Here is a 223,290-nt window from a genome sequence, read left to right on the forward strand (position 1 = left end):
CCCCTCAGAGCTCCTGGGTCCTTGGCCAGTGCCCCACTTGACCCATGGCTGGAGTCGCTCCCGAAATTGCTGACAAATGTTCAAGTGGAATTTTTTTTTAACCGCAAACTGATGCAGAAATATGACAAACTGAAGAAAAGCCTTTAAAAAATGAGAAAGTGAAAAAAGCTTGAATTAACAGATTCATACATCTGTACTGTAAAAATGTTCAATTTATTTAAATGTAATCACACAGAAAACAGACATGAAATATTGAAGCAGACTTGTTATAATTACTGTTAGATCAAAAGTCTGGAATATATTACGGACGTCTCTGGTTCATTCCCACTTTTGAGTAAACATGGAGGAGCTTGTGCTGTTATTAACTTAGCCAAACAGTTTATATGTCACAAGTTAGTCGCCTCTCTCACCACAACCCAGGATTGTAAAGCTGAAAGGCGGTTGTACCATAAGGTTTGGTACAAATGTAACGCCATAACCCTACAAAGGAAACAAAATATTATTCAGAGACCATTCAATTTTGTAGATGTCATCAGTAGAGCAAAGTTCTTTTGGTCATCGTGGTGTACCATTCCCCCAAATATCTCCAGATCAGTGGCATAGGAAGGGGGGCTGTGGGGGTAGTGCACCCTGGGTGTCATCTCAGAGGGGGGTGACAAAAAGGCACACCGTGGGGGGGGGTCACTCCGCCACTCCTGTGCACGGTGGATCTCCCCACCCCCAGGGTGCACGGCATGGCCGCCACTCCGGGTGCCCATGCAGCTAACTCCACCACTGCTCTAGATCTTTTATTTTGGCTAGGGATGCTGGCCTCATCCATTGACATGCAAGGATATCAGACACAACATTTGCTCTCTTCCTTGCTCCCCACCCCATATTGATAGCAGCACTATCATCATAAAATAAAGGGACAGGGAGACTTCATTACTTTCAAAAAGTGGTTGAAAGAACAAGCACTAAGCCAGGGGTCCTCAAACTACGGTCCGCAGGCCAGATCCGGCCCACCAGGGTCCTGAACTGGCCGGTTTCCTCCACGCCAACCCTTACCCTCCTCCCTTCCCCTCAGGCCGGCTCCGAGCCTGATGGAACAGCCGGTTGCCTCCTTAATGTGTGTGCGGGTCCCATGTGGCAACCTTAAAAGTTAGGGAAGCACCAAAAACACAGGCAACATATGCAAATAGAATTAGCAAGAAGAGAAGTCTGAATCACAACAGTTCATTGTACAAGGGAATCTCCATGTAAATAGTGGTGGGTTAATCCTTAAAATAAAGCTCTGCACCCAAACTTCCCCAAGTTTGAAAATAAACTTCAGTGCAGAGAAAGTCATATGCGTGAGGAACAACAACATCAGAAATAACCCAGAAGAAATGAAGTATAAAGGTGAGGTATATTATTACTGATAGCGCCTGTTGTGTGTCTATTCTGGCTATTATTTTGAAACAAGGTTTTTTAAAAAAAACATCAACATGAAAAAGAGCATGTTTCTGGCACCTCTTTATCAGCATACAGAAATAGACAATGAACAAAGGAAACATGTTAAAATGCATTGTTAGCAGTTATACATGTGACTCACAGCACCTATATCAAATTAGAAACAGAGTACCAAGTTTTAACCTCCTTAATAATAATAATAATAATAATAATAATAATAATAATTTATTATTTCTACCCTGCCCATCTGGCTGGGTTTCCCCAACCACTCTGGAAGGCTTCCAACAAAAGATTAAAAATACATTAAAACATCAGTCATTAAATACTTCCCTAAACAGGGCTCCTTGCCTTGCCTTATCATTTGCTTAAATCTGAAACTTGCCCACATAAGGTTTTCTGTTGCATGCTGTTTTTTTATCGTCATGTTTTCACATAATTTAAATTTAGTTATTTGAATGATAGTAGATCCCTTTGCCACAGCAGTGGCAGAAATTTAGGTGCAGAAATTTAATGTCCTACAGAATTCAGTCTCACTAATTTCTGTGCATCTCTCCCCTCTGAGACATATCTGAATCTCAGGAACCATGCACTCAAAATTGCAGCCATCTTTGGCAGCACCTATGTCTGTGAACAGGGACACGGGTGGCGCTGTGGGTTAAACCACAGAGCCTAGGACTTGCCAATCAGAAGGTCGGCGGTTCAAATCCCCACAACAGGGTGAGCTCCTGTTGCTCGGTCCCTGCTCCTGCCAACCTAGCAGTTCGAAAGCACGTCAAAGTGCAAGTAGATAAATAGGTACCGCTCCGGTGGGAAGGTAAACGGTGTTTCCGTGCACTGCTCTGGTTCACCAGAAGCGGCTTAGTCATGCTGGCCACATGACCCAGAAGCTGTATGCCGGCTCCCTCGGCCAATAAAGCGAGATGAGCGCCACAACCCCAGAGTCGGTCACGACTGGACCTAATGGTCAGGGGTCCCTTTACCTTTACCTTATGTCTATGAACAGACTTTTTCCCGAATGAAACATCTGAAATCTCCAACCAGATCCCAACTAACTGATGAACACTTGCATCACTTGCTACGACCAGCAGTGACAAATATGGAACCGGATATTGACCATCTCATCAGCCAAAAGCAGGCCCATACTTCCCATTGAAATACTTATAAGTTTATGTTGATTAAAATCGTTCTTCATTTCAAATATTGTACTGTTTTTCCTGATTTTTTGTGCACCACTAATAAAATATGTGCAGTGTGCATAGGAATTTGTTCACATTTTTTTCAAACTATAGTCCAGTCCTTAACAGTGTTGGAGGGACAGTGAACTGGCCCCCTGTTTAAAAAGTTTGAGTACCCCTGCACTAAGCTATGTGTTTGTTTTAGAGGAGACACAACTAGGGCTAAATTGAACATAACTCCAGTTTATTTTTGAGGTTCCGTCTCTCCCTGTTTCTGCACCAGTGCCGACCTTCCTTTCACTGAATCAGACTATTAGTCTTTCCAGCCCAATGCTGTCATGTCTAACTGAAAACAGCTGTCTGAGTTTGCAGCTGTCTGTCACGCTGCCTAAGTCCCTGTCTTAACTGGAGATGCAAGGAACTGGACCTAGGACCTTACACTTGCAAAGCACATGCTCTCCCACAAAAATATTGCAACATATAAAGAGCCAGGACAGGGACCCAACTAACCTCAAACCATTACGCTAGCAGGGTCTCCAGGGTCTCAGACAGAGACTCTTCCCAAGCCCTGCTCCCATAATATCCCTTTAATTGACAATACTAAGAGGTGAATTTCAAGTCTTCTGGAAACAAAACATGTGTTCTTTCATTCAGAAGTGGGCCTTCCCATAAACTCGCCAACCCATAGGGCAGAGTACCGATACACAAGGCATTATTCTTTGTGTCCCATTTGTTTCCAGGTCCAAGCAATTGGGAGATGTACTTCTGCTACTCTAGAGGTAGCGAGGAGAGAGATTTTTTATTCAGGCAAACTTACCAAATTTGAAGCAATATATGAACTGAAACACAACCATCCTCTGAAATTCACATTTTTTCCAAATGGTGCAATGCAGATCTCCAGCTACATATAACAAGAAATATGCATGTACTAGAGTAAAGCGTGCACAAAAACGCATATAAGTAGTGAAAATTACAAGCTACAATTAATTTTATTAAGGGAAATTGCTTGCAAAAAAGTGCATTAGTCAAAACTGATTACAAAAATAAGTATGCTAGAAGAAATCCACACAAAAATGCTGATAGATTTGTATGAAGTATGTGCATGCGTGTATGTATGTGTGGCAAACTGTTCCAGAAATATGAAGAACAGAGTTTAAGATTGAAAAGAGTTTAAGATTTGAAACTTGGACAGGCAAAATTGACATAGTTGCAGATCCCTTGCTAGAGGTCCCTCGTTATCCATGAATGTTAAGAGTTTGTTTCTATTCTGTTTTTCAGCCAGAGGCCCTTGAAAGCTACATACACGTACCTGTCTTTAAAAAAAGAAGCAAAACTGAATCCATCCACTTGTACACAAGAACCAGGTCTGACACTAGTAAAGCCTGGAGTGGCTATACCTTGGGTATTACTTTTGTTAGTGGTTGCTATTTTGTTATGGGAACGCTGAAACAGTCTGCAACATTTCTGTGTTTAACTACAAGCTTTTTATTGATTGTAAAACTCTTTGGAAGACCTAGGGCAACCTCCCCCCACCCCAAAAAAAAAAAACCCCAACCAAAATCCTGGTGCAATGCAAAACACACCATGCAGGTTTCACCTAACTAGCCCTGCCGGCAGAAGCCCTAGACAAGGACTTCTACTTGGGCAAGGGGACTTCCCCCCACCTCTCCCCACCCAGGCTCTCCTGAAATGGCTGGGGTGGATTGAAAAAGCCCCCAGTATAGCACATGGGAGGAGGAGGAGGAGGGCAGAGGCAGATTTAGGGGAGCGCAACCTGTTCAATCGCACTGGGGGTTGAGCCTTGAGGGTGCTGCTGTTATGATGAAGAATGTAAGGCAAGAGGTGGGAGGGCACCGAATTTTGGCATTGCATAGAGCGCCACTGAAATCTGAGACCCCAAGGTCCACCACAGAGAAGGGGAATCATCCCAGGAATGCTTGCGCAGAGAGAAGAGTGCAATGACAAATCCCACTCCTCACATTTCACCTTGCCTTTTGAGTGAAACTCATTCCTGGATCCTCAATGTTGCCTCAACTGGCTGCTATCTGGATTCAAAAGTGAATCGTTTCCTTCATTTGAGAAAGCACTAGAGGCTTATGGTGTTTTTGTGCTGTTGGCTGTATTTACAAATATAAAGCGGGAACAAACAGGTATAGATCTACTACTACTTTCCATCAGATCCCTAGATAAGGAATGGGGAACCGGTGGCCCTCTATATGTTGAAATGAGCAACCACTCAGTTTTTATTTTTTTGCAGGAAAATGATACAACAATGCATCCAGCAATTGTTAATCCCATTCATGCATAACTGTGCATCTTAAATGGGCCGATATGCAATTAAATCCCAGTCCCATAATAATGTCAGTGTGGAAGTGCCCTTTGTTTTCCTGGAAAAGAGCCTTCAGGGAGTCTGAGAGCTCAGATGAGAGCAGAGGATTTGCATTTCGTGAACCCTAGTCCAACATGGTAAGTCTTCCAATACTAAGAAGAAAAGAAGGAAGTTTACTTCTTCTTAGAAAGAAATGGCCTCCTATCGCATGCCCGAAAAAGGAAAAAAGATTGTTTACTTGACCCAACATGATTCTGTGAAAGTTTTGGATATGTCAGCGAGAAATGTAAAGATCTGCATCCTTGTTGACCTTCCTAAAGGGAAATAATCTAAAAAAGAAGCAGAGGGAATTTGTTACTTCCTCTCTTAGTTGTTTCTAAATGTGGTATGAAATGCCCCCTCTGCATGAGAACTGCTTGTGCTGAAGTACTGGTTGCGACATTCTTTAGAAACCATAACCAAACTCAAAACATTTCCAGAGTTTTTGACTTGGAGCGACAAGTGGGCATGTCCTGTATAAGCCAGCAGAGTTGACTTCGGCATTTTATTATTTATTCTTACATTAATACCCCACCTTTCCTTCATGGAGCTCTTAGAAGGATGAGGAAAGCCACACTCAACTTGTCCAACTTTTAAATGCACGTCCTTTAAATGCACAGCACAGGGCGGCTGTGGAGAAATTAGATATAAAACCTGTTTATATTTGTGCCTGAAGGGATAAAATGTTCTGTGACTTCTGTTACAGAGTTCGAGGCCTTGTTCTGTTATGGTGCTGTAAGCCTTTGTCGCAATAGTTCTTGCTGAAAGTTGGTGGGAATAAAGGGCTTGATGAGGAAAGTGTGAGGAATAAAACCGGGGGGGGGGGGACGACGGGACTGAGGCCTATATATATTAACGGACCATGTGTTATTCAGAATGCCCAGTGTTTTATCTGTGTTATGTATTTTTGTGTTTTTATATTGTAAAACTGCCCTGTGATCCTCGGATGAAGGGCAGTATAGACATTTATTAAGGAATAATAATAATACTCATCTGGGGAAGATCAGAGAAAGGAGTTGGTGGCTGAGGTAGCCTGAGAGGCTATCCTCTTACCAGAGGAAGTTTGTACAAATGGGCTAAAATGTCCAAGAAGTAGAGTTTTGGGGTACAGAGGCAGATTATCCCCAATAAGTGGACTGGGTTGGGGAGTTATTGCCTGAGGTGGAGTTCCAGGAAAATTGGCCTGAGGTAAAAGCCACTTGAAGAGTTGGAGATCTGGTGTTAGGAACATGGTCTCCTGAGTTTTCAGAAACTGTCAATAAGTACCCAATGTAAGTACCAGCAGAGCTATTTTTCTAGAAAAAGAGGTGCTGGAGCTCCAGTGAGCTCTGGCTGGGGGGGAAAGCCCCAAGTATCAGTATTCTCTTATAGCATCCTTTAATAAACCAATAATATTAGTTTATAATTCATCCTGTCTCAAGTGCTGGTGTCCATCTCTGTGCTAGGAGGCTTTTTCAAAGCACTCTGAGTGAATTGGTGGCACTGGAAAGTTAAGGAAGCAAAGATACCTAAACTTGGGTATATTATTATTATTATTATTATTATTATTATTATTATTATTATTGGAGTTTATATACCGCCCTATACTCAGAGGTCTCACGGTGGTTCACAAGTGAATCTGAGGGGCCTGGTATTCTTGACAGCAGTTTCTGCCTCAAAATTCAGCATAAACTCTAGTTGTCGTGGGTCCCTGTTCAGTCTGACATATAGGTCTTTAGCCTGGCATCTATGAGGAGAAGCATAAAAGCAAATGTTAAGATCTTCAGCTTAACAGGTAAATTCTTCAGCTGCTTGCTGACAAAGCAAGATCCCCACACCAAAGGCATTTCTTTAAGAAGACTTCAGTTTTATAAGTAGTCACATAAGCAGAAACGTATTTCTGTGGATTAGAGCAGGAAGCAGATAACAGTCATAGGAGAGGAAATGCAGGCATAAATAATCAGTTCCCAACTTCCCACAGTGGGCAAAAGATAATAGTCGGGAAGTTCAAGGCTGTATTTCAGGATTAGTGCTTCTTTTTCCAATGTGTTAGTTTGTAACACAACAAAAAGAAATCAGAGTCTTGAAGGAACGCATTGTGCTAATCTAGACATGAAATATTTTAAACATTAATTGGCTCAGCTGAAGTATCTGCTTACAAGAGACAAAGAATAGCAAAGACTGGAAACTTTTGTAGATGTTACAATTATTTTCAGGATACAAAGGCACATCAGGCTGAAGACTCACCAACAAGCAACATGGGACCAAATCAGTGTTATGAATTGCATGTGCCCATTGTTCTTGTCCTCCTTTTCTCTTGAGGATGACCAGAAGCAAAACACGGGTTGCATAAATGTTGAACAAAGAAAATAAAAGAAAACCTGTCTCTTAACCATTAGAATCTCCCCAAATAGAAAAGTCACTGTATTTCACATTAAAACTGCAATTCTCAAGATGTTTACTCACTGATTTCAGCTAGCCCTTTCTCCAAATAAGTCATGCTTAGGATTGCAACCAAAAGGCAAAATCTAAGGCTGTGAGCCTAACCCCACTTTCCTGAGAGTAAGCCCCACTGAATTCAGTAAAAGTTACTTCTGAGCAGACATGGTTAGGATCACTCTGGAAATCTTCTAAAATGCACCTTTTAAAAAAAATCACTCCCCCCCCCATATTGTTTTGTACGTAATTTGTATGAGAACATTCTGCCATTGAGATGCCCCTAAGTAATAAAAAGCTTGTCAAATTTCAGGATAGGTATGGGATATTGTGGGACGTGGGTGGCGCTGTGGGTTAAACCACTGAGCCTAGGACTTGCTGATCAGAAGGTCGGCGGTTCGAATCCCCGCGACGGGGTGAGCTCACGTTGTTCGGTCCCTGCTCCTGCCAACCTAGCAGTTTGAAAGCACGTCAAAGTGCAAGTAGATAAATAGGTACCGCTCCGGCGGGAAGGTAAACGGCGTTTCCGTGCGCTGCTCTGGTTTGCCAGAAGCGGCTTAGTCATGCTGGCCACATGACCCGGAAGCTGTATGCTGCCTCCATCGGCCAATAAAGTGAGATGAGCACTGCAACCCCAGAGTCGGTCATGACTGGACCTAATGGTCAGGGGTCCCTTTACCTTTACCTTTATGGGATATTGTGTTAGATGCAGGACAGCTTTAAAGTTGATGAGGGGGAATCTAAAAAGGGATTCCCCGTGGTTTGGGGAGAGATTTGTATAAAAACAGCATATATGGTACAGTTCCCCCTAAACAGGGAACCTGAACGTTTCAAAATGTATTGATGCAGGGTTTATGATGACTAAAGAACAGTTCACTGGGGAGGGGTTGTTGTGCTCATTTGACAAGAGGCAGTTCCTCCTTCCTTGTGACAGGAAGACTGGCACTGTGATTGGAAGTGAAAAACAGAACCCTGGAAAAGTTACTGCCTGGTTTACCACTAGAGATGTCAGCCGAAAAGCTCCACCCTCCTCCACTCCTTCTCCTCTGTCCTTACATGGAGTGCTTAGGGCAGCGGTGTCAAACTTTTTTCAAAGAGGACCAGATTTGATGAGGGCTGGCCAAAGTTGTTGAGCTTTTTTAGGATTTTGCCCCAAAGTTGTTGAGCTGTTTTTAGGATTGCTCCTCAAAGAAATTGTTGTGTTTAACTTACATTTACTCAAAACAAAACAAAAAAATTTCTTTCCAGTAGCACCTTAAAGACCAACTAAGTTAGTTCTTGATATGAGCTTTCGTGTGCATGCACACTTCTTCAGATACACTGAAACAGAAGTTGCCAGATCCTTCTATATTGGACAAACAGGCCAAACCTTACGCCAAAGAATAAACGGACATAAATCGGACATCAAGAATCACAAGACAGAGAAACCAGTAGGAGAACACTTCAATCTCCCAGGACATTCTATACAAGATCTCAAAGTAGCTGTTTTACTACAAAGGAATTTCAGAAATAGACTGGAAAGAGAAGCTGCTGAATTGCAACTCTTTACCAAACTTAAAACCATGGAGAGACCTGGTCTGAACAAAGACATTGGATTCTTATCTCATTATACATGACAAAGCCATTTTTCACCTTCTCACCCCTTGCTTTTTCCTGTAAGACCTATTGCAGTCGTTAAGAGTCGTCAACAGGCTCATCACAGCTATCTGCCAATCACCCATTCCCACCACCCTTCTGAGTAATACCCCTCCCCACCTTCTCACTATATAGAAGGATCTGGCAACTTCTGTTTCAGTGTATCTGAAGAAGTGTGCATGCACACGAAAGCTCATACCAAGAACTAACTTAGTTGGTCTTTAAGGTGCTACTGGAAAGAAAAAAAATTTTTTTGTTTTGACTATGGCAGACCAACACAGCTACCTATCTGTAACTGGAATTACATTTACTCTTAAGTGTTGAGGAGACAGAAGGGAACAATGACTGTGGTCAAACTTCAAAGAAACAAACTCTCCATTGTTATTGTCATCTCCTTTCCTGGGCTGCTTCAACTCCTCAGACTCTACAGCAGCCTTTGTCAATCTGTTGCCCCAGATGATGGAGAATACAACATGCAGCAACAGATAGCATGAGAGCTGACGCATGATTTGATGAAGTGAACATGCACAGGGCCCGACCATTTTACCTGAAATTCTTAGAATCACTAAAATTAAATGCAAATTTTATGCAACGATTTTATTCAAATGAATCCAGAAAGCTGAAATATATGTCAGGAACATTGTAAAGTACATTAAAGGTAAAGGTAAAGGGACCCCTGACCATTAGGTCCAGTCGTGGCCGACTCTGGGGTTGCGGCACTCATCTCACTTTATTGGCCGAGGGAGCTGGCGTACAGCTTCCGGGTCATGTGGCCAGCATGACTAAGCCCCTTCTGGCGAACCAGAGCAGCGCACAGAAACTCCATTTACCTTCCTGCTGGAGCGGTACCTATTGATCTACTTGCACTTTGACGTGCTTTCGAACTGCTAGGTTGGCAGGAGTAATAATTACACAGGTGTAATATTACACAGTAATAAAGGTTGTCTGTCAACTTTTAAGTTCACAACATATGAACAGGAACATAACACCAAGGATACTTGTTGTGTCCAAATATATTTATACCTGATTTAGACCAACTGACATTAACTGAGATTTTACAATGTATTCATCTCAATTGGGGAAAAAAGCATGCCTGCACTAATGCGAAGGGTGAAACTGAAATATTCTGGACTGCAGCTGAGGGATTGCTGCCCCCTCCTGCTTGCATGCAAGTAGGAGTGGGATTGGGGCTGCTCTGATGGGATCCCTGTCCTCTCCTGCTTGCATGCAAGTAGGAGTTGGGATCGGGACTGCTCTGATGGGAAGGGAGGCATCACACTACCTAACTGAGAGATCCCTGTCCCCTCCTGCTTGCATGCAAGTAGGAGTTGAGATTGGGGCTGCTCCGACAGGCAGTGCAAAGCCTCCCCTCCCAGCTGAGGGATCCCCGCCCCTGCTGCTCAATCCCTCCTCTGTCTTTCCCTTAAATAGTATGCTCTGCTTTTAAAATTTGCAAATGTTTGTTCCCATCCTTTTTTTGTTTTGCAAATGTACACAATTTAAACAGAAACAGGGTGCCCCATCAATAAAGTTAAGGCAGCTTCTAATAGCACAAAATGCAAGGAGCGTGCTTCTTCAAGGCTTTACGATTGCTCAGGAGAGCTTAGCAAGGAACCAGAGTCACCAAAGTAGCACATATAATCAGCAGACACCGCAATGAGTCAACTCAACTGATCTCCAATGATTCATAACTGACCTAGTTTTTCTCCTCCTCCTTGGGTGTGCAGCTATGCCCTCTGTGCACTAGCTGACTCTCTGAGGCACACTGGAGATTCATCCTTGGGGGCAGGGTGTGAAGGGTGCTACTTTCACTGCACCTTCCCATTGTTGCTTCTTCCCAGGGCAGAAAATGAGCTTAGCTGATGGCTGTCTGGCAAGGGGCTTTGGCAAGTATCCCATTCATCACTGGGAATCATCCATAGCCAACTGTTACAAGCTTTGCATCCTTTCTCGGGTCATTTTGTACCCCTTTGCAAAGCCACTAAGGACTGCATTATCTTTTGCAATGTCTTGGCATAGTAATGATTCTTGGGAATGAGATCAGTTCTCACAAAGCTTGCTTTTCCTGTCTGTTTGCTTTAGCAAATCTCGACATAAATGCATGAGTTTGGGATTTCAAATGGGGGTAGCATTCCAAAACATCCTCCTAAAATTGCTTCAGCTGTATTATACTTGCATTATACTATGTGTGCTTGTAAGTGTACAACTTCAAGACGGTGAACAGCCTAGTGTCATGCTTGTTGAGGACATCCCAATTGCCAGAGAGGCAGGTGCAATATAAACTTGGATAGCAGCATCTATGCAATATTCTTTGCTGGAAGAGGGGTGACCCTTCTTCTGAAAAGTTTGGCATCTCAACAAGAGGCTTTCAAAGATTTGAGACTCCTAGAGAAACTGAATGAATGTTAGTATTTTTGAAGGATCGTTTCCATTTCCTAGAGAGTTGTTTTCATGGCCCAGTTTTGAATAGGGGAGCTTAAGTCTCTGAATGCTCAGCCTTTGCACTTCTTGCCATGTATGCATAAATGCTGTTTTAAGCTGTGGGCTAAGCTGTGCTTCTTGTTTACATTTGTGGAAAATCTGTAGCAAGGCAAGATTAAAATCAGTTCAATATGAAGAATAATGTAGCTAAATCTGTTGGATTCCCAGCGGCAGTGCTAGTGGGAAACCGCCCTTGCCAGAAGGGAGTGGTTGAAAATGATTTATGACTGACTTGTGCCAAAAGTGTGCAGTTCTGAACCAAGAAAACTCCCAGTTGCAACCTGCAAAAATAGTAAGAGGAGCAGGCTGGAGAGGAGAAGGGAAGCTACAGAACTGGAAAAACAAGGGGAATGCAGATGTTGAAACATGCCCATTCACACCCTAACCACTCACAGCTAGACCTCCAAATTGTCAGACTATGAAAATAATCCAAAATCCAGTGAGTCATAGAAATCAGAGCCAGATGGTCCAGATGTCATAATAACTCACTCTAAAAGGTAGAACCATGGGAAGCAATCAGTGGGCAAACTTGCTCTGAAAGATGCTACAAAAATAATGCAGCAGCATCCTGTGGAGGGAAACAGTGGCAGAGAAATTCCAAAATCCATACTAGGACAGTATGCTTATTAGCCCCAACTAAAAATATTGCCAGATGGTGAACAAGCTTTTGAGTTCTCAGGTGGTCTTGCAACCCATGACAGTTTGAAGTCTGAGTCAAAATACAGTATGATGCTGCCCCCCACCACCCATTTGAAGCACATTGGTGCTTGAGTATTCAGCACTGGTGATCCTCAAACACCTCACCTTTGCTCTCTGCTCCCCAAGTATCCACTGCTTGAAGAAGCTGCCTCCTTCTGTATAATGCTAGGATTAGTCCTGCATTAAAAGGTAAAGGAACCCCTGACCATTAGGTCCAGTCGTGGCCGACTCTGGGGTTGCGGCGCTCATCTCGCTTTATTGGCCGAGGGAGCTGGCGTACAGCTTCCGGGTCATGTGGCGAGCATGACTAAGCCACTTCTGGTGAACCAGAGCAGCACACAGAAACGCTGTTTACCTTCCCGCTGGAGCGGTACCTATTTATCTACTTGCACTTTGACGTGCTTTCAAACTGCTAGGTTGGCAGGAGCAGGGACAGAGCAACGGGCACTCACCCCGTCACGGGGATTCGAACTGCCAACCTTCTGATCGGCAAGTCCTAGGCTCTGTGGTTTAACCCACAGCGCCACCTGCATCCCAGTCCTGCATTAGACAAGATATTAAGGAACCTGGGGTGTTCCTAGTTGTGCAGTTGCTCCCCTAGGCACTTTGGTATGCAAAGCAGGAAGTGTTTTGCAGATATAAGTGGAATAGGTCCTCAAGGTGCAAGACAGATTACATATATATATATATATATATATATATATATATATATATATATATATGGGTTTATTAGGACAAAAGGGGAAATGGGATGCTCCCCCATTTTTTAGTATATACAACTAGCGGGGAGTGCTTGACACTGCCCAGGATTTTTTTGAGACCAAAAAATACTGTGTTTTTTTTTTAATGGATCATGTAATCTGTGAGTTTAGACTCATCATGCCAAAGACTGTGTGAAGTCATGCCAAAGTCATGTTTCGGTCTGCCATCTTGATTTATCTTGACCTGGAAATGGCATCACCGTGAGAAGTCATTAGTGGCAGAGAATCCATCAGATGCACTATGCCAAAGGTTGGTGCTGGCCCTGACTTTATCAGCTGGGTGAATCCGTTCAATTTCAGTTTCTCTGTTTCTCCATTTTCCAAATCCAATTCTCTAACATTTCCATATCTGTCTACGGTTTTTTTTTTTAATGTGCTCATTAAAATTCATCAGCATTTTTGGTGCAAATTTCTCCTAATACAGGCGTCCTCCAACTTATGCACGTTCACAACAGTTGGAAGGGACCCTGGTGGTCATCTGGTCCGTCCCTTGCAATGCAGGAAACTCAACTAAAGCATCCATGACAGATAGCCAGCAAACCTCTGCTTAAAAACCTCCACAATTTTATATACTTAATAGCAGTTATATCCCACTCTTCAGCTTGCATTTACAAAATTGGAGCCACTAAGAATAATCCAACAGTATACAAAACAAATCATAAAAACATAATGCCATGATACAACAAAACAGTTTAACAAGAAAAAAGCAGACAAGTTACAGCAGGTTTAGTGTTGTTGTGGTTTAGTCGTTTAGTCGTGTCCGACTCTTCGTGACCCCATGGACCAGAGCACGTCAGGCACTCTTGTCTTCCACTGCCTCCCGCAGTTTGGTCAAACTCATGCTGGGAGCTTCAAGAACACTATCCAACCATCTCATCCTCTGTCGTCCCCTTCTCCTTGTGCCCTCCATCTTTCCTAACATCAGGGTCTTTTCTAGGGAGTCTTCTCTTCTCATAAGGTGGCCAAAGTATTGGAGCCTCAGCTTCAGGATCTGTCCTTCCAGTGAGCACTCACGGCTGATTTCCTTAAGAATGGATAGGTTTGATCTTCTTGCAGTCCATGGGACTCTCAAGAGTCTCCTCCAGCACCATAATTCAAAAGCACCAATTCTTTGACGATCAGCCTTCTTTATGGTCCAGCTCTCACTTCCATACATCACTACTGGGAAAACTATAGCTTTAACTATACAGGCCTTTGTTGGCAAGGTGATGTCTCTGCTTTTCAAGATGCTGTCTAGGTTTGTCATTGCTTTTCTTCCAAGAAGGAGACGTCTTTTAATTTCGTGGCTGCTGTCACCATCTGCAGTGATCATGGAGCACAAGAAAGTAAAATCTCTCACTGCCTCCATTTCTTCCCCTTCTATTTGCCAGGAGGTTATGGGCCCAGTGGCCATGATCTTCGTTTTTTTGATGTTGAGCTTCAAACCATATTTTGTGCTCTCCTCTTTCACCCTCATTAAAAGGTTCTTTAATTCCTCCTCACTTTCTGCCATCAATGTTGTGTCCTCTGCATATCTGAGCTATAGATATCTGAGGTACCTACAGCAGGTAAAACAGCTTAAAAAGAGGTCTTCCTTTAAAATCCTCAAACCTCCTGGAATAAGGGGACTAAACAGATCTTTTGAGTCAAGGAGGTCCATAGTGTAGGCAAGACCCACAAAACACGCCCATCCCCCCAATTTCTTAGGCTCTCATTTTCAGCCGCCATGGGATGGAGAGGGAAGAGGTAAGGGAGAGGGAGTGGGGTGGGAAAATATATCCCTTTAAGTCTCCTGGTCCAGTGCAGCTATTGTAAAAAGGTTTTAAACGATCCCAAAGAGCAGGGGTCCTCAAACTTTTTAAACAGGGTCCAGTGTCCCTCAGACACTGTTGGGAGCCAGACTAAAGAGGTGCCAGAAACATGCTCTTGCTCATGTACAGTGGTGCCTCGCAAGACGAAATTAATTCGTTCCGCGAATTTTTTCGTCTAGCGAATTTTTCGTCTTGCGAAGCACGAAATCCCATAGGAATGCATTGAAAATCAATTAATGCGTTCCTATGGTCAAAAAAAGTCCAAACAAAGCCAAATTTTGTACAACAAGAGTTTATTAAGTGCTCTTTAAAGTCACACATACTGTAAAGAGCATTTCAAAATTCAAACCCAGAATTTTTTTAAAAAAACAGCAGAGTGGCCCAATGGTCACAGAAAATCATAAAAATGCAGGGGGGAAAAACAAGCTTCCAGATTCTTGCAAACCCCTCTCCAACACCAAGTCCTTGAATTCCAAACACCCCAACCCAAAATCCAAAACCCCCCAAAAAAGTTTTAGAAGCTTAACTTACCAAATGGCTGCAAAAGAAGTTTTGGAAAAGTTTCAAAAATCACCAAAGTCTTTAAAAACCTCAAAAAGGGCTACTATGTACACTGCGTTCTATGAGTTGCTCCTCGAAGTCAAGTCGCAACTGTATTAACGGTGTTAAGAAAAAGGAAACAAACTTGCAAGACGTTTTCGTCTTGCGAAGCAAGCCCATAGGGAAATTCGTCTTGCGAAGCAGCTCAAAAAACGGAAAACCCTTTCGTCTAGCGAGTTTTCCGTCTTGCGAGGCATTCGTCTTGCGGGGCATCACTGTATTTAAAAAAAAACCCTTGTTTCAAAATAATAGCCAGAACAGACCCACAACAGGCACTATCAGTAATACTATAGTTACCTATACCTCACCTTTAGACTTCATTTCTTCTGGGTTATTTCTGATGTTGTTGTTCCTCATGCATATGACTTTCTCTGCATTGGTGTTTATTTTCAAACTTGATGTAGTTTGGGTAGAGAGCTTTATTTTAAGGATTAACCCACCACTATTTACATGGAGATTCCCTTGTACAATGAACTGTTGTGATTCGGACTTCTCTTCTTGCTAATTCTATTTGCATATGTTGCCTGTGTTTTTGGTGCTTCCCTAACTTTTAAGGTTGCCAAGGCTGCCGCATGGGACCCGCGCGAAGGTTAAGGAGGCAACTGGCCGGCGAGGCGCTGCTCCGTCAAGCACAGAGCCAGCCTAAGGGGAGGGTAGGAGGGTAAGGCAAGGGGTTCCTTTGCCACCATCCTGCCCTCTGGCGGCTTAAAAGGTAGCAACCGCGTTACCAGGGCTTTGTTACACACACACACACTTTTACCTCAGGGCTCTTCCCACCCAGCCGCTTCCAAGCCTTGGGCCTTGCAGGCAGGCTGGGTTCAGGACCCTGGTGGGCCGGATCTGGCCTACGGACCGTAGTTTGAGGACCCCTGCCAAAGAGGAACACTAGTCAACACACCCTTGCTACCACATTCTGGACCAAGAGAAGTTTCCAAAGGCTCTTTAAATGCAGCTCCATATAAAGCAAATTACAGTTTTCAAATCCAGACGTATAGGATCCATATGTCGTTAGGTTGCTTCCATCTTATGTAAAGAACCTGATGCTCGATCATAGTACTCATCTGTTAATCCCATTCAGGCAGCTTGCGCATGAAAATGCAGGTGCAAGGCTCCCTTCTTTGATTGTTTTGCAAAGTACATTAAAACTGCTTTGAAAAGAAGGATTAATCGTTGTTTACCATCCCTTCAGAGTTCCTCCTCTCTAAATCTGAAAACAGGAGACTCTACAATAAATATTTGCTATCATTTTGTTAGAAACCATTCTACCCAGAGAGCAAAAATGGGTCCAGTCTTCTCATTCTGCTTTGACATCCATGTCCCAAAATGTGTAGCTGTATAGCTGTGCATTAGAATTTTAAGGGAGGGGGGAGTATAAGTATTATACTGAAAATGGAATTATACTTGACATGGAAATTGGAAACACATTCAATAAACTTTTATTCTTTTCTGTAATAAAAATAAAATTTGTAGCATTACTCTTATACCCAGTGACCTAACCAAATTCCTCTGCGGTCTGAAAGACATCAAAGCACTATGTGAATTGATGTGAATACATTTGTGTTTGTGTGTATGACCTGCCAAATCAGTTGTAGGTATACATAGAGAGAAGAGAATCAGTAAGTATCTTGCTTTTGTTGCCTGCTTAGGATTGAAAAACCATGGAGCTTATCTGTCACCTGTTGGGCTATATTTGGCTTGGTGAGTAACAAGGTATGTAGGCTGGCACCACATATTCATTAGGTGGTCCTACATCCTTTATTATGTCTTGGTGGTGTTGCCCTTCTCTCTATAGGATGGGAATTCAGTCTGTGACGTCCTAGTGGACGTTTGAAGATTTAGACCTAAAATTAAGCCCAACCACCAGAATTCTGGCTTAGATTCAAGGTTAACCAAAGAATGAGGTTGTTTTCAGTTTAGTTGTGGATTACTAACAGTTGTATCACTGACATACAGTTGGATATTTGTACAAAATGTTCCACTTGTTAAGACTTTATTATACAGTTTTTGGATTCCAGTAGGTAGAGCTAGGGATAGTCAGAAAGAAGGAGCTTTTCTTTGTTTATGGTAGAAAAGTGATAACGCAATTGAGAATGTAAACATGCTGAAAATGTCGTGCAAGATCAGAGCTTACGTTGTCACAAGTCACACTCATCGGACAATGATGGTATGATTCCCACCATGTCAAGAAGGTACTTCTTCGTCCCATGAGAACAAGTGACTCATACGTACGTACAAAGCATATGTCCCTGGCGTCTTCATAATTGTAAGGTTCTGGTTTAGAGTGAAAATTTTAAGGAAAACCCTGTAATATGAGAAAGTAGATGTGACAGTTTAGTCAAATACTGTACACGTAGGGGATGATTCAGTACAGATACATTTTCCCAGTGCATACTGTAGCTAGGACATACTAGTTTACTTCGGAAAAAAAGCCTCATTTTCCCCTCTTTTCACCATCTGTTTGTCCATTCCCCATTTAAGAATCTAAACCATTGAATAATGGCAAGGAAACTACAGCCTGTCTCCTCAAATCCATCTCTTCCAGTCTATCTGTTACCTGTTTGTCCATTCTCATGGCTCCGATAGCAATATTGTGGGTGGTTTCTCTGACATATTGAAACTCATTCAAAGTTTTGGCATAGTACACTATAACTGTTATCATCAAATCAGGACTTGCAAAGGTTTGGGAAATGTGCTTGAGTTACGAAAAGTGTATTATTAGCATGTCAGCTCAGTCTGCACCCAAGCGTTCCATCAAAACCAGAGATGGCTTGACCCAAGTCTATTTTTAAAGCAGTCTGGCCTCTTCCTTTGCATTTGCCTACCTGGAATATGTAATCTAGACTTTCCTTTTCCTGGACTTGTTTTCTACCTGATATTCATGGTATCCCATCTGATGTCTCACCCAAATCTATGCTCTTGGTTCTTCTTTGCCAAATGGCATACTTTTTATTCATCTGCTAACTTAAAGTCTATGGTTATGAGCCCAGCTCTCCTGATTGATAGGATTATTTGTAATGTTTAGCTTATTTGGCATTCTCTACAACAGGGGTGGGGAACTTGTGGCCCTCCAGATGTTTCTGGACTCCAACTCCTGACATTCCTGGGCATGTTGGTTGGGGCTGAAGTTGGAATTCAACAAGATCTGGAAATCCAGGATTTTCCTACCCCTGCTCCCAAGGTTTGCAACCCCACCCATGAATTTTAGGCATGGTTCATTCAGATGGCTTAATTCATTTAGCTTAATTAATCTATATACAGTGGTACCTCTGGTTACGTACATAATTCGTTCTGGAGGTCCGTTCTTAACCTGAAACTGTTCTTAATCTGAAGCACCACTTTAGCTAATGGGAACTCCTGCTGCTGCCACACCGCCGCTGCATGATTTCTGTTCTCATCCTGAAGCAAAGTTCTTAACCCAAGGTACTATTTCTGGGTTAGTGGATTCTGTAACCTGAAGCGTATGTAACCTGAAATGTATGTAACCTGAAGTACCACTGTACTGCTTTTCAAAAAACAACATTTTCAAGGAAATAATTTGCCCCCAGTCTCTTGCAGAGCAAAAAGGCCCTGCAATGTCCCAGGTGATCATGAGTTAGGGCGTGGGTGGTTTGCATCTATTTTTAAAGAACCAAGTGTTGTGTTGTACCTAACCCTGGAGGCAGAAGCAAATTCAGCTGGCTGGCACACATTGTCTTGTTTACCTGGGGTGGTTAATTCCCCTTATTAATTGGTCACATGTTTGAAAAGAAAATGTGCCGTTAAGACCTGCTTATAGAACACTCCCTATGGAATGCGGGCCAAATCAGATTGATCTTCCAACTGTGGTTTTTATTGCTGTGACTGTGCCAGACAAGGCTGTTGCCTATACTTGTCCAGAGTGTTGCTTATTATATTATATGTCATGATGAGTATAATCCACCTCATACAACAGACTAATAGTGGGGTTTTTTTGCCATTTGCATTCTGATCCTATGTGCGGTTATCGGGGGAAGCTAAATCAAAGTTCTGTCAGAATTTCAGGAAAGAATGCCTTAGTAATTTTGCTGCACTGGATCTGAAAATCTTTAGCCACTCCCACCCTCAGCAACAGCGTTCAAATTGGCAAGAACTAAAAGTAACAGTGAACTGGGAGACCAATCAGATCTTGTGCTGTGATCAGCTGCTTATTCCCCAAGCCAGCACACCCAAATTATGTTATTTGGCTAATATTTTGCAGTGGAAGTTTCCAATCACGCCAACACAGTGGACCCTCCAGATACAAACTTAATTCGTCCCAGGGGTCAGTACTTACTCCATAAAGTCTATATCCAGAGGCGCCACTTCTCCGCACACGCATGGCGTGATAGAGCACTTCTGCGCATGCATGCACAGCGAAACCCGGAAGTGTACACTTCCGGGTTTGCTGCATTCGCAACCTGAAATTACATTACCCGAAGTTAACGTAACCCGAGGTACCACTGTATCCTGTTTTGGTCCCATGGAGGAGTTCAGAGGCAGGTTAGTTGCCACAGCACCATGGAGAGCTCCTTGTAAGAAACTTTCTCCAACAAGGGTTGGGAGTGAACTGAACCCATTTGAGCCTCTGCCTCTGCTCCATCCCTCATAGGCTCTGTCCCCTTGTGAAGAACTAAAGGATCTTGAAAGGATCAGATCTGAAGATGGGCAGTTCTTCTGTGCTCCATGGCCTTCTGGCTGGAGAAATCCTTGCACCATTGGTCTGCCGAGATACTGTGGGGAAACAGTCTCAAGCTCAGTTTCTCAAGCTCAGGAGGAGGTGACCATGTGGCTCCAGTTTTATGGAGCCTGCTGCTGTAGTAATGGCATATGGTTCAGTGAAATTCTGTCCACCAACCTCACATTCAGTGGTCACCTCATCACCAGCATTAGGCCCAGAACCAGAAACCCTGTTTGGCTCCTTAGCTGGTAGCACTGTAGCCTCCAAGTCAGTGTTCTCACTGCTGGACTCTGAGGGTCATGACAACCATACACTTTCCTAAAAACAAAGGATCCACCTGTTGCATAGACATCCGAGGGAGCCTCAGCTGGAAGGATAAGGGCAGAATTAGCTCCTACCTCAGCTATGTTTCCTAATGTAGCACTTTGCTTATTTCCTTAGGAATGAGAGGAGAAGCATTCAGGGATACCAGTGTGACTGAGGAAGGATAGTGGTCTCTGCTCCTTATGAGCATTTAGGGGGTGGTCTATAGGTTTTGCTGCTTCTCTAAGTCTCTTGCTGACAGCAGTCTTTCTTTCATAGAACTTAAGGCAGTGGTGGCCAGACTTGGCCCTCCAGCTGTTTTTGGACTACAACTCCCATCATCCCTAGCTAACAGGACCAGTGGCCAGGGATGATGGGAATTGTAGTGCCAAAACAGCTGGAGGGCCAGGTTTGGCCACCACTGACTTAAGGGGACACAATTACATAGGATTAAGTTAATGCAACTTTACCCAAGGCACCTACAGATAAGACTACCCCAACAGTTTCCTATTAGGAAATGAGAGACAATAACATCAGCCAATAACATTCCTTTCTATTTATCTTTCTATCCAGTTCTTGTTTTCTGGGGTACTCAAGGGTACACAGTACTGGCACCTTCTTTTTCTTAGAAAAAAAGCACTGCTTAAAAGTGTGGCAGTTACTGTAACAACTTCATGGTGAGTAAAGGTAAAGGGACCCCTGACCTTAGGTCCAATCATGGCCGACTCTGGGGTTGTGGCGCTCATCTCGCTTTATTGGCCGAGGGAGCCAGCGTACAGCTTCCGGGTCATGTGGCCAGCATGACTGAGCCACTTCTGGTGAACCAGAGCAGCGCACGGAAACACTGTTTACCTTCCCGCTGGAGCGGTACCTATTTATCTACTTGTACTTTGACGTGCTTTCAAACTGCTAGGTTGGCAGGAGCAGGGACCAAGCAACGGGAGCTCACCCCGTCGCAGGGATTCAAACTGCCAACCTTCTGATCAGCAAGTCCTAGGCTCTGTGGTTTAACCCACAGCGCCACACGCTTTTTCTAGAAGAAAAGCACTTCTATCTATCTATCTATCTATCTATCATCTATCTATCATCTATCTATCTATCATCTATCTATCCGTCTATCTATATCTATCATCTATCTATCACATTAATTAAATTAAAAATATTTCTATCCTGCCCTTCATCAGTATAGACATCAGGATGGAGTGCAGAACACTAAAATAATAGCAACCCAGCAGGTCATACAATGAACAACAATATGCATTGAAACTGATCATCAAAAACAAAGAAAGCAGCTAAAAAACCAGAGTTTATCAGGCTGAGAAGCTGACCATGTTGATCCAGCCACTTAAAGGGCCTGATTTCTAGGCGTGCTGCCAGCTTCTATTGCTGCCCCACACCTTTTATCCGTCCTGCTCTTGGTTCATGCATCATGCTGCATGCCACATTCCTGGAACATGACTGAGAATGCATTGAGATCATGCAGGCAGAGAAGAAGTGACTGAACTGTGGGAAAAGTCTGTTGAAGAATTAAAGCCACTTGATTCAGCATGGGCACAGCAATTATATACACCGCCACTTTTATAAGATATCCCATGATTGCAGGTCAGGATTATCACATACACCTGGTCTGCTGCTGCCAGAGCTCAACAGACACTGGCAAGGAGTCGGCTTATTTCAGAGATGAATGTCTCTCAAGTACGAAAAAAATGTTGTTTTTCATACTTGAATGCCGCTCATAAAGGAAACTTAACCCAGAGTAATCACATCTTCAGTAAGAAATACAGCAACTATCCCATCCAATTCTTCTGATGTATTATTTGCCTGCTCCCCTTTCTCTCCTGATATTATCCTCACAGGGCATATGGTAGTCAATTGTTTTGTTTTTAGGAGTGTGGGGTGGGGTGTTCAGCTGGGCCAAACTCTGAGGTGATGGTCTTTGCCCACATCTCAGTTGGTAGACCATAAGACTCTTCATCACAGGTTCATGGGTTCAAGGCCCACACTGGGAAAAATATTCCAGCATTGCAGAGGGTTGGACTAGATGACGCTTGTGGTCCGTTTCAACTCTACAATTCTATGATTCCCATATTTGCAGTTCTTACTGGGATAGGATAAGTATAGGATATTCTGTTTTTTTAATGTTTGATGTTTTGTTGTACAGTGGTACCTCGGAAGTATAACGGAATCTGTTCCAGAAGTCCGTTCAACTTCCAAAACGTTTGGGTACCAAGGCGTGGCTTCCAATTGGCTGCAGGAAGCTCCTGCAGCCAATCGGAAGCCACAGAAGCAGTGACGGATGTTTGGGTTCCAAAGAACGTTCACAAACTGGAACAATCACCTCCGGGTTTGCGATGTTCAGGAGCCAAAACGTTCGACTGGCAAGGCGTTCGACTTCCAAGCTATAGCATATAAATAAAATTATAATGATAATTTTATATATAATTATAATTATGGGGGAAACCATAGGGAAAATAAAGTGTGCACCCTGATGTGTTTCATTTCCAGGTGCAGGTCTTTTGGCCACCACGTGGAAACTACTGGAAGCACTTCCAACACTGTGGAAGCTACATGTGGCTGTTAAACACACAAGTGTTGCTCAACACATCAAATAGAGAGTTACTACAGTGGTGGCCACCAGTGGCGTAGCGTGGGGGGTGCAGGGGGGGCGGGCCGCACCGGGCGCAACATCTGGGGTTAGGGCAAATCCATGGGTTAGGGGGCGCAAATCCACGGGTTAGGGGGCGCAAATCCACGGGTTAGGGGGCGCAAATTACTTGCCTTGCCCCGGGTGCTGACAACCCACGCTACGCCACTGGTGGCCACTACTACAAACAAGCAGCATTGTCATTGAGACTTTTTGTGTGGTGAGGGTGATTCTAGGTGTTGGGTGACTCCTGCCCTGTACAACTGGTGTGTGGAATTGCCAACATGTGGAAGCCATAAAAACAGGTCTTGGATGTCCTAGATGGAGTGTATTCACCTTCATTGCACCAGCAGTTTCCCTACCTCCAACCCATTCTCTTGATGTTTAGGAATGCAGTGAGGCAGCTGCCAAGGGGGCAGACAAGTATTGGGATTTTCTCAGTCTTCCAAAACAGGGATCCGGTAGTTGCACAATTTATACAAAATTACAATCAATACAGGCATTGCCTTTCCCCCCATATTTCAGTGGAAGCATGTCAGGAAGAACCCCTGTGTATTCTGCAGCCCACCTCCTTATTACAGCCATGCTTTCTTAGCCATCTGATCGCCCCCATTCTAACAAGACCTTCATACAAGCAGAAATAGTATTGGAATGCAGCCTTTCCTAAAAACTCATCATGTTCCATTCTGTGATTTTGTGCCAGTCGATGATCATGGCAGTGTGCCATAAAGGTAAAGGGACCTCTGACCATTAGGTTCAGTCGTGACTGACTCTGGGATTGCGGTGCTCATCTCTCTTTATTGGCCGAGGAAGCCGGCGTACAGCTTCCGGGTCATGTGGCCAACATGACTAAGCTGCTTGTGGCGAACCAGAGCAGCACACAGAAACGCCGTTTACTTTCCTGCTGGAGTGGTACCTATTTATCTACTTGCACTTTGACGTGCTTTCAAACTGCTAGGTTGGCAGGAGCAGGGACCGAGCAACGGGAGCTCACCCCGTCGCGGGGATTCGACCGCCGACCTTCTGACCGGCAAGTCCTAGGCTCTGTGGTTTAACCCATAGTAATCCGCAAAAAAATCCATTATCTTCACAGTTAGCTGTCATCTTTCATTTTTCCACCATATCAATTCTACCTGTGTTTGGGGTAAGTTGGCATGTGTGAAGAAAAGGGCTTAGTATTCAAATTTTGTCCTTGCCATATGGTCAGCTGCCACATCTCCTTCTCTTAAACTTACGTGACCCACAAATGCACCCTCAAAGACTGCTGAGTTATTCCTCCCAGGAGACGCGTGGGTCAAAACTCAGATTCCAAAAGCAAATACTTCCTCCCAGCTGTTCTTCCTGCCTCTATATTATTTTTTAAACATTTCCAGTAATACATGGAAATTTGTTTGGTTTGGGTTCCATTCCAGTCATGATTGCAGTTGTGAAGGCAGCCTGGGAGAGTACAGCTGCAGAAAAATGGTTTGTTGATCATACATGCCATTTTCTTATGAGTCATTTCTAGTTAGTGAGGAATGTGTCCCCCCCTCCCCAATTTAATTTTTTAACTTTTAAGGCAAGAATACCTGGTATTAGTTGCAGTAAGGAGCCCCCATGAGGCCTAACCTCTAAATCGGGGTTGGAAAAGGAGAACACACTCAATATTTCCAGTTACACGAATCTTGCTTGGGGTGGACACAGTCATGTCCAAATTCAAGAATTCGGGTGACTTGAATTTCAAAGGAACAGCGAAGTGGAGACAAAAACAAAACGATTTTCAATTTGCTAACATTTTCAGCAGTGCTGGGAATATGATTGTATTATTATAATTGTTATTATATATTATTTTAGCACTCCTTGCAGAAATACACCCCAATTCATAAATGATATAACAGATCAACTTGATAGGGGGGAAAATATGATACATTACAGCAATAACACCACATAAAACATGTTTTTGATCTACTATTCCTATAATATATGGTATCATTTTATAGGCCCCATTGACTTCATCTGTGGTTTTTGTGCGATTTCGTCTGTGTTTTTTGCCCTCAGTTGCCTGAATTCAGGGATATCAGCACATAACCAAATCTGATGGGCTTCAAAGCTTTGTGTGCATGGTTTGATCCATTGTGTGATCCCAGACTGGATGGAATCTCCCTTGTGACTAATCTAGGAAAGAAGACAAAGGAGCTCTGTGGGAGCGCTCTGTGGGAATGCTGCAACAGCAACTAAAACTAGTTTGATTTTTAGAAAGGGGGAACCCAGGGCTAAACTGAGTTTACTCATACCTGATGTGTACCTTGCTCTTCCTCCAAGTGGCTCAGGGCAATGTTCATGAAGTCATCCTACTTTATTCTCCCAACAGACCTAGTAAGATAGGCAAGCCTGAGAAAGGGTCAATGATCATTTTCAAGATTAACTGAGTGAGAATTTGAATCCAGATTACCCCAATCTGTGCCCAAAACTATGTTCACTACACTGGCTCTTGAATTTTAGATACAATTTTCAAGTCAATTAATTGAAGGTTGAGGTGTTCAGCCATCCTTGCCTTTTTGTCCTCCTACTTTGGCCGAAGGGTGAGGTACACTTAGACAAATACCTGAGCGATGCAGGAGAACCAAGGATTGAACAGGTTGTGAGGACAGACACTCTTGTCCTCACTCAGTAGCAGTTAATGGATTTGAAGCCTAAAGTTAAGACTCATCCAATAGGAACACATGCAACCTGGCTCTCCAAGAATTTGAGTCCCCAGAGGCTTCATTAGTTACAATCACTGATGAAGATGCAGCCAAGCTTTAAAAGTTCATATCCACTTACTGTGCAGCTGCCCAGTGGCCCATTTTTTTAAAAAAAAAATCTTTGTCAGAATACCAGTTGTTACCACCATCCTGGATGCAATTCAACAATCTATCTAGGTTACCCAGAAGTGGGCTATACTTGCTATACGAATGCAATCCTATCTCATGCCAGCATGGAGAGCCAGCATGGTGTAGTGGTTCGGAACAGTGGACTCGTAATCTGGTGAACCGGGTTCGTGTCCCCGCTCCTCCACACGCAGCTGCTGGGTGACCTTGGGCTAGTCACACTTCTTTGAAGTCTCTCGGCCCCACTCGCCTCACAGAGTGTTTGTTGTGGGGGAGGAAGGGAAAGGAGAATGTTAGCCGCTTTGAGACTCCTTAAAGGGAGTGAAAGGCGGGATATCAAATCCAAACTCTTCTTCTTCTTCTTCTACATGCCACCTTTATCTGCTGAGGCTTCTCTGCCAAGAGGCAGAGAAGGTTGGATCGTGGGATCGCAACTTACACACCCACTAAAGGAAGAGCTGCTGGCTATCTTTCTCAACCTGTTGTTTATCTCCCCTCCCTTCTTGACAGCTGAGCCTTCCCTGGAAACTGAGTCACTAAGAAAGAGAGATAAGGGGAGATGGGTTGAAAGAAGCAACCACCAGCAGCTACTTTTCCAAATTTTGTTTCTATTCTCTCCTAACTTACTCTGCTTCTTGGGGTGTGGGTGTGCACAGTGGATAGCCTTGGGATTGGTGATTTTAGCATTTGCTCTGGAGAGACCTGTGTGCTTGATTATTATTTTGGGGGGGGGTATTGTTATTGTTGTTTAGTTGTGTCTGACTCTTCGTGACCCCATGGCACACTGTCTTCCACTGGCTCCCGCAGTTTGGTCAAACTCATGCTGGTAGCTTCAAGAACACTGTCCAACCATCTGGTCCTCTGTCGTCCCCTTCTCCTTGTGCCCTCCATCTTTCCCAACATCAGGGTCTTTTCCAGGGAGTCTTCTCTTCTCATGAGGTGGCCAAAGTATTGAAGCCTCAGCTTCAGGATCTGTCCTTCCGGTGAGCACTCAGGCCTGATTTCCTTAAGAATGGATAGGTTTGATCTTCTTGCAGTCCATGGGACTCTCAAGAGTCTTCTCCGGCACCATAATTCAAAAGCATCAATTCTTCGGTGATCAGCCTTCTTTATGGTCCAGCTCTCACTTCCATACATCACTACTGGGAAAACCACAGCTTTTACTATACAGTGGTACCTCAGGTTACATACGCTTCAGGTTACATATGCTTCAGGTTACAGACTCTGCTAACCCAGAAATAGTACCTCGGGTTAAGAACTTTGCTTCAGGATCTGTCCTTCCGGTGAGCACTCAGGGCTGATTTCCTTAAGAATGGATAGGTTTGATCTTCTTGCAGTCCATGGGACTCTCAAGAGTCTTCTCCGGCACCATAATTCAAAAGCATCAATTCTTCGGTGATCAGCCTTCTTTATGGTCCAGCTCTCACTTCCATACATCACTACTGGGAAAACCACAGCTTTTACTATACAGTGGTACCTCAGGTTACATACGCTTCAGGTTACATATGCTTCAGGTTACAGACTCTGCTAACCCAGAAATAGTACCTCGGGTTAAGAACTTTGCTTCAGGATAAGAACAGAAATCATGCTCTGGCAGCGCGGCGGCAGCAGGAGGCCCCATTAGCTAAAGTGGTGCTTCAGGTTAAGAACAGTTTCAGGTTAAGAACGGACCTCTGGAAAGAATTAAGTACTTAACCCGAGGTACCACTGTACGGACCTTTGTTGGCAAGGTGATGTCTCTGCTTTTTAAGATGCCTTGGGATAGCCTTGGGATTGGTGATTTTAGCATTAGCTCTGGAGAGACCTGTGTGCTTGATTATTATTTGGGGGGGGGATTATGGGATATGAATTAATGGCTTTAATTGTATTGGTACACTGAAAATCTATGTGATCTTGTTATGTCTTATGAACAAACAAATTCAATCTGAACTGTAAGATGAGTTGTATGTTTGTACAGTGGTTAATACTTCCATGCCCAAATAAGAATTTATTTTGTTTGTTTGTTTGTTTGTTTGTTTGTTTGTTTGTTTGTTTGTTTTTTAAAAAGGCTGAGCCTGGTCAGAATTGTTTGCAGATGAGGCTGAAGTCAATTCCAATCCTGAAAGTCAGAGGTGCTTTTAACCTCCGGGAAGGTTTTGTTTGTGTATGTGGAGATTTGGATTAGACCATTACAAAAGCAAGATTTAATTTTGCCCTTAGATCCTTCTGATCTTCATTATGCCATCTTACCTCTTCCTGAGTTTATGCTCTACCCTTCAAGCAGATTCTCAGAGCAGCTTACAGCGCTAAAGCAAAAGTACCATCCCCAAAGCATTTAAGAGCATAAACACACCACAAACAAAAAGCAGCACAATCCTAAATCTAAAAAGAGCTTTACGTTTAATACCTTTTCGCCAGAGTAAGCATGCTGGAGAGCAGAACCTGCTTTGTGTGCACCTTTTGAAATGCTAATGAGCCCATGCAACCCAGCCTTTCCTTTTATTTGTTTAGCTTCCCTTAACCATTTTGACCTATTTTCCAAAGAGATTGGTCTAGTTGGCATCTCAGGAGACTCCCTCTCAGTCTTTCCATGAGTCACACAGAGATCCTCAAACGCAGTACTTTTGATTTCAGTTGCTCAGGTCTATTTCAAATGATGCTTCAGAACGAACATAGCAAGCTGCCTTATAGTGAGGTGCTTCCAAAGTGTTGCTATTTTTGGGTGGGATTCAGTCACATCCTGGCAAATCCAGGTTGCACGGTTCTAATTGTGCAACAAACTGGCCTCCCCAGCAAAAAGATCAGACTTTTTGCAATAAGGAAAGCGATGGAAATATGCATTTGAAACAGTGGAGTGGCACTTGCTTTGATGCAATGCTGCCATCTAACCTCTCTGCAAACAAATCGGAACCTAGGACCTTCTGCACATAAAGCGAATGTTCTGCCCCTGAGCTGTATATGATGTCAGGTATGGGATGCGGGTGGCGCTGTGGGTTAAACCACAGAGCCTAGGACTTCCCGATCAGAAGGTCGGTGGTTCGAATCTCCGTGACGGGGTGAGCTCCCATTGCTCGGTCCCAGCTCCTGCCAACCTAGCAGTTTGAAAGCACGTCAAAAGTGCAAGTAGACAAATAGGTACCGCTCTGGCGGGAAGGTAAATGGTGTTTCCGTGCACTGCTCTGGTTCACCAGAAGCGGCTTAGTCATGCTGGCCACATGACCCGAAGCCTCCCTCGGCCAGTAAAGCGCGATGAGCGCCGCAACCCCAGAGTCAGCCACGACTGGACCTAATGGTCAGGGATCCCTTTACCTTTACCTATGGGACAGGCAAGGGCAGGGCTTGGCTTAATGAGTGTTGACAGGCACTGCCAATCAGCTGGTTGCCTGCACAGCTCCTTCGTAGCTGGCTGTCAGCTCTTCAGAAGCCCGGTTCAAAGTGCTACACAAAATAGCACTTTGGGAGAGGGGCTTCTGAAGACATCTGTTAGTGTGCTATCTTGCCCTACACTTTGAATGGGACTTTTGAGGCATGAATGGTGACCTTTGAATCTTTGAATTGTAGGCTTGGAAGGGACCACGAGGCTCATCTAGCACAAGTCTTTTGCCCAACGTGGAGCCTGAACCCACCACCCTGAGATTAAGAGTCTCATGTTCTACTGACTGAACCATCCCAGAGACTTGACATCTTCATGACTTCAGGTGGGTGGAGCAGAGTTTGGAAAGTCAATGAAGGTACACAGAGCAGCACAATGCATTAGAAGAAGTGTAAATATGCTTGCTCCTCCTAACAAAGAACAGATGTCAGTGCTACACCAACACTAGTCACCCTCAGCACAAACAAAAATGGTTATCTGAAGAAGTGTGCATGCACACGAAAGCTCATACCAAGAACTAACTTAGTTGGTCTTTAAGGTGCTACTGGAAGGAAAAAAATTTTTTTGTTTTGACTATGGCAGACCAACACGGCTACCTATCTAAAAATGGTACTAGTCTTGTTTCCATCCATTTGCCTTTCATGACTGGGTTAAGAAGAGAAAATCCTGTTGGATTTGGTTTCCTCTGCGTGAAGTTGGGATGGACTAGGAAGAATTACTGAGGTGTTGAAGGATTAGCAAACCTCAAGACAAGTAAAGCTTAAGCATTAATCATTGATAGACAGATCCCAGGGCATCCCTAGGGATTGCTAACAGCTTAGAGATTGCTTGAAAGATAAAGCAGTATACAAGTTCAATAACTAACTATTCTCCCTATAAGTTTCACACTTCTTGCGCTAACGTTCCTAGTAATAGTCCCATTAAGAAAAAGTATAATGAAAGTAATAAAAATATGTTAACCAAACAGAAGAAAACACACAACACTAAGCTGTAGATCAATTTAATACACCAAACACTGCTGGAAAGCCGTGGTGAGCAGGTGAGTTTTAAGCAGACAACCAAAATGTCAGCACTAAGTGCAAACCTGATTTTCATTGGAAGTACATTCCAAAGTCTAGGTGCCACAACACTAAATATCCTGGGCTTAGTGGACTTAAAAAGAACCTCATGGGCGCGCAGCACTACTAAACATATCTCTCACGAGGACCAAAATGACCAGGCAGGGGTACATAATGTAAGGCTTCCTTGTCATTGCTGCTAATCGGTCAGATTCCCACATATTGTTTGGATATGCACTATAGTGTTTTAACATTCTGAGAAGTGCATTAAAAAAAACCCCTGATGGCCATCTTGATACAAAATTTATAAAATATTTAACAAAAGTGGTTCTTACTGTATTTTTAGATCCCTTCAGTTAGTAAATGGGTAAACACAAAGCACTTGCTGTTTCAGATTTCATGCCACTTAGGCTGGAATAAGCCTCAACTGGAGCTGTGGGTTAAACCACAGAGCCTAGGATTTGCCGATCAGAAGGTCGGCAGTTCGAATCCCCGCGACGGGGTGGGCTCCCATTGCTCAGTCCCTGCTCCTGCCAACCTAGCAGTTCGAAAGCACGTCAAAAGTGCAAGTAGATAAATACCGTAGGTACTTCTCCGGCTGGAAGGTAAACAGCGTTTCTGTGCGCTGCTCTGGTTTGCCAGAAGTGGCTTAGTCATTCTGGCCACATGGCTATATGCCGGCTCCCTTGGCCAATAAAGTGAGATGAGCGCCACAACCCCAGAGTCAGTCACGACTGGACCTAATGGTGAGGGCAGTGGCGTAGCGTGGGGGGGTGCAGGGGGGGCCGGCCGCACCGGGCGCAACATCTGGGGGTTAGGGTTAGGGGGCGCAAATCCACGGGTTAGGGGGCGCAAATTACTTGCCTTGCCCCGGGTGCTGACAACCTACGCTACGCCACTGGGTGAGGGGTCCCTTTACCTAAGAGAAGGGGTGATTTAATTTTTTAAAACCCTGTCCCTCTTCACAATCCTCACATATAAAAAGCTGCTTCAAAATTATGTGACTGTCGTATCTGACATTGCAAGCAAGCCCCCTTCCTTGCGCAATTTGCCCTTATCGAGTGGTCCCTAAGATTATCCGCAGTGGCTCCTAGCAGTCAGCAGTCAGCAACCGTTGAGATGTTTAGACGGTTGAGATGTATCTGACATCTGGTGGGTTTTAGCTGTAACTACAGCAGCAGCCCAGCCCAGACATGAACAGATCTACCTAGGAATCCACTTGCTTTCTACGAGAGCTGCTGTCCAAGGTTCGAACTACAGGTGGCGATGAGCTGTGGAAAGCAACTTCCAAGGCTGCCAGTCTAAGAGTAGGAGGGGCTGCTTAAATCTTACCTATCCTATCGTTTGTCCGCTCAGAACTGCCCACCCCAAACTACTATTCTCCCTGTTGAGGAAAACGTACAGGCAATTCGTTCTTTTTTTCTCCTGGAAAAAAATAGCTTGTAGAAAACGATGCGGAGTATGCAAACAACAGAAAACAAAACCAAAAGGCAGCCCCTCAACCTTTCCTCCAAGGCTGCTTTATATAGAAACAAAACAAAGCATACAGTTTGTATCTCAGTCTGCTGCAGTCCTGTTTCAGCCATGCTATGAGCTGGGGGCACTGGGCTAGACCTGGAGGACAAACAACTTACCTGCTACTGAGTAGCAGGTAACTGATCCAAAGGACAAAATTTGAGCTAACAGGTGTGCAGGGCTTCTCCAGACATCCTTTACCTTGTGCATTTATGCTTATTTCTGACATCTTTCCGCAAGGCCTGCAAGACAGAGTTGTTCCACCAGACCTTTGGTCAGGGCCCAGCCTGACTCCCTCCTCTGGCAACCTGCACAGAATTTTGCTTAACGGTTGCCATTAATTTGATTTTAATTAATTTTTATAATGAAATGTTTTTAGAACGTTGGATTATTTGATTGTTTGATTATTTGATTGTTGTTAGCCGCCCTGAGCCCGGCTTCAGCTGGGGAGGGCGGGATATAAATAAATTATTATTATTATTATTATTTGTGCTCATGTTGGTATCAGGGCAGTTATCCACAAACACATTTTCAATGCTGCCTGCACCTCCAAAAGGTGGGCATACTGCTTCATTTCCACTTGGTGCATGTCCTGTAACTTCCTGCTAAAATTCTGCAACCTTTCCATACCTCAAATGTTCTGGGCTCTGCATGTGTGCTTTTGTTGTTCGAGCGTGTCCCTCCATACATGAATAATATGTTAACGCTGGGGAAGCATTGCAGAACAACTAACAAAGCAGGATGGTGTGTGGATCATAAATCTGCCACTAATGCGCTATTATTGCACCAATGACATAATGCAGAATACATTCACAAAACACAACATACCAGGCTGGCGTGGCCCTCAGGTTCTTCAGGATCTAGAAGCTATCCAAGGGAACTTTCCCCCCAAAAGGTAGCTGTGGATGCAACACAGTCCAGGGCTTAAATGAGCTCATGTATGTCCTAGGTAAAGGGACCCCTGACTGTTAAGTCCAGTCGCAGATGACTCTGGGGTTGCGGCGCTTATCTCGCTTTACTGGCCGAGGGAGCCGACATTTGTCCGCAGACAGTTTTTCTGGGTCATGTGGCCAGCATGACTAAGCCACTTCTGGCGAAACCAGAGCAGTGCACGGAAACGCCGTTTACCTTCCCGCCAGAGTGGTACCTACTTATCTACTTGCACTTGACGTGCTTTTGAACTGCTAGGTTGGCAGGAGCAGGGACCGAGCAACAGGAACTCACCCTGTCATGGGGATTCAAACCACCAACCTTTTGATCGGCAAGCCCTAGGCTCTATGGTTTAGACCACAGCGCCACCCGTGCCCCCATGTATCCCCTAGATGACTGCTATAGTTTTTCAAGTTGTATTTCCACAAAGAATCCATGCTAAGCCTTGAGGTCTCACACTATGACACAACCAAATGGCCTTTGATTACAGTTTTTGTCTTCTCCACTGGGGATGTATTTGGAGAACAAACCATTTTGGGTGGTGTCTGGGGTGATTTTATAAAACAACACTAACTGTTGCCATCCTAGATTCCTGCAGCAGGGCTGCAACCATAGTGTATTGGCAGGTAACAGGAATCTTGTCATTGTGTCCGTTAAGTTGCTAATTGTGATGGCCTGGGAATCCGATTCAGAAGCCGAATTGGAGGAACTCCAGCCTGCACAGGAGTCCCCGCCTCCAGGGCCGGCTGAGCTGGGGCAGGGCCTTGACTCTGAGGCACCTGCACCTGTGCCGGATCCTCAGGAGCAGGCACCAGGTGAATCTACTCTGGCTCCGGAGGGGATTGAGGACACATTGCCTACAGGTACGCCTCTCCCAGCCCTGTCAGGGGAAGGCGAGTCTTCCCCTGGGTCCAGTAACCCTCCAGCCTCTCCTGAGCTGCAGAGGCTCAGGGCAGAGAGGCGGAGGGAACTGGTTTCTCCCAGGAGGAGTGCTCGCCTTAAGGCCAGGAGAGGCGGGTCACCTGGGGGCCGGGACCGCCCTATGCCTCAGGGCAGATAAAAGCCAGCCAGCCCGGTCCCAGGTTGTGGGAGCAACGTCGTTGAAGAGCTTTTTCTTTTTTTTTTTAATAAAATATTTATTGAGATTTTACAAAAAACAAAGATTAACAAAGTAACAAGAAAACATATAAAAAGAGAAAGGTGAAAAAAAACATACAAAAATACATAAAATAGAAAAAATAAAAAATAAAAATAAAAATACAAAATGCAAAAAACGAATAAGTAAGAAAAGATTAAAAACAAATCCATTTTTTGTATCTTTAAACTCATTAGCTTGTTTCCTTGACCTCCTCACACCTCCCCTTTTTGTATTCCCATTTACATAATCAAATCAACAAATCCTTACCCTCTTTCATTTATCTTAACTCTATATCTTAACATATTATAACTCTATATTTTCATCTATTATCAATCCATTTTTGCATATTCTTATTAACTTTGTTGCTAATACCACTTTGTTGCTAATACCACTTTGTTGCTAATACCACTTTCAATCCAACATCATTTTAACATTCATTAATTTTACAGTGTTTCTGCAAATAGTCTTTAAATTTCTTCCAATCTTCTTCCACCAACTCTTCTCCCAGGTCTCGGATTCTGCCAGTGATTTCCGCCAATTCCATATAGTCCATCACCTTCATCTGCCACTCTTCCAGAGTGGGTAAATCTTGTGTCTTCCAATACTTTGCAATAAGTATTCTTGCTGCTGTTGTTGCATACATGAAGAAAGTTCTATCCTTCTTTGGCACCAACTGGCCGACTATGCCCAAAAGAAAGGCCTCTGGTTTCTTCAAGAAGGTATATTTAAATACCTTTTTCATTTCATTATAGATCATTTCCCAGAAAGCCTTAATCTTTGGGCACGTCCACCAAAGGTGAAAAAATGTACCTTCATTTTCTTTACATTTCCAACATTTATTATCGGGCAAATGATATATTTTTGCAAGCTTGACTGGTGTCATGTACCACCTGTATATCATTTTCATAATATTCTCTCTTAAGGCATTACATGCCGTAAATTTCATACCGGTGGTCCACAACTGTTCCCAGTCAGCAAACATAATGTTGTGAGCAATATCTTGTGCCCATTTGATCATAGCAGATTTAACCGTTTCATCCTGCGTATTCCATTTTAACAGCAAGTTATACATTCTTGAAAGTATCTTAGTTTTGGGATCTAACAGTTCTGTTTCCAATTTTGATTTTTCCACCTGGAAGCCAATTTTTTTGTCCAAATTATAGGCCTCTCTTATTTGATAATAATGAAGCCAGTCTCGCACTTTATCTTTTAATTTCTCAAAACTCTGCAATTTCAATTTGTCTCCTTCTTGTTCCAATATTTCCCAATATTTCAGCCATTTGGCCTCCATATTGAGCTTTTTCTGAGCCTTCGCTTCCATTGGTGACAACCACCTTATGGTTTTATTTTCAAGTAAGTCTTTATATCTTATCCAGACATTAAACAATGCTTTCCTGACAATATGGTTTTTAAATGCTTTATGTGCTTTAACCTTGTCGTACCACAAATATGCATGCCACCCAAAAACATTATTAAAACCTTCTAAGTCCAAAATGTCTGTGTTCTCAAGAAGCAACCAGTCTTTCAACCAGCAGAATGCTGCTGATTCATAGTAAAGTTTAAGGTCTGGCAGGGCAAATCCGCCTCTTTCCTTTGCGTCAGTTAATATTTTAAATTTTATTCTGGGCTTCTTGCCCTGCCAGACAAATCTAGAAATATCTGTCTGCCACTTCTGTGAAGAGCTGTTTCGGCCAGCACCCAGACCTCTTCCTCCAGAGTTCCCGCCCTTGCCCGGCTCCTCGCTTTGGACCCCGCCTCGCCCATGGAGAACAGTCTACAGACCCTCGACCCAGGTCCTGGACCTCGCCCCACGGTAACCTCCCCCCGGGACCAGCACAATAATGCCTGGTGCTTGGACTTTTTGAGGTTGCTGTAAAATGATGCAAATATGACTCAGATGCTGAGAGGCCTTAAAAATAGATAAGGTTTAAGATCCAGCTGCTTACATAATCACACAAATCCACATTAATCCTTCCACAGTGCTACGCGGAACAGAGGACTTATCGAACTGGCAGTGCTGTGGACTCTGTAGTGCTCAGAACAAGGTTTCCTTGTCTTCAGCTGACATTTTTTGGGGACAACATTCTGTGACTTTTCAGGCAGACCTTTAGTAATTTGTGGACTTCAGACAAAAATGCTGACATCCATAGGTGATTCCATGCATGATGTTAACTTTGGGAAATGCCTTCAAAGCATCTGTTTATTCTTAATGACCAGTCTTCATTTTTTGTTGATATACAGTGGTACCTCGGGTTAAGTACTTAATTCGTTCCGGAGGTCCGTTCTTAACCTGAAACTGTTCTTAACTTGAAGCACCACTTTAGCTAATGGGGCCTCCCGCTGCCGCTGCGCCGCCAGAGCACGATTTCTGTTCTTATCCTGAAGCAAAGTTCTTAACCCGAGGTACTATTTCTGGGCTAGCGGAGTCTGTAACCTGAAGTGTATGTAACCTGAAGCGTATGTAACCCGAGGTACCACTGTATAAAGAAATGGATTTTTAACAGGTATTTGTATATTTCCACAATTCCCTGCACACATGCAAACATGGCGGAGCCCAATATATTTGTTGCCTGAGGCAAAGGATGAGCTGGCACCCCCTTGCCCAATTCCACAAAAAGAAGTTGAGTGGCTTAACAAGTGATAACATCAACAATGGCAACAGACCTGGATCCTGAGGGCAGGTGGCTAGCTTTGAGGGGACAAGCCAGGCTGCAGAGCATACAAGCCTCTGTCTTCCAACCTCTTGTTGTACCTCTCTCTCACTTTCCTCAGAGACCATGCAGATCAGTCGTCTGTTTAATACACAGGCCAGTTCATTACTGCAGCTGTCTTTCTAAAAGCAAAGGTATCCTTAAGAGGTAATGTGAGGCTAACTCAGATTGCTTGCTGCTCAGCAGGTAAACCTTTTGCGCCTATTAGGTCTGTAACTAATCTGTTTAGGATTAAATGTTATAGATATACCTGGCTGTAGCTGGGTGGAGAGCTATGCTCCTGTATTGTTCTCTGTTTACGAGATTTTGGCATTTAATATGCCACCTAATAAAGGCTGGCTGCAGGCCCATGCAGATGGGAAGGGGCAGCTGGGTGCACTTGTCAAGGCCCTCAGGGGGCTAAAACAGCTGGGGGGTGGGCACCAGGGGCCTGCCGGACATACGCTGTCATAGCAAGAACATCTCATGCTACCCAGCTGACCTGGGACCCTCGCCCCAGGCCTCAGACAAGCTCTGCACAGGCCTGGCTGGTAATGTCTTGGCTGTTCCTTGGCTGCTAAACTCTAGTTTTGCCATCTGATCAATGACAGGGAATTGCAGACTTACAGAAAATGAATGGTATTCCACAACTTTTCGATGTAAGAACTAGGGCTGCCAAGGATCGACCCCCCCCCCACTTTTTAAAAACCTGTTAATAAATTATCTGGGAGTTAAGCAGTGAGGTGGCTCAACTCCCCCAAGTTCTCTGGCTATATACTTCCCTTGTGAAAACTTTCCATTTCTTCCCACACATTTTCTTGTTCTTTAACCAGTTACTGATCTGACCTCTTAACTCAGGAGGGCTAAGTTTGTCATTAGCCTTTGGTGAGGGTCAAAAGATATGTTTTTTTACAAAAAAAACTTAATAAAATGATGATGATGATGATGATAATTTATTTATACCACACCCATCTGGCTGGGTTTCCCCAGGCCCTCTGGGCGGCTTCCAACAAAAGATTAAAATACAATAGTCTGTCAAGCATTAAAAGCTTCCCTAAACAGGGCTGCCTTCAGGTGTCTTCTAAAAGTCTGGTAGTTTTTTCTCTCTTTGACATCTGGTGGGAGGGCGTTCCACAGGATGGGTCCCACTAGCGAGAAGGCCCTCTGCCTGGTTCCCTGTAACCTCACTTCTCGCAGTGAGGGAACCACCAAAGGCCCTCGGCGCTTGACCTACCAGTGTCCGGGTAGAACAATGGGGATGGAGACGTTCCTTCAGGTATACTGGACTGAGGCCATTTAGGGCTTTAAAGGTCAGCACCAACACTTTGAAATGTGCTCGGAAATGTAGTAGTAGTAGTAGTAGTAATAATAATAATAATAATAATAATAATAATAATAATAATACTCACACAATGGAGCTTTGTGCCACATGGTCTTCCATGATCCTTCAAGGATAGTTTTCCCCATTAGCTTCCCACATTTCTTCCAGTACAATGGCAGAATCACAGACCAGAGACAAAGGGCCCTTACAGACCACAGAAAACATTCCTTTCATACCAAACTTGTACAATAGCTTTCATAAAAGGAAGGGCCCTTTATCTGGTGAACATAAATGGTAAAATAACTCACTTCAGCCAGATACAACCAATCTGAATGATACAATTGTTAAAAACTTTTTGGAAGTTCAGGTACAATCCCCTATCCACATGCATGTTGACACTTTAAAAGAATTCTAGAGGTCCTAAGATAGGAATTACTTTTGCAAGAAGCCATGCTGATTCCTCTTCAGCAAGACTTGTTCTTCTGTATGCATGATATTTTTAAATTTAATAGCCCTTTCCACCAATTTATCCAGAATTGGCCTTTAATTTGCTGGATTTCCCTTTGAATACAGATGCCATAAGACTGTATTGTGTATTTGTTTGCTTGGAAACATGAGTCTGATTGGTGTTTCCTGCTGGATGAGACCTATCTTGGGCAGCATTCTGTTTTCAAGTAGTTAACCAGATGCCTATAGAAAGCCCAAAATGGATCAAACATTTACCCCAATAAGGCAATTGTTTCATGTTTTAGCCACACTGGCTTTCATTTTCTACTTTCTCAAATCCATACCCATCACATCACACCCCTTTTATCCTGAGGGGCTGTCTCCTAGTCTCATATACAGTGCATTACAGGACAATCCCTATTTTCCGACATCTGCCCTAGATTTTTGGGAGAAATCTTGACGATCCTCTTAAAAATATTGTTATTAATTTGTGCATAGATGCCCTATAAATGCCATTCTTGACGTTTCAGGTACTCTGAAGTCTTCTGAACCACCACTTTGCCAGCAGAGGGAGCCCTTGACTCAGTAGATCAGCTGTACTTCCTGTAACAGGACTGAGCTACCTCGCTTTGGAGTTTTGGCATAGGTACACAAATATATGTTGTTCCAGTTTTGTGAAGTTGTGATGACTATTAATCTTGGGGGGGGCGGAGACCTTTAGCCTTGCAGACCCCCCCAAAAATGCACTGAAGATCATTTTTGCTTAATTTTTCGTGTAATTCTTATGTCTGCTGTGTCTTGACTCCTGCTGCACCATGAAACCTGCTTGACATGACTGGGAGAGATTTCATTTCAGAAAAATGTCCCTACCTTATTTTATTTTTATTTTTTATTTTTTTGGGATTTGATATCCCGCTTTATCACTACCTGAAGGAGTCTCAAAGCGGCTAACATTCTCCTTTCCCTTCCTCCCCCACAACAAACACTCTGTGAGGTGAGTGGGGCTGAGAGACTTCAAAGAAGTGTGACTAGCCCAAGGTCACCCAGCAGCTGCATGTGGAGGAGCAGAGACGCGAACCTGGTTCACCAGATTACAAGACTACCGCTCTTAACCACTACACCACGCTGGCTCTCTCTCTACCTTGAGAAGCTTATAATTACAGGGGATCTCTAGATGTGCAAACTTTTAGCAGTGAGCCCCACCCACCCATCCTGAAAACACTTTTAACGTGTGTGTTTACGGGCATACAATCTGTTCTTAAGCACGGAGCTCAATGGAAACACACCTTTGTGTAGTCACCTGTGCAAAGTTATGTCAGATGTGATGTCACAAATTCATTTCCCTTTCCCTCAGTGGAACAGTTCTTTGACTTTTAAGAATTTGATTTAATATAACGATGATGATGATGTAGATGATGAATTTGATAAAGCGCTTTAACTCCCTCCCCAAAGGCAGTCACCTACCTGAACCTTGGTGAGAGAGGTCAACAGACAGACAGCTGATTAGTGTGGCTATCATTGCCATTCCAAATGCTACAAAAGTATCTAAATATCAAATTTATAGCTTTAGAATGTGGCCTTTCAGCTGAAAAGGGTTTGAGCTTAGCAAATCACTTTTCTTTCGTTCTCTCCCAGCCTGTTTGCATATTGGAAATGGATGGTGAAAAGTTTTAGGAAGTTTACAACAAGTTGTGACTATTTATAGAGCTCCTTACTTTGATGCACACCAAAGCTTTAGACCTCTGTGTAATTTATGCAGGAGAAATATTACATTGTTTGGGGGGGGGGGAATTGTAGCTTTAGAGAAGATCTGAATTTACAAATGGCAAGGAACAAGAGCACCTTTTCTGTCTCTTCAACCTTGTTGTTGTTTAGTCGTTTAGTTGTGTCCAACTTTCGTGACCCCATAGACTAGAGCACGCCAGACACTCCTGTCTTCCACAGTTTGGTCAAACTCACGTTAGTAACATTTTTTCAACCATCTCGTCCTCTGTCGTCCCCTTCTCCTTGTGCCCTCAATCTTTCCCAACATCAGGGTCTTTTCCAGGGAGTCTTCTCATGAGGTAGCCAAAGTATTGGAGCCTCAGCTTCAGGATCTGTCCTTCCAGTGAGCACTCGGGGCTGATTTCCTTAAGAATGGATAGGCCTGATCTTCTTACAGTCCATGGGACTCTGAAGAGTCTCCTCCAGACCATAATTCAAAAGCATCAATTCTTCGGCGATCAACCTCCTTTATGGTCCAGCTTTCACTTCCATACATCACTACCTTAACATATGACAATTAAAAATGCCTGAATATTGAGCAGTGAGTCGAGAGTTAACTGAAATCAGACCCAGTGAGAATGTCAACAGAATGAATTTAAATATTAGAATGCATGTGCTAGTTTTAGTTGTGTTAGCTGGGTGAAGAGTTGGGATATTACATGTCAGTGGTTGGCGAATGACAAATAAGGCATTTCTAAGTGTAGAATGATGATTTAAACCAGGGTGGGAAGTATTCACTGTCAGTGGACAAATATTTGTGCTTAACTGTCTTGGCACCAATGATTCCCTGGTTATATTTATACAGTTTTGGTTCCCATTCTTATAACTCATTTGCATTCCATTTCCCACCCCAACACTGCTGTATCTAGTGAACCTGCTTTAAGCTAGGTTTGCGTAACTGGGCTGTCTCTAGGCTTTTGTGGATGAGATCTAATCTTGCCTCCTCCAAACACCAAGGAGAGTTATGCACTCATAGGACAAATGAAAAATATCAGTGATCATTAGATGCTATGGTAAACACATGATTGCAGTCAAAAGCAGGTTCCAGGGCCACTTAGTCCTTCGTCTCAGTTTTCACCAACAACCAAGAAAACTTTCTCAAGATGGTCTACCAACTGTATTATAGATGGCTGAAATTGGGGATGAAGGAGAAATGCAATTCAGTATGCATTTAAACACATTTCAGAAATTCGCACTTTCTGAAATGATATGCAAACCAAAACACAGCCCACCTTTGAACTTTGCACTTATCTGAATTTTTGCAATGCACTTTTTGAACCAAGCAATGTTTACAAATATGCATGCATTAGGGGAGAGTATGCACAAAAGTGAAGGTATTAGTGGAAAATAGCATAGCAAAATGCATTATATTGAATGAAATTGCTTGCATCGGTCAAAGCTGCGTCTAAAATGCGTTTGGAAGCAGAAATTCACACTAAAATACTGGTGACGTTTCATGTGGATTTTTCATTTTAAAAAGTACAAATTGCTGCAGAATGTGGAGAACTAAATTTAAGATGGGGGAAATGAGAAACTGCGAGTAATGAAACTGACAAATCTTTCCATTCCTAGCTGACTCACAGAACACAGGAAACTCTCTGTGTTGCTGAGCTTGTAGGGAGAGGAGCACCTATTGGCACCTCTGGTCAGTGGCGTAGCGTGGGTTGTCAGCACCCAGGGCAAGGCAAGTAATTTGCGCCCCCTAACCCGTGGATTTGCGCCCCCTAACCCGTGGATTTGCGCCCCTAACCCTAACCCCCAGATGTTGCGCCCGGTGCGGCCGGCCCCCCCTGCACCCCCCACGCTACGCCACTGCCTCTGGTTGGCCTGCCCTGTAGTGAGTGCCTTTTGAATGGCAGTTTTCAATTAGATCAGAGCTATTATTGGCAAAAAAAGAATAAGTAATAAAAGACAAAGGGAATTTTATGGTAATAAGGAAAAACAAATTAAAAAGCAAGAAAGAAACACTGAGTTTTTGCATATGGCTTGGATTCCAACAAAAGATTAATGTTTAATTAGAGAACATTTATAGGAGTGCTGACAAAGCATTACATTTCTCTAATTTATCCCTTCTGCAGCATATGATTTGCCTAAAAGGCCCTCAAATCAATAGGTGCAAAATGTGATTTCTGAAAGTGTAAAATAATGTGCGAAGCTACAAGCAATGCTCTGACAGTCCAGATTCTTGAAGCTTCCAGATCACAGAAATGTAGCCCATGATAAGGTTAATAAATGAGATCTCTGGGCAAGACTAAATAAATCTTGCCAAGGACAACTTTCTAAAAGTTCACCATAAATAGAGCATTCCCAAATCACATGGAACAGAGTTGCATGTAAACCTGCATCAGCAGTTATTTTTTAAAATAGCTATATCAACGTCGGGTTAAGTACTTAATTCGTTCCAGAGGCCCGTACTTAACCTGAAACTGTTCTTAACCTGAAGCACCACTTTAGCTAATGGGGCCTCCTGCTGCTGCCGCGCCGCCAGAGCATGATTTCTGTTCTCATCCTGAAGCAAAGTTCTTAACCCGAGGTACTATTTCTGGGTTAGCGGAGTCTGTAACCTGAAGTGTATGTAACCTGAAGCGTATGTAACCTGAGGTACCACAGTACACCAATAGCCTGCCTTTCCTTCATCACAGAACTCAAAGTTAGCATTTATGGGGTTCTTAGGCAAACTACCGTCAAATGGCTAATAATAATAATAATAATAATAATAATAATAATAATAATAATAATAAATTATTTATACCCCACCCATCTGGCTGGGTTTATTTATTTATTTATATGTGCACATGCAGACAATCATTATTATCCCACATTAAATTGCCATGTTGGCACTTTGCGATAAATAAATGGGTTTGGGGTTGCAGTTTGGGCACTCGGTCTCTAAAAGGTTCACCACCAGTGGTGTAGACAGACAGTCCTAAGCTTGGTGGGCCAATGGTCTGATTCAGTACAAGGCTGCTTATGTTCCACACACCCAAAGTGTGCTACGTAGATTTGGGAGATTCTCCAGAACAGTGTGGGAGATAGCAAGGGAAAGGAGGAAATTAGTGAAAATGGCTTCCTTCCTCCATATAGCAGAGAACTTCACTCTTCGGCTTTATTGAGTTGCATAAGTGTTGCCTAACTAAAGCATTTGGAGGGATGATCTGAGCTCCTCCCTGGCATCTGCTAATATTCTTAATTATCTGTCGTACTAGTCTTTGATGGCTAACAGTGATGATGGTTATAGGTTGCCTGCAGCATCAGTGACAGCATGTCTTTAAATATCAGCTGCTAGGGAACAACAGTGAGTGATAGCTATTGTCTTCCTGTCCTGCTTGTGAGTTTCCCAGAATCCTCTGGATTGTCACTGTGAGAACAGGATCCTGGCCCAGGCGGGTCTTTGCTCTGTTCCAGAAGGATTCTTCTTACGTTCAACCAATTTGTTTGATGCTTTTGTGAATTCAGTCAACTCTTGGCCATTATTGGTTCTGGGTTTTCACACATCAACCCTATGCTGTGTGAATCTGAACAGGCATATCCTGTATAAACAGAATGACACCAGTCTATCAACGACCTTTCTTCTTGCATGTTATTACCTCATTGTTCATTGTTTGCACGTTATAAATATGAGGGAAAGTACATAGAGGAGAAGGAACAAGAAGTCAAACATGCAAATATCCCGCTGGGATATTAACAGATTGAACTTCTGTTAAAGGTGGACATGTTGAACTTGGCAAAATCTTTCCCCTTCTTTCTCTTCTTTGGATAAGAGTTTTGTGTGCCCTGAACACTTGCTCTTGACTCAACACCACCAACTGAATAAAAGCGAACCATTCTGAACCCTTTGCAGCAAATTATGTGTGATGGGAGGGACCACAGAGGTTAAACCACAGAGCCTAGGACTTGCTGATCAGAAGGTCGTCGGTTCAAATCCCCGCCACGGTGTGAGCTCCCGTTGCTCGGTCCCTGCTCCTGGCAACCTAGCAGTTCAAAAGCATGTCAAAGTGCAAGTAGATAAATAGGTACCACTCCGGCGGGAAGGTAAACGGCGTTTCCTTGTGCTGCTCTGGTTCGCAAGAAGCGGCTTAGTCATGCTGGCCACATGACCCGGAAGCTGTACGCCGGCTCCCTCGGCCAATAAAGCGAGATGAGCGCCGCAGCCCCAGAGTCGGCCACTACTGGACCTAATGGTTTACCTTTACCTTTACCCTTTACCTTTACCTATGTGTGATGGGTCTCTCAAAAGCATGTCCTGAAGTCTGCAACCCCTGAGTTTTATTAATGGATGATAAGAGAAGATTCCATTTTTGCTTGCTCTGCCTTTCAGAAATTTGGAAAGACTGACACCCTGGCATTGTTTTCAGGGCTGGCCTATCACCAGGTGATCCTGGGTGACTCTCTGTCTAGAATAGCCCTTCTTGGCTGCAGCACCAAGTAGAAAGGACTCTCCATTCATTCCTGTTGCCATTCCGATAAACTTGCTGGTGTTGCTCTGGAACAGCAGCAAGCAATGGAAATATTAAGGGCCTGGTTGCAGATGTGCAAGAAGAAACCACCCAGCAGGCAAGAAATCCCAAAAGCAGCAGGACGAAAGAGGAGAAGAGCAAATAGTACAGTGCCACTGGGGTGTGGAAGTGTGGATTTGTAGCAGAGCCTCGTTTCAGAGACAGGCTTAATGTTCAGAGGCAAAGGTGAAATTTAGCTCCACTTGTCTGGCAAAGCTATAGCGAGTGGGTGAAAGAAAGATTACGAGGACTTATTAGGGTTTGTCAGTCTGCAGGACCAAATGGGACAACTAAAAAAGTGTTGTTTATTTTGTTTATATATGCCCCTCCCAAGGTGTCAAGGGTGATGCACATTTCAGTAAAAATACAATCATTTACAACAGTTGTGGGGATCATTTGGCTCATTGCCCAGGCTCGCTATGGCTGATGGGAATTGTAGTTCAGCAAAACCGGGGGTGTGTGTCAAAGACTTGCTATATCTGAAACAAAATAAAAAAATTCCTTCCAGTAGCACCTTAGAAACCAACTAAGTTTGTTATTGGTATGAGCTTTCGTGTGCATGCACACTTCTTCAGATATCTGCCATATCTGATTTACAACAATAACTAAAACTTCTTAAAACTGTAAAGCTCAAATGAACAATATAGCACAACAGCACAATACTATTCCCCCGTCCCCCATTTCATAGAGTTTTAATGTTGGAAGAGGCCCTGAGGGTCATCTAGCCCAACCCCCTGCAATGCAGGAATCACAGCTAAAGGATCTGTGAAAAGATGGCCATCCAGCCTCTGATTAAAAACCTACAATGAAAGAGAGTCCACTATCTGCTGAGGTAGTCTGTTTCACTGTTGAACCATCAGAAAATCCTTCATAATTTTTAGTCAGAATCTTTGTAATTAAAATCCGTTGGTGTAGGTCCTATCCTCTGGTACAGCAGAAAAGAAGCTTTCTCCATCTTCCATGGGACAAACCTTCAGATGTTTGAAGATGGCCATTAAAGCACCTCTCAGTCTTCTCTTCTCCAGGCTAAACATGCCAAACTCCCTCAACCATTCTTCCCAAGGCCCTCTTATTATCTTGGCCCGCCCTCCTCTGTACATGTCCCAGCTTGGATTCAGACCACACCTATCTCCCAAACACCTTGTTGAGCAAATACGTCTTCAGTTGATGTCCGAAAATGCTGTACTTTCCCAGGGATGGGTGCCACCACATAGAAAACCCTATCCTGTATCGCACACCAGCTATGTCAAGAGCAGGAACTCCCCTGCCGTTCTCCAAGATGAGGTGGTAACTATTGGGAGAGGCAAGTATTGGGAGACCCAAGAAGTTGGGTCCTAAAAAGTTGAGGGCATTGGTAGGCAAACGAAGGCCTGGGGTCCAAATCCGGTCCAATCACCTTCTAAATCCGGCCTGCAGACGGTCTGGGAATCAGTGTGTTTTTACATGAGTAGAATGTGTCCTTTAATTTAAAATGCATCTCTGGGTTATTTGTGGGGCCTGCCTGGTGTTTTTACATGAGTAGAAGCTGTGCTTTTATTTAAAATGCATCTCTGGCTTATTTATGGGACAAAGGAATTCATCCCCCCCCAGCAATATAGTCCGCCCCCCCCCCCCAAGGTCTGAGGGACAATGGACCTGCCTCCTGCTGAAAAAGTTTGCTGACCCCTGGTTTAGGGCTTTGTATGCCAGTACCAACACCTTGAACTGGGCTTGGGAGTTCAGAGGCAGCCCACATGGTCTTGTCCAAATCTTAAATGGTATATAGACATATTTCACCTAGAACACCCACTTCAGTCTAGCCCTTGCAGCAGTAGGACATGCCAGGCTTAGGTTTCCCCGAAAATTATTTTGTCTCTGAATCTTAGAAAAGCTCTGATCCTGACTCCTACTTGCTCTAAGGCCCTGGGAGAACCACCTTGCCTTATCTGAACCAGCTTTCCTATCTATAAAAGCTACCTCCATCTTACAGATTTTATAGTGACTATCAATAAAAAAACCCCTCTGTTTATTGCTTCTCAAAAGCTAGAAGTCAGTGCAGTGTGCCATTCTCTCTTTGTTTGGCTTGTACCTTCCGCTGTCGTGTATATGAATTATTGAGTGCTTGATAAACCGGAGAGTGCAGTTCGTGGAGAGCTGGGCAGAGTTTTTTTGCTGCAGTCCTCCCTGCTGCCCCTGAGTCACGTATCTCAGCTGAGCCTCTTTCTGTAAATAGTTGCAGGACCTCTCTATCTCCGAGTCTAGGTTCTGGAGCCTTTTCAAGTCAAACAGGATGTGTGTTTGCTAATTAATTAATTTATTTATTCTACTCTGGCTTACACTGCCAGGTTTCCCCAAGGACTCCGGTGTGCCATCTCAACTCACCCTCTTCTGCAGCTTTTGGCTGGAGTGTTTGTTTTCTTAACTATGGGTGAATGTAAATGGAACGGGCTTCACCAAGACTAGAGCTAAGCAGGTTTCTTTCAGCTCCACCTCAATATTTCAAAAACAGAGCCATTGTTTATTCACAGGAGAGAGCGAGATTCCTGGTATGGGATGAAGTGGGAGGAATTAGAGAGAACAAATACCGACAAACCTCCGTGTTACTCAGATCTCAGAATAGAGATGCATCAGATGCAATGTTTCATAACTGTGAAACTTCTCTTGCCCTCCCCTAAAGCGACCCTGCCATGAGACTGTGCCCTCCAACATTTCTCTGATTAAAATAAGGATGTTCCACTCCATAATAATAATAATGATTTTATTATTTGTACCCCGCCCAACTGACTGGGCTACTCCAGCCGCTCTGGGCAGCTTCCAACATATATTAAAGCATAATAAAACACGAAACATATAAAAACTTCCCTAGACAAGGCTGCCTTCAGATGTCTTCTAAAAGTTGTAGAGTTACTTATTTCCTTGGCTTGGGGGGGGTCGCATGGCTCCATACCCTCCAACATTTCTCTGATGAAAATCGGGACGTCCTTAAAAAAAAAGCAGGACATTCCCAGATAAAATCAGAAACCAGGACGGTTTTTGTAAATCTGGGACTGTTTCTTGGGAAATGGGGACACTTGGAGGGTCTGTAACAGCCAACAGCAGCCACCCAACATTTCAGTGGTTTTTCTTTGGCAATAGGGGGATGTCATACTGACCAAGATTTGTTCTATTTTAAAGCGGTGAGGTCAAGAGGGGAGAGGAGTATGGTCCCAGTAGCAGAGGCACCGACTTGCCCCTTGCATTGAATTCACAACCCCTGAACTGAATTATGTTTATCTGTATTGGGTCACTGATTGGTGGTGATGGGTGTGTTGGTTTCATTTTAATAGCTTTTGAACTGATGATTTCTGAATTGATAACATTAGTACTGATTGCCTTTCATTTCATGTTCTATCAACTATTGTTTATTTTAAACTAAGTGGAATTAACTGAACTAACTAAAGCGACAGTGTCCATATTGATTACTTTGGAGTTTAATATTGGTGAATTAGTCTAGAACTGAGTGCTTTTGAATAATAATAATAATTTTATTATTTATCTCCTGCCCATCTGGCTGGGTTTCCCCAGCTACTCTGGGCGGCTTACAGAATATATAAAACATATTATTGAATTACCAGTCTTTGAATTGTCTGTCTTGGAATTGAGGGAATGGGAATTTAGTTTTGGAGTGAATTTTGAAATGGTTATTGAAGGAATTGTTGTATTTTATTTCATTTGCAGTTTTGATCACCGTCATATTAGTTGTGGGCGGCACAGCCATAATTTGAGTTGGCTGATGAACATTTTTTTGGATTGTGGACTTCATCTTTACCATAATTGATATATGAAGGGTGAATATGAGTAATTAATTGAGCCGTCAAAGGTTATTTTTTTTCTGATAGAGCCTGTCAACTAATATTATCATTTGATTAGCTTATGAAAAATCTGAAAGCTGAAGCTCAGATCTGAAAGTATTCAGAGAAAATGGATCTGCAAAAAGGAATCAAAAATAAGGATACAAGAAAACAATACATGATGAATTTTGATTTAATGTTGATTTAATGCTTGAAACAATTAATGAAGTCTTCACAAATGAGTACAATAATTTGAAGAAAGAAGCTAACAGTTTGCCCCAGGAAGCAAAAAATAACAGAAATATTTAGAGAGTCAAGGAATTAGAACAACAATGTTAATATGATAAAGGGTAGGATTTACCTAATGTGCCTCATCTGTGGAAGCCTTGCTCAATGATTTCTGCTTGTGCAGTGGGCTTTCCACTCTCCCATCCCCTTCTTTCCCTCCAACTGATTTGGGGGAGAGATGTTAGGAGAACCCTAGAACGGTATAGTGGGAGGTAGGGGGAAAACATCCTGTCTGATAAGCTGTAATGCTAGCACAGGTGGAATGTTCATGATAGCGAGACATTGAATTCCACCCATAAGGAGATCAGATGCTAAATAAAATATTGCAACCCAAAAACAGAGCAAGGCAGACTTGAAATTGAGAGAATTGGAAATTAAGATAGGTAATCAGGGAAGTAAAATATAAGACTGTGAAGGGAAGATACAAACAATGGGGAACTGTAATTAGAGAATTGAAAGCAAAAAGTAGAGCTAATGAACTAGAATTGATAAAAGGGAATTTTGAGAACAGATAGTGAATATAGAAATTATAACTTTACAATAAGAGGGGAGGTTTTTTCGGAAGGCAATTTACAGCTATATTTTATGAGCTGTTGGCATGAAAATGCCTATCACGTTTATTCTAGCTATTCAGGGTGATTGGATAAACCAAGTGATGGTTCAGTTCATAACATTACATGTGAGGGAGGTATTATATTCAGAGGAGGAATGACTGCTGGGAGGAGTGCAGAAAGAAGAAATGCCATGGTGTCTATTCATCAGCACAACCAAACGCCTTCATCTTCCCCAGCTGCAACAAAACATATCTCTCCTGTATTGGTCTGTACAGGAGATCAGTGCAGGTATGCTCAGTTTGAATTCACCCCTGAAGTCTTCCATTTTCTTCTGAGACAAGATGGATGCCAACCAAAGGGTTGTTTCTGTTTAATGAAAATGCTGCAGAAAGCAAATAGCCAGTATAAACAAGGAGTTCCCTTCAAATTGTGGGCCTTCTCTAAATGAGAACTGGTGGCCATTAATGCAATTGAATTAATACAACTTCACCAGATAGCCACTGAATACACAAGGAAAAATATCGGCCCTTCAAGAATACATAAATTTATGGGGATGGGGAATGCTTGTTGTGAACCCACCCAGGATGTTGGCAGTCCACTTTGGGGGACTCTGGGAGGGGCTCACATTTCTTCATTCTCCCATTCAAGTAGCTCTCCTGTGAAATGAATTGCTGAACAGGTGTTCTGTTGATATCATTGAAAGTCCGGATAGCAGAACAGAATAGCCAAGAACAGACAAGCAGCAGTTTATGTTGCTCAGTTCTGAGTCACAAAAAAGAACAGTAGTCAGTGCACCTGCCCTTTGGGGAAGAGTATTGTTCTAAGCTCATATTCTACTTGAGCCAGCAGGTGCATTTAACACGCTGTGCTGCGCAAGAATTGAGGTTCCCCATCGTTTAGTTTCTAGCTGCCACTGATGCACCTGTTATTCTTATCCTTGACACCATCCGATTCCCATTTTTATTTTACTAAGCTGTTTAAGTCAGTGATATCCCATGGGGCTAAGTGCCAAGTGTTAATTACATGCTTCATAGAAAAACTGACCTATTGCTTAATATCTGGTCTGTTTTAATGTCAAGCAGTGATCTTTAGCTCCTGTGCCCAAGATCAGACAGTAAGTACACCTGCTTGGCATCTCTTACTGTATAGGTTTTGCAAAATATTTTGGGCTTCTGCCCATTAACCCTGCAATCCCAAGCATGCGTCTTTGAGAGTAGCCTCCAAGGAACACAATGGAGCTTACCCCTAAGTAGATAAATTTAGGATTTCACGGCAAGAAAGGCTGTCACCTTTGTTCTTATGATGAGATTGCATTGCCTTTGCCTAACAGGCAGAAATTCAACAAATATATTATCCCAGCATGATAATGTTGGAACACAGCCTCTCCTCCTTACAGAGGGGAGGAGTTGTGAGCAGGAGCCATTTCCCGTGTTGGCAGGGGGCGTTCCAGCCCCCTGCCCAGCTGGCCTGGCTGCCGCGCCACGCCCCCATGTAGCCAACCAACCAGGTGGAGGCTTGGGGGCGGGGTTTTGCCGCTCAAACGTGGCCACGGCAGCACTTCCCTTTCATTCCGCTGCTGGGTGGCGGTTAGGCATTGGAATATGTTTGTGTATTGAAGGGCAGGGTGTGGCCATCGCCTACCCCTCCACTTTATGGGTATTCCGGTAAAGGAATCCAGCAGCCGTGGATCCTGTCCGACGCCCTTGCTGGTGGCTAGGGCCATGGCACGACCCCCAGTGACATCAGGGGGAGCTTTCAGTTGTATTTGCATCAACAGGCTCCTCCCACTGGTGGTTAACCCTTGTTAGACGCACCCCTCCCTGAGGGGGTGGAGTCGCGCTCTGTTGTTTTATCCAGTGCCTAAGCCAATATCTCTCACATGCTGTAATCAATAAAGTTGTGGCCTTTTTTAGCCCATTAACCTAACATACTGTGTCCATTTGTCTTTCTTATCCCCAAGCGGGTGGCGGGTCCTTGAATCACAACTGAGAGGATGGCATGTGACATCTTTGCTCCACCCAGCACCTCCTGCATCAGCCACCAGGGCCAGGTCAGTGTCAGACATCAGCCGCCCCCCAATGCGGATGTCCTGCCCTGCCATCTAGCTGCTTCAACAGCCAGTAGATTCAGCTGAAGAATTGCATTTGTTGGAAAATCAGAGGACAAGGGGAGTGGAGACACTTATATACACCTTTGCCCTGCTGTAATGACACTTGTTATTGTGTTTTAAATATATTGTAAACTGCCTCAGCAGATGCGTTAGAAATGCTCCTGAATAAATAAAGCAATGACGAGAGAAAACTTCACCTGCTACATTCTAGAGCGTTGCACAGCTATTAAAAGCATAGGAGCACTGCCAAATAAAAGACAGTAACCTTATTTATCCAGCTATAGTTTTCCTAGCTATGTGCCACAGCTGTCAATAGAAGGGTTGAGGCTTCTGCTCTTCCTCCTGCAGAGAAAAGGCAGCCAGTGTTCAGTCAAATCAAAGGGAACTGAATCCTCCCCTCATATTTTTGTGGAACTAACTCGATTGCAGGGTTGATGTCTCCCTCCCCACTCCCCACCCCCTTTATCTGCTCCGTGCAGCTTGGCCGAGTTCCTAAGCTCACCATTCGGATGCCAAACCTCAATGGCTGATTCTGGGGAAATAAACGAAGGTTTGCATTAAGGACAAGATGAAATATTGGGGCTCTCCAAATTCCTTGCACAAGACACTTTATGCAGAACCCCTTGCATCAATGAAGGAAAGGCCATGTGACCTTTGAACTCAGATAATAAAGTTACCTCTGCACCATAGGGATCAGCAGATGGATGCCTTGTGGCCAAGTTTTAGAGTTCTGAAGAGTCCCACTTTGGCTCCTCAGCTGTCAGAGAGATGTAAGTTGGGAGTGCAAATAGAATCGCTCTTTGGTAAAGTACCGGTAGTTGCTGACCAGCACTCCATTTGCCTAGCTGGGCAACTAGGTAGGTAGTGTATTCCTTGTTCATAAGGCCTGATAAAGGTAAAGGGACCCCTGACCATTAGGTCCAGTCGTGACCGACTCTGGGGTTGCGGCGCTCATCTCACTTTACTGGCCGAGGGAGCCGGCATACAGCTTCCGGGTCATGTGGCCAGCATGACTAAGCCGTTTCTGGCAAACCAGAGCAGCACACGGAAACACCGTTTACCTTCCCGCTGGAGCGGTACCTATTTATCTACTTGCACTTTGATGTGCTTTCGAACTGCTAGGTTGGCAGGAGCAGGGACTGAGCAATAGGAGCTCACCCCGTCACGGGGATTCGAACCGCCGACCTTCTGATCGGCAAGTCCTAGGCTCTGTGGTTTAACCCACAGCGCCACCCGTGTCCCTGATAAGGCCTGATACCTTCATTTAATTAAGAGTGTATGTAAACCCCTGTACTAGGTTAGAGGCACACACATCTCTGCAAGTTAGCCTGCAAGTTAGCAGTTCAGGAGCTGCTAGAGTTAAAGTTGATAAAAAAGATGGGGATAAAGAAAAACAGCCTTACCGTGTTAATGTAAATATTACTACAACTTCAAGCTTAGTGTGAATGCTAAATGTTATAGAGTTGCAAAAACTTGCTCCCTATGGTTGAGAGAACCCATTTAAACGGTAGTGGACAGTGGGGTCGGAAGGGGGAACTGGCCCTGGCAGGAGTGATGGATTGGTGTCTTTGCAGCACACTAACCTGACTGCTGCCTTGCCCTTCCCACTTCCAATAAGCAGAAGTGACTCACCTGCCTGGAGGTGAACTTCCTTTTCAAAATGTAAGGAAATTCTAAAACACAGGAACAAAAAGCCCTCCCTTTAAGAGAGACAGCCTGGAAATTGTAAGTTAAGGCACCCACCTTAACTTCCTGTGTAGCTGTAAGCACATTCTATAATCTCACATGTTGTACAATTTAGCGCGTTCACACTCAATTTGCATGAAAAACAAGGAAGAGCCATTTGGGTTTTTTCCAGCAAATTTTTTTTAAAAAATAAAATATTTATTGAGATTTTACAAAAACATAGGTTTACAAAATACAAAGAAAACATATGGAAAGAAAAAGATAAAAAAAACATACAAAAATACATAAAAAATAAAAAATAAAAATACAAAATACAAAAAACGAGTAGATAAAAAAGAATTAAAAACAAACCCGTTTTTTATAACTTTAAACTCATTAGCTTGTTTCCTTGACCTCCTCACACCTCCCCTTTTTGTATTCCCATTTAAATAATCAAATCAGCAAATCCTTACCCTCTTTCGTTTATCTTAACTCTATATCTTAACATATTATAACTCTATATTTTCATCCATTATCAATTCATTTTTGCATATTCTTATTAACTTTGTTGCTAATACCACTTATTTTCAATCCAACATCATTTTAACATTCATTAATTTTACAGTGTTTCTGCAGATAGTCTTTAAATTTCTTCCAATCTTCTTCCACCAACTCTTCTCCCAGGTCTCGGATTCTGCCAGTCATTTCCACCAATTCCATATAGTCCATCACCTTCATCTGCCACTCTTCCAGAGTGGGTAGCTCTTGTGTCTTCCAATACTTTGCAATAAGTATTCTTGCTGCTGTTGTTGCATACATGAAGAAAGTTCTACCCTTCTTTGGCACCAATTGGCCGACTATGCCCAGGAGAAAGGCCTCTGGTTTCTTCAGGAAGGTATATTTAAATACCTTTTTCATTTCATTATAGATCATCTCCCAGAAAGCCTTAATTTTTGGGCACGTCCACCAAAGGTGAAAGAATGTACCTTCATTTTCTTTACATTTCCAACATTTGTTATCGGGCAAATGATATATTTTTGCAAGCTTGACTGGTGTCATGTACCACCTGTATATCATTTTCATAATATTCTCTCTTAAGGCATTACATGCCGTAAATTTCATACCGGTGGTCCACAACTGTTCCCAGTCAGCAAACATAATGTTATGTCCAACATCTTGTGCCCATTTGATCATAGCAGATTTAACCGTTTCATCCTGCGTATTCCATTTTAACAGCAAGTTATACATTCTTGAAAGTATCTTAGTTTTGGGATCTAACAGTTCTGTTTCCAATTTTGATTTTTCCACCTGGAAGCCAATTTTTTAATCCAAATTATAGGCCTCTCTTATTTGATAATAATGAAGCCAGTCTCGCACTTTATCTTTTAATTTCTCAAAACTCTGCAATTTCAATTTGTCTCCTTCTTGTTCCAATATTTCCCAATATTTCGGCCATTTGGCCTCCATATTGAGCTTTTTCTGAGCCTTCGCTTCCATTGGTGATAACCACCTTGGGGTTTTATTTTCAAATAAATCTTTGTATCTTATCCAGACATTGAACAATGCTTTCCTGACAATATGGTTTTTAAATGCTTTATGTGCTTTAACCTTGTCGTACCACAAATATGCATGCCATCCAAAAAAGTTGTTAAATTTTATAAGTTTGATGAGAAATTCTCTTCTCTAATATGGAAAATTAGCAGCTAAATAAAAACCGATGAAATTTTCATTTTCTTTGGCTACGATAATGGGGGGAAAGTGTCAGCTTTTTTTCTTTCTCTGTCTACGTGGGTCTTTTGGTTTGTGGTAAGTTCCTTTAACCTTTGGGTTTCCACTTTTCTCTGCTGCTCCTCTTTCACATTTGAGGTGTTGACATGAAGAACTTATGCTAAGGTTACCAGATTTTTTTCAATGAATCCGGGGACACTTTTCAACTTCAATGGATTTTGTATGGGGACTGATTTGTAAATCTGGGGACTGTCCCTGGGAAATGGGGACGTCTGGTAACCCTAACATATGCAGTTGAAGCTTTTCCCATCACTTATCCCCCTCCTAGGAAAAGCTCCACCTCTTTATTTACTTTGTGCGGAACTACTGCTGGCATGGGAAGTTCTGTGACTGTTAAGTTGTGGGCGAACATAGCAGATGACACAGCGATTTCTCCAGAGCAGCTCTTTACTTGTAAACTGGACAGAACCGAACAGCAAACAGCTCAGCCGGCCTGCTTTTATAGGCAGCCGGCTGTCAACATTGTAGCAACAACAACCCAGGGTTTCCCGCCTAAAATAACTGACGTGGACCTGAGTGAAAACTATCTACAGTATCCCCCTGCTGGCCCAGGGTGAGAACTTCAATACATAACAGTGACAGTGCAATATTACGCCTAAACCTGCTTTTCCATGCCTTAGGTAAAGGTAAAGGGACCCCTGACCATTATATCCAGTCGTGGCCGACTCTGGGGTTGTGACGCTCATCTCGCTTTATTGGCCGAGGGAGCCAGCATATAGCTTCCGGGTCATGTGGCCAGCATGACTAAGCCACTTCTGGCGAACCAGAGCAGCGCACGGAAACGCCGTTTACCTTCCCACTGGAGCGGTACCTATTTATCTACTTGCACTTTGATGTGCTTTCGAACTGCTAGGTTGGCAGGAGCAGGGGCCGAGCAATGGGAGCTCACCCTGTCGCAGGGATTTGAACCACCGACCTTCTGATCGGCAAGTCCTAGGCTCTGTGGTTTAACCCACAGCACCACCCGTGTCCCTTTTCCTTGCCTTACTTTCTCTATAAGCTGGAACAGAGAAAGAGAGGTCAAGGAAGTTGTGCTCCTTCAATTCACATCAGTGGAAGCTACCACTGAACTGCCCTGGGGTTTGTTGACTGGTGGAAGATGTTTCTTAGCTCAGTCGGTGAAGCATGAGACTCTTCATCTCAGGGTTGCGGGTTTGAGCTCCACATTGGCTAAAAGATTCCTGCATTGCAAGTGGTTGGACTAGACAACCCTCGTGGTATCTACGATTCCATGATTGTATGAAATGGAGTGAGGAAACATGCCACTGCCTTCTGCTGGTGGGAGAAAAGTCTCATGTTTGCACCCTTGGACATGGCCTAATCAGTTTCTTGTGAGAAGAAAAGGACTTCATATTACAGGAGAAACTGGGAAACAGAGGATAGGGGAAAACAATTCCTTCAGCTCAGTTTTGAAATACCTGCCACAAAGCTAGCTCTTGAAATTTGTTGTTCTTTAGAGACTTGTGCTGCATCAGCTGGTCTCCATGTCTCTCTGTGTCTGCTAGCAAAGCGAGCAAGATCTGCCTTAATATGCATTTGCATGTCGCTCCGTTGCTGTGCTGTCCTGGGCTGTGTTCCAAATGGACTTGTAGTAATTATTTAAAACTCTTCAAGCTTTCCATTTTAATACAATCCCACTATGGCCAGCAGAGTTGCAGCTGTGCCCATCTCTACCTATTTAACTGGAGTTGTCCTTTCCATCTGCATAATAAACAACACAGATCTTAAATTATTATTTGGGGGGGGTTGTCAGTAGGAATAAAAGACCTATTGCCTATGCAAACATTAAATAAAATTTTATCGACAAATGGTTTCTAAATGGGGTGTGGAGTATATGCAACCCCCAACTACCTGTAAAATGAAATGGAACAATATAAGTAAAGCTTTTTGTTTTTGAACGTATTTATATGCCTTTCTGCCAGACCTTAGGCATCCACGTTGGCTAGCAATAAAACCCAGCATAATAATATGCGACTATTGAAAACACTGTGCAATTGCAATGAAATAAAGGCAATTACTAGCCCCCCAATGTGTTTGTGAGCTTGTCAGCTGCTATGGGAAACAAGATGCTGAGCTAAATAGGCTTTGGCCAGACCGGGGCAATGCAGTCAGATGGGTGGCATATAAATTATTATTATTATTATCATCATCATCATTATTATTAGACAACGTTCTTGTTATGTTCTTAAATAACACAGTGATAATGAAATTATGAAAGTTAGACTGAAGGCAGGCAGGTGTGGTTTAACAGATAAATCACTTTTCTAAATCATGTAGCCAACCATAACAATGTTAACATTGGTGATTTTGGAGGGTGGGGTGTTAAAAAAGCTGCTGGGATGAGTCTGCTCTGAACTGGATCAGGGTTGCTGTAGAGGAGAAGCATATTATCACGATGATGACCATTTCTCTCCACACTGCTTCCCCAGTCCTAAATTCTTATTGTCACCACCTTCCCACTGCTGCTTCTATCTTAAAATGCACCAGACAGGAGGTCTCGCTTCATATTTGGCACTGAGGTTGTACATCCCACACAATGGTTTTGATTGTGTTGTGGTTTTATATTTTGATTTTGTTCTGTAAACCGCCCTGAGACCTCCGGGTATAGGGCGGTATATAAATTCAATAAATAATCATAATATTAACGGTTTACTAAGACCCGATCTGGCTTTCTAAAAGGCACCTGCTGTTTTTCTGCAGTTGCTGAATTTGCCGTGGACTGTTATTGGTTAAATGCTGTTTTCCTGGGTCGGATTATCTCTTCCACCGTGGGTTTCAGCACTCAAATTTCATTCTGCATCCATTAAAAAGCTGCTTTTGGCTGCAGAGCAGAGTTATTTCATATGTGTGCGTGTATATTCAATTAGCAAAAATCGCACGGATCAACCTGATTGGCTACGAGACTGCCCCTGCGCGAGATATAGAACCCGTTTCAAAATAATTGCGCGGGCGCCCTCTGCACCTGCTCGAGTGCCACCAGCTCCCCCGTTTGCAGACCCTGCTCTGGCGGAGAAGCCTCCTGTCCTATCATGGCAACGGCGTTCCAAGCGACGAGACCCGCCCCCTCGCCCTCTCCCCCGCGTTCACCAAGGCGCATCCGGTCCAGGGTATGCAAAGCCGGAGTCACCAAGCGCCTGCAGCCGTCTGCTCTCGCCCGATTGGCACGGGCAGCCAGCGCGAGGCAGGGCTGCGGTCCGCCGCCTCTCGTGCGCGCGCGCATAGCTTAGAAAGAGCGCGGGAGACAGCGGCGCCTCTCCTGTCACTGCAAAAGTGGGGGGCGGGGAGAGCGCGGGCCAACCCTCTTAAAAGTTCCCATGTAGGGCCTGGGGGGCTCAATTGTGTGTCCTCCCCCCGTTCTGTTTTGAGGTGGTTAAAAAAAGAAGATAGGAGCTGAACTTTCGCCTGGAAGTTTTTTAAGCAGAGGTTGGCTGGCCACCTGTCATGGGTGCCTTGCAGGGGGTTGGACTAGAGGACCCTCAGGGTCCCTTTCAGCTCGACCATTCCACGAGCCTCTATAGAAGGGACTTAAGGGGAAAACGCGCCTCGCGCCTCAGAGAAGCGCTGCCGCCTTGCGCTTTACTAGGCAGCGCAACGCTCGCCGAGCTGAATGGCGCTTCGAGGAAGCTCCGCGCGCGACCAGCGTATCTCTACCTCTTGTCTGTGAGGCGGAAGGCAAGCAGCGCTTTGGGGCCGGCTGCCGAGACTGGGGAAGGCGGGCTCCTTCGCTGTGAGGAAAACGAAGCAGCAGCAGCCGCCGCCGCCTCACGCAAGCGCAGCCCGCGCCCAGCTCCTCCCTTGCTGGCGAGTCTGCCCGCGCTCCCTCCGGCCACACCTCTGGGGAGGGAGGTCTGGCTGGTAGGCGGAGGCAAGGAAGGAGGGCGACGAGACGAGAGAAGGAGGCGGCGGCGGCGGCGTCTCCTCCTCGGCTCCCTCCCCGGGAAGAAGATCTCGCGGTGCTGGGCGCGCTCAGCCTCCGACGCCGCCTCCTCCGCCTCCTCGTCTTTCTGCGGGGAGCGGTGACTGTGCGCAGTGAAGCGGGCGGGAGCGCACAGCTGGGCGGAGAGGCACGCCGGCACCAGCTCCGCCAGGAGGAGGAGGAGGAGACGGAGGCCGAAGTAGTGAGAGCGAGGGAGTAAGAGAGGAGCAGCAACTCCTGCAGGAGACGACCGTCCCAGCCCTCGCAGCCTCGCCCAGTCCGATGTCCCTGCGGCGGCGGCGCTGAGCGTGCCTGCCCGCCGAGCCTGCAACGCCTTCCGCAGCGCGAACATGGCCTCCCCGGCAACGTGCACCCGCTTCACCGATGAATACCAGCTGTACGAGGAGCTCGGCAAGTACGCAGCCCAGGCGTTCCTCGCCGGTGTCTTCCTCCTCCTCCTCCTCCCTCCTCGCTTTGGCGCAGCTCCTGGCAGCCGGGCTGTTATTGCGGCCGGGCGCTGCTCCGCCTTCCCCCTTGGATCCCCTCTCGCCCCTTCTCCGATCCCGATCTTGGGTCCCCCGCTCCTTGGGGGGCTCCTCTTCCCTTGCCCTCCCCTCCCTTCTGGTGCTACTAACTGTAGTTTCTACTCAGGAAGTCTTTCTAGCAAACTCTCTTTTCTCTGCTCGGAGCCTCTCCCTCCCTCCTTCCTCTCCGATGCGGACTTTCCCTTACCTGTTATTGGAACGGAGCCTTGTAGCCCGTGCCATCCGCGCAAATGTAGGCCGTCGTGTTGCGGCTCCGTTCAACCGGGGCAGAGGCGCTTGGTCTCCGGGCTTTGCAAAAGCGAGCCCGGGAGGAAATGTGCTCCGCTGTCTTGTGCCAAGGCAGTTGGAGGAAGTAGCTCGAGGGAGGTAATGAAGCCGGGGCAAGCAGTCCAGAGGGTCTGCTCCCCCCCACTAGGATGGGGGCTATTTCTGCCCCGAGAAATAGGGGATTCCACCCACTGCTGAGCTGGATACTGCTGCTTTAACCCAGGAACTGCTTTTCCGTCTGAATGCCACCCTCCCTGCTGTTGCTGCAGCCTGCAACTTCCAAGATTCTTCCTCCCCCCTCCTCATTTCTGCACTACAAGGGACATTGCTGCATTTCTCATGCATCAAGGGAGGTTCCCTGTGCCAATGCTTCCCCCCCCAAAAAAAATTACTCCAGCCCTGATCTTAAACAGACACTGTTTTTGTTTTTCTTTCCCTCTGTATTCTGCAGGAGATTTGCCCAATATTCTGGTTGGGATGAATACATTGTGTGTGGGGTTGGGGGTAGATGCACCCCAGGTACTGCTGCATTTGAGTCCTCCTCCTTTCTTGCACCAGTCCCTGAGTGCTGCTGTATCTCTCCCCCCCCCCCCCCTTTTGAGCCACTTCTCATCTTCCTTGCTGGCCTTGCTTCTTTCTGACTTGCCTACAGAAATGGATGTGGGTGAGGATAGGTGGAAAAGAAATGTATCTCCTGCCCAGACCAGGCCGTTTCTGTTGGTCTTTGTTTCCTTGAGTGTTGGTGCTTGTCTGCTGTTCTGGCTGGTTTCTCATTTCAGGGTGCAGGCAGGCTGCCTTCTGCACCTGAGGAACGTTCCCCCCTTTGAAAAGGCTCTGGTGGATTCCCCCCCCCCATCTTTTGTCCTGCACTTACTCTGTCCTCTCTGTCACCATTCATGGAGGCTGTTTTCCAGACTCTGTTGCCACATCTCCCTGCTTTTCCGGGAACTGGCATCTTTTCCTTACCAGCGCACCTACTCACCTCTCTCTTTTTTTGCCACAAACACCTTGCTCAACTTGCGTTGATAAATATGTATTAATTAGAGTTACGCTACAGAAGAGGTAATGCAAACACCAGCAAAATCCTTCCTCTTGTCTGCATATCAGATTATCATTTTTATTTAGATTTTATGTGTACGATGCAGGCGTGTGTCTAGGTGATGTAATGAGCTCCTGCAAAAGAACTTCATAATCAAAGCTCTACTCTTTGTGGGAACCAAATCTTCTTGTACCCACCCGAGTCATCCTTTCATGCACCTCTGTTCTTCCTCTTCACTTGGAATTCTTGAAGTGCTGCGTTTTCAGTTCTTTAAAAATACTTGTAGCCACTCAGAATGGACTTTGGCTAAATACTTTGGTGTAGATAATGAGGTTTTGATTTGCCATCAGTTTATAATGCTTGATTTGAGCTTCATGTTTAAACCAGTTTCACAGGTTCAGCCTTTCCTTTTTGTTCCAGGGGAGCTTTTTCAGTGGTCCGGAGATGTGTGAAAAAAACATCATCCCAGGAGTACGCTGCGAAGATAATCAATACCAAGAAGCTGTCGGCCAGAGGTGAGTGCATGAACGCTGTTTTTGATCGAGTTGTCCTGCAGCTCCGTGACATGGAATGGATCATTAAAACTTTTCATTTGCATCCTGTGAAAAGCGCCAGCTTCGGGCCCTTCTTTGTGTCATTGTTCAAATTTAGGTTTTTTTTGGTGTGTGTGTGTTTTCAAATTTGATAGCGGATTAGATCGGTCCCATTTTTTTTCCTGGAATTAGGTCTCTTACTTCGGATTGGCGCCTATAGTATTGCACTAGTACTGCACCAATAGCGCGTTGAACATCATAAGAACCTGTTGGATCAACCTGTTATTGCAATGGCTATCCTCATTGCCTGAAGCAGAGCCTGAACACTCCCTCTTCCAGCCGTTTCCAGCAGCTGGTATTCAGAAGCATATTTCCTCTTAGGGTGGATGTAGGGAAGTCGAGATAGTAGTCACTGAAAACCTTATCGCCCATGAATTTGTCTAAACCTCTTTTAAAGCCATCCAAGTTGGTGGGATGTGAATTCCGTCGTTTAACTACGTGAAGAAGTATTTTATTTTGTCTGCCCCGAGTCTTCTCTTAACGAATGTTAAGAGAATCCAGTTAAGAATGTTAACTGGATGCCCTTTAATACTAGTGTTACAAGAAGGGGATAAAAGCTTTCCTCTGCACTCTGGTTTTCTCCATGCCCCATGCATAATAGTTTATACATTTCTATCGTGTCCCCTCGTCTCAAAGCTAAAAAAATCCCAAACGTCGTGAACTTTCCTCATTTGAGTTGCCGTTTTCTGATCCTTTTCCAACTCTCTGATACCCTTTCTGTGATGAAGCAACCAGATCTGTGCACCACATTCCAGGTGCATTTGCACCAATAGATTTGTTTTATTTTCAGTTCTTTCCTGATCATCCCTAGCGTGGAATTTGTCTTTTTCATGCCTGCCAAGCAGTCATTGAGCTGTCCACTGCGACCCCCAAGTTCTCATTCCCGGTCAGTCACTGCTAGTTCAGACCTCATGAACGTTATATGTGTATAAGATAAGACTTTTTTCCCTGATGTGCATCTCTTTGCATTGAACTGCATTCGTCACTTCCCGTTCCCTCAGTTTGGAGATATTCTTTTGGAGCTCCTTGTAATCCGTTTTTGTTTTAACCACCCTGAACAATTTAGTATCACTGGCAAACCTGGCAGCTTCACTACTCATCCCTAGTTTTAGATATACCGTATTTTTTGCTCTATAAGACTCACTTTTTCCCTCCTAAAAAGTAAGGGGGAAAGTGTTTGCGTCTTATGGAGCGAATGCAGGCTGCGCAGCTATCCCAGAAGCCAGAACAGTAAGAGGGATTGCTGCTTTCACTGTGCAGCGATCCCTCTTGCTGTTCTGGCTTCTGAGATTCAGAATATTTTTTTCTTGTTTTCCTCCTCCAAAAATTAGGTGCGTCTTGTGGTCTGGTGCGTCTTATAGAGCGAAAAATACGGTACTTACAAACGAATTGAAAAACACGGGACCTAATACCGATCCTTGGGGGATTCCACTTTCTACATCCCTCAATTGGGAGAACTGTTCATTTATTCCTACTTTCTGCTTCCTGTTGCTTAACCTGTTCTTGATCCACAAATGACAATTCCTCTTATTCTCTGATGGTGAAGCTTACCTAGGAGTCTTTGGTGATGTACTTCGTTGTACGTATTTTGGAAGTCCAAGTACACCCTGTCAACTGGATCACCTCTATATGCTTGTTGGCATTCTCAAATATATCTTAATAGGTTAGTGAAACAGAACTTACCCGTGTGGAAGCCATCCTGGTTAAAGAGTTAGCGCTGTTTTTGTGGTTATTCTGCAGTACATAGGAATAGAGACATTTGTCTTGCGACTAATTGCCACTGAACAAAGAGGGACCTACTTCTGAGTAGGTATGTATAGGTTGGGTTGAAAGTATTTATGGAGTTGGCACATACGATTCAACATGCGCTCTCAAGAACCGCACCTAGACATGGTAGCATGAAGTAAAACACACCTGTGCATTTTACAAACAAACAAATAACTGAAGCAGTCCTCACTGTTGGCAGCAAAAAGAGAAGCTCCTCTGAAGGAATCTAGGTTCATACATAGTCTTTTGTGGAATATTGATTTTATAAGAGTACTAATCTTAATGGCATTGAAAGTGATGAGCTTTTTGTTTCCCCCAGATCTAATGGATATATTCAACATTGTGGTGCATCTTTTAAAAAATATATATGCATGGAGACTTATTTCTGTGTCAAGAAGTCTGTATCATGTTGTGTACGAAGGGCTCAACGAGTCACCGTGAAGCATGCATATTATATCTTCCAAATGATTTTAAAAACTTGTATCTAGCCGTAGACCATAACAGCAAAGGAATTGCACTAAAACATTCCAATAAATCTCCCTGGAAAATATAACAGGTGAAATAGATATTGTATTATGCCTTCATAAATGGTATTATTATTATTAATTATTATTATTATTATTGCATTTCTATACCACCTTTCATTTGAGGATCACACAAAAATACATAACATAATAACAAACAAAACAGTTACCTTCCCCCTCCCATTTAAAAGGCCATCGAGTGTTTAATTAGAGGCCTGGGAGAAGAGGAAGGTTTTGGCTGGCACCTAAATGTTCTGTAACATTTGACCATCGATGCAGGATCTGCTGCCCGTTCCTCATAGGGTAGACGCACTGGTGCAACCATATTAATTAGATGCTAGAAATTATGGTGCAAAACAGCAGCCTTCTTCCACTGTCGTTTATGGCAAACTGTTATTTGTATTGTCTAGTAATCAGCTATTGTAGCAAGCATGTTTTCAGTTAAAGTCAGAGTACGTATTACCAGCCTTGATCTGAGTTAATTTCAAGAGATGAGAACATTCTGGATGAGAAACAGGCGCACACTTCAGGTTTTAATGTAACTAAAGACATGCAGCGGCCTTCATCTTCCGCAGAAGGCTTTGCCTTTTGTGAAATGTACTGTTTCTATTCTGTTCTCTTTGCAGTTGCCCCGCAAGTGTTCTGCAACTGCACTGCTTCCATTTAGGCATTTGGATTTTCTCCAGGTTTTTAAGCAGCTCCAGCAGTTATAGCCTTGGCCCCTTTTGCAATGGAAGTTGCCTGACTTGAGATTCTGCCCCCCTGCACTGGTCTTAAGAACTGGCTTAATGGCTCAAAGCCAGGAAGCCCCCATTTCAGTTTCTACCATGACCGTGAACTTGGTGGCCTTAGGCTAACTGCTCTTCTCCCTGCTTCAAGTCTCGCATCAGCAACGTGGGGATAATAAAGCTGTACTTAACAAGGTTCCTGTAAGAATTGCTCACAGATCGCATGCGAAGCCCTGTGAATACTCAATAAAAGTGCTATTATAAATGCTAAGTTGTTATTACCGAAATGAATTCGTGCAGGTGGTAGAAGAAGATGATGGGGGACTTGGACCAGAATTCTGGATCTGGTGCTCTGTGGCAGAGGAACCGCTGTGGGCTGAATTTGAGGCAAATTGTCTCGGTCTCCTATTGCAAAACAGGAATATTGTTGAAAGTCTCCCAGTGGTACTCTGAAATGCCTATGAAATGATGATTTACAGGGCAAGCCTAACCATATCTACTCAGAAGTAAGTACTACTGAATTCAGTGGGGCTTACCTCCCAGGTAATCAGGGTTAGGATTGCAGCCTTAGTGTATCGGTGTGCAACTGGATAGTAGCGCTGTGTTGCAACCCCTTTCCTGCTTTCTCCAACGTAACTTGCTCACGTAGATGTTTGTAAGAGTGGGAAAGGGAATAGCTCAGGATGTGCCGAGTGATGGTGGAAAGAGCAAGTAATTCTCATTAATATCTTGGTAGTTTAAGTGTAGCTTTGGGCGACTGAATCTAAACCAGGGGAAACCAGGCCTTCATTGGTCTGAGGGACACATTCAACCTTGGCCAGCTCTCTGGGGCAACCCCCCACCCCACCCCCCGTACACTAGCTTAAGTAAAGGGCTTATTGCCACCTTTCCACTGATCAGCTGATCAATTTGATGGTGGTGATTTGCATCTCCATCTGGGTTCTGGTATAGTGTTGTGCTTATTTTAACCTCCCTCCACTTTTGTTTGGGTGCTGTTGTCACCAAAATGACTATGGTCTTGTTAGGGTGGGGGGTAGAGAAGAAAATTGCTTGAGGGGGTGTGGAGTGGTTCGGCTACCTAAACTGGGGTGGGGTGGGTTTCAGCCATCGTTCTTCAGTGTCTTAGCCATATTGCAGCAATGCAGAGCAGGGGTATAAGACAGATAACCTGAAGGGTATCGCAGTCTAAAATTAAATGGGAGTCTTCATGGACACCAATGACAACGGTACAAAGGGAAGTTGGTAGAACCCATGTACAGCCTTGAGAACAGTGAAGAATAAGGGTTGGCCTTAAAGGATCCCTTTAATTTAATTTTTAATTCAGTGTGAGCAAAGGGAAAACTGGAAACCAGTAGAGCTGTGAATAAGGGAAGAGTGTGTGGATGTTTGGGGAAGATCCTGTGCAGAAGTAATGGGCATCCTTTTCATATTGGGTCACCTTCTCTTGCATAGGCAATTGCCTGGGCTTTGTGGTGGAGTTGAAGAGAGATGCTGTGTCGTGGAGGTGAGGGATTTTAGTAACTTGCCGAGTGTTTTGTTTATATGTTATGAGGTGTGGGAAGCTACTTTTTTGCCAAAGTAAGCAGCTTCAACAGACAATTGGTTTTAAAAATATATTAAAAATGGCTACATACAAATTCAATAAAACAGACGATGCAGCACAAAGCAATACATATTGTAACAAAGCAGTCACAAAGCCAGCCAAACCTGAGAAAATAAAATAGTTTTTAAACCACCTACCTGTATTATATGAAGCAGGTGCCAGGCAAATATTGTTTCACGCAGCCTTAAAACATTGGCAGTACATAATAGGTTTTCCACAGACAGGTTTGTGAGGCTGATGGGAGAGCTTTCCTTTCTTCTTCCCTTATGTATAAAAAGAAGGGAGACCAGGTTTCATCAAAGGTATTTTCCTTTGTAACCCCATTAGCAATTCATCTAAGCCCAGTTCTGAACTAGCTCTGTCCCAAATATTATTGAACCACATCTCAGACCATTGTAAAGGGGAGAGGGGAATAAAGAAGTGACAGATATTTAAAAACGAAAATATGAATATATTCTCCCAAGCAACTCCTGAACATTTAATGTGTTATTTATTATTTAACTGTTGTGCATACAATAAGACATTGTATGGGTAAAGTTACAGATTGCCTATGGCAGCAAGAAGCATGGGCCTTGGCTGCTGTGTCCCTGGATGGAGGAGGGATAGATAGAAAATCAGAGGACGGTGGCAGCGCAGTCCTTGCTGAAAAATATTATTCCAGCTTTTCTCGCCCCCTTCTCCCCAAATAGATGGCGTGTTGGATTTAGCATCATGTGTAAGAAGCTTGCCGTGCGACTGTTCCATGTGAATCTCTGATTGCAAAGTAAACCTCAGGAAGGTTGCCTGGGTCTACCCTGTGCAAGTTGGGATAGGAGCGTAAAAACTGGGGCGATTTGGGGAAAGTAAATATCTGTCACTCAGTTGCCATGGCATCCGAAACCATCAGATAATGTGCTCGCCTAAGATTTTAAGTACCCAGACAGCTGTTGGGTTGCAGCAAACTGCGGCCCGTCGGCGTTTGCCAACTACATAGAGGGCAAACTAATGAGCTTGAAATCAGTGGAAGCAACCAGGGCAGGATGGCTTTGAGGGACAGCATCAATGTCATAGGAAAATTCCGTGTGATGGTGACTGTGAGTTAATTAAACTGAACATTTCTGAGAATAGCTGCATGGGGTGTGGGGTTTGTGGGTGCCACGTTTGGAACGGAAGGGAATAAAACAGGAGAAGTATAAGGCTGGCAGAGGAGTGAGAGAGAGGGAGGCTCCTTGAATCTGTGTCTAAGGAACCTGTGCTGGAAACGAATGGAATCTGGCAGAGTATGTAGGATCAGATATAGCTCTCGGTGACCTAAGAGGTGTTCAGTTTCTGTGGTGCTGCAGGGCAGGCATGTGAATCAAGGCGGTGACTAAATATTAGGCTTGGAAGGTATTGGAGCAAAAGTGACACCAGATAATGCGGTCAAACTGCATACTGGCAGCGAAGGAGGCCCCAATTCACTGTCCCTATGAATTGGAATGGCTTCTAAGCAGCTTTCTAAGAAAACTACAGAAGCACAGGGCTTCGTCTCTAGGTCATGAATTTACTTTGATGGCTGCTGCTTCCTTAAATAACTACCGTTTCCCATTGCTGTAGCTTGCTGCATCATATTCTAGCTCTATTATTTTTTTGGTGGTGAATACCTATGGACTTTCTTGCAAAGCTGCATAAAACCAGTTTAGAATGGATCAGCTTCTAATACAACAAATGTTTGAGTGAAGATTCTCAGGGACACTCAAAAGGAGATGATAGCTTGCTTCACTCGCTTCAGCCATTGTAATCTTTACTTTGTTCCAAGTTCTGACTGACTAGAAGTTAGAGAAGGCATGGCTGAAGACCTGTCAGCCAGTGACTTGATAAAGAGATGGGGAGGTTGGTGGAGGCGGGGATCTCCCTGATCGCTGGGCTGGCTCCTGCTCTCTGCTTGACTCATGCTTGCAGCCTGTCTTCCCCTACCTTACGTCTGTCTACCCGCTACATATACCGTATTTTTTGCTCTATAAGACTCACTTTTTCCCTCCTAAAAAGTAAGGGGGTCTTAAAAAGTAAGTGTGCATCTTATGGAGTGAATGCAGGCTGTGCAGCTATCACAGAAGCCAGAACAGGAAGAGGGATCGCTGCTTTCGCTGCGCAGCGATCCCTCTTGTTGTTCTGGCTTCTGAGATTCAGAATATTTTTTTTTCTTGTTTTCCTCTTCCAAAAACTAGGTGCATCTTATGGTCTGGTGCGTCTTATAGAGCAAAAAATACGGTAATTAATAACATAGCAGCACAGAACCTCACACTGCCAAAACTTAAAAGAGTACAGTGGTACCTCAGGTTACAGACGCTTCAGGCTACAGACTTTGCTAACCCAGAAATAGTACCTCAGGCTAAGAACTTTGCTTCAGGATGAGAACAGAAATTGCGCGGCGGCAGCGGGAGGCCCGATTAGCTAAAGTGGTACCTCAGGTTAAGAACAGTTTCAGGTTAAGAACAGACCTCCAGAACGAATTAAGTTCTTAACCTGAGGTACCACCTTCCAGAGTTTGAACCATCAGTGACCTTGGCACAAAACCTATTGCTTGGCTTAACAGAATGTTGTTGTTTACACTGCAGAAGAGAAGGGCAAGTTCTTCAGCAGCATCTAAAGCAGCCTTCTCCAAGCTGGTGCCCTGCAGGTGATGGTGGAGTAGAATTCCTGTCATCTTTGACCATTGGCCATGCTGGTGGGAATTGCAGCCCAAGATGCTTGGAGGGCACCAGGTTTTGGGGGGAGACTGGTGTTAAAGTGTATGCTCAATGTTTTCCGGTTTGTGATGCTGCCCTGGTATTGTGGGTGGGAGAAGCACATCACAACTCTCTTAGAAATTCCTTAATACCAGCAGAAGCAAGATATAACTGAGTGGAATTAAAAATGGCCATATTTATCAGCATTTTTTTTACCAAGTAGGTCTTTTGCTGAGATAAAGTGGAATGACCCCAACTCAAGTCTTTATTGGCATCTTCACTCTAAAATGAAGCTGCTCTCCCTCCCCCCGCTACTTACTCTCAGTGTAAAGCATATGCCTCTCTTTGCCCACGAGAGAATTGTGGTCAGTCGTGCCAAAGTTCTAACTGTGTGTGACTTTAGGTTCTTCTTCAGCTCAGTTGCTCTATCCCTGCTGAGCTTTGGCAAGTGTCATTTTGGAACTTACTTGTGGGGGCAGAGGGGCAGGTTGTAAGTTTTTGTTGCCGGAAAATGGTTTTCTCTCGTGGTTCTTTTATCTGCTGCCAGGGGTGGAGGGGCTGCCATCCTGGGTGTGTAACTGCTGTGCCTTAGACCATTAGTGCTTAACGTTGGCATACAGAGTGTCATGGAATCATATGAACCCAAGAAGAACCTGCGGGATCAGGCCAATGGCCCATCTAGTCTAGCATCCTGTTCACACAGTGGCTGAGCAGCTGCCCATGGAAAGCCAGCAAGCAGGATTCAAGCAGAAGAGCACTCTCCCCTCCTGTGTCTAAGCCTTGTCTGCCTTTTTCATCTTTTAAGGAAGGTATTGAGAACCTGTTGCCTTCCACATGATGTTGGGCTCGAATCCCCAAAATTCCCACTCGGCATGGCCACTGGTCAGGGATTATGATAGTTAGGCAACACCTGGAGGGCCAAGAATTCCCCATCCCTGCTTCATGGGTTGCCAGACTTGCTTCTAGGCCAGTCGAAAGAACACTGGTCGCTTTGCCACATGGGCAGCAATTGCTGCTTGTCCAGTGCAGCATTATTACTCTGTGGTGAAACCAAGGGTTTCATGTTGCTTTTTCACATTTTATTTTATTTATTTATCAAATTTGTGTACCGTTCTTCATCCGCAGATCTCAGGGTGGTTTACAATATAAAAGCACAAAATACACAAGAAAACAAGAAAAAGAAAAACAAACCAATACCCCCCCAAACCCCACATTTAAAAGGGTTACAATATTAATCATCCAAAGGCCTGGTTGTATGTGTATGTGTATGTTGTATGTGGAATCCACTGCTCTTTGTAAGGTGCAAACTTGTCTTGGATTTTGTTTGCCGCCAATAAATGTCTGAATGTAAAAGAGAGTATACTGTGTGACAGAATCTCAGGAATATTGTGTAGAGGAAATTGCATCCATCTTGGGCGGTCAATAGATGACTTCTTATTTAATGAGCTTTGTTTATTATGCACGTTAACTGTTGTGCTAAATATCAGAAGTCATTGTGTGGCAGTAATTTGCCGCTCTTTTTGTAGCACTTTCACCCAAGTCCTCACAGCAAATTTAGTACTGATGTCTTTAAAAAAAACAGTGCTGAGAAGCTGGTCTGTTCAAACTTGTTCTTTTGGTGGAATAATAAAGCAAATATTGAACTCGGTAGGAAGGAATATTCGACTATCCTGATTCTGCTGTTGAGCAACTAGAAAATGTTTGCGTGGAACAAATTTTTGGCCAGCCGCCTAATTTCAAAGTTAGTGGGGGACAGGAGTACCCTAAGCTTCACCTGGAGAATGTCTGAGCCAGGGATGCTGAAAAAGTTTATTTATGAAATAGTTTTATACAGGTTTGTATGCAAGGCATAAAGACCCGCTTTGCAGAATATTTGGCACTTAGCTAGTCCTGAGACTTGCTTAGTAAAATTGAAAGTTGGTCTTGGGAACATCTGCAAATCAACACGACTGCATCTTGAGTTTAGGAAGTATAAATGAAAGTCCATGACCTACACTGAAATTGTGGGGAAGCTTCTTACTGAATTGCACGCAACTTCTTTTTGAAGGTGGCTGTCAATGTTTGGTAAATGCATAGAACAATAGAGCTGGCTGTCGCATGGTGGTGAAGGGCGTGAATTGCCAGACCTCCATGGCTGTTGCTTGAGGCTCAGGTGGCCTCAGTGGCACAGAATGCCTTCCATCAGTTTCAGCTGGTGACCTTGCAGCACCCATATCTGGTCAGCGATAACCTAACATCTCTTGCCTATGCTCTGGTAACCTCTAGGTTAGATTATACATGGGGCTGCCTTTGAAGAGGGTTCAGAAACCTCATCTGGTTCAGAATTCAGCAGCCAGGTTGCTCACCAGGGCAAGACAGTCTGGGCATATTAACACCAATCTTCAATATCCAGCCAACATCCTGCAACATCAGCCCCCATCTTCTGCAAAATGGAAGTGGTGATAATGGTCTACCTTATAGGAGTGTGTTGAGGGTCTATGAGAGCATGCAGATGTGGGCTGAAGTTGGGGTGGAGCAGGTCTTAGCCTATCACCTTTAGCCAAAAGGGTCCCCAGACAGCAGGACTGGGAAAGACCTCCATTCAAGCAACCAGATCAACACTTGGCCAGAGGAACCAGTGGTCTGAACCAGTTCAATGAAGCTTTTTTGCTTGTAGTCCAGAAAAGTGCTATAAATCAGGGTGTAGAGCACCCTGAGAAATTGCACCTTTTTGGCTTTTCTTGAAATGCCTCAAACCTTATTACCCATTATTTTATTTTATTTTTTAAAAAAACATCTTTGCTTTACCGCAAAGCATATGGTAACTTTTGGGGAGGAAAATTATCCATTTCTAATCCCCCCCCCCCCCGGAAATGGTTCCATTACGTTTAAAAAAATTGCATTGTTTCATAACGCTAATTAATAATATAACAAACACATACAACACCAGTTTATTTTAGGCTTTTTTGAAGTTGTGATTAGCTGTTGACGTGGCTGGTAGGAATTAAAGTGAAATCTGGGCTGAGTATTGGGAAGTGGGCGGGTGGCAGAATCGGTTTGCCATCCCTTCAGGGATGGCACACTGTTCTTCCTTGTCGAGAATTCTGTTGCAGGGCTGGAGTGAAGTCAGCCTGTTCCGCTCCCCCTCTCTCAGTGCGCACACAACTGAATTGGATGCAGGCAACAGTGTGCTGCACTGCAGGTTAGTTAGGCAGGTCCGTCGTGGAAAAAGAGAATCCACAATACAAGTTTGCAGAAGCCTGAAACACAGTTTGTAGTATTAGTGTCCAGAGTGCAAGAATACAAGCTGGTCTGCATATAGGGAAGCCGGGTGCTGAGAACATACCAGACCTATCCACCAATTTACACACTTGTGCCTTAGATGCAGTCTTAACTCTCCAAGATGAAGCGCAATATTGGCTTGTTTGTCAAAACTGCCTTGCAGTCAGTGTGGTTTGCAATGCCCCCCTGCTGCTCAGCCTCCTCCTAGCTTGTGGAGCACAGGTAAAAGCTGCCACACCATTGGCAGATGTGTGGATATTTCCTTGAGCTCAGCCTGTTTGTTTCAAGAGGACGAAAGCAGAAACGGCCACAATAGCGTTTTCTCGACTTGTATGTGTCTTGGGTCTTGTTGGCTAGAAGTCAGCTAGGGCAGGAATGGATACAGGTCAATAAGCCGTGATCGTGCTGTTGGTCAGTCTTTTTCTCTTTAATGGGGACACTGTGTCGCCGTGATGCTGGAAGTCTTGTGCTTTGTGTTGCACACACTTCCCGGCTCCAGGGATGGATGTATGGGAGTGTGTGGGGGGGGGAGTAGTAATAAGCTGATGTCATAAACTGCAGCCTTCCCCTTGTGCCAGCTGCCTTTTGCCTCGACTCTCTCCCTCGCCTTTCTGGGATTGCCTGCTTATAACGCAACGTTGCAATATGATGCACACTGTAGTGATAGAATCTTTATTTATTGTTGGAACAAATTGACTTAGAAGGGATCACTGGAATAGAAGAGCTTACGTGACGGAGCTCCTGACCTTGCCAAAAGCTCGGGAACATATTTAACGGAAACGCTATCTCTGTGGTGCTGGGAATGACTTTTGCAGAGAACCAGGGGTCTGGGCAAGGCAGCTGCCCTGCTGTGGTCTCTCTCAGCAAGGAACTGGTGCTCCCTCTGTATAGTGAGGTGCGTGGGCAAGATCAGCCTGGCTTACAAGTTGCCTCTCGGTTTACGCTGTATATTTTATAAATGTGCTACAGCAGGCAGGATTTCAGTCTGCTGTTTGTCTGTCCTGTTTGCGATCGTGTCGAGTCTAGGATTACCTGCTCCAGAAGTGGGGGGCTGAAGGATGGGGGCTAGTATCCCTTACACCGGATTTTCTAAATTTTTGACCAGTTCAGTCTAATACGGCTGATGGAGGACAAATAATTCTTATTGCAAACCTTTTCCTCCTGGTTAGATTAGGTTTGAACAGGTGCCCTGCTGTTCATTCTGGAACTAATCCAGAATCAACAGATCACTCAGGATCTGGGTAAAAATCCCCGGTTTGAGGCAGTGGCGTTTTACCCATGCAATGCATCCAAGAAGGGTAGCAAACCCCCCCCCCCCCGCAACGTGAGCTCATGATTTGCTAGACTTGTGTTTTGTTTTCATAGATATGTTTGTTGTTATGGTCTTTATTGATGGTACTTATGGTAATTGGTTTTTTGTATTTCTCTAGTGCAGGCTTCCTCAACCTTAGCCCCCCAGATGTTTTTGGCCTACAACTCCCATGATCCCTAGCTAGCAGGACCAGTGGTCAAGGATGATGGGAATTGTAGTCTGAAAACATCTGGAGGGCTGAGGCTGAGGAAGCCTGCTTTAGTGTTTCTACATTGCTTTGAGTCATATTTATGAGTAAAGTAACAGGGCTAGGTGCAGGGATAGGGCTAGAGTTCCAGATGTTGTTGACCAGTGGCCAGGGATGATTATAGTTGTGCCACAATATCTGGAAGGTACCCCCAGGTACCCCATCCCTTCCGTTCTGACCAGTAGTGATGTTGCTTCAGGTCAAGGGATAGAGATCTTCAATAGGCCCAGCTCTATATTATGAACGAGACCCAAACTGCCAGCAGTTTGGGGTCAGATCTGGGTTACTTCTGAAATTTGGGGTAAAAATGAGTAAGTCTTGGTTTGTTGGAATTTGGCTTAAAAAATGAAACGGAAGACAATGCTATTCAACTCCTAAATTGGGGTTATCTAATCAGGGCCCATTTGAGAGGCTGGAGATTACTGAGGCCCGCCAGTCACAAAATATTGGTGGATGGAGGTGGAATTCGGCATAAATAGCTAGCAATTACTTACATCATTTTCTGCTGCCTAATCCCTCTTTGGGCCCTCCTCATCTTGGCCAGAGCTTACTGGTGAAGAGGGTTTTAAAGGAGGCTTTATCTCTTGGCTTTTTTTTACATTCGCTTCCTCCCTCTGGAGCGTCTTCCCCCTCATGTCACCCTTTTCTGTTCCAAACTTTACCAATTTATTTAAAATGATAACTTTTTTGTTCCTCTTTTCCATTTCCTTCAGTGTCCTCTCTGGCCCTTTCAGAGGGAGGAGAGGCTTCCTGTCTTGACAGGAGGCTGTGCAGGAAGGAGGAGGAGAGAAAGAGAGAAAATGGGGTTGCAGGGTGTGCAGCAGCCGCTGCCTGGGCCTTTCTCAATTTCCTCGCCCTCAGCCACCCCACACTTTCTCTTTCTTCCCTCACACTCAAAGGGACCCTTCTGCCTCTCTGCATAGCATCCATTTCCTCCCCTACTTAGGGTGCTACTGCCTCACTCTGCTCTCTAACCAACTCCCACATGTAGCTATGGATTGTGCATGTGGGGGGCTGGGAAGGTGCTGGTGTTGACCCAACCAAAAGGCTATGACAGCGCAGGGGGGAAGCGAGGGGATGCTTTGCTGAGACCCACCGGTGGTCCACAGTTTGAGAAGCACTGTGCTGCCTCATAACTATTGCGAGTAGGGCCTACTCAAGCCACATGCTTTTTGGCCGGAGATTGTGCAGGCACTCTCTGACTGAAGAAAAGCCACTGCCTGGTAAACATTGTGGGCGCTTTAAGTAAAGTCAAGCTTGTCACTTTACCCTCCCACCCATCTTGTAAGTCAATTATAACTGTCCACATGGACTTGGACGGTAGTGTTACTGAATGATGTCGTTAAGCAATGTAACTCAGCAGTATTCCAGGGAGATGAGATAGTTGTAAGAGGAAGTAGCTGTTTGAATCTATATAGTTGTGTTTGTGGGCCCAAGTCTTGTACAGTTCAACTTTAATGGAAACACATACAGGAAGGCAGACAAGGAGTGTGCACAAATAGGTTTATGATCTTGAAGAATTGGGTATTTTATTAGTAGGGTGATTTTTCCCGCTGTGAACAGAGATGCAATAAAAAGAGCTCCGGACTATTATGTACTGTACATTATGCACAGAGTTGCTGCTTGATTGACATCATAACTTTGCTCTGTGCAGCTCATGCAAGTAATGGGTACACCCTTGTTGGGCTTTTCTTACTACTTATGGAAAGAAGGTCCCTTTTCCTGAGAAGGATGGGGACCCACCAGTCCAAGATGCCTTTGTTGGAAAGATTCATATGCACACCTTTAAATAATAATAATAATAATAATAATAATAATAATAATAATTATTATTATTATTATTATTATTATTTTGTTCTCTTAATGAGATAATGTTAACTCTGAAAAGTTTTATCTCCAAAAAATAGTAGGAGTTGTAACAGATAACATTGCTTAACTGGCTGGGACCTTTTCTGCCTTTATTGCCTCTATCTCTGCAGTTTGCCCAAAGCCTTCAGTAGAGGTCCCACACATCTTGGTTGATTATGGTCACTAGCTGTTGTTGCTGTGATTATCTACCCCTCCCACTCCTTTGGGAAGAGACTTCTTTTCGGACTCTCTGCTGATGTTCTGAAATGGTCAAGTATCCCCAGAGCATGACACAAGATTGGGCATGTTCTACTGCCTTCTGTCAAGCTCAGGAGAAGAACGGGGGTTTCTCATGTTCTCCAGGGAAGAGCCATCTGCCATGGAGAGTTAACATCTGGCACATCTGTCATATATGTCAAGACTGTGGAGTCTTCAGTATCTAATATGTCAAAATGATATTATTCCTGGTCCACCCTGGGCAGCAGAGACACCTTCTTGGGCAACTCCAGATGTTGACTCATTATATCCTATACTTAGGAGATATAATTCTCCCCCCCATTGACTTTTCTCTTGAGGTTGTTGGCCTCTGGAAAAGGCAGCTCCTGAGCCAGTTGTGGTACGCAGCATCACCCTGAAGCTGTTTCTCCAATCATGTCAGCTTACTTTGGAGTTTTTGTGTCTTCCAGCAGGAATTGCTTTGTACCTATTGATTTACAGCTTACCTTTCTTTGTATAATGTTGAAACTGGTGACGTTTGGCACAAATAAAAAAATGCCTGTAAATTACCATTTTGGGTTAGTATGAAAGCACAGGGAATAACTATTATTTACATATTACTACATTTGTCCTTGGTATTAACTATGCAGAAAGACCAGACATGACAAAAAACAAAACAAAACAGGGAGTGGGACTTAGAGAAGTATAAAATTGTGCATAGAGTTTAGGCGCACCAGTAAGTACATATGTATGTTATACCTGTACATCATACCTCGGGTTTCAGATGCTTCAGGTTGCGTTTTTTTCAGGTTATGGACCGCCGAAACCCGAAAGTACCAGAATGGGTTACTTCTGGGTTTCAGCGGTCGCGCATGTGCAGAAGCGCTAAATCGCCGAATTGCAACCCGTGCGTGCACAGACGTGGGTTGCGAACGTGCATCCCGCACAGATCACGTTCACAACCCGAGTGTCCACTGTACACACATATGTGAGGATTTGCAGATGCGCACGCGCGCGCGCGCACACACACACACCTAATAAATTCGTTTCATGCTCCCTCCTTCTGAGTAACAAGGTATTTCAGGGAAATGACACAAAATCTTGTTTTCTTTCTGATGAGAGAGGACTGGGGCATGTCTTTGTCATATTTGTTCCATTTACAAATACATAATCAGAGACAGTCACCCCTACAGTAGGCAACATTTAAGACAACCATGCTTTGCATCTCCAGAGATGCTGGACCCCAACCTATTTTAGCACCTATGTTGGAATTTAAAACTGCAAATAGGCCTCCATACATTTTCTTTGCCCCTCCTGCTACCTAAAGGTGTCGTCTTCCAAATGTGGAGAACAGAGAGATTCTGCAGCCATTAACATTTTGTTTTGTTTTGTTTTATTCCTGGTATAACCATTGAAGACATATAATTCCTGACATTATATATGAGAATGAGATATTTCCAGCAATGGCCTGGGGGTGTTCTGGGGGTGTTCACAAGCAGAAGGCTCTTCCCAGTATCTGTCATTCTTTCTCCCCTCCTCCACCCATGTCTGTGAGATATGACAGGTGACAACAGAGGAAAGGGTCTACTTGGTGGTGGCTCCCGTCTTTTTGTCACTTTAGTTCAAGGCACAGAAACTTCATATTTGATTAAGTGCTCATTTTTAAATGCTGCTGACTTCTTTTTATTTTGCCTTCTTATATTGGGATGTGCTTATAGTTTTGGGTTTAATTTGTTTTATTGTAATTCTAACTTGCTGTTGTCCACCCTGGGAAACCTATTGAAGGGCTAGTTATAAATCACACAGATAAAAAAAATATTCATGGATGTGCTGCCACTAAACATGATGGCTCCATTTAGTGCATCTGATCATAAGAGCATTAGCTCCTGATCTTCCATTGCCTCTTTTATGAAGCGACATGTCTAACCTTTTTGTTGTTGTTGCGTGGGTCTTTGGCAGGGCAGAGGGAGATTGGGATTGTGAAAAATGTTCTGCCTTGGATGTATTTAATCTCCAGCATTGCTTAACTGGTTGCTGCTAGAGGAGGCTTATCCCTCTGATGCATAAATGACATTCCTGAAGTGATTTTCTTCTTCCACCAAATGGCATGTCATTATCACACAAGTTCTTGAGGAAGTGATGTGTTGGGCTTTTTCAGCTCAGACCCACCCTTGGTAATCCCACCCCCCAGAGATATTTTTTTTAATTCCCTCCCAATAATATGATTGAAATGCTGCCTGTGCATGAATATTTCATTGGTTGGAGGGACCACTGCAAAAGGTTCTTGCTAGAAAGAAAGAAAGAAAGAAAGAAAGAAAATAACTGAATGAACTTTGACTCATTCTACACCATGGGTAGGTAAACTAAGGCCCGGGGGCTGGATCTGGCCCAATCGCCTTCTAAATCCGGCCCATGGACAGTCCGGGAATCAGTGTGTTTTTACATGAGTAGAATGTGCCCTTTTATTTAAAATGCACCTCTGGGTTATTTGTGGGACCTGCCTGGTGTTTTTACATGAGTTGAATGTGTGTTTTTATTTAACTCTGGGTTATTTGTGAGGCACAGGAATTAGTTCACCCCCCCCCCCAAAAAAATATAGTCTGCCCCCGCCCCCAAGGTCTGAGGGACAGTGGACTGGCCCCCTGCTGAAAAAGTTTGCTGACCCCTGTTCTACATGTTCAGCCCGCTGTTACTTGCTATCTGCTTTAGTCACCAGTACTTTGTTCAAGGATTCCCACTTCCTCTGAGCCACTTAAAAGGGAAGGCTGTGGTGAATGTCCAGTGCTTCATATAGTGTGCTGCCCTGGGTCCCTAGGATCTCCTAAGGTTCTTGCATGCAGTCATTTTGTGTTGTGACTCCAGGCTTAGCTATTAAGTAATTCTTGGGCTGTGACTGATTCTGTACCCAATGCCAGATCACTTGTGAAAGTTCAGAAATGGAGCATCCTTGGCTATAGTTTAAAAGTTGTGTTTGTTCCCCTGCGGGATGGGAAGTTAGGTAAGAATCTGTAGTTCTGTTAATCAATGCTTAGATCTCTCTAGAAGAGTAATGATGCTGTGTTTGGATTTGGAGTACATACGATGGGTGCCAGAATTGGGGTGTGTGTGTAAATTAGTTAACCCAGTGTTCAAAATTAGCCAGGTGCCAGGCACATTTTGCATCTGACTTGTTGGCCACTTGTGGCCAAGTGAGTGCCTGGGCACCAGGATGTGTTTGGCTAGATGTAAGGTGTGTGTGTGTGTGTGTGTAAACGTTTCCCCCGTGTGTTCAGGTTTGTAGTCTATTTTTCACAGTCCTTCTGTTTTTAATACTCCTTTTATTCCACACGGGCTTGCAGTTGGCAGGTGAGACAGCATCTGAGGGATTTCCTTTTCTCTGTTGCAGTTTGCGGCATGGATATATAGATGACGTGTGTTCAACCTTCTGGCTCCTTGCCTGGGACTTGATGCTGTGCATCTGATCTGATGAGTGAAGCGTGACCTGAGGGAGAACTGTCAGTCATGTGTTCACTGGGAAAGAACACATGGAGAAGAGCAATGGGCACCTGTTAAACCCTCCCTGCAGTCTTGGTGTCCGGTGATTGCTGGATATGTTTTAGTGTTTCTGCTTCAGTGCAGCTGTGCTCTGCTATGATATTGTGCAGTTATGTCAAAAAGTAATATCATTTCATGGGTAATAGAAGTAGCATTTCCTCTGGCCCTGTGGAGGTTAGGGAATTGCAACCTTGCTGTCCTGTTAGGACACACTGAGTTTAGCCAGAAGGGTTGTTCCTTCAGGCTAGAGCTAATTGCTAATGTACTCTGGAAGGTTTTTCCTGCCCTGGAGCTCCTAGGGAGTCTGTGTGCAGTTCCCGGATATGAACCTTTGGGCAGTTAAAGGGCTGCACTAGCTCTTAATTGCTGACCTTTAGCAGCCCTTTGTTTTTCCTGATGAGGATGTATGCTGTGAACTATGGGTCATGCATTCGTTAGGGTCAGCCAGACTGGAAGGCTAAGTCGTCACCTTCCATTCAACTATTCATTAAGAGCTGGCAATATATTGATGTGAGTACAAGGGTATGGGGAAAGATGACAGCTTTTCTGTGTACAAGCATCACAGTTGACAGTCCAGTTCAGAACAAATCAGGAACTTCCCTTTGAAGTTTGGTCACCTGATGTCATTGTGATGACTCCTACTCACCTGTCAGTGGCTGTGGGAACTCAGAATTTGGCCCACTGGCCAGATCATGTTTCCCACCCTTGACCAAGACCTTCTGCCCCTTGAGATGTAGTAGAAACTGCCAACATAGTACTACCTAAAAATACTTAGGGCTGTGGTCAGGGCGATTCCCAAGGATCAGATAGAGAGGCCAGGAAAATTGCATTTGCCCCCCAGAGCTGAAGTTCCTCACCTTGCCTTTATGAAGGCCCACCAAAATTCAGCCTTTGTTTGGGACATACCAGCATATTCACAGTTCCTGATTCCATTTTCTGATTTATCTTATGCTCTCACAAGGCATTATTTAAACAATCAAAGTGACAGGTAGCTTCCTAGCAACAGGGAGTTCTCCCCACTTCTCTAAGGAACCGTTGCTTTCAGTTGTGGTGATGTGATAATTTGTGCGTTCACTACAAAGATTAATATAAAAACCTAAACCAATTCAGCCTAATTGGCTATCTTCAGTAGCAATACATTTAAAACAGCCAGATTTGGATAGGTTCTATCAAGTCAGTAGAAAAAAATTATTAATGCTAAGCTGTGGCTTGTTTAATAAACCATGAGTTAAACTACCGTCTGTTGCATGGATAGTCAAACAAACCATGGCTTTTTCTTTCATGGTTTGATATGTTTTCCATCAGCTATTACCTTGTACCTTTGTAGCTTAGTGAGTATCTGGGGTGGCCAAATAAACCATGGTTAAGGAACCATGATGTGGAGTTTGCATATAATGGCAAGCCATAGTTAAAACAACCATAAGCTAACAGCAAACCATGGTTTCAAATGTTGCTTTGTTGGCATTGTGGTTAAGCTGCTGGGAAGATTCAGATGGCAGCAAAACCAGTGGTTTAATAAAACCTGGCTTAGCAGCATTTGCGATCCAGGCCATTGATTCGACTAACTTATCTAGGTACTTGGGCACAAGAGTAGCAAGATATCAATTACTTCAACCCATATGTGTGGCTTTTCTCAGGTTATTAGCCCTTTCTCTCTTTCCCTTAAACGTGCTAAAAGCTTCTGAACAGTTACATTTTTCTGCACCTCTAGAGGCTTCCATCCATTCTTGGTTTGTGTAAAGCTGTGAAAGGAAGTTTTCTGAAATAAACATATTATTTCAGGGTGGGGCAGTCTTTATTTTTTGAATGCCCCACTTCTTGCCTATCAGAGAAGGGTCTTCATGCAAGAAAAGTACACCCAGGGTTGGGGGGCGGGGAGGAATCACCTGCTTCTCCTAGACCAGCCTTGCCTATAGGATTAAGCATCTTTTGTTTCCAACCCTTGCGATACCTTAAGTTTTCTTTCTGAACTTTTCTTCTCTTTCCTCTCTCCTTCTCCCCCTCCCCATTTTACACAGGGCTTTATGCTGTGAAATTTAAAGATACAAAGCGGGGGGCCATGAAGACAGGTTTCCCCCAAAGATTTCCAGCTGAACCAAAGGAAATAAAGGACGCTACATTTAGCATACATCCAGTGACCAGTCATAAAATCCCATATAATTCTACATTCTCAATTTATAAATTATAGCTGCCATAATTGGACATTGTAGTTAATAAACTTAATACATTAAAAAAAATCAGTAGCAAGCAAAGAACTGTAAGTTTTCTACAGTTACTCATTCCGTTTCCTCTTTTAACCAAACTCCATATATAGATGCCAAAATAATTCTCTTACACAACTGGCTGTTCACCTGTCCATTATTCATATAGGCCATTTTGGTGCACCTAACCCTAAAATCTTTCTCTATATGAATTTTAAAGCCACAGAAATGTTTCCCAGTAGGTATATTCCTTGCTGTAGTAGAATTCCTGTGTTCCAAAATCTGTGTTTCAAATTATATGGGATGTCAGTTTGACCCAGACCACATGGGCATGTTATCCCATAAATCACCATTGTAGTGCCGTGGTTAATGAACCCTTTAATACCGTATCCTGTTCTTTAGCATTCTGTATTTGTTTTGGGATGTGTCTGTTCACAGTCATTGTGCTCTTTTGAGGCATTGTTTGAAAGTCAGACTCGGCTATATCTGTTGGTTTTTGGAAGGTGTTCTGCGTGAGATGACAAATGGGTGCACGGTCTACTCATGGTGGTTTGGATGAGATCAGGATTACTATGCTTATTTCAGGGCGGGGAAAGCTGCGTGCTTGCTTTGCTGTAGCACAGTGCCCTGCTGACTGGCTTAACAGTGTGTTTGGCCACTTTAAGAGGGTTCATCTGCAATGCAGCTGTTAGCTGGGAAGTTCTGTAAACCAAGAAGGAACAAGCGAGCCCTGCGTTTGGCTGCAGTCGTGGCGAACTCCTTATTACAGCACACACAGAGAGGGGGAGAGAGAGAGAGAGACTGGCACACAATAAGTTTTCCATAGGCCTGGGGGAGCATTAGCCATAGCCCCCTACTCGTGCACAATCTGCACTGGCTGAGCAGACTGAAAGGTATTTGAATAGCTTGGTGGGCCATAGTTGTGGAACTGGAAAATCCTGTTGCGCTCAGTGCTTCTCTCTTAATAATCTGGTATCTTGCTTTTTAGCTGATTTCTGTGGCGCCCATATTTCTTGGAAACTGACTACATATCCGATCTACCACATCAGCAATTCAAGCAGCAACCCAAGAGTTCCTTTCACTCTCCTCCTCTCCTCCCCCCAAGCCACCCCCCCCAGTTGACAAAAGAACTTTGAGAGCTCTGAAGCTTTATTCAGGAACAGCAGAGTACATCTATTGCCTTGTGGGGCCTTGGAAATGCTGTATGTTCCCATTTGTACATGGCAGTTGCCCCAGTGATGTGTGGGGAATGCCAAGGGGTGTTTGCACATATCAGCTATAACTGTAACTTTTGGGGGGCGGGGAGAGGAGGAAACGAGAGAGTTGCACTTCCTGTTTTTCCCTGCAGCTGGTTCAGTGTTCAAAGAGGAACTTGTGCTTGGAAGATGTTGGAAGTTAAGTGTCCCTGTGAAGAGTGAACACCTCCCCGATTCACAGTTGATTTTTGAAGGTTATCGTAGGCGTAAGGTAGCAGGAAGTGCAGCTCTTTCAAGCTTCCATCTTCCTCTTGCAGCCAGGTAATATCCAAAGCTGATCAGAGAAGTGGTGGTTAAAGTCACTTAGATTAGCATCCACCCCAACGTTTCATGCATCTGTGGAGATAAAATGGAAATGGGGAAGCAGTGCTGAGTCGGTGTCTAGCATTGCTAATGGACTGGATGAGAGTGAACAAACAGAAGCTTCATCCAGGCAAGACAAAAGATGGTTCTTGTTGGTAGGAAAACTGGTCAAGGAATAGGGGAATCTAACTTGCTTTGGAATGGGTGGTTTCCCCCATGAAAACTCAGGCTTAGTCTTGGATTCAGCCCTCAACCCGGATGCCCAGGTTTTGACAGGAGCTTTTGCACAGCTAAGGCCCAATGCACCAAATCCTGGGCACACTTCAAAGTCCCGTTCATGACTGTAGCTTCGGTGGGGCATAAATGTTACCAATAATACCAGTCTAAATTTCTTGAATAAATGTAAATACAGTGCTGTATTATTGGTTTTGTTTGCTCTCTTAAATGCAGAAATTTGGGGTCTTCTTGGTACAGCCTTGCAGTGGAACGTTCAGCATCATGGCTCCTCCATATTTGTTTTGGTTACATTAATGAGCTTATTAGGAAAGCTTTGGTGGGATTCCCACTGCCATGCTCTGGCAATACAGAATTATGTGTAAACTGGTCTGTATATAAGCCACATGCCCCATTCTCTCCCCCCTCCCACTTTGCTGTAAGAGGCTATTTTTAGGATCTGCTTCCTGGGATATGCTGTTCACAGCCGGCTATCTTGATGAAAATGTCACCGAGGCATAGGAAAGGGCTCCTAAACCTTTTGCTAGTAGCTTTTCCTTCCAAAATATATATGTGTGCAATGGCAGTACTGGAGAGAGCTAATGTGCTGCCAGCAGTTGGAAGTTGTAACCCAAAATGGCTAAGATCCTTTGCATGGAACTAGATACGAAATTAGGTACAAACATTACCAAGGAACATGGATTACTAGGAAAATTGAACATGAAGCTTACTTTGTTCTGTGCTGCACAGGATAAGTTAACATTATACTGTAGTTTGCTCCACATCACGTGTCTGCATGAGTGTGTTTAGTTGGTGAAATAAGTAGTGCCAGTTTTCTGCTAAAAGTTGCCACCCGTTTGGTTGCTATTTGCTCCTGAAGCTTCCATTTGCAGTAAACAGTTCATACAGAGGCAAAAAGCAGCCAGGAGGAAGTCATTTTCAGCAGAAAACCTGCATGGGCCCCTGATCCCAATTGGGAAGATATTCTGGATCAGGGTCCCACAAATGCCTTTTCACCAAATAAAAACAGCCACCTTAAGCACACTGGTTTCAGTGTATGACTAATGACGTGTAGTTTGGCCCTTAAGTGCATGGATAGGAGGTCTGTTGCATCATCATACACTTGAATTGGCACACTTGGATAAATTTATAGATGCTTCCCTCCCTGCTAAATTTACTGCTGTGCATACATGCACTTGTGTGCAACCCCTTAAAGGTAAAGGGACCCCTGACTTGTTAGATCCAGTCGCGGATGTCTCTGCTTTACTGGTCGAGGGAGCCGGCATACAGCTTCCGGGTCATGTGGCCAGCATGACTAAGCCGCTTCTGGCGAACCAGAGCAGCGCACGGAAACACTGTTTACCTTCCTGCTGGAGCGGTACCTATTTATCTACTTGCACTTCATGCTTTCGAATTGCTAGGTTGGCAGGTGCAGGGACTGAGCAACAGGAGCTCACTCCGTCACGGGGATTCGAACCGCCGACCTTCTGATGCGCAAGCCCTAGGCTCTGTGGTTTAACCCACAGCGCCACCCCTTACCCATCCCTTAAGTCTATATCACACCTTTCCTTCCACTTCATTCAGTCAAATTCTAAACTACCTATCGACCAGTCTTCTGGGCTGCTTACAAAAAAATGTAGCTTAGACATGAAGTCATGTGAATGATGGAAATGTGTTGCCTACTCTCACCTACCTTGCAACTTCCTTTGTGGGATTGTTAGTGACTTGTCTGAAGCCAATGGCAGTGAGCTTCATAGATGAGCAAAGATACCTGGTTCAAGCCTACCACCTTTTCCAGTACACTACAGTGGCTTTGACTACCATCTGGCACCCCCTATTCACTTACAAGCTAAAATAGGGGAGAGAGATTACCTTTATTCTGAATGTTTTGCACTAAAAATCCAGAGATCTGAAAAAGAGACTTATGCCTTTGATACGCTTTGGGCAGTGTTCAGGGCTGTGTGTGTGCGTGTGTGGAAATTTTTAGCTTGCTTTCTGTCATTCAGAAAGGAAACTCATGGGCATTGCTGCAGGACAAGTATTCAGAGAGAAGACCAGTGCTGACCAAAGCAAGTCTTGTTCCTTTGCCTGCTTGAAAATCCCAGCTACATGCCTTTTCTTGTTTCCAAGCATGTAACATAACAGGTTCATTGAAACCTTCAAAGCTCAGAATCAACTCTGTTCTGTGGTAGAGCTCGCATTTTGTGCCTTTTGGAGAACTGAAGTCCTCTGTGTGCTTGTTCCTTTCCTCGGCCAGCTTTGTTAATGTTATGTGTCACTTTTCTCCAAGTCTGTTGAAGTGACTTCGCATTCAAAGCACCTTTTAGGCACTTTTGTTGTTGTTTGATTTTATTTTTAAGGTGTAAGTAAGAGTGGTCTTTTGTATTGTTTCCAATCTTGCAACCACTCATTTTAATGAGGATAAGGTCTTTTCCAAGAAAAAACCTCCCATCCTGAAGCTGTGTTTAAAATGATTGCGGTGCTTGGTAATATTCAGAAGAATGTTGGCTGGCTGAGATAAAGCCTTGCCATCTTTAGATAATCTATAAGTCAGATATTTAGGAGTTGTAGTCAGAAACATCTGGAGAAATGTGAAGATGGGAGTGACATAAATTGCATAACAGCTCAGACCCAAATAGCCAAGTAAAAGCTCTCGTTTAGGCTATTACAGTGCATGCTGTGCTGGGCTGTCCTTGGAAATGGTAAGATGCAGAAGCCGGAGTCCTGTTGGGTCTAACGTCTAGGGACCATATAAGACCAATCTGTAGAAATTTAATTGGCTGCCAATTAACTAAGGTGCCCAGTTCAAGCTTGTGGTCTTTCTGCACAAAGCTCTAAATGTCTTGGGACCTAGCATCTGAGAGACAGCCTCTGTCCGTATTCACCCTGCCATGGCTTAAGATCTACTGGGGAGGCCTGGCTGGTAATCTAGCTTTAGGAAAGTTCCTGCCAGAAGCCTGTCTTAGTAATAGGACCCGGGCTGTAAAACACACTCGTCCTGGAGGTTTGTGCCCGGATCATAGAAAACAGACAAAGGTCATGTTTTACTATATTATTCTTAAATTATTTTTTCCTTACTGACTGTTTTATATGTGTACCGTTGTCATTCATGCTGGGCTCCCAGGGCAAAGGGCAGTTCGCGGGTTTAAAAAAGCCTAAGTGGACCAGCCCAGACTCCTGGCTTCCCAAGTCTGACATCTACATTTAAAGACTCCTCCAGGAGCTCTTCGACTTTCCCCTTTTGCTCTCTGCTCACAGCTTCTTGTACCTTTCAGTGCAGATTCATCACTTCTAAATTGCAGTATTTCAAGGATAATTTTCCTGGGAATTTGCTCTGTATTTACAGCAGAGTCCACTTAATTTGAAACAACCCAAAGCTGCTCGGGGAACTCTGCCTTAAGGAAGATGGCATGTTTTGTTTAATTACAACAATCCCCCAAAGGTTTCTCTCCCAGGCTTGCAGTTGTCTTGATTATGCTCTGGCAGACTTATGTCTGTCTCCTCTGAGGGATGGAAGTGGAAAACTTGTACTCTCTGCTGCGGGTGTATATGTGTGCAAGTTACATCTACCAGTGATGGTGTTTTATTTTTAGAACCTAAGAAGCTGTTGGGGCACATGTCGTGCCAACAAAACTTTTCCCCCTCTTACAGGAGCTTGAACCTAAGCTTCCAATATGTCTTTAACACTCCAGCACAATCCTTCTGCATCCTTTTGGCCAGGACTTCATTGTACATCTGATACTGGGGATTGTCTCCTTTCTTTGGCCTTTTGACGCAATAAACTACAGCCAAGAAGAGTGCAGTGCTTTGCAGAAAGTTGATCTCCTCATTGAGCCTGTGGGTGCACTTGAGTAGCTTCTCTGACTGCATCCTCAACTATGTTTCTGTAGAAGTGTTTAGAGCAGGGATAGCCAGCCAGCAGCCAGCAGGCCAAATCCAACCCACAACCCCATTTCTTGTCCCTTAGTAGCATTACCAAATTTTAATCAAAAGTTTGTTCCCAGATCTACATGCGAGGGAGAATGCCATGAGTCTCCATGTGTAATTTCATGTGCAGGATGTATTGCTATTACACACATTCTGGAAAGGCAATAGCTCCCGCTGTCAATCTGCCGCTTGAAGGAGACCTTACATGATAGACATTTGTTCATCAGCCCCTACAGTTGATGACCTCTTGTGGTCCAACTGCACATGCTCAGAATCTGTAGGTGTGCATGTCTGGAACTGTGGGTTAAGCAGCTGTCTGTAAGAGTTTAGCATTTGGAGCAAGCAAACTTATCCTCCTTATTCCACACCTTGAAACATGTACTTACACACACACACACACACACACTCCCCCACCCCTCTTCCAGTCCCAGAAACACTCACTTTGACCGCCTACAATTTCTAACTTTAATTCAGGCATCTAATCTTCTTACGCGGTTATGGTAATTAATGCGAACGTTTCTCTACTAAACAGATTCTTGAAACACCCGTTCAACTCTTGTGACCAGTAGATTTGCACTGCAGAATTAGTCGGCCAAAATAAAGTAAGAGGGATTCTATGGCTTCCTGCCTTTCATTGATGACTGTTCAAAATAAGTTTGTATAAATTGTGGCTTTGTTGAGCAGAGAAACTGTGTGTGAGGCGGATGGCTCTCTTTCATTCTAGAAATCTGGTTGTCATCAGCACTGCAGAGCATACATGGGAGAGATGTTACTTGCAGCATACAGAGCCTTGTATGGAAATCTGAGCTTTCAATAATGTAAGAGTTCATATGGGGGTGGGGGTGGGGAGCCCTGTGGCCGAAGAATTTCCATTGGTTGGAAATCAAAGGATGGTTCACTAGTGGTTCCAATAATGGATGAACTTCACCACACCTGTTTGTGCAAGTCACATCCTTTTTATTTTATTGTCCCTATTGTTCTTCTGCATTACCGTATTTTTCGCTCTATAAGACGCACCAGACCACAAGATGCACCTAGTTTTTGGAGGAGGAAAACAAGGGAAAAAAATTTCTGAATCCCAGAAGCCAGAACAGCAAGAGGGATCAATGCGCAGCGAAAGCGGTGATCCCTCTTGCTGTTCTGGCTTCTGGGATAGCTTCGCAGCCTGCATTCGCTCCATAAGACGCACACACATTTCCCCTTACTTTTTAGGAGGGAAAAAGTGAGTCTTATAGAGCAAAAAATATGGTATATGTTGATTCATCCTTCTTGTTCAGCCCAGGCCTAAAGAGGCAATCAGACATTCCTATTTATCTCATTCCCCTTTTCTGTTGATGGTATATGGTATATTTGTATTTATTTATTGCATGATAAGTTAAAAAAAAATACAGTTGCATGCCCAAAACAGTAAACTGAAAACTTATATGGCCTCCTTCAGCAGGAATTGGAAACAGAGCACTCCCAGCAATTACTTTAGACTCTTAACTAAGTGCTCATACCTCTATTTGATAAAGGTGCACCATATAGCTATGCACTACTGCCTTTTGGCACATTCTTTTGGAGTTCCACTTTCAGAGAAGGCTGTATCAAGTTGGGTTCAATACACTGGATGCCAGTTAGTAACATGGGTTGGTGTGCGCACATGAATGTACAGTTTAATGTGTGTGTTTTAAAGGAGGCAAGAACAGGCAGAGTCCCAAATAGTGTAGGAGGTGAACTTTGCCAAGGCCATGGGATTGCATGGGTGGGGTATACAAGAATACTCCGCTGGATCAATCTAAGCTACAAAGTGAGGAAGGACTTGGAAGTTTCCATAAGCGTTTTCTTCCAGTGTGAGGGGGAAATGGTGTAGCTTTCATTTCACCTCAGTGGATCCAAATTTGGTACCAGAAGAGGAGAGGGGAAGCTGAGTACATCCCAGGAGATGTTCGATAAGGAAGCACAATTGAAAGTGCACACATTTTTGGCCTGAAGGCTGTTTGGCGCTATTAGTTACAAGTGTAAAGATCCTTCCGAATTGGATTAGTGGGGTTGGGTGTACAGTATATGCTGTTGCTCTCTTCATCCCCATGTAGTGAGAAGATCCAGGACTAACACTGCTTTATTTAGTTTCACTTTGGAAATAAAGACACAGGGAGACTTGTAGCATCTTTGTAATATTTGCTTTAGTTACAAATATACAGAGCATAAGCAGAGATAAAAGGATCTCCTGAAAGGCAACAGTAATGCTACCAGGGGTCATATTTCGACACACACTCAAGGTCCCTTCAGCCAGCTTGCTGTGTATTTCTCTCTGAACTGGTTTTCATGTTAATGAAGAAGTCCTGTTCTCATGAATGCTCCATCTTCTTATCCCCATCATGATCTGTAAGTTTCTGGTAGTAATAGTTTGCTGTCTAAGATGTTGTTGTTGTTTAGTTGTTTAGTCGTGTCCGACTCTTCGTGACCCCATGGACCAGAGCACGCCAGGCACTTCTGTCTTCCACTGTCCCCCGCAGTTTGGTCAGACTCATGTTTGTAGCTTCGAGAACACTGTCCAACCATCTCGTCCTCTGTCGTCCCCTTCTCCTTGTGCCCTCCATCTTTCCCAACATCAGGGTCTTTTCCAGGGAGTCTTCTCTTCTCATGAGGTGGCCAAAGTATTGGAGCCTCAGCTTCAGGATCTGTCCTTCCAGTGAGCACTGAGGGCTGATTTCCTTAAGAATGGATGTGTTTGATCTTCTTGCAGTCCATGGGACTCTCAAGAGTCTCCTCCAGCACCATAATTCAAAAGCATCAATTCTTCGGCGATCAGCTTTCTTTATGGTCCAGCTCTCACTTCCATACATCGCTACCGGGAAAGCCATCACTACCGGGGAAACTATAAGATACAGAATGGCAAATGGGAGATATGAGTGAGACCTACAACACCAGGATGCACGAGCGTAGAGTTCATTAATGTTAATGCTAAGCCATGCCTTTCACTTACACCTTGAGTTTTAGGAAGGTATAGATCAGACACACAGATATTACAACTATTGGAAAACCATCTCCTAATGGTTGGGTCTCATTGAAGAGGCATTGGCCAGTCAGTTTGAAGCAGTCTGACTGACCAAGAAATGGTTGGCTAGCTGTCAGGGTAGGAGAAAAGAGGCTGTATGCAGAGACCCTGGATCCAGCAAGTGTTAACATTTAAGTAAGGCTAGCTTCCTGTTCACGTAATCACCTGGGTAATGGGCCATTAAGGGAACAAAGGAAGTGGATCTGTGTGAGACTCTACCACTGCAATTGGCTGGTAGTTAGGAAAAGAAAGAAGTGAGAGTTGAGAGTTTGCAGTGATGTGAACTAGAGGTAAAGCTGGAGAGAGACAAAGAGAGAGAGAGAGAGAGAGAAATATTTGATTTCTGTTTGAATCCAAGGCTGCGGCTATGGGTGTTGATGCTGTGAGTCCCTCCATTGCAGGCTCAGGTTGTGCATATGTGTTAAAAAAACTATATATCATAAAGACACCACATTCTCTGCTGTGCTTCAATTCCAAAAGGAAACACAAACCCTGGCTCAAAGATTGGGGTGTAGATCTTGAAATAACAGGAGTAGGCGCTTACCCAGGAGTCTGCAAATTCATGCTTATGTTGCGGATGAAGGAGGCCTTGTTACGCTTGCCAGAGGTGAAGGAAACTTCACCGTGGTAAGCAGACTTTTGAACCCCCAGGGTAATATCCAACACTAGCTGATCTATATCAGCTAGTGCAAGGACTTACAGGTGCACAAAGGAACTTTCCTTCCTTCTCCTCTCCCTTTGTGCATATCCCATGCTCCTTAAATCCGTTTTGGGTCACCCCCCAACTTTCTGGGGTTGGGGGGAGGAGGGGGGCAGAAGTTCCTTTGTGCATGCGGAAATGCTTGTGTTTGCAGATCTGTTTGGTTGAGTACTGCCTCTAGGCTTGTGCCCTTAAAAAAAAAAAGTATAGGATTTCACCATATTGGTGACTTCTCTTGTATGAAAGGATAACAATTTTAACTCGTTATCTGATTTCCTCCAGTAGGCACTTTGTTCACCGTTGACTATTTCTTAATAGAGATTTTGACATAGCCCCAGAGGCTCAATACCATGTAGGGGTGGGGTGTACCTTATAGTCCTGTGGTGTTTTAAGCTGCATGATAATCTGTGGAGTGCAGATGCTCCCTCCCTTAACTGGAATTCAGAGAACGAGCTTTGTGTGTTTTTCAGAGGTGCAGAGAAAACCCTCAAGCTTTTTTGGGGTCAGGCCGTCTGGCAGGTCTTTGGAAGGTTCAGAGCTGAGTTACCATCTTCTATGTCCAGTGAAAGTCAAGCTTCTGAGCAGCAGAGGGGTCAGAAACCAGCAAGTAGTTACAGCCAGGCAGTTTTCAGATTCTTTAAGGTGACAGTTTAGGGGAAGAGAGATCATGCAAGGCGTGTGTGTGGGAAGGGTCTGTCTGGCTACTTGGAGCAACAGGTTGCTCTGATTGTCAAAGCAAGCCTGACGTAAGTGGTATAAACAAACCAGCCATGGCCCCTCCTGCTGTTTGCTCGGATCACTTGCTTTGACTGGGCTGATGTGCAGCAGTACCCTTGTTGTTATCTGCATGATGCTGCTGCTGCAGTGCAGCAAAGATCGGGCCAATAACTTCCTTTGCCTGAGAGCTGCCTCGATGGTGCAGAGGGTAAACCGCCTCCTGTCGGAGTCCCCAGACACATTACAGAAACTGTGTTGCAGGCCCCTCAACATGTAGACTAAATGAGCCGATGTTTGTTTTGAATTGTTGGCTTTTCCCCAAAGCAAGAAAAACAGTGTTTGCCAGTGCTCCAAATCTAGTGGTGTTTAGGTACCAACATATCCGTATTCTGTTGAACTGTATTTTTAATTTCATGCTCCTAACTATTTAACTTCTATCCATGGCCAACTTTTAGCAGGTGATGATTTGTAAAGCAGGATGTGAGATGAGTTCCCAAACCAAGCTGTTCAGACCTTTTCCACTTAATAGCTGAAAATCCAAATTTTGTGGGGAGCTGTAGTGTGATTTCAGGGTTAGAAGAGGGAGAATTTGAGCAAGTTAGTAACCGACCATTGACACAGAGCAGCAGCAGCAACAACATAAAATTGGGAGTCTTTTATTTTAACCCCTCACATCTTCATAGCCTCTAATTGCACATGCTGTGAGCTCTAGCGCAAGATCAAAGAATAGAAAAGAGGTAGCCCTAATGCTTAATTGTATGCAGTGAAAATGATTTGGATAATCCATTTATAACCACTCTAGATAATGGAACACTGTAGCAGAGTCCATTTAATGAACTGTTCAGGCAGACATGGCACTCAGAAAAGAGAACTTGTCAAAATGCTTTCTTAGCATCAAATGTCAGGGATGCTGAAGCTGGCCTATAAGTTATACCGTCAAAAGGATCATAGACTGGGTTGAGAATGATGGATATGTCGCCTACAATACAGATTGAAGGGAAGGTGATTAGGTTCTAAGGCCTCCTTGAATGGTGTTTTAGGTATGGGCACCTAGTGAATAAATGAAGTCCTTTATGCCATTCTTGCTCTGAACCATCAGAGCTTGACTTTATCATTTTTTAGGACCTTTAATTTTGATATTTTTTTAAAAAAAAAATTCTGCTGCTGCGGGAATGGCCGGAGAATGCCCACCCATGACTTGCTAAACCAGGAAGAAAAATCTTTTGAAGAAACTTAGCTTGCCTTTCTCAGAATTTTGCCTTTGCAGAATTAATTGATTTTGAATGCATGGTTTGAGCGTGGCTTTTTTCAGCCCGCAATAGTTTTAAAGCTAGCTCTGTGCTGAACCTGCAGCAAGCAGTTCCATTAAATTCTCCACTTCTGCGACAGCTGGTAGATTTTTTTCTGCTTCTTTTTAAGAAAGAGGTGACATTTTTGGATTCGCTAATCTTTAAATCATTGATATTACAAGGTGGCCGAGAGATGCGGGTGTTCTTGTTTTTAACTTAGAAAAAAAATAGCACCCCCCTTTGGTGCTTTTCAGGTCCCGTCCTTACCCCCGGCTAGCAGACCTCCTGAAATGCACATGGAAGGATGTTCCATCAGGAAGTCCTTCCACAGGCGTTCAAGGAAGTGTGTTGGCTGGTGGGCTTCCAGGAGATATGCTGGCTGGGGGGAGCAGTGGAATGGTACTGAGATTTTGGTGGTGGTTCTTCTTCTTCTTTTTAAAAATAAAAGTAAACGCCCACACCTCTTGCCTACCTTGCACCATTAATTATAAAACCCTTAAATTTCGCATGAATGCTCCCCCTCTCATTCCCACCCCCCCGAGTGATTTCTTCTTTTTTTACCTCTCCCCCTGCAAATGATAGGGAAAAGTCCCGAGTGAAATTATTGGACCCGCTCTAGTTTAAACAAGCCACAGTTCAGCCTGACTCTGATGAAAAATTGCAGTACGCTAATACAGGGAAGCAAGTACCGTATTTTTTGCTCTATAAGACTCACTTTTTCCCTCCTAAAAAGTAAGGGGGAATGTGTGTGCGTCTTATGGAGCGAATGCAGGCTGCACAGCTATCCCAGAAGCCAGAACAGCAAGAGGGATTGCTGCTTTCACTGCACACCGATCCCTCTTGCTGTTCTGGCTTCTGAGACTTAGAATATTTTTTTTCTTGTTTTCCTCCTCCAAAAACTAGGTGCGTCTTGTGGTTTGGTGCGTCTTATAGAGCGAAAAATACGGTACTTTCCCTTCCACCATATCTGAGGGGAGAGGAAGGATAGCACAGGAGCTCAGAGCATGAGCCGCACCGTTCCTGTAACGCTAAACTGTCGTTTAGTGCGACATCTAAAGAAGGCGATAGTCGTAGCTTTCAGCACACTTCCCCTTCCATGGCAACAGGAGGTGGGGAAACAATTTGGAGTGAAACAGTGCAAAGCTGAGATGGTAGAAAGAAATCTGCCTTCGCCATCGTCTCTCTGACGTTGAAACTTGCTGTGATTGGCTCTTTGCAGCCTGAGGATAGTAATGCAGAGTCACAGTTCTTGATATGTGTGAAGTTACGGAGCCCTTTGTGAGGGAAAACTTTTTAAAAAGCTTCTACTCTTCGTGAAATATCATTGCAGGTGGGTGGGTGGGTGGGTGGGGAATGCAGAGAGACCGTCGTCAGCACTAGCTTTTGTAGTTGGTGTTAGCAGAGTATGAAATTTTAGGCTTGCACGGATGCGGTGGCCTTTTGTGTGGACATTGTGTATGTGTGTGTGTGGGAAATGTTCAGTGGCAGTGACTATGTGGTCTGGGTGCTGCTCTAAGAAGAACCGGGACCCCTTTTGTGTGCTTGCCTGTTAAATGCCAGAGCTGGGTAATAATAGCACATACAATGCATGGTGATCCCATTTGCTGAGCCTCGCATGCTTATTTGATTAAGGATATTGATTCCAGAAGATTCTATGCCAGCGCCGAGGCTTCGCAACCTCCAGCAGTTTCTGCCTACAATTTCATGGTTGGATTGATCTGTGAGATAGGAACAGTACTGCCCTTTGAGACAAGAAAGGATTTTTTGAGCCTAGGGCTGGTCACAGTCCATTCTGAGAACCCAAATTCAAGTGGCATTTTTGTAGTCTTATATATACATACATACGTGTGTGTGTGTGTGTGTGTGTGTACACACACACACAAGCTTAACTTGCAAATTTCATTGGCCCCTTTCCCTCCCTCTGTGTTTCTCTTTGCTTGTAAGATGCAATATGGTGGCAAGGCTGACAATCCCAGAAAAGGCTAGAGATATAATCGATACACTACCAATACAATTTTCTGCAAGAAGGTCTTGATTGTAAACTTGTTAACCCTGTGGAATCTTAACTTGATGCTCCATATGGGGGGAAAACCCTCATTTTCATTGCATTTTAGAGCCCCTCACGTACACTATCTTACCCTTACAATAACCACATAAAATAGGTATTCACCGTCACCCCCACATTGCAGGTGTTGTTGGCCTGAGGCTGAGAGTGCTTATTTAGGGGGGTCATGGCAGAGGTGAGATTTTAAGCTATTTTTGTAGCACAGGCTTCTTGCAATCCCACCGCGTTAGCCGCCATGGCCTCTACCTTTTATTATTAACATTTTGAATAGAGAACTTGCCATCACTAAATTGTGAAAGTAGTTGGCAGGACCACCTATCGTCTTTATAATGGTGGTGGGGAGCTAATTGCTTGTAGCTTCCTTGGGAGAAATAACAATCTGGCATACTTTGGGGCATATTCAGGCTCCCCACCCCTGCCATGAAGTCTCGAGTTCACGGGGAGCTTAGTTAGCTGCAAAGGGAAAGTGTTTTTCGTTTCCTTTGCTTCAACTCTTAAGGTGAACCAAAAAATGGTAGCAACCAATTGCAGATATAGTCGTATTTGTCTGCGAAGTCACTGCTTGCAAGGTCAACACCCACCTTTCACCATAGCTACAGCCTTGTCACAAAGCCCATGAAGCAATTATGCAAAGACTTCCCTTAATTTTCTGTTTTCCGAAAGATTCTCTGTGCTTGCTTCTGACCCTTATCTGTGGCACTACCCAATGAACGATTTCTTAGCTTTGTAGCATATAGCCTTCGGAGCAAGCCACTTGCTCTATATCAGTGTTTTCCAAACTTGGGCCTCCAGCTGTTTTTGGACTACAACCCCCATCACCCCAAGCTACCAGGACCAGTGGTGAGGGATGATGGGAGCTGTAGTCCAAAAACAGCTGGAGGCCCGAGTTTGGGAAACTCTGCTCTATATGTTGGTAGTGTGTGGGCTTCTGGCATATTGAGTTGAGGAGTCTTGAGGAGCACAAAGATCTTTTCATCGAAGAGCTGCTGTTAGATAGAACTTCATTCAAAGCGGTTCTTTATCCAAGGCTGTTGATACCTTTACTGATAACGTGCAAGTTCTTTATTTACATTTACACTGATAGCGTCAATATACAGTTCATAAATTTGGGAGTTGTCGGAAGGAAGCAGTATGGTACTTGGAAGTGTGTCCAAGCGGATAAGGGCAATATTTTTTATTATTACTCATTTTATACCTTCCCTTCCTTCGTAGAGCTTGGGGTGGCTCTGTTACAAGTAAATGAGAATGTGATTGAAGGCTGTTTGGGAAGGAGTGGAAAGGTAGCCATGCAAAGCACCTAACAGCTGTCCCCCGAGCTGCATAATCTTAATTGGATTCCATGCTAGATTGCAGATTCTTTTGCATAGCCCCGTATGGAGGACTGCCAAAGATGAACATTCTGGCTCATATCATAACCTTTTCTCTGTTTTTTGGCACCCAGGTTTCGCCTCCTGCTTATTCTGTAGAAGTGGATGTTTGGTGCCTCGATAGTTGAAACCATAAACTTGTATCTTCCCCTGCTGCCTGCCGAGAACGCTTGTCTGCTTGTTTTAATCACTTGATTGTGTTACTCAAAAAGCTTCCATATGTATTAGTCATGCAGCCAAGTGAAGAATCACTTTTAATAATCTGATTCACCCACTTGCCTGGGGACTCAGTCCATCCCTTGTAGGGAGATTAGGCTCAAAGATGATGGTCTCTTGAATCCCAGAGATGATGGTCCGGTCAATCCCCAGAAAAGTACACAATGAATTCCTTTAAGATCCTGCTCATCCCACTTAAATAAGCAAATAATGAACATGTATGTGTGTATATTGTCTGTATGCCAGATGGCTCTGTTTACATTTTACTTGACTACTTGCTCACAGAGAAGTACCGTGCCAAAAGAAAAGCAGGTTTTTCTCCACTTCCAACGAACCTATTTAAAACTACTTCAGTTTGAAACTGTTTTACTGTTTGCTACATGGGTTTTTTATGCAGTGTTATCCTCTTTTATTATCTGTTCTAATGCTTTTGAATTTTGGCTCATTTTATTGCTTCTTGTAAGCCCGCTTGCTCCCATTGCTCGGTCCCAGCTCCTGCCAACCTAGCACTTTGAAAGCACGTCAAAGTGCAAGTAGATAAATAGGTACAGCTCCGGTGGGAAGGTAAACGGCATTTCTGTGCGCTGCTCTGGTTTGCCAGAAGCTGCTTAGTCGTGCTGGCCACATGACCCGGAAGCTGTACTCTGGCTCCCTCGGCCAGTAAAGCGAGATGAGCGCTGCAACCCCAGAGTCTGTGACTGGACCTAACGGTCAGGGGTCCCTTTACCTTTATAACTGCTGTTATGGGGGGCACAGAGAGAGCCAAGCTGCAAACTGCCTGTTTTGGCTATAGCCCTCCATTGAATTTTCTTGTGGGTGAATGGCCCCTCATGGGGGGGTGGGGAGGGAGATTCTCCCCACCCCCTGCTTTTGGGACCAAAGGAGAGGTGGGCTGTTGGTTGTTGGGGTTGTGCTACACTTTAGCTTGCGCTTCCTCTAGCTCCAAACTTGGAGGTGCCGGGGGGAGAGCAGGACCCTTTGTGGGTTTGGACAGCACCTTTTCCACCCAAAGAAGTTCTAACCTTTCTCTCTGAAAGACAGAGGAGAAGACTGTGGTTTCTGTGTGTGGGTTGGGCATTAGAGAACCTGCACAGACAGCCAGACTCAGCGGCTTTTGGCAGGGATCTTCCTGGAGTTGGGTTGCGCTTAGGAACCTTCTGAAGCTCACTGCAGCTGAAGTGGGTGTCTCTGTCCCTCCCCAGCCTCAAGCAGGGGAGGGGACATTTGCCTAGGAGTGTGACATTCTTCCTGTATTGGGAAGTTCTTAATGTTTGTTGCTTTATTATGTTTTCATATGTGTTGGAAGCCACCCAGAGTGGTTGGGGCAACCCATCTAGATCGTCAGGGTATTCTTCTCCTTCTCCTCCTTCTCCTCCTCCTTCTCCTTCTCCTTCTCCTTCTCCTTCTTCTTCTTCCCAAGCAGGAGAATAATAATAAATAATAATTTATTATTTATACCCTGCCCATCTGGCTGAGTTTCCCCAGCCACTCTGGGCGGCTCCCAATCAAGTATTAAAAACAATACAGCGTTAAATATTAAAAACTTCCCTGAGCAGAGGATGGAGTAGCCCTCACCAGAGAGCTAAATAGCATCCACTATTGAGGATGCAGACATTAGTAGAATTAAGCAAGGCTGTGTATGCGAACCATATCAAAATAGCTATGCCTGCATGTACTCTGCACTTGTCTTAAAAAACAAACAAACCTCCGTGCACTAAGGAAAGGTGAAATACTGCCACCTGTGGAGATTATACAGATTAAGCAAGTTTTCCTAAATTGCTGTGTCAGCTAGTCTCAGGGAGGGGCACTGAATCTCACACACACACACACACACACACACACACACACACACACCCTGCCACCGCCCTTTCCCTAGACCTGACCACCGGAAATCCAGTTAAATTCTGTACCCAGTACCAGTTTATATACTTGTGCAATGCCGCTGGAAACTACATGTTCTGGGAATAATAGCTCATTTTTTAAAAAATTGCTGGTATATCCTCTTAAGTGTTTCACTCGTGAGATTCCGGGATTTGATTTCGGATAATGCCTCTGTTCTGTATTCTCCAAGAAGTACAGCTTTTATGTACCCTGTGAGCTTCTTTCCAATATAAAGGTAGTAGCAGAAGGGGCAGAGGCTAGATTCCCCCCTCCCCACAGCACAGAAGCAAGTGTGTGGAGTCGCTCTATTTTGATTTTCCTTCCTGCCTTAGGGAGATGTTCCCTGTGTGCCTCGCAGCATTAGCCTCTGGCAGGGAATAGGTTTGTGTTTGATCCCTGATAGTGTCGCCACCCACACGGTGAGTCACTGGTAATGCCTTAGCTCTTATTTTTAGTCCTGTTGCTGCCATCCGTCTGTAACCATTAGCCAGTAAGAGACGTAAGCATTGCGATAAACATGTTAATCTCTCTCTGCCTCTCCCCCCCCCCCCCGTTACTTTATCTCCAGATGCAGTTTTCTCTGGGCTCTAATCACTGGCATGGGCATCACAGCACACAGTAATTCAGGGCATTCACAGCAAAGGTGCTGGAGCTCCTCCGAGTCCAATAGTGACATTAATAAAGGGAGAGTGATTTTTCACAGTGAGGCGTAAAGCATTTTCAGACTAGCTTCCACCAAAATAGTACTTGCTGCTTGGAGCCTTGCTGGTTAGTTGATAAGTTGCCCATGGAATTCCACAACTCTTGTCTGGGTTTCCAATATAGATGATTTCCATAAATTTTCATTTAGGCTCTGATATTGGTGGTTTCCCTAAATTGCTGGTTTTGTCCTTATACCGGCAGTCAGCAAACTTTTTCAGCAGGGGGCCGGTCCTCTGTCCCTCAGACCTTGTGGGGGGCTGGACTATATTTTGAAGGGGAAAAATGAACAAATTCCTATGTCCCACAAATAACCCAGAGATGCATTTTAAATAAAAGGACACATTCTACTCATGTAAAAACACGCTGATTCCAGGACTGTCCGCTGGCCAGATTTAGAAGGCAATTGGGCTGGATCTGACCCCTGGGCCTTAGTTTGCCTACGCATGCCTTATACTATTACATTTTTAAAAAGTGGGTTTTTGTTTTTTCCCATTTGACAGTAGATGATGGGAAGGAAGGAATGTCTATATAGTTCTGCATTACTAGCAATAATTTACTTTCTATTAGTATTGACAAATTCAGTCATATACACACTCATGCATGTGTAGATTACTGTAGGTAACAGATGGGGTAAGTGAAATATATATACCCTCGTTCTGTTTGACATACTGAAAGTGGGGGCATAGTGTGAGACAGAAATAGAGAGATTGTGTCACTTCATCATACTATCTAAATGTTCACAACTGAAAATAGGCAAACAACCTGCGCATGACAGGGTTGAGTTAAGGACCGAGATGGCTAGCCTGGCAGACAATGGCACGACCAACACAATCCAGGTTTTTATCCAAGCTAGGGTAGGGCTGTGTTTCTTGTATTTAATTTAAGGGTAAAGTAGGCATGGAAAACCTCCGTTGTGCTTTACCGGATGACATTTGCACTGCGTTTTGTGTATGTTTGTTTTTTAAATGCCACAAAGCAGGTCTGGAGAAATGGAGAACTGCAGCAAGGGAAACTTGCTATAGGCTGCATGGTTTGCAAAAAAGCAAGTCAATGAATGGCGGCAGCTCCAATCTGAACTGCTAGTGTAGAAGCAACCCTGGATGTGGCCGCCACACCCAAAAGAGCAGAAAAGGAGACAAAACCACCACATGTGGCCGACATGTCTTCTTCCATCAAGACGCCATCAAAGGTGTGAGGGCAAAGTCGCCTACACTGCCATGCTCATGTGCAGAGGAAAGCTCTTTGTACCTCTCCGAAATGGCACCCAGTGAAATGTGGGCATGTTTAAGCAGGTGCAAACAGGAGCTGAGCAGGAAGAGCAAACAGTATTTTATGCACTACAGTGGTACTTTGGGTTACATACGCTTCAGGTTACAGACGCTTCAGGTTACAGACTCCACTAACCCAGAAATAGTACCTCGGGTTAAGAACTTTGCTTCAGGATGAGAACAGAAATGTTGCTCCGGCAGCATGGCAGCAGCGGGAGGCCCCATTAGCTAAAGTGGTGCTTCAGGTTAAGAACAGTTTCAGGTTAAGAACGGACCTCCAGAACAAATTAAGTTCTTAACCTGAGGTACCACTGTATGAGTTTTTGAGGGGGTATTCACTGACTCTGTTCATGTGCTGGTGGGCACAATGGCACCTGTGGGTGTCAGTTTGGCAGCCCCTGTTGAATGTGGGACCTTCTGTGCCCATAGCATATACTCCACAAATGAACTATTGCCTTTTCCAATAACCCTCCACCCCCAGAATGTGGCAGGTAAAATATCTCGGGGGGTGGGGGAGTTCAGAGTGGCCTTTCTTTACTACTGAATGTCTCCCTACGCACAAAGTTTAGGAGCAATTATTTTGAGCATATCCTTGGGCAGAGTTAAGGGACTGGGCACTGTATGGCAGAGCTTTATGGTGATATGATGTCCCCCGAGAAGAGTGGAATTGTTTACAGTGCATTCAGACTATTTCCTGGTTCTTGAGAAGTATGTCTCCTTCCCCACCACCACCTTATTTTATTTGTTTATTCTTCTTTGATGGTGAGCTTGATCTCTGTTGACTGTTTCAGCAATCAGATTCCATTCTTGTTGCTTTTAGGAGATCTTTTTCAGTACCTCTAACTTGGTTGGTCCTAGAGGCCAGCCATCAATCAACAAAGGACATTTACTGTAGTTAAAATATGAATGGAAGAGGGAAGGGTAGTCATGTTAAATGAACATGGGTGTGCACTGCGACTCAAAGATTTTTTGTAGGGGAGTTCAGTGGGTTTTAAAGCTACATGACCCCAGGGTGTTGGCTCTTCAGAATTGTTTGGCCATATTCAGCATTGGAGCTAGGCAGTGGGTAATTAAAAGTCTTCACACACTTAAGTTTACCTCCTGCCAATTAACATTCCTTCCCATCATCCCACCTCATGCTCCCCTTGCTTCCTGCTTCATTGTGGCCTTTCTTCCTTTCATTGACAAGCTTCTGCTTCAAACTTTCTGTGCAACACAAAGCCACTGTTGGCTTTGAAAAGATCTGTAGGGTGTGTGTTGGTAAATCTTCCCTAGTTATTGCAAGAAGAAAAAGGGTAAATCCTCAATTGCCCTTCACGCTCCTCCTTCGTTATTCTCTGATGTTTCCCTGTGACTGGGCAGCCACTCTGAAGACTTGAGGCTTTTCAAGGGCATCTAATTAATTGTAGAGCAGTTTTTCCTAACTTTTCAGATGTTTTAATAAATTAGATCCAATTCCTTGTCTAGCCTTATTTTCATTTCAACAAATTATTATTATTATTATTATTATTATTATTATTATTATTATTATTACTACAGTGGTACCTCAGGTTACATATGCTTCAGGTGACAGACTCCGCTAACCCAGAAATAGTGCTTCAGGTTAAGAACTTTGCTTCAGGATGAGAACAGAAATAGTGCTCTGGCGGCGCGGCAGCAGCGGGAGGCCCCATTAGCTAAAGTGGTGCTTCAGGTTAAGAACAGTTTCAGTTTAAGTACAGACCTCCGGAACGAATTAAGTACTTAACCTGAGGTACCACTGTACTGTTGTTAGGGCTTTTTCTTTTTTCTTCTTGCCAGAGCTCACCAGAGCTCCGACACCTCTCAGGTGCGTGCCATTCCTAGAGAGAAGTTCATGGTGAGATATGGCACCTCTTTTTCTAGAAAAACAGCTCTTGTTGTTGTTATTATTATAAAAATTTGTATGCTGCCCTATATCCATAGATCTCAGGGTGGTTCACAACATTAAGAATTGCAATATAAAGAACAAAAAACGCATAATAAACACAGAAGCAAAGACAACCCAATAACCCCTGCTTCCACAACACATTTTTGAAGGGCATTAGATGTCAAATCAGCCAAAAAGCCTGGTTAATTATATGTAGTGTTACCATTTTTTCAGTAAGTACATTTGTCATCCTTTATCTGCCTGTTCTCATCTGAAGGATAGCAGCAAGCTTACTCATTAGCATAACGTGGCAAGCCTTCCCACACCGTTCTTCCACAGATGGTTTAATGTTGTTCTTCCAATTCTTGGCTATAATTATTTTGGCAGCTATTAACCAAAACAAATTCAGTCTCTCTCTCTCAGTTGCATACTTATCTCCATTTAGGAGGACATGTGGTACAAACAGAACTCTGTCTTTGTTTTGTCTTTACCACCTCCTTTTATAACCCCATATCTCCAACCACTACCACAAACATTTTTTTTTTTAAAAAGTGGGTTTTCAGTGCCTTATTTATCCATCCACAAGTGGTACTGTTTGCATATTTTTATTTTTTTTAAGTGTTACAGGCATATAATATCACTAGGGAGCATCTTATCCAAATGTTCTTTATTTGTAACATTTAAGGAAGTTGTTAGACTTGTTTTTACAAATACAGTGTTCCTGTATTAAAATATTAGTTCGCAGATTCTGTTTCCTTCTGTATTTATCATTTGGGTGTAACTTTTTTCCAATGAGATGTATGTGTCTTCTTAAAACCCAGTAAAAACATACAGATTTGCATGTATCTTTTTTTTGCCACCAGGTATATTGTTGGGACGTGGGTGGCACTGTGGTCTAAAACCACAGAGCCTAGGGCTTGCTGATCAGAAGGTCGGCGGTTCGAATCCCTTTGATGGGGTGAGCCCCTGTTGTTCGGTCCCTGCTCCTGCCAACCTAGCAGTTCGAAAGCACGTCAAAGTGCAGTAGATAAATAGGTACTGCTCCGGCGGGAAGGTAAACGGCATTTCCGTGCGCTGCTCTGGTTCACCAGAAGCGGCTTAGTCATGCTGGCCACATGACCCGGAAGCTGTACACCGGCTCCCTCGGCCAATAAAGCGAGATGAGCGCCGCAACCCCAGAGTCGGCCGCGACTGGACCTAACAGTCAGGGGTCCCTTTACCTTTATATTTGTGGGTACTGGAAAAGAAAAGATTGGTTGCTTCTGTTCCTCACCTTGTTACATGTTTGCAATTCCCCCTTCAATCTTGTTGATTTAGTTGCTTACATTTTTTGGCTACAGAATAATCTCTCTGTCAGTGCCACACAGTCAGTGCCAATTCAGTTGTCTCATAGGTTTATAATAATCATCTTTTTTATTATGGTTTGTGAATTCATGTTTTGGTCTCTTTCTAACATGACCTGAGCTTTTAAATGCAGGAATATCTTGCTGTTTTGTAATTCAACGAAAACACATAGTCTCTGTTTCCCAACTATGACACATTGCAGTTAGGATTTTCAGGGTGATAATGTTTTGTAATGTTTTGCATTGCCAAATCGTCTTCTAAAACCTTCTGCTGTGTAGCACTCATTTTTAGCTGTGAAGGCTTATTTTTTTCTAAACGAAATGACTGATTAGAGACCGAATTAGTTTTAACTTCTGCTATGGCATTCTTATTACCATAGTTGGAAGAAAAGTATAGACATTTTGGCAGCACATTCATTTTTTGCACCACTGTAGCCTTTTCCCCATCCATTATATTTTTAGCTTCTTCAACTATGCATTTAAATCACATCTTACCAGTGTTTCTCTATCGCCTTTAAGAAGATTATCCTTACATACTGCAAACTATCCAGTTTTCCTTACCTTCTGCATAGCACTATTATTCCATCCTTTTTGCTGAAATCCTGTGCATGAAAGCCACACTGAAAACACTGGGAGTTGCTTAGGAGGCATCTTTGGAAAAAGAGGGTTAGGCCCTATGGAAACTCTGCTCCAACCGAAGAACCCACAGGAGACCCCAAAAAACAGCCTGAAGAGCCATATTTCAGAGATTCCCCACCTGGACCTCCTAAGAATGTCATTCCAAGCCCTGCCTAGATCTTATATTCCAGGGGTGGCCAACTCTCAAGAGACTGCAGTCTACTTTCAGAATTAAAAACTGGCAGTGATCTAACCCCATTTTTGGGTTCAGCTCACAGTTGAGCTTTTTTTTAAAGGGTTGGGGAAAAAAATTGGGGGGGGGAGTTCCACTTTTTTTGGGGGGGAGGCAAGGGACAAAGGGGTAAAGCCACTCACGAAAAGATCACTATGGATCAATACAGCAGCTCAGAGAAAGCTCCTTCTTCCCTTCCAAAGATCATACAACAATGGAGGGTGGGGTGTGGGGGTGTGGCAGGAGTCAGTTTTAGCGACACTAAGGAAAAGGAGCCAGAGGTCAACCACGATCTACCAAAACCTTGTGGGGATCTACCAGTAGATCGCTATTGACCTGTTGGACACTCCTGCATCAAGCATAAATGGATCTGTGGACCCAATGCAAAACACAGAGTCACAGAAGGTGTACCTGTAAGCTGCCAGAGTGTTCTATTGTCAGGGGTCTAACATGGGAGAAAATCCAGCTGTGAGAAATTCCCCAAGTGTGGACCAGATAGAGGTGGTAGAGCCTGGAGTAACTATATGTCTCTCAGTCTCTTCTGGACCTTTTCTGGATGAACATCTCCTTAGCTGTCTCGTTCCTGCTCTGGAACTCCCTGGTTAAGCCCCAGGTCTTCCTAGCTCGGCTCCTTTTTGAGTTCCGGCTCCAGCCTACCTACCCGCTGCTAGTCAGGGACATTAGGGTTGCAGCCTTATCTGTATGCATTCATAACCAAAGCCTGAGCTGTTGACTTTAGACCCAGCTGTATTTCCAAATGCAATGACCTCATGGTCTACTTTTTGTCTTTGAAACTATGTCGTCTTAATCTACATCCAGTGTTCGAAACTCCCCTTGTTCTAGGTGTGAGCAGTTTGAGCTCTGGGCACAGTAGTACGCCTAAGATTTCAGATTAAAACTGCAGAGTGGAAGGAAAGGAGGACCTTTTTCTGCCTCCCCACTTCCAGCTACTCTCTGAAGACTGGAGAAGAGACCCTCTTAAGAATATTAGGGGGGTGGGCAGGGGAAGGACTAGACCATTTGAAAAATGAACATAATATTTTAGGTGTAGTACATTCATTTTCAGGCTTGTATTCTTGTTATAAAAAAAAGCATGCCTAGACATTCTGTTGTTGCACCCATAACCAAGGTTTAAGGTGCCATTTAGCTCCTAGCTTTCATATCTCAGTTTCTAACACCCACACAGAGCACTAATTTTATAGTTTAGAGCACTTGCATATGGAAATGGAGAAGGTAGTTTAGACATAAACAAATTGTGGGTTGCCTGTACCGGTGCAAGTTGGCACCTTAGTAGAGTTAGAAATAGGGAATCTGAAAAGAAAATGTGTTGCCCAGGTGTTGGCAATATGATCGTGAATGTAGAATCATATGAAATCTTCTTAAAAAATGGATTTCCTTGACATTTGTTTTCCCTGCAAATGGTGATAATTGTTGGGTTGAAGAGAGTGAAATCATTAGAATACTGCCACCACCAAGTGTAAATTCCTGTGGCATTACAACTCCCACATGGACTTGGTGCACAATTGCAAATTGTGGATGCATAGTAGACCGACATATATACAGGGTCTTTATTTGGAGGCATTCGTTTGTGTGTGTCTGGATTGCCAATCAATTTTCACAAGTTATGTCGGTCATGTTATATTGTTCATAGGCCATTTGCTAGAAAACTCTCTCTCCCAACGCAGTTTCAAATAAACATTACCATGAATTTGACATTTGGGCATGAAACGTTAGCTGTTTATATAGATATTGCTGTAGATGCATACTTTAAGAGAAAATAATTGTCTGTGTTACAGATGAATTCTTGAGGTTGCAAAACTGTTGTGTTGGTCACATCTTTTAAAATAAAATAAAAAAACATTAAACTACCTGTGGCACGCTTCTTGATTATTTTTGTAGGGAAGATCTATCCAGTTAACACACAAATAGTTTAATGTTCATTGGAGTTCAAGTAATCTTAACACCCAGTGTGTTATGTAAAGTTTAGTTCTGAAGGGTGAAATTGCTTTCTGGTTCTGTAGATAATTATCATGTTTTTGCTGCTGCTGCTGCTGCTGCTGCTGCTGCTGTATGGAGGTCTGAAACTGAATAATTTGTTTTAAGTGCATTATTTTACTAAGCTTGTACCATGCCCTGGGATCAATTTTTGATGAAGGGTGGGATCAAAATACTTTCAAATAAACAAATACCACTGTCTTTGCCTGGGTGGGTGCAGTTGCAGAGCACACAGAGTCTCTCTCTCTCTCTCTCTCTCTCTCTCTCTCTCTCTCTCTCTCTCACACACACACACACACACACACACACACACAGAGCCATATTACAGTTGGGTGGAGGACCTGACCTGACCTGTGAGATGCTCTCATTATAATCTCTGCTGTGCTGTTCTTGCTGCATATTGCAGAATCGGACAGAATGCAACTGAAACAAATCTCCCTTCGGTATGTGTGTCCCTAGGTGGGACCCATTTTTGCCTCTGTTCCTTCCATCAGCAACAGAAATGCTACTAGTGTGTTAATGAGGAGCAGGGTGCTTGGTTTCTCAGGGGGAGCCGACGAGTTGCAGACTCCAAGAGGTTGGTAGCAAGTGGATTGTAGGTTAAGAAGTTCAAGAGAGCAGGTCATAATCCATTTTGCTGTTTTTAAACTGTTGAGTCTGCTGGATCACTCTTCAACACGGCGAGGCGTGGAAAGCAGTTGTTGTCGGGCAACTTGCTCTGTAGGTGCCATTGTTTCCAGCTGTCTCTTTTTTCCCTCTCCCACCTACCCCTGCATTTTCTGAAATGCTTCAGAAAGGTGCTGCATCTTTGTTTCTGAAGAGCTCTTTAATCCCATCCATCCTTCAAATGAATGTGTAATTGCACTGCCTTTTCTTAAGGGCAGAGTAAAATGGTTCCTTTCTTTGAAAGCATGTGGAGGAAACAACAAACATGAATTTGAGCTGTGGGTTAGTCAGGTGGGAAGAGAGGGGCCTGCAAGCAGCTAGTCTCACCTGGTCACCTGCATCAAATGCGAGAATCGGCTCTGAGCAGGGAAACTGTACAAATGGAAGTACTAATAAAGTCACTGCCCTAATAGGGATTATTTTCTTTATGGGCCAACATAGTTAGCTTTTAATTTTCGCGTGACCAATAATGCCAACTTTAGTCATAAAGCAGCAGGATTCTAAAGCTCAGGAAGAGGATTTCATGCTTTCCCTCTTATTGCAAGATGAAGCTGCCCAGTTTGGCTTATGTTGACTTTCGTTTTTCAAACCTAGCACAACTCCTAAAATTATTCTCTACCTTTGTTGTTGTTGTTGTCATCACACATACAGGTTTCTCTTATTCTTTTTCTACCTACCAAGACATTTGTATGTTTTGCCTAAAGATGGAGACAAACCAGGATAACCAGGGTTATATATTGTTAAGTATGGAGAACGAGCCATTGTTATGCTCCTTCTTCCCAGCACCCATAGGTGCAAACTCAAACCTGTTCAGCACTTAACGGAGTCCCTCATTTGACCATTTGCTCTGTCCCGTCCCTTCCCGTTCCATCCTAAAGCCTGTGATCAGCAGCAGACACTACAACTTGACCATCAGCCAACCTTTTCTCTCTCCCACCACCCTCTTTATCATCTATCCCGGTGAGGAGTTCTGGAGAACGTGAAGAAACTCCCCACACTATTTTGTGACATTTATTTGGTTGGCCTAATAAATATATCACCCTAATATGGACGTGCAAGAATCGTTTCCTTTTGTCTCTCAGGCTGCAAATGGTTGGTGGCAGATGGGCTAGGAGAAATATTTTTCCCCCTTTTTTCTGTGGGTGAGGCCTAGGAAATCCTGTTTGCCTCATCCTTTTCCCCAATGTTTATCCCGCACATAATCTGTTTATGTGGAACTGTGCGGGCCTTGAAATGAGCAGACTTTGAGAAACATCAGGTAGAATTAGTCACTGTAGCCAGAACTAGAGACAAGCTGCATGTAGGAATATGTACCTTTGCTTCCCCCCCCCTCTTCCAGAAGAGGATTGGAGAAATTCTTGGAGGGTAAGGCTTTCAATGACCACTAGTCATGATGCGTTTTGCTTTGTATGTGAAAAGCCCCAGGTCCAAACCTTGGCATTTCCATGTAGGGCAGGGAAAGATTCAGGGTTTGGCTGAAACCTTGGAGAGCCACTGCCAGTCTGTGCAGACAGTATTGAGCTAGATGGACCAATGAGTCCCAAGTGGTAGACGTTTCTTAAGTCCCTACAAGTTTCCGTACTTTCTTCTTCAAAGGCTGCAGCACAGGGTGGGAAGTCTTGAGCAGAGAAAAATGGGAGGAATATATAGTCTCTTTGTGTAAAGGTTGTGTGTGTGTCAGTCCATGGGTGCCAGTGTGGCTGCCAGTACCTCCTGTGGTGTCTGCAAAAGGTCTCAGTAATTGTCCCCTGAAAAATACAAAACAGATTAAAATTATCTCAACTTCCTAAGCAACTGGGTAGACTTGTCTAAACAAAGGTGTTTTTGGCGTTTTTAGTGTTGGTGCTGACTTTTAAAGCTCTAAACGGCCTCAGCCCAGTATACCTGAAGGAGCATCTCCACCCCCATCATTCAGCCCGGACACTGAGGTCCAGCTCCAAGGGCCTTCAGGCGGTTCCCTCACTGTGAGAAATGAGGTTGCAGGGAACCAGGCACAGGGCCTTCTCTGTAGTGGCGATCGCCCTGTGGAACGCGCTTCCATCAGATGTCAAGGAAATAGATAACTATCTGACTTTTAGAAGACATCTGAAGGCAGCCTTGTTTAGGCAAGTTTTTAATGTAATGTTTTATCGTGTTTTTAGTATTCTGTTGGGAGCCACCCAGAGTGGCTGGGGAGGCCTGGCCAGATGGGCGGGGTATAAGTATTTATTTATTTATTTATATTATAGCAGGTGCCAAAAAGAGTACAGTGAAGGCTCCTGCTTGATATCAATAAGCAGAGAGTTCCAAAGTGTAGGTGCTGCCACACTAAACAACCCGAGTTCTTAGAAATGCAACATGTTCTCATGTTGCTCCTGAGGAGAAGTGAAATAATATTGATTGGTGGCCTTTGTTTTAATTAAATGGCTTATAGATTTCTCAGACAAAATGCTTTCCAAAATGGTGTACCAAATGTCTGATGCAATGAGCTACTTATACTCTGAAGGCTAGTGTAGGTATCCTTTGAGCTGGTGGACTGGAGGCTGGGTTTATATAATGGGGTAAACTAAAATCTGTCAGGGATGGTTTAGCAGAGATTCCTGCATTGCAGGAAGTTTGGCTAGATGACCTTTGGGTGACTTCCAGCTAAATCGTAATGTTGCCCCTTAGTGGTCAAGAAAACTGTGTTAACCGAGAGCTCCTGTAGGGTTATTTGTTCAAATTGCTTCTAAAAAGTTCAGATTTGGACATGAGCTGGACAAGACATTTATGTGAAGATAAAGAAGTGTGATAACGTTGGATGTGGTTTGGGAATGGACCCAAAGCCGGAAATTGCTAGCAGCTCCTCATGTTGCAATTTTAAAAGCTTTCGTGCGTGTCCTCAAGTCACACCCTCTCCTGAAATTATGTACAGATGTAATGTGAGAACACCGGTGCACAAATTATCTGAAAAGATAAGACCCACGAACAGAGCTGTTTTCAGACTCTCCCTATTCACGAGTTTTCTCTTTGAGCTTGTTTGTACATGTTGTTCCTCCGTCAGCCTGCTTTCCTTTGCCGCAGATGTGACTTGCGTGTGTTTGAAATGTAAGACGAGCCCTCATGTGTAGTGACAAAAGTGTGGCCGTGAAACTGGAGTGCTGGCCAGTGTGATCTATAAAAGTGGTCCAAGAGAAAAATGTACTCAGAAGTTAGCCCCACTGAGTTCAAAGGTAGCGATTCCTAGGTAGGCGCTTATTGGACGGCAGCCTTAGCAAAGAGAGTCTTGCAACAGTGATAAACATTTGCAGTCTTTACTATTGTAGGTGCAAAGATGGAAATATTAATTATTATCAACAGTGGGAGAATGGTTGCTAAAATTAATGGACCTAGCTGAGATGGCAGAATTGACATGTTTAATCAGAGAAAGGTCATTGTTAACATTTACTAAAGATTGGAAACCTCTCATAGACTTTTGCGTGAAAAAGAAAATGAAATAATGATATATGGATTTGGGGATTGAATATAATGTTGGTTTATACAAGGTGGGTTTGTTGGGTGTTATATTGGGGTGGATGAAGTTTCTATATCGTGGACAGATGAAAAATCGGAAGTTGTTTAATTTCTGTATTTTATTTTTCCTATTCTCTTCAGTTATGTTCTATCTCTCTCATTGTTTTTCCCCTCCTTTTTTCTTTTCTTTTCTCTTCTCTTCCTTTCCTTTTCTCTATGTTTTTATTTTATTTAATGTTGGCTAAAAAAAGATATTTGGTATTCAGTTTTGTATCTCTCTTTATAAACACTAAGAAAATATACCAAAAATATACCAAAAATAAATTTAAAAAATCATTTGCAGTCTTTGCCTATTACTTGTGTAGGCACAGGAGAGCCTAGGTCTAGTGTCTCTCTTCAGAGAATACCTGGCCGGTGTTGGTTAACTCCTGATGCACCCATAAGGAGGAGTGCCATGGGGTTTTCTCCTCCCCCTTCCACAGACAAGCTAATACAAATCTGCCTTTAGCAACAGATGTGTAATCACTGAGATCTGGTGACGTGTGTTCCGTGTTCCTGAGGCAGATGCGGTGGAGAAGTTTTAAGCAGAGATTAAACTGCATTGCGATTGGAGGAGCCAAGTCATCTGACAGGAGTGTATTGCATTTCAGCCCCCTGCTGCAAAGCTAGTGTGTTTTTTTGGCTGCCATCTGGCACTTCCGTCCTTTTCTCAGTGGCAGCAAAGGGGCAGGTTCTAGAATTCTGTGATCGGCTAGTAGGCTCTTAATTGCTTTGGGATATGGCAGGGTAGTATTTAAGCAAAACGGAAACTTCCCAAACCGTTAAGCGATTTCCATCAACGCAGGGGTCCACAAATTTTGGCTGGGCTTGGTAGCCTGATAGCGTTTAGCAGTTGGTGCAGCTTGGTGTCTACTTCACAGAAGCAAATGCAATCTCTTTCGTACCTGTGGCTGGATAGTAGGGATGGGAGAGGTTGTCTGGCTCATTCCTGCCTGTAAATAAGATTCTTTTCCGACCAGCTTTCTGTTGATGTGCTTGACATTTTTATATGTCCCCCCCCCCCCCAGCTTGTATATCACCTTGTGATATTTTATATGAAAGTGCACCTGATCAATATTTAAATAAAAATAAATACACTGCTGATCTATCAAGATTTCCACTATCTCTGTGGATTTGACTTTCTTTAAGCTTCTGCTGAGGTAGAATACACACACACACACACACACACACGTGTGTGTGTGTGTGTGTGTGTGTGTATCACAGTGGGATTTTATGAGGTTCACACAATTGTTCCTGTGGGAGTGCAGAGTTGGGCTTTCCAGGCTTGCCCCCCCCCCACCTAGATGATGTCTTTGTACTTAATGGGCAGCATCTAAGTTACTTGCTCTGTCAGCACACAAGGTCTCTCCTCCCTATGCCCAACCCACATATACTCGAAAGGGTTTGGGAAACCCCACAGAACAGATTTAGGGGGCAGAAGGAGAAGAGGGGAGAAAGTTCTGTTGCGGAAGCAGAAATCCTTGCACAGATTGAACAAGTTGGCTGGATACTGCCCAGTACCTTCACATAATCGCACCTGGTCCTCCTTTTGCGATACTGGTTTGCTTCTGTTCATTTTGCATGCAGGCATTGTCCACTGCCTGCCCCGATTTCTCTCTACCACTAAACCTTTCCTTGTGTACAGCTGTTCCACAGTCATCTCTTTGCACCATATGAAAGTTGCTGTGCTGTGGTAACAAGGCTCCTGCCACTTCCTCTTGTACAGAAAGTTACACCAAGCACTTACTTACAAATCCTTGGGCCACAGTGTGCCTTTTAAAAATACTCATTATCCTAGGTGTCTTGGAGCTGCAGCTGGAGTGTTAACTTAATTGCATATAGTGCTGAAGTGCAAACTCTACTCTTAGGAAATTTGTTTCTGTCGCTGTTCAGGAACAGATCAGTAGCATGAAGTTAATGCAGCCCTACAAATAAGTTTGCAAAAGGCAACGAGCTCATAGGATGGGCCATCAACTGCCCATTCCCATATTAGTTGTTTGTGGTATGTCAACTGCTTGAAAATGAAAACGACAGAAACCACCACAACCCAAACACCAGACTTTGCGCCTGCATATCTGGAAGCAATTCTGACTTGCTACCGTAAGCAATCTATCAAGGAGCCATTTATGTGCTTGGGCTAGTTAGTTCCTTGGGTATTATTGATATCCATAAGGCTTCCTTAACTTATGAACATGCACTTAACTATGTCTGAGTAGATTCCAATAGAAGCAACAACATGAGAAACAGGTAAAGGTAAAAAGATAAAAGACCCTTGGACGTTTAAGTCCAGTCGAATTTGACTTTGGGATGTGGAGCTCATCTCCACTTTCAGGCTGAGGGAGCTGGTGTTTGTCCGCAGACAACTTTCTGGGTCATATGGCCAGCATGACTAAACTGCTTCTGGCACAACTGGACACCGTGATGAAAGCCAGAGTGCACGAAAATGCTGTTTACTCTCCTGCCGTAGCGGTATCTATTTACTTAGGCTGGTATGCTTTTGAACTGCTTTGTTGGGCTGGGACAAAGCAACAGGAGCTCACCCCATTGCGCAGATTCGAACTGCCAACCTTACGGTCGATGAGCCCAAGAGGCTCAGTGGTTTAGACCACAGCACCACCCACATCCCATTATGAGAACCAACCCTTATAAGAAATTTCTAGTTCTCAGATATAAGTCCCACTGAGTTCCTCTTAGGACATTGCATATAGGATTGCAGACTTAGTGTGTCACAGGTTGTTCCTAAGGTCAAAGGGCTGTTAGCATGGTCAAGTCTGGGAGCTAGGGGATGATGGTGTCCACACTGGGAAAAGCAAATGCTGCAGCAATATGGATGAGACCTGGATGTACATTCTTCAATTTTTCGTCACGAGAAGACTGATAACTTTGTTTGAATATTGCTTAGGACTGAATATGCATGTTAGCAACAGGAGTTCTGTTCTACAGCTGGGAGCTCCACTGCTATATATCTTTAAATGGTCTCCTTTTCTACCTTGGTCCTTACCACTCTTGTTTTCATCCTTCTGAAAGACAGACTTCTGAGGTCTTAGGAAGCAAACTTTTCTCGGCGCCTGCCATCCGTGGCTTGGGTGAAACAAAGAATTTGCTGTGGGCTGACGGCTAATGCGCCTCCTGCTGCTGACTCACTCTTTGTTGTGGAGGGCATTGTGTGGGCCTTGGGCTGGCTGGGAGAGGAGCAGCTAGCACGCCACAGGCTAGAATAGTTGGTTCACAACTCCCTTGTTGAGTGGCAGCAGTGCTAATCTAGGCCAGCAAAGGGATTCGGGGGCTGAGTGACTCATCATAGGAACTTGCGTCTTTTGCTGTTGTAGCAAAGAGTGGCCTGCTTTATTTGGTTCCTGCTGGCAGTTGTTAGCTGCAAGGGACTCCTGAACCAAAGGGGAGCTCTTTTTAGTACTTCCGCTTGGTCGCAAAGATAATGCCATCTTCATTCCATTCCTTTATCACTGGCAAGGCAAGCCAACTGTGGAAATAGGACGACTTGAGGTCACCCCATGTTCCATAAGTGGAGATGGCTTCTTCCATTCCTGGTAAGGGTCTCAGGCAATGGACTTAAAAATCAGGCTGTTGTTAGCAATGGCCTCAAAAATTGTCGCATCCAGTGAACTCTGGAGTTGGTGGGGCATGGGCTGAACATAGCCAAGTTGTTTTGTACTGTTAAGCCACTGGTTATGACCACCGGTGACTCTCCCAAGTTGTTGGTCTCAACTCCCTTTGCCAGCTATGCTATTTGGAGAGCCTACTAGGATATGGGAATGATTTTGCTTGGGGCCTTGTGTGTGCAGAAGGGATGGCCTCTGGTCTGAACATAGCTGCTAGATTACTCTTGTGTAGGGCAGTCATGTATCAGAGCAGAAACTGTGTCCGTCTCTCCCCTGATGTCATACTTCCCTAACCCCCACAAGTGAGGATGTCCACAAAGAGAGACCTGTGCAGTGCCAGAGGCAGGGTTAGCCCAGGTATGTGGACATGAGTAATGCGTGAATAGGACTACTGTAACATTGCATTTTCCTCAGTACCCTGAGTCTCTGTATGACCCAAAAGACAGAGTGGAACTAAGAGGGCCTTGAGCTCAGCGCAGTGCATGTGCAGCCAGGTGAGAGAATACGCAGCCCCCAGCATGTCTGAGGAAGAAAGCAAAGGCTGTGATATAAAAGCTGGGAAATGCAAATATATAAGCAGCACCCAGGCAGAAATAAGGTATCATCTACCCAAAGCTAAACTGCCTAGAGATGCAAACCAAGCACCACCTCTGGTGTACTTTCAGCTAAAGGCTCCTGAAGTTCAAAAGGTTCAAGTTGTTTGCCTCTGAGAGAACCAAATGGGGGCTAAGCATTTTGTAATAATCAGGCTATGGAAGGCCTGCGCTGAAATAATTATTATACTTGATTCTTAAGCAGAAGTGAGATTTACCTTCTGATTGTGTATGCATTTTGTAGTTAGTACCTCAGAGCTACATGAAAACTGAATGTTTCAAGATGCAGGTTTGGCCTTTATCTCAGCTTTTTTTCTTCTGAGTAACGGTTGGGAATAATGGGGCTTGCTTCCCTACCTTGCTTGGAATCTTCTGAAATGTGAAACGAACACCTCCCCATTAGTCCTTCTGTGGCTTTCCTCCTGATAATTCGCCTTTGGCTGTACATGGCTGTTTCCTGGGCCGACTGCGTTTATTTATTTCTTACACTGCTGCTGACCTTAAAGGTGAGGTCCAGCCTAGTGTTCATCCCCATGAATTGTGTGTAGAGTCCAACAATAACTATTAGATGATTAGGTAGGTGTTTGGAGAAGGGAGGCAGGATGGGATCCTGTGCAGCCTCTTTAAAGTTTTCTCTGCTCTGCCTGTATTCTGCCTCGAGAAGAATTTGACTAGAAAATGGTGCTTTGTATTACAGTTGCCCCAAGCAGTAATGAAAACCCTCCTTTGCCATCACTCTCAGGAGATCCATTGGGACATTTATGAATGAACTTCTGGCTGGGTGGGGAGGGCAAGGCTCTCTGTATGAATGCATGCAAGGGTCTTTGTTGTGTGGTGTGTCATGGCAGGAAGGTCATGGTACAGCCAGTGCACCTGACCAAAAATCTCTTCCCCTCTCAAGTCATTTGAGTTTGGCCTCATTTTGTGTGAGATTGATCACTTTTTATTGTGACTTTCTATTTTTAACTCTGTTCACCCTTAGGGAAGTAGGAGGTGGCCAAGATGGATGGGTTTTACTTGTCCTTTTTCTCCAGCCATACTTGTGTTCTTCTCCTCTCCTCCACATGACAGCTGATTAGGCACACTGACCTTTTTCATCATATCTCTTTATTTGTGTTACATAAATGTTCCTAGTTGACAGCTCTGAGGTCACCCGGGGTTTGCAGATGGCCACTGATTTTGTGTGTCTGTCTGAAAATATTCTGCCCCAGGCTTCCTCCCACCCCATTAAAAGAAAAAAGAAAAAGCTCTCTAAGGAACTGGAGCTAGAATGAGGACTTCGGAATTGGGATTTGGTGCTGCTGCAAACCACCTTCACCAAAACTTTCACAAGTCTATATTGCTATTCGAAATACATAATTAAATAGACAGTTAATCCTTATTTTATATGAAGCTTTGTATTACTACAGGTCATAGCATAAAGCCTGAATGATGAATGTGTTTAGAGTTATGAAAATGAGCCCCTGTGAGACTTGCTCTCTCTTCACTTTCTTTTCTAAGGAGGAGATTGAATGCTTTTATCTCCTTTTAATTTAAACATAGTTTAGCATGTTGTCTGAACCCTAAACTGTGGTTCATCTTAGTATGAATAGTTGGAATAAGCCACCTTCATAATTTATGACTTGAAGTTGGCTTGTTTCCATTAACCATAGTTAAGATTAACTACAGTTTGTCCAGGGATGGGCTTGCACATTGCTATGCATTTATTTTATTTATTGTTTACTAGCAGAAAGTGCCCGGTATGGCCTGGTAGTTTTAAGAAACCAGAAAATATCGAGGTTTTTAAATGGATTGTGTAAGTTGTGAGTTTTAGGGCTGTGCGCAAACACCCACACACCAACCCAGAGCTCTGCCCTAACCCAAGAAACCCCTGGCCTGGCCCCAAATCAATTTCTGTGTGTGTGGAGAGAGCTAATGTTTAATTAGGCTTAATTTGGTCTGCCATCTTGATTCCACAAAGACCTCATCCTCCACCTTGGGAACCCTCAAGCTGAGTTTGGAGATGGTATCTTGAGAGGTGGTCAAACGTACTGAGAACACGTGGACAAGCAGACGATGTACCGTTCACAACAAAAATATAAAGAGGAATTCAAAGTTGCATGAATGCTCTGTTAGCACAAGAGTTTAATGCACTTTACCTGCGTTGTCATAGGAATATGACTGTTGTGAGAATTCAGACCTGGGTGGTCGCATGCCTTATTTCTGACAAGAAGAAACAAGGTGTGCTCACTTCCATCCTGTTCAAACCTCTCTACAGCTGCCCTGCCCCTCTGCAAGGGCTGAAAAGGCTTACCAAAGGGCAAGAGGAGGCAGCAGGTGTTACCCAGCCCCAGTGAGGTGTGTGTTTCTGCCTTATATTCTGGGACTTGTAGTTCTGGTCCCTGGTAAAAAGTTCTGGGCCCTTGGTGGAGGAGGCAAAGTGATAGACACACAATGGTTTTTTAAATATAATTGGAATACCTGAAAGACCACGGCCATTTTGAGGCTGTGGTTGTCTCTATCGCTAGGTTGCTGATGCCATCGCCATATTTTACTACAAGTAGGCTATTATCGACAAACTTTGGAGATATTGTCCCAGGAATAAATCCATATTGGCTGATCGCTTTAATGAAAATAAAAGTTTGCTGGTGACAGCATGGGCATGAACTGCCCAGTCCATTGCAGCAGCTGGGATGGAACTCACGGCCCTCCCAATATTCCTTTTGTGGGCAAGTACTTAAAATTTGGGATGCGGGTGGCGTTGTGGGTTAAACCACAGAGCCTAGGACTTGCCAATCAGAAGGTTGGCGGTTCGAATCCCCGCGACGGGGTGAGCTCCCGTTGCTCGGTCCCTGCTCCTGCCAACCTAGCAGTTTGAAAGCACGTCAAAGTGCAAGTAGATAAATAGGTACCACTCTGGCGGAAAGGTAAACGGTGTTTCCATGTGCTGCTCTTATTCGCCAGAAGCGGCTTAGTCATGCTGGCCACATGACCCGGAAGCTGTACGCTGGCTCCCTCGGCCAATAAAGCGAGATGAGTGCCGCAACCCCAGAGTCGGTCACGACTGGACCTAATGGTCCGGGGTCCCTTTACCTTTACCTTTACTTAAAATTTGAAATGCATTGTCTCAAAAGCTGATATGGAAGGGAGCAGCCAAGTGGATTGTTCTGAGTTTGGTTTCAAAGTCTATAACTGCAGGCATTCTGGTGGTCACATGAGCTTTTGGAATAAGCATTTGGATTGATGATCCGTCTGCATTCCAAGTGAGTCAGTGATGGGGATCCCGAAACCATTTTTTCTTTTTGTGCCTGACCTTTTACAGTGCTTGGTGGCTGATGCCATGGAGTTCCAGGAGCAGTCCCGCACAACCAGAGTGAGCTTGAATTCTTCGCTTTGTGCTTGTCCGCCTGTTTTGTTGCCCTGGAGACAGAACAGCGTGGAATTCTTTCCCCCTGACCAGAAATAGTTTTCCTGTACCTTGTGACTGGAGTGCTTTCCTTCTTGGTTTGCAGCCAGCTGTGTGTATATGTGTGGGCATGCATTTAGATGAGGTAGGTTTCAGGGAGCATAGAGGTCATGGCTCCTTGTTGTAAGCTGTGCATGTGGGTATCGCTATATTCTACCCTACATCTCTTGCCTCCTGCGTCTCAAGAGGGTGTAAGGTTCCCTGCAGCAATTGCTCTTGATTTACATCGCCTGTGGCATTTCACTGGTTATGTCATGTCTGCTGAGGCTGTGAGCTGGTCAGCTGTCCATCTTGGCTGGCTAGCTGAGCAGCACGTGGTAAGTCTCCATCCCTCTCCTGATCAGCTGTTTGCTTCCCTGCATTGTTGCCCTAAGAAACAGGTTCACTGCAAACATAACTCACTCATTGGGCCAACACAATCGCCATCAGCTTATCGGAAATTAGGTTTTCAGCAGTGGACATCATCTGCAGATCTTTGGGTGGTGACAACAGGCGCAACTCTCCTCTAGTGAGAGAAGGTGTTTTTTTTTACAATTGATCATCACTTTCATCAGCAAGTTTCTTAAAATTGGTTGCTGAATCTTGACAGGTGAGCATTGAGAGAGAGTTCAAGGTTGCAATAATAAAGTTTTTAGGAGTAGGCAGTTAGAGACTTCTTCGTAAAGTGCTTAAAGTCACCCCTTTAGTGTGTGCTGTATTTTCTAGATTTCTCCTTTCATGTGGTTGGCATGTGTTGGCTAAGTCCAGCTTCCTTTGGCCCAATATTTTTTATTCACTGAAAACCTTAGAAACTTTCCCTTTTATGGCATTTAAAAAGATAGCTGGGTGTACTATGCAAGTAGGAAATAATAATGCAGAGGACAGATTTATATGCAGGTACATGTTTCACAAAGGTTTATAAATTAGAGCTCTTCATTTCTGTAGTTGTGGAAGGCGGTATGTAAATCTTTGTCTATTCTTGTTGGTTTCTTGAAAAGCGTATTTCTAGCCCTTATAGTTTGTGTGATTACTGACGAGTAGAATAGGCAATTAAATTTTTTTTTTGTAGGTTGTGGGACTCTTATGGCCTGTTGTTGGCGCATGGTCACTTCTCAGTCCCTAATCCATATATATATCCATAGATAGATAGATAGATAGATAGATAGATATCTGCAGTCACATACTGAAACCTTCTGCCCTTCCTGTGAGCCCATGTCCTGATGTATGAGCAGTTTGCTGACCAAAATCCAAAGCCAACTCTCTTTCCATAGAAGCAAGTTTGCATTTGTTTGTGCATGCAGACAAAAAAGGGGGGCCCCAACATTTAACCCCCAGGAGCAGGTTGAAGATGCAGGTCATGCGCAATGAATTAGGAGGCTGAGATGAGCACATCAGATGCCAGGTGGGGAGTGGTATTAATATTTTTGGAACATTCACACAGGCTACTTCCTGCCTTCAGAAAACTAACCCATGAAGAGGGGGAAGTATCCTAGCAGGGTCTTCTCACCGAAGACCTACTTTTGATGGCTTTGTCTTTGCATATGGATGGTGGTGTTCAAAAGCATGCCTCCCTCCCATTTGTTGTCTGAAGTGGAAGCATCCAGAATTCTACCACCTTGTTCTGTGTGACACATAGATCAGCTCTGCAGCCAAATCTGCAGCCACAGCTACATAATGTGCAGAAAGGCTCTTAGACTGTATAAAAGATTAATCAGTATTTTCCTTCCACTGTGTTGGAGTGGCAAAGAACTGCATTGCTCTGCTGTGCAGCTGCTGTTCTCATACTTGGTGATCGTTGCACTAGATCTTCTGAGGTTCTGCTTGCACAGTTTGTGGCATCTTTTGGGTGCAAGGGAGGAGACCTTCTGATACTTCTGCTCCGTGCTTCTGAAACGCTGCATTTTGATGCAGCTCAAGCACTTTCCCTTCCTTGCCCTGGGATGCTTGATGTGATCCTTAGGACTAATTCTTAGTTTGGGGGAGACGTATTACTATAGGAAGAGTGGCAGGGTGATGCGACTTTGTGCTGCAGTGGTAATAGTACTACTACTGAAATATTTTGCTTCTGAACAGTTTTTGAAGGTGCATGAGACCTCCCTGTCTTGTGTGAAATGGAAGGCTTTCCAAAAACCACTAGGCGCAGTTGACACTTTTTTGGTGGTAGGTTTTCTCTTACCCATAACAACAGCTCTTTCCTGGGGCTGGAGCTCCTCTTGAAACCCCTCTGCAACCCAGCTTGTTGATCATGAGCCCCTGACTTTGATCTCTCTGATGTGGGAGAGAAAAGCAGGCTCAATATTGGTGCAACCAACGTATGTGCATGCTGAGGTTGGAGGCAGTCTCCCTCCTTTACACAAGCAAACAAACAACTCTCTACCATTTGCAAGGGGTGAAGCTGCCCAAAGTCAGCACCAGCATTGCTTTAAAAAAACGCCAGTCTTCCTCGTTGACTTTCAGGCCTTGTTTTCACCTTGCTTGATGATCTTCTCCTTTTTGCTGCTGTTAGAGAAGGGACGTGATCACTGAGTTGACAAATCACTTCTCCGTCTGATCCTTGGTGACTAGAAAGGGCCCTCTGGCATCTTCTCCCTCCCTAACCTCCCCCTCCCCATACACACATCATGTCTGATTTTTCAGGGTTATGGAGAAGCTGCTGCCTCGATGCTTTTTCTTTCTAGTCCAGATGACAACCCTGTTGGAACTGACGTTGCTTTTCTGTTGCGATCAATGTCCTCCTTAGGATATAAAGATAACTGGCAGCACTTCTGTGTCCCCACCTCCAAGCCATTCCACATTACGACTGTGGGTTTAGATTGCCCAACCTAACCTTCTGTGTATCTGTCCTAGAAACAGGTTAAGGGTGAATTCTTTGGCTTTCGATACTAATCTTGTTATCCTACTCTCTTCTGTAAACCGTTTCCCAATATGTTTTATTCTTAGTCTTAGTTTTACTCTTTAAATTTGTATACCGCCCTTCATCTGTAGATCTCAAGGCCATTCACAACAAAAAATTACAATATGAAAACACAGAATACATAACAAAAACAAAGCAATAATTTCCCCTGATATCAAGTTCTGTTCATGTTTTGCACCAAGGAAACTTAGTTCTACACCCAAATGATACAAATCAACAAAAAGCAGGGCTGCCCCACACATGAGACCAGGTGAGGTGACTGCCTCAGGCTGCAGGATCCCCAGGGGCAACAGATCCCGATGCTGATCTCCCCCACACCTTGTTCCTGCTGTCGATCTTTGGCACACATCCCTTCTTCCCTGGTGGGAGGAGGGGCTGCCATTTTGGGGTTTGCCTCAGGTGCCAAAATGTCTTGGACTGGCCTTGACAAAATGTTCATTCAACTGCTTATTCTGAACCCAGAATAATTTGAATTTTAAAGAAAAATGGTGATATGAGAGAGAGAGAGAATGAATAAAAGGTGCACACATTTATTGAGGCAGTCAAATCATCTCAGTCCAAATGTGTTTTGAGCAATGCACCTTTCCTTAAGAGGCGTATCTTGATATGATTATTAATAGAGGAGATTAGCAGAATATACCTAAACACACATTTAAGTATATATGCCTTAGAAAAGATACTCAGGTCTCGTGTATAGCTACTGAAAGTCTCACACAGTGAAAGAACGGGCCGTCTAAAGCAATTCCTTTCGCATAGAAAAGTACCATGTCATTTGCGCGTTAACGCTATCTCTGCCGACCTTCAATATAAATATTGTCAGGGTTGCTTTCCATCCTGGAGGAAGGCATGTTCTGGGAGAGAGAAGTCTGCTCGCAGACATCCGCCACATTCTGTTTGCGGCTGCTCTGTTGGTGTGTCTGTCTGGCTTTTTGTTTAGATCAGAGCGAGGGCCCTGGAGCAAAAGTTGCCAACTAACTCTTTATTTTATTTTCTCCTACTCTTAGATCACCAGAAACTGGAACGTGAGGCTCGAATCTGCCGATTATTAAAACACCCAAATATCGGTAAGTAACATGGGAGAAAAGTCTTCAAATTCTTCAGCTCAGCAGGGACATGAAGCTTTTTGGAATTTTCTCTCCTGCAAATGGTGAGCAAGCCATTTTGTGGGGGCCAGAGTCAGGTGGGTAGAGAGCGATAATTTGTGCTGGAGAAACATTTTGGGTAGCCTACCTCAGGGTGAGGGGCAATTACCTCGGTCCTCCACTTCGAAAGGCATTTCCTCAGAGAAATTGCATTTCACCACTATCGGCCCATCCCCTGATCTGTCTCCTCAACTCCTCCACACCCAAGCAGAAGAGAGTGGTTGGCAGAGTGGTTGCACTCCCTTTGGCTTGTCCCTGACTGCTTACTTGGTTAGCTCTGCTCTAGGGTATATTCAATGAAGGGATCCATTACATGAATGAGAACTGCTTGCTGGAACAGACCAAAGCGCAACTAGCCAGAAAAAGCAAAGCATGAAGGTCACATACTTCCTCTTCCCTCCCCAGTAGGTGATATTCAGAGGTATACTGCCTCTGAAATATGGAAGTTTCATTTAGCTGTATGGCTGACCACTGTTTATAGGGCCCCTGTCCTTGTGCATGCACGTGCACTATCTCTGAAATGAAAAGCGTTTTCCTAGAAGGGGGTCTCCGAACTTCATCCTAGCAAACGGAAACTTAGAATGGTGTTGGACATCCCAGCTGAAGCCTCATAAGCCCAAGGCTTCTGCTCTCTGGAAATGGCATTCCAGTGCCCAGCACAGCTCCTTACCCATTTCCATGACTTAAGAAGAGCCTGCTGGATCTAGTTAGAGGCCTGTCTGAACCAGCATCCTGTTCTTACAGGGGCTGAACAGACACCTGCTTTGGGAAACCAGCAAGCAGGGGCCAAGTGCAACAGCACCTCTCCTATCCTGTAGTTTCTAGTAACTGGAATCCAGAAGCATATTGCCTGCAACAATGGAGGTAGAACATAGGAGGTAGAACATCAGGCCTAGTAGCCTTCTCCTCCATGGATTTGTCTAATTCCCTTTTAAAGCCACCCAAGTTAATGGCCGCCATTGCCTCTTGTGGGAGTTAGCTACACAGTTTGTTTGAAGACGTACTTCCTTTCTTCTGCCCCAAATCTTTCAGCAGTCAGCTGCCCTGAGTTGTAGTACTGTGAGTGAGGAAGGAAAACTTCTATCCTATCCCTCCACTTTCTCCACGCCATGCATAATTACATGCCTTTTCTCCAAACGAAAAAGTCCTAAAGGGTGAAGCTTTTCCTTCCCATTGATCATTTTGGTTGCCCATTTCTGAACCTTTTTCAACTATACAGTGTCCTTGTTGAGGTGGCCAGAACTGTACACTGTACTCCCAAGTGTGATCACACCATACATTCCTATAACGACATCATGATATTGGCAGTCCTATTTTCAGTTCCTTTCCTATTTATCCCTAGCATGGAATTGGGCTTTTTCACAGCTGCCGCACACAACTTGACGTTCTGGCTCTGCTTCAGCAAGGCTTGTTCTTCTGTATGCTTGGCTATTTTATCTCTTACCGCTTTTCATCAGTATAGCTAGAACTTAGGTTTAAGCTAACTGACCTGCAAGTTCCAGTATCCCCACTGGATCCCTTTTTAAAAAAATCGGTGTGACCATCAACCATTGGTTTCCAATGTCTTTTTTTTGCGCCATGGGCCACTTGAAAATTGCTGCGGATATTGGTGGACCACTTGATGATTTTCCCACTACCCCATCCACCCATTGTAGTGATGCACTGTCGTGTGCTGTGCTAGATGCTGTATGAGTCTTAATTGTAATTTCATTGATCCTGTTGTTTATTGCATCTTGTACCTTATTGTATTCCATGGAATTTAAATTGTAATGGTATAAGATGCAACAAAAGAAATAAAAGAAGCAGCAAAAGTGCAGCTAAAATCAATATGAATATTTAGTGTGATGGAAGTGCTGTCTCCATCATTTCAGCCACCAACCTGAATGAATATGGCAGACTCCCGCCGGAGAGCCCCTGGCCTAGAATTTAATCCCACCACAATTTTGCCTCCGTTCCTCAGACTCCCTGTAAAAAAGTTAGTTCAGGCACAGGGATCTGACATGGTTCCTTTTTCTGGTCATGGTGTTTCCATCTCTTAATTCCCCACACATGCCTCTCTCAGCTAACTCAGTGTTTTCCCCTTTTTTTAAAAAACAACAACAGCAAACTAATTCTGGAACTACGAAGCAGGGAACTTTGGAGTCTGGCTTGCATATATTTCTGGCTCCAGGAAAATAATTTCCTCTTCTCCCAGACATTTGATTGATTTTCCCGCACAGCTTTGTCGGGCATCTTTTAATTAATTAATTTGATGGTGATCATGCTGACGTTGGGGAATGTGGGTTTTTTTATTGTTCTATGAAGTTGTGTGTGACCACGTTCGGTGCTTTGCTGCTTGTGTTTTTAATTTCATATGTGATTCCTCCCCCGCCCACCTGCCCTCCTATTTATATTTGTATCTTTACTTTTGCCTTGAGACTCTTTTGTATGACATGATGAGCAAATGAGTAGATAATTATCAAAGGCCGTAAAGGGCTGTGCTGTCATATGTTTGGGAGACCTTACTGTCACCCTGCTTTGGAAGTTCATAGCTGCTTGCTCTTTAGGTTACAACCCAAAGATCTAGTCTGATTTCTCACTAACATGTGATGAGGACTTTGCACTTGTGATGGTGCAAACTTCTCCTGCAAATCTCCTCCTGCCTTCCACCTACTGGTGTATCAGTCTTCCTTCTCTGGTGGTGCAGATATGAGACTGAACCTGAGGAAGGTACCTCTCTCCTGGTTCCCTTCTCTGGTGCCTCTCATGTGGCCATGGTTCTGAGTCACTAGCCAGGAATATTGGGGGAAACTACATTTCCCAGGGCTGCTAATAAGCGCCAGCAGCACTGGGGAAACTGCATTTCCCAGTAACCCTAGTTGGAAGCTGTAGAAATCTTCAATAGGGCTGGGGAGACCGAATTTTGAGAAGTGTCTGGAAACCTCTGCTGGCTCAGAAGAGCTGTCTGGATCCAGTTGTTTTGACCATGCAACTTCCTTGTTCCAAGAACTATACCAGCTCCAATTCAGACTGGCCATTATGACTCTTGAAAGACTTCTTCCATATGAACCCTGTTCCCTCGTTAAGAATTTCTAGAGAGGCTCTTATTTGTGCCCCACCACCATCTGAGTTGCATTTAATGATTGGGACATGAGAAAGTGTCTTCTTTATGGCTGCACCGAAGTTGTGGAACCCTCTTACCTCCTCCCCAAAGGCTTTCCACCACAGTGCAAAAATATATTTTCTTCCCTGTCAAGCATTAGTTCTGGCAGCCTAAGCTTTCTGTCCTAGGCATTTTAATCTAAATTTGTTTTATCTGCTCCCCCCCCCCTTTAGTTTGGTTATTGTGTGTGTTTCACTGTTTTGTACGTTCCTAAGGCATTTTCCAAAATGTAAAGGCAGGTAGAAGCTTCATTAAAATAAAGTGGGGAAAAGCAGATGAGTAAGTGGACAGTTGTAGAAGAAAATGTCAGACAAGGAAAGAATTAAGCATAGCCCTGCAGATGCAACAGACATACTCTTCCACACCCCACTCAATGCTTTGCATGCCATGGGTTTGGGAATCCTGCTTTTGCCGCCAAATAGGCAGTTTACAAACCTGCTCCCCAACAAAGGTTGTGTGCTGTAAAAGAACCACACCAGCGAGCCATTCCCTATGTACGCATCCATTGCTGCACAGTCCAAACTGTTGAACAGGGGACTTGTTGCCTAACATACTCATCCTCCACTGAACTCTTGGGACTCACCCCACATCCATTCCTTGGCTCCTCTCCCTGAGCATTCATTTGAAGTCTTGCATTCAGAAGATCCAGAAGTCTCAGATGCAGAGCTCTTAAGCTGCCAGATCCCTGGCCCCTTTGACCATTAGCTTCTGTAAATGGGGAGAGCGGATTGTCTTTTATTTCTACTCTGCAAGTTCCTTTGTCTGTTGCTGGAGAGCTCCACTCACTCTGGGCCTGTGTTTCCATGGTTATCATCCTGTGAGCAGGTTTATTTCCTGTCACCCCAAGGAACAGGGAGCAGGATAATTGTTCGCTTGGAGGGTTCGCTGAAGGGCTGCAACAAGTGGTGGGATCGTGGGAACAAACTTCAACTTGAACTGGGAAAAAAGAGAGGAAAAAATAAAGTTCGGTTTTGGGGACAAAACCACGTTATTTACGGAATCTGCCAAACAGCAGTAGGATTGTTGCTTGTTCCACAGCTTTGTGGAAAGCTGCCCATCATGTCAGTCTCTTTGTGGTGCACCATTGGGGGTAAATTTCTCTCTCTCTCTCCCTTTTAAGCAAGGGAAAAGAAAGCCCCAATTTGGATTTCCTCTGTTGCTTTGGAAAGCTAAGTTGGCAGGATTATATTTCTGAAGAAGATCACTTTGAGTCACACCCAACCTCATTTATGTCTGCAGTAAAGTGTTGCTAGAAAAAGAGGGTTACTACTAGAAGCAGCAGCCTCATTTCCCCCTCTGAAATACCAAATGCAATTTACCTGGAGGCCTGGCATTTTAACACCAGTGCCATGCCTGATTGCCAACAGTAGCCAGTGACGTGGAGCGAGAGGGAGAGGAACACACTACACTGTATACTAGGTTTTTCAGAGGGAATGAGGGAACGCTGCATGGGGCTGCAGTTATGCCAGCCAACTTTACAAATGGAAGAGGACATCCGAGTTGGTTTCTGTCTAGATTTGCGCTCTCTCCCCCTCTTTCCTCCCGCCCCAACTGCAGGATTGTAATGTGTGGGGCATGCTGATTTTGAGCGATGGCCCTGTTCTATTTGTAACCTTTTAGTTTAACAGCAGCAGCAGCAGCAGCAACATCATCATCAACAACAACAACAACAACAACAACAACAACAACAACAACAACAACATTTGTACCCTGCCCATCTGACTGGGTTTCCTGAGCCACTCTGGACAGCTTCCGACATATATGAAAACATAATAGAGCATTACGCATTAAAAAGCTTTTCTGTATAGGGCTGCCTTCAGATGTCTTCTAAATGTTATATAGTTACACATCTCCTTGACACCTGACGGGAAGGCGTTCCACAGGGTTCCACCATCAAGCATTGCCACCGTCATGTTAATTCCTTAATGCCGTAGGCGAGCTAACCTTGAGCTGATGCTTTATCTCTTCCTGGGAACATGTAAATTTGTTTTATTAAGCTAGCGCTGACGTTTAATGCTTGCCTAGGAAGAACTTGGGAAGGGACACGGGTGGCACTGTGGGTTAAACCACAGAGCCTAGAACTTGCCGATCAGAAGGTCGGCAGTTCGAATCCCCGTGACGGGGTGAGCTCCCGTTGCTCGGTTCCTGCCCCTGCCAACCTAGCAGTTTGAAAGCACGTCAAAGTGCAAGTAGATAAATAGGTACCGCTCCGGCGGGAAGGTAAACGGTGTTTCCGTGCACTGCTCTGGTCCGCCAGAAGTGGCTTAGTCATGCTGGCCACATGACCCGGAAGCTGTACGCCGGCTCCCTCGGCCAATAAAGCGAGGTGAGCACCGCAACCCCAGAGTCGGCCATGACTGGACCTGATGGTCAGGGGTCCCTTTACCTTTACCTTTTAGGAAGAACTTAGGGCAGGCAACAGGGTCCACGTTAACTAGGAAGCTTTGACTCTGCTATTGGGCTTCTTGCCTCTTCAACCTCCTTGTGTGCTCGTGAATGTGGCATCAGCCCAGTGTGTGACAGAAGTGGTTCTGAATTTTAGATTTACTGAGCATAATGGCACAGAGGTCTTTCAACCTTCCAAATATATATATATATATATATATATATATATATATATATATATATATAAACTTGAGTGCTTCAATTTCTGCATATACCCTCAGATTCTATGTAACAGATGTTCATGAAGGTTACAGATAGTGAATAGCACTGGAACTGCAGGAAGAGGTGGCAGCAAATAAATGTTTCAATCAGTTGCATGCATGCTTTTTAACCAGCAATGATTGAGGCTGCACTCATATACCCATGTACCTGGGAGCAAAACCCCATTGAACATGTATAGATTGTGCTGTGAATTTACATACTGTGAAACATCTAAGATGATTTCTGATGATTTGGAAAGAAAGAAGACAATTCCTCTGGAGTGTGAAATAGCTTGATAAATCAATAATTCAGCTGAAAAGCAGAATACACATAAAATAAATAATCAGCATGGTACTGGATTAAATATTAGCACTAGTGCAAAGATTAGCGTTAGTGCAGTTGAATGTTCTTCCCTTTCCCTCCACGCTCCTTACTACCCCCAAATCTTCTCTGGCGCAGAGGGAGAGCATTCAGTTGTGCAAGGAAAAATCATCATGCCAACGGAGTATTTTCCCTAGTTTTAACGTTGAATGCAACCATCAATTTCTATTATACCGGCCAAGCTACCAATTTCCTTAATTTTTCTGAGTCTAGAAACATGATATATATTGCTTAGCTGGTTGCTGTTGCTGTTGTAGGCTAAAAGTTGGGCCCCTTTCACTTTGGATCCTAGTGCACAGAATACTTCGCAGAATAGTTAATCTGGCTTTGCACCGTAAACGTTGAACCGTAAAGTGGTGAGATGTTGAAAATACAAGAACAACATCTAAGGCTTCGACAGATTTTTTTGCTCTGGGAACTCATTTGACAAAATACCCTTGGGGTATTACAGTTTCTCCTTTCCCCATTTTTTCTTCGCATCACATAATTAATACTTGTATTCGAATTGGAACAACTCTTGTGGTCAGGAGTCCTCAAATTGTGGTAGACTTTGGCAGTTTACTACCAAAAAAAGAGTGATTGTCAGCCCCCCCCCCCGCGCCCACAACTGCCTTGCCCCTTACCTCGTGTTGCACCTTTAGAACTGTGAGGTCACAGTCCCCTTCTCTCCTCCCCACCTGCAAAATTAAAGCTTGTGAGGGGTGGGTGTGCAATTGCTGCAATGGCGCCCCCCACCCCACCCCCAGCATGAGAAAAGCCGTAAGATTTATGCTTGCCATGTTGTGTTTTTTAGGCACTTGGAGTCTCTCAGAAGTACAGTGTGATTGTGGGGGTGATTGCCCAGGATTCCAGGTCACTCATCCAGCACCCAGACTTGCCATTTTACCCTCTTGGACCGGAAAGATGATAAAATTCCAGTTCCAATTAACCCTTGCTTGAGGAACAAAGCTCTTTCTTTGCCCTGGTGCGTTCTGTATCCTTTGGCTATCTTTGGTCCCGACTTTCAGCTTGCCATTTGCTTCTGCTTCCTGGTTTTGTCCTTCAAGCCTGCTTTTCTTTTTAGTTCTGAATGTTGGCTTCAGCCCACAGCTACTGGTTCCTGGCTTAATGGAGACTGCTGCTCAGAGCCCAGCCCTGACAGTCACAAATAATGATAAAAATGGATAGCAGCACATAAACCAGTTCACACCAGCTCCCCCTTTTAACATATAGGAAGACATAAATAGCCCATGTATATATGCAATAGTTATGAATATACAATGTGATATAGCAATTTTACACAACAGTTATGAATTTGCACTCTAAACTACAGAGATACCTTTCACTTAAGTCTTCATCATGAAAACGAGGAAAATACAAATCTCCTATTGGAGTAAGCATCACTGAGTCACTGTGTTCACCTCTTTATATATCAGTGAAGTAATTTCTGAACTGCTCATGCAAATTAAAACACTGCAAAAAAACCCACAACCCACTCAGATGAAGGGTTGGCTGCACCAATAGATCGATCTTTTCTGATGAGTTCAGCTAGGAGAGCTGCAAATGTACGCTCTTCTCATTCCAATTAACAGGCTGCAAATAATACCTAGCTTTAGGGCAGGGATGGGCAACCTGTAGCTCTCCAGATTTTCCAGACTATAGCTTTCATTGACCCTGTCTATTGGACAGGCTGGTGGGAGCTGGAGTCTGAAATCAACTAGAGGGCCACAAGACCCTCTTCCTCACTTTAGGGTATTCTTTAGAAATGATGATGATGATGATGCAACCAGCAGATGTTAGGAGCAACTTGCTGTAGATTGGCAAAGTGATCAACCAGTGGACCATAATCTACCCATCTCTGTGGAAGGACAAGAAGGGGGTGTGAAAGGAGCTATGGCTGGTAAAGGCAGCTCAAAAGCCGAGTGCATTGTTTGCAAATAAGTCAGGGGGGATAAATTCTTCTTTTTGTGCATAACTTCACTAAAGCATGATTTGCAACCAGTTCACTCTCGCATTCCTCACGAGCACTCTCTTGCTGGCCACCATCCAAATGGAGATTATTTTTACTACATTCTGTTTTGTGGGTTTGAGAAGAGGGGAGAGACTGTCTTCCCTTAACCCTTTAATGTTTTTTTATTTTAATGTTGGGTGCCTCCTGACCCTGTGTAATTAATCTTGTAATATTGAGACAACAGCGTATATAAATAAGTACATGGTTTTTGTGTGTTCAGTTCTCCAAATGGGCATGGGAATATGAGTAATATCCAGACAGTGGTGGTGGGAATAATCTCTGGACATTTGGGAAAGGCCCAAATATCCCTTGACTACCCTCTTGTCACAAGGGCAGGTTAGAATAATTAACCTTGCCAGCTGTGAGGTTGCCCTTCTTAATTGTGGATCTGGCAAGTAGTGTGTACACAGCACAACATGTTGGAAGCATTCTTTTCTTTCTGGATTAGAAAGCAGGGCTAGAAAGGGAATCTCTGTGCTACTTCCTCACACACCCCTATCGAAATGTGAGCTGGAGCCAGAAGGAGAAGACTTCTCTAGAAGCCCGCAGTGCCCAGTGGCTTGGCCATGTCATGCTGGGCCCTCCAAGGTTGTCTCTGGTCAGGAGAGCTTCCTGACAGTGAGAACTCCTGCAGGACTCTCCTTCCTTGGAGGCAGAGGTTGGATGGCCATCCATCATGGATGCTTTAGTTGAGATTCCTGCATTGCAGGGGGTTGAACTAGATGACCCTCAGTGTCCCTTCCAACGCTACAATTCTATCTGTGTTCACCCCCCCTTCCTTCAAGTAGCTCAGAGTTCCCTCCTCACAATTTTTGTAATCGCATCAAGAATCCTGTGAGAAAAATTATGCTGAGAGATGGTAACTGGCCCAAAGTGAGCTCCACCTTGGTCAAAATCCAATCCTCTGCCCACCAGCATTCATGGGCACTGAGGGTGAAGTGGAACCTGGAATCAGAAAGCAGCAATAACCCAAACTCATAACATGCAATTTTAGAGACCAGTGCTTCTGTAGGTAGGAGGAGTGGTTCATAGGCAGGAATCCATTTCCCAACCTTGAAAGTTTGCACGGAGCCTCTTCCTTGAGTTTAGCGTGTCCAAACCGCATTTAAGATGGATTCAGAAGCAGAGAATTTTTGAAAACAGCTTGGGAAACTCTGGCTCCTGACATCCTTCAGTTTCGTGCCCCCAGTTTCTCCCTTTGCAAAGCAACATCAATGGACTTTTGCATGCCAGTATGCTAAGCCAATGTTTGTGCCCCATGCTTTCTGCATGGGGTGACTCCATTTTTCCCGTGTGAACCTGGAGTCATGAGGGAAGGGCACAGGACCTGCTATTGAGTCCCTTTTGATAGGAGACACAGTTTGCTGTTTTCCCAGCTCCGGCTTTGAATAGTTGTGCCTTGGAATGATCTCACAGCTGCTGAAGAGATGGCTGGGTTGTCATGGTTCCAGGAGTTGTTTGTAGGGTAAAATAGTAATCTTCATTCCCTCCCCTACTTGGTATCAAACCTCCCCCTCTGCAAAAACACTTCCCAGGCAACACATTGCGCTGGGGGATGTGGTGGAGATATCAGAGCAAGTTGCTTGAGGAAGTTTTGAATTCTCCTTTCTCGGAAGTTGGCCAATGTAGAATAGTAAATGTAGAATGGTAAATAGAATTCTGCTTGTTGGGGTGGGAGATTTGGCATGGTGAGATCAGAGGTACATTGGAACTCTAATTTGCGGGGGACTTAGCGTATTTTTCGCCCCATAGGGCGCACCGGCCCATACGGCGCACCTAGTTTTTTTTGGGGGGGGGGAATAAAGGGGAAAAAATTATTTTCCCCCCAGGCTGGGGCGGGGGAAGTCGCACTGGGCTCCCACGGCTTGCGGAGAGCTGCCTGCATCCCGAAGCCTGGGGCGCGCTGAGCTCAACGCGCCCCAGGCTTCGGGATGCAGGCAGCTCTCTGCAAGCCGTGGGAGCCCAGTGCGAAGTCGCGCCAGGCTCCCATGGCTTGCGGAGAGCTGCGCAAAGCCCGGGGCGTGCTCCACTTTGTGCCCCGGGTTTCGGGATGCAGGTTGCTATCCGCAAGCCTAGGGAGCCCAGCGGGAACTCCCGCGGGCTCCCCAGGCTTGCGGATAGCTTCCTGAAGCCTGGAGAGTGAGAGGGGTCGGTGCGCACCGACCCCTCTCGCTCTCCAGGCTTCAGCGAAAGCCTGCATTTGCCCCATAGGACGCACACACATTTCCCCTTCATTTTTGGAGGGGGGAAAAGTGCGTCCTATAGGGCGAAAAATACGGTAATAAGGTTTGTTGCTTAAAAATTAAAGAGTCTGCCCCCCCCCTGCTTTTTTTAGCTCAACTTCTTAACTGGTGGTAGGCAGGAGTAAATTTTGGGTGGCACAGATGATACCACCCTCTCTCTTTCATATTGAAATTAGGTTTCTTTCAAGTACTTTCTTGGGTCTGTATATCCTTCTTTTTCCTCCTTATCTCCTTCCCCATTTATCTTAGTATTCTTAGTATGGGAATTATCTGTCTTCTGATTGAGCCTTTGGGCTCCTGTGTAATTTCTTATCTTGGTCTTTGCCAGAAGTTATATCTCAACTGCTCAGCATCTCTGGGTTGCTACTGCTTCTCTTCATGCCTTCCAAATTTTAATGGGACTGCTGAACTTACTGCCAGTCTTGCAGCCAGCAGACAAGGTTTCCTTAAAACCATAGGAGAAGGCAATGCAGACTTTGAACATCTATCTTTTTTTGGCTGGGCATTCCCAGGGAAAAAGAGGCTATCAGAAAGGCTAAAAGAAACGTAAGCTGAAACATTACTAGCAAGGTAGCTGCTGCCTCCATCACTCATTTGGCCATTTTAGTAGAGATGTAGAAATCATTCGTTTCCACAGTATTTATTTCTTCCACACATTTGTGGCACTTAACAACAAAACTGAGAGGCACCTATGCTAGCCTGCTTTATAGAATAAATTGGTAAAAAGTCACATGGCATCTTAAAAGACTAACAATCTCCTAATACTATTTTAGGACAGACATGTGTCCTATTTTATGGCAGAGAGAGTGTGCTTCTTTTTAAGATGCTGGCTGTCATCTACAGTTCTTGTAAGTACAGTGGTACCTTGGTTTAAGAACAGCTTAGTTTATGAACAACTTGGATTAAGAATGCTGCAAACCCAGAAGTAGGTGTTTTGGTTTGCGAACTTTGCCTTGAAATAAGAACATGTTTTGCTTCCTGTTGAGTGTGTTCCATTTGTAAATTGAGTTCCCTGCTGCTATGGGAAAGCACGCCTTGGTTGAAGAACGCTTTGGTTTATGAATGTACTTTCGGAACGGATTAAGTTCGTAAACCAAGGTACCACTGTACAGTAGAACCTCGGTTTTTGAACATAATCCGTTCTGGAAGACAGTTTGACTTCTGAAATGTTTGAAAACCGAGGATCAAAGGGCTGTCAGCAAAGTCTATGGTGAAAATTGAGAAACGCGCCTCAGAAGCCATTCAGCTTCCGAGGTACATCCGAAAACGGAAGCATTCACTTTTCAGCGTTCGGCTTCCAAGACGTTTAGAAACCGTTCCACTGTATGTCTTAAAAAAAAAGTTTTAGATCTGTATTTTTAATTTATCAAAATGCTTTTAATCAGTTAGTTGATTAAACACTGGTGCCCTAACTTTAATGATAACTTACTGATGCTCCTTGGGCTAAAGCTACCTAAACAGACAACAAATGGAAGGAAAGGTTTGCCATGTCTTAACTTTCGAATCTCTTGGAATCATGTTTGCATCTTCCAAAGTCGCTGCTTTATAAATTGAATTATTTTTCCTCGTATTTTTCCACGGATGATTTCTTAGGTGATAATTTCGCTAATTATGTCTGCAGGAAGCTGGTTGCCAAACGCTTCCATTGTCATTCAGTGAACCTCCTACAAGGTCCACCCTTCGAAAGTGTAGCATTCTAGCCTAGCTGGCCAAAAGTAATTTTGGTGCTAGAGGTGAAAAATGCACCTACTCCCCTATCCTTTACAATTCTCTGGAACGTTACCCCTACATGCTTTCTTTCTTGTTTTATTACTAATCAGATTTATAACCCGCCCTTCAACCCAAGGGTTCTCGGGGTGGTAAGCAACAGTTCATAAAAACATGACACATCAGTACAATATTAAAGTATTAAATTGAACAATATTATATAACAGAAATCCAACAGCAAAAACATGTCACATAAATCAGCGTCTCCAGAGACCTGAATAAAAAGATTTGTCTTGATGTCTAAAAACAGCAGAGGGAGTGCTCAGACATAACTCCAGGGGAAGGGAATTCCAGATCCAGGGTGCCACAACAGAGGAGGCCCTTCTCTGCACTGTTACATTGCAAACTACAACTTCTCCTGGAAGTGCAAGCAGGGCCTTCCTGCAGATCTTAAGGCACAGGTTGGTAGGGACTGGGAGAGGCAGTCCATCAAATAGCTGGGCCTCAAGCCACGTAGGTGCTGAAGGTTGGTTTGATTTGGGCCGGCTAGCAAAAATAAGCAGGATTGGCTGGGAACTGACCCCTTACACAAACAGCAGTGATTCTGACTTGACTCCCCGTTTTCCACCTTCAGTGGTGTCCCAAATTCCCAGATTTTTCCCTTTTAGTAGAGGGCTCTTCAGTTGTGTCTTGGGTGTTTCTGCTGCCAATGGTTGCTTTTGCAATGGATCTCTTATGTGCAAGGATCTGCTGAAAAACAGGATGACTTTCTTCAGTTTGGAAAGGCAGGCAGTGCACGTATTTTTTAGGGGGGGTTTTGGCACAGAAGACAGGAAGTTCTTGACTCTCTTTTTATCCCTGGTGTGGCTCGGTTGGTTGGGGTGCGTGTTGGTTGGGGGAAAGAGGGTTAATCCCAAGGAACTAGTGAATAATTGCACACGGTGTCCTGTTAGCTAACCATCCTTATGTCACCCGTTACCACTCCGGCGAAGCCCGTCATTAGCTGTTGGAGCAGATGATTTACAAAGGATTATTTGCATTACACATGCTAATGCTTTTTAATAGCAAACTTTTAATTAAAAGGAAAGTCTTTCTGGAAGCTGCCTTAGCAGCTGCAGCAAAACTCTGCCCGTTTTAATATAATTAGGGAGAAGCTGGGGGTGGGAAGCTGAGCTGCCCTTGACAGCCAAAGCTGAACGGTGAACTCCTACTGGGAACCTGTATCTTGGTGTGCGGGGAGTCTTGCTGGCAATGGGTGTTGTTGATGTGGCGGGGCTGTTCACAGCCTCTTCCATGCGCGTTTCTGGCTGTGTTGGGATAATGAGCAGTTGGGGAAAATGGCGAGTGGGTGGCGGCCATCTGTGTCAATGTGTGTATCAGTTGCATTGCTGATGATGATAGCACTCACTTTGCCGTCTGTCAGCCTGTGTGTATATTCTATATTTGTAGCTTCAACACATCCTTAATGCTGAGTGTAGTATTTTGAGGTGGGGACGGTGGCAGTGGATTGGCGGGGGGAGGGGAGTAAATTCATTCTGGTTGTTCTTCTTATCCCATCTCCACTCAATTTGCTGCGGTAGTTCAGTAGGGCAACTGCCTCCCCGCCCCCCAATAGCTAATGCATGGGGGCAGCGAGAGAGCCATTACCGATATGGAGAGATGCAGATTCTGCCTAATGGCTGCCTGGCATGTGCCCAGGGATGAGGTTAGTGCTGACTCTGAGTACCTGGCATTTATACAGAGTGTCTTGTTGCAAAAGGATCTCCAGAGCAATTTGGAGACTACATGACATGGGGAAAGAAAGAAAGAAAGAAAGAAAGAAAGAAAGAAAGAAAGAAGGAAAGAATGTTGGAGTTACTGGGCAAGAAATTGAGATCCCCATTTCAATGCTGCCTTGTCTGTTTGCATCAGCATTTGTTTCACCTAAGCAGCCTAAATGTCACAGAGAGATTCCTACAGTATTGAAATCTGCCCATTTCTTCTTCTTCTTCTTCTTCTTCTTCTTCTTCTTCTTCTTCTTCTTCTTCTTCTCTCTCTCTCTCTCTCTCTCTCTCTCTCTCTCTGTTTGTGTGTGTGTGTGTGTGTGTGTGTGTGAGAGAGAGAGAGAGAGAGAGAGAGAGAGAGGCTTTGTGAACCTCAAGGTTTTGGGTTGTGTGGGTGGAAGAGAGCACTGTATCTGATTGAAAATGAGGAGGTGATGGTGGGTGGCAGAGTTTTTGTGGTGGTTTTTGTGGTGGTTTGTGTGTTGGTGTGTGTGTGTGTGTGTGTGTGTGTGTGTGTGTGTGTGTGTTTAAAGAAAAAAGATGAAAGGAGGCCAGCAGGCTTAATTCGAATTGGAGGATAACCAATGTATTAGGCATGGATTTATTTTACTAATTATTCATTAGTACCGTCGGCATTTTCTGCTTACAAATAACCCAAAACAACATACTGCAGTTAAAATAAAATATGATAACAACAGATTAATAAACTATACAGGTTGTGAAGAAGGATGGATGACTTGTCTGTTCTGTATCTTCTGCCAAGCCATTTAATTGGTTGACCCTGAGTATTAGGACTGTGATGGGGGAGCAAAATCATTATCTCTCTCCGCACAGTAATTCTGTCTGCTTCTGCCATCCTTACCACCACCCCCAACCTGCTGCACCCCAAATTGCCTCTCTGAATCTAGAACACCTAAAAAATACTTCAACATTTCCTTGTAGGGAAGGTGCTTCAGCCTCTATCTTATTTTTGGTTGCTCTTTTCTGTACCTTTTCCAGCTCTCTGTCCTATCCATTCTGAGATGTGAGCAAACGGAACTGTTCACAGTATTCCAAATCTAACTGCTCCATAGATTATATAAAGGCATTATGATATTGGCAGTTTTATTTTCAGATCCTAGCTTGGAATTTGCTTGTTTCAAAGTTGCTGGCTTTCATCAGTGCTATTTTTTAATTTTTATTTTAAAGAAAAAAGGTGGCAGAACTCACAATGAACACCTCCTTTGTTGTCTTCCAATAGCAATGACGCCCACCTGGGAGGTGCTGGAACTGAGTTCTGGAGAGTACCGACTGAAAAAAAACCCCTGGTTTTCATTGAGCTATCCACCAGAACCCAAGTATCTTCTTCCTCGATAGGCATAGCCAGTTCAGATCTCCATTGTATACGTGAATGTACATCACTTTACACCCATTCACACTGAATTTATTTTTTGCCATGCTGTTGCCCATTCACTCACTTTTCGAGCTGTTCTTTTGAAGCTCTTTCCAGTGGCCTTGTTTATATTAAATTCAACTAAATTGTTGGGGAAATTAGTGGGTACACGAGCTACACACTTCTGCAAGCAGCTGAGCAGTCCCTGCTTTTTACTCTTCCTTTCTTAGAGTAAGGAACAAACCATGGAGCAGCTATCTTAGCGTCATATGTGAGCCAACACTCATGGTTTGTTTCTCTCCAAACAAACCATGAACGAGGACCCAAGTTTTTGTCCATTCTTTTGTTTAGAAACCAATCAACCATGCATGCTTGTTTGCACATAATGCTAAGCCAGCCGCTCCATAGTTTGTAGGAAAGGAGGAGCAAAGTGAGGGCTGCTTGGACTGAACAGCCAGCTGATTTCCTTAACTGTGGTTTATAACCAGGCTTACGTATGAACAGTGTAAATGGAGTTGAATACAGTTTTATTTAGCAAGGAAGCCCTGGTTGTAAAGAGTTTTTAAAATGTCATTATTGTTAACGTGGTAATTGTTAATTGGGGAAACAAGTTTGCGATTGTCCGCCTTCCATAGGTGGTTTTATATAAATTCAATGGGAAGTTGATGGCGCTTCCTATCTGAACAGAAGAAGAGTTTGGATTTGATATCCCGCTTTATCACTACCCTAAGGAGTCTCAAAGCGGCTAGCAATCTCCTTTCCCTTCCTCCCCCACAACAAGCACTCTGTGAGGTGAGTGAGGCTGAGAGACTTCAGAGAAGTGTGACTAGCCCAAGGTCACCCAGCAGCTGCATGTGGAGGAGCGGGGAAGCGAACCTGGTTCACCAGATTACGAGTCCACCGCTCCTAACCACAGAGGAGGGACGGGTAGTTCTTTCGTTGAAAATCTCAGTGGGGAAGTTTGAAAATATAAGGTACCAGAATCAAGGAGGCCCATGGGAAGACACAGAACACGGCATTTCCATCTGTAAATGATTTAAAGAAAATGCAATGGACTACTTTTATGACAGAGAGTATTGCAAAAGAAGGGCAGCTTAACAGTCAACTATCCAGGATGTAGCCTGTTAATTAAATAACAATGAGCTGACTAATCACTTCTAGGTAAATGTCCATTAGCAACAGAACCTCCTGGTACTGGTCTAATCCCTTGGGTTTTTATCTAACATTGTCTTTCTGAAGAGAGAGGATACAGGGCAGGTGTGCCTACCGTAAAACACACAGAGACGAGGAGCATTAATGCAACCTGAGGAAAGTTCAAAGCACAGAAATCCACTTAGGATAATGCTGTGTTCCATGCAGTATGCCAAGAAGGAAAGCGGTAAATAGTCATTTAGACAGCGGTGTCCAGAAGAACTTCACATACGTTCTCAGCCAACCTTGTGACAGCTCTCCAAGGTTGGTTATAGTGGTGTTACCATTAATGCACACAGCCAGAAGGCTGAGATCCTGGTTTGCCTGCTTTAAGGGCACACAGTGAATTCCTAGATGGGATGGGATTTGAACAGGACTTCTTGGATCATAACACTCACTGCCATTTCGCTGTGGTACGTGCTTTTAAAGAAATGGACTGGGAAAGGAGGACATCTTCACTTTTCTTTTTCCAGAGCCTTTTGGAGGGCATTCCTTTTGGATGGCACCTCTCTTTGGCTAATGCTGGACTCAGTAGGGTGTGGCTACAGCTCCATAAGTGCATAGCCAAATTGCCTGCTACTTTGTGCGTTTGTTCTGTTTTCCCTTTCTGTCTTCTTTCCTCCTGTCTTTTGTTCCTCCAAGCCTCTCCCCCAACCCCCCCGGCTCCATTTCGTTCTTTTCCTGTTTCTTCTTTGTCCCTACAGTCTTTTTTGGTTTGCACCCCACCTCCTTTGTTCCCAGAACGGAAGGAGGAGGGCAAAGCCCTCGGGGTCCATGGAGAGGGTTGGGCAACAGCAGCATGGTCCCCATGGCTGTGCCTCCTCACAAGTAGGTGCAGGAGTGCTCAGGTGGGTCTGCATTGCCTGTGTGGCCTCCCCTTGCACAGCTAGCAGCAGGGGAAACTCCTGGCACTTCCAAGGATTATGACTTCATTGGCATGTCTAATTATATGGCACCTGTTTCCCCTTAGCCCACCTCCTCCAGGGTCAGCTGAGCATAGCATGACCTCTACTATGGACAGCCACAGGAACTCTTCACCATCCCAGGGTCACAGACTGAGGAACACTGCTTTGTTGGAAGATGGTGGGCAAGGAAGGCCAGAATCACACCTCCAAGTATGGTTTTGGTGCCAAATTCCCGGGGGTGCAACACAGAAAATGCTGTCCTGGGCAGTTCCTTTGGCTACACCTACTAAACAGACTCCTTGGCACCTAGGACCAGGCCTTTGGCACCCAATGCCACCTTTTCAATAGTCCGCTGCACAGGAGGCAAAGTCTCTTGTAGCTTGTCAAGACGCTGGCAGACATAGGTGTTTGCTGAAGCAATCTGAGGTTCAAGCCTGTTCAGGAGAGGCTGTGCCCCACTTGCTGGCAAGGAGGCAAGCTTTTTAAATCCAACTTCTGCCATACAACAGCTTAGATAGCTGGATGGGACCCCTTTGCAGTGTTATGAGTAGCAGAAATGATCTTGTAGGTTATGCTGAATGCAGCCTTCTCCCCTTCTCCCATTGCAGATTTCCCTGGGGAAGAGGAATTTCCAAAATTCTTACAGTGGGTTAAGGGGCTGGTGTCAAGAGAGGTCCAAGGGTCTATTCCACCTGAGTCTGCTAGCCTCTCCTGCTGCAGTGCCCACTTCCAGGGCAATAAACACAAAAGGAGGAAGCACAAATCCAGAGGTGTGTCTGCCCATAAAGGGAGACCAAGCCAGCAAACACCATTAGGAGCAGCTCCTCTTCCTCTTCGTCATCCTCTGCTGTCTGTACAGAGAACATTTCCCTTTTCATCTACACACACAGACACACACAGAGTGAGGTTTTGTTCCTTCCTTCCTTCCCTTTTCCATTTCTTTCTTCCTTTCTGTTTGGTTTGCTGCAGCCAATCAATACTGGGGCTGTTCCAGTTCGAGAAGAGCTGGAGCTCAATAGGCAATTAAGTGAAAGGAGTGCAATTTCACAGAGAGAAGATGCTGCTTTTGTTTTCAATTAAGTTGCTCTTCCGCTGTACATTGTCCAGATGACCTACTTGTTGAATATTCCATTCTAGCGGCGACCACAAAGCCACCATTCTGCTCTCTCTACTGTGCGCCTTTGCATGCCACTCACCCGCTGCCCCACCTAGGTTCTCTGCCCCATCTTAACCTTTTGACTTGCAAGTGTCCTTGTTTCACATTGCCTTGGGCTGTCAAAAACTGGCGACTCCTTGAATGCCCAATGAAACTCTTTCCTTCTGCCTCAGCAGTTTGCAGCAGCAGCAGCAGCAGAAATGCTAATCCTTGCCCTGACTTTTCCATTTCAGGTTTTCTTTTCTTCCTCCTCCTTTACTTGCAGAATTGCTGACGGCTGCATTAGTCAGGTGTCTCCTCTCGATCTGTGCTGTGGCACTAGTTCGCTTTGCATCTGTGCCCACGTTCACCTTGACTTTGTGTCTCGTGTGTGGCCTTTGGGGAATCTGACATATGGATCCCCCCCTCTGTGGAACGCTGCTCCCTCGTAGTGTCACTGCAGCAAGGCCTGCTTCGCAGGTTTGGACCAGAGCTCCGTTAATGATGATTTTACCGCAGCGTGTTTTCCTTGATCTAAATTGGCCTGTGGAAGCTGCTGATTGTGCATGGGGCAAAACATACAAGTCTCATACCAGCTTTGTGGCATGGCAATTTAAATTGGGGAAACCCCCTTTCCCCCCACTGGCAAAGCCCTGATTGGATCAGGCTTCGAAAAAAGAGAAAAGAGAGAGAGAGAGAGCTTCAGTTTCCCATTTGCAAAATGGAGATGAAACTTGCCTTTCTTACTACATTGTCTTACAGAATACTGAGAGCATTTCTGAATACTCTAAAGCACTATATAAATGTTTGTTGGTACTCGCTTATTAGTGAATAACAACTCACTGCAGCAACACCAAATGGGAATGTAAATATATCCACAACCCAGTTGTGTGGTTTCATGAAGGGAACACTGTGGTGGGCGGTTCTCCACCGGTTTGGTCCAGGTCAATAAACTTTGCTTCACTTCCTCTGTTCCTCGGTTTCCTGCTGAGTTTGTTCTGTCTCTTTTTGTTGTTTGCAGTGCGGCTCCATGAGAGCATTTCGGAAGAAGGCTTCCACTACCTCGTCTTTGATCTGTAAGTGCTTTCTGTTTAACTTTGATCCATCATCACTGACAAAAATGTGTGGGCTGTAGAAGGAGTTTCTAAATAAAATATATATCCAGGTGTTCTATTTTCTCCTCCCTTTCTGTTCCTCCAGACGTTGCTACAGCAATTGATAGATTCAAGGGTTGTGTGGGGTTGTTGTTTTTTAAACCCAAATTATGTGTGATTTTTGCACACAATACTACACTGTGTATTTTACTGCGCAGAGATCCCAAGTTCCACTACCATGTCATTAGACCTTCCACCCTATACTGGCCTTTTGGACCTTAAAGTTTTCTAATCATTAAAGGAAAAAATAACCAGAGCAATAGGCTCTTGCCAACTGCAGGGATATCACATTTGTCTCTGCAGTTGACGAAATAAACCTGACCCAGTACTTACTTGTACTTGGAACCATTTTTTGGCCAGGAGTTGATAAGTCTAAAACAGGGTTTCCCAAACTCGGGTCTCCAGCTGTTTTTGGACTACAATTCCCATCAACCATGGCCACTGGTCCTGCTAGCTAGGGATGATGGGAGTTGTAGTCATAAAAAAAAACAGTTGGAGACCCAGGTTTGGGTAACTGGTCTAAAAACACAAGCAAGGATTGCTTGTGGGTGTGCTGAAGAAGTTTATTCAATCCACCATTTGGGGATAGGCTTATCTGAGTTTGTGAAGTACGTTTGCAATTCCAATATGATGTTGGACATTCAGCAAAGCAATGTTTTAGGTGGCTTTCCAGACCTGGACAACGTTTTCAATCTTTTCATCTTGCGTACAACCAGAAGGCATAATAGGCACTGTAAATCAAGCTAAAATAATAGCTTGGCTTTAATCTGTGCATATGCACAACAAGCAGCAAGTTTTTATAGTTTCTGGATTGCTCTGAATTCTTCTGAAGAGTATTTAGGAAAGTCTGGTGGAGGAATCCCATCTGCTTTGAGCAGGAAGTGTGAATTCTAACAGCCTCCAAATGAAAAGTGGGTACTTGTAGCCTCATGAATTTATCTCTCTTCCTAGGGTCACTGGTGGAGAGCTTTTTGAAGACATTGTTGCTAGGGAATATTACAGTGAAGCGGATGCCAGGTAAGAAGAGCTTGTCACCTAGTATGCATCCTGATTTGGGTTGGGCAAACTGAATTCTCCCAGCACTGTTTGTGGAGTCTGTACTGTGTACGGTGCAAAGTTTTCTCCCATTCCATACCCTGTTAGTCCTATATTCTGTTTGGTACCTGTTCCCCTGAGAGTGGGAAAACACATGGATGTATTTAATGTTTGGACTTCCAACTACAGTCTCATAAAAAAAGGTAAAGGACCCCTGGACGGTTAAGTCCAGCCAAAGGCAACAGTGGGGTGTGGTGCTCTTCTCGCTTCAGGCCGGCGTTTGTCCGCAGACAGCTTTCCGGGTCATGTGGCCAACATGACTAAACAGCTTCTGGTGTACGGAACACCGCGACGAGTGCCAGAGCGCATGGAAACACAATGCCGCAGCCATACCTATTTATCTACTTGCACTTTGATGTGCTTTCGAATTGCTAGGTTGGCAGGAGCTGGGACAGATAAACGGGAGCTCACCCCATCACACGGATTCGAACCGCCAACCTACTGATCGGCAAGCCCAAGAGGCTCAGTGATTTAGACCGCAGTGCCACCCACTTCCTTAAACCATACACCTATGCTGCAGCATTTTTAGGAGGGTGGGGTAGTACTGCTATAGCTGTTGCATTTCTTTCCCTGTACCTACATTTTAGGCACAACTTTGGCAGGGTTTTCAGTTGCCTGCATAAAGCCAATCTGAGAGCAGCCTACAAGGCACCTAAAATAGCAAAAACGTGCTTAGCCTTGCAGTTCAGCTCATCTTTGCATAACACAGTATTTCCACATCACCTGGGCCCAGGGGTTTACCGACACCTACGGTTAGGAAGTGTATTTGGAAAGTTTCGCCAGGCTGCTGAAACCTTCCTAAATCTCAGTTGAAAGGAATCAGAAGGCCATCTGCCTGGCTCTGCGTCACAAGGCAGGATAGTCTACTGCGCCTCCCCCAGCAGAACAGTCTGTGCAGTCATGATCATAATAGGCTGCAACTGAAGAGATGCATACTAGTGCCAGCAGAGCAATTAGCTCCACATTACCTGGTCCTCTTCAACTTTGATCAAGTAAGCAAGTCGAACCACATGCAGTGGAGACGGTTTCCGGTGCTCTCGTTGCAATAATCAAAAAGCAGTTTCTAGTCTTTATGGTGGTAGGTAGGGAAGGCAGTGAGAGGAGATTTGGGTGCATCTTTGTTGTATGGAAGTCTTTAATGGTTGAAGGAAGCTGGCAGCAAAGCAAGGCAAAGATTCCTCCTCCTCCTCCTTCTCCTCCAATAAATGAAATCTATCCCAGCCTGAAATGTTGCTTTAGAAGCAATTCATGGGAAATACTGTTATTAACGCCACACTTGCCAGCCACACTTTTTTTTTTGGCTGCGGAAGGAGAACAGTGCCACTTAAGCAAAGCTGGGGGTGGGTCTCGCCCGTGTAAATGTCTCTGGGTGGTCATATTCCCAGCTTATCTCCTGCTACCCTGGATTCCCCCTCCAGCTTGAAGAGGTCTAGCGCTTCCTTGCTTAAGTCCTTGCTAGCTTGTCCCCTTGCTGCTTCGAGCTGCATTCCAAAGCCGGCTGGAGAGAGCTAGCAAGTGAGAGCGGAGTTTGTGCCAACCTGACCTTCCCAGAGACTCATTGCGCTTTTGCCATTTTTGGCCAGAAAGTCTCTTGCTGTGAATTTGGCTCTGTCCTAGTTATACAGATCCCCCAACCCCCCCTTTTCTGGGATTGAGAAGATAGAGTCACAGGGCCTGCCAGAGTGGTTTACATTGCAAGACCCTTTTACTGGGTGGGGGAAGCCGTGCCTTGCACAGCCTTGTTCTTTGCTAGAGCAAACCTGTGTCCTCAACACTTAAAGCAGATTCTGAAAGCACACACACTTTCCCCCTCCCCCCCCCCGCCCCAGGCACTGCTGTTGCTACCTTTTAAAAGGGATTTGCACCAAGATGGGTCTGAACTCCTGCAACGTGAAATTGCCAAGGGGTGGTTTGAAACCTGTAACTTCCTAGGAACAGATTCCTATGGTGTGGTGCAGGAGCTGTTAAAATACACACTCCTCCGTACATCAAAGAGACTTTGCTACTTGCAGTAAGTCGCTTACATACCAGCTGCCGTGTCTGCTTCCTTCCAAGCGCTTGGAAACCTCTATCTGGTTGAGCATTCCCAGAAATCTGTGTGTGTTGCCTCATGCACAGGCAATGTGGGTGTAGTGTTGTCCTGACGTGATAGGTGTAAATGACATGTTGCTCCTCTCTCTGCAAAAAGAGGGAGAAACAAGAGGCAGCAGATTTTCATTGAGCTTGCAGGGAGCTTGAAGAGGGAAACAAGGGAACTGAAAATGCACGCTGAGTGGGTTCTGTACTTAAAAGGTGTCCAGCTCCTCTCTTACATCTTTGTAATGTGGTTGCATTTATCGCTACTGAAACCTTTCCACGCTGGCGGGATCCCAGCCTTGAGACTGATGGAGGAGGCTGCTGATTGATTAAAGCCTCGAGGAGTCCTGCCAAACGTAGGCGAGTGCAGTTTGTAAGCTAGCCCAGGGCTTGCCACTCATATTTTGTGGGGCGCGTGGTGTTCTCTTTTGGGTACCTGTGGACAATTCAGGGACCGGTCGAAGCTTTGTGGGGCTTCCAAGCACACTGCAGCAAGCTGAAATGCAAGGTACTGCGATCTACACCATCTTCACAGTAGAGCACACAGGTAACAGTTACGGCATAGGATTGCACCAGAACTGCCCTGTATTTACTGGTTCCATTATTTATGTATTACTGCTCCCTGGTTCCACTGCCTTTTGGTCATAGTTATAGGTGATTATATAATCTTGATGCTTCTGCCTTGGGAGCCTTGACGTTATCAATAAATAAATACATTAATGAATAACACTCTTCCTTTTTTTCTTTTCTGCAGCCACTGCATTCACCAGATTTTGGAGAGTGTCAATCATATCCATCAGCATGATATTGTACACAGGGACTTGAAGGTAATCCTTTCTTTTGGTGAAAATGCAGAGTTGCTTTGAAGCTGTCGTTGGTAGGAATGGAAATGAGATTGAGATAGCGACACAGGATGGGCCTTTTTTCTGACTAGCATGAATTACAGTTTTCTTTTGGGGTTGCTCAATCACCTACTCATACCTTTGCTCCTGTAACACCCAGTGCTCTACCAAATTCTGCATTTTATAGAATCAGAATATTCAGAACAGGTACGCTGCATAATATGGAGGTATGCTGCATAAGGTACCCTGAAGTTGCTCTTAGTTATATGACTGTTGTACGTACACATCTTGCTGTTCTTTAACCCAGTGCTAAAGTTGGTTGCCTCGCAGAAAGCATTCGCTTCCACCTAAAACTCTTGGTGTTCTCCTTTCAGGCTGGTTTTTTCCTTATTTCTTCTCCCTCTTACTGAATTTATCTCTGTGTTTAGCCCAGGGGTCCTCAAACTTTTTCAGCAGGTGCCCAGTCCACTGTCCCTCAGACCTTGTGGGAGGCCGGACGATGAGCGGCCTGAGAAAGGGCTCCGAAGAGGGGCTGGCACCAACAAAGCTCAGCCCCCTTCCCTCTCTAGGCAGGGCGGGGAGAAGCCAGGAGGAGGGAGGGAGGAGGCGCCGCCGCCGCCGTGTGAGAGAGAGGGAGAGGGAAAGAACGTGCACGTTGGCGATCCATGTGGCGATTCCCGGACCATTCGCGGGCCAGATTTAGAAGGCAATTGGGCCTGATCCAGCCTGCAGGCCTTAGTTTGCCGACCCATGGTTTAGCCTCATCGTTAGCTCCTCTCCTCAGCACTCCTTTGATGTTTTTGTGCTCATTTTTTGAGGCTTGTTCTGTAGTTGTTTTCCTTATTTTCAACCTCTTTAGACTCTGTATTGTCCTCTGCCCACCTCCCTGTCTAGTCTTTTGCTCGTGAAGCTTTTCAAACTGCTAGTCATTAGCTCTCAGTGGGGAGGGGTTAGCCTGTTTTCCTCTTTCGTTTGCTAATGATCAGCTAAGGATCTGCTATTGCTCCTGGCTTCTTTGCCTGCATTAAAATGGAATGGCATAGACGAAGTCCACACTCTCCTGCCAGGAGCGAATTGCAGCAGCAAAATTACAGCCAGTAAAGGCAATAGACATTTTTACAGCTAGTTCTGCTTCTACTCAAGTTTTGGCTTTCAGCTCTAATGATACCTGCCCTACCAAGGATGCAGTGGACCATACTTCTTCACTCACTTGTTTTCAACCCCTTTCCTAGCATGAAATTCGCCTTTTCCCACAGCTGCCACACATGTCGTAAATACCTTCATTGTCCCGTCATCCACAATCTTATTTCAACTGACCTATCTACCACAAATCAAAGAACTGTTGAGTTGGAAGGGACCCCAAGCTCCTCTAGTCCATTCTCTTGCAATGCAGGAATCTCAGTTAGAGCATCTATGACAGAGGGCCATCCAGCCTCTGTGTAAAAACCTCCAAGGAAGGAGAGTCCACCACCTTCTGAGGGAGCCTGCAAGATCTCTTTCCTGTTCAGTCTCGCCTCCCTCAGCTCAGTCCCCATCAATATATTTGTGAGGCTATGATTTTTGCCTTAGTTTGCAAGGCAAACTAAAAGGGATGCGGTGGCGCTGTGGGATCAGAAGGTTGGCAGTTTGAATCCCCGCGTCGGGGTGAGCTCCCGTCGCTCAGTCCCTGCTCCTGCCAACCTAGCAGTTCGAAAGCACATCAAAGTGCAAGTAGATAAATAGGTACCGCTCCGGCGAGAAGGTAAATGGCGTTTCAGTACGCTGCTCTGGTTTGCCAGAAGCGGCTTAGTCATGCTGGCCACATGACCCGGAAGCTGTACGCCAGCTCCCTTGGCCAATAAAGCGAGATGAGCGCCGCAACCCCAGAGTCAATCACGACTGGACCTAATGGTCAGGGGTCCTTTTACCTTTACATTGACTCGCATTTGCCCTTTTACTGCTCATTCACTCCATTTGGAGATACCCTTATGCAGCTTTTCACAATTTCACTTTTATTTGTACCAACCTGAATAGTTTGGGGTCGTCAGCAAGCCTGGCCACTTCACTGCTAACCCACAAGACTCGGTCATTTATGGGCAAGTGAAAAAAATACAAGTTGCAATACGTAACTTTGAGGGACCCCACATCTTAACATCTAAGCACTGAGACAACGGTCCGTTTCTTCCTACTCTCTGTTTTACATGGCAGCTAAGGAGTGATGTGTGTGTGTTTGTGTGTTTGTCGGGCTCTCTGTTCACACAGGGTGACAGCCTGGACCAGCAAACCTGGCTGGCATCCCCTATGAACAGTAAGCATGTCCTTAAACATGCCCCCCCCCAAAGCTCTGCTGTGTTTTGGAGTTCCACAGCAGGTGATCAAAGGTTCGTTGGCAGAGAAATCAATGTGGACAAGGTTCCCTGCAGGTGAGAAGTTTGAAAACTGCTGGCTTGCCAGACTGCGATCCAATGAAAGCTGCCAAAATAGGTTTTGACTTATGTCTTCCTCAGCAGCTATTTTATAAAACCACGGCACTTTCAATTTCTTGCCTGCACTATGGGTTCATTGGCATCATTCATAGCGTATACACTCACTTAGCAGAGAAGTTTTGTGCTAGCATGAAGCTTTAAGATACTGGAGCCTTCAGGTTGCAGCTGTGAGCCAGCAAATATTTTGAGGTCTATTGCAAAACCAGAAAAAAGAAAATTAGTTCCCATCATGAGAAAATGGCTCTGACCCCTTTTCTCTGAAAAGACCTATAAGTCAGTGCAGGGGCCTGCCTCATCAAAGTATCTCTTTGTGCCTTTGGCCATGAAGAGTTCAGGGCAATGTCTGGGAAGTTCTTTGAAGTGGTAATAAGATTTTCTCCTTTTGCCTCAGACATTTGTATGCTCCTCCAGCAAGGCTGTCCTTTGTGAGAGAGTGTTAACTTCCCGCCTGCTTTTTTGTGAACTTTTGCTAGAAAACTGACCACAGGAGATCTGAGTTTGTTCAAGACAAGGGTGATCTTTGATCTTCCTAATCAGTATCTGTTAGGTAAGGAAAAGGTTTGAGCGAAGCGGGTGGGGGGGGGGACTTCCAGCTTAAGGAAAAGGCAACTAAACAACGCAGATATAAGTTACTTTGCTGGGAATCAAAAGAGGAAAACAGGTGTAGCATTATCAACATGGGGAATTGCAAGAGCACATTAAAATGTGTATGATTCATGGATTTGTATCAAGGAACTACATTCTATTCTTAAATCTGACACTTGCTTTAATACCGATATTCAAGTGTTAGTATTTAAGTGTTTATTCAAGTATTTAAGTATAGTGAATACTAAAACATACTATTGCTACATCTACCACTTGCTTAAAATATAAGACCAGACTAAATGTGATGGAGCAGCTATGTTCTTGATCTGGTGTCTGCAGTGACTGTGTATGTATAATTAATCACATTTATTTATTTATTTATTTATTTATTTATTTATTTATTTATATCCCGCCCTCCCCAGCCGAAGCCGGGCTCAGAGCGCCTAACAACAATAAAAGTAACACAGCATTCTAAAATCAATTCATAATGGGGCTAGGCGGGGGGGGCTGATGTTTGTGATGTTTAATTTTCACGTGAACTTCATGCCCCCTTCTCAAGCTCCAAATTATGCAGGGGGGGTATGCAGGTTAAGAGAGCGGAATCCTCTCCCTAGCCTTACCTCGTCGCCTCTTGTCACCTGAGCTATTTTCTCTAGCTGAACTCTGGTACCAGAAGTGAGTTGGGCTGTGAGAAGAGTGCCTGCAGTGATGGAGCAAAGGGTGGTAAAGTGGGGACACTACTTTGCATGCTAAGTTTACATGCCCTGATGTGTGCTTTTTCATCGGTGAAGAATGTAAGCACCCCTGCCTTTTGGTTTTGGAATTCGGCTGAATGTGGAGCCATTCGAATCTGCCACTAGTCAACTGTAAGGCCATCCTGCCCAAGGTGTTAATCTGTCTCTTGCATGGAAATGCTTGTTCCATACTTAAGATTGCCACTGCGCAAGGATTCACAGTTAGTCACTCACACGGACACTAGACGCAAATTAGGAACTGCCCAGAACTTGCCCGTATTGGCTCTCCCACCCCATGAAAGTTTGGAGGGAGATAAGTGCCCTGTCAGACCTCTGGTAGCGTCCCATCACCGAAGCACCTTTCAAATTGATGTTTACTACCGGAAAGCCATTTGCACGAGTCATGTGGTAAACCACTCATGCAGTGTTATAAAACTACTGCAAGAAATGCTTTAGGGAGTAGTTTATTGCAGCATAATGTTTAAGTGCATGCAAAGTGGGGGTATATCCTGCATTAGCCAGTGGTGCAGATGGATTCAAATGGAAGTGAACATCACTTTGAGATGCTTTTTTCCTCGCCTTTAACAAGACCCCACAAGTGTTAATATTGCTGCTGTCATAGAAAATTAGAATCTCTGAACAGTGAGTATCTTGTGCCAAGATGCCTCCTCCTCCTCCTCCTCCCACTCCCTCCTCCTCCTCCTCCTCCTTCCAGTGTTCCATCTCTTACTACAAGAAAGCCAAGAGCTACAATGAGTATTTTGTACATGTGGCTAGATTAACAAAATACAGTATATTGTTTTCTGCTGTCATTGTGGGAATGAGGAGAGGCTTATATAAAGGCTGGAGAGCCCAAACCTAGGAACAAACTACGTTGATTGGGCATAATACCACCTCTTTGTCTCCAGCGAGTAAAACTTTCTCTTCGGGATTGGAATGGCATCAGTGTTGGGATCTAGAAACTAGGTAATTCACGGGGGTTGTTGAGCTGTGCGTTGATGTATTTGTCTCTGCTTACAGCCCAATCAGTATGCTGAACTCCCTTCCAAACCATCTCAAATTCTGGGCTTACCAATTATGCAGACTTCTTATGGCAAAACTGGACAGCAATATTTCTGGTCATGACCAGTTTCTGGAGGGAATGTATGTGCAAGTGATGGGCCAGCAAGGCAGAGGAGCATGACTGTAAGCCATGAGGAACCTAGATATTGACAAAGGGGCATGTAGACTTTGACTGTACACATTAAATCCAGGACCCACTTTCAATCCAAGCATGCATTTGGAGGATCCATTTCTTAATATTTTGCTATATATTAGGATGGTGGCAGTACTCCTGTTGACCCACCTTGGATCAGGCCACAACCCACTACTAGATCCCGACCCACCAGTGGAAGACCAGTGCATTAGAGGGTTTTGTGGATAACTTGGCCTAATTTCAGATATATTGCATCAACCATGAGAATGAGAACATTTAAGAAATACAAATTGGCAGAAATCTAAATAGTGCACCAAATAGTTTATAGATACACATATATATCTGCAAAATCCTAGAAGCAATCAGCTCTTATATTGGATGTATGCTAAAATTAGACCAATAGTACACTGGCCTTTGCAGAAATTATCTGTGAGGGATGGATATAATTACTTTAGCCATAAGTCCTGGGAAACTAGCTGATCACATGGTCTGTCACCTATCTTTTACTATCCCCCAGTTCTGCTTTAATCTAGCTCTTGACTTCCATAGGTGATGGTTTAGATGTTCTTAAAAAAGATATCCAAATGCAATTACATACTACATTTAAGGAAATCCAAATAGCAAATAAGGGTCTTGAGTAATTCCTACGGATAATCTGTTTCAGTTGCTCTGTTCAGGCATTGTGTCTGATGTCAGCACCAGCAGAGAGAGTAGGGTTGGGGGGGGCGTGTTACACACCACTTCCAAATGCTCCACCCCTGCTCCTCCAGCGTTTCGTGGGGAGTTATGAAGGGGGCTTCTTGGTGTGTTTGGGGAACACTGTGTTATTAGAGTTCTTGAGTGTGGCGAGTCTTCTAAGCAAGCTTAACCAATTTTGGCGAAGCTTCTTTGTGCATTCCATTGAATGTGCTTGGAAGACCCCGTCGGACCTTCCTGCTCAGCACACAGAAGGACAGGGACTTTGGGGTGTTGCATGTGGTTCCATGACTGATTCCTGTTAAGGCATGATTCCGGAAAAGAACAAGTGCATAAATCATGACAGTTACATGCAATGAAGTCTGGGTGTGACAACTTCCAATCCAAAAGAGAACTTCAAAAGGTGCCAAAGAACATTGTTCTGTTTGTAGACACGCACCCACACCCATTGCAACATGCTTATAGCATGGTTGAGAAATCTCTGGGACTCCAGGTATTATCGAACTACAGCTCCCATCATCCTTGACTATCTTTTGTGCTGTCTAGGGCTGATGGGAGTTGGAGTCAAACAGCATTTCCCTGTTCCTGGCTTTAGAGTACAGCATAGTTTTTATCAGATGCAGTGGTTTGCTTGTTTGCTTCCTTGTTTCATTTGTTTTTAGGATATTACACCACCTATTCGACTTTGTAAATCCTGCATGGCAATTTACACAGCAAAAATTTTAACTCTTGTGTTGCTGTCTTCAACCATCATCATCAGCGGGGGGGGGGGGGTGATCTGGCTTCTCCCAGGCAGAGATTAGACAGACATGGTCTGTAGGACAACAGACAGCTGCAAAACAAGCAACTTGTTTGGATAATAGCCAAGCTAAACTATTTTTTTATGGGCACAGGCTCTGAACTCATGAGGTTGAAATGATGCTTCTGAACATGCTGCCCAAGTATTTCTTTTTTGCAGGAATCGTGGGGCTTGTAGTTTTCTCTGTCTAGAAAAACAAGGGTAGGGGATGACATTGTTTCTGGTTCAGGAAGGCCTGTCCAGTGAGCCTTCTTCACTGCTTGCCATTTCCTCCTCATTCACATAGATTTTGTTTATGAGGAGGAGGCTTGCAGGGGGCCATGAAAATTACCGTATTTTTTGCTCTATAAGACTCACTTTTTCCCTCCTAAAAGTAAGGGGAAATGTGTGTGTGTCTTATGGAGCGAATGCAGGCTGCACAGCTACCCCAGAAGCCAGAACAGCAAGAGGGATTGCTGCTTTCACTGCGTAGCTGTTCACCTCTTGCTGTTCTGGCTTCTGAGATTCAGAATTTTTTTTTCTTCTTGTTTTCCTCCTCTAAAAACTAGGTGTGTCTTGTGGTCTGGTGTGTCTTATAGAGCGAAAAATACGGTACCTTGGCATTTTTTGAGTATTCAGCAGGAATGCTTGCCAAAAAACAGGTGAGCTTTGATGAAAGCTGGGGGTGGGTGGGTCATGCGCCACTAGTATTGACAATATCAGCATAATCTTTGGGAATAAGATGATTAAACTGGAGCTACTAGAAATAAGTGTATAATATCTGGACACTGAAGTTATTACACAATTGCTTATGAATGTCCAGTCTTCCCTAGGAATTGAATTACTGGTAAACTTTTTCATTGTTCCGTTATGTGACATATGTTCGTGCTGAGCCTTTCTGGTTCATTTTTAATTTTAAAAGAGGTGCATTCCCTATTCGTATGTTAAGAGAGCAAGGCCAACGCTCTCACCATGAATGCTGAAGCTCTCACAACCAGCCTGGAATCATAATCCAGATGCAGAACAGAGTTGTGATATGCACCAGTGGAATGGCATTTCTTCAGCCCTTGGCATGAGGCTTTGGCTGTAAATATCTCCCACAGTTATATATATATATCTTGAGCCAGCTGTGTGATGTGCCAGGGAAGAGAGTGGGAAGTTGACAACTTTATGGGAAAATGGTGGTGGTCAACTCATTGCCCTTAGCTGCTGCATGCTTTTCCCTCCCCCTAAGTCTATTATGCACCCACATCTTTCAAAGCATGAGCAAGTATATTGTGCACTGCCTATCTGTAGTATCCTATCTGATGTACTGCATAGCAGTGGTTGAATTTCTAGTTGTTGTTACTGCTGGTGTAAGGGCTTGCCAGTGTTGATGGAGCCACTGATATTAAGCGCTTGTGGAGGACTGTGTCTCTTGCTTTACACACACACACACACACACACACACACACACACACACACACCCTTGCAGCAGCCCCATGATTTCTAACCAGAAGGAGGGAAAACAGGATTGTGAGAATTGATGCATTAATCAGAATCTAGAGGCAGGGCATTTCCTTGGCTGGACTGCCTCTCCTTGCAGGTGGAGATGGGATGTTTGGATGCTCCCATATGGAGGAATGCCTCCCTGCTTTTAGAAAATACAGTATGTTGGGAACACAAAATGATTCAGCTTGGACCTTCTGTGTCCAAAGACCCAACAGTTTATTTCATGTTCATATGCTAGTCCGAAGTGGTTGTAAACCAGGAACATGGTTAACGATCTTTGCAGGCTGACAAAGTGAAGAGTAACTCTACTTAACATTTGGGAATATGTTATAGTTAAATAAAAGTCTAGCAGGAATTGAAATATACACATCCAATGGGAAATGAAGGGGGTGGGGAAGAAAAAATAATGCTAAATTATTTTAAGTATTGAAATGGAATTAGGAAATGTATGTAACATTGAGCAGCAAGTAAGGAAGGGAAGAAAAACATCAAGTTAGCAGGATGCTAAGTCAGCTTTTCATTTTGTTTTAATTTGATGTTAATTTGTTAAAACTTTTGAAAAGCAATAAAAAATAATTTGCAAAAAAAAAGGGAATAGGAACATGGTTACCACCTGATTCAGATTAGAGCAGCAAGTAGCCCTGAAATGAGTAAGTACTGGACTTCAGCTCAGACTTAAGTGTGTGCCTTCAAAAGAATACAGTGGTACCTTGTGTTACACACGCTTCAGGTTACAGACTCCGCTAACCCAGAAATAGTACCTCGGGTTAAGAACTTTGCTTCAGGTTGAGAACAGAAATCGTGCAGCAGTGGCGCAGCAGGAGGCCCCATTAGCTAAAGTGGTGCTTCAGGTTAAGAACAGTTTCAGGTTAAGAACAAACCTCCAGAATGAATTAAGTTCTTAACCCGAGGTACCACTGTATCTTTTCTAGACACTTGATCCTAATGTATTTCTCATAGTGGATTATGGGTGCAAGCTTTCCAACACTTACTGGTAAATCCTTCCCACCACATTGGGTTCTTCGGGTATGTTTGACCTATTCCCGCCATGGAGCGCAACAGAACTGATCCCTGAACATCCACCTGGCCTATTTTCTGGGCACCCTGTCAGTTCTAAATCCGCCTGGGACAAAAGCTTCAGTTGCCACGAATATCAGAGGCCATGGAAAATAAACATTCTTTCTGTGTGCTCAGTGCTTGCCCCCAAATAAGGATCCTGTTTCCTAACACCATGGGGCACCCTCATCAACCCCCCCCCAAAGTTTACATTGGGTGTGGTTTTTCATTACTTGGACCAGCTGCCCTGTTTTAAGTTGAATTTCATAGTCTGCTTAGTTAAGAGTTCGTGTGTTAAGATACAAGATCCCTGGTCTCTCCAGAAGTAGAATGATGCCAGCCCCGGGTGATCCTTACTCCAGTCTGTTTCTGAGCCCCTTGCTTCTGCCTTCTCTGATTATCTGCATTGGAGTTGTTTTAGTTTTGTCTGCCAGGAGGGAGAAAAGGGGACACAGTCTCATGCCCTGAGCAAGGAGGGAAGGATATAGTGGCTATTTTCCTCAGCCTCATGGCAACGGAGGCCTCGTCGTGATAAATCCTTGCAGATGAAAATTTCCAACAGAGCTCACATTGAATCAGCAGACAAGAGCGCTGCAGTGACTACATAACTACCCCCATCTGGATCTCTCCATTCAGCAGTCCTTAGCCGGATGCTCTGCGTTCCGTGATGGACTTTACAATTGAGCAAAGAATACAAAGAGAACCGTTCTGTGATGGAAGAGTTTCTGTCCCTTAAAAGTGCCCAGCTTAGGCTTGAAAGAACCGAACGGGCTTGTCCAGCTGGCCTTGTCCAGCTTCCTGCCCACCCACCCTCATGATTCACAAAAGCGGGGTGAATTACACAAATGCGTGTTAATTTGCAAAACTTAGAATTTCTGCTCTTTTTTGGTGCATAACTTCAAATCCCTTGCTCTGTGCAAATAAATCACTGTGTACATGGTCCTGCATTTTATCCCCCCCTCTTTTTTTTTTACTTGTCCTGTGCCTTGGGGACCTGGTATGATGTTCATTGGGAGTTGTATCACTGCAGTTTGCTATGTCTGCTGCATCATTATGTCTCCACATGGATGTTATCTCAAGCAGAAGTGAAGGAAGTGTACCGCCAGTGCCATCTACTGTCAATATATTTAATAACTTGTCTTGGATTGCAAGGGTTGCCTAGGAGAATTCTATATAAATTAATTGCATCTTTGGGGTAGGGTGGGAGATGAACACGGTTTCCTTTGCAGAATGCCACCAGTTGAAGCTTGTCATAGGTGCAAGTTTGAAGCTGGCTTTTTAAAGACAGCTCTTCTGTTGGAAGAGGACATTTGTAGGTGTGAACTTTTCAACATATAGACCAGGCGTTTGCAGAGAGAATATACTTACTCAAGGTTTTCCTTCTCTTCTTGTTTTCTCTCCTAGCCTGAGAACTTGCTACTTGCGAGTAAGTGCAAGGGTGCAGCTGTCAAGCTGGCTGACTTTGGACTTGCGATTGAAGTTCAGGGGGAGCAACAGGCATGGTTTGGTAAGTGTTTTTCCCCAAACAGGAAGAAATCTAAGATTGTCCAAGGGGTTGTGCTCTGATTGGAGGGAATATCGATGACGGTATTCACTGTGCCAGTGGAAATCAGTGATGCAATCTGTCTAGGCTGTGCATCAAAGAATTTTATTTTTTTCCAGAGAGATATCCATCTGCTGGGTGTTTTGCAAACGTCCATGTGCATACAGCTCACACCTGCAGTGAACAGCCAGTAGCTAGAAATGCACTATTTTTGCAGTAACACAGTGAGAGTAGTTTGACTACCACCAAAAGCAGCAGCAAAGTACATTGGTCATCCAAGTACTGTCCTCCTGTCTAAACTGGAGCTCAAATGATGCTCTCTCGTCCTGCTAGAACCAATGTTCTAAAAAGTGACGCCTTTCTGCACCACTTAGACACCATTTTCTGACTTCATTTGTCTGCCCCTCGTGCTCTTCACCTCCTCCTCCCTCACCCATGAAGCCTAGTAACCCTAAAATAACAACAACATGAAGTTACCACTGCTCACTTCCACTGGTGGTGGTTAATTTCAGTGGCAGCTGCACCAGTCTAATAAATCCCATTGCTAGCCTATTCACTCTTTTTGGAGCATTTCCCCCCAGTATGGGACCCCAGCTACAAACCGAAAACTGGAGCCTAAAACATTTTCAGGTGCCTTATTTGCTTCCCTCTCTCCTTACAACCTTAGTGGCATTTTCTGTTCAAAATGTTCCCTGTGCATATCTGGAAATGGATGAGTCTGGCATTTTTGTTTGGGTTTGTTGAACATACAGTAATAATATGATTTGGCTCAAGGTTTCCTGGACTAGGAGCTGATAGGATGTCGTCTCATTTGCTTTGTTATTGATAGCCTAGCATCTCTACTTTGCCTGAATATCCTAGTTTTTATACACATACACCAGCCGCTTTGTGCGAGAATGGCAACGTTGATTTCAAGCTGCTGAGTCTGTTCCACATCTTGTGTTTCGACAGGGTTTGCTGGTACTCCAGGCTACCTGTCCCCCGAGGTCTTAAGAAAAGATCCTTATGGAAAACCCGTGGATATATGGGCATGTGGTAAGGCTACCTAACATTCATATTGTTTGACAGTGAGGGGTATGCATGCTTAAAATCTGACATCGTTTTAAAATGAGTTTTACATTAGAGGGTCTCCACAATATCTTGCAGCGAATTATGCTAGTTAATTATTCATTTTGCAATAACGCAGAAAGGAAGGGAAGATAGTTATTTTAAAAATAAAGCTAGGATGGAATTCACGTAACGAGTCCCGTCAGCAGGAGCCCTGTGCAAGGACTTGATTGATTGATTGATTGATTGATTGTCTTTCTACGCATCTTTTCATTCAAATGAATTCCAAAGCAGCTTACAAACAATGAATAGAACTAACATCATAGAGCATAATATGACTTCACAAGTACAGCCTGAATCGTCTAAAATAATTAACAAATCATCAGTAAAACAATTGCTATCTATAAAATAACTATAAAAATAAGCTAAGCATCATAATTACATCAAAAGTCATATTATATGATAAACAAATCGGTACGACATTGATAATCTATAAAACAATATCAGCAACAAATAGCGACTAAAAAAAAAATAAAGCTCAGAACTGTTAAGTTCATACACACATTCTCCATGCCCCCATGACTTTTCACTCTATTCAGTTCATTAAAATACACTTTCCGCTTGTGCAGTGGGGCTTTCCCCTAAACATGCCCCCCACAATTCACTACTGAAGCGAGTCTGGTTATGAGAACACAGGAAGTTAACATCAAGCACTGCCCTACAATTGACTGTACATAGAGGAGAAGACCATCACACAAGGGCTTTTCCTGCACTTGGGGCTTGCGGTTTAGTAACCACTGGGACATACTATGACTGACGAAGCCACAAATACTCTCTGATGACCCGTGCATCAGTTTTAAAATTGAGCTCATGGTGTTCCAAATGAATCACAGCACCTAGGGCGGAGGCATGGCCATGGCAGAAGGTCCCTCCACAGAAGGTGGGATTGAAAGTGTCTAGACTCGTATGCCAAGACTGTATTGTGAGAATGGGCTGCAGGCCTAATTGGAGCAAGCCAATGTAACTGCAATATATTTTCTTCTCCCCCAGGTGTCATTCTGTACATATTGCTAGTGGGGTACCCCCCATTTTGGGATGAAGATCAGCACAAACTGTATCAGCAGATCAAGGCAGGAGCCTACGATGTAAGAGAATTGTTTTCTATACAGTTAATTCCAATCAGTTGGCTGAAATATGGCAGTATAGATAGACTGTGGGGCTTCGCAACTCCTCCCTGCCCTAAACCAATTCTACTGCCTCACTCGCCTTCCTGCCTGTCCGTTTGCCATGCTGCATTCGGTGTGGCTGTCCAGCTGCAACGCGACGGCATTTTACATTTTTATGCATGCAGGAATATGTGTGAAGTTCAAGCACCAATGTAAGGTACAAATAATTATAACAGCGCGTAAAAAGAAAACGGCACCTGCAGGGTTCTGCAGTCCATTTGCAGCCATCCCCAAAACTGCATCATGCATTGCCTATGCATTGCCCCAAAATGCAAATCTCCGAATGCTCTCATGTTCGTAAATATGCCAAAGCTGCCAGCTGAAAGGGTGGAATGTGGCAATGAGTTCATTGTGGAGCACAGGCAGGAGAAGCCAGCTCGGTGCAGCAAGGGGCAAAAGGCATTTCCCTGTCTCCTCTCTCGCTTCTAGTTTCCGTCTCCAGAATGGGACACTGTGACTCCGGAAGCGAAGAACTTAATCAACCAGATGCTGACAATAAACCCAGCAAAACGTATCACAGCTGACCAGGCTCTTAAGCATCCATGGGTCTGCGTAAGTATCTCCCTTCCCTGCTACTGCTCTTGTTGGAAGGGTAGTTTCAGTCATTTTGCCCCCCCCCCCTGCACATTTACAGTAGTGTTAAGAGCACGGCTCTTGACAGCACCAGGGATGCGGGTGGCACTGTGGGTTAAACCACAGAACCTAGGACTTGCTGATCAGATGGTCGGCGGTTCGAATCCGCGCAATGGGGTGAGCTCACGTTGTTCGGCCCCTGCTCCTGCCAACCTAGCAGTTCGAAAGCATGCCAGTGCAAGTAGATAAATAGGTACCGCTCCGGCGGGAAGGTAAACGGCGTTTCCGTGCACTGCTCTGGTTTGCCAGAAGCGGCTTAGTCATGCTGGCCACATGACCCCTCCCTCATGCCAGCTCCCTCAGCCATTAAAGCGAGATGAGCTCCGCAACCCCAGAGTCGGTCACGACTGGACCTAGTGGTCAGGGGTCCCTTTACCTTGACAGCACCATTCAGGGCTGAGACAAAAAAGGGGGGGGGGGGTAAATTTTGCAGATATTTGCTTTGCTTTTCTGTCAGAGATACTCCTAACAGTGTTCTTTGCTTCCCTCCCCAGCAACGATCAACTGTGGCCTCCATGATGCACAGACAGGAGACTGTGGAATGTTTGAGGAAGTTCAATGCCAGAAGAAAGCTGAAGGTGGGTTGAAGGCACAGACTTTATGTTCTCACAGTTTGGAGTTATGGTAGGTGGTGGTACATATTTGGGGTGCATATTTGCTACTGACACAGATATTGGGGTTCATTCTGTACTCAGGGGTGTCTGATGGCAGGGCCTTCCCATGCAAGTCTTAACTTGTGACAATGGGGTGAGACCAAGGTTTTGCATTGTGTACTGGACACATTCCTTTTTTTTTTATTTAATTTTTATTAGATTTTCCACAATGATAACAGAAGCCACAAAGCAGAATGATACACAAAAACAGAAAAAGAAAAAAAGAACAATAAACAGATAAACAATAACAACAAACTTAATTCTTTTTTTTAAATTATATTTTATTAGTTTTCCATACATTTATACCACATTAACAATTTGCATTAAACTTTTTGGTTTTTTTGACTTCCTTCGGCTTCTCTGCCAATCATTCAAATTCTAATTTTTTTAAATACACATTTCCAAATTTTAGTATTGCCTTTATACCTACCCCCCTCTTATATTTTGCTTTTTTACAATATTTCTTATTCTGTTACAGAGCTTCTTTAAATGCCACTAACGTTATTCCATTATCACTTATACATTCCCAGTATTCTGCTAATTTTCTCCAGTCCTCGATGAATTTTTGATCTCGTTGATATCTAATCTTCCCAGTCAGTTTATCAAGTTCTGCATAGTCCATCAGCTTCGTTCTCCATTCCTCCAACGTTGGTATTTGTTCTTGTTTCCATTTCTGGGCCAGTAGTATTCTTGCCGCTGTCACTGCATATTGGAAAATTTTGTAGTCCTTTCTGTTTATTTCATTGCCAACAATTCCTAAGAGACAACAAACTTAATTCTTCACAAATCCAACCCTTTAAACATCTTGGTTTACTTCCTCAAGTCCCTCCCTTCTGAGTTTCCTTGTATTTAAAAGTAACAGCTTTCCAATATCATTATTAAACTAGAACAATTTCCAATTATAGTCCATCTTATTCACTTAACATTCTAAATCCCATTTATTTAATTATAACTTAGTTTAATCCTAGGCCTATTTGTTTCTTTCAAGTAATTTCTAATTTTTTATATTACAATATTTATTCAAATAGTCCTTAAATTTCCTCCAGTCCTCTTGAAACGCCTCTTCTTTCTGGTCGCGGATTCTTCCAGTCAGGTCAGCTAGCTCCGAAAAGTCCATCATCTTCATCTGCCAATCTTCCACTCTTGGTAGTTCTTGTGTTTTCCAATTTTTAGCAAGTAATATTCGGGCGGCCGTTGTGGCATACAAAAATCACATTTCTTTTGCAAAAAAAGTTGAAGTGAAATAGTTTCACTCAAGGAAGCTTGTTGTGTATTGTTAGGCTAGCTTGCCTTACATCTGGCTAACATTTACTGTTTACAGGCTACTGTAAGCATGTGTGCCTGCTAAAATGGTGTAGAATATCTCTCAGGAGCCTGGTATCAAACGCAAATCATTTTTTCTCTCTTTTTAGGGTGCGATCCTCACAACAATGTTGGTGTCTCGGAATTTTTCAGGTAAGTATTCCCCTCCCTCTCCTTTTTCTGTTCCTCCTTCCTCATCCTTTTTTAAATATAGGCCTTAACACATGTGTTAAACAAATGCTGAAGAATGAGCGACGCAGATTGTATCCCAGGTTTTGTTAAAGAAGGGTCCATTTTTGAGATTTTCTGTAGTCATTATACATATAACGAGGTTAGGAAGGTGCAGTCATTCTACTTGAGAGTCGGTTCGTTCACCTCAAGACCCTTTATTACACTCGACTTTTGAGATGGATTACTCCGCATCCTTCAGTTTTCCATTAGGAACTCAGTTCTTTAGAGTTTGTGGTGGCAGGCTTATTTCTTTCAGCTCAGAAGTGGGAGCTTAATTCCGTCCGAGAACAAGATGCATTACTGGAAGAAATGGAGTGGTTGGTCCCACAAACCCATTGCAGAGAGTCCTAAAGCGCTCAGGCTGTTGCCTGTTTCCTTCTGATGTGTTTTGAAACAGGTTTTTAGTTCACAGCCAGAAACAGGGCTCACTCTGTGCTCTGTATTAAAGTCACAGTGTCCTAAGTGTTGCAGTGGGGCGACAATCTTCACACTGGCCCTGCTTAGCAAGCAGGTAAAAGTTGTGAAAGTTCGGTAGCTCCCACCCTCCTTGATATCCCAGCAACCTTGACAATGCCTGTAGCCAAGAGCTGGTGCTATCCCAGATATGATAATACCCCTCAGAAAATGGGAATTTACATAAAGGGGGATTTCCCATTTTTTACAAAAACCAGTTGAATTTGCTTTTTTATAATCACCAAGTTCGTTTCTACCCTGATAGTGCCTTTCTCATGTGAGTAGTCTTTGCATGTGTCTGGAAGATGGGGGCGGACAGTCTTGGGCCATAATACGTCACTTTGTGATTCCTTCCTTCTTCCTGTGCCTTTCTCTTATCCAAGAAATGTGGCTCATTTAGGTGGGGGTGGGGTGAGGGAATGGAATCATGTCCTTTTTTCTCCTGAAACGTTTCCTTGACTGTTAACTTCTATTATTTATATATATTGTTGGGAGGTGCGTCTGCTAATAAAGCAGGGAATGCCTTCCTTTTGTGCTGCTGCTGCTCATTTTTATGTGATTTATTTCAGGAAACAATCTTGTCCCTATGGGGGATTTATATATGTTTACTTTTTGTGTGCATCGGCAGGGGACAAGTAGGCAGGTGTGGTTTGTGGGAACAAGTTCTTCTTAGCTGTGTCAAGAAAAACAGGGTTACCACCTGCTTTTAAATCTTAAACTCATCGTGAGGAACGTTTAATGCTGTGAACCGCCCTGAGATCGGCTGTATGAAGGGCAGTGTACAGATTTAACAATAATAATAATAATAATAAATAATAGTGATAATAATTTCCAGCCTGAGGGCTTTATTCCTGGCGAGCAGCGTGCCAGGGTTGGGTAGGGGCCAGAGGCAAAAGTAGGTAGGGTAAGAAGAAGAAGAAAAAGAAGAAAACAAACATCTCCTCAGCCTCCATCCAGGCAAGCAAGCAAGAAGCATTATCGCAGTTCAATGAGGCATTCTAGCCATTCAAAAGCACTTGAGGGTGTAGGATGAGGGCTGTGCCCTGGGGAGAGGCAGTATGGCTTGAGGAGAAGTCCTGAGGCTCCATATTTGACTCCTGGGCCTGAGGTTCTCTAACCCTGCTGTAGAGCTCTGTATGTAGAAGGCAACACCTGAACTGGGAAATATTGCTGCTTTGAGTTCCTCTGAAAGGGGAATGTCTAAAAAGCCGTGTGTGTGTGTGTGTGTGTGTGTGTGTGAGTGAAAGCTGCCAGTTTAAGTGATTAAACATCAGAACGATTCAGTTTGGGGCAGGGACAGAGGAAGCTGCCCAAGTACCGTATTTTTTGCTCTATAAGACTCACTTTTTCCCTCCTAAAAAGTAAAGGAAAATGTGTGTGCGTCTTATGGAGCGAATGCAGGCTGCAAACCCACCAAGATGGGGGCTGTATCACTTACATAGAGTGTTAAACACACAGTTGCTAATCTAGGTATGGTTGAAGTGCGTGCACAACATTTCATTCTGTTCTGGTTGTTTAAATGGGTCTTAATTATATCTGTTTGGGAATTGTACACATTTTCCCCCTGTTATGCTTTATGCGTGAAATATGAGTGGGAATAATCTTCTCAGCCCAGGGAGACCAAGGGGAAAACCATGCCACAGCAAGTTACTGATCCATCTTTCCATTTGTATAGAACGTTCAGCACAGGGTGCTTTAAAATACTTATTTTCCAAACATGGAATATTTAACATTTCTGTTTTTCCCCAAGGTAGGGCCAGAGGGCCTTGTGGGAGGGGATATGACAACTTCTCCCTTTCAGTCTTGATCCAGTTCAGAGCCCCCTCCAGCTGCTTCGCAAGAGAAATTTTCGAGACAGAAGATCCTTCTTCTAACTGCCTTAATTTTCTTTCTTGGGAAGAAGGCGGATAGCTCCATCTAGCGTCTGTATAGAAAAAGGCCCTGCAAATTAATATTCTTTGACCAGTACGTTCTTTATCTCAGGCAACTGACTACTACCTTATTGGGGAAGCAACAAACTGCTGTTGTTAAAGAGACTACAGGGAAGGTTTTTGCTTTAATGTTCTTCTTTTCTTTATGTTTTTCTCGATATATTTTAAGTTCTATGTCCACATGGGTCAGTGGATTCCTTTGAAGCCCTCGCCTGACACTAGTGAATGAGCACAAGTGTTCATTGTTTCAGGGGAAATGCAGAACTCTTTGTGTTCCGATCTTTTCTTCCATGACATCTACAGCTCCCTTCTTTGACCTTTTACTCATGGTCACTCTCTTGATGAACTAGCAACCAAGCCTTACTCAGTTAATTGCCATGATTCTTTAATTTTATCTCTGCCATGCTGAAAAAGCTGCCAGCCAGAAAGGTTAACATAAATTCCAGGAATGTAAAAGGTCTGGGACACCCAACAGAAATAAATGGGTGCACACACAAAAAGCTTAGATGAAACTGGTTTATTAACTAGCAGATGGTGCAGCCCATAATCTTGCAGTGTTAAAAGAGTGACTGAGCAAGTTCTGGAATCTGCCTGGAAATGGCAAATCTGACTGAACAGATCTGGGAGATCATTAACAACATAGAGAATCATTTGAGAGTTCGTCGTTGCCCTTTATTGACCGCAGGAAAACAAGATATAACTTGGATATCAACCACACTAAACTTAGTAATTTTAGACAATTTACGGCAGACCTTTAACTCATGCCACTAAGATTGGCATGCGTCAGTGCCATAGGATCTTCTGTAGGGTGCAGTGCAGTGCTACAGGTAGAATTTCCCCAGATGGTCTAAGTGACCCTACAGATCTTACAGGGGGAGGTGGCCTTTCAGGGATTATTACGCAATGGGGTGAGCTCCCGTGGCTCTGTCCCAGCTTCTGCCAACCTGGCAGTTCGAAAGCACACCAGTGCAAGTAGATAAATAGGTACCGCTGCAACAAGAAGGTAAACAGCATTTCCATGCGCCCTGCCACTTGTCAAAGTCCTCCGCGTGCCAGAAGTGGTTTTGTCTTGCTGGCCATATGACCCAGAAAGCTGTCTGCGGACAAACGCCAGCTCCCTCGGCCTGAAAGAGAGATGAGCACCACAACCCCATAGTCGTCTTTGACTGGACTTAACCGTCCAAGAGTACTTTACATCATCATCATCATCATCAGTGCTTTTTTTCTGGGGGGACGCATACCCCTAAACATTTGTGAATCTAAGTTTGGCCTCATTGTGGGGCAGTATTTCAATATGAGTAGGAAAATGAGAGTACATTTTTTACTCATTATCAGTAACAACATGAAAGATAAAGTGGTCCCCAGTTGTTCAGGGATTTGTATGTTAACAACACAACCTCCATTCAACCTGGGCCACAGCATTCTGCATCAAGGGAGATTCCACGTAGGTCATATTATAGTAGTCCAATGCAATCCAGCCAGATAGGTGGGGTAGCAGTAAAAACAACAACAACGTTGTTGTAGGTGGTGTACCAGCTTAACTTCACCAAACTTCTGGCCATGACCACAGGGCTACCGTATTTTTCGCTCTATAAGACGCACCAGACCACAAGACGCACCTAGTTTTTGGAGGAGGAAAACAAGAAAAAAAATGTTCTGAATCTCAGAAGCCAGAACAGCAAGAGGGATCGCTGCGCAGTGAAAGCAGCGATCCCTCTCACTGTTCTGGCTTCTGGGATAGCTGCGCAGCCTGCATTCGCTCCATAAGACGCACACACATTTCCCCTTACTTTTTAGAAGGGAAAAAGTGAGTCTTCTAGAGCAAAAAATACGGTAATTCACACACCCTCAAAAAATTCAGATTACTCTCACACACCCTGAGGTTAATGCTAAATCATGGGTATCCCCCGCCCTGTGACAGTTTGGAACAGATGCATGGTTGCCATGGAGCCCATGACGACCCAAGCCAGTCAAGGGAATAAAATGATTGCTACCTTTTGTAGCAACCACAGTCTCCCCCCAAATGCTCGAGAATGATGCTTCATCTAGGGCATTATTGGGAGAGGGGATGGTGAACGTCACCAAGAGCTTTGGGGTTGCAAAACAAAGAGTGCTGCTGCTTGCCACCCATTTGCTAAGCCTCCCAACTTACCGACTCCCCTCGGTTGCAGACCCCTTTCTACCCCTCTGTATTTCAAGCTGGAAGTGCGAAAACCGGTCATTCTGGCTTGATCTTGCAACAGTGCTGGTGCTGTAGCTCAAAGGATTGCTATTTGTCATGTTGTAGTCTTGCCTAAAGTGTCTTCATATTGGGTTAACATGGCAACAGAGTTTAAATTGGCATTTCCAGCAGCAAATGCGTTGAGGGTGTTTGTTTTTGGTGTGCTCTGTCTCGTTGGAAGAACCTGCTAGACACCAAAGCAAGAGGATTAGAAGGGCAGCTTTAACTGCAAAGCTGGATATCCTGCAAAGCTTAATTGAATCCTTGACCTGAAGAACTATTGGACTTCGCACAAAGGGAATTGGTTATTTCTAAGTAGGACCTGTAGCAAAATCTGCAGTGTCTGACCGTCCTCTAACAGGAGATTCTCTTCTGGTTTACTGTGTGGGTTGGTCAGGCAGGTTGTCCTACTTTTACACTAGTTACTGAACTATGGATGGCCGAATCAGTCCATTTCCTATCCAAGTCAGTTCTGCAGTTCCGCACTCCATACGTGGAAGTTTGGCTGACAAGAGACAAAGTCTTTGCAGCCTTGAAGATATGATAGAGAGAAACTAGGGGCAAAAAGATGGCATATTCCTACACAGATATTTGAAATATATCAAAAAAATATTCGTTCTTGCCCCAACAGCTCATCCTTTTGGGCCTTTTTATGCTGCTTTCTGATAGGGTGGACGGTAGTATTTTTTGTTTGTTTATTTCTGTCTGTAACAAAAGCCCAGTATGTAGAAATATCAAACAATGCATCAGGCCGGACTATTATTATTTATTTGATTTCTATACCACCCTTTATCCAAAGATCCCAGGGCAGTGTACAACACTGAGAACATAATAAGGGGATGAATGTGTCCCTCCAGTGCTATCTGCCTGGCCTTTGAGACTCTCGCTAGGCCGTGACCCTGGTCTACACCCTTCCAGAGCGCTTCTGCCTAGGTGGAACGCTTGCTTTAAGCTCTGATAATGCCTCTTGCCTGCCTGGAAGGACAATGGAGAGAGGGTACATGAGCTTGTGTAGCAACCAGCTTGCTGCAGAAAGTTAAATTTTTGTATTTGTTGTGCCACTCTCTTGCCTCTCGCCCCACCAATGGCTGGCATGAGCCCTCCATTCTAAATTGTACTCAGGACCTGCTGTGGGATGCTGTTGAGCTGGTTCAGAATACGTGACCATGGTTTGCTGTCAAATTCAATAGATGTGTAAGTGGATGGAATGAGAGGAGTGTGTGTAGAGACCTCTGACTTTCGTATGGAATGCAGCCCACTGTACAAGGGTAAAAGCTTCCTCCATTGCTCCTCCCATTTTTGCCTCTGTCCCTGCCCGCCACTGGCATGTGAACCCCCAGAAAACGAGGGAACACAGCCCTTTTTCAGAAAGCTACAGTTCCACTGTGGGACTGTACCACTTGGTTTCCACTTTGTTCTGCGCTCTGTGTGTGTGTATATATACAGATCAGCACTTAGTTTTTTGCAGAACAGAGACAGTGCTGCCATTGAGACACCACAGGGCTCTCTTGACCCCCTCCAGCAGATGAATACGGAAGGGGCTTGCTTTTAGAATTCGGCTTCTGATTACTGTTTTGATTTGGCTTGGACCCATAGATGTGGATTTAATCAGTCTGGCCAAACTGAGATACTAAGAAGGAGCTATTTCAACCACCACACCAAAGGATAAATCTACAAGTTAACTGCTATTTATTTTTTCTTGCCTGTCTCCAGTTGCAATCTCTTGGGTCTCTTGGATTTTGAAATGACAGCTGTTTTTGTCCTGTTTTACCTTCGTAACACAGAATTCTGACAAATCCTTGTTTCTGTGACTTCATCCATACAAGCTGAAGAAACGATCAAACATAGAATTCCCGCCCCGCCCCCCCCCCCCGTGCTGACTGTAGAGCTTTCTGTTTTTTCATTAAGTGCTCATGTACTCTGGTTATTGGATATCCCAAGCATGTCTGATATTTCTCAGTGAAAACTGGAGTTTCTACATACATATATTTGAAAGTAATCAAGTAGAATTTGCAGGAACTATGTTTCATTTAGTGCCAGGGCTGTGCATAAGCCATGATTCTGCTGGAGAGCAGAAAATTTATTTCATTACAATTTATTGCAATTGTTTATTTTATTACAATTCATTGCAGTTGTTTACAGTTTATTGCAATTCAGGATAGAATTCCTTTACAGAAATAATAAAATATGACAGTGTGTCAGAATCCTTCCCATAGGGCAACTGGTGGTGGACAGCCTGAAATGTGGTACAGTTCAACTGGAGTAGACTGATGTATTAGTTGCCTGTCCCCGTCCCCCCCCAATTATCCTCACAGGGCATTTGGTGGTCAACTGTCTTGTTTTGAGGAGGGTGGGGTCTTCACCTGGAGCAAGCTTTGAGGTGTTGGTCTTTGCCCCCATCTCAGTTGGTACAGCATGAGACTCCTCATCTCAGGTCCATGGGTTCAAGCGCCACGTTGGGCAAAAGATTCCTTCATTGCTGGAGGTTGGACTGGATGACCCTCAGGGTCCCTTCCAACGCTACAATTCTATGATTCATCAATCTCTCCCTGTTCTGCAAGCCGCAGTGGTTGTACAATACAACTTCCTGAGAATTAAAGATTTTTTTTCCTGTTTTGTCTTTTTAAAAAGCAAGTTTCCACCCCTGAATTTAGTTACGTTCGGAGAAAACACAGCTCTGTTTAAAGCATTGACGACTCTTCTCTAGAAGTAGCCTTTGTGGCTTCAAAAATATTTACGGTCCTTGAACTCGTATTGAAAAGCTTTCCCCAACCTGGTACCCTCCAGATGTTTCGGACTGGGGCTGTGGTGGGAGTTGTAGCCTAAAACATCTGGCTGGCACCAGACGGGCAAAGGATTAGAACCAACAGCTCAGAGGTTAGCACAGTGGGAGGGAGGTGATGACCATCTTTAGATCCTTCATAAAAGTTCGGTACCATAATACAGCTCTTGACCATGGGTACCAGTATTGCTTCCAAGTACTTTCCCTTCATCACATTGTTTTTACCATACATTATATGTGCAGGGTGAGGTATGCTACGTATGCAAGATGCACGACAGACCATACCTGAAATGGTTTTCTAGAGGTACAGTTGCGAAGTGTGGATGTGACAAATACGTTTGCAGGTGTATGTGTCATACAAATATATTTAACGGAGGCAAGGCTGACTGAGACTCCCTGCTGAGCATAGTTTCTGGCACCACTCCTTGGTTCAGTTTACTTTGGTGCTGGATGTTCATTAATGATAATGCAGGGGAGAGGGAAAAGGTTTCATAAAACCTTGCTTCACTTTTATGATATTCAGTGTCACTCAGGTGGACCTAATCATCATCTTCTCCCTGGCACAGCCCCTCACCAACCCCAGCTCCAAAAAATAAATAAATAAAAATCTAGACCCCATCCAGAGCAGATTCTGGATGTGTTCCAGGGTGGAGAGTAAGTCCCATTGCACAAGGGAAAGTCTTATTTGCTTGTGAGTAAACACAGTTTGGATGCCACCCATGTTCGTGTGTGTGCACATGCACCCACTCAACAAGTTAATAATAATAATAATAATAATAATAATAATAATAATAATAATATTTATACCCTGCCCATCTGGCTTGCAGCATATCTAAAAACATAATAAAAACATCAAGTGTTAAAAACCTCCCAGAGTAGTAGTAGTAGTAGTAGTAGTAGTAGTAGTAGTAGTAATTTAAGCAAGTATTTTGTGTGAAACCCTTCTCTCTTCCCCCTCCCCTTTCCCCCAATCCCTCTTTTGTATTTCAAACCATGTGTTTTGGTTCTAAACTGTTGCCCACCTATTCACCAGTACTTCTCCCTCTGATCTGAAGCTTTAGCGCTTTTACAGAGCGGAGAATGAAAGAGATCCTAGCCAGCCTGGACATTGCAACAGTGTCCCCTCATCATGCAGCCAATGGAATATGGTGGTTATATGGCGGCCAAATCAGAATAAGGGCACTGCTTCTTGCCCTCACTTCATTAAATAGGCTCAAGGGTCATCTCAGTCACACACAAAGACTGGCTCAAGATTCATCTGTCATGAATGCTTTAGCTGAGATTTCTGCATTGCAGGGGATTCAACTAGATGGGGCTTAGGGTCCCTTCCAACTCTACGATTCTGTGATTTCTTGATGCTCCAGTCTTTGAGTAATTAATCTGCAAATGTGAACCACCCGTGAGACTGGACCTATGACACTGATTTGTGTGTGTGTGTGTGTGTGTGAGAGAGAGAGAGAGAGAGAGAGAGAGCGCACGCACTCGAATAAATGCAGATATAGGTATATAAAATGTTGGGCAAGATAGCGAACGAACTAGTGACTAACTCATTAGTCTTCTGAATATGCAAGGCAGGAGGATTACCGTATTTTTCGCCCTATAGGACGCACCGTCCCATAAGGCACACCTAGTTTTTTGGGGGGGGAAATAAAGGGGGGGATTATTTTTCCCCCAGGCGCGGGGCTGGGGCGGGGGAAGCCCGAGCTTCCCCCGACCCCAGCCCCCAAACAGGCAGCTCTCTGCAAGCCGTGGGAGCCCAGCACTGGCTCCCGCTGCTTGCTGAGAGGTGCGCGAAGCCTGGACGCGCTGAGCTCAGCGCAGGCAGGCTTCAGCATGCAGGCAACTCTCCGCAAGCAGCGGGAGCCGAGCGCCGGGCTCCCGCTGCTTGTGGAGAGGTCCGCGAAGCCTGGACGCGCTGAGCTCAGCGTGCGCAGGCTTCAGCATGCAGGCAACTCTCTGCAAGCAGCGGGAGCCCAGCGCCGGGCTCCCGCTGCTTGCGGAGAGGTCTGCGAAGCCTGGAGAGCGAGAGGGGTCGATGTGCACCGACCCCTCTCGCTCTCCAGGCTTCAGCGAAAGCCTGCATTCGCCCCATAGGACGCGCACACATTTCCCCTTCATTTTTGGAGGGGGAAAAGTGCGTCCTATAGGGCGAAAAATACGGTAGATTTGGGAAGGTGACTAGTCTTAATTTACTGAACCTGCTATCCATTCTCTATATATCTCTTCCTTTTGCAGACTGGTATAGAGAGCTGAGATCTTGAGATGTGAGCACCAGGTTCCCCATTTCAAATCCCACCTCAGCCACAAACTCACTAGATGCCCTCAGGCACGATTCAATCCTTTGCACTCAAGGAGCTAATACTTCCTGATTCTACATGGCTTTTGTAAGGATCACTGAGATAACATCTGTGAAGTGCCTTGAATACTTGAAATGCATTGTATTAATGCTGTAGTCTTCTTCTCAGCGGGTTCCCGAAGAGCTTATCTGCTTAGTTTTCACTTTGGGGAAGAATGAGGTCTCCTATAACTTAACGAGAAGACTGCCGGGGGTTGCCTGCCTCACTTAGAACAGAGCTTTCCAAACTGTGTGTCGCGACACATTAGTGTGTCGGCTGCAGTGTGTAGTTGTGTTACGCAAATGCACCCCACACTCTTCCCGGGGCTGGAAAGGGGTTAGTTTAACCTCCGGTTTGCTAGTAAAACTTAATTACTCTGTCACGAAACGATGGGTGTCTTAAGAAGTGTGTCGCCAACAGGAAAAGTTTGGAAAGCTCTGACTTAGAAAATGGTGCTGCTACATCCTCTTCTCTCCCCCCTCCCATAAGTCCCTGTTCTCAGGCATGTTTTACTATCCTGTCTTGCTTTTAGGTGGACGTTTGCCCTTCCTGAAGATCCACTAAGACACCCAAATACTCTGTTGGTCTCTTTTCTGAGTGGTGGCGTAGAATTGCATACTTTCTTCTTCCGTTTTGTTTGATATCATCCGGGTGGTTTAACCACAACTTAACTTTGTTTTCTCATTGACCATTTTATTAGGAAGGTGGTTTTAATACTGCATGCTATGTCTTGCAATGGCTGCACAGATGTGTGGGCTCACAGCCGCTCGGCTCTTTCATGATCTTTTTTGCTCCCGCTGAGCTAAGCTAAGGTTTGGCTTAATGTGTCAACCAAACCCAGGCTCATGGTTAAGCTGTCTCCCCGCTAACCACAAGCTGTAGCCAAGAACAGAACTTGGCTGCAGCTCGTGGTTAGAGCAGAACTTGGCTGCAGCTCGTGGTTAGTGAAAAGAGCTTAACCACAAGCCTAGTTTCGGACAACACACAAAGCAAAACCTTGGCTTAACTCAGCACATTGGAGCAGTAAAAAGGACTGAGGAGGCTGCAAAGTGTGCAGCCCTAGTAAGTCAGAATTTTGCCTTACTGTTTTGTGTGAACCAGGCCTATGAGAAAACTCAGTAAATGTGTATCAGAACTCTTGGAAGAGAAGTATCCAGACCCTCCCAGTGCATTTCAGTTTGGGAGGGGATGCTTAAGAACCTTGAGTGCTGAAGAGACAAACTACCATCTTCCCACTCTGGAGAGCTGTGAGAAATGCTACTCTGGAAAATGTTCCTAATAAACTACAGCTCACACCATGTCTGTACTTCCCGTGCAAAGGATGTTGATTTCCCTATTACTGAACTTACTATTTTTTTTACTGAACACATGTTTAGCACATAGTGGCTGAAGATGCTGTGGTGTCTATGAACCCAGACGTACCGATTGCGTGTGTGGTTTTTTGGGGGGAAATTCTCACAATTTGATCTTTCATAATAGAAGATGTTGCAATGACGTTTGGATGCAAGTGTTTAGCACCCTCCGACTCCTCCCCCCCCCAAAGCCTTTATTACTGCCTCTTTGATGTTAATGTCCCTCTTTTTTGACTTTGTCATCCCAGAACTCTGTATCTGAGAGCCTGTTTTATAAACACTGTTTACAGCTAAATCCTGCCATTTTCTGAACGCCGTTCCTGATGTCCAACCCTCTGTGCTGGATTCTGTAGTTCTATCTTAATGTTTTAAGGGGAATCAATTACCTTTTTTTACCCCCTGTAATAGTGTGTTTCCCTTCTTCGATCCTTTCTTTCTTCCTACTTTTCCTTTCAAAACTAATTTACTTGCACCTTGCTCTCTCGTTGCTGTTGGGCCTTTTTGCTTCATTATGGCTCCTCCCACTGAATGATTGTGTCCAATCAGTTGGCAGGCAGAGCTCCGCCCCTGCTTCGGCCGCCATGAGTGCTGCCGGCCTGGCTGAGCAAGGTATGTGGCATGAGTCGTATATCCTGAGTGCCTGAACCTAGAGTTACCTATCCGCCTACCCTCCACCAACTCCACAACCAGTTAAAACCAGCATGCCAGTGTTTGTGAACCCAGTGAGAAGCCATCCATGCTTGCTGGCTGAGAAATGGGCATGTACTAAGGTATCCATCTAACCAAGAACCATAACCACATGGATTTTAAGTCTACTAACAAAGTATGCATGTTGGGTTCTTAACCCAGTCCTGCAATGAATCAGCACATGAGATTTGGAGGCAGGGATTGGTCGGATGTGGGGTTGCCAGTGCCTGCTGTTTGAAGGGGATTTCAGAAGGTGAGTGTATCTTAGAGTGAGGGGACCAAACATGCCAGCAAACTGGCTTGGCAAGGGTGGGGATGCTGTTGTATAATGAAGCTTGTTCCTAGGAAAGTGGCCTGTCACGTTACAGGAAGAGGAGATACAGGGTTGTCTTGCAATTCATCCACACGGTTGGGTATCAAGCAATAGCTTTCAGAAGCTTAGAAAAGTTGCATTCTCTAGTTCAAAAATTGTGGCTCCGAACCATCTGTTTGGAGCACCTGTGGGTTTGAATGCAAAGGGGGAAGCAAATAGGACAAGAAAAGGGCCTCTTACAGTGGAGGAGATCATCAACATGCATGTTAAACTCCCTACACCTCCAGGACTAATGCTATCTGAGGTTTGTACCCTCTTCCACCAAAATCCCCAACAGCAGAGAGCAGTGTGCAAACACAAGTCTTCAGCCAGCTAAGGATTAATGTTCAGCCAAACTTGAGCCCCAAACCCATTACACTGCCTTAGACTCAGAAGGAATGAATCTGCCGAGCTGAAGCCGAGCCTCCACATAAACAGGGGCAGAAGTGGACCTAAGGACTTTCAGGCTGAAGTGCCAGACTCCCCAGACTCCCCTTCCCTGCTAGGCTCCATGGAGCCCTCAAAATGCCTGAGACCACATCCCTTGAGCTTCTTGGGACATAGCAATAGTCTTTCAGAGGCCTCATGCCTGTCAGCTGAGGAACTTGCAGGGTGAGGGACGGAAGGAAGTGGGAGGGAAGTCATCCTCACTGTGCCCTACTCCCCCACAAGTTCCTCACAGACCCCCATTTGTTCTACTTAATTTGCATGCTTGTTTCTGGGTGCACTATGCGTGTGGTGTTTCATGCAATATATATATATATACATAAAAATACAAATCACATTGCAGAATTTAGACTTCTCGCGATCCAGTGTTCCTGCCGCAGAGTTCGGTGGGCGGGGAGCAGGGTTGTGCTTTTTGTGAGTGATTGGTGATAAGTATTTCAAGAAAGGAACCAGGTCTTTTACCTAGCAAAAGGAACTACCCAATTTCACTGTATGTTTTAGCCAATGTGCCGTAGGTGGGGTGATGCCTAAGATCCAGGAGTGTGCAGGCAAGGAAATGAGAGGAAGTGGGGGACAGCCTCTGGTGCCCCATAAAAGGGGCCTTCCCCCTGGTATGCTGTGACACTGGCAAAGTTTATTTCTCCTGCCTCTGCTATTGGCACTCAGGCTTGCAGACTAACTGATAATTTCCCATGAATTAAACAAGAGGAAATGGCAGAGGAATTCATCAGTCCCTCCAGGACTGCTTGGAAAATGTTTTGTCATTATACACCAAGTTATTTCTGCAACCATGAAGGCCTCCCATTTTCTCTCTCTGCCCATTAGTTTAAAACCAGGACGATCAGCCCGCCGGATAATATATACGTTGTCCTTTGGGGAAGGGAAACTGTTCCCAAAATTGATACCAGCAGAGAACTTCATGCATCATTAAAGATACTATTATTATTATTTTTAAAAATGAAACCCGTATCAGACTCTCTTAGATGAGACAGATTTAGGGACCATAAAGATTAGAGATTTGGGGCTCTTGCTTTCATTGCGGCTACGGAATTTTTCACATACATGCTTTCGTGACGTCACGTTTAGCAGAGTCTGCAAACTCTGGGTCACTCAACCCTGTGCTAAAATTGTGAGTAAGCATTTTAATATTTTTTTTTAATGTTAAAATAGTTTCTCAAAGCAGAACCTGCCCTAACATCACATGGGGAAGGGTTGAGAGGGGTCAAGAGTGGATGGCAATGTGTCCCATGTCTGGGAATCTGCAGAGCATGGATGCAAAAACATTTCTTTACCCGAAAGGGACCTCCCAGGCAGTTTTCCTGGGGCCGTCCCTGCTGTCGTCTTGTGCTGAGTTGTGTATTGTGCCCTGTGCTTTTGTTTTTTTGGAGTCATCTTACACCATGTCTTGTGCCTGTGTGTGGTGCTTCATCTGTGGGAATCCTATCTCCGCATTTCCAGTGTGTCGGCTGACACCTGCAGGCCACCGCTCTGAGCAAACATGCATCTTTGTCTTGTCTTGTCTGCTTGGGATGTCTGCTCTTGTCACCGTGTTGTAAATTAATTTATAAAAGTCTCCCCCCAACCATCTTCTATTGCATGAGCTGCTTTAAATGAGTAGCAAATTTTTCTCTTCCTGCAGTGCTGGGCCATGAACTGGATTTTTTTCCTGGGGCTGTTTGGGTGAAGCATGTGAACTGTGGAACATTCATTAGGGTCAGGATGTGAGCAGACTTCCACAATTGTGTTCAAGCTAGCATTACCAGGCTTCCTGGCTGTCCTTTGCATCTCTTCGCAGTGCACAGTAGTTGCATAGAAAGTTTATTCCCACTGCTTCTCCTACCCAGCTATTTTTCTAGCCCCACTATAAACGCAGACTACTTATTTCCGTGTTAAGAGTTTCGGGGTGAGTGGGGAATTAATTAAATGCATTTTGCAGCCTGTTCACAATCTGTGATGGTCTATGACATTTGCTGCTTTTCCTATTCCCCCCCCCCCGCCCCCCCATCCTTCTCCAAGCACTTGTGGGCATAGATTTTTTTCAGGCATTGAGGAATATCACTTTAAGGTAGCTCCAAGTGCTCTAGAACCATGCAAATACTTCCCTGCTTTCTGTGTGTGTGTGGGGGGTATAATTTCTGACAGGGCCAAAAGGAAGATACGAGACAGGTAAGGAAGTGCCCTCTCTTGGTTGTGATTTCCATTGTTTAAGTGGGTTATGCAGAACAAAGCCATAAGTTCTGTGTAACTACGCAGCTTGCTTACACTTTCACTATTCTTATTTCTTAAACCTTTGTCCTGCATTTCCCCCAGGGATGGAAGCAAATTCCAATAAGAAGCACTGTGTTTTCCTGTTACCTCTCCCTTGGTTCCCACCCCCTCCTCCACATTGTCTTCTGTTCCAGACCAAACTAGAACTCACACATCAGAATTTTGTGGCCTAACTTGATGTACGTCTACTTTGGGTGTGCCATGTGGTGTATAGTTTCTCTTTTTGCTTTTAAGTCTCCTCTTGTTGAGACCTGTTTCGTATGTTCTGCTGGTGGCGTGATAGAACCTCCAACCCACTTCTGCATAAGCAAGGCACCATGCTGTTTGTTGTTGCAAAGCCAGTGTAAGCAACGCATCCCGTGGACAGAGCAGCTTGTGTGGAAAGTGCTCACGTCAAAGTGGTTTTCCATGGCAGCTATGCTATCCATATTGCAAACGACACAGGCTACAGTTGAGTAATGAAGTGAAGGCCCAAGACAGGAGTTGATCATCATGTGAGCTGCGCACAGGTGGGCTGAAGCAAGCTGCTGACCATCCTGTGGAGCCTCCTTTTATTGAGACAAATATGCAAGCTAGGCAGATACATTTTGGGCTGTGACCTTTGCACATATTCCGTCCCGAGATCGTGGGGTGGTACAAAGCTATTTTGGCACCTGTTTCCACAGCGTCATTTTCCCCTTGCACAGTGTATGACGAAGGAGACAAAAGGTCTCAGGGACAAAGGTTACAGACAGGACACCGCTGACTGAGACCGCAAAAGGTCAGACATAGGGAACCACTCCGCGATATCCCTACAAGTAACCACCACCCCACCACTTTAGCCTGGAAAGACTACCCAGAGAGGAATTTTCTCTCGTGTTTGTCTCTGTATTCAGTACAACTGACCACATAAGGTGCTGCCTTTCCCCCCAATATGATAACTTCACAGGTGGGGAGAGATCGATATGAAATTTCTGACTCTTTCAGAAATGTGCTTGAGCACTTTGTCATCCAGCACGCAGCAGAGTTTTTGTGCGCTGCAGTTATAAACTGTAAAAAATAAATTCCAAGCATGAAGCATCAGTTTCATAGAGTGGAGTCAGGATTAATTACACAAGGGTAAAAAATTGATTTCAGTCTGTGCAGTAGGCCTCATTAGATTCATATAGGTGATGTTCTCCTTCATGCTGACTCCGCTGTTAACTAAGGCAGTTAACAGAGTTCCCTCATTTGTAGCCCTGACTTTCCCATGAAATGTAGAGGAGTTCTTGGAGAAACTTGAGATAGTATGCCTTTGGGGCAAGTGAAACTTCCAAGTGTCTATGAATGCAGTTTATGAGGGTGATAGTAGCTGGGTCTTTTATTTTTATTTTTTTACTTGTGTATAGAAAGTCAGAAGTTTTTTGTTTCGTTTTTGTTTCTGCATTTTTTAAACTCATGTAAATAGGGAAGCAAAAACACCTCCATTCTTTTTGTTCGTTTGTTTTCAAGGTGGGCACAAAGTTTCAGAGGAATTTCAGCTTCCATACAAACCTGCCCATATTCAGGATAATCTGGGATTCAGGGTTTAAATTCCAAATTCAGTGAGCAGGAAATCTTAACCCTGCTGATTGGTCAGATTTCCTTAGCCTAATATGTGGGTTGCATAATATTTCTGTTCAAGTCTTGGGTTTAAAACCTCCTTAGGCACACAATAACTGTGTTGAGTTCAGTTCTGGGCCAAATTACCATGAGTTACATTTGTTTAATGCAAAACGTGGGCTTTAGGGAGTACAATGAGTTCCTCTAACAGAAACCCTGCCACCGCCACTACCTCAGTGGCCTCTGCAAAGTCTATTTCGTACCTGTTTACAGCCCCAGTATGTGCTACCTTACCACTGCATGATCCCAACCAGTTGCATAATGAACACAACGATGTCCCAGTGCTGTATCCCAAATCAGATTTGGCTATGTGATGACATCACTGGGGATGAATTCCTCCCATAGCCCTTGCTAAAGGGAAGGGGGAGAAGAGGGAACACACGGCTAAGGCAACCAGGTTATATTTCCCTAACTTGCTGTACTAGAATGCTAGATTTGGGCGAGACCTCAAAGGCAACCCAATCCATTCCACTGCTGATGCAGGAATTTTTTGCTGCAGCACCCTTGATAGGTGACCATCAAGCTTCTATATAAAAATAGTTTTACAAGGAGGGACAAGGAAATGTTCATGAAGCCCACCCCATTTTTAGCCCAACTCGTTTTGAAACGTGTAGGAGATGCCAGAGAACCCAGAACTTGGCTCTCTTGGGATTTTAAAGCAGAAACTTAACTATTCTTTCATGGTGACCGCAAGGGCTAGTATTTTCGCACTTTTGGAAATAAAGCGAATGTTCTCTGCCTTCCATTCTCTGCATTGTAAGACTTTGATCCGTGCTGCGGTCCCAGCCACGGAAATTTCACATCATGCTTTCGCCTTGACCCTATTCTTGTACCTTCATGTGGATGTGACCTAAGCAGTTTTTAAGAGGCATTAGCATAAATTTGCAACTCATTTGTCCTACCGTGTCCCTAGAACCCTTCACCAACTGCAGTGTACAGTTTGTGGGGCAGTTCCTTTACGCCAATAGGCACCTGTTGAGTGAATTTGTTGGCCACAAAGTTGCAAGCAAATGCCGCTTTGCTGTTGTAAATGGATATGCTGAGTTGTTGTCCTTGGGCATGTATAGGTGGTCTCATGTGTGCATTGGGGGTCGCCCTGTATCCCTCTGCTACACATGCATCCGCAGTACATGTATACTTGTGTGTGACGTGTTTGTGTGTCTGCAAGCTAGTTGTTCGTTCAGACAAAGGTGACATGGCCTTGCCTTTCTGAAGGTGAAACAGGTAGCCTGAATCTTGCTTATAGTCGTCTCCCTTGCGTTCTCCCGCTTGGCAGCTCCCAGTGCTGCCTTGCTTCTGTTCCCCATTCCCCACCGCGGAACGTGAGCCATCTTTTCCTGGTTCTTATTCCACGTGGATTCCCGCTGGTATATTGGTTTGGTCAAAGCACTTTGAATTCCCAGGCATTGACCACGCCCATCGACTATTACTTTTTAATAGGTAATACCTATGCATGAGCCACTTCACAGGCAAAATTTCCTGCATGGAAATCATACGTCTATTTCGCCAGGTGTACATGCAGCAGGAACTTGCAGCTGGTCAAGACAACTTTTGAATTCATTGCACACAACAAAACTACATGTGAGATTCGCACTTTTAATTTAAAAAAAAAGTGCCTGATGACTTCCGTGAAGAAAGTTTGCCTTGTGTGAAGCAGCCTTAACAACTGTATTCAAGGGGTAACGTTCAGCTTTTGGAATTTAAGAGATTCCCCCCCCCCTTTTTTATTGTCACTGTTAACTTTGAATATTGAAGGGATGGGGCAAGCAATGAAAGTGAAAGATTTGAAACCAAACCTCAAGAGCTCTCAAGGCCTGTTTTACTAATCAGTGTCTTTGGTGTGAATACCAGGCAGGTTGCATAATTTGTTGTTTTGAACAAGCAGGAGCCTGAGATGGATATGGCTTGGCCTTTAAAGCCATCCTAATTAGCAAGGAAAACTTTCTGCTAACACTCCCATAAGACTGAGTTGAAGGGCAAGGGAACAAGCGTTCACAAAATGAAGCTTACTTGTGTCTCTTATTTCTCTCCGCAGCTGCCAAAAGCTTACTGAACAAGAAGTCTGATGGAGTAAAGGTAGGTTTTGGATTTTAGCCCACCCTCTTCCTTTCCAGTCTGTTGGACTAGAATTGCTGTCCTTGACCAAAGGCCCACAATCATTCCTGCGCCAGAAAACAACTGTCCTTCTCCTCCTATGACTGTCTTCACCACTTTTCCCACCTCAGTTCTGCTGTTTACTGTGTCATTGATCTTTCTTTCTCTCCTAAGCCAGGGTTGTGTAAAAGATAGACTGGGATCTGGTGGCAGATCCCTGGGTGATTTTGCAGTAGATCGGCAAGGGTTTCTGACTCCCGACTGTTTAAATATGGCAACACAAAATGAGTTCCCACCCAAAATAGGGCACTGGGAAGAAACAAGCTAAATAGAGGTTATGTGTGAAAGTACTGAAAATAAATTCCTAGGCTCAGAATATGCTCACAAGCACCCTCATTCTTTAATTCTACCTGCTATGTCTTTCACTTTGGTTGGTGGATCTTTGGGTTAATAATAATAATAATAATAATAATAATAATAATAATAATAATAATAATAATAATAATATCTGGCAAGTCTGAAGTCTTCCCAGCCCTGCTCTACAGCTTCTGGAATTGATGTATGAGTGAGTTTATGTTTAAATATATAAATTAAACTGGTATCGAAGATTTCAAATGCTATGAATTCACTGTGTCTCATTGTGGAGCTTAAAAAGAAGACGACGGTGATGTTGACATATTGGAGAATAAGAATCCATAATATGAGATCGGTAAAGCGTTAGGACCCAGTACGTAATCCAGTTTCTGTAGTTGATCAGGGTTTTGTTGAGAATGGGTATACATTTTATTTATTAATTACTTTTATAAAATATGTTTATAAGCCACCAATTCATAAGGAAAATGTCAAAGTGGTTCGCAACAACTGTACACAAAACCATACCATAAAAACCATACAAAAAAAGTTAAAACCAGATTACTCTTGTGGAAAGGTGTATTCTTATTTGCCTGCATAAGCCTAATGGGATAGGAAAGTTTTCATCAGGTGCTTCAAAGTTGAAACAGGAGAAGCCCGCTGAATTCTACTAGCAGAGTATTCCACAGGACAGGGCTGACTCTAAAGGCTTGGTTCCTTGGTTCCTTCAAATAATCCTTGCCGACTCAGAGAACAACCAGCAACATCGCTGGCAGATGATCCTAGTGATCAAGCTGGAATGTAAGGGGTCAGGCAGTCCCTGAGCTACCCAGGATCTAATCTGTTCAGGGCTTCATAAATTAATACAAGATTTCATATTTTTCTCTACAACGAAGGACGAGAAGAATTCCTCCTGCATGTTTGTTTTTAATTAAGGCTTTTCTTATTTTCGAAGCAGCTGTTAGATTTTCTGACCCTTGCACTCATCGGATCAGTGGTCAGCACAAAAGAGGAGCCAACCAAATACAGAAATTAGCTTTACAGAACCATCTTCCTTTTGGGGGGCGTAGGGAAGTGAAGTTCCATTTTCTTTGGGGATAGATGTCTCCCATTGCCCATGAAATTGCCTGAACCTCTGACCCCAAAGCTCCTTGCATGTGTGTGAAGACGTCAGCCCTAACTGTACATGTTTTGCACATGTTTCCCAATTTTGACTCTATCCTGCTACTAGGCAGCGTTTTCTTCATTTCATCTCCACAGCTCATATGTAAGATACAGGAGCGTTGCTCATGTTCCATACAAAGTGAAAGACATCACCCTAAAATGATGCCCCTGTGATGTTCTAATGAATTCTTGACTATTGATTATTCTCTCCGTTTGCTTTTCCTGTGAGTATTTGTGTTGGCTGCAAGGAATTGTGGTCGCGCTTATCTCACAACAAGTGCAGCAAATGAACTGCTTTTATTGGGATAATTAGTTTTTCTGTGGAATTTACCGTCCTGAATGCTGTTTCCAAATTAATTTCAGCCTTTTCCCCCTATAATCTCTGCTGGTAGTTTTAGCTCCTGCTGGGGAAAGAGGCAGGGAGATAGAATAGGATAAAGCTCCATAGTAATGAGGAGATAATTTAATGGCGTGTGATGTACTGTTCTAGGGAGGAAACTAGATGTTCATGGGTGTGATTTCTCTTAGAATTCCATTAATTTTCCTTTGTCTGTGGATTTCTTTGTTGTTCAGCTAGGACTCTGGGTCATGTGCTATCAATCTGGGTATAGGAGCTGTCCAAAATAACATATCACTTAGAAGCTACTGCCATACCTTGGAAACCCAGGAACTGAACACAACAGATAACTTACTAACAGGGTCTGTTCCACATGTTGCTAATCCTGTTCTTGTGAATAAGTTCACTCCATTAACTTATTTATCCTGGCTTGTTGCAATACTTCAGATGAACTAGAGAGAAGTGTGTGCGCTTTTGGCAAATTCTTTTTAGCTCTTGTAGAAATGTACTCTTCATCCTGTATAGTTGCAGAGAAAGCAAAGTAGCTAGTTTTACTCACAATCTATTATTTCTGCTTTCTTCCATAAGTCTATACTGGGCAGCTTAAAAAATAACTTACCATGGAAGCCAACACTTGTTGAGCAAGGGATGAGAAAACCTGCCTCGGATGCGTTGGAGATGACAACTTAGAAATTTGAGTTTTAAAAGGTCATATTGGAAAGGATGTGTGAGCTGGTGTTGCACAGCAGCTAAGAGACTGGGTCCTGAATCAATATGATATCAATCTGAATTGATGCATCCACTATAAACACATCACGCTACTTTCAGCTTCAGGATAATGCCAATTAATTCAACATGGTTGTTGTAAGGATTGTAACAGGAGAATTTGTACGGAGCACTCTGAACATCTGAAAGCAACATATAAAACTATTATTGCATGTTTATAAACATTGTGCAATATATAGAAATGTGTTATCGTTGCTTTTAATAATAATCAAAGAAGGGGAAAACAGTTAATTCGCCCTATTTGAGGATAAAGGGGGGAAAGCAGTGGTTTTCTCTCAAGTGCAGATAGGACACACTGGCAGATGGGATGGCTTCTCCTCCAGGGTTGAAATTCATGACATCATCCAGAAGGAGGGGGCTCTTGCTTACCCAGACTAGCCTCGCCTCAGTGACAGAAGTCAAGGTGTGGAGAGCTCGCATGCGGGTGGCGCTGTGGTCTAAACCACTGAGCCTCTTGGGCAGGAGTCAGCAACCTTTTTCAGCCGTGGGCCGGTCCACCATCGCTCAGACCATGTGGTGGGCCGGACTATATTTTGAAAAAAATAATAATGGACAAATTCCTATGCCCTGCAAATAACCCAGAGATGCATTTTAAATAAAAGCACACATTCTACTCATGTAAAAACATGCTGATTCCCGGGCCTTCTGGGGACCGGATTGAGAAGGCGATTGGGCTGCATCTGGCCCCCGGGCCTTAGGTTGCCTACCCCTTTTCTTGGGCTTGCCAGTCAGAAGATTGGCAGTTCGAATGCCCGCAACGGGGTGAACTCCCATTCCTCTGTCCCAGCTCCTGGCAGTTTGAAAGCACGCCAGTGCAAGTAGATAAATAGGTACTGCTGCAGCGGGAAGGTAAACGGCATTGCCGTGCGCTCTGGTTTCCATCTGTTGCGCCAGAAGCTGTTTAGTCATGCTGGCCACATGACCTGGAAAGCTGTCAGTGGACAAACGCCAGCTCCCTCGGCCTGAAAGAGAGACGAGCGCCGCAACCCCATAGTTGCCTTTGACTGGACTTAACCGTCCAGGGGTCCTTTACCTTTTTTTACCTTTTTAGGGTGTTCAGGTGCGTGCACATGAACCATCCCACAGAATGCGCAGAGGAAGAATTTAGTTGCTTAAATTCCTTCACTTTGCGGTGGAATGTGGGCAGTCTGCCTCACTCTTAGTTGGTTTGGAGTCGTGCACCCATGCAAGAGACTCGTTGGCTCTTTGGGTATTACCTCTGTTCTGTGTTGTGGTGTTTTGCTTTAAACTGTTATGGTTGGCAGCCTTCTCAGATATATAGTTGGTTACTTTTCTTGAAATTGTGTTCTGCATGGAGGGGTCTTCTTCTGGCACTGCTCTAGCATGGTTGAGGCAAGCAGGAGCCAACTCATCCTGGATGATGTCATCAGTTTTTATCCTGCCTGCTCCTAGGCGGAGCCGTCCCAATTGTCAGACTAACCTCCTTCCACTAGGAAGAATTAGAATTTACAGGTAAGTGACAAAAACCCACTTTTTCATTTATACGAAAGCCAGTTTAGGGTAAATAATCCCTTGACTATAAGAGCAGTTCAGCCAATGAGACGTGATTCCTAGGGGTGCGTAGGAATCTCCTTCCTCAACGGAACATGATTTTCTGTGCTTCCTAAGTAATGGTAGTTCAGTCTTGGTGGTGTTTTATTTCATTTGTATCCCATCCTCTCTGTAAGCTGGGCAATGTGTAGTGTTTTATTCTTGAAACTAGCCCATGAAGTAGGTTCAGTTGAGAGGTGGTAACTGGGCCTAAGAGGAGCTTTGTGCATGACTTGGAAAATGAAGCCAGGGTTTCCCTACCACCCTGTCCACTATGTCATCCCTGAACTGCTGTGGTCAGTTCTGGACATCCAGAAGGATGTGAATAAGCTGAAAAGGAAACGGAGGTGGGTGAACAAATCAATCGAGGAGATGCTTAGTAAGAACATTATTGGTTTTTTTATGTTTTACAAGACTACAGAAGATAAAACGAGTAGTGGTCTTAAATCTCTGCATCAAGGGAAGGGATTAGCTTAAATGTTAGGGAGAAAGCAGCTCTGCAATGTCTTTCTGAGGCCTTTTCAAATAAAGGCTAAGGGGATCATTTTGATATGGGAGATCTGTGTTGAGTCAGGGGATTAAATCAGGAAACACTTGGGTCTAGAACCCCTATATTTGTTAAGGAGAAACAGATGAAGTAAGGGTTTGCATTATTTACATATTTTTTTTACTGAAATCATAGTAGTCTACCAGTAGTCTACCATTGTAGTCTGCCAGTGTGTCTTCAAAGTTACAAAGAGAGGAAATGCAGGATGCTTAAACAGTGAAGCTGTAATAAATAAATAAATAATAATAATATACTAATAATGTGTATAATAATGGTTGTGATGGAGCAGGATTCTGATAAACCTTCCAATTTGATGACGGAATGGAGCTGTCAGAATGTTTGCACACAAGCTTCTCTGAGGGAAGGGGAGATTGTCTGTCTACGATTAAACCTCACAAAGGCCCAAGTGCCAGAAGGAAGCCTGTGTGGCAAGCTGAGGCCAGGAGGAGGTCCCAGGAAATAGGGAAGCTAAGAGACAGGGAACCCAGTCAAGTTTACTGAAGTAAGTGTGCACTGAACTGAGAAAGAGGAACCTGCATGTGCTGCAGAAGTCAGGAAATGGGTGGATGAGAAGGATATGAGGCAATGTCAACTCCTGACTTGAACTAGCTAGGCAGTTCCCAAAACCCACACTCAAAATCTCTTAAACTGCCATTATTAAGTGTAAAGCATCTAAAGTGTTTTGTGGCGCTGTGCAGAGATGAAAAAGCAAAACAAAACCCTGACCACAGACTTGAATCCAATAGACTTCATACAAAAGGAAAAAGTGACGGGGTGGGAAGAAGAAAATGATAAAATCCAGACACTAATTCTTCACAAAGTTGCATAAATAGTTCATGATCGGGTGGAGTGGCCTCTAAGAGAGACTTTTCTGTGGGATGAGGAACAAAGTGCCGTTGGTCCCTGCCAATCCACTGGAGCGGGTCCTGCTGTCTCCCCTTCCTTCTCCCCTTGTTCTGTGATTATTTGTGCAAGTGTAATGGGTCTGTCACACTGAAGCTATTTGCTCTGCTTTTCCTTAACTGCCCGTGATAAGGCATGTTTGAGAAAACCTACTATGGCATGCCTTGAGAAACTCCGCTTTAAAAGGGCTCGTAGGTTTGAACTCTTGCATGGCTTTGTATTCTACCTTGACAATACACTTGCAGTTCTGAGAAGAATTCTCATGTCACAAAGATGTTCTCAATGTCCTCGGGTAGGGTTGGGCAATACCTGGTTTTCAACATTGCAATATATCACCGGCTAAACATCGTGATATACTGATATATCATGATGTCTGAAATAAGGAGCTATGTAGAGGAATTGGCTGGCTTCACGGTTTTTCTCGCATTGTGATTTTTGCATCACACACACACACAAACTGGGCAAGGTATCCGTACATCGTCCAAATCCAATTTGAAGTTCACATTGTGGTAACAATTTCATACTTTTCAGCATGGTGATATATCGCGAATCACAATGTGTGTGTGTGTGCTATGTAAAAAATCACAATGTGGGCGAAACCATGATCATCGCTTGCCTCGTGATTCCTTCTGCCCATGTTGCTCTGTACTATAAAATAACAGTTGTAACAATATGTTAAAGGTAAGTAAAAAGGTGTCAGTTTTAGACCCCTAAGTAGCAGCAGTTTTCAGGACATTACTCCATTCACCTCTGCATAATTACATCCTTGTTTCAGACATCATGATATAATCGGTATATCACGCTGTTTAGCTGGTGATATATTGTGATGTTGAAAGCCAGTCGTCACCCAGCCTTATCACACATCATGATTCATGATACATTGCCAGGTCAAAAATTATCATGATATGGAATGCAAAACCGGTTTTAGATAATATATCAATATATCGCTCAGCCCTATCCTTAAGCACAAGCTGTGTTAAGAACAAGACTGCAATGCAGACAGCTTATGGCCCCATCCAGCTTTGGTGCAATGCCTGGGTTGAGGCCATCCAAAACAATTAATTAATTGATGCTTAAGTTCACTCTCCCCATTCTTACGTAGCAAATAGGTTACTATAAGGCAAAACCACAACAAAAAATGATAAAATCTACTGCAAAAAAATAAACAGACTAAGCCCCATTGGAAATCAATGGGACTTCTGAGTAGACATGCATAGGATTGTGTATGTAAACCTTTTAGTAGCAGCAGCAGTCATCGGGCTGTATCCCCACACACCCCGATCCTGCTTTTTGAAATGCGTGTGTAATTGCTTGAACACAATTAATATGATGTGCAATTCAGTGGGCATTGTGTGGGTTTCTCTGCAGAGTCAGAACACATCTACATGCCCCCAGAAGGCTGTATAACAGGCAGCTGGAAAGGGAATTATCTCAGTTTCTTTATTGGTCTGGAGGGAGGGAGCAGGGGCTGAGAGTAGGATTTCTAAACAAGACTGTGGCTGATGCCCCATGTGGGTAATAATTGTTGCCAGAAAGGAAAGAGGAAACACAATCTGGGTGGATCACTTAAGCAATAAGCATGGTGCAATGCTAATCATGCTTCTTTCCTGCAATCTCTGGCTTTCCTCATCTTCTTCTCTTGCCCATCAATCATTGCAGGCTGGTACTTAATCTTACTCCCCTGCCAACGTCCTTGGAAGTGCCTTGCACGTTCTCAGCCATGCTTGTTTTATGCTTCATTGTTTTTTCTCGAATTGTTTCAGAAAATGCCACGTTTCTCTCTTGTTGGGGTTAGGCAAGAAAGGGGCTCGTAAACTCTCTGGTCTCACTCGATGAAACCTAGCTGTTTCCATTCGCACAGACACCTCCTGCTGAGCGTGCCTTTTTCTGTGCGCCCCTGTTGGAGCACACACTTGACATCTTCTTGTCTGACCCATCGTGCATCTGTGCGGAAGTGTCTCTGATCTACTTTCTTCTTTTCTGTGCAAGTTCCCAGGGCTGTGCTCTGTGAGAGAGTGACATGTGCCTTGATTCTGATGACAAGGGTGGGGCGTTGTTACGTACTCAGTCAGTCTCTTTGGCTCATCCTGAAAACTACCGTGCTTTCCGCTCTATAAGACACACCAGACCATAAGACACCAGACCTAGTTTTTGGAGGAGGAAAACAAGAAAAAAAATATTCTGAATCCCAGAAGCCAGAACAGCCAGAGGGATCGCTGCTCACCGAAAGCAGCAATCCCTCTTGCTGTTCTGGCTTCTGGGATAGCTGCGCAGTCTGCATTCGCTCCATAAGACGCACACACATTTCCCTTTACTTTTTAGGAGGGAAAAAAGTGTGTCTTATAGAGCGAAAAATAGGGTATTTCTATGGGCAGGGTGCTGAAATGCTCCTTTCTCTGGAAGATCCCAAGCATGCTTTCTGGCTCTGTGGGTGCATTTGTGCATACCTTGGAATTGCAGCTGTAACTGTCATTGTAAGCCACCTTCCCAGTACAGGCGAATTAAACATTCTTTATTTGTGTGAGGAAATAGATGCTTGCCACTTGACCCGATGAGGGCAGTTTTGAACAGAAAGACCCAAGGCTAAGGGATTGAAACACCAGTTGTCCATTGCCCTTCGTTACCATATTGAATAGGCAGTTCAAAAGTGTGATTTCTTTGGAAGGAAACTGTGTGTGGTTTACGGGAAAACTTTCCTCATCCTTTGCTAGATTGGGAATATTTTGAGAAGAACATATCGCCGGTTTCCGTTTCTCCCATGTCACATTGGCTGCATTCTTTCTTTGTTTTACCCTCTTGCTGAGTTTGGAATGCCGTGTCGCCAGGTTGATGATCTCTGCCTTCCATGTGCCCAGATGTTTGTGCCATCTTGATCCTTTCTTGGAGGAGCATGATTGGCAGCAGGGTCTGTGCTGACACACAAGTGCCAACATTTTCTCTGCTTCTCTTCTCATCTCTTTGTTTCCTTCTTTTTTTCCTCCTCTCAATGGTGTGTCCAGAAAAGGAAGTCAAGCTCCAGCGTGCATTTGATGGTGAGCACCTCCCATAAAACTGCCTGTGACCCTGTGCAATCACCATTCTCATGCCATGCACGTCCAGCTTGTGCTCATCACCCCCTTCACATAGCATGTCTGGGCAAGGGGCGGGCTGGGGCTGGGGCCGGTGGGAAGGGGAGACATCTCGCACTTCGAAAGGTCCATGTTCTCACGGAAAAGATCATGCTGTAGACGAGGCCCTTGGTAAGGGTTTGACTTGGTTCCGAAAGTTGGGCACCTTAAATTCAGCTTTTGATATTGAGTGAACTGACAAACAGTCTCCCAAGCTGGATCAGCTGTCCGCATAGCCAAGAAGAGCATGGTCTCTGCACTCTCGTCCGGGCATGGAACCTTGGGTATTTCACTGCAGAAGTGCTGAAATGTAAACAGGAGCCGGCATTGCACTGCGCTAGCGCTACCTTCCTTGGTGGTGAGCAGCCCTGCAGTGCAGAACAAACGGCCTTTTCCTTGTGTCCTGGGTGAAAAGTTTGGGCGCAGCACCATGGTGTGGCTCACACCCGTCATTAACTTCCTGTTCCCTCCCAGAATTCTGTCCCTAAGACCCTCTTCCGTTACACAGTTGTTTTCCCATCTTCTCCCTTCAGTGCTCCTCCCGCACCAAAAAAAATCCAAAAGTATATGGTTGGCATTAATGCCAAAATGAGTTGGCATTAATCACATATCTGACAACTGTTCCCATTCATTTCCCCCTTCATAATGAATGTGTATATTCCCCGGGATGTGTTGGATATATAATGCAACCAAATGTCAAAAGAAGTAAGTCTCGTTGTATGTCGCTCGTAATTTGAAGCTCTCGCTTCCTTCAAGCAAAATTCTGGTGACATCAGCATCCCTCTCCTAGCTTTCCTTAGGGATTGCTTTGGGCAACCTTTGGGAAGGGTAGTGGCTGAGCCAAAGCTTTAGACTTCCTTCAGGGGGGAAGACTTCCTGCACTCTCAACAGCTCCATTTATAGACAAGAAACAGAGTCTAGGTAAAGCTCTTGCAGTGCTCACCTCCTCAGGTTTTAATTTTGGGGTCGTCGTCCCCCGCCACCCCCCATCAGAGTCTCCTCTTTCTCACTTCCCTGTAAATGAAAGTCAGCTTACAAGGAGGGTGGGAGATTTTAAGTACTGCCGCTACACTTCCAGCCAAGATTTTGCCTTCAGCACCAAAGCTGCGTATAACTCAGAGCAACATATAACACAGAGCAAGAGCAACCATGAGGCAGACAGAGGGCAGTGTTATAGTCTGTTGCATTGTAGTACCTGCTGAATGTGCCATGATGATGATGATGATGATTTTATTATTTATACCCCGCCCATCTGACTGGGTTTCCCCAGCCACTCTGGGTGGCTTACAGAATATATAAAACATAATAAAGCATCAAACATTAAAAACTTCCCTAAACAGGGCTGCCTTCAGATGTCTTCTAAAAGTCAGATACTTGTTTATTTCCTTGACATCTGGTGGGAGGGCGTTCCACAGGGCGGGCGCTACTACTGAGAAGGCCCTCTGCCTGGTTCCCTGTAACTTTGCTTCTTGCAGTGAGGGAACCAGCAGAAGACCCTTGGAGGAGGACCTCAGTGTCCGGGCTGAACGATGGGGGTGGAGACGCTCCTTCAGTTATACTGAGCCGAGGCCGTTTAGGACTTTAAAGGTTAGCACCAACACTGATGAGTGCTCATCCCAACCTTACCACCCCCACCCCCACCCCAATTCCAGGACACGGAAGAAACAGCATCACAACCTACCTAGCAGAATGGTCCTAGCTATTTTCCAAGGTACACAAGAGGATGCTGCTCCATGCTCCCCCCTCAACAGAGATTACCAGCTAGAGTAACACTCATTGGAGTCAGTAGACTAGTGATTGACCTCAATGTTAACTTTCTGCCGAGTGAGGCTTTCTACATTTGGCAGGGAGATCCTCACCATTTGGCCTATTGTTATCATTCCAAAACAAGACACAGGCACTTGCTCCCAGTCCCCTCATTAGCCTGGACAGTACTTAGCCTATTCTTAATCAAGGTGGGATATTTGGTGATAGCCTAGGCATCTGACACAGCAGAAGAATCCAGGTGGTCTCTTCATCAGCAGGTTTTTTTGCATGCTACTACTATAAAGTACCAGCAGCAGAGCTGGCCACGTTGCCATTGAATGCTCAGCTGGAGAAGTTCATGGTAAAGCATCAATGCAAGTACACCATAGGAACACATGGCCTTGATGCAAGGTGACAGCTTGGGCTGTTGTCTTCTCGCTTATACCTCCTGAACCCCTTAGTTAGTACTTCAGATGACACAAGAACAGGAGGTGGACATTGTTCCTAGTGGCCCCTGCCCTCTGTAACAGCAAAATTAAAATTATGTATATCATGATAACTGGACCACAGTTTCCCTCCATGTGTGGGCTAAACGCTCTCAAGGTCATGTTCTCTACTCTCTTCCGTCTTGCTCATTATCAGCAGTGCCCAGCTTCTGTGTTTCCAGTTGCTGCATTGGGAAGATGGTAAATCAGCATATGAACGAACTCTTTGCCTGCCTGCCACTATTTCAACTGTGTATGCTAGTTGCTGTCAAGGCAGACAACTAGTTGCCCTCTCCCATGTCTGTTAATAGCAGGTTTAATGTGAAGGTCCACTTTCTCTTGTGAATTCTCCGCGTAACCTATGTGTATGTATTTGACCTGTCCTCACTCTCTGATTTGGAATACTGCTACTACTGATTTCCAATGCATTCAGCACAATCCTTTGCTCACTAACCTGGGAGTAAGCCTCACTGAACACAGCGGAGCTTACTTTCAAGTAAACATGCGTAAGGTTGCAATGTTAGGTAGTAGCTCAGGTGACTTTCCCTTCTGCATCCCTTTGTGAGAGTCAAAGATGTGGCAAAGACACCACAAGGTGCATATGGTGAGTGCTTTTCTTGGCTACACCATTGCTTAATGAGATTTTGGGTTTACTTTGTTGGGGTGCAGTTCTTCACTATAAAACAGGGTTGGGCTTTCCAGCTTGGGAGCTGTATTCCTTTTCAGGTGGAGCCAGAAGCAAGAAGTAGTGGAAGCAACGGATGGGTGTATTACCTTTTTGTATAGTAGGCTGTGTTCCAGTCAGTCAGTCAGATGTCAAAGGCTTCTGAACCCCCATAATAAATGCATCCCTCTACCCAGAGGGCACAGAGTGCAGTGGATGAGGGGTTTGCCCTGGGGAGAGTCCAGAGAAGCCCAGTGGACTTCATTCACTGCCTCACAGGACCTTAGGTTCTCCACCCCTGTTTTAAAGTATTAAAAATAATCTTCAATAGGAGCAGAGTGGGTCTCCCCCCCCCATGAATAGAATTATTTATTTATTTATTTTTAAAATCTTCGTTTGGGACCTATCCCGCATTAAATACCAGAATTCTTAAAGAAAAGAGAGTGAGAGAGGTGCTTGCAGCATAGCAAGGAAGAAAACCAGCAGGATCCTAAGTGTGAGAATCAAGTCTTCATTCACAAAGACTTGTGTTTTTATGAAAAGTAATGAGGCAGCAACAACGTTTGCTACTGGTTTTATTTGTAACCGTTATATCTGCTGTGATGTGCACATTGTCCCATGTGGTGGAAGGTACAGAAACACATGTGTTACTTTCTGTCTTGAAGGGCCTAGCTGGTGTAAATGAACCTATTTTGAAACCCAGTTTTACACTTGCTTTGTCTTCCTCTTTTTATTATGGGTTATGGGGGAGAAATCGAGAACTGGATTAAGTAAAGCAGAACTGTTTCCCTGTGTAGGGTTGCAGCCACGAGGGGATCTGGGACAGGGATATCATCTCCCCTGCCAACGTGAAGGCATCTCTTGACCTCCCTAGGGAGGGATTCATAGATCTCATGGACCTTTTAGAACTTGAAAACCTCTAGCCCACATAGCATAGCGAACAGTTTCAATACGTGGGTTAAGGAAGTCTGCCGATGAGTGTGTCCTGGGCATAATTTTAACAGAGCAGAATTCTGGAAAGCACTGCTTACACATGCTACAGAGTGGGCATGGTTAAAGTCGGAACATGCTTAGGGCTGGTTCCATGAAGCTGAGATTTGTGTGGGGTTATTTACAGGGTTTGTGTTCAGCTTGTACTTGTTGCACCTACCCAACTCATTACTCGCACTTGGCGGTGTTAGAGCCACATTCCCATGATGCAGTGCCACACTGGTGCAGTGTGACAGTGTGTGTGAGAGAGAGGGGGGCTCAAGGAACCATGTTAGGAGGGCTAATTAATTGGAAGGGTCTTTCCCCACCCTGTCCTCATCTTGGTGGGGTACTCTCCCACATGGTTGCTTGATTTCCCCTCTCACACACAGCAAAGTGGCATTGTATGATGTAGAGGCATCTCCACTGCCTTGGAGTTTATATTTGAAGAGGGCACACTGTGTCGGCCAATCCCTGTCAAGTAAATAAATAAGTTGTGGGTTATCCCAGGTTACAAAAATCTCCCCAACTTTGTTTGTGTAATTTTCTGTTGACCTCTCTCTATAGACGTATCTGCTATCCTTACAGGTGATCCTTGACACTTCTTCTGAATATCTGAAAATTGCATGGTTGGCCACCATGAAGCACTGTGGTTTTCCTAATTCATATTGCAAATTGATGTGTTAGTGCATATGGAACTACTATTAATTGGGGGGGGGCCTTGGTACCAGTTGAAATGCATAATAGTGGAGCAACCATGGTGCTATTGTGGCGAAGGTGCTTGATAGAGCAGGTTAATAAGATATTTCTGTGTCAGTATAACTCCGTTTTGCCAAAGGGTATCTGCCTCTCCCATTATTTTATCATGTATTTATTACACTTTTTCTGAAGAGCTCAGAGTGGCTTTCATATGCTTCCTAGGCAGTCTCCCAACCAGGACCAGATTTGCTTTTAGTTTCAGCGGTAGAATTGCATCATGTACCCTCAGACTATTCTCTGGGCCAGTGCAATGCATTGTGAACTGCAAATACACAACTTCCAGTGGTCTCCTCTCAGCTTTCCAAATGACTTCTCTGTGGATATTACAGACTAAATAAGTTTCAGCTTGACAGTGACTCCCATAGTAGGATAGTCATTCGACTAGTTCATCTTACCTGCTCCTTTCTCAGTCTGCTGTTTGGTAGCCAGGAAAGGGTTGGGTTGGCCTCTGCTGGGCATCACCAAGGAGAACAAGCATCCAGGTTTGCCTGCTTCTTGAAAAACATGCATCTAGACCACAACCTGTACATTTCTGGCTTACCAGAATTCGAGCAGGATCGCTCACACTGGGAAATGGGCTGGGAGTCTTCCGCTCTTTGAGAGAGGCATATGAGTCAACCAGCCCTTGCAATTTCTAATGCTAGGATCCAGAACTGCAGGAAAGGAAGGAAGGAAGGACATGAAGTCAGGATATTTTAGTGAACTAGGTTTGTGCAAACATGAGTCTAACTTATGTCCAACATCAAAAACTTATGCGGAATGCTGGGAAGGTCATTGAACACATTGGTTTCTCTGGCCCACTGAGGGATTAGTCATGAATATCTTCCTTCCTTCTGCTCCAGCCACAAGGTTTCTGAATGTGACCAGCCACCAGGTTGTTCCATCCAACATACTGCAGTTCATCTGAATGTGTTCCCTTCTCTTATCTCCTCCATCCCTTGGCTAAGTTAACACTCCTATTTAGGCTACTCATCTTCCCTTAAGTTCCTTGCCACTTTGCTTTTGGACTAACCCATCTATACCCATCTCGTTCTTTTCCCAATCCTATTTAATCTTCCGTGGGTATCTGGGTGCATCTTTGCCATGGAAGATGGCAAACCAGGCACGACCTGTTCCACTACACCTTCTCCTGTTTCCTTTCCCCTCCACAGGTGACTTTGGGAAGGGACTGAGCTGAAATGTCTTGTTTGCAGCAATAGCAATGTAATGTTTTTTTATGACTGTTGCCCAGCAGGGTGGGGGGGAAACTAAACCATCTGTTTTTCTGTCTTAGCCGCAGACCAACAACAAAGCCAGTGTAGTAAGCCCAGCAAAAGAATCAGCCCCAGTGCAGATGTCCATGGTATCTTTCCCAACCGTTTATCTGCCCTTCTTTGGTTTTTACTTTTGGTTCTTACCCTTGCCCAGAATGCTGCCTGTTGCTGCTCCGTGTTTCTGCTTAATTCTGTCTGCAATCTCTTGCCCCCGGCTCTTATCCCAAGCTCCCTTGCAAGTGAGAGGTGCAGAAGCGCTGTGGTGTCTTGTGTGTGAGGCCTGCAGCTTGTCATGATATAATTTGACCTCAAGGAGGCCATGATGGAGTGGTCAACGACATCCAGTCTCCAAAGAATGAAGGAATTGGAAACCTTTGCCCTTGTCTTACTTGCACCGGGTTTTTCACTCTTCCTGATTAACACGCTTGCAGCGGGGCCACACATTCCTGTGTTTTTGACAGCTCAACCAATGCCCGCTCTGGCCCTTCTTTTAAAGACTTGGAAGTAGGCTGTGGGCCACAGAAATGGATGAACATTGTGGGCATTGTGATACTGTCATAGAACAGAACTGGGCAAGTTTCTCAAAAAGAATACAGGAATGGCTGCAAGTTAGGAGTCTTAAGAGACTGGATAGTTGCTCTCTACTCCGTGTAATGCTTCGGAGAGGTTCCCCCTCCCCCTTGGGTTGCTTCATAATTTTTAACCCTGTCCTTTACTCACTGTACCTCACTATGCGTTGGCTTTTTTAATGCTGCTCTTGTGACGCTCAGCTTCTCCCCTCCTCTTTTTGTTGAAAACGTCTCATTTTGGAAACGTCAGTTCAACCAATTGTGGGACTTTGCAACTTACCTACTCGAGCAGTTCTTTGCTGTGGAGCTTTGGCTGCCATTTTTGTGGGGAAATTGTGAATGTCCTTCCAGAGACATTTGTGGGGGAAACGTGGAGACAAAGCCCTGCTTCTCCTCTCTGATCTGGGTGAAATGTTAATGTTGGCTTTTAAAAGTAATAAATAATCAGTACCCTCCGTGGGTCACTAATTCTTGAGCACTGCTGGAAATCTTCCAGGCCGAAGAAAGTTCACAAACAAAATTGGGATATAGAGAGGCCTGTAGGGCTTTGTCTCCTTGTAAGTTTATCTATTACAATTGGATATTTCTCTTCCAAAACTCTTGAGTGGCCCTTTAAGGTGGATGGGATGGGATGTACTTACACCGTTTTAGGATAGAGGTGTTTGTGCTTTGGTCTTGTCACTTTGCTCTCCCAACAGGCACTACACAGAGGGAGAAAAGTTTTGGAGCTGACATCTGATACTTGTATTTCTGTCCTCTTTCAATTAGGAACCACAAACTACTGTTGTGCACAATGCTAATGATGGCATAAAGGTAAGTGACAGATCACAAAGGACTTGCGTTAGTCCCAAACACCCTTTTCACTGTCCTCCAAAACCAAGTCTAAGAGAAAGCATCCAGACAAGCAGTCTCATAACCGATATCTCTCCCAGTTTCTGTTAATGCATAGGAAAACTTACCTTGCGCCCCGAGATCTTTGCATTCTTTGTTTCCCTCTCCCTTACCACTGGCAACTAATGTGGGGTGTGTGGGTTGGAGGGTATGCACAAGCTTTTGCTACAAATTCTGGAGAGAGCTGGGGAACTCGATTCACCATCAAGTTGTGGTTTGCGTTATACCTCTATGGCTTTCACAATACGTAGTCGCAGCATTTTGCTGCCCTTGTTCCTGGCTACCTCGTCTTAATTTCAGGAACCTCTTCCTCTTTCAAATGTGGCCAGATTTGTGGTGCCACCTCAAAGCCCTGGCCCAGGCACCACTAAATTCTACCTCTTAAAAAATAAAATACCTATGGCAGGGTTTCCCCTGGTAAAGGTCAGAATCTGAAGGTTCATATGAGAAGAGACACCTCTCATAGAATCATAGAATTGGAAGGGACCCCTAAGGGTCATCTAGTCCAACCCCCTGCAATGTAGGGACCTGTGACACTCTGTTTTATTATTTAAGCCCTTTAAAGAATCATAAACAGTGCCTTCCATCAGTCTTGGAAACATTTTGTTTATTTGCTAATTTGATTTATTTCGTAATATTTAAAAACAACAAAAACACCTCAAAGCGGTTTACAAAAGATAAAGCAGTAAAATCAAGAAAAAATTGCAACCCTGCTTTAAAACATACAAAAGTTAACATACTAAAACAGATCAAAATTACCCCAACTGTCTTAAGCATCTGGGTAGGCTTATCTAAACAGGAATGTTTATAGCAGGTGCCCAAAAACTACCATAAATTGGAGGCATGACCCATTTTTCTGAACATCCCCTCTAGCACCTTGGGTTTCCAGATGCATTTATAATCATGAGTCTTCCAGGAGTCATGTACTACTTGAGCCCTATACTTTAATGACACTTCTTTATATTATGAAAAGGAGTCTTCATCATCGTCCCCCGTCCCCCCCGCAAATATTACTAACCAAGTATCTTCCTTTACGTCCCATTCCAAATCTGTGTTGCAGGGCATTCTTATACCTTCTTGGTTGTCCGGGTTCATATTTGAGCAAAAAAAAATAAAAATATTTGAAATTATACCTTTTGAATAGTGTGGAGAAATAAGAATTTAATTTTCAAACTTGGAAAGATCACACGTGGCAGAAGGTTTGTTACGTAGAAAAGCGCTGATTTGTTGCCCTGCGAACCAAGGGATGTGTGTTTTTCCCCATTTCTCCTTTAAATTCCATTTCTTTGATAGGTTTCCCATTTATATAGAAATCTCTCCCTGCCGTGCATGTTTCAATACTTCCATCTACCAATCTTCTTTCTTGCAGGGTTCCACGGAGAGCTGTAATACTACCACTGAAGATGAAGACCTGAAGGGTAGGTTCCTTGGCTGCAGGCGGGCAAGAACGCCCAGACCCACTGGCAGAGACAGAGCAGTTTTCCATGCCAGGCTCCTTACCTGTTGATGCAACTGATCTGTGTTCCCCTCCCCTAGTTGTAGTTGGAGGAGTAAGTGTAGTGAGGCTGTAGGCTGGCTGCTATAAGGATTTTGCTATCTGAAGGACTTCCTGTTGTCTAAGGAAGGCATGTGCGATTCTCTGCCTTCTTAAAAGCTTTTGAGATTTCACCTAATCCTGGAAGTTTGGGGATGCGGACTGCTATATCACCACTCCTTGCGCAAGTGCAAGGAGCTATTCGTGGTCCCACCGGCCCAAAATACGTAAGGAACCAACTTGCATTCTCTTCAGCTCATCAGAACACTTGTGTGAAATTGGGCCCGATCACAGATGGTTCACCATTTGGTTTGGAGGGAGGATGCTCTTTGCATTCTCTCTGTGAGAGATACTTGCCTGGGAGAACGTCTTGTATTCATGCCTGCCTGCCTGCCTCACCTAGCAGCTGTGCAGGAGTAAGACTCAGAATTAGGGGGCCACAATACAACAGCCTTCCCCAACCTTCAGTCCCCAGATGTTGGACAACTGGCATATTTAGTAAGTCTGCCATCAGTCCCTGCCAGCATGGCCAGTGATTGGGATCCTGGGGGTTATAGTTAAGCAGCAGACTTGAGGTTGGGGAAGACTGTGCTGTGATGGCATATCCCTCCTAACCTGAATGAAGGCTTAAGCTGAGCAGCCAGAAGTTATTTGCTGGTCAGTAGGGCTTTCTCAAAGGATTTACCCCAATTTATAGTTCTTACATAACTCTGCCTCTGCCAGTACACCTAGATCTGGAATCCATGTGATGAGGTGAGCTCCCGTTGCTCTGTCCCAGCTTCTGCCAACCTAGCAGTTCGAAAGCACGCCAGTGCAAGTAGATAAATAGGTACCACTGTGGCTGGAAGGTAAACGGCATTTCCGTGCACTCTGGTTTCCGTCATGGTTTCCCGTTGCGCCAGAAGCGGTTTAGTCCTGCTAGCCACGTGACCCAGAAAGCTGTCTGCAGACAAACGCCAGCTCCCTCAGCCTGAAAAGCGAGACCAGTGCCACAACCCCATAGTCACCTTTGACTGGGCTTAACTGTCCAGAGGTCCTTTAGCTTTACCGTACCTAGATCTTGACCCATATAGTCTATTATAGGTCAACAGACCATATGAGCGAGTCTCATAATTTAGGTCAGCAGCGCCACAAGACTGCATCGTAGCAGCAGCCATCGATGTAACATTGACATCAAAGAGCACTTGGGATGGGGGGCACTGCCAGATTGGTTAAGCTGTTCCAAACCCTCAGTGCGTTCCAGAATGACTCTTTAATACTCAGCAAAAAAACTTTCCACGCAGGAGGCCATGCCTCATCAAGGATCAGCCCACTTTCATTCGCCCATATGTGTGAGCAAGTCACACAGTAAAATACAGTGGTGCCCCGCAAGACGAACGCCTCGCAAGACGAAAAACCCGCTAGACGAAAGGGTTTTCCGTTTTGGAGGCGCTTCGCAAAACGAATTTCCCTATGGGCTTCCTTCGCAAGACGAAAGCCCATAGGGAAATCTCCAGGACAGCGGGGAAGCGCAGCGCGTCTTCCCCACTGTCCTCGGACCTCCTCCGAAGGCTGGCGGTGGGGCGGAGAGACCTCCTCCCGCCGCCAGCCTTCGGAAGGCTGCTCCGAAGGCTGGCGGCGGGAGGAGGTCTCTCCGCCCCACCGCCAGCCTTCGGAAGGCTGCTCCGAAGGCTGGCGGCGGGAGGAGGTCTCTCCGCCCCACCAGCAGCCTTCGGAAGGCTGCTCCGAAGGCTGGCTGCGGGAGGAGGTCTCTCCGCCCCACCGGCAGCCTTCGGAAGGCTCCTCCGAAGGCTGGCGGTGGGGCGGAGAGACCTTCTCCCCGCGCCAGCCTTCGGATGGCTGTCCTGAAGACTTGCGGTGGGAGGAGGGTTTTCCTTCCCACCGCCAACATTCAGAATGCTGTTCTGATTGTTGGCGGTGGGGAGGAAAAACCCTCCTCCCACCGCAAGCCCCGGGAACAGAGGAGAAGCGCTGCGCGCCTTCCCCTCTGTTCCCGTACCTGTCCTGAAGGCTTGCGGTGGGGAGAAAAGCCCTTCTCCGCACCGCCAGCCTGGCAAGCGGTCTCCATAGGAACGCATTAATTGATTTTCAATGCATTCCTATGGGAAACCGTGCTTCGCAAGACGAAAAACTCGCAAGAAGAAAAAACTTGCGGAACGAATTAATTTCGTCTTGCGAGGCACCACTGTAAAGAAGGGATGGGGGCTGACAGATCCATAAAAGGATTTGAGGTTTCTACATGCACAGATACCTTTGAGAACGCCGTTTTGAAGTGTCCCCTTGCCTTGGCTAGTTCGTAAGACTGATCTATCAGCCCTCAGCCATTAATTGGACCTGCTTCCCTGAGTGTAGTGTTAGCAACTTGGGGGAGCCTAACCTAAATCTAGCCACCTGAAAAGTGCCAGAGGGAAACAAAGAGATGTGGACGGCCAGCATCTATGAATGGACCACGATAGCAAGTATGTGCTACTTCCCACTCCTTTGTTGGAATACCAACAAAACTTAGCCTAGTGGCACAGAAGCTGGTCACAGACCTGGTACGTGAGAGTATCCACACTCTACTCAAGGAAATGGGCTCCTAAGAGAGCAAGAGTGCTCATAACACAGAATATTTTTTGTCAAGAGCATTAGCTGTTTTTGCCTGTAGGCAAAACTATTACTCAGATGTGCATGCTTTAATAAGGAGTGGTGTGGTGGTGAAAAAGAGCATCAGTATGTGCTCTGAAGTGAGAGCCCCATAGCTCAGTTATAGAACACATACTTTCTGCGCACCAAGTCCTAGGATCAGTCCTTGGCATGAGCACCGGGGTCTTTGGAGAGCTGGTGCCAGTCAGAGTCGAACAGTACTGGGCTACATGGGCAAATGGCCTAACCTAGCATATCGGCTTCAAATCCCATATGTGCCAGTATATTGTAAACATCAGTATAGCACGTGCCCTCTTAAGAGCATCTTGTAATTCTGAAGTTGCTATGCAAAGCTAAAGCAAAGGTATGGGTTGCAAGAGAAATTGCATGTGGGAGCTTTTGATAAATTCCTTTCAAGAGAAGCCACCGTATGCTCCATTGAATGAGCCAAGCTCTGATTTCGCCGTCTAGTCCCTTGAAAGGATAATTACTCCACCGTTGTCATTTCTTTCCCATTCTCTCACGCATCTGCTTTCCCCATGATGAGCTGCTCTTTGCCAGAGTGCCTTTTCACAATCCACTCTTCTGCCAGAGCTGAGCCACTTATCCGCCGTTGCTACGTGAGTGTAGTTTATAGATGAGCTTTGTGGTGGATAGTGGATTCGTGCAGGTAAACATGAAAAAAAATCGTAAACAGACTCACGCAGTTGGCAGCTTCAGTGTTAGCTATATGAACAGGTGTAGGGAGAAACAGCCAGCTCTGCCCTTAGTTGTGCACGATACCTGATAACATCATGTCTTGGCAGGATTCACCGGCAATATTTTTTTGTAATGAGTGTTGTACTTGTTTTGTCCTGTTCCATTATCTTTTTTTTTTAACTGAATGTACATTGTTTTTTTTTATTTTGTTTTGTTATTTGTGTGTGTATGTTTTGTGTGTGTGTGTTTTGCATCCTTTGCCATGCAAGCGCCCCCTCTCTCCATCGGGGATGGCAGCTCAGTGCTCGAAGGACGGAGTCACTGTGAGAGCAAAACCCAGACTGAGTCCATGCAGTCCCAGCTTTCTCTCTGTTATTCAGCCAGTAAGTCCAGGGTTTACAGTCCTCCACAGCATTCCTTTCCCTACTGTGACTCTCTCTTCTCCCATTTCTCTGTCTTCCTCAGCTTCTGCAATATTCTTCCAGAATATTGACTCTCATTTCCAACACTTCATATTTTAAATCTGATTCATCTCTTCCCCCCCACCCCATCCTGGAACCATTTCTGCTCATGTAACACTTTCCAGAGAAACTCCTTTCCCTCCCCCTGCCACAATAAAACGAAACCATTATCTAGCTAATTTCATATCCTCTTTTCCTTAGCCAGATACCATATACTTCCTTTGCGATTATTTAAAAAAGTGCTTGTTGATGTGTATTCTTGGGCATGACACTTTGTTTGGGGGTATATATGTATCTTATTATCTTATTTATTAGATTTATCTACCGCCCTTCATCGTAAGATCTCATGGTGGTTCACAGAATAAAATACAGGATAAAAACAAGTGAATAATTTAAAACAAAACAGCAAAACAAAAACCCCACCTTCCCACAGACACATTTAAAAGGCTGTAGAATGTTAATCAGCCATTGTAGGGCAGAGGTTTAATTCTGCACCAGTGTTCAGAAATATGCAGTAAACCGAAGTCCTCGCTGGCCGGGAAGGCCTCTACCAAAAAGTTTGTTAGGTTACAGCTCTTATGGACACAATATCCTTTTCCAACACTGGTGCAGGGATAAGCATGAGATAAGATGTTTCATGCCACAAGTGGTGATTGCAGATGTAAACAGGAAGCCCTGATTGGCTTGGTTCTTCCAGCTTTTGCACATGGAGCAAACAAACACAGCGCTCCATCTTCACAAGTGTCTATTAATGGGAAATGGGTGGCAAGGGACCACAGCACACAGCACGAAACCTTCTATGAAGGATTGCCCACCGGTGTGGAAGGAAATCATTGGTATAGCAATTAAAATCAGAAGACTTAAACTGCAGTTGTGTGAACCCATGCACATCACTTGCACACACAGAAAAACCAGAACTCAAGAACCCATTTCTGATATATTTTCTCTGTCCAGCAGCACCTTGGGGATAGTATAGCTGTCTAAATTCCTCACTATCAGTCTTGGGGAACTTTTACAGAGATGTGTCAGAGCTGTGGTTATGATCCTGCATAGGGACCGCATGAGAAACACTAGCAATTTGACTTCAGGTTCTCCCTCATTGAAGAGGCACACTTCAGCAGGGAATTGGAAACACAAGCAAATTCAGCCCCTATCTAGTAAAAAACAGATTTGAAAGCCCTGCCCCCTTTTTCCTACTCTTTTCTTGTTCACCTGAAATCATCTGCTATCAATCCTTCAGAGACTTCTTTCTTAGTGCCCTTTGGTTTTTAGAGTTGAAATACTCCATTCAGCTGTAGCATTTCGGCTCACATTTTACTCTAAAACCAGGACTGGGCGTATGCTGTTTTAAAACAGCCAACTTGTGTAATGAGATAACAACTTGCAAAATTTTGTCTTAAGTCGTTTTGTTTCCGTGAGCCGTTATGTGTGCGTGAAGCTGAACGTGGGCATTAAGAGCAGGCAGATGGGAGGATAGTGATAGGGAACAGCTAACGAAGCAGCATGATTTTTGTTTTTTACATTTGTAATTCAGAGCCTATATGGAGATGATCTTTATCTCCTCTCCAGACAATACCCTCTTCCAAAACCTATAGGTTTGGTGAGAAGGTATTTGGAGGATTTGATTCAGCATTGCCTAGTTGGAACGAACATTCGTTGACAAAAGGAGACATCGTTTTCCATTCCAAACCGTTGCAAAGCCTTTGTCCCCCTCCTGTAAAGTAGAACCACAATGAGGCATGTTAGGGTCATGTAGAAACCCGGCTCAGGCGGAGGCAAGGGAACCCTGCTTCTGTGCTTTCTGTGTTGCTCTTATGATTTGGAGTTTAGATCACTTCACCTTCTCCTTCCTCAAATCTTACTGTGTTTCTTAGTTGCTGTTTTGAAAGACTGAATCTCTTTGTAGGGATCCAGTTGCCCCACTTGGTTTGCATTGCAGACGTTGGTGGCATTGCTGCCTCTGGGGTTGTGTGTGTGTGTGTGCGTGTGTGTGTGTTTTCAATGCAGTCCTTATTTTGTTTTCTGGTTTTTATTTTTGTTTTAATGCTTGCATTTGTTTTGCAGCTACCACTACACAATCTTGTGAAGAGAAACTACTTGCCTGGGACAGCCCAGGGCAAACTGTGGAGTTGGATCGCGCTCAGTCGGAGCCTGTTCTAACTCCTGTAGTTCCATTTGCACTTAACAATCCGCCATGTAAGTTAGCTTTGTAGTAGCAGGAGTAGAAAAAAACAACAACCTAGTACTTAGCCTCCTTACTTTTTTACCTTTTCTGAACCTTTATCTCTCATTTTTCCAAAATATATATTCCTCTCCCTCACTCCCCCTCTTTGAATTACTTCTTTCTCCTGAAATGGCTAGCTAGGAGCAAGAAGCCCCTGTTCAGACCTCCGTTAGGCACATGAAAACATCAGCCCCAAACAGCAAGCACAATTCTCAAGCTGCAACTGCAGACCGAAAAGCAAAAAAAGTTACTCCATCTAAAGTTTCCAGCCTTAGCAAAGCTCCAAACTCGGAATAAATGAATCGGTACCATAGATATGCCATCTGTCACCCTTCCATCCACTTCCACAGTTTTAATGCATTGGAGATTGCTGTGTGGATGTTTAGAGAAATACCAGTATTTTGATATCATCCAGCTCTCCTTGTTCTGTAGCCTCAATTCCTGTATGTTGATAGGGTAGGTGGCGTTACCTGGTGGTGGATAATAACATTCTGCATGTAAAACATCAATCCTGATGGCTCTCCTGAAAAAGTTTTCTGGCTACAGTGATGGGAAAGACTCCTTAGAGATCCATTCTCAATCAATGGAGACAGTGCTGTGGTTGGGCCTGGCGTGGAGTAGATTTGTATATTCATACAACATCGAACACTTCTTGTTATGTAGCTGCAATTCCTAAGCATTCACCACAATAGAGGACTGGAAGGCAAGTGTGCGGCTTCCAGGTGAAATCCAAGCATCACTGGAGGGAAACGGTTCAGCAGCTTGCATGTATGATGTTGAGGGTCTGAGATTGGCCTCCGTGTGCTTCCGAACCATTTCTGCATGGAAAATGCCAATGTGGTAATTCCAGGGGTGTCTTCTCTCTGATTTGGCCAGCTGCAATCTGTGCAGCTGGGGCATTGAAGGGAGACAAAATAGAGCTGCCTTTTGCTCCCTTTTTTGGAGGATACAGCAGGAGGTGAAGGTTCGAAATGTACACTGCATCTCTCCATGTGATGCACAGGCCACCTCAGCACATCCATATGCTCTCCCGGTTGTTGGGACAGCATTTCACTTGTAAATGTGGAAAAATAGGTCCTGTCATAATCACTTAAGACTAGTAACAGTAGCATCCGTACAGAAAGTTCATAAGGCATGTGAAGTCATTGATGGCCTTGCTGGTAGATAGAGCTGTTCTTTCTGCTCTGGGGAATAAAAACATTGATAGATGGGGTATGAAGTGGTTGGCCCCCTTTACAGAGGTCTTGCTGCTGTTATTGGCTATTCATTCATTCATTCATTTGTTTGTTTCTGCCCTGCCCTTTACCTCAAAGGACTCCAGGGAAGCTTAGTGACTATATGTCTTACCTGTGTAGATGAAACATTCTTATGAACAGCAGCCAGTGACTTCCAATGTGTGGTGCCTTGCGCCAACAGATTCAGCTCAGACCTGAATCCTAGAAACTACCTCTTGTCCTGTTCCCGTATGGTTCCAAGAAGAGCTTTTCCGCTGTCACACTTCTGTAATTTATGTGTGCAACAACTGAGTGAATTTTGAATTCGGTGAAAGTATAGACAGTATCAAATTAAGTCTTGAGCTCTATCTCTTTTGACCAAAACAAGGGCCAAGGCAATCACACTCATGGAAACGTCTAATAACAGAGAAAGTCATTGTTCTTTTCCATCCAGGTACCATATCTCTATGCATTCAAGGCCTGCAGTTGGTTCAGCTCTTAGAACTTGCTCAGCTTTGTTTTAATTGAATTGGACTAAAGGAGAAGCAGATACTGCTGCCTGTCTGGGATTCAAAAATCCATGGGGTGTCACAGTGCCTCTAAAAATTGGGGACACCTCTACTCCCACCAGCTCTTGTTGGGCAACTCTTACCACTATGCCCATGGAAACATCTCTTATACAGGTATTAATATACAGAGACAGTGTACATTTGAAAGCCAGATCCCAGTGGCATTCTGTTGTACACATGGCCATTTTGGAACAAGCTCAGACTTGGAGCCTAAAAAAAAATCCCCCTAAACATTGAACAACATTATCTGAAGAAGTGTGCATGCACACGAAAGCTTATACCCAGAACAAACTTAGTTGGTCTCTTAAGGTGCTATTGGACAATTTTTAAATTTTATTTATTTATTTTGACTGTGTCAGACCAACACGGCTACCTACCTGAATTGAAAAACATGTTATTGCACCCACTTACAAAACAGCATATGTCAGTGCATGATGCAGACTGAAAAAAACCCCACAAAGTTGTGTGCAAAATTCCTGGCAAGCTACAATACATGGCTGGTGGTCTGCATTCAACCTGATGGTTCACACTTCCTGTTGAGACCACCGGAGCTGTGGCTGATTGTATGGCTGAGAATAGGTTCCGTTATGCCAGAATCATTCCTACAAATAGTGTGTGTAGCAGTATTTGATAGTGGTACAGTAAGGCATAATCCAATATAATTACTCAGTAGGAGCAGATGTGAATAAGGTGGCAGCAAGCTAACAGATGGATGGGTGGTTTGTGTCATGAGAGATGGTCAGGTGAAAGAGGAAGGTGATACTAGAGCTAGGAATCTTTCATGGGCACAACATCTTGATACAGGAAGGCTCTCAGGAGCTGTTTTGGATCCTGTGATGGTGGGAGTCTTGGTCCCGAACATCTGAAGGGCACTAGGTTGGCAAAGGATGGCTTGAGCCATCAAACAGGCATTTATAGGCAGTTTCTGTAGACCTGTCAATGTGTCATCCTTTTGTTCATCTCTTTGGGGATCTGTGGAACTGATGCCCACAGTTCAAAGAAGTGAGGGACTTCTGTGGCCCAGTGCAAACATAATGCAGTTTGTAAACCTCCAGTGCAGGCACCCTTTCCTTCCCTGAGCTCCCTCTGGAATGACTCTCACATTCTTTCCTTCGCATCTTTTAGCAATGGCTTGGTATTCTCTGTATGTGCCAGTGCAAATTACAGTGAACGCAGACCAGGTTCATTGGAAACGATGGTTTGCACACCCACTTCAAAGCATGGTTCCACTCCTAGGTTTATGAGGGAGCCATGTTTTGCATTAAGTACTCTTTGTGACAGTGGGCACCCAATAAGGGACGGAAAATTGAGAGGAAAGTTGCTCAAGAGGCAGAGGGAGCACCTGAGCTCCTGGCCCTGCTGCCATTGCTGTAACCATGATTGAGGTCAGGATCATCATGCTTGCAGTAGACCCCTCTCTCTTCATATCTACACCCCAGATTTGGATGATGCAGTGGGTCTTTCCACCAACAGTGTAATGGAAATGTGATCCTTGGTGCTCTCCACATAAATCCTGCGCAGATTGTTAGAGCCGAGCCTTTTCTTGGTGTAGCAGTGCTGCTGTTCGAACTGCCGCCTTCTCCCTTCTTCCTGCATTCCTTCCATCTTCCAGACTCCATTCCTTCCAATATGTAGCTGTCATTACTGCTGTTCTGGAATTCAAGAGAGCAACCACCGCTGCGAACACTGCTCTGTTGAATCTCCGGAAGGGAGCACTTGCTTGCCATATGTTTTGTCCCAACTCCCATGTGCCGTAAAGCTGCCTCTTTTTTTTAATTCCCTTCTCCAGTGCGTAAACAAGAGATCATAAAGATAACGGAGCAGCTGATTGAGGCAATCAACAACGGAGACTTCGAGGCATACACGTAAGTGGAGAAACACAGGGCGGGGGCCTGCTGTTCAATTGGCCATTCGAAGCCAGATAATTTGGGTCAAAGAAGACATAACCATGGGGTGGTGAGGTGGAGAAGGGGAGTAGAAAATAGCAAAAACTTACCATATTTTTCGCTCTATAAGACACACCTGACCATAAGACACACCTAGTTTTTAGAGGAGGAAAACAAGAAAAGCCAGCAAGAGCCGTAGACAGGCTTGCTCGGTGCAGCTCTTTAAAGATAGAGTGGCTCTAGCTGGCTTTTCCAGGAGGTGAGAGAAGGGACTGGTGGGCTGCCCTCCATCCCTTCTCCCACCTCCCTGAAAAGCCAGAGCAAGCTGCGCAGCTATCGCTGAGACCAGCAGAGCAAGAGCGATAGCTGTGCAGCTGCTCTTGCTCTGCTGGCTTCCCAGCGAAGCGGGATGAGAGACGGAAGGGGCTCCATAAGGGCTCCCTTCCGTTCCTCCTCCTGCTTCGCTGGGAAGCCAGCAGAACAAGAGGCTCTGCGCAGCTCTCGCTCTTACTCTGCTTGCTTCAGCGATAGCTGCACAGCCTGCATTCGCTCCACAAGACGCACACACATTTCCCCTTACTTTTTAGGAGGAAAAAAGTGTGTCTTATAGAGCAAAAAATACAGTAAATATAAGTAGTCTGATACACGTACAGTTTTGGTCCATTATATTTATTAATTAAGTCATATTAAAAATAAATGAATTTCAATAGTCAATTGTTTATCAATCATCCCAGTACCTGTGTTGCTTATGGGGGAGGGCAATAAGACGTCTTTCTAGTTGCTGTGGTTTGATAGAGGCAATGAGGATCACACTTGTTGGTGTGACTCTAGGAATAACATGAAGCAATTACTGTCAGGCTAAGTCAGTTTCTACTGGGCTGTACCACTTCACAATGCAGGGGGGGGACTCACATAATGGCCTACTCCTTCATACAAACAAATCTGTGCGAGCAGAAAACTAGAATGCTGGAGAGAAAGTTATTCGCCTGACCTCTGTGGTATTCTACTTTTCTGTATTCTGTCATGTGAACCCTCAGCTACAGTCGACACAGCCCACATACAGTTTTACCACCTAAGTGAAAACTAGGCCTTAGTCTCAACTTAAGATGTTTCTGGTGTTTGATAGCTTGGTTATATGGAATCTTACTACATGAACGAAGTAGGATGTAAATATGGCAGGTGTACTTGTGTATTTGCTGCTGTATGGGCAGTTTTAAATGTTCTCTAAGGTGACAACTTAGGGACACAGGTGGAGCTGTGGGTTAAACCACAGAGCCTAGGACTTGCTGATCAGAAGGTTGGCAGTTTGAATCCCCACGACGGGGTGAGCTCCCGTTGCTCAGTCCCTGCTCCTGCCAACCTAGCAGTTCGAAAGCACGTCAAAGTGCAAGTGGATAAATAGGTACTGTTCCGCCGGGAAGGTAAACGGCGTTTCCGTGCACTGCTCTGGTTCGCCAGAAGCGGCTTAGTCATGTTGGCCACATGACCCGGAAGCTGTACGCCGGCTCCCTCGGCCAATAAAGCAAGATGAGCGCCGCAACCCCAGAGTCGGCCACGACTGGACCTTTACCTGAAGGTGACAACTTAAAATTAAAGAGTTCTAACTAGGCAGGAAAGGAAGTATGGACAGAGCTATCTATGAACCTGAATCTGCATTTACATTGGGAGTGCGGAATGTGTGGCCTCTTAGATGGTGACTCCAGTTTCTGTTTTCCTTGGCTATTGGCCATGCTGGCTGGTATTGATGGGAGTTGGGATCCCAACAACATCTGGAGGGCCAAAGATTCCCTGATTTACATGAATAAATGCAGCTACTTTAGTAGAAATGCAGAGGTGAATACTAATAAGCACTCTCTGTTGCATAGAGGAGTGTGTGCAAGAATGCGCATACATAAACACAAGCAAGCAAGCTTATTTTCACAACGTATGAACTTAAAGTCAATGATTAGTGTTCTTTCCCCCCATAATGCATTGCAAACTCTTCCTGGAGGCACATTCTCTAGGAAGCTAAAAGGGCTGTCATAAAGTAGGGGAAAGCCAGCATCCTATATGAAGTTGATAAGAAACAAAGGCATGTATAGATATGAATTCCAGCTGTGTTCCATCAAATTGTTCAGGGGGAGATGATTGTTCTCTTCTGAAAGGTATGATTTGATTCCTCCCAGTTTGATTCATTTCACGAGAGGGTAGGAGCTAGGACAAGTCAAAAACTCAAAAAAGTTTACAAGAAGTGTGGTCAGAATGAAACCACCTTTCAGCAACATCCCATCGACACGAAGCATACCTAGTAATTTTTTATTAGCTGTTAAGTTCTGCATCCCTTAGACAGAGATTCTTCTCTGAAAAGGTAGTTGATTAATTTGAAAGTGAATAATAATTTAAAGCTGCTGGCTGGGAGGGAATGCAGAATGTCTGGGGTTCAATCCTAGAACACTTGATGTAAACTGTAATGTGGGAATGGTAATGAATATGATTGGGCACGTGTGTGGGAGAAGAGTAAAAGCACTTTTAACTTTTAGAGAATGGGTTGAAAATTAGTGTTTTCACCCTAAGATGTGAAGACTGCTTCCATTCCCTTAAGATCTGCTTCCCACTTCATGAGAAGTTAGCAGCAGCAGCAAGTGCCTAGCCTTGAAGCCTCAGATTGCTTAGGGCTTAGGAAAATAGGTTATAATACTTTAGGAAGCTCAACTTTCTGTTCCTGGTTGGGGAGCCCTCTGAATCAAAACTGCATGCTGCAAACAGTCTATATTGACACAGGCTGTAGGTTCAGATACCAATGAGATCCTTTGTACTTTGTTTCTTGCAGGAAGATCTGTGACCCTGGATTAACCTCATTTGAACCTGAAGCACTGGGGAATCTCGTGGAGGGAATGGATTTCCACAAGTTTTACTTTGAGAACTGTGAGTGGTAGATAACTGGCAACACCAAAATTACCCTTGACCCTGCTTGCTTAGGTAGGAAAGAACTGCAGTTTTAAGACCATCTCTGGACTTAGATTGGCAGTGGGGAGCTTACTGTAAGTGTATTATCCTGGAAATTGGCACTCCAGAATTCTCCCCTTAGTTTTTCTTTTAATTGGATTTTTTGTATCAGTTGCCTGATACACCATCAAACTACAACCTTGAGAACTTGTCCATAAGGATACCAAGGATACCATGATTGACGGTATTGAAAGCTGCAGAAAAATCTAGAAGAACAAACAGAGCTTCTCCTTATATGGGCCATCCATTTGGGACACCAAGGCAATTAATTTCTGTGCTGTAGGCACGCCTGAAACTAGATTGAAATGAATCCTGATAATTGGTGTAATTCAGCAGTGTCCGAAGATTCATAGCAGCCCCAGAAGTGGATATTTGTGACTGGCCAATTACTTGTTAAAATCCTCAGGTTCCAAAAAAAAGGTTTCTTCAGCAGTGATTTCACAACCATCTGATTTATCAACCATGTGGTTTTGAAGATACTCTTGGTTTCCACCCTTGCTCGAATATAAATGAATAAATTATTAGATGTATAGGGTGACAGAAATTCCCTGCAAATAAGCATCAATGTGCAGAAGAAACGGGGAGGGGGTCGTAGCAGGACACAAATGTGAACTACACCTTGTCTACTTCTTTAGAAAGGCATAAATAAATAATAATAGTCTCAAGCAAGGTTCAGGTCCTTTCCTCCGTGCTATAACCAACACTTGAAAGATAGCCACTTATAAGCAGGCTCTGAATGCTGGAATCTCTGAAGGCTCCCCAGATGCAGGCGGAGAAAAATGATGGCTCCTTTCTCTGCATGTTGTTTATGTTTGTTTTATTTCTCCTTAGCAGTCAACTTTTCCTGGTGTTGCGCGCATATATATATGTTCCTTGAAAAAAACGATTGTTTTTTATTTTCAAAGAATCCTTTAGGTTCACAGCGTCATAATAAAAAAAAGTAACCTGGTTCTCCAGGAGCCTGAGATTAATTCATTTTAAGAAAATTATTGGAGGGACTGGAGCATAGAAGCAATTAGGAAAAGGAAGGAGTTTTGTGGGGTAGTTGGTCGGACTGCTTCATTATGGTCTGACTGCGATGGAAAGAAAGGCAAAAGATGTGTGATCTATGGGGGGAAGTGACCAAAGTAATGAATGAAATAAACCTGTTTCTCTTTGCAAGGTTAGGAGGAATGCTCATTGTTTCACATGTCTCCCCAGTATTGTCCAAGAACAATAGCAAGCCAATCCACACCACCATCCTGAACCCCCACGTTCACGTTATTGGTGATGACGCAGCCTGCATTGCCTACATCCGCTTGACACAGTATATCGATGGTCAAGGCCGACCCCGCACAACGCAGTCGGAAGAAACCCGTGTTTGGCACCGCCGTGACGGCAAGTGGCTGAATGTCCACTACCACTGCTCTGGGGCCCCGGCAGCTCCACTCCAGTGAAGCTGAAAGATGGGTATGTTGAGCCAGGAAAGTCTCTCCAGTACAAAGAGGAAGTATAATACAGCAGAGGAAGCCTTACCAAGGAGAACCTGTGGATGGGAACTTGCAAAGATACATGGCAGTTCAAATCTCTTGGCTAAGTAGATAATGCTCACTACTGTTTTCCCAGCAGTGAAGCGCAAAGCATGCTGAAGGTGTCAGACCTATCAGGTAGGGGTGGAAAAGGCAAAGGAGAAGGATGAACAAAACAAATGTAGTTTTCTCCCCTTAGTGTTGTTTCACAGTTATCATTGTTTGGCCATCAAGATTGGTGGGAGGTTCCAGCTGCCTCAAAAGACGTCTCCAGTCCCTGGAGGTGCAGGCTAACTCAGTGCTGAATTCCCTCCTGTCTACAAGAATAGGAATTCACCGAGCCAGAATTTTATTATCGATGCCTGGTGTTTCTCATGGTCTCCTGTTGAAGACTATGTTGGGCAAAAGCATGCACAAAATGCTGCGTGTCCCAATGTCTGGAATTGTTGAAGATTTAGCTTTGACAGCTTCAGAAGAGTGTTGGATACTTAATTTAGACAGAAAGCACTCAAGGCTGAAAGTCATAAAGTAAAGATATGTTTAGTTTTATAGGAGTTTAGTTCCAGGGAAGGAGCCAACCTCTGGTTGTTGCAATGCTACAGGTTAGAAGGATGTACCATACACTGAAGCCTACATTTCTTGGCTCCTGACTTGATCCCCTCACTTCCTGTATTCACATAGATAAGAAGGAAATAAATTGTTCCAACCTTTTCCAACAATTTACTCCTGATATCATCTGCAATGATAAACAGCATAGTTAATCTGCTCATGCTGTTAATACATTTATATTTTTATACATCTAGGAACATGTCAATTCTGTGCACAAGTGAAGTACTACAGTTTGGTTGCATTTTAAAGGCACCTTAACCCATCTCCCAGTTCATTCTCTTTGACATGAATTCCTTTTGGTCTTTTTCCACCACTGAATCTTGAACCGTGGTTAAACATTTCATTGGCGCCACCATGAGACATAGCTAACCAGGGTTCATTATTGAACGGAGTTTCCTAACCAGATTTCTGTCTTGGGGAATCCTGACTTCCGCTAAGTGCAGTGCTGAGATTATAGTTAACTCGAGTTAAAATACTTAACGGGAGCTTGCAAAAACAGGACCTCCCCCCCAAAAAACCTGCCTAATTATGCCAGCTGCTGGGTAATGTCAGCTGTTCCATTAACCTGGCCACAGTGATCCATGCGACGGTCACCTCCAGGCTTGACTACTGTAATTCGTTCTACACGGGGCTGCCCTTGAAGCTGTCCCAGAAACTCCAGCGGGTGCAGAATGCTGCAGCGAGGCTCCTCACGGGGTCTCTGCCATGAGAGCATATTCACCCAGTGCTTTTCCAGCTGCACTGGCTCCCGGTGGAGTACAGGGTCAAATTTAAGGTGCTGGTTTTGACCTTTAAAGCCCTTCACGGCCTAGGACTCTCATACCTACGGGACCGCCTCTCCCAAATGCCCCAGGGAGAGCCTCAAGGTCCATAAATAGCAACACCCTAGTGGTCCCGGGCCCTAAGGAAGTTAGATTAGCTTCAACCAGAGCCAGGGCCTTTTCAACTCTGGCTCCGGCCTGGTGGAACGCTCTGCCTCATGAGACCAGGGCCCTGCAAGATCTGATTTCTTTCCGCAGCATCTGTAAGACAAGAGTTGTTCTGCCTGGCCTTTGGCTTGGAGCCAATTTGATTCCCTCCCCCTCTTTCTTTTTTCTTTTTCTTTCTCCTCCTGCAATGAGGCTACATTTTAATATTTTAATGTTTCAATATTTTAATGTTGAATTTTAATTTTGTTTTTAAGTTGTATTCATTCAACTTGTTTTTATTATTGCTTATTAGCTGCCCTGCTTGGGCAGGGTATAAATAAAAATTATTATTATTATTATTATTATTATTATTATTATTATTATTATTATATTTTCTTCTGTCTTCCCCCCCCCTTCAAATCCGTCTCCTCTTTCTGACTGCAGCAGCTTTCGGAGATACTCGGCGGGAGGGCAATATCTTCTCAGCAAGCAGCTCTGGAGTGCCTGAATTACAGCGACGGTCATGTTCGTTTTGACGTTTAAAAAAAAATATATGAATTACAAACCGGCAGCAGCCAAATGCACGAAACCCTGCATGAATCTGATGCTCCGGGCGCTGCCGCCTTTCTGTTGTTTTTTCATGGATCCATCGTGTCTGTTTCTGCTGTACGAAGGTGTCTTTTAAATCTCAAGAGAGAAACCCATATTGTTTGTATAGAAAAGAGATCATCATCCATGACGGAGTGTCCAGCGCCTCCTCTCCAGGGCTGATGATGGGGCAGCAGCTGTGGAGCATCTTTCGGAACCGGAGCAAAGAAGGGGGAAGAGAAAGCAGCTCAGGCAGCAAAATGCTGGAACCTGTGCTCTGTGAAGGCACAGTGGGAACTAACATGTCCGGGCTATGCTGCAGCTTTAATCGGCGAGATGTGGCTGGCGGCGAGCTCTCGGGGGCCAGCGTGGAGAAAAGGGGGCACGGTGGAAGGAGGACAGTTCTCAGCCCTTTGCCATACAGCAGACTGACTTGAGCCCAAGGGTCAGTGGTGGAGATGTGCAGCAGCCAGCCGTTTGCTCGGCCACTGGGTCCCACTGATGGACTGCGTTAAAATGAACAAGAATGTTTTAAGGAACAAATGTGAGCTGGATTAAATAGCGTAGGAGCTTGCTCTTCAGAGGTGCACTGATTTTTATTTTATTTTTTCAGAAACAGCCACTCCTTGGAGGCATGAAGTCAGCTTATAAGGGCAAAGTTTAAGAGCAAATGATATTAGGGGGAAGAGGGTACGTGAATGGCTTGTTTTGATTTTGTTTTGTTTAGAATAGATGGGATCCAGATTGCTGCGGAATATGTGCTGCTTAGGAAACAGTTGAAAAGCTTTGTGTTAACATCCTGCCCTGAAGTTTTGCACACACACATGCGTTAGCTTCCTGTATGGTGTGTAACTTAGTTTGTGTTTTATACTGAAATAGATTATATATATATATAAATATATATATGCACCCCTGTAACTATGGGGCTTGCTGGTTTCCCAGTTTTATTTGTTTTCTGATAAATGAGCAAAGGGAGCCAGCGACTTCAGGCAACAGCTTTGTTTCCTGTTGTTCCATTGGGTGTATTTTATTTTCTTTAATCTCTCTCCCTCCTATCATCTGTGGTGGTGTGTTTACTCAGTTAAACGTTGAATCAGAACTTTGGTTTTACTTTATGCAGAAGGTTCTCCAGTTTCTGCTGTAGTTACGACTAGGAACCCAACACACCCATATAGGGGATTGCCAGTTTGCATTGGCCACAATTGTCTCCCTTGCCACCAAGAAGGGCAAGCATTGCTCTTTATTCCCTACATAGAAAATGTTTGACAGTTGTACACCTTGGCCATTGTTTTACCCATTTTTTATGTAGTAGAAGCGGGATAGAAACCTTCCCGGTAAACTTTGACGTTCAGATTGACTCCCTGTCTTCTAGACACGGAGAACACCAAATCGCTTTTGCATGTACGGTCACTTAAATTTGAGAATATGGGATTCCATTATATTACACTCCAGCCCTTTGCTGCCTAAAAAGGACTAAGCAGAATAGCAGGAAGACAACCTTTTGATGGAGTTTTAGGACAACAGAAAGTTGCGACGATCCCATGGAACAGAAGGAATGTGTTTTCTACTTTGCAGTGAACATCCTAGCTTCTGTTACTGCTAACAAGGCTGATAGCTCAGTCCCACGGCATTTATCACGGCATTTATCACAGCTTATCTTCAGCACAGCAAAGGGAATTTACCCTTTGCGAGGTTTGTCTGCGCAAATCCTTCAACCCTTTTCAGCCTCGTCTAGAGCCAAGTGAAGGAGAAAAGGAATGCTGTCTCAAGTAGTGGGATAGAAGTGAGACCTTTAATGTAAAACATCCTTAGATAGCACTAAGCTTAGTGAGTGAGGCGACAAAGAAAATCCTTGATAATTTTATTCAGGTTTTTAACAATAAAGCCACGAAGTGGGGAACAGGAAATTAGTTATGCAGCTTTTTAAAAATGACAAATTCTGCATGCTTTTAGGTCTGATCTTTCCTTGTCTCTTTATCTGAAGATTATTAATGATAAACCCTCTCTGTATTAAGTATCTGCATCTTTCAAAAATATTTTCTTTTGGAACAGTTTTGAGTTGAAGTTTTTTGTCTTTGTTTTTGCACAGTCTTCGAGACATGTTCTAATTTAATGAGAACCTTAGCTTGGTATGGCCATTATCCAACACAGCTATAAACCTTTAGCATTCTTAATGTTCTCTTATGGGGTTAATGTAAGCATCTATATATAATATTATATCAAGTTTTAAACAGGAAATGGAAGATGTTTGATGCAAAAATTTTGCATGATAGAGAATTAATTGAAATCAAGTTAGGCTTTTTTCTGAATGTTGGTAGAACCTTCATAGCTTTGTTATAATGAAACCTTGAACCGGAAATATTTAATAAAATAACATTTAAATGGTGCAAAGTCATATAGTACTCTTGTATTCTCCTGAATCTTTGGGGAAAATAGGCCTTGGGCTGTTTAGACACACACTGCTTTCTCAAATCTGCTAATAAGAGGCAAATTCATTTGATTGCATTTTTCATTTCTGGTGAATCAGCTCGTTTTGGATATGTGTATAAATATGATTGCTGACCTATAGAAAAGGAAAAAGAATGCAAAAAATTAGTGCATCCAAAAATATTGGTGGGACGCAATAGAATTTTGTTGAATTACTGCTGACTTGCTACACATTAAAAATCATGTTGTGTTACACACTCTTTTTTGTTTTATGCCACCTGAGTTATTGCAAATCTCTTGCCTTTTTATGAGGACAAAATAGGTATGAAGTCTAGTGTGGTGTATGCAACTAAATCATGTTGCATTACATTAGACCCAGTGTTGTTTGATGATACATCAGGTGCCTTGTCATTCTTTTTTTTACTTTTTACTTTTTCTGTGTTCAGTTTTGGTGGTGATTGATTCTGGAGATCTTGAGTGGAAAATGGGGAGAGCTGGCTCTAGGTTTTGGTGGACCATTGGTAGGTTTCTGGTCTCTTTATTTTAAGGCAAAAAGAGAGTGCAAAGAGCTCTGAAAGGACTTCTCCAAACAGAATGAATGGACGTTAAAATGATAAATGCAATTCAGTGAAAACAGGTGTAAATCGATGCATGCCGGGGCAGAGAATTTTCATTTCACTTATACGCTCATGAGGTCTGAACTGGTGGTGAGTGACCCAGGGTGCAGCAGCTGTGAACAAGACAAATTCCATGGTAGGGATCAATAGGAAAGGAATTGAAAATAAAACTGCCAGTATAATAATGCCATTATTATTATTATTATTACAGGCAGCTCTGTATCACGAAGTTTTTAAAGTTTGATCTTTTATTATGTTTCAATATATGCTGTAAGCCGCCCAGAGTGGCTGGGAAAACCCAACCAGATGGGCGGGATATAAATAATAAAATTATAATAATTATAATAATACAAATCTATGGTGTGACCACATTTGGAATACTGTGTACAGTTCTTACTGCCCCACCTCAAGAAGGGCATTGTAGAGTTGGGAGAAGGCTCAAAAAAGAACAGCCAAATTACTAAGAGGATGAAGCAACTCTTCTATGAAGAAAGGTTGCAGTCTTTGGTACTTTTTAGTTCAGAGGAAAGGCAGGTGACATGACAGTAGTTTATAAAATTGTGCATGGTATTAAAAAAAAAAGAGCAGAATTTTTTCTCCCTGTCTCACGACACCAGAATTTGTGGACAATCCAGTAAAGCTGAATGTTGGAAGATTCAGGACAGGTAAAAAGAATTTCTTCATGCAGCACCTGGTACAGCACATGTTAAAATTATGGCCCTATCTTTCACAGGAGGCAGTGATGGCCACCCACTGGGATGGCTTCAGGAGATTAGACCGTTTCATGGAGGACCAGGCTATCATTGGCTACCAGCCATGAGGTCTATGTTCTACCTCCACAGTCAGAGGTGTCACGTCGCTGAATACCAGTACTAGAAATCACAGGTGAGCAGAACGCTGTTGCACTCACGTCAAGCTTGTAGGTTTCCCCTAGGCTTCTGGCTGCCCACTGTGAGAAAAGGATGCTAGACTGTGAGAACAGGATGTTAGATGTGCCATGAAGCTGATGCATCATTCTATTCCTGTGTTCCTCAGCACAGTGTGGTCCCTCGCCAAGAGAATGGACAGGTGGCCAGAACTCCTCCTTTCTGCCACCTGCTAACTCTTCCATAGAGACAAGAATGTGAGTAGATGACAGTAGTAGCAAGGAACAGCCATTACTTGCTCATTCTTCTCCTGTCGTCTTTTGGGCTGTTGTATGAATTCAGCGCAGAGGGAAAGAACAGGTGAAAACACCGTGGGGGGCTGTTCATCCCACCACTGACTCACCTGCTCAGGAGCAGATCAGGAGTCAGCATTGGGGCACTCCAGGGCCTCTTCATCTGCCTGAATATGCCAACTACTGACACTACCCCTGGGGGGAAATGGTTAAGCATCAATTTTATCTGATATTCCTCTACTCAGAATTGTTGCTTGCCAGGACTGCTTTGCTAAAATACAGAAGAAGAGGCCTCGTTACTGGTTGTAAAGGTACATTTGGAAGACAAGAGCATGTCCTCTTGTTCTTCACCTGAGCACCCACTGAGTTGAATGAACTTGTGTTGGACTACCATGCACTTTTTTCCTTTTTTGTTCACCCAAACCTACTTGACCTATTGCTTGCAAAATGGCTATCCTGTTTCACCTTCATACACTATTATCTTTAACAAGTGTTTGAAAAGAACGGTGGGTGTGTTTGTCAATTCATTAGTGGGACAGGTGTTTAAACCTCTGCTTGTTGCTACAGTGGTACCTCAGGTTACAAACACTTCAGGTTACAGACTCCGCTAACCCAGAAATATTACCTCGGGTTAAGAACTTTGCTTCAGGATGAGAACAGAAATTACACCGTGGTGGCAGCGGGAGGCCCCATTAGGTAAAGTGGTAGCTCAGTTAAGAACAGTTTCAGGTTAAGAACGGGCCTCCAGAACGAATTAAGTTCTTAACCCAAGGTACCACTGTACTTGCTTCTATCCCAAAGACCCGGGGTGGATAATAAAGTTTATAATAACATTTTCACCCATTACCAAGGTAATCATATATAAGCTGAGCCTGCACCTTCTATTGTGGTAGTTCCGAGTGTCCCTCAGTTAAGAGGAGACATGGAACCTTTGTGATCTCAACATTATTTGGTGTAAACTATATGCATTTCTTCCTGAAGAAAATACTGAGAACTACAACCTAGGTCTTTAGGACGATATGTCCAAGGTTTGTATATGGCAACATGTTTAACTTGCCAGAAAAATTGAAAAATTAAGGTTGCCGGAAAAAGCAGTTGAATTGAAATGAGGTTCGTAATTGATCTGTATCTTTGGTCGTAAGGTACTTTTGCATAGATGATAACACCTTCCACTAGATTGCGCTAACCATCTTGAGTGCAGCAGTTGTCACCAGAAATGCTGCATTTAACGCCAATGGAGACTGTTGTCAAGTCTTTTTTTAAAAAAAGAGAGGAAGAAGCTGTCGTGGGCCTAGATTTCCAGCGTTGAGGGTAACCCTTCCAGTTTATGTGTATTGAACTGTAATTCATTGCATAGTGCATATATAAAATGGAACCCCGGGCTTGCTAATGAAGTATTAGTAGTAAATGCTAATAATTTTGTACTTATTAAACAACATTGCACTGAATGAAGCCTGTTCTTCGGGGGGGGGGCGGGGGGAGCATTTATTCACAATGATTTTCCAGGAAGCCAGGTATGTGACCACTTCCCAGACTGCTGAAATGCTCAGGCCTTTTGCTTCTGTTCTGGGAGTAATACGATTACTCCATTAATCCAGAAGTATTCAGAGTAGATTAATTTGTAGAATTAGTTCAGAACTAATAAGATGGAATTCTAACAGAAAAAAAAATGAATGAATGAAGCCTCTGAGTGTTCTGTGTCAGGATTGTATAAACTTGAATCAAAAAAGGAGAGCAGGGAGGATGTTGTGGCTGCAGAAAATAATAGCAGATGTAGCCTTTGACATCTAAGGAGCTTATTTAGTTCATTTTAGCCAAATAAAGTGCAGAGGGGGTCAAGGAATACCATTCAAATCCAAAAGTGAGTGACTTTCGTTTGTCTGTCTAGGTTACTTTAGACAAAGCAAGTAACAGCATAACAGTTTTTACCCCAAAATAAAAACTTTTTAGCCAAAGGGTTCTCAAATCTAGATAATAGCTTTGGAATGGTAACGGAAAAGATTTGACTGCAGAAATGTTTGAGAGCGATGACTATTAGCCACAATAGTGAATCTTCTATCTCCACTGTGCCTCGGAATACAAGTTGTTGGGAACAGCCGGTGCAGAGAGTGCCGCTTGCAGGTTTTCTGCGGGCAGCTGAGATTGGCCGTTGAGAGAACACAGCGCTCAACTAGATGGGCCTTTGGCCTGATCCAGCAAGCTATTATGAAATGGACTTAAAAGCTTCTTCCCCTCCATTAAATTGATGTGCAATGCTGTGCATTAGGAAGGGTGATGAATACATGAATTTTTCATGCATGGCAGATAAAAAGAAAATACATTTCTTGGTCTGGTTTACGTATGATGATACTGAGTCACAGAACTCGTGGTTTCCAAACAACCTTTTAGGAACCTAAATGCAGAGGATGTTAAAAAATGGGCCACACACCTGTTTTATGCTGGTTCTCTACTCATTTTTAGTTGCATTGTCATACTGTATAAACGACTCTTTTCTTGTTTTAGTTGCTGACAAACTGAAGCTTTTGCTATGTACGCAGAAGGCTTTCCTTTCCTGAGCCACGGAATATGAGGCATATTGGAACAAAGACTGCACACTCAAAGTGGGCTTTGTGCCATCAGTTTTGCACCCTATGCCTCCAAAGCTCTTGCAGCACGATACATAGGGGTTTCTCATTTCATTCCGACAGCCGCCTTGTGTGGAAGCCTAGGTCGAGAGCACACTAGTTAGCTTCATGCCTGAGTGGCAATTTGAATCTGAAATTCCCTGGGACAAGTCCAACACACTATTTACTACACTGAATTGGATCTCAGTCATGTTCATTTGCTGGGGGGGGGGAGGGGGAGATGACACATTGCAATGAGTTTAGATGTGTATGTATCTAAAGCATTGGAAGAGGAGACCCAATTCTGCAGGTCACAGTCTGTTGTGTTTGTACCACTTCAGTCTTTCATTATGTACCTTTTGGTTGATGGATTTATTGGGTTTTTTTAGAATCCCTGTGGTCTATTGATATTAATTAAATTTAGAAAGCAAGGAGGATGTACTCAGGATCCTAAGAGTTTAAGACATAACTCATCTTTATTAATGTACTCCTGAATATTTCTACTTGCTAAAGAAGGCATGGGGCGTGGGTGGCGCTGTAGGTTAAACCACAGAGCCTAGGACTTGCCGATCAGAAGGTCGGCGATTCGAATCCCCGTGATGGGGTGAGCTCCCGTTGCTCGGTCCCTGCTCCTGCCAACCTAGCAGTTTGAAAGCACATCAAAGTGCAAGTAGATAAATAGGCACTGCTCCAGCGGGAAGGTAAACGGCGTTTCCGTGCGCTGCTCTGGTTCGCCAGAAGTGGCTTAGTCATGCTGGCCACATGACCTGGAAGCTGTACGCCGGCTCCCTCGGCCAATAAAGCAAGATGAGCACTGCAACCCCAGAGTCGGTCACGACTGGACCTAATGGTCTTTGGTCCCTTTACCTTTACCTAAAGAAGGCAAGTACCTTGCTTGCTCATTCATATCAAAACCCATCTCTTAAGCATCCCTGCAACAAGCGAGGAACTAGATGGTTCTCCAGAAACCAGCCAGTGGTCTACAGACATGGGCAACTTTCTTCTGTCAAGGGCTGTATGCTGGTGATGGGTGGAGGCAGAGCCAAAGTGAGTCAAGCACCCCATTTCTCCCCCTTCTTTCTCTTTCCCACTCATTTCCCCCTTTGTTGGCATACCTGTATAACTTTGTTTTAATCTTCCTGGCACCAAATATGACCAGACGCATATTGTGTAACAATTCCAGTGTTAATGCATGCTGAAATTTTCATCCCATTTGCCCACACTGTCCTCTTGTTATTTTAAGTCCACATTACATATGAGGCAATAAGAGGTTTTCCTCACACCCATTGCTATCAAAACTTTATAAGTAATCAGTAGCATATCTTTTATTTTCATTCAGTTTGTTTGAATAAATGGTTACCACACAGTTCTGATAAATGATTACCACACAGTTAAAAAGAATGCTTTCTAAACTTCATAAAACGCATAGCATCTATTAGTTTATATAGGAACATATATTAAGCTTGGTGTCAAGAACTTATTCTACCGTATAACACTAGCTTATCCAAAATCGAACAGCTCAAAAATGGAGTTTCTCATGCACTTCCTTATCTTTTTTCTGCTTCCCCCATTTCCTGTTTCAAAATATACTTTGATTGCAATCCTATAACATTTTCCCGGGAGTACAATTTCTACTACTTTGCATTGGTATACTCTTGCTATTTGAGACACACATCAACGCAGGAAACTCATTGCGTTTAAGTAACCCCAATGGGCCAGTGCATTTAGAAGTGAAAAGTGCTGTGTAATACAGGCAGTGATGTGCAGGGGGATGGATAAGACCCCCAAACTTTCTCCATCCTTAACAAATACAGTATCAGAATCCTGCTTACAAGCCAGTTAGGGTTGTGAACTGTTGCCCATTTAAACATGTTCCCTTCCCACTGCACCTTTCATTTTTTTTTTAAAGGCAGCCTTGACCTGTACTGAAAACTGGAGTTCTGATTACAAAGTTGCCATGGAAACCTCGCCTTTCTCACCTAAGCTATTCATTGGCTGCCTGACCTGGCACAAACCTTTTCTTGTTCTGTGTTCTCCTTATGTGACATAGCAGGGCTATCAATGATCTGCACCACCGAGAGGTAACAATATGTTTTTAGGTTAACACTATCGGGTTTTCACTCGGAGGTACAGTGGTGCCCCGCAAGACGAATGCCTCGCAAAACGAAAAACGCGCAAGACGAAAGGGTTTTTCGGTTTTTGCATTGCTTCGCTAGGCGATTTTCCCTGTGGGCTTGCTTCGCAAGACGAAAATGTCTTGCGAGTTTGTTCGCTTTTTTCTTAAAGCCGCTTGAAGAGGCGCAGTTCCGACGGACCGTGCTTCGCAAGACGAAAAACATCGCAAGACTTAAAAGACTCGCGGACCGAATTTATTTCGTCTTGCGAGGCACCACTGTACCCATAAATGCTCAGCCACTGATTCCCCTCACGCTACGAGGTTGCTGAAGGATTACTATAGAATACAATCTTCCTTACCCAAAAGCATTTCCTGAAGCAAAGTTGCTAGATTTTATTGCATTAGCCGAGTGGCCATAGCATGATATACATAGAAATAACAACATAAAATGGGGGCGGAAAGGTAAAGATAGATATCGTCCTGGGCAAATACTTAAAGGGGGGGGGAAGAAATAACAGAAGCAACAGAGGATTTAAAACATCAAGTGACCGAATAGTACAGAAACAAAAAGACAAAAAACTGCTGAGGCTGGAGGAGGATCGTTAAAGGGGTCGAACGAATTAATTTCGTCTTGCGAGGCACCACTGTACCCATAAATGCTCAGCCACTGATTCCCCTCACGCTACAAGGTTGCTGAAGGATTACTATAGAATACAATCTTCCTTACC

The 223,290-nt window shown here is 44.2% G+C and overlaps 1 protein-coding gene and 3 long non-coding RNA genes across 41 annotated transcripts; 2 read left to right on the plus strand and 2 right to left on the minus strand.

Annotated features, from left to right (window-relative positions):
• Positions 1–201: 201 nt before the first annotated feature.
• Positions 202–17,574, minus strand: LOC310763613. The gene is made up of 2 exons (XR_014548720.1): positions 16,116–17,574; positions 202–480 (listed from the first exon to the last, which is right to left on the minus strand). It is a non-coding gene; the product is annotated as an uncharacterized lncRNA (long non-coding RNA).
• On the plus strand, positions 4,819–38,930 carry LOC310763599. 2 transcript variants are annotated; one of them, XR_014548702.1, is made up of 3 exons: positions 4,819–5,072; positions 29,367–29,503; positions 38,808–38,930. It is a non-coding gene; the product is annotated as an uncharacterized lncRNA (long non-coding RNA). The 2 variants fall into 2 exon arrangements; XR_014548703.1 differs by lacking the exon at positions 4,819–5,072 and adding an exon at positions 20,909–21,010.
• Positions 38,931–50,534: 11,604 nt separating this feature from the next.
• LOC310763601 lies at positions 50,535–60,253 on the minus strand. Its single transcript, XR_014548706.1, has 3 exons — positions 59,400–60,253; positions 51,172–51,830; positions 50,535–50,571 (listed from the first exon to the last, which is right to left on the minus strand). It is a non-coding gene; the product is annotated as an uncharacterized lncRNA (long non-coding RNA).
• Positions 57,894–216,035, plus strand: CAMK2G (calcium/calmodulin dependent protein kinase II gamma). Of its 37 annotated transcripts, none has more exons than XM_083615651.1 (24): positions 58,617–59,082; positions 60,939–61,033; positions 121,791–121,850; positions 141,425–141,479; positions 142,509–142,574; positions 145,483–145,555; positions 155,975–156,077; positions 157,065–157,148; positions 158,211–158,305; positions 158,816–158,938; positions 159,514–159,597; positions 161,085–161,127; positions 172,827–172,889; positions 179,690–179,730; positions 188,387–188,419; positions 194,391–194,459; positions 195,708–195,752; positions 197,200–197,248; positions 200,958–201,071; positions 203,214–203,345; positions 206,946–207,021; positions 209,852–209,946; positions 211,228–211,476; positions 213,500–216,035. In XM_083615651.1, exons 1-23 carry the CDS (start codon positions 59,018–59,020, stop codon positions 211,461–211,463), a joined length of 1,899 nt encoding a protein of 632 aa, XP_083471777.1. In that variant the 5' UTR covers positions 58,617–59,017; the 3' UTR covers positions 211,464–211,476; positions 213,500–216,035. The 37 variants fall into 37 exon arrangements, with proteins under 37 accessions (XP_083471789.1, XP_083471781.1, XP_083471791.1 ...); XM_083615640.1 differs by having other exon boundaries at positions 58,618–59,082; positions 213,497–216,035; XM_083615676.1 differs by lacking the exon at positions 200,958–201,071 and having other exon boundaries at positions 58,618–59,082.
• Positions 216,036–223,290: the final 7,255 nt, after the last annotated feature.

This window comes from Podarcis filfolensis, assembly GCF_964270895.1.
Source record: "Podarcis filfolensis genome assembly, chromosome: 5".
NCBI classification, from domain to species: Eukaryota; Metazoa; Chordata; class Lepidosauria; order Squamata; family Lacertidae; genus Podarcis; species Podarcis filfolensis.

What these genes read in the sequence shown, in the direction of transcription:
- CAMK2G (XM_083615651.1), top strand. Translation starts at nt 59,018, where the DNA reads ATGGCCTCCCCGGCAACGTGCACCCGCTTCACCGATGAATACCAGCTG. An exon ending in CACTACCTCGTCTTTGATCT is followed by an intron (nt 141,480 to 142,508) that starts GTAAGTGCTTTC and finishes CTCTCTTCCTAG; the next exon opens with GGTCACTGGTGGAGAGCTTT. An exon ending in TGAAGATGAAGACCTGAAGG is followed by an intron (nt 197,249 to 200,957) that starts GTAGGTTCCTTG and finishes TTGCCATGCAAG; the next exon opens with CGCCCCCTCTCTCCATCGGG.